Genomic DNA, 288,358 nt, shown 5'->3' on the forward strand with positions numbered 1-288,358 from the left:
CCTCTATAGAAAATGCAGCCGCCGCAGCCGAGATTCGATCCTGCGACCTGCGGGTCAGCAGCCGCGTACCTTAGCCACTAGACTACCGCGGAAGGGCATGCCTGCACAGGAGTAGTAGTCTGTTTGTAGTGCATTGATGTATGAGAGCTTGTACAATGTCTATTGGTATTTGGCAGATGTACACAGCCACGTTGATGCCTAGTGGTACATTGCCATCTTGACAACTTACGCCCATGATTACATTTTCACCCTAGCGATAGCCGAGGTTGTTAACGCATGCCTCAACACAGCATATTGTGAACCCCATGCAAAGATGCAATCAACCAACACATGATAAACACTGGTACTCGATATGCCCTCCTAAGAAGCGTCATAACGCCTAGAAAAAAGCAATGCATGCCGCATCTAGCCTCTAGTTTGGTCATGATTTCTCACAGGGCGAGCGGGGAATGCGGTGCAACAGCCGGGTTAGTGTTGGAGACTTCAGTTTAATATGAATGAACGTTATCAGCGAAGCTTTGGCTAAAGCTGCTACCTCTCGGTGTGCTAAAGCACTGAAAGAACTGATCTTCCGGAATGCACTAAATGGAACGGTCGTAGCATTGGCAGATTCCTGGAGGTAATCGCCGAGGTCACGCATTACTTCACTGTACCACTTCCAGATGCGGACACCATTCCATGAACCTAAAGAACTGCAAGAGGAAAGTGTTAGAGACACAATGCACATACGTGTAACCTTCTTTATGTGTTTCACGGTAGCACAGTTGTTTAAATGCTCACCAGCGATCGTCGCAGATGGAGAGGCCGGGAGTTGAACTCCAGTCAACAAAACTTTGTTTTTTTCTTTTCTATGTGATCAAGTTCACTTCATTGATGTACTTCCATGATAGAAATACACTATGAAAATCATAGTGGACCCTGGCATGAAACACATGCGTGTTAACAATTTGGGAGTGCTTCCCCTACCGAGAAAATGGGAGCAAGCAACTTGGTGTGGGCATGCCTGACCTAATGCTCTGTTTCTTTCCTTCTTTCTTTATTTCACACATTACGATTCTCTCTCCTAATGTATGCATTCACTTTTATCGCAGGTAGCAGCTGTCTGGGCAAGGCGGTCTTTAGGTTATATCAGCAGGACATCAGTTATGTCTTTTACAGTGCTCCTATGCCTCCAAAATGGCCCAACGAAAGGGCCATCACACAATCATCGAAAGTCGAGTTAAACTTCCTTAAAGTCAGAATTTTTTTTTAGAAATTCAATTCCTGATGTCAACCTTACACTTCTCCAGAGGACTTGGCAGCAGGGACAGCATACGACAGGGACGCCTATTGCTGTTGTTTTCCCAGGTGTTCGAGGCGTACAGTGGCTGACTATCGGCGTTGATAGCGGAGCGTGCTACATCTAGCGCCTTGCGAGAGTGCCGCGCTGACCGACCGGCTACGTTTTAATGCGCCCGGCACCATACCACGTGGCATCGGCCACCCCTGGCCCTTCAAAAAGACAGCGGCAACGCCTCCCTCGATCACTTGGCAGCAGGGACAGCATACGACAGGGACGCTTATTGCTGTTGTTTTCCCAGGTTAGGCATTTGCCCTCCTGTTTTGTATAGTTCATTCGCTATCCTAGCGCTGTCTCTGTTGCCTATTTTTCAAAGTTGGTACTTGTTTTGCCCACTGTTGAATCTGTAACTTGCCCTTTAATCATGGGTACTGAGTTCGCGGACTTCAAACGCGACATTCGGAAAGAAATCAGAGAGTTAAACAAAAGCCTTGAATACATGAACAAAGACTACGAAAATATAAAACAAGAGTGCGCTGAAATTAGAAAGGAAAACGCTGCTCTCAGGGCGTCCCACGAGGCAATGCAATGTGAGATAGACCGTTTGAGAAAGTTGGTGCACGAAAATTCCACGCGCATAACTACTCAGGATCAATACTCTCGAAACAAAAATATAGAAATTAAAGGGATTCCACGTACCCCTAATGAAAACCTTGTACAATTGCTTGCCAAAGTTGGTGACGCCTTGGGGGAGCCAATAAGTGAACAAGACATAGAAATATGCCACCGTTTGCCAACGAGGAGTGCCACTTCGCAAAGTAACACGGCACCAGACCCAGGTGTTGCAAAGAACGAGGTACGCCCTCATGCAAGCGCTGTTCCCGATCAGGGTAGCAAAGCAGGCAGTGATGCCCCTCTGAGCGGAAACATCGTGGTTGTTTTCAATCGCCGAGCTAAGAGGGATGCCATCGTTAAGAAAGCAAGGAGAACTCGATTCACAGCTGAGGAACTGGGTTTCACAACTAAACAGTCTGTTTTCGTAAATGAGCACCTTTGTCCCCAACTGAAAAAATTGCTAGGTATGACGATTGCTCGGAAACGGGAAATGAACTGGCGCTTCGCGTGGGCAAGTGGTGGCAAAATATTTGCGCGTGAAACGGAAACATCTCGTGCAGTTCAAATCACATGTGAAGCTGACTTGCACAAGATGCACGCGGCCAATTCAAGCAGCCGCGGGGCATCTAGCATGCCGTAGGCTTATCTGATTAGCACTTTTCGTTTTTTCGGCGCGACCTTTTTTTTTCTTTTTTTCCTTTTCTTAAAATGGCGATATTACCACGTGATGTCAATATATCTTACACTAGTGGATATTGCAGTATCATGCACTTAAATGCTCGCTCAGCTCGCAACAAGCACGATGGTATAACTACGTTTCTCGACGAATTCTCGTTTAAATTCGACACCATCATGATTTCTGAAACTTGGTACACGTGCAATGACGAGGTACTATGCTTGCCAACGTATAAATCGTTCTTTCTAAACAGGCCCTCTCGTCGAGGGGGAGGTGTTTTGCAACTGATTGCTAATCATTTAGTTTGCAGCCTTCTCTCAGAATTTTCAGCGATTACACCAGACTATGAGGCATTATCACTAGAATGTCACAAGTATGTATATGTGGTAGTTTATCGTCCACCTGACGGAAAAACAGAAGCGTTTTTCCAATTTCTTGAAGATCTGCTTACGTATGCGCGTACTAACAAGTTGCACATTATCATAGGGGGCGACTGCAATATAAACCTTTTACAGCAAACTGAAACCACTCGTAACTTCCAACTACTACTTGATTCCTTTGCGTGTGCTAATAGTATTACTGAACCTACACGTGCCACTTTAGATTGTGAAAGCCTTATCGACTTACTTATTACAAATGACATAAGTGATTCAACCGTATCTGGAACTGTTATTGCCGATATTAGTGATCACTACCCTATATACATGTTTCGAAATCGCAACGAGTATCTTAATCGTGCAAAAGTATCAGCTCCAGAATCATACAAAATACAGGAAATTAGTAACAAAACATTAGACACTTTTAGGCGTGAAATTGCGCAGATTTGTTGGGATCCTGTCTATAAATCAGTTAACGCTTATGAGGCGTATGAAATATTCATGTGCCTGTTAAGAAAAACTTACCATAAGTGCTTTAAATATAAAACTGTCGAAACACTAAAGAAAGGTCAGAAGCAATGGATGACGCGAGAATGTCTGGAAATGATTAAGAAGAAAAATCTACTGTACGCGAAATTCGTGAAAACAAGACACTATAACGATTTTTCGGAATTCAAGCGGTATAGAAATTTTGTAACGAAGCAACTGAGAAAAACTAAGGATGCGTACTATGAAGCTCTCTTCAGGAGGGTTAGCATTCGTGGCGACGTGCTTTGGCGAGAAATAAATAAGCTTCTAAATAGAAGTTGCTCTCGAGACAACGCACTTGAGTTAAACATAGATAACAAGATAGTAAAGGGTCAAGAACTTGCTAATAAATTTAACGTGTACTTCACAACGCTGGTGTCCTCTGATTTATCAAACCCTTCTCGTGCCTGTAATAGTGATTACAGGGACTTTCTAGGTGTGCCAAACATGAACACTGCATATTTTTTAAACACAGCTCCTGAAGAAGTACTGTCTGTATTTATGTCACTAAAGAACACTACTGCTCGGGACATAGATGACCTACAAATTAGACCTATTAAAGCAGCACTTGATCTTTTGTTACCTGTTCTTACCCATCTGTTTAATACCTGCTTATCCACGGGAGTTTTCCCAGAAAAAATGAAGCATGCGAGAGTTAGTGTCTTATACAAATCTGGTGACCGCAATATCTTTTCTAATTATCGTCCGATCTCGATACTTCCTGTTATCCCTAAAGGGCTAGAGAAAATCATATATCAACGTGTCATGTCTTTTTGTGAAAAGTACTCTATATTATCACCGCATCAATTTGGCTTCCGACGGGGCATGTCCACGGAACTGGCTCTCCTCACACAAAAAGAACTCATACTTAACTCATTTGAAAAGAAACTGTTAACACTGGGTGTTTTTATTGACTATTCCAAAGCGTTCGATAGAATCAACCACGAAGTACTCTATGCAAAATTGTGTCATTATGGTTTTCGGGGAACCCCACTTGACTTTCTGAAATCTTATTTATCACAAAGAAAGCAATCTGTAGTTATAAATGACAGCCAATCCTCCCTACTAGCCATGACGTCAGGTGTACCTCAGGGAAGCATATTAGAACCTCTACTGTTTCATATTTATATAAACGACATAACAAGTGTCAGAAAATATGTGGACTTTACAGTTTATGCAGATTACACTAGTATATTTTTTCATGGTAATGATTTAGGTAAGCTTGCAGACTCAGCCAACAACATTCTTAACGACATCTTCATATGGAGTACTGCAAATTATTTAATGATCAATACAAAAAAATCGAAAGCTGTGGTATTCGCACTGGTTCAGAAGGCTGTCTGTCCTGGTTTGGATATATATCTCGGGCCCGAAAAAATTGAGGTTGGTAAAGAAGTTTCATCATTAGGAGTAATTTTTAATGAAAATCTTAATTGGGACGAACACGTTAATAAAGTAACTAAAAATATAGCTAGGACGTGTGGTGCTCTCTCTAAACTTCGACAGATACTTCCAGCAAACATTAAACTTTTACTCTATAATACGTTGTTTTCATCTCACATAAACTATTGTAGTCTAGTGCGGGCAGATACATCTAAAGCAAATCGGAACAAAATATTTTTACTGCAGAAAAAAGCGATTCATCATATTGCAAACGTACCATACGACGCACATACAAGTCATTTATTCAGAGAATATAAGATTTTACCGATCGATCACATACACAGTTTCCACCTTATTATGAAATACAAACAAAGCTTGCTATCAAACAACGCTTGTTTCCTTGAACTGTGTAACCTCAGAAAAAATACACAATCCTATTATGACATTCGGAAAAGGCCTTCCTGGTTCATTCCTTATTCGCGAACTAATCACGGTTTGAGAAGACTTGAACACTGTATTCCAGCTTGTTTTAAAATGTTTGAAAATAAAAACATCGACATCTTTAATATACATAAAAAACAACTTAAGAACCTTCTCATCCAAAATGGCGGCGTTCAGTTTAGCATGTTCTAGTTGTCCGGCTACAGTACTGTATGTAAAAGAAACACCCTATAATAGTGCTCGTGTGTAACATGGCATCCTATGATGTTTGCTTTCTTTGACATTTTTTTCGTTGCTTTTTTTTACGAGTAAAACATGCAACATTTCACTCGTCAGTGTTTCCCTTGTGCATTAAAACTTGTGCTTTTCGCATACCCAGTGTTGTAAACGTTGTATAATCATTTTGTAATACTTTGGTAGCCGTTTAGCAACGTGTGCATTGTTTCATGATTGACCACACGCTGTTTTCTTTTGTTTTTTGTTGTTTTTCTCTCTATGTGGTTTGCTTATTTTATGTAATCCTGAAACTGATGTAATTTTGATGCATTTCCTTTTTATTTCCTAATTCCTTAAAGTTTTGATAATCGACGTCAAATTGTTTTTTCATGTTTTGTGCTCTGCGGATTTTTGTAATGCCAAGTGAAAAGGGGTAAAAGCCTCGTCAAGCTGCTAACATAGCAGCTTTTTGCTCTTATCCTTGCGTTTTCTTTTTCGCAACTCTGTGAAGAAAATGCTCAATAAAACTGAAACTGAAAAATAACCAAGTCCACAGACATGAAATATTTAATCATAGTAGGTGTACTGCTTTTCAATTGTTTTTTTTGTTTTTTTTTTTTGCATTGTGGGTAGAACAAATTCCTATGCTTAAGTTGGCATCACATTAGGCGAAGATGGGCTAGCGATCGACTAGTCGAGGCACCAGTTTTTGGAACTGGGTGGACTCGGGTTCATACGCCAGTCCTGCAAGTAGTGTTTTATTCATTATTTTTTAGTGCCGAACGGCTGTGGGTGATAAGGATTTTATAGAATACTATCACCAGCCAGCTTCAACAGTCAGTCAATATAAGCTCTGCGTGAATAATTTATGGGGTTTCACGTGCGAGAACCCCACTACGAATATGAAGGAAAGTGTATATTTAAGAGTGTGTGTTCTTTGTTAGACACAATATTAATGAGAACTAACGGACAATAATGCCCATTAAAGTATAGGGTAGCAAGCTATCTATTTGTCCATCTTCCTTTTTCACCTTTGCATTACAATTACTTGTATTACATTCCCTATACTTTACCTGGCGTAACATCTGTTAGTTCTCAATAATATTGCGACTGCGATTGTAAGGCACACAGTGGTGAAGGGCTTTATAAAACTTTGACCAACTGGAGTGTTTTGATATGCCCTTATGATTATATGTGGTTTTCAATATGCAGGGTTGTGGCCAAAGAGTTCCATGACTGATTATTTGGAGTCAACAGCACCATAGAGTTTCCTAAATATACACTAGAGGTAACTCTGGTGCGAGTGTCTACGGGAGCTGCAAGAACGGCGCTATAGCGAGCACATGAATGCTGGGTAGTACGCCGATTTGTCTAATCTTCGTACTGCTGGCTCCTATTGTGTGTTCCTGTGACTTGGAACTGTTTTCTCACGAAACAAAAACAAGCAAATGTTCAGCGGTTGCGCTTCACCGCTTTATACTTTTGTGCTTACTATTTCACATCTGGTCATGAATTTCAATAGGGTTCGTTCTTTCCTCCCAAACGAAACCGAAACACAGCAATAAACAAAGCCACAAGTGTGATTTGCCGCCCGCAAGTACGAAGACTAGGCAAATCCGGGTACTACCCACCATTCCCAAGGACGCCGAACGATCGCAGCGCGAGAGTCCCTTCTAGGTAATTTTAAAAAAACTCTATGAACAGCACTCAATAAATTATTCAGTGCATCTAAACCTTTGTACAGAGGCATATAGCATTTTGTCTTTTTTTTAAATGCCACCACTAAAGCAGAGATCGAGCCCGAGTCTTTCAGGTCAGCAGCCGGGTATTGCAGGAGAATAAAAAAAAACAAGCATCTCACTGTGTGGAAATAAAGCGAAAATGGGACTTAGTAGAGGTAACACACAACACATTCAGTTTACTCACTCCCTTTCTTTTTGCGCTGTTTTCATACAGTATCATGTACCAACTGGCCCTTCAAGAAATCCTTTGGCAAACATCTCACATTCGAAATTTGGGCATCAGCGGTCATTTAAAGAGACCCAGAAACAGTTTTGATGATTTTGTACAAACACATTGGGCAGTATACCAAGTCCTAAGGTTCATTTACAGACTGATTTAAGCTCTATACGTAAACTGTAATTTATTACAACGCTTTGAAGCTGTGAATCGCTGCAAAACACTATGGCTAAGTCAAACACGTTTTCAAGTGCTGAATCACAATACGGCATCCACTGGAAGCGTGACGTCACCCAGGCTGCTGATCTGAAGGGGTGTGGAATGTGCGTAAGTAAGATCGGCTGGTAGGGTGACGGCACCTGTTGGAGCAGATATCAACTACTCTGTGATCTTCGTTTCTGTTGCCGGACGACGTGCTTGGTGTAGGGCACAATGGGCTTATGGTATACAAGATGGCACAACCTGATAGCATGGGACGCCGGAGCTTTTGTCATAAAATGTCGCTAACCAAAATTCTTTATTCGGCATGTTGACATAAATTCTTAAATAAAGCTAAGATTCCAAACTCAAAGCATAATTAGGCACATATGTTGCCAACAGAAAGCCAGGCATGCAATACTGCACAAAAGCACTTTATGTACTGCAGTAAAAGCTTAATAATTCGACTCTCACTCATTTGCAAAAGTGGATAATTTAAAATATTCTCTGGTCCTGGCAAGAATATTCATTGTTTAATGACACTAAACTCTTGCTCGTTCATTTATGTTTGGCCACACTCTGGTTTATTAGGACAAACCTCGATGAAAACTGAGCAAATGAGCATCAAAACTTAAACATGATGAAAACTGTTGAAGATGACTAGCTTCCAGCCGCAGCCCACAAGCTGGCATATTTGCTTGCTGTATTGTGATGACCAAACAATTAGTTGCCGGCCATCTTACTGCTGAAAAAGATATTTTTACATACCCATGGTGGTGGTGGTACGTAATTTGGGAAGGGTGCAGAGCATATTTTGGCCTACGCAAGACATAAGAGTTTTACGCCATGGTCACCTTGTGAATGAAGTTACTAGGTGATGGACATTGCAGCTTTTATATTGCTCTTGTCCGAAACATGAATAAAATTTGCATATTCATGTGGAAACCATTGCATTTATCCGTGTCATCACCGTGTATGCGAGTTGATGATTTTGCCCTCTTGATTTGATATTTGCTTTTTAGATGATGTGCAATTACCGGATGTTTATTCTCATTGCTTTGTAAAACACTCTAGCATGCATTGCAGCATACCAAATTTTGTGCAATAAAATGCTCTTTCCAAAGAATATATGTTGCTGAGCGACAAAAATATTATGGAATGACTAAATATGTGGAAAGTGTGCAATATTTGGTTGCCAGCAAGTAAACAGTGCTATAAAAAACACTATATGTGCAAACATATTCAAAATAAATAAAATTCAGAATGTACATTTTGAAGAAAAATGGCTCAAGCAAAGAATAAAAAATAATAAATGTTGTACAAAAAGCTTCTTTCCACACTGACAAAGAAAATCAGAACCAAGGTGCTGCTTCGTTGCTCAAGCCATGCAGTGAAGCATTGCATGGTTTTTCATGAGAAGCAAGTTAACTCGTACACATTTCTCAGTAAATTCTTGTTTTCTTTGAATAAGAGCCTCCAGGTGTTCCAGTATAGATGAATGCCCGTGATGTGAATATATCCCGCATAAATAAGATGTCTAACGAACTTCGCTCCTTCATCTAACATCACCTCTTTCCATGAGCAACATTACTCCACTGAGGTTAGAATTCCTACACATGCATCAAAACATGTTTCTAAGCATTTTGAACATCGTATTACAAAAAGAACAATACAGCGTGCAGTCCTAAAACGTTTCCCGCTGCTCTGCAGTTAGAATCAAAATGTGCTTTGGGAACCTTCTTGTCGTTAGGAGAAGCTCTGCAGCCAGCACAAAGCACACCGCGCCCCAGCGAAGCGTGGTCCTGATACGTAACCAGAGTAGCTATGAGATTGTGCACAAAGGTCAGCAGTTACAAATTCGCGGCGGAGGCGACAACTTGAGGCAGTGAACACAACAAACTTATGAACGGCTGTGCATGGATCTCTCGGGCTGACGCAAAACATCGCCTCCATAAAATTTGAAGCTGAGATGCTGTCATAATCGAACTCTAAGCTCGTCCTCACTCAATTCAGGTGGGGTTGCAAGACAGTTTCGAGCAGCACATGTGTTTTGCAGTGCTTGCCATAAGAGCGACTAGTGACACTATATGCAACTCTGTGTCTGATCTAACAATACAAGCAGAACCAAAGATGCTGGAAACTGGCTGAGAAGGCCATCTAGACGCTTTAAATGTACTGTGAACCATCGGCAATATTTTTTGTAGAATAAATTTTCCCTGAGGCCTAGCAACAGCTGTCTATTGAATAGCTGGCATAAATTTCTGGGAATTATCATTGCTAAACACTATGAAATTGCAAAGCTGACACTTAAATTCGATATTTGGCTTGCAAAGGTTCCTTTTATTACAGAAATTCGATGTTACTGCAGTATAATCACGAGAGCCACGCACTTTTGTCAAGTTCACCAGCCTAGTAAAGTTTTACAATAATACGTGCACATTGGTTCGCGCAAAGGTCTGTCCAAAATCACCAAGTTGCACAAACGGGCAAATTCAAATAGATTCCGACAGTTGAGTGGCTGGACTAACCACTAGCAAGGGTTGGGTGCACAAAAGACAAATTTAACATACTAAAATCTATGATCCAAAGCGTCGATCACTGGTGATCGGTTTGAATAGGCGTGGTAACGAAAGAGTTGAGCTCATATGGGGCTTATCTTAACAATATTCTACCTGAAGACACTGAAGTAAGTAAATGCCATTTTGTTTCATAAATAGGAACATATTTCTTTACTCATACGTCACCTACAGTACACCGCACGTGTCGACATCAGTTGACTCGTGTGTCACTGCGCACCACTGGTCCTTCAAAGAACTGACCAGATTTATTGCCCTGAAACCATATGAAAAATTGCAAGTATGCATGCCAGGGCATAGTAAAGTGACACAACAGGCAATTTCTGACTGCAACACACAAATTGAAGAGAATAACAGCAATAAAACAATTTGAAAACTGGCAATTGACTTGTGCCTCATCCCCTGTAAGACATTAGAGATCAACCAGCCTCGTGAATCAGCAAAAGGCAGTCTTATCTACAAAACGCTCTTTGAAGACTCCTTGAGATTCTGAGGGTACCACTTCAGACATTCCCGTACAAAGTACTGTTATGAAACAATGAGTGAGATTTGACACAGCATTTCCAATTGGATAAGCAAAGGATGCAATCTCCGGTTTGATGCCAATCAAAATGAAAATGATCAGCATTATTTACAATGAGCCGTGCTTGGCATTTCAGCTGTTTTAAATAGAATAAATCCCTTGCACCCTTGCTTTCAGCACTAAGACACACACTCAATAAAGAGCAGAAAGGGATGCAAAGGCTAGCAAGACTCAACAAGTTTTTATACCCTGCACATGGGTGGGGAATGAGGGGTAAAAAAAAAGAGGCACCCCGAATGCAGACTACATTCGCTAACATAGATGTGCCTTTGAAACAGCAAGGCCTTTCATAGTGTTAGGTATGAGTGATGCGAAAAGACACTGAAATGAAACATCCCTACTGTTGACATAGTTTTTGCATCATAAGTTCACATGTGCACTGCAAAATATTTAGAAGAGACAGCAGACTTAGCCAGAAACAACCTAATAACCTGCAACCTCACCCACGACAGCCAAAACAACCAACATTTGCCGCTGCTAATTGAGTCAATTATAAGAGCGACAGCTACTCTTCATACATGCTGTTGCTATTAAGTGTACTTTGTATCTCGTCAGCTTATCAGGTCGCTTACTTAGGGCTCAGCAGTTATCTGTACTTATGCAACTTGTATGTTTACTGCGACAGACAGACCTCACTGCTGCCCAAGCACCACTGTAAGCAGGTAGGCACGCACACACAAGAGCAACACAAGTGGTCCCAATGGCAGACCCATGCCCTGAACAAAGTCCTTGTTTTCGAAGTGGTCTTGTCCTACCTACAAAGAAGCACTTTCTCCATGCTGCCGGAAGAATCTTATCTCTAGAGGCCGAGCGGGAAAAACGAACACCTCAGAGCGACTGCACGAAATCCCTGCGAGCTCACGCCAAAAGCTTTGATGCTCGTGCAGAGATAAGAGATCTTGCTGGACCATGATAAACACGCTCTTTCTGCAGTCGGCAACAGTCGCATGGAAAGTTTGCACCTTGAGCTGAGAGCCAGAAGGAAAACAAACTTGTGCTGCAGGGCCATTTCTTTTATGCATGATGCAACTGTAGTTCTTTAGTGAAAGAATGCTGTGCCTCAGAAGAGAAGCTAATAAAAATGAATGCTTTGTCCAGCTGATGTAAAATATGCTACTAGTTTGTTACCTTGCAAAAACGATGTGAAAATTCCTCGGCTATTCTACAAATCTCACGAAAGCTATATGTTTATGCATCACGCCTATACGCTAAAGGTGCTCTGTCGGATGCAGTATAAAAAACTGCAATGTCTGTTTCTGATGCAGAGTTGTGGATTTAAGCTAAGGGCTTCATTTGTTTTACACCTCCCGATTGCTGACAAGATTTTTATAAAATTTTAGCTCTTTAATCAAGATTCTTTGATAAGTTTCTAGAATTTAACTCTCGCCCTCAGTAGCCTCTTATTTCATTTAGACCAGTCCACTGATTATCTAGTGAAAGTAGTTTTGTGTTTTGAATAACTAGCAGTAACCAGCAATTATGAGTAACCCAGCAGCTACAGCCTTTCTGGATTGCCCAGTAGCTAAAGCCTTTCTCATCTTGCAACAGTGCCTCATTGGCAGAGAAAGAGGGCTTGCTCTGCCAGTTGATAGTTGAGTAACTAAAGGAATTGACAACGAAAGCAGTCATTAGCCTGAAAAAATAAGCCCCCTTGTCGAAACGCTCATCACAGCAGCAACACTTGTGGTCAAAGTGTAGGAGGCACGGTTGTGTTTAAGGCTGAAAAGCACAGCTGTTTGTAGGGTGGATGCATAAAAAAAAATGTCCCACTCACTCGCAGAAGCTTCAGCAACCTTTTCGTGAATTTAAGTCACAACTTCTTATGTCTGCCTACTGACATGGCTTCTAGGCCTTAATGCTGGTATCCTGTTTACAAGAGGGTATCTGCTTCAAAATACTGTCCTCTATGCTAAATCAAGACCATCCACCACTCTTCAATATGTTAGTTAAGAACCTAATGGCAGCCCTCAAATCTGAATGACCAGCTTAGAAAGTACTGACACAAAATTTTGAAGGTGAGATAACTTGTGGGACAGATTGGAGTGCACACAGGAATCATCTACAAAATAACAGGTAATATAGCCTAGAACATATTTAGCTAGATTTTAAAGGATATGTAGTAACACAACTGCGCACTCTAACAACCCATCTTAAAAACATTAAAACTGACTTGTTTTCAGTGTAGACGACTAACTACTACCTGAATTGAGAGTTTGTGTAGGTTGACGTACTCCTTGCCAACCCTCCCACCATGAACGCCTTTTTAACGAAAATAGGGAGCCCCGCTTTTATGGACTTGCTTCTGCAGTGCATTTGTGTAGGGTCATGGATACACTAAAATGCTGATATAATGAAATAACTGAAGAATAGCCTAGGTAATAGGTACAGCAGTTTGAATATATGTTTAAAATGATTTTTCAGATATTACAAAGTTACTTTGCATGTCCACTGCAACACTGTTATATTAAGGCCTAAGTGTATTCACGATATCCCACAGAAATTATAGCAGCAGCCAGGTGGCCTTCCTGGAAGAGAGCTGTAAACATGGTGTGCTCATGTGGCCAGCCACGTGGGTCCTGCCTAACTCAGTGCTCACCGAAACTACAAGTGGGGCCTATACAAACGGCTCCAAATAATTAACCATTGCACATTCGAGCAAGTGATGCTTTGAGCAGTTATAAGTGGGCAGTTAGCTTCTTGTTGATGTTGACAAAACAAGCTGTGAAATGAAATAACAAAAAGCACAAGAGTATGCAACAGAGGGCCTTTGTAAGAGTGTTTGACTTGGAAATCACTTGTCTTCACGACTGGTAGTCAATTATTACGTTCTCCACATGCGTACTACTTGTGTATATGTTCTTTCTCATGTGTCCTGAATAAATGCGTTGCAAGTTAGCACTAGTTTTGTTAAGGTGCTTTTAGGGGCGAAGCTCCTTGGTTCCCTGTCCGTCGGTGTGACAATCTATGGATATCCATACGCATATGGACATCCAGATTCATACGGATAATTATGTGGATATTCATGCTCAGGTGGGTATCGATACCATGTGGATATCGATATCCATATGGCTGTCTATGTGGACATCCATATGAAGATTCATATAAATATCGACACCATATGTGCATTGTGATTAGTAAACAACTTTGTATATCCTGTACACACGTATTGTCACGTCTTTGCATGACCGAGTTGGCAATGTATGGGGATTAATGGTCCCCCGGAGCTTCGCCCACTCATCATAATTCACTTCGTGGATATATATGCTGTGATTTTTTTTTCACTCTCCTTCGCTGTCATTAAGATGAATGAATGGAGGAATGGGGATATATTGAAGGGCCATCCTTTTTTTTTGTCAGACATAACGCCCAAGAAAAGCATGGTCATTGAAGAGCAGCAGTTGTGACATAACGGAAAAATGAATTAAAAGGGGCCATGACACTTAATTATCAATCATAATCTGTGTTTTGGGTTAATGCTTTTTTTTCATTCACAAAGCGTATTTAGTCGAGCAATTAATTTATAACTGGACATTTTTATAAACATGCAAGCTGCCTAATAGCTGGGCAACACTAGTGCACTAGTCAGCCGAGACATAACAAGCAACTAGCTGTTGAGTGTCTGCATTTTAGCAACAATATTGCTCCCTGGTCAGCTGCGCGTCAAATAAAGATAACTTAGCTTCCCTCAGCTTGGCACTGAAATTGAATAATTTGCAGCGGCTAAATCTTACATAAAAGAACGCGGCTCCACTCTTTCTAGCATATGACATCATACCAGCCCCGGCAAAATGGCGGTCGCCGGCCAGTGGATGGGATTTATAGCCAGCGACTTCTGGGACTGCACTAAAATGGTCTTTTACAACCCCCTTTTCTTATTTCTTATAGGCATAATAGACCCTCTACTACTCATTTTAATTTAAAACCACGAATTGTTGGGTGACCGTGTCATGGTCCCTTTAAAGGGCCACTCAACAGGTTTGAAAATTTTGAGCTGACCAGTGCAATGCGTAGATGAGGTATTCATGATCACGTCTACCAAAAATTTGCAACGCTACGTGCCGCAGAAATGGGTCAAATTTCAAGATGAACACTCCTCATCCTTCCTTTTGCGGGCGCGCACCCAGTGAATGAGGGCATGATGTGCGCGTATGAATGGCCCTATGTACACACCAATGCAGTGACGTTGGTTCGCTACGTAGACGACTATGCTCTGACGTTGCCAACAGTGGCACATGACATGGCAGAAATAATTTAACACAACATGCATAGTTTCTACATGTGTTGCTTGAAGAGATGAACAAATCTCTAAATAAATAATGAGACGCAATAAGGGAATGTGAGCATTCTTTTTTTCTCATTTCTCCCCCGTGAATTGCAACCAGATGCGGGGCTCATGTGCTGGCGTTTCGCATGCATTCGTGTCCCCGCGGTCAGCGCATCGAGCAGTCGACAGCCGTGAAACGCTCCAACCCGTTGGCCCACTCATTGTGCTCATCTATTCTACCGATTCTAGGCCAGCGTTTCCAAAACATCCCGCAGAAACAGGCAGTAGACCTCACCTCAAAACAGCGCTGGTAAAGAAAAAACGCTGCTCGTGTGCACGGGGGTTGGGCTTGTTTGGGCACGTCATGCGCACGTGACCTCTTGGTCGGATGCCAGAGAAAGTAGGGAAGAGATTTGGCTTGCGAAGGCTACGCGGATAAGCAGCAAGGGTTGAGCAGCAAGGGATGAGCAGCAAATAAGTATGACGAGAACTGGGCCTCAATGATCTAGACAGACAAACTTTAGAACGGGGAAGCGAGAGTTCAACAGCTGGTATTTACAAATACAGTAGAACTAAGTGCAGCAGTTATAATAACTAGTAGAATTAAATACAACTAAGTACAACCATTATGATAACTAATTAAGGCTAAACCCTCAGCCTGAATACTTGCAGCAATAGGTGTTCCACTTCACTCTCCCATTACATAACAGCACGCTGCCAACAGCGGTGGAGCTGAAGAGGAAGCTCGCCAATCACAGCTTCGAAGCTTGCTCAGCCTTTGGTGATGTTATGATTGGCCCTATCACATCATTCAGTCCTTAGGTACACGTACTTATCACCTAAAGACATACACATCGATGTAACTGGACATGCATTTCATGAGGATGACCTGACAATCTGGACAACAAGAGGCAGGGTATAAAAATGAATGAAGAAGCACTGCAGGAAGCCATATGTGCCACAGAACACTTTAACTGAAGCAGACTGTCACACACACCTAAAAAATTCAAACTTCTGGTACTACATGAGTGTATGAGAGAAAGCGTGAAGCAAGAAAGACTAGACCTCTAACTGCAGTGTGATAATACAAGTTCAGTGCCGTGTGTGTCATTCCCTTCCTGCATCCTGTGTCTAAGGGCTGTTTTGTATTTTTTATCATGGAAACCAACCAGCTGACCGAATCTGCTTGTCTTCTTATGATAGAAGTACCTCAAGTATGCTATGAATTTTTGGTTTTGTCAAACAGAAGGGTTCAGCTGGGGGAGTGCAACTGCAAAAAGTATGAAGACACTGTGATGCCATTAGCCGACCTCATTAAAGGAGGAGCCAGCGAACGCTACTAGATGGTGTAAGAATGCAAGAGAAAAACTAGAGCTGTTCAAGCAACTGAAGACCAGCAAACTGACAGGTCAACACACCAATGAACAGCTCATACTGGTAAACAACACAAGACAAACAGCAGTGGACCATGGTTCACTGGAATGAGAAATCTAGCCATGTACGGCTAAAACAAAGGCCTGGTCAATTATTGAAGTTTATTTCTCCTCCTTCCATACAATGGCATCACTTTTACGGATCCAACAGCTTCCTCAATGTGGCTGATGGTGAACCAGTAGGGCAGCTAGAAATTTTTTCAGTTGGGGTTTCAACCGTACTTTATTTTATGCATGTACATGTGTTTGTGTGTGCATGAAAACACGCAATATTGAAATTTTTTTTTGAGGTGAGGGGAAGTTGAACCTCACTCCCCCAGCTATGCGACTGTGGTGCACTGAGTGATCAGCACATTTATGAGTCGTTCCCATGGCTACAGCACATTGGTCATGGCTTTCCAATGCCTAAAAATAGTGATAAAATGCGATGTCATAGAGTTATTCAAGCTAACTGTAATAAAGTGTGACCGTAAAATGTGCACTCCAGAGCAATGATTGCAACACCAATAATTAAGAGATGTCCCTACTGCCCATCAAACTGCAAAAACTAGCAGCACTGTGACGATACTGTCAGTGCTATTTCTAACAATCTTTCTCAGCAGAGTTGCCGAGCTACTTTGATGGAGTATCAAAGGCACGCTGCTTTCATAGATATTTAAATTTAAGAAGAAATACTTTTACAAGAGTACCTTACATAAAGACTGACTTTGTACAGTCAGAGAGGCAGCGAACCAACAGACCTTACTGATTAGAAAGTCAGCCTTACTTAAACATGGTAGTAGGATACAAACAAAACATGTAGAAAACCCCTAGTGAAAGCGACAAGTCAACTTTACTGTTAGAAAGCACAAGGATGTCAGACTTGTTCTTGAGTTTGCAGGGAGAAATGCAAAGAACGGAAAGGTTCACCACTCGGATTAAATGTATGGGTTTACCTGAGCTTTGTGCTTGTCTGCGCAATAGATAAGGTGTGCTCACATGTCCAATGACCCTTTTCCTAGAGGAAGGTTTCCAGCATTTCACTGAAGCGCTAGTCCTTTGCCTCCATCACGGTTGTTTGCCTGAATAAAAAATTCACGGTTGTACATGTCGCAATTTGTTGACAAGTCCAAAATGTAACAGCGTGACTTTGGACTAGCAAATTTACCGATTGGCAAAGAAAGTTTAAGGCAGTACCACAACTTTTCTGTTCCCTGGCTGCACTTCACTGCTTTTTGGTTTATGCCCTTGCCCAAAGTCATGCCACAAAATTTTTAAATTAAACACAACCAGATATGCCCCAATCTTTTATGTTACTGGCGATCTTTGATGTTACTGACAACTCTAAATTGTGGACGTGCACACTGACACAAATAGATAAACACCAGCACATAACAGAAATATAGAGAGACCCTGAAACAAGAATTCATATGTGTGTGGCCCATCCCCCTACTGTGTCAACAAGCACATAATCCTATTTGGAAAGAATTCCTAGTGCACTCAAACCTCAATTAAACTAACACAAGTATACAGAAATATCAGTTCGAACTACGTAAATAAGAAACAGCCTTGCAATAGATACAGTGACATAAAGAACATTTATAACAAATTTTCGAATGTAATTAACTTATTTTCTTGTAAGATGCAACTTTGTTATCATGAGGTTTGAGTGTATTACAGCGCAATGTTTAAGTGCAAGTTCTTACACATGCTGAGGATTCCTGAGAACGTCTCGCAAGATATCAGCTCTTGTTGTACAATTTATCCTGTTTAAGTGCTATTGTCTACTATACTAAAGTACTAAACTAATGGTGACAAACAATTTAATCTTTATTGAAGTGATGTGATGTTTTACACTTGCATTGTTTTCCTTAATAACTTATTAATTTCTGATGAGTTATATAGTGTCTTGAGCATATATTGCAACAGCACTTGATAGAATAAATACCTTCGAAAAAAAAATGAAAAAAGTACCCATTGCAGTCTTTAACAACAAGACCTCGAGCTGTATATCACAGCACTTAAAGCCATTCATTCTACTAATCTTAAGCAATAATTGCGCACATACCAAGAAAAAAACACTCCTGACACTTCTTTCTATCTATTTGGCAAAATTAGAGTTACGAAGGTCGAAAGACACTAGCACCTTTAAGAAGCTTAATTACACCTCATATACTTCTCATACAAGTGGGTCAGCAATATTTACACTGGTTTATCAATAAATTTAGAAAGGTATTTTAGAGTGATGACTTAGACAAGCTCTTTAAGATTTAAATGAATATTAAGCCACAAGTTTAAGGGACCTTCACTATAAAAGCAACGCCTGGCAACTAAAGCATGTTGACCACACAGCAGCGAAATCGACACTTGGCAAGTGCAGACAGAATATTCACCATATGCTAAGCTGAAAGCTTATGGTGTACAACACTCACAAGCTGACACTTTTTTTACAATTGCTTATCAAAGAAACCTGATTTCATCCACTCCAAACATGTCAATCTCGCCATGACTCGAAGCATACCACCATGACCAGCTGTGAACACCCTCTGGGCACTATATTTTTGGAGAAAACAAAACAAATTAAATTTAACTTTAAGGACTCTGCAACATTGTAACTCATTTTCTGTCGCTGTTGTCAAGTAAGGCAACATCACTTCAGAAATAGAATACCTCTTATGCTTTTAAAACTGTTTTTTTTTGTTTGAAATTTTACCTATCAATAACATGTCCTTATAACCAAACTTTCTCATATATGATTTTCTTCAATCACTCCCATTATAACCATTCTTTTTTGGGCCAAATCATTGCATCCTAGAATTTCGAAATGAAATAAATGAAGTAAAAATGATTACAACTTCTATTATTTTTGTTGACATATAAAAAATGAGTATTCAACCCAAGCAAAGAATGTTGAATTCATCATTGTTTAGTTAATAATGAAACCAAGTGAATAAGAATGACTTGACATCATGGCTCAGAGTGGTTTTAAGAGCATAGCTTTATAAGCTTTCATCGGGCCAGGCAGCACAAACATAAATTATCATCATTATGAACAAGAACATGCTCGCTTCATCTTATTCAGCTTCTACTTTGCTCCTACAACACTTGAACCAATTTGTATTGCATTAGAATGAAAAAACAGCGATGGGCCAGTTAGTTAAGTTATGTGACTGAAAATAAAGTGAAAAACTTCGAGGACGTCGGAGCTTAGACTAAAGTAGACTGCGACAGTGTAATTGGGGACTCGAGCACGTCACCTTCTCAATTGCTAGCGCAGCTTCGGTTCTCGTTGCATCCCTCAGCGGTGGAAACGACGACTGTATGTGCAACATTGGCCCTTTAAAGCTACCCTAGAATGCCTACTGCAAGTGCAGTTGTTAAGTGCTCATTATGCCATAACCATTCCTTTTGCAAATCAGTGAATGGCCCACTACGTGTAAGGCAACAGCTAAACCCACACAGCTGCTTTCTTTGCTGATGTTTTTGCAGCTAATGATGATTGAACATGTCTGAGAGCGTTTTAATGGGTGGGCCTTTGACTCACTCATCGCACAATTTACACATTTTAATGCCTGGCGTGATTCTGCACTTCTGCAGCACTATATTACATGTGTTGAGGAGACTCCTTCCAGTGCATGACATTTATAGAGTGTTTTTTGAAGCAGTTTCAAGTAATTGCATGGCACTGTGGTAGGACACCTACTTGCCATGCAGACGATGTGGTTTTGATTTTCACTCAGACCGGAAAATTTTCATGACTTTACTTGCATCTTTCTGGCTTTTGTGGCTACGGTCTAGATAATGACGTTTCACTCACAACAAACAATGCCGGCACCAAAGCAAACCCTGACACTGAGGTCGACACAAGAATTCCCGCGAAATATCGCGTTAAATCTAGTCACTGTATTGAGGTCACGTATCACCACGCAAAAATTAACTACATGACCGAAAATACTGTAACATCTCGAAAAACCAGTCACATGACGAAAAATACTGCAACAACACTTACGTAATTGATTGTCACATAAGTAGACACGTGACTGAAATTGCGTAACATCGTGCAACTAAGTGTGCAGATGAAAATCATGTGCCACTACGAAACATCTTACACTAGCTAGTCACATGACATGTATTTACCGGCAACCATGTAACCGCTAGTCACATTAGTAGAATCAGATTATTTCGTAACAGGTATATATATCATGTGGCATGTGTAACCGTACTTGGCATTTGTAACAATAACTTCCCACATCTAGCAAAAGATTTGCCTTGCTAACAAAACTTAGTTAAGTCGAAGATTAACTCTGCTGATGGTTCCAGCCTTGTGCCACGAGTGCAAGCTACGCATTAAATTTTTTTTTTTCAGCAAACTGGCTTAGAACCGCCAAGCCAGATTTTCACCGCATGTGTAGTTACCCAACAAAAGCGTGTCAGCCCGTAAACACTAGCTGCGTAGAATAAAAGAAAACTTCCCTCCACATAAAGCACTTAACAAGGCTACACACATGAAAAAAAATCTTTGTGGCCATATTCATACAGGTGAAAAGATTGTGGTTGTCACCTGTGCAATAGAAACTGGTTCACAGCTGCTGTAAAGTACTAGTTTGTGTGCCTTTTGAGTAACTAGATGCTGAGTGAGGAACAGAATATAAATGCATTTTTTTCACATCATATACCCTCTCAGTTTCAGCAACAAAATTTATTACGGAACTGTAAATGGCCGACTAAACTGAAACTTTTAACATTGTACAGATGTATTCATACATGGAAAACTTTTTTCTGAAAGTTGAAAAAGAATTAAGAAAAAGCTGAGATGATACATCTTTAAAATAGCCTCAATATTGCAAGACATAAACACAAAATATAAAAGAAGCAGACACACTATATCCAGTTATTTGGAGGGTAACTGCATGTGTCACACAATTATATATGTCTAGAAACATTATGTGAAAGCATTAAAACACTATGTATTGCTGCACATGTTACAAATACTTTGTGTATGAGCAATAGCCCAACATGAAGTGCTGCAGTGGAGATGAAACTAGCAACAACAAAAGAAAAAAATACATTGTACAAATAAAATACAGCTTGACAATATTTGTTGGCTGTTTTAATTAACTTACTAGCAGTAAAGCGAGAAAATAATAAAGAAGTTTTCTTTTTACATTTCACAATAAGCTTACCTGTCCTAATAAATATAAACATAAAACAGTCAACATAAACGAGAAATAATAAAGGGAAATTATACATTTAGAATGACAAAAGCGCAGTCACAGATATAGATGCGCTGTGCTAGGCCATAAGCTGTCATGAAGACATAAAGGCAAAAAAAAAAAAACATTAACAAGTTACGACCTTTCTAGCTTGAACGATCTCAATGAATTATCTAAAGGTCACGGTCGTCTAACAGTATGCATTTTATGCAGTTGCTAGCAGATATCAGCGCCCTAAAGCACCTGCAACAAGTGCTCGGCGAAGCGCAGAATCAATGCAGCACGACTGCTGCTCGCCAAAACAAGCCAGGGAATGTCATCAATCACTTTCCAAACCCTGCAACCTGAAGTACAGTGTTATACAAACAAGCATGTCACTTTAGCTCGATACATTGTACCTCTTCAGCCATCATTAAAGGCCACCAAGAAAAGTTTAAAGAGCGATATATGAACGCCGAAGCGATATTTCAAAGGAACTTAACCATTAATACAACTGACGTTGCCGGCGGAAGGTGCAGTACGATGAGCTTTGGAAGGAAATGTGCAAATCAGTACGCATAAACGATACATCGGTACGCAGCCGTATTTCACTGTGAAAACAGCGCAACTAGAGCTGTGAATGAGCAATCGGAATTTCCATTTTTAAATTAAAAGCGGCGGTGTCGTACAGTTATTGAACACCTCAAACTTGGCGTAACCGCAAACCGTCCAACCTGAGCAAAAGTTACACCGAAGAGCGAACACAATCAATTTGATAAGAATACGCATGTCTACTGCAGCCAGACAGGACTAGACGGAACGTCTAGGACCGTGAAGAAAGGCATCACGTCGATTACATAACATGCACATTGGTGTAGCTCGAAGTCAACACGCGACACACGACGATAGTTCTAGCGCGAGAACAAAACGACGACATAGAGATAAGAAAGAGACGAGGGACACAAGCTCGTGTCCTTCGTCTCATTATTGTCTTAGTGTCGTCGTTTTGTTCTCGCGCTATAACTATCGTCGTGCCATAACAACTAGCCCAAGCCGCCACAACTCAAGCGACACACGAACCGAGAGACCACACAACCACGTGCACAGAACAAACAAACCACCCAGTTCACCGACTTTTGTGTACCGGCATGAAGAAGTCAAATTCCATTCGCCTTTGCAGCGTCGCAATTCATAATTACTCCCATAAACATTCGTGAAGATTCAACACGCCGGAACGTGAGTTTCGTACACGCCAACAGCAGTTTCGATTTGGATTTCTCCGAGGGAAGCCGAGTCGAGCTGTGCTCGTCTGGCAACGGCAGCGGTTGTTTACATCTTTCCCGATTGCCCCTACGCGGTCGCCTTTCCCCCCCTCCCACTCGTGATACTTGGACTCAACCTCTCTCTCGGGCCAATCAACGACTCCTGTTATTTGGTCTAAAGTGCTATGTACGGAAATGATTGATCAAGTGGCATGAATGTGGTGGTGGTCGAGCGTTTTCGTTTCTCAAAGTGGTAAAGAGATTGTTCACCCTTCCCCCACTCCTCGCTACCGACGCAGCTAGCTGCCCGCTTTGACCAAGGTGTATACACACACGGGCAAGCGGCGGTCCAAGAAAGAAGTCGCCGACGATCTCGGAATATGCTACAACGCCGCGTCATTGAAGCTGCCACACGGCCGGATTGTCTACCCGTCATGAGCTACGTGTGGTGCTGTGTTTTGTGTGATCGTGCTTGACGTCGCTAAACGCGTCGTTTCCTATATTTTTTTCCGCTCCGGGTTCTCCTTGTTTTCCTCCGAAGCTTGCATCCATGTGGGCCGCCGTGATCTTGTTTGGGTGCCCCGGTCCGTGCCACCGTGCCTCACGATCGGATTGCTGAGTTTCATCGCGGCAAACAGGTGAGTCGGGCTGTGTATACCCACCCCGCATCCGTAGCTTATAAAGATTTGCAACCCGGACAACAGCATTGCGACGCCGATCGGCGTTCGCGACGCGAGGGTTAGCGGCTCGTTCGGTCGGTTTCTCTTCCAAAAATAACAAAAAGGAGCCAAACATTCGCGACTACGTATTCGTAGCCTTAGGCGTTTGGGTCACCAATGTGCTTGTTTTCGGACGTTGTCGCCATAGACGACAAGTGTTGCCGCTGGTGAAACCGACCGAGGTAATCGGTGCTTGAAGTAGCGGCTGCCCTCCGGCTGCCTGGGTTGTTTGCGATCGCATCGCAGAAACTTGCCATGCGCACGAGGCGGCGCTGCTAGTTATCTTTTTTTGTTGTCTTATTTGTGTTGTTTTCGTGTCCACGCTTTTGGCCGTGCTGCGTAGCCGTAGTCCAGAATCCAGAGAACCATAAGAGCTGGGCGAAAAAGAGAAGGCAGATGACGTTTGGTGACGTCGCTAAAATGGAAATCGTCATGCGGCGTCACAGCATTTGGACGCTGCCGCCATATTTACGCGCAATTCAACGTCACCGTAAATGACCGTGCCGCCATATTAAAACCCACAATTTCTAACTTTACGGAACCAGCCGTAGCGGTGTCTTTACACTGCATTGGGTTGTCTAGATCTAAAGTCGAAGAACGTTCTGGAAGCAGTGCAGCATTGGTGTTTGCTTGAACAATGACCTAGGGTCACCGCACTGTTTGATAGGAGTCGGCGTGCAGTGTGTAGTACTCGTTTGACGCTACTTCACGGAGTTATGTTACTTTGATGTTTGATTCTGCCGGTCGGAAGCGATAAAGAGAGACTTTCGTGGCAGCCGTCTCGTGGCAAGTTTTGATTAACTGTGCCACGCACGCTGTCGGCGTTCTTCGTACGACGACCGTACCGTTGCTAAGCCGCGTTACTACGTTGTGGTGCCGCGCATGTGACGTCATGAAGTGTGTTTAGTGTGGGCGGGCCTACGTGTATTGAGTTCGAAATCATGTGGTTGTCAGTTAGCATGAAACGGCTGGAAAGGGAGCATGAAAGCTTGCGATAAAAAGCGCAAAACCCCAGCTGGCAAAATGATTATTTTTTATACTGCTATCGTTCGTACCCCCCCCCCCCCCCCCTCCTCGTCTAGCATCTTGCGCATCGTGATTCCAACTTAAGTGAAAACGTTGAGGTCATGATGTGAGTGACCGGCGCGCATCTGATGCATTTGGCTCCGGGCACACAGTTGTGGACGGCTTATTGTAGTCCGTACTTGTGAATTATCACAGTTCTGCTTTAGTTATGCATGAAGCTTGATCTGCTTTTCTTTCCTGCTTTGTACTTTAAATCGCTGAAAAAGCTCCTTCTCGCATTTTCGACACTAACTGCCTGTAACAGATGAAAATGGTCTCACTTCGGCTTCCCATGGTTTATAATCACACAGAACACCGTGTTGCAGTGATCCGGGAAATACGAGGGTTGCAAAAAAAAAAAAAATGACAAAATTGCTGCTGAACCCGTAGTAGCTGCGGCAGACACTGGAAGTAAAAATTGAGAGGCTTTGGAGTAAACGTGTGTTGTGCAGATAACTTGCGGTTTATGGATAGGAAAAGGCAGCCGCCCGGTGGTGACTGGGGTGCCTTAAAAACAACATTCCACCTCTAATAGGGCACACGCCCAAGTCGCGGTAGCCCTTGTCATCCTAGAAGCACGCTTCGCCTTTTCGATGACGGTGTTGTTCACGTCATGTGTTGAGCGATGTTGCGTTCCCCTATTGAGGCCGATGAGTGCATTTTGTTCGCCGCTATCTGTACTTTGGTCGAAAGGAACGGAGGGAGGTTGCGCTCGGGGACGGGCTGGGGAGGAATTGGAGCGTCATTGTCGGTATCTCGTCGCCGTTCGAGGACGGCCTTTTCGAAATCCTCGGGGAAGCTGAAAGGCGCGTTTTATTTCTCGTTTCTCTCTCTTTTTTTTCTCCTTTCCGTTTCTTGTGTGTGCCGGTGGCGTCAACCAACGCTGTGCGGGAGGAAATAAAGAAGACGGGAGGTCTGCGGGGCAGCCGACCGGCCGCGCGCGTCTCTTGCTTTTTTTTTTTCCTGGGAACATTGGGACGTCCAAGGTGCCTGGCTCGCTTTCTTGCCGCTTGTTTCTTGTGTACTACCATTGTTGGGAAGCCCGAAGCAAGCGGATTTTTTTTTCTCCCTCTCTCTCTCTCTCTGTCGTTGGTTCTTGCTTGGTGGGGGAAAGCGGCCGATGAGGGAGGGGAGCCGTGCGAGCCGGCGGAGAGCTCTGTCGGCGACGTACGACGCTGGCGCCAAGCACAACAGCAGCAAGCAGCACCGAGTGTGTTTCTCGGCAGCCGTCTCTGTTTTGTGTGCCGCCGCTACGGCGCGCACTCATCCCGCCTTTGGGGGGGGGGGGGGGGGGGGGGAGTAGCTAGGCCTAAAAGCGCGAGCCAGGCGGCTCTATGCGCTGCGTTTCTCGTTTTCTCCTTTTATTTGCCCGCTTATTTTGCGGGGTGGGGAGAATGGAGGGTGGTGGTGGTGGTGGGACTACGCTCTCCTCGGCCGCGTCTTTCTTTGTCGGGGGCATTCTAGTACGGTTACCACCGGTTCGTCGTCCTGCTGCCGGGAAAGTCCCCGGCGGTTTCGTTCCTTCGCGGCTGCCGCCTGCGACCCCGCGCTCCCCCCTCCCGAACTCCCCCGTCTGTCCGTTCGGCAGGTTTCTTTGTTTGTTCTGCTCGCTTCGCGGGGCACGCACGGAAGCTGACGCAGACGTTGCTTATGCCGCCGCGTGGAGCTGTTGGGGTCCTTGTTTGTGCAGAAAGCGCCTCCGCCGGGGTTGTTTACGTCTCGAGCGCTGCGGACGGTCTCGACAAATCGGATACTTCCCCGCCGCCGCCACCTCCTCCTCCTCTATCGACTCACTCACTCTCTGGTCCCTGCGTTAACCGTGTTTGCTCCGTATCGATTGTTTGACTGTTTTTCCGTCTCCCCCTCTCTCTCTTTGTTTTTTCTCGCTTATTCGGAGTGCGCAGCAGTGTCTGTGCAGGGACGAATTATCGATGCATCACTTTGAATTTTTCGAACCATGGCCACAGGGTTGGGCGAAGGTAAAATAAACTTTAATTTGGTACTGGAGAACCCCAATCAGACACCCCCTCGAAGGCGGTCCGTCGCACCGTTCGAATTTTTCGAGCAGGGAAGCGAATGCCGCTTGTATATATCGTTATCAGTACCCAACTGAAACACTTTGAGGTGGCATGAATAATGATTACGGTTGGCAACGATGATAGGACTTCGTGAAATAGGATTTGCTTACTCTTGTCAGTTATTTGTGGTGTTTAATTGATGTTGTTTCCATAGCGCCCAGTCGCAGTTTCCGTTTCAGAGAGAGGCTGGACAAACTTTTTTTTTTTTTTGGTAGGCACAGCTAGCTAAATGACCACCCGAATCAGTAACACGCTGCAACGCTACCATGTGATTGCCGCGTTGACAACTACGGTGGCGAGCGCGCAAGGAGCATGGCAGCCCAACATAAACTCGTAGTAGAGTTTTACGTCCCAAAAACACGGCATGATTGTGAGAGGCGTCGTAGTAAATGTCTACCATCTGGGCCTCTTTAAAGTGCTCACAAATTTAGGTACACGAACCTCAAGGAGCATGGCAGCCAATCGTAGTAGAGTTTTACGTCCCAAAAACACGGCATGATTGTGAGAGGCGTCGTAGTAAATGTCTACCATCTGGGCCTCTTTAAAGTGCTCACAAATTTAGTCACACGAACCTCGAGCATTTAGCCTCAGTGGAAATGCGGCCGCTGAGGCTAAGATTCCATCCTGCGGCCTTCCTGCCAGCAATGGACCACCGTGGCGGGTTACTCAAAAAGTGTTACGGAGGAGCTTGTCGGTTGTTTACGTAAGAAGCAAGTTGGTGTCTATGTCTCGAGGTGCTCCAATATTGCATTCCCGGTGGGACGCTTTTAAAATTGATTTTTAAGTGTGCTTCCGGCCGCGTTTGCAGTTTATACTTTGTAGATAATGTGTATAGTGGGTCCACGAAAGTCATCTCACAACTAATCTCGACTCGGAAATTATGTGTCAGTGCTTCAGAATCCCTGTTCATTGAGATAGCCACGTTGTGCGGTGGGCCTTGGCAGAGATTTAAAAAAGGGGGTGGTTGCTTTAACCAGGTCAGTTGATTGGCTCCAGTTAAGACAGTTAAGAGAAAGAGAGACAACTTGCTTTTGTTGAATTCCGCTGCTGCATAAATGAAACCGCCTAATGACTCTGCTTGCGACAGGTTATACATATTGATTGGTCTGGCTGTGCGGCCGCATTGTCAGAGCCCGCGGGAGGGTGCGCTTTATGGCGACGCGCTTGTAAAGTAGACACATTGACGACCTACCGCAGATCGATACGGGCCGCGTTATATATAGCTCGGTTGAGCTTCCGGGTTGTTATTGCTGTCGCGTCCGTCTTCCAGCCGCACTCTTTTAAAAGTACCAAAAAAACTATGCATATTTAATTACACGAACGCATAATGTCATGTCGTCGCGTCGGGAACTCGTTAATTCTGGGTAGTCGTGCTTGAGAAAGAGGCAAAAAAAGAAACAGAGACTACCGTGAGGCAATCTATCGCCAATGTGCTCACTCAGTGGTTTTGTCGGTGTACTGCTGGCGGCCAAGTTGGGCGGCAGATTGGAAGGATTCATTGTAAGCGATGCGCAAATAACGCAACGAGGATTCGCAAGCACACAACTACCGTTACGAGCTGCACTTGTGTTCTGGTTAGTCTGTGCATCACCTATAATTCATAAACGCGATGATGTAGAGGAAAGAAAAACGAGAAAGAGATAGAAGGAAAAAGAGAAAAGGGAGCCCTCGCCTTGTCCGATCATGAGAAGCTTTGCGTGTGCATATTTGGTGAAATGTTTTTCTTTCTCATTGCACAATGCTCCCTTATATTTGCCCCCCCCCCTTTTTTTTTTTCAACGCGTTTTTTTATCCTTGCACATCTGTCTCTTTACCTTACTTTCTTTTCATCACTCTCACTTCAATCGCCGCAACCCCCCCCCCCCCCCTCTTTCGCCGAGTGTATCGGTTGAGGTGTCCTCACATGAGAGACAGTTATCGTGCACCCGACTCTACAATTTCTCACCTTTCCGTCTATTCTCCTAAAGAACCACACCCCCCCCCCCCCCCCCCCTCCATGCCGGGTGGGAATTCGACCTTCACGCGCGTGTTTAGCCGCTCAACACTTCAATTGCTACAGTCAACAACGGCCGTCATGAAATCATATGCAGGCAACAATCAGATGTGGCAACGTGAAACGACGAGTGACCGTGACAAAAAGATCAGTTTACTAAATCAGAAGCAACCGATCGCCGACAAGTCCCGTATCTAGGGAGCATCAACTATTGGAAATGAGCGTGGCCGATCCCCCTACATAGGAATCGGTTTAACACGAAAGTGAAAAGTGTCTGTAATTTACAAAGCTAGTTGAGCGTTTATTGTGCATTGTTTCAGCAACAGCAACGAATTGCGAGCTCGCGTTAGGAACGGCAAGCAGCTCGAAACTTGCTGCGCGCACCTCAAGCAGAAACCACGCACCAAATTAGCATACACAGGACGATCGCGGACTAACAACTGTCACACTTATTCCTGCGTCGTGTGTCGCCAGCGTGCTCCTTTCGTAAACGCGGCCGTGGCATACTGCGAAGTGACTTTCGTCCTCCCCCGAATTACGACTCTGATAAGTTACTTGTGAGCGCGCGAAGGAGAGACCACGCTCCGTGGGAGCGTTGCTTTGTGGAGGCGGCGACCTTGAGAGCACGTCGACTGCGAGACCGTCGTGCTCCTTTCGTAAACGCGGCCGTGGCAGCCTGCGAAGTGACTTTCGTCCTCCCCCGAATCACGACTCTGATAAGTTACTTATAAGCGCGCGCGCAGGAGAGACCACGCTCCGTGGGGGCGTTGCTTTGTGGAGGCGGCGACCTTGAGAGCACGTCGACTGCGAGACCGTCGTGCTCCTTTCGTAAACGCGGCCGTGGCAGCCTGCGAAGTGACTTTCGTCCTCCCCCGAATCACGACTCTGATAAGTTACTTATAAGCGCGCGCGCAGGAGAGACCACGCTCCGTGGGGGCGTTGCTTTGTGGAGGCGGCGACCTTGAGAGCACGTCGACAGCGAGACCGTCGTGCTCCTTTCGTAAACGCGGCCGTGGCAGCCTGCGAAGTGACTTTCGTCCTCCCCCGAATCACGACTCTGATAAGTTACTTATGAGTGCGCGCGCAGGAGAGACAACGCTCCGTGGGGGCGTTGCTTTGTGGAGGCGGCGACCTTGAGAGCACGTCAAACGCGAGACTGTCGCGCCAGCTCGCCACTGACAACGAAACCGCGCTAAAGTTTCGAAGCTCTATAAGGGCTGCCAAATGGTGTATGGTGTTCATAAATTACTTGCCGTTAGAACGCTAGACAACGTACGCTTTGTGGCGTAGTGGTTAGCGCCGCGCACTGAGGATCGATTCCGCGCGATGGATGTTTGCCTTCAGATTTTTTCTGCACTGTCTCTTAGCATATATTTTTCGACGTCACTTCCGCGACTGAAGTACGTCAGCGGAGCCTAGACCCCTACATAAGACACTTACGTGTTAAAACGGTGCGTGCGATTTATACGCACGTAGGCGGCGCACTTTTGAAGGGTGCATTCTTGTGCCGACGCCACCTTCGATATCTCGGAGGAGGAGGAGAAAAACTTTATTCATCCCAAGAGGGAAAGGTGCGGTGGTGGAGTGTCAGAGGTGCCTACCCAGCGTAGGTCTCCGCTACCCTCTTGGCTTAATCCAAGATTTGGTCCTGGACCTCGGGCGCGGAGCTGCACATAAGAGCCTCCCACTGCTCCTTACTATTAATGTCTAGAGAATTGGGGGGTGGGTTTCGGGTACATTCCGACAGGATATGGTCTATGTTAGCTCTTTGTTGACAGAAAATGCACAAAGGGGAGTCATGACAAGCGTTGCTGTAGAAAGAATTCTAGTGTAGCTAGATTCAGACTCGTGTTAAATTGAGCCCCAGCTGGTCGGAATTGGTTATAACCCCCTACAGTATTGGAGCGTCTCTCGTAGGCCTGCATTGTTCCTTTTGCGTGAAACCACGACGCTGGTTAGGCTCAGTAAGGTCGGCGGGAAGACCGTAGCTTCAGTGTCGCTACCGCTGCTGTCGTTGCTTCGGCTGCCTGAAGTGACGAGCCGCTGCACTTTGGGACTATTGTTCGGACGGGATCTTCTGCATTCTTCCTGTGCTCGGTGACAACTTTTGCAGGCAGTACTGCGAAAGCTTTAGACAACCGAAACGCTTGTACGCGCCTTCAAATAGGACATATTTTCTTCTAATTTTAAGAGTTATCTATCTCGAATAAGTTTTCTTAACTAAAACAGTCAAAGAAATGCTGGAAGCTGTTGGTAAAAAAATTATTATTTTACACTTCTTTGTTTTCTCATTTCTTGGACCACGCCGCGTTTAAAAAACGCGCCAGTTCTTGCAGAAAGCGAGGCGCCCCCGATGCCGGCTGGACCGTGTGCGGCCGTGAACTTGCGTTTCGTTCTTCGAAAAAAAAAATATACACGAAATGTGACAGAAAGTGGCTGATAAAGAAACGAGACCAGGCAATTCATCTGCAACTTCGATGCCGGATTAAGGTGTACATCGACTTCACTTGTCGGCGAATGCTGCGAGCGCGCAATGCCGAAACTGGAACGCGAACATTTGAGAAAGCTGGCGGACTACTTGCGTAGTAACGCACCTGTGTGGATGCCCCGCCCTAAGCGCCAATGCCAAGAAGTCGCCAAGTGTTTTTGTGGGTGGGCGTTTCGCTCATGCGTGGCATGTATTCATGACGTGTCCACCATGATCAAGCACATTTTTTTTTCACGAACGTGCGTATGTGCTGTTTGCGTACGTGCGCCTATCTCGTTTGTATGTGCGTGGTGTCTGAATGATCATGTACTGCATCTTAGCTATAGCAGTGCACAGCAAGCTTATTCGACCGTCCCGCAGCGGTGGTCTAGTGACTTGAGGGCACTCGTCTGCTGATCCGCAGGTCGCGGGATCGAATCCCGGCGGCTGGATTTTCGATGGAAACGAAGATGCGGTAGGCCCGTGTGCTGAGATCTGGATGCACGTTAAAGAACCCCAGGTGGTCGAAATTTCCGGAGCCCTCCACTACGGCGTCTCTCATAATGATATAGTGGTTCTGGTATGTGAAACCCCGCATATAAATCAATCATCATCAAGCTTCTTAGAACCAGTATCATACCGTTACGAGACGCGGAAGGCGATGTATGCACCTTTTTGCTAGAATGGGCTATTTTATCTCCTCTGTACAAACGTACAATTATGCATAATGTGTCCGATCGTGCGCTGAAAATTCGTTCGTGCGTTGCAAGCTATAGTCGGACACATTTTGTATGCCCGTACGTACATCTGTAAGCGCATGTTTTAGTCACCGGTGGTTATCGCTTATGCATGCCTCGATCGCCTCTGACTTTCCAGGTCGAATGAATATAGGAACGTGGCAAGGGGGGAGGGGAGATGCCGTTTTCGTTTTTTTTTACTTGGGGTTCGTGTCGAAACTAGTTGTCTTTCTTTCTTTCTTTCTTTCTTTCTTTCTTTCTTTCTTTCTTTCTTTCTTTCTTTATTTATTTCTTTGTTTCCTCGCTTTGCTTTATAGGGAGGTGGCGGGGCTGATATCTCTCTCGCCACAATTGGGACCCGTGAATAAGTAGGTGTTCGGCGCGAATTGCGAGTGTACTTGCTCGCTTGTCGGCTCGCTGTCGCCCGATGCCAGTTAATGTCATTAACAGCCGCATGGATCAAGCGTATACTTCGCATGAATGTGCCTTCCTCGTCGCCTGACGAGCGCATCCGTCGGCCGATCGCATATACAGAGAGTTCTGTTCTGAGGTTGCATCAAGCACAGTCGTCTAAACTTGCGCCATTTCATGGGGTCATTTCGCACGGCAGACGCTATAGCCCAGCCGAGTCGTCACCCGACTCGAGTTTCTAACTAACTGCGTGGTTCGAAGCGCTGAAAATAAAGCATTCGGTCGCTTTTGTAAATTTAATGATGAAGCAGCGCGTCCTGTGCTAGCGTAGTCAGATGCTAACTGCGTAGTCAGATGTGAAGTTCAAGAGCTTTTTTCGGGTATTGGCGGAAGGGTGATCATGAAGCCCATTATATGTGTATAAGAGAACAGAAAGCACATGCGCGTTAGAGCGTACTTGCCGCAAATTTGCTCCACCGGAATGTCCCGGTTTAAATATATATAAACAAGAGAAAAGTTTGATTCGGCGTTTTTCTAACGTCCGTTAGTCGCCTCGGAGCTTGATGAGGTCAAATCGCGTTGCCCTTCGTGAGTGCATGCTCCAGCTCGTGATGATGCTCCTCTCCGTGGCCTGCATTCGTCTCCGTTGCTCGCTGCCGTCGCATTGTCCGGGTGCGTGCGCAGTATTGGCGTTTCGGTATAGCTGCAAAGAGCTGAGCGTTGGGTCATTTGGTGTGAAGCCCTGCGAAGAGTCAAGATCGAGAATCCGTACGACGCTGTGGCGAAATAGGCAGTCATGGACGTTCTTCTGTAAGTTTCGATCATTTCTGCTTCTTATGATTTTATATGTGCAATGCCCAAGTAAATGCAAATAGCGCGTGATGAAACAAAAAAAAAGAAGCACTGAGGACAGCCGCTCAACTTCCGAATGGCCTTATTCGTATAATCTCAACGTCAGGCATTAAAGACAACGAGAATGGGATCAACCTACTTATTTCTGACGTAGTCGCTTATGGCGTTACGTTAGGATGAATGTTGGCGGTGCGAAATCGCCGCAGTATTGGATTCTGCTGTCGCCTGTTCGACTCCGAGTGATCGCATTCCGATGACGGCTGAAGTAGAATAAAAGAATTAACGCCGCTCTCGCTTTTTTTTCCCTTTTTTTGATTGTTTGGGGAAACCGAAGAGGCGTTCTGAATTATTCCGGAGCTTTTCGTACTCATATTATTATTATTATTATTATTATTATTAACAGTAGTAGTAGTGGTAGTAGTAGTAGTAGTAGTAGTAGTGGTGGTAGTAGTAGTAGTAGTAGTAGTAGTAGTAGTAGTAGTATCACGTGGTAGTGTGCACTTTGGATCGCCCGTTTTGGTGTTCACAGAAGTTACAGTCATGGCGGTATAAATAGTAGTACCATAGTGAAGAAAAGGAAGATGAGTACTAGTTTCATCATATAATTTCCTATAAATCGGTAAAACCGCTGAATTCTCGGCCAATCTCACTCAGTGTGTGTGAGTCACAGAGAGTAGGCGAACAAGAATATGGCCCGGCCCCCGCATTCTGCTTGCATACCGACGGGCCAACCGGATATGACTGGAGCGCCGCTTGGCTCGACATTGGCATCCGTCTCAAGCGCCCGGCTTTACCCGCAGATGACCGGCTGGTGTCGCCAGCATCGCACGCGCTCGCCACCCATTCAGGGACATCGCAGCCCGGCAAGGCGAGACATACCGCACTTGTATCGCGAGAGGGATAAAATTCCATGCTCCTTTGATTCACTTAAAAAAAAAACAGCGCCAATAACGAGAGACAAGAGAAAGAAGGAGACAGACCTCGTTATTGTCCCTCGTTATTGGCGCTGTTTTTTTAAGCGAATCACGTCGTACCAACTCGCCCAAGCAACCACGTTAGCATGCTCCTTTGGTTTTAAACCTCGGCCTCTCGGAATACATGTCGCCCCGCCACGGTGGTCTAGTGGCTAAGGTACTCGGCTGCTGACCCGCAGGTCGCGGGGTCAAATCCCGGCTGTGGTGGCTGCATTTCCGATGGAGGCGGAAATGGTGTAGGCCTGTGTGCTCAGATTTGGGTGCACGTTAAAGAACCCCAGGTGGTCGAAATTTCCGGAGTCCTCCACTACGGCGTCTCTCATAATCAGATGGTGGTTTTGGAACGTTAAACCCCACAAATCAATCAATCAAATCGGAATACATGTCCATGTTTGTCTATTTATGGAAGGTCGGTTTACTAAGTCGACACGCACATCCAGCAAAAACACTCAGGCCCGCGCGTCCCCGCACTGCGGCGGATAGAGCGCGTCTCTGACGTCACGCTGACGTCACGAACGACGTTCCTTCTGCCTACCGGGCCACTATAGTGCAGTGTGTAGGTTATAAAAAGATCGTCTGGAGTGGCGGTACCCGGAGCAGTCGGCGAGGGGCCGAGGGCAGGCTAAGCCGCGGCGCCGATCGCATTTGTATGCGAAAAAGCGAAACAACGCTCGGGGCGCACGAGCCTGTCTTTGTATAAGTTTGGTTCCAAACAGGTCTGCACTTCAGATGAAAAAGATAGAGAGAAGCTGTCTGGACTGATAGGGCATTCGTTTCCCGATGACTGGACGTGCATGTGCGTGATGCCTGCGCAATGGACGAGGGAAAGGGGTCTTCTGATGATCCTGCCTGGGGACCTGCCCCGTCGTTATTTACAGTGAGGGACTATGGCCATCTTCGTAATGTGGTGATTGGGGGCTTACTCTAGAAGTGCTGGGACGCGATGGAAAAACGTCACAAATTACTTTCGTCGGCCAGCGATCTAAGCTGTTGTGATAGACGAATCCCACTTGGTCACAGTCGGGTCTGCTCGTATAAAGCGTGCGTCCTAAGTACGCAGCAGTACGACCGCGTGAAGATACTTCGCCTGCAGTAAAAGTGAGACTCAGTCGACTGGCACCCAGAGCAGCGACGCTGAAACCCCAGATATTTTTATCGAACTCGGCCGACCGGAATGCCCCAACATATCAACAAGTTCTCCTGAGGGCCTCCGGGAACAGTGGCGGCTTGTGCTGCTCAGCTCGGAGGTTCGAGACCAGAAATGTGCTATCCAGCAGGCCAGGGAGGCTGTACAGAGACAAGGTGTCTCGGTACCTCCTTGTGCGGTCTAGCCCAGGCCACAGACATGCCGGATTCGGAAACAAAGTTTATTATTCATCATCGGCCGACCCGTAGGCTTTTCCGGTCGCAGCGTGTGTATGGGCTGACACCGTCGAACATTTCACACTGTTACCGCGTATTGAACGCGTGCTGACCCAATCAACTTAATATGTCGCGCTAAAGCGGCTACCTGAAGGGAGCAGGCGGCATTGCGTTAAGAAAGTCGCAAAAACTGCAAAGATACTCAGAATCAACGAATGTGCGAACGGCACAGCACGTAACGAAGGAAACCGAGGGAACGGCTGATCGCCGAGAATATTGCCGTCGCATAGATAATAAAGGAGACTATGGTCGGTACGTCATGCGCAAGGCTTGTGTCAATTGCCGTGGGCGTCAACTGTAAAAATAGAGAAGAAACAAAAAACTGCGTTATCGACTTCTTTGTTTGAGCGCTCGGGACACTCGTTCCTGAAGAGCGAATGCAGTACGCCTGGTCTACATTCGAATCAACTCGTGCGAAAGGGACCAAGTCAACGATGCCTTCGTGCACTCAGTACAAACTTAATATATTAAAATATATTCTGTAAGGACCTCGAATGAAAAAATACAGCGCTAGAACAGGACAGAGTGTCCGTCGTGTTCCAGCGCTGTTTCTTCGTTCAGAGTCAGTGTGTAAGAAACAGCCCAATTGACGACGCTAATATTCTGTAAGGTTATCGCGCTGTGATACCAACATTCTGGCCACAAGGTGGCCGGGAATTTTTATTTGGTGAAATACGTGCGGTGTGTTCGATTACCGGTGTACCGTGGGGATGAGGAAGATTAAAAATCAGGACTTCGCTGCATGGTTGAGCAGTGTGCGATATCGCGGTGCAGCGCACGATGCTTTAGAGGATTTGTGTATAAATACAGTATACAGTGAAATGAAAAGAGCGCCTCCGATTATAACGGTGCCGGTATGTCGACAGAGTTCAAGGACAGCGGTACACACAGTAATAGGACTTGCTTTACACGGTGTGTTACGTATCAACAGGGCTCGGATTCGAGCAGCTCATACCTACATATCTAGCTCAGAGCGGTGACAACTCCGAGACTCGCCGGTGTAGACTCACGCTTCAGTTGTATGTAGTTATTCAGGTAGTAATCAGTTACATATAGTTGTTGAACTCAGTCAGAAATCTCACACACCCATCACCGAATGTGGGTGGAGACCGGACAAACCTCCTTGGTGCATGTGTAACTCAGTGGGCTCGTTGAAAGTTCCCTTCTCTGGGCACAAGGCACCGTATGAGCTGAGTGTTTCACTCCACTCTTTTTTTTTTCTTTCGAGGGTGAATTGTAGCCGATCGATGCTTATCATATAAAACCGCTGTAGTGTGCAACAAAATAGGAGAAATCAACCGCTGTCTGTAAGCCTTCTTCCTTTTGTATTTTCCTCCCTTTTATTTTTTCACGCCAGTCGGTCTTACTGGATTGCTCTCTCTTCACCGCTGCCGCTGCGAGTGGAGAAAGGTCGTTTGTCTTGGCAGCTGCTCATTGTGGACTGACAGCTTCAAAAGAAGGGACCGGGGCTTGGAAGGAACGCGAGCGGCTGCCTCTGCGGCCTTTTCCTACCCCGTCTTTTCGCCATCTTATACACCCTGCAATATACCCCTCCCCTTTGTGCATTTTCTGTCAACAAAGAGCTAACCTAGACCGTATCGTGTTGGGGTGTACTCGAAACCCACCACCCGATTCTCTACACATTAATAGTAAGGAGCAGTGGGAGGCTGCTATGTGCAGCTCGGCGCCCGAGGTCCAGGACCAGATCTTGGATTTGGCCAAGAGGGTAGCGGAGACCTACGCTGGGTAGGCTCCTCTGACACTCCACCACCACACCTTTCCCTCTTGGGATGAATAAAGTTTTTCTCCTCCTCCTCCTCTGCGGCCACCGACAGAGGCCACGAGTGTATGCGCTTTCGTGAATGCGTGTGAGACGAAACGAGGTTTGTGTACGCACGTTCAGTCTGAGAGAACGGAGGGACTTCAGTGAGCGTGAGTTCTGCTGAATGCACGTACGGTTTTTCTGGGCCCCCTCTCCGCGCGTCCCGCGGGAACTTGGGATACGTGCGGCTACCGGTAGGATCCCAACGAAAACGCTCGTAGACGCCGCGATAGGGATGGGGGATGGAAGGGGGCTTCGAACGTGTAGCGAGGCGAGGCGAGACGGCGTCATGCAGTGGAGCGTGTTTACACTTTTGCGAGGCCCGTTCTCGCGTCCGCTCATTGTGCGTGCTCCTCGTATACCTGCGTGCGTCGCCCACGCATATCGAGACCATAAATCGTACATCTGGATCTTTTTTGGAGCAGCGTGAGACGACTCATCCGTATCACAGCGGCCCCTTTCACCCCCCCCCCCCCCACACACACTCACAAACACAGACATTTTTTTTTAATGTAAAGTGTAGTCTAAGAAACCCGCGTGTGGGCGTGCACAGTAGCACAAAGTATACAATCACTCCTCATTCTTTTTTTTTTCTTTTCTTAGTTTACTGCAGCTGATGCACGATCCGTGACCTGGTCGGCATTTGTGCCATTCGCTTTTCCTGCGCATTTCGCGCCCTACGTTTCAACGGTCTCTCGCCGTTCGAGCTCGAAGTGGCGGCGCCTTTGTGGCATGTGCTTCTTTCGAAGCAGAGTATGGCTAACTTTAGGCCGCCTCAAGAGCGGCCAGTTTTTGCCAGAAAACAGCAAACGTCGTACCCTACTCCTCTTGCCTTTGTATCTTGGCATGTATGTATGTGTATGTTAGTGTCTGTGGAGGCATTTCCGTGGACGCGCCCCGCTGTATAGGGTTTTTCGGGGTCACCGACTTTTAATTCCAGGAAACATTCTTCGGGAGTGCGGTTTTGTGGTAACGCAATAAGTTGTGTATTCTGAATTAGGTTACGATTAGTGAAAAACCACTAAGCCTTGCAAGTTACCCCTCTCCTTGCATGTACTCTCTTTCATCCGTTTGATTTGTACGAGCACACGACCTTATTCACGGAGAAATGAAGGTGTTAAGGCAGAAGGCATGCGTCGGTCCTCTATAGGCTTCAGTTATCACGCGAACGCAACTGTTAACCACCTGCCGCGGTGTTTTGGTTCCTATACGGGTGCTCCACTGCTGTTCCGAAGGTAGCGGGATCGAATCCCGACCGCGACGGCCGCATTTCGATGAAGGTGAAGTGTTATAGGCCCGTGTACTTAGATTTATGCGCATGTTAAAAAGCACCAGGTGGTCAAAATTTCCGGAGCCCTCCACTTCAACGTCTCTCTTAATGATCTCGTGGTTTCGGGGCGTAAAACCTTGACAGTTATTAGAGAATCTTAGTTCAGCGTACGTAAGGCTGTACGTCTGCCACGTGCTACGCGCTGCGTACGCTACGGTTAAGGCTGCTTCCTATACAGCATTAATTTACCGCGCGCAACATCTGAAACGTGTACTGCACCTGGGCCATCAACAGGCCTGCTTTTGAGTAGACTGTATATGCTACTTTTAGGTAGCAGAGTTGCGCATATAGGTCAGACGTCTTGCCCGCCGAGACGTCCATGTCATGCAGGAGAGAAAGAGAGAGAATAAACATTTATTAATAACAAATGCACACTGAGCCTTCTTTGGGTGGGGCCCTCAGTCCAGGGCTCCATCGCCTTGCGCAACCCTGCGAGCCCGCTGGACCCGCTGCTGCTGTTCCTGCCGGCGTAAGCTGAGCAGTGCAGACTCCCGTGCAGGAAAGCCACCCCTTCCGAATGTAGGAGCCGGTGAAGCCGAGCGGCTCCTTCGTGCGTTTTCTCGCTCGTTCGTAACTCGTCGCTGACGCAATGACTTTTGCTTCGGAAAAAAAAAAAGAACAAAAAGGAAGGAAAACTTGATTAAACAGCGGTATTTTTTTTGTTAACAAGCTAGATAATTTTGTATTAAATAGCAAACGGTATCCTTTACTTAATATGTCGAGAATCGGGTACACGATTCGTTACAACTTGATTTCCGCACAAAGCTCCTTTCACGTAGTTTGTCGCGTCTCTATTAAAACTAAACCTCTTTATGATGAAAGGGGGTTACCGCCGGTTGCCGCGACTGCAGTTACAAGGTGAGTAAGCAAACACATGCACTCCTGTGCCGCCTCACAAGCGCCACACACACACACACACACACACACACACACACACACACACACACACACACACACACACGCACACACACACACAATATATATATATATATATATATATATATATATATATATATATATATATATATATATATATATATATATATATATATATATATATATATATATATATATATATATATATATATATATATATATATTGTCGCGGGAATGGGTAGCAGTGTGTGTGTGTGTGTGTTATTCTTTCTCTCCCGAACAAGTGACAGTTGTTACTGGTGTATCAACCTGTACACGCGCGAGCCGCGCGTTACCGCCGCTTCTCTCTATGCGCGTATACTTCGTAGTTTTGAGGAAGCAAACTGCTGCACCGGGTTCGTATTTTTTTCCTGGTGCGGCGTGTTTCGTCAGTCGAAAGATGGGTCGTCAGATTTGTACGGCGTGACGCAACCACGTGAAAGAAAGGAAAAAAAAAAAAGAAAGTGGTTGCCAGAAAGCAGTTCCAGGAAAGCGCGGTGGCGCAAGTTCGCGATATTATAGATAGATAGAGCCGTCTCTATACAAAATCCGCCCTCACTTGGCTCGCCCGTTCTGCAGCGGCCACATTGAACGGTGTTTCGGGCCGCTGCCTCATGCTGGATTCCGTGTTTTTGATTCCGTAGATATCACTTTAAATGTTGATACTATGAAGTCTTGGTTAGGATTACCTTATTAGGCCCGAGGAACCGGCAGCCGACAGCTACGATGAATGAGCCAAGATGATGATGATACGCGACAACGATGAGGATGCATGAGCAACACATGATAATGATGATAATGTACCGGTGAAGAGGATGCGTATACTAAATGCCCACAATACTTCAATTTTTTTTAACGCGGTGTCCTTTCCTTCCTTCTTTCCTTCGTCTTTGTTTTTGTTGTTTGGCTTCATTAGTGAGGCCGTTAACAGAACTTCGGTGCGTTCTTTCGTCTACCGCTTTCTACTGCACTAAAATAACATTCTAAATAAAAGAAAGAAAGTAAGTGGAAACCCTTCTTGCTTGTTCCAATTATCCGTCCTTTCTGCTACTCATACGTGACCTCCGAAATCATGTGACCATGGCCTCCGTTAATCCGCATGCCCATGTGCGCCGTGTCTAAACTTCTGTCGTCGAGCATAAATGGGTAGGGATGGTGTCGCCACCGGTGCTTACTTCATGTGCATTTTCTGACCTTAACGAGCGCCTTTTTGCGGTCTGTAGGAGTGACCTTTCTTTCTTGGTTTTATACCCTATGTAACATTCACTTCATACGCGTATAACAGCAAATCTCTTATATATATATATATATATATATATATATATATATATATATATATATATATATAGAGAGAGAGAGAGAGAGAGAGAGAGAGAGTGTTCTGGGAGCCGATGGAATGACAGGTATACGAGACTATATGTTTCGTATACCTGCCGAAAGCCTCCGTGATCAAGAGGTGTTTCTCGACTTTCCCGCTAGGGTAAGGGCGCAAGTGCCGGCCGTGGCATCCTAATGTTGAAAAAAAAAATGGGTTGCTAAAATGTCAATGCATTGGGTGGGCTGTCTGATTCGTACTTGACAGTGCGTTTAACCGATGCCACAGGGTAGCTTGAGCTAATAATCTAATGCAATGGTTTGCACGGGGTGACGAAACGAATTTCGTTCGGCGTTGGCTCAGTATCGGCGCGGTGGTTTCGATTTCGTGTACGTCGTCTTATGACGGTCAGCCCGGCTTATGTACTGTGTGTATGGTTCGCCTAGGCGTTGGCGCGACTGCTTTTATCTTGCGGGTTAAAGCGACCACAAGTCAACAGCGAAATCCTTGCATCGGCGTTGGGTGTGTGTACGTACGATGGAAGTCCGGCGGCTGCGTTCGTCGTTTCGTAACGCCTCTCGAAGGAGACGACACAGCAGCTTCGCGCAGCCGAGACCATCTCGGACGGGTTTCGCCGTCGACATTTTTTTTTACTTTTATTATTGGGATTACTACGGCTCGCCTTAATTTCCCTCTTATCTGAAACGTCCGTGACCAGCGCGCATAGCTGCGGCTGCTTACACTTAGAAAAGAAAGAATATAGTTATAGAAACCAACAGGTGATGAAGGAAGGACTTGATAGTAGGCGTAATTATGACATAAAAAGACGAGCCTGGAGTAGAGTGCCTAATTAGGAGTAACGCGGCACGCATGCTTTATACGAGAGGCGATAGGAAAAGGAGGAGGAGGAGAAAGAAAAAAGTCATTCTTCCGAGGAGAAGGAAAAGGTATTCGGCGTTCCGCCGCGCTGCTACTCGACGCCACCGTCTCCGTCGACCTTCCTCTGTGGGGCACGTTTCGTCGCACTCTTAATACTTTCCTCCGCCGTCGCTCCCGTATTTTGTTATGCTCTCACCCTCCACAACAATATAGACATGCCCACTAGATTAGGTAATAGTGTAGCTAAAGATACATCTCCCGATCTTACACTCAGCCATCGCGTTCACTTTGTCACATGGACCAACCTGAACATTAACTTCGGTAGTGACCACTACATTATTCAAACTACCATACACTTCCGACACAAACCTTTAGCTCCCAAGCGCCTGAGCCTTATTAACTGGAACAAGTTTCGCGAGGCCCGTCACTGCTCGGCGCCTACTGAGATAGATGATATCTCGGAATGGGTACAGCAATTGCACACTGACACAAAAACGCATACCACCATGTTACCACCTGATACGCCTTTTACAATAGTTGACACCCGACTTCTTCACATGTGGGAAGCTAAGCAATCTCTCCTCAAACGCTGGAAGAAGAGGCGACACAATCGCCGACTGAGACTGAGAATTGCGAGACTCGATTTGCAAATTCAGGACTATGCCATACAGCTTGCTTGTCAACAATGGACCCAGAAATGCGAAAGCATGCATGGCCACCTAGACAGCAAGATGACATGGCAGCTCCTGCGGCATTTATTAGACCCTACCATATCACGTACCGCAAATAATCATCACATTAACAAACTACTTCACTCGCACAAAGGTAACTTAAACACTCTTTTTAATGATCTTCGTGACAAACACCTACCCAGCGCGTATCGATACGATGCACCTGACTATATCGGACAACCAAATGATGATCTCAGTAGCCCCATAACGGAGGCTGAGGTTAGACACGCGCTTGCGAACCTTCGCACCTCATCTGCACCAGGCCCTGACCTCGTCAATAATAAACTTCTCCGCAACTTAGATGAAAACTCAATTATAGCCCTCACTAAATTTTTTAACCACTGCTTCGACACTTCTACCTTGCCGGCTGCGTGGAAGGACGCCAGAGTTATTTTCATACCAAAACCTGGTAAGCCCATAAACACAGCCAACCTACGTCCGATTTCCCTCACTTCATGCATCGGAAAAACACTTGAACATGTAATCCTCAACCGCCTTAGCAAATTTATAGAAGAACACAACTTATACCCTCACGAAATGATAGGCTTCCGTAAATCCCTTTCCAGTCAAGATGTCATGCTTCGACTGAAGCATGACATCATTATCCCTAACTCTAGCCTCGATACTCAAGCAATTCTCAGTCTCGATCTCCATGGGGCTTTTAACAACGTCAGCCACACTGCCATATTGAGTGAACTGAGCGCTATAGGCGTTGGTAAAAAGATTCATGATTACATATCTGCGTTCCTTTCGAACCGTACGGCAACTATTTACATTGGGTCTGAACACTCTTGTTCTTACTCCTTGGGGAGTTTCGGCACACCTCAAGGATCAGTGTTATCACCTTTCCTTTTTAACATCGCGATGATGCCGCTGGCTCGAACGCTGAGATCCATATCAGATCTCAAATTTTCACTTTATGCAGATGATATTACCCTCTGGATGACAGGCGGCTCCGATGGTCACATTCAGGAAACTCTGCAGACTGCTGCTGACAGGGTGGTGGTTTGTGCGGGTAACATGAATCTGACCTGTTCACCCACTAAATCTGAACTGCTCCTCCTTCCTGCCCATCGGGGCTCTGAAAAGCACATCTCTGATATACAAATAACACTGAACAATACACCCGTGCCTAAAGTTGACAGACTCAGGGTGCTTGGACTACACATACAACGAAATCGACTAAACACACACACCATTAAAGCACTTCAAACAACTGTGGACCACACTCTACGCCTTATAGGCAGGATATCTAATAAGCATGGCGGGCTACGAGAGGCAGAGCTCCTCCGCCTCATCCAAGCCTTCGTCCTCAATAAAGTGACTTATTCTCTCCCTTATCTGTTCCTTCTGAGAAGAGAACAAAATAACGTAGACACTTTGTTACGTAAAATCTACAAATTCGCTCTCGGAGTCCCCATTCGAACGTCCACCGCACGGCTCATGGAGACAGGCACATTGAACACCTTAACTGAACTTATTGAAGCACACTTAACTTCACAATATGCTCGTCTTTCCAACACACAGACCGGAAGATACATACTCGATACCCTCAGTATCAGGCCAACTCCAACCACTAACGCCAAACACACTATTCCGCGTGAAATACACAAGAATCTACTCATTCCGCCGCTCCCTAAAAACATGCACCCTGTGCACCACGAGCAACGTCGACGACAGCGTGCAAAAACTCTCGAAAAACGATTTTCTACTTCTAAAGAAGTGCTCTACGTTGACGCTGCCGAATACAGTACTCGTCCTTTTTTCGCCCTCTCAGTTGTGAATTCGCTAGGTCAGATATCTGCTGCTGCTTCTATTTCTGCTTCCTCTTCTGAGGAGGCGGAAGAAGCAGCCATAGCTCTGGCCCTTACAGTTCCAAATTATTCACTTATTATTAGTGATTCAAAAACTGCCATCTACAATTTTGGAGCGGGTAGGGTGTCCAAAACAGCCCTCTCCCTCCTTTTGGCCCATCCCCCGCAACAAGACACGGCTTTAATATGGACTCCCGCGCACGCGGGCCTTGCCGGTAACGAGGCGGCTCACGCCAGCGCCCGAGGATTTACGTTCCGGGCGCAGGCGCTGGAAGAGCCAGGCCCCGTTTCGACAACGGCACCGTTTGCTGCGCGGGATCGCCTTTTAACATTTCACGACATCTGTAGTCACTACCGCCTTGGTCGTTTATCCTTACCGCCGCTAACGTCGAAATCCATACGAAGGCGCGAAGTACTGTGGCGACAGCTGCAGACTCACACCTTTCCTTCTCCTTACATTCTTCACCTCATGTACCCTTCTCTTTACCCGTCCTCCTCCTGTAAATATTGCTCCGCACAGAAAGCAAATCTTAATCATATCATGTGGGGGTGCCCTAAGCACCCCCCTCCACCGTCCCTTCGAAAACTAATTAGTAATGAGGAGCAGTGGGAGGCTGCCATGCGCAGCTTGAAACCCGACGTCCAGGAGGCCATCCTGGGTTGGGCAGAGAGGGTTGCGGAGGACTATCGAGCGTAGCAATCTCTCCTCATCTCTCTTCCATTGCACCTTTCCTTTACAAAGGAAAAATAAAGTTTATACCTACCTACCTTGTTATGCTCGTCGTCGCGCCGTCGAGGTTTTATTAGTCTGCGCGGAGGGAGGGGAGAGAGACGCCCGTGGCGGCTGTGAATGGGCGAGAGTGTTTTTTCAATCTGGGCGCGCGATCGCGTATTCGACGCGGTCGCCCCCGCCGCGAGGCAGGGAGGACGCGGCGGCATCTGCAGGCGCGCTGCTTCCCGCGCCGCCCGTGTCCTCGGTGCGCTATCACGCGCCGCGCACGTGTGTTTGTTGCAGCCAGCACCGCCGGATGTCGTCGCCGTATAGTGGCAGCTCTCGCGTGCTCTCGCTCGTTTACGCGTGATCTCGCAGATCGCGCGCGGGGTTCGCATAGAGTTTCTCGAAATTAGAGAGTTTTAGTACTGCGGAATGGTGCTACGTACGCATCACGCAAGCGCCTTGCGTTACGTGGCGTCGTTTGCCGCTAATCGGCTTTTAGTACGCCGTAGTACCCGCGTACGTAACGAGCGTGAAGCGTGTTGCGTCATCTGGTAGATCAAAATAGAAGTACGTGTTGTTGACAGCCAATGTGAGCCAATCGAATCGTTATAGCCAGATTATGGCCATATTTTAAGCCACAGAGCCGGTCGGTGCTTGCCTTCGATGCCGCCATTTTGCAAAACGAAGTCTCGCGCTGTCGCGAATTTGTTCGTGTGCGGCGCGATCACCTCATACGTACGCGCGCACGCATCTCATGCGTGCGCACGTAGCAGCTGCGTACGTAACGCGATACGTGCGCGTTGCGGTCTGCGCATGCGCACTGCGCAGAACGTGGCGTCCTTACGTACGCAACGCCGCCACGTACGCAGCGTACGCAGTACTAAAACTCTCTATTAACTAGAGGGCACTCTGGCGCTGCGATCGTTCAGCGACCGTGGGAATGATGGGTATAGTACACACATTTGCCTAGTCTTCGTACTTGCGGGCAGCGAATCGTACTTGCGGCTTTGTTTATTGCTGTGTTTCGGTTTTTGTTTTTCAAAGAAAGAACGATCCCTTTTTGAACTTAGGGACTCGATTCGAAATAGCAAGCTTAACAGAATAAGGTTGTGAAGCCCAAACGGTGAACGTTTGCTAATTTTTGTTTTCGTGAAAAAAAAAAAAAAAACAGCTCCAAGCCACACGAACACGCACGGAGCCAGAAGCAGGCCAGAAGTTCGAAAATTAGACAAATGTGTGACTACTACCCATCATTCCCGTGCTCGTTGAAGTGCCGTGCCTTGCAGCTCTTATAGACAGTAGCGCCAGAGTTCCCTCTAGTTAGTATTGTGGGAAACTCTGTGGGGGTTCGAACTCGCAAAGCTGGTGGAATTTCCTGAAGCTTAACCGGAGGGCACCGTGGCGCTTCGATCGTTCAGCCAGCGCGGGAATGCTGGGTGGCGCACAAATTGGCCTATAGTTTTCGTACTTGCGGGCTGTTAAGGGTTAAAGAAAGATGATGATGGCATCCCACCGCTGCCACCAGTTGTAAAGGGCTCTAGGTCGATAGCAGGTACGGCGGGTTTTCTTTAGGGTAGCTGGCTGGCTTCTCGCCGTTGTCCGCAGAGCCGATCTTCGCCAGTGAGGCGACGCTTTAAAAGAGACTGAACGAAAGGTTTATTTACATTATACATGAAAGATAGGAACTGTACAGGGATCCAGAAGATCCCGCATTATGTACAACAGAGATTCAGTTCATGATGCAGCTCATGATTCGGCTCACTATTTACAATCATGCTTCGGCTTTTATAGCCCACCGTCACCACCGTCCAAACCACTCTTGCCACAAAGCAGGGGACGAAGTCTTTGTGGTCCACCCACCAGAAAGGGTGCAGAGATTGCACCACTCGGCTGTGCGAAACGGTCCAATGGTAACAGGAACGCACCTCACAAAGACGCATCCGGCCCACGCCTTGAAGGCACCGCAGATGAGGTAGAGTCCGGAGAGGGAAATTCGGGCTCCTCGAGTCCTCCGGGGAAGATGGCTGCTAACGCGAACGTCAGCAGCGGTCCCTGCTGCTTTCAGCTTCAGGCAGTCCAAACGCTCGATCCCGGTGAACGGCTTCTTCGACGCGTTCCCACGCTTCCGGGCTGTCGGTGCGTTGAAGATGGCCTCGCGTAGATGACAAAAGCCGAGTCAAGAGGTCGACTTAACGAGACCCGCCACTCTGGCGCCGTTCCCCCCGCTGTTCGAGCCCGTTCAACAAAAGGCTTGACTCGCGAAGCTTTCGTTGAGACCCGACTGCTACCTGGAACATCTACAGGTCAGCGTCTTGCAGAGGGCACTGATGGGGTTGAAAGCCTCCCTAGCAGACCGGCTTACGCACTATGGCGCCGCCTGCCCAGACGAATTGCCGGGCCAAACGTAACAGGGCTTCGAACGCACTGGTGGCTTCGTTTATTGATATGTTCTGCTCTTGTTTCAAAATATAGAGCAGACCGTTGCAAACTTCGTGACTCGATTCGAATTGGCGAGCCTGAAAAGGTTAAGGTGGTGAAGTGAAACGGCTGAACATTAGCCGAACGTTTGCGGCTCCAACCACGCCAAGCCAAACGGAGCTGAAGGAACGAAGATGAGATACAAGTTTGTGTTGCGCCCGTCATTGCCATGGTCGCTGAGCGCCGTGCATTGCAGTTTTAATAGACACTTGTGCCGGAGTTCCCTCTCGTGTATTCATGGGAAATTCTGTGGCGAATCTTCTTTCAGATTGCAGTTTTCATAGACACTTGTGCCGGAGTTCCCTCTCGTGTATTCATGGGGGAAATTCTGTGGCGAATCTTCTTTCAGATCGTATCTCTTTGTGGCTCTGGGCGATGGTGTCCAAGAACGGAAAACGCGTATAACAATAACTTTCGGTGGACCTAATCGCTCGACTGAAGTAACTTTGTTGCGTCGAGAAAATGGATGTGGCGTAGCGTCGAACTAACGTGTACATCACCCGCATGGAAAAAGAATGACGTGTACGATTTTGCGCCACGAGACAAGACGACTTGCGCAAGGAACGAGCGTCGCGCAAATTTTGTATCTCATACAGCTGTCACGCGACACTTTCGATGGATACGTGGGCCGATCCTGATTTGGCTCTGTACGGATCAGGTGTTGCTACGCGGTCACATTTAATCGCTATCAGGCTCGATCGGAATCAAGACGATCGCCATTTGCTCAAGCAATACCTTTTTGCAGACTAGTTGGTTCATACTTGAAAAATTGAATTGCTGCACAAACTTGAAGAAAAAAGAAGGGAGCGCTCTTTCCTGTCTCCCTTCTTTTTTTCTTCAAGTTTGCACATGTGCAGCAATTCAATTTTTCAAGCCATTTGCTCCGTAGTTGCGATTTGACTGACGTTCGTGACAAACTTGGTGTAATAACGTCCTACTTGGTGTGGCGATCTGAATCGACTTTGATCGCCACCAGAAGTATCCATGTGACACCGGTATCAGAAACAACGGGGTTTCGTTGGTGCGGGATTTCAATTTGAGACCGTGGGCCGTGGGATAACGTGAGTCATTCGTCATATAATCACTGTGATACTTTTGAGTGTATGTCACTTCAATAGGTTAGATAGTCAATAATGACCACATATAAATTCACCATAGCTTCACCACACCGGGCCCATCGTGTAAGCTTCTCCGGCTCTCATCTTCGCACTATATAACGGAAGTACTTATCTTGTTTTTCTTGTTGTTCGTTCGTTCGTGAGTAATCTTTACTGTTTGCTGTCCAGCATCAAGAGCGTTAGGAATTCACTCATTTCTTTATTATTATTATTATTATTATTATTATTATTATTATTATTATTATTATTATTATTTGAAAACAACTTTTTCATTGACCACCGTTTGATGCTTCATTGTGTAACAGCCGGGGCACAATAAATATGTACGACTCAATTCAACTTTCCAAAATGGTTGATTGGACCAGTTGGTCATTAAATCATTATTAAACCGTCGTTGAATTCAACTGGCATGTTCTCTCGCGTAGCACAGTACTGTTTAGCATTTTGGCTGAATGATAGCTAATGTTTAATATGTTTGCAAATGTAGGCCAGTGTCGATACAGCTAATATAGTGTTTATGTTGATAATTGTAATTGCAACATCATCATCATTTCATATCAGTCCAATGATTGAGATGGATTGTCAATGAAATGTTTTGTGAATACTCGCCCAGACTGGTTGATTTTTGCTGTTCGCGTGTGCAGCGTCAGAGTAGGTAGAAATTCGAACACCTATAGTCAACGTGGGCACGTCCTTGTGAATCCACCTTTGTCTTGCTCTCTCGTGCTTTGATTCCGTTGGACTTTGAGGTGCTCTTTCGCGTTGATGGAAACCACGTGCACTTATGAAAGCTCTGAATTCGCTAGGCTTTTTGTTCATAAGCGCTTTTTATGTTTGTGATGTACGTCAGGCGTTATATAAGGTTGATTGTAATTCTCGCTTGCTTCTTTAGGAATTTTTGTATGTACGGGCCCATAAATGTGTGTAACATCGCGGAAGGCCTCGTCCTTGATCAGAAGTGTGGATCGGGTTGGCAAGTGCGGTAGTGTCATTTTAGTCCCAATTCTCGCTCTGTGTCCCGTGGCAGAAAGAGAGAGGAGGGGAGGCCTCTGTGTGGGAGTTCGCTTTTGTTTTGTTTTTATGTTGTCCCCTTCTTTACCTTGCGATAGATCAAGTAGACGGCGGTGCCAACAAGCCAATCAACAATGCCTCCGTCATCGATCTACAATCCCCCTTTGACAACTGGCACAGCAATTGCAGAGCTGCCTCCGAGCAGAGCGCTGCTGGGGTGTACTGAAACTAGCGCTACAACGCGTATCGAGCGAGCTTTGGGCTGGGCGGAGCGAGGCGAGTCGTCTTGTGCGTATCGATGATGTGTGCGGCAGGGCTGGGGAATATCATGGCGGAGTAACTGGTGCTGCCGACGACAGCACCGCCCGCCGAGAACTGCCAGCGCAGATAGATGGAGTGGTGGATCTGCTCGGTGGACTGCCAATCTCAGGAATGGGCGATCCAGCGACTCGAGGGGGCCCTGGCCTGGCTGAGGAGAACGGGAACTCGTGCGTGAACCCATGTATCCTCTGTCGGGCCAGGTTCAACCCTCGAGTTCTTGGCCCAGGGTTTCTAGGACTGCGTAGACTAGAACATTAGAAGGGTAGACCGCGCCCTGCGAGGCCGGCACCTACCCCACGCAGGATCCTGTGAATAAAGTGTTCTCTCTCTCTCTCTCTCTAAGTAAATGGCGCGTGGTGATTGGAAACGCTCTTTGACATCACTGGGAGAGTGAAATGCGAAAGGGACCGTTTCTTCTCATCGTCTGCTGGCGTCTTGAAGTTTGAAGGCCAGTAACTTCCGTAACCGTGTACCGATTTCGAAAATTCTTTTCGCTTTCGTCTCAGTATTCGGCATTACACGAACCCCAGTGCTGCAGAAGTCACACGAAAAAAAAAAAGAAAAAAAAAATGTCGCAGGGCCCTCTAAGGCTTTACGATAGCGGGTTAATTTCACCTGTAAGCATATGTGATACAGCAGGTGTTACTTGAACGCGCACTCCAAGCCAATGAAGCTGCGTGCGCTCATCGCTGTGCTGCCAAAGTTGCCTGATGCTGTATGGAAAGAAAACCGTCGCACACGGTTTCTCACAAACACCGGCACATATAGGGCCTAGGGGCCGTTTCTCCACGCCCGGCCGATGGGAGATTGTACGCCGCAAGGACGTGTATATGCGCAGCTCACACGGCCTTCGAGTAATTGCCCCGCCGCGGTGGTCTAGTGGCTAAGGCACTCGGCTGCTGACCCGCAAGTCGCGGGTTCGAATCCCGGCTGCGGCGGCTGAATTTCCGATAGAGGCGGAAATGTTGTATGCCCGTGTGCTCAGATTTGGGTGCACGTTAAAGAACCCCAGGTGGTCGAAATTCCCGGAGCCCTCCACTACGGCGTCTCTCATAATCATATAGTGGTTTTGGGACGTTAAACCCCACATATCAATCGAGTTACGCGAATCGTTGTTCCACCTGCATTTATTCGTCCGCACCGTTGTTTTCCACAGCAACAAGGTGTCTGTCTATTTTTCCTTCTTTTCGTATTCTACACGGGTGGTGACTCGCGTGCGTTCGCGTATCTTGACGCTTGTAGTAGCAGCAGGATGCACATGTAGCAAACAACGAACTGCATGTTGCTGTTGCTGCTGCTGCAACGTGGTGATCGTTCGGGGGGGGGGGGACTAGAAAGGGGAGGTGGTTGCGTAAGCCGCGGCGCACTTGTTTGTTCGGCCGGCATCATGTGGGGGCGGACCTCTTCCTCCTTTTTTGTGCGCGCGCGCACTCGTACAATCAACCGGACGCTCTATCGCCGCCGCCCGGAGTCGTCGTTCCTTAGGCAAACAAGTCGCCGACCCTGAGCCAGCAAGGGACGCATGGCTCTTCTGTCGCGACGGTGGTAACCTTTGGATGTCGTGTTATAAACGTTAGTGTAGCGTGTATATATATATATATATATATATATATATATATATATATATATATATATATATATATATATATATATATATATATATATATATATATATATATATATATATTAGGAATAAAGTAGTACACTTACGAAAATTTCATAATTGTTTACTCTACGTTTCGGCCGTGGCACGGCCTTCGTCAGGATTAACGGAAATACGGGTATGTGGCCGCTTTTATGGGTGAATACGAGTCACATATCACATACATGTGGCCGCTTTTATGGGTGCCCATAAAAGCGGCCACATACTCGTATTTCTGTTAATCCTGACGTAGGCCGTGCCACGGCCGAACCGTAGAGTAAACAATTATAAAATTTTCGTAAGTGTGCTCCTTTATTCCTAATTTTATTTGCACCGGACCCACAGAATTTATTTGTTTGAATGATATATATATATATATATATATATATATATATATATATATATATATATATATATATATATATATATATATATATATATATACATATATACAGATTTGCCGACTCGTAATAAGTTCACGTCCTACGTGACGCCACACGGGCCCATAAAGAGTGTGCCACATTCCCACGTTTAAATTCGCATATATACCCAATTAAGTGGCTGGGAGGATAGCCGCCGTGGTAGAGTCAGTAGCAGAGCATCGAACGCGTTATTCGAAGGTCGCAGGTTTGGTTCCTGCCCACGGCAAGTTATCTTTTCACCTACTTTCCTTTCTTCATGTTTACATTACAGTGCGGTCTAATAACATGTCCTACACTTTCCTTGGCATTATTGTGTGTTAGATCGCATTAATATTGTGTCAAAACACGGAAAAACGAGCCCTTAAGTGTACACTTCTTTCCCTAATATATATATATATATATATATATATATATATATATATATATATATATATATATATATATATATATATATATATATATATATATATATATATATATATATATATATATATATATATATATATATATATATATATATAGAGAGAGAGAGAGAGAGAGAGAGAGAGAGAGAGAGCTACGATCCCTTTCGATGCCCTTGGAATTACGATCACGTACCCAGCACCTCCACCAATTTGTTAGGGTGTTTATTAGCTCGCACACAGCGACGAGCATACACAATGGTGACAGTAACGGCCAAGCTCGGACTCTCCGCTTAGCGGCGTCCTTTTTTTTTGGGGGGGGGGGGGGGGGGTAGACCCACTAGAGAGCACTTGAGAGTTCGACCCATTTCAGTGTTCGGTTATCCCGTTCGTCAGGGGATAACTCACCGAAACTGTTGGGAAATAAATATATTTATCCATGTTGCCAACGTTCCCGTTGTGCCATATCACACACACACACACACACACACATATATATATATATATATATATATATATATATATATATATATATATATATATATATATATATATATATATATAGTACACTTATCCCGGGCACCTTTCTAGAGAGACGCTTACGTAAACTGCTGAATTAGTCATCACAGGTGGTAGAGGCATTGTCAAAAACTTTCGTGCGTTTCTTCTGAAAAAGTGCATTGTTCACGCAGTAATTAACACGCCCTTCATGAATTTCGTAACAATAGCCGCCGCGACGTGACAAAGCGCAGCGATAATTTTCGCAGTTCTCGTTCTGCTTGTTTATTATTTTACGGTGTATTTACTTGTCGTGTTTTCTCGCAAGGAAAATAAAATTTAGTCCCACCATGGTTTGTTAAAAATAAGGTAAATTATGGGGTTTCACGTGCGAGAAAAAAAAGAAAAAAAGTTGAAATGTACGTATGAAGTTCTGCCCCTTGGGTATGTTTAATGTGTACCTGCAGTAACCGGCATGGTGGAGTAGGAGTTAAGGTACTCGGCTGTTGGCGAATGGCATAACAGGGCGGTGCCCCCCCCCCCACCCCTACTTTAAACACACACACACACACACACACACACACACACACACACACACACACACACACACACACACACACACACACACACACACACACACACACACACACACACACACACACACACATCTAGTAATTTTGTTTTTATCATGGCATACCGAGCATCAAAACGACATCCGACCACATCTACGTTCCCGGTCCCCGCTTCAAAATTTTGGAGGTGCACCCCCTGAAAAAAAAAATTGTACCTGTGCCCTTCTTGTTGACTAGAAGGTCGCGGGTTCGATCATCGCCGTGGCGGTCACATTTCGTTAAAGGAGAAATGCGAGAGGTCCGTGTACGGTGCGGTGCTCGGTGCACATTAAAGAACCCCAGGTGCTCGAAACCAGCGGAGCCAGCCCTCCACTACGGTGCCTCCCGTAAGGACATCGTGGTCTTGGGACGTAATATGCCACCTAATGTGTAAGTACACATGTGCGGTTTTTGCATATCATTCGTCGTCCAAGTGCGGTAACTGTGTCCCGGAAATAGAACGCGCTCCGCCGATGTTTCATAACAGCGCGGCAGCTTGATTACTACGGCGGGTAATGGGTTACCTGCGAATGACGTGTGGACTACGCGAACAATCTTTAATAGCCACGAAACGTAGCTGAACGAACGAGCTGGAAGTAGTATAAGCGGCAAACGAAATATCTGACGCGATTTTCCCGCACTCAGATGAGACCTTCGACGGTCTCATAACACTACGCCAGTGTCACTCGGCCATACACTGGCTAAGCAGGGAGAACGCTTTCGCACTGTAATCCGCTGACCTATATTTCGATACGTTCGCTTCCACGAACCTCTAGAGACCGAGACGCTCGACATTCCGTGTCTGCAAGTCGCGTCGGAATTTCCCCACGAAATGGGCGCCCGAACGGCGGCTGCGCACTTGTGTTCTCGCTGTGCGACGCCGCGGTGTCCCGAAACGCGAGCGGATCTGTCAACGCGAGTCTGAGCCGGTGAGCAGCAGGGCGCGCGCGGTGGTGACCGACGAGGAGAAACACAAAAGGAGGCCGCGCAAGCAAGACGCTGCGCACAACTGACGCCTCCTCCTCCTGTCTGGCGCTGTGTGTGCGTCACGAGTGCGGTGCGCACGCCCATTTACACGCGTGACTCGCCCGTGCTGCGGTCAGCGGCAGCTGTGCAGGGCGACGAGAAGAAGAAGAGGAATGTCGAGTGTTCGACAAGCTTCTGTCGGCGTGACGCTGTTTATTTCTTCGCGAGTGTGGCGTCAGAACCGCGAACCCGCGAGTGCTGCCGTCAAACGAACGCGCTCAATCCCCCGTTCGCTCGGGCTCTTTTTTTTTTTTTCTAACGCGACAGTGTGTTTATGCCGCGGTCCTTAACGACTCTACTGACGTATTTCCGTCACGGATATGACGTTGTAAAATATATACTAACAGATTGCAAAGAGAGAAAACAAAAAAGAGAGAGAGAGCGAGATCTTGCCGCGCGACGCCGAACCAGGGACCTCTCGATTCGCAGCGCGCCGCGCTAAACACTACGCCATGACGATAGTTATAGCGCGAGAACAAAACGACGACACAGAGACAAGAAGGCCGTTTTGTTCTCGCGCTATAACTATCGTCATGCCATACCAACTAGCCCAAGCTGCCACACTTCTAAACTACGCCATGGAGCGCACGTTGTTTAGGATAACGGCAATCTATTTACACGCACCACGCACCGTTTGGCGCTCCTCAGAGCTCCGAAACTTCAGCGCGTTTTCGTTATCAGTAGCGAGATGGCGTGACAGGTTCGCGTTGGGCGCGCTCTATAGGTTGTCACCTCCAAGGAGCGCCGCCTCCACCACGCACGCAGCGCGGTCTCTCCTGCGCGCGCGCTTATCAGACTCGTCATTAGGGAGAGGGCAAAGGTCTCCTCGCTCGCTGCCGCGGCCGCTTTTGCGAAAGGAGCGTGCTGCTGACACGACGAAGTAAGAATAGTAACAGCTATTCGCGTTTGTCCGGTGTATACTTTTGCGCTCGTTTGATTTCTGCGTGAGGTGTGCGCTGCAGGTTTTCGAGCTGCTTGCCATTCTTCGCGTGACATTGCAATTTATTGCTGTAGCATTCATTTTGTCGTCGTTCTTCAACTTTGCAACTTATCGCTGTTGCTGAAACAATGCAGAGTAAACGCTCACTACCTCTGTAAAGACAGGTTTCACTTTCGTGTTATACCGCGTCCTAGATAGCTGGGCAAGCCACGTGTTTTTTTTTTTTCGGAACCTGTGTGAATGATCACTGTTTATGAATCTATGCCGTATCCTTTGAAACGGGCTGCCACCCTCAGCCCTGCCTGTTTCTTATTACCAGGTGTGACTTCATTCGTTCCAGTCAAGCATCCTGCCGGTTCCCTCTCTGATTTAACTTTTTTTTTTCCATACATGTCTCAATTTCTATTGTGTATACATAACACAGCTAGCGGCTCGCTTCAATACCCCCGCGGTTCTGTTTCTGCCGTTATCTTTTCTGCTGTTTCTCCACCATTCTATCTCCTGCATGCATCAAACGCTGGAAATGTAATAGTTCCATCCGCCTCGAGTCTCAGAGAGGTGGACGCCTCCGGTGGGGGATTGTTCTGAAGTTTCAACACATTGCGTCACGTAGTGGACGCCGCGCCTTCTCCTTCCCTGTTGTATATCGATGTACCAATGTGGAGAAAATTAAAGCTTCATTGTAGGGTCTCCTAGTAAAACATATGCCCTTTTCTGTTGTTTTTTCACCACCTAATATTATATATGTTGCAAAAAAATCCTTGTTGTTTCCGCAAGCCCAATTGCAATGGGTTTAATAATATTAGTGCTTGGCCTCACGTCCTCACATCCCAGGCATTCAAGTGGGCCGAGTGATGTTTCATTAGTAGACTTGAAACGAGAACTTACCCAGCTTTTACTTTTTCGAAACCTTACCACTTTTCGATTTGGACTCCAGCTTGAACTTTATTCGTAATGCGTTTCTTTTTTTTTTTTTTCCATTTTCCGTCTTCTCCATTCTGGTTTGCTTTCGCCATAGGCTGCAGTCTTTCATTGCCCGCACGTGGCGCAGCATTCACAACCAAATCCCCACATCTTGCTCGCCCCTCCACGTGGCGGCTCCTTTCGTGACGAATATATTATATATTGCCGACTTCTGCCTCAACTCTGTGAGGAAGTGCAGTTTTCAGAGCGTCGTTCATGGGGGCGCCTGCTTTTACGACCGCAGCGACTGTCGTAGGAGAAGAGGGTGGAGGGGATGGGGGAGGGAAGTGGGATCCGACACCGACGGCGAAGAAGTATAGCCTTGCCAGAGAGGTGGGAGCCGGGGTGGTAACCATGGTTTATGGACAGAGGTGTGAACGCAGCAACCGGCGTCTAGCTCCCGCGGTTCGGTTCGTTGCTTTTGCGCCAGCCTGCAACTTCACCGTCATCTTTGCCCCCTGTCCGCCGGTCGAAGACATTTCGTAAACGGCCCAGGCGTTCCCAAACAGCGTGGGAATCTTTTCCTTCGAGGATAGCGGGTGTCCCACTGCGTGATGGAGGGGAGAGCCCGCAAACAGCGGGGATTTATGGTAATGTCCCCGCGGAACTGCTCGAGACATCTGGACACAGCCACTTTGCGGCGCCATTATGTGCTCAGTGCTTACGTAATAAATAGTACGCGTGTCTGTTTAGGGCTAAACGATGCCCATGCTTCCTTTTTCCACCGTCTGCAGTTCGCGCGTTTAAATCGACCACTGTTTGTACTTGTGCACATCGCACGACTTTTAGTGTGGCCAGATTTTCAGTGAAAACTGGCCAATGCTTTGCAAACGTGGGGTGTTCAATTTCCCCGTGCGTGTGTGTGTGACTGTGGAGAAACAGTCGCTCGGACTCTTCCACCGAGTGTCGGGAAAGGTTAAAGAACTCTAGCACTGTCAATCGCTTGTTCGCACGCACACGCACGCATTCAAGTAAAAAGTTCCGCGATCTTTTCTTTTTTCAGCCTCAGCTGTCGGGTAAAAAAAAAGAAAACGAAATATTGCAAGCAGTTGATGAAAAAGAAAGAGAAAGGTGACTTCATGCGATCATTCAATTCTCCCCTCCCCTTATGGCATCAATAACAGTTGCGCGAGTGCACACGGACACTCGCGGGCAGTCTGAGCCGCCGCCGACTCGGCTTATCGGGGCGGCGTTGGGCGACTACCCCATCCGTGTAGTGCAACGGCTTGCACACAAAAGAGAAGGCTTGCAGTGAGAGGGGGAACCTTCGTTCTCAAGAGTTTGATGTGTGTGCACTCTCTTGACAACTGTGCACGTGTTGTTCGCGCTGAATCTTTCGCCGCCGTATGGTGCTACGTGAAAGGAAATCGCGGAAGTTGTCCCCGTCAGCTTCGTTTTGTTTTCGACACCGGAAGCCGGTGACAGCTTACTCGAGGGACAGGAGCGGTGAAGCGTATAAGCACCGGACTGGGCTTGCGTGACAGATGGAGCGGTCGAGATTTGTCGCGTACGCGAAAGAGACTGATCTGCTTTTATTGCAGGTGTTCTTGTGGTCCAGGTACGAGTTGACAAGAACGAGTTGGTCGTACGGATGATTCAGGTGACTCTCTCTTCGGCGAAGAGCGACGCCTGGAACACGACACCCCACATTGTCTGCGCGAACTGGAAAGAGAAGGGGAGAATTGTAGCGAATCCGTTCTCATGGTTCCCACCGAACCACCCGCAGGGACGATTGTAATCCGCCGCCCCGCCACGGTGGTCTAGTGGCTAAGGTACTCGGCTGCTGACCTGCAGGTCGCGGGTTCGATTCCCGGCTGTGGCGGCTGCATTTCCGATGGAGGCGGAAATGTTGCAGGCCCGTGTACTCAGATTTGGGTGCACGTTAAAGAACCCCAGGTGGTCAAAATTTCCGGAGTCCTCCACTACGGCGTCTCTCATAATCAAATGGTGGTTTTGGGACGTTAAACCCCATAAATCAATCAATCGATTGTAATCCGCCGCCGCTGTAGGGATCAAAGGATATACGAGTGTGTGAACGGGCATTTTCCACTCGCTTGTTAAGTTCTTATACACTGGGCCGTATGATGTGTCCGTCCCTTAGTGTACAGTATTTCCCTACCATCCACGTCTCCGTGGTCATGCGTCAGTTCAAGTTGTTCGTATAAAGGCGTATCATGCACTCACAAATACTCGGTACCTGCAACACTTCAGAACTTGGTGGGGTACTGGACTATAGTTATCTTTTCACTGATTACGTTTCCGCAGAAAGGTGTGCGAGGTCAAACGCTGTGGTTTGACATACCGATTCCTGCTCAGCAGGGTTTGCTACCAGCTGCGACGACAGCGATGACATGTGCCCATCCTCTTGGTCCTTCCTTTTCGTTCTTTCCAACGGGCGCTTATATATTTGTACTTTGTGACTGAGCATGGTTTGGGGGCGCTGAAGGGATGACGTGCTCAATTTTTAGGAGCGAAGCTCCTTAAGGCGTGGGCTGTGCGTCCCCTGTATGTAGCCACCTCTCGTTCAGTTCTAAGTATTACGCTAGCCACCGCCCGATCTAAAGGGTACAGCCATATCCATCCGTCCATCCGTCCGTCCATCCATCCATCCATCCATCCATCCATCCATCCATCCATCCATCCATCCATCCGTCCATCCGTCCGTCCATCCGTCCGTCCATCCGTCCGTCCGTCCGTCCAAAAGATGCAAGATGTTATAAACTAGACGGCGGTACGTGTAGTTGATTATGAAATATGCGAGGTGTTATAAAATAGGAATGATGCCACATATGGCGCGTGTCATCGTTCGATATAGTGCGGCGACGTACGCTAGGGGGAGCGTTGCAATAAAATCGAGTGGGCAAAATGTACGGAGGATTCATGATTTACCAGGTTTACCTCCGGAGCTTCGCCCACTCATCATCATTCACTTCGTGGATATGGCGGCATTTTTTTTTTATCGACCGCTGTCATGCACATGCGCGCCAGGAATTTCGCTAGCTCCATTGTAGTAGCTGTAGTAATTGTCAACGATCACCCTGGCTGTCCCCTGTGTAGCCTAGCAAATGAAAGGAGAGAGCGCGAATAATGTGCGTGACTGCGGGGCTCCCTGTTATTGCGCAATGTTCGATTTACGGGCAACGTGACAGCATTGTTTAAATATCGCTGTGCACTCACCGTTATGTCAGGGTTCGTCGGGTACGGATGCTCACTACTCTACACATATGCGGTAATTGTATCTCGTTTTTGTTGTTGTTGTTCTGGGTTTTTTTTTTACATATACTCTAAAATGGCAATGGCTCTTTGTGGATTGGCAAATAACTTTTACCAGTCAATAGCAACTGTTGGATTGGGCTACGGGCAGGAGCGCCGCCACAAATTCTGCCCGCAGATAGGGGAGGAGTAGGGGGGGGGGGGGCTCGGAGGACCGTTTACATTAATTTCCTAATATTCATGTGGTAATTACCATGTTACAGTTAACAGACTACGAATAATGTCCCTGTACTTTCCTTAGCATCGTTGTCTGTTGGTTTGATTAGCTTGTACATAACAAGAAAAAACGAGCCTTCGATCGAATTTCTATTTCTTCGTTCGTCTATGGTTAGACTGGGAGCGGCGCGACGCCTCCGTGGTGGCGCTGCTGGCGCACTCGTGTACTTATTCTGAGCGGAGCAGCGCGGTACGGCCTTTGTTAATCAGCCTTGGTCGCTGCTGCCCGTGAAGAATGAGAAAGAAGGGGTGCTGCAGGCTCTTTGCGAACCCGCGCTGGGTGGTGCGGTGGCAAGCGCCGCTACGCGTGTACTAAAGTGCTTATTTGGGCCGGTTGGTACATGGTCAACGAAGTGAAAAAACAGCGCGTAACACAGGACATAGGACAGAGAAGAGACGGACGAGGCGCTGACTTACAACCAAAAATTTATTTCGTACAGGGGTGTATATATAGCACACGAAACTTGAAAAAGAGGGAGAGAAGTCGAGTGACATGAAAGAGTAATTTTTGTTATGATTGTATGCGTATAACAAATAAACTGTGATTGCGCAATCATTCGCTTGTCAAATACGCCAATTCCCTGGTGAGGAGCGTTATCGAAGGTGCACTGACACACATATCGCCTTTCTTGATTATGCAGAATGCCTCATAAATCTCACGTGTCCTTTTATCTCTGTAGCGTCGAAGTATCTTGCATTTGTCAAACAATGCAAGATACTTCTGCATGCAAGATACGCCTGGTGGGAAGGTACCTGCAGCGTTCCCTATCTGTCCTTCCTGTGGAAGACCCTTGCCTCATCAGAAAGCCTCAAATAGTATCCGAATTTCTTCAACAAGAGTGCCCTTCAGAAGTGAGCTTCTTTTCTGTGGACGTAAAAGACTTATACTATTCCCTGCCGATGGACCAGGTGTGCGCAGAGGTGAGCGACTGCATAGACCGCTATGGGAACGTCAAATTTCAGGACTCGTGCGGAATTAGCGTCAAAAACTTTTTAGAAATGTTGACCTTTTATTTACGTTCTACATTTATAAAGCATGATGACAAACTTTATATTCAAAAAGAAGGTGTTTGCATAGGTTCCTGTCTCGCCCCGATCCTAAGTGACATTCTTTTAGCCAAATATGACAGATCTCTCATTAATTGCCTACAACTGACGAGCGCCGTGAAAGTGTTTAGATTTGTTGATGACTTCTTGATTTTGTACCGGTCCAACCACTCTGAAGCTCAGCAACGTGCTGATCAAATTGTTGATGTGTTTCGCACTTGCTTGGGCTCACTGCAACTAACCACTGAATTCCCCATTGCTAACAGACTCCGGTTCCTTGACATTGAAGTTTTTATGTCCGACCACGTGTGCTGGCAGTATGCCCCCCGCTCCAAAAAAAGTTTGCTACCCTACAGTTCTGCGCATTCAAAACTTGTAAAGCGAGCGATTGCAAAATCCTGTCTAAAGGCGGCCCTGATGCGGTCTTGCCATCACACATTGTGTACTAGTTTTGAGTCACAGGTGCGCAGATTGCGCATGGCAGGGTACCCGGATAACATACTGTGTTCCATAGCTGAAAGTATCTTAAAAGACATCAAACAGCTAACCGAACCGACTAGTGGTCAAGAAAAAAGTTCTTTTTCAAGAACAGCAGTCATTCCTTACTTGCATAAGGTGTCACATTGTTTAAAAAAGGTAGCACAAAAAGCTGGAATCAGAGTTGTTTTTTCAGCCAGAAATAAGTTCTCTAGTATGTGCCATCAGGTGAACAGAGAGGACAGAGGGCCACGCGTGTGTGATAAAAAACACGCAATCAAGTTTGTTGAATGTTGTTTTTGTGCCATTTATGAAATTCCCCTCTCTTGCGGCCGCTGTTACATCGGGCATTCTGGCCGCTGTATAAATGACCGCCTCAGGGAACACCGCAATCTAATGCGGGGTTCTGTTGGCAGCCACTTAGCTGCGCACAGCTCCATTTGTGGATGCCGTGCATTGTTTGACAAATGCAAGATACTTCGACGCTACAGAGATAAAAGGACACGTGAGATTTATGAGGCATTCTGCATAATCAAGAAAGGCGATATGTGTGTCAGTGCACCTTCGATAACGCTCCTCACCAGGGAATTGGCGTATTTGACAAGCGAATGATTGCGCAATCACAGTTTATTTGTTATACGCATACAATCATAACAAAAATTACTCTTTCATGTCACTCGACTTCTCTCCCTCTTTTTCAAGTTTCGTGTGCTATATATACACCCCTGTACGAAATAAATTTTTGGTTGTAAGTCAGCGCCTCGTCCGTCTCTTCTCTGTCCTATGTCCTGTGTTACGCGCTGTTTTTTCACTTCGTTGGCTACGCGTGTGTTTGTTTTTTTCCCGGGGGGGAGGAGCTGTCAAGGGTGCGTCGTTGTCTCGCCCGCCTTTGTCGTCGCCGCGTACGCCTGCCTCCTCTTCCGGTGGCGGGCGTATATACTACGCGCGTTGCGTCGTGGCGGTCGCGCTACAATGTATCGTGCGTCTTGTCTACGCCGCCGCTTCCTTTCTGCGCCCATCTCTCGCGCTGCTCTGTATATATAGGTCTTCGTGGGCTTGCTCCTCCTCGTCATTATCCGCCCGCTCGAACAAACGCCATCGAGGTTTTCGAACTCGCCTTCTCCCATCTCTCTCTCTCTCTCTAAATTTTCCTTCTTTCAATGCTCGGCACTGAGTGGGCGTTGCCGCAGTGTCGCGGCGGGCGTGCGGCCAAATCTCGGTTGTTTCCATTCTTATCTCTTTGTGTCTTTCTTTTAGCCGAAAGCAAAGGCAAGACGGGAGAGTGTTGCGCGTTGCGTTGCAGCGCGCTCACGGTGCGGGGCAAATGTCCCGTGACCGGTGAGTTAATTGCGCCACGGGCGTTTTGTTTGAGACGCGGCGAGGAAAGAAGGGCTCGTATGGTCGTCTTAGGTAATTAACAGTTGCGCTGCCGCGCGCCGTAGGCGAAGCGTTCGCTTGTGCAACCTCCTGGTCTGCTTTGTAAACTGTCTCTGTCGCTCTTTTTTCTCCAGTTTAACGCGTCGTTCTGTGTCGTCGTGCAAGTGCGTCGGGATTTGCGCGATCTTGCGTGCGCGCACCGCTGTAGCAATGCCTGGTTTTTGTTGCGAGCGCGTTATAGTTGTTGCGCCCCGACAGGCGAGCCCCCGGTAAAACAAGTCCCATTCACACAGCGCTGCTCGAGATAACGGATAAGCTGATTGCATTAACACGAAGATAGTTTGTCTCGCTTGTGTTATACAATGTGGCGGGCCGCGAGAATTGGGGATGTCCTAAGTCGCGCAGCGTGTGGGATTGCCTAATGCACCGTGCGCGAGAAATGCCGTTACTAGGTCGCGCTCCTTTCAAGTGCTGGACCCCCAAGAAAGCGTTGCGTTGTCGGGCTTTATCACGGAAGTTCCGGTAGCCTTAAAAGCGGCACTGCCGTTAGAAAGCTGGCGTAAGTCAGTGTGATGTTCTACTGCGGAATGTGACGACGAGGTTGCGCTTGATGTGGTCGGGGGGGGGGGGGGGGTTACCCATAGGACCGGAGCCAGCCAGAGTCCCGGGGAGATGTCGACGAGCAGATTTGAGGGCACGTTAAAGAACCCCAGGTGGTCAAAATTTCCGGAGCCCTCCACTACGGCGTCTCTCATAATCATATGGTGGTTTTGGGACGTTAAACCCCACATATCAATATCAGATGTCGGCGAGAGGAGCCCGGAGCTGTTACAAAAATTAGTAACTTTTATTAACATTTTTATTTGCGGGTAACATGTTGCTGCATGATTGGGGCAGTATCATGGAAGCTCTTGATGGAAGCTTAAAGGGGCATCGAAACACTTTTTTGAGTAACCATGGGATTAATTCACTGGAAAAGTGTATCACCTCCAAATTGAATGCCGCAAAAATTTCAAGAATCCGTCCAGTATGAGCGGAGTTACAAAGATTTGTCACACGCTGCAATCACATTCTTTCTTCTCTCGCTCTGACGAAAGCGCTGGAAGCTGAGCAGGGAGGGATGGGAGGGGCAAACAAAAAAACGTCACTCGCGCCTCGAGACCTTGAGCATTTTTTTCTTTTTTTTTTCTTCTAATACGTGGCTTTTTTAGTGCGATCGCGCGCGCATGCGTTGACAAGTAACGGCCTCTCGCGGCGACCTATGTAACAGCCGAGCGAGCCATGTTCACATCAGCCAATGGCTGATAGGTGGGCTTACTGGGCTTAATTCTGTGATATGTCGAGAGAAGAGAAAGCTATTTTTAGCTGACTTTGATAATTTATTGTGAATTCCAGGCCGCACGCTGTGCTATAATATTTGGCTCGCTTGCATTGTCGGGAGCCTCTACTACCGATCGGCAGCGTTTTCTGACCATGCTCAAAAAGTGTTGCAGGGCCCCTTTAGTGGGAGCTTCTGGAAACTTGAGGGTCTCGACACTCGCGTTTTATGCCCTGGCCTTCCCAGGGTTCCCTACAGCGAAAACAGTGGAGGCCAGGACAGTCGCATGAAAATCCCTGCTTCACCTCTGCCCCCAAAAGGGGAAGGTGAAACGCTGCCCCCCTTCCCAACCCAGGAAAGATTGAAGAAGCACAAGTTCGTTCCATGGCGAGGTATAAAACACTGCACAACGTTCACGACACAGCACAGCGCGAAAACGTTCGAGTCCTAAGTGTAAATCAACTCTGTAGTCTCTTGCAAGGATGAGTCTGCGGCGCCGGGCTGACCACGGTTTGTGGAAACGGCGGCATGAATGCACCACGGAAACGTGGGAAATGCACAGGAGCTGGGGGTCTCAGACGCTTGGATCATTGTCCGGGGCACGTTGGCGTACAAAGCAAGCCGCCTCGACGGCCAACAACTGTTCCTTATCCGTCAGTCGGTCAGGAGTGTCCAAAGAGTTTTACAAGGGGAGCTGACGGCCCTGGATGATTCGAAGAACGATTTTCGTGTTGTCGTCGCTCTTGGTGCATCTCTGGGAGCGCTGACCCGAAAGAAATCAAGGTAGGCTCAGCCGCAACGTCACATGAGTCCAAGCCGCGCCAGGCTAGGGAAGCCGATCGTAACACGCGGTCTAGTGGCGCACTTTGCGTCATCTAAATGTAGGCGCGTTTTTTTTTTTTTCACTAGCTAAGACAGTGCTTGGCAAGGAGAGCAATTCTAGAAAATTCACGTACCAAGGTGCCACGTTTAGGTGTGCCCACGCAATCAAATTTGCTATGTTCCCCGTTGCCTTTAAGAACTGTTTATCTTTGGACCGATAGTTCTGTTGTTGTATACGTTGGCCGTCTCATTTTGTGGGTGCACTTAACCTTCAGAAGTGCATACTCACGATGTATCCTTCCCACATATATAATCCCCTCTTTTGCCCTTCATCTGTTCCGGTGCACATCCGCTCTTGCACATCATAGTAAAAGCAGTTTCTGCTGCCGGCGACTGTTCTTAAGCGTATAATATATAGCTAAATTTTTACTGACTGTAAATTCCAAATTAGAAACTGAGTCGTTACGAAGGCAGCGATGCTAACGGCACCAAGCTGCCCTGCAGCGATGGTGACGATTTACGCTGAACGAGGAAGAGGATTAGCGTTTACTTAAAGATTTTTGGAACTAAGCATGGTAGCGTGCTTAGTCTATGGAGCTCCGTTGGCCTGCTCCAAGTTTGGCGCTTTGTCAGAGCTGACCACGGTGTGTTGAAGTCTGTGTGCCACGTATTCATGACATTTATAGCAATAACTTCGCTAAGGCATTCTGTACTGCGAACTGCTTCAGGCAATCGATAAAATGTAATGCTAATATCTGGGGGTTTTAACCTCCCCAAACCACGACGTGATTATGAGAAACGCCGTATAGTGGACTCCGGAAATTTCGACCACCTGGTGTTCTTTAACGCGCACCACTTCGCCTCCATCGAAATACACCGTAACATCTACGCCGCTGCGGCGGACAATGAATAAAATAGTCAGGTTTGTTTATTTTACCGGCTGCTTGTTTATTAGATATTTCACATATTACGATCAGGTTTAGTGGTCCTCCTAAGAGTCGAGCCAGCGTGTTATAGCTGTGCACTACTACTACTACTACTACTACTACTACTACTACTACTACTACTACTACTACTACTACTACTACTACTACTACTTCAGCTCTTCATTTCCATCTTTCTAGATTTACGACGCAACAAACGTAGCCTCCGTGCGTAGTAGTGTGTTCGGCGTTGCCACTGTTGTACGCGTCCGCACGAGCAGGCCTTGGTCCCGATGGCTCCCGAGCTCCTCCCGGTCGTGGCAAGGCGGAAAGAAAGGAAGGCCTCCAAGATGACGACGGCGTCGTTCTCGCCAGGCGTACCTGTCGGGCGTCCTTTGTCGGCAGCGGTACACCCGAGAGGGAGGCTCGGCGACCCAGTTTCTCATCGGACCTCGGTTCCTTTCTGCCCCAGTTGTTGTTGCTCCTCTGACGGCGCACGGCCTCCCGCGTCGTATAGTGGCGGTAGTGGTTCAAGGGCTGCGCCGAGACGCCCTCGCGGAAGCGAGCCGTGGGTCTATGATGCCGCCACAACACCCACCTCCTTTCACTTCCTGCTGCGTCTCGGCGGCGCCAGCGTTATGAGATTGGCCGGGTCCGATTTGAAGCTTGCTTGCGCCCACGCGTAGCAACGGCGCTGCTCTTCCCGGCTGTTTTTCCGTTGCGAAAGCTAATACCCCACCCCCCACCCCCCTCTACCTCTGTTTTTGTTATCGCTTTATGAGCGTATACCTTGACGAGTTGTCGTTAGTGGCTCGTCTTCCTTCATTTTGTTTTCGTTCGCCCGCTTTCTTTCGCGTCTTGTTGATGTTTCTTCGAACGGTCGAATCTTACTACGTTCACGCTCGCGACTGTAGTTATTACCGGTTCTTGCCGCCTGAATGGTGGCGCCATCGGTCAGAGAGTGGCGTTCACGTGCATATGCCGTTGGGAGTCGAGTCGTGGGGCTCCTATTCCGGCCCTCACACGCATGCTCCGAATGAAATGAAGGCTCTGATGGAGTGCCAACTAGCGAACACGAGTAGGACGAAGGCAGACGTGGAAAAGTAAACAAACAAACGAACAAAAACAGTTCTGTTGCTTGGTGTTTGGGTACTACCCACCTGCATTGTGACTGGTTGACAGCATAGACACAGTGGTCCTGCCCGAAAACGGATAAGGTACAGTTTGCGATCAGAAATTGGAGTGGGAGATGACTGGAACGGCGCTTGTAGTACAGCCTTGTGATGATCATTTCTTCTCAGGAGAGAAAATGAACGCGCTAAACAAACGAAGTAATGTGATGAAAAGTGCATTGACTGCACGTTTATTTGCTGCCAGTGTCATTGCACCCTGTGAGCGCCTCCGTTGCAACAGTACTTCCTTATGCCGCTGTAAACGTCGCGTCACAACGTGGCTGCAGCGCCCGTCTGCGTTGCCGTAAAGGCCTGACCACACGTAAGCGTCGTAGCGCGTCAGCCTGTGTCTGGTAGACTCGGTACATGTCGCGCTCTCTCCTTATTTAAGCCCTAACCGCATGCAAGCGATTTCCTATAACGACAGTCAGCGACGGCTGCAACCGCATGTCAACGACAGAACGTCCTTGTTGCTTGAATGGAAAAACTATTGCGTGCATGCCAAATTTAATACTGTCTTGTGTGACGTCACAGGAAGCCCCCAAGGCATATCACGTCCCTTTTTTTTTTTGCAATCTTTGGTTTAGCCGCGACAGGCTGTCCAGAAGCGTACGACGGCTACGACGCACTTGGCACGACGATTTCACATTGTAGCTAGCGAACAAATTGTCACAAGCTACCGCCGAGACATCGAAACAAACCTTGGATTACGAGATTTATGACAAAATACGGCCGCTCTTTTCACTATCCGAGTGACATGCAAATGTGATACCTGTGTCACACGGGCGCGCAAAAAGTCTTGTAAGTAAGCGGTCTATTACGAAGTTGAAGGACTTTTAACAAAGAGGTGTTTGCGGCGCAGACACACGGCAGCAACGATCTCCTTTTAGTGTTTTCATTCGAAGACGCTAGCGAAAGCGTGGCGCTAGCAGTTAAAAGAGAAGCAATGAAAATTAAACGATGTATCACGATGTACAAATTAAAGACTTGTTGCACTGCTCATTTCTTCAAATACATTTAAGAATAAGAGATGAAGAAACACCAATGTGAATGTTTTTTGAACTAGATAAGGAAGCATTCCCATAACTAGCGACGTGCACAAGTCCGTCTGGCACCACTGTGCTTTTATTTACCGTATTTGTTTTTCGCTGCTCTCGACTGCTCTCGACACGTTATGGGCGACCGTACGGGAGAAAAAGCGAGGATCGCAAGCTTCACGGCCTGCCTTCTCGCTCTGGAAAGCGAGGCAGACGCTGCAAAAGCCGCCAAGGAGAGGATAAAGCAGCGCAAGACCGAGCGTCACCACGTGATATTGCCGACGCGTTGTAGCTGCTTACGAGAGTAGAAAAGGAAATAACCATTAAAAGAGTTCATTACACCTTCTGCAGGACATGAAATTTGTTTTTACAAAGAGTTTTGGTGACAGAAAAATAAACATTCGCTCTTTTTTTCCCACCACTCGAAAATAGCTGGCGCCCACTGGTTTCGAGGCTACTCATTCGGTGCCGTAAAAGAGATCGACGAACGCCGTTTACGAAAAAGACCGCTTCTGAAAAGGAGTTCGCTCTGTGCCGTGTGTCTGCTGTCAGGAACTCCTTTTTGGAAAAAGACCGCTTACTCAAAAGACTTTTAGGTGCCCGTGTGACAGGGGTATGAGAGGATTTAGTCGATACGTTGCATTTCTTGAAGTACGTCGAGAGCAAATTCCAACCGGAGCGAGGACCATGGGGCGCAGCCATGGCAAGCTGCCGGAAATCGCCACGCTTGCTTCCGGGGGACAAGCGGTCTTTTCTAGTTTTCCATAAACGCGCGACGTGACAGGCCCAGGCGATAGATGGGCCTCCGCGACAGCAAATCATGTCGGTCGTCGCTGTCGTTTGTTGCTGTCGCGGGGAATCTCGTGCATGCGGTTAGTGCTTCACTGGGGAGAGGGCGCGGTGCTGAGCCTATATACACGCCACGCGCTGCGACGCGTACGTGCGGTCAGGCGTTGAACGGCGACGCGCGTAGCCTGCACCTGACCACATGCTTTCTGTATCTTTCGGTAATCGGCTCTGGCGCTGCTCCCGTACTTTGAGTACGGGAGCACAAAAGCCGACGTCACAGCCTCTCTCAGTCCCCCGCTGCGGTGGTCTGGTGGCCAAGGTGTTCGGCTGCTGACCCGCAGGTCGCGGGATCGAATTCCGGCTGTGACGGCTGCGTTTCCGATGGAGGCGAAAATGTTGTATAGGCCCGTGTGCTCAGATTTGGGGTGCACGTTAAAGAAACCCGATTGGTCGAAATTTCCGGAGCCCTTCACTACGGCGTCTCTCATAATCATATGGTGGTTTTGGGACGTTAAACCCCGCATATCAATCAATCAATCAATCAATCAATCAACAGCCTCTGCAGTGCCTTTTTCACGGGGGGGGGGGGGTCACTCATTGTTAACAACAGCAAAGAGAGGACTATGACGGCGCCCAGGGAGCTTTCTATGAAAAGGCCTATACGTTTCCGTGGTGTAACAAGCTGCTGTCCGCCACGCTGCGCACTTAATCATAATCACCATCATCATCATCAGCCTGGCTACGTCCACTGCAGGACAAAGGCCTCTCCCATGCTCCGCCAGTTAACTCGGTCCAGTGCTTGCTGCTGCCATTTGTACCCGCAAACTTCTTGATCTCATCTGCCCACCTAACCTCCTGTCTCCTCCTAACCCGCTTGCCTTCTCTGGGAATACAGTTAGTTACCCTTAATGACCAGCGGTTATCCTGTCTACGCGCTACATGCCCGGCCCATGTCCATTTCTTCTTCTTGATTTCAGCTATGATATCCTTAACCCCCGTTTGTTCTCTTATCAACTCTGCTCTCTTCTTGTCTCTTAAGGTTACACCTACCATTTTTCTTTCCATTGCTCGCTGCGTCGTCCTCAATTTAAGCTTAACTCTCTTTGTAAATCTCCAGGTTTCTGCTCCGTAGTAAAATACCGGCAAGATACAGCTGTTATATACTTTTCTCTTGAGGGATAGTGGCAATCTACCTGTCATAATTTGAGAGTGCTTGCCAAATGTGCTCCACCCCATTCTTATTCTTCTAGCACTTATTATTAAAATATTGCAAATGGTGGCTGAGCGAAAGGCAGGTTGGGTGGGGTGTTGGGTGAATAGGCCAAGAATAAGCCGCCGAACTACGAACAAAATGTCGAATTAGTAATGGTCCCCCAACACGAGACTTATTAGCACCACGGCCTTTGACAAGCCAAAGAGCTAATTGAACGAGGGCGAATTAGTTCTATCTGTACCGCCAACTCGTCCTAGTTTTTTTCCTCTATACTCAACCACGCCCCTTTCTTGTTTTGGTTTCCAAGGGCGATTGTATACCACACCCCTTTTTTCTTGCAATATCTTGCGTTTATTGTCACACCCCGCGGTGTTGTTCCAGTTTTTCGTGCATGTATATCCACGCGAAATAGTGCTTGTCTTAATTGTTATGTGCCCCGTCGCGCTTTGTTTCCCGCACTGAATCGATGTTTTCATCTTCGCTTTTTCAAGCAGCTCAGACGTCCGTATACGTGTCAGAGCTGCTTACGCGATTGTCTGCAAAAGAAAAAAAAAACAAAACTACATAAGATGCATTGTATCATTCCATATGCTTTGTTATTACAGAGTCCTTTGCGTGAAAGCCACGTATGAGTGTTTCAGACATCCAAGAGACATTTGACTTGTCGGGAACTCAACGTAATTGAATTGGTTATACTCATTCGTTTTGTAACTCACTTGGTATATCTTTTTATTTAAGTGAAGATATAGCCCCAAGCATAGCCGCAAGTTGATCAAGCTGCTTAAATTTCTTTTTGACCGATCGAACTGTCTTGTGGCTTCAAGGAATAAGTGCAAGGACAAAGCTTATGAGTCTATCGAAATCTCCCATCTTTTGTCTGGTCTTTTGCGTGTATCACGGCTCCTCTTATTACTTGGCAGGCTCAGCTCCGCGCTCATGTGATCCACGGGGCGTGTATTTCTTTCTCTCCCCCACCTTTTTTTTCTCTCTCTCTCTGCGTAATCAACGCCTCGACACTTCGTGCCAGACATCTGACACTCTTCATTTTTTTTTTTCAACGTGGCCACGCATTTGGGCAGAAGGGTCTCGTTCCTCTCTCGAACCGATCAGTCATAATTAGCGCCACGAGCCTAATTGCTTCCGCGGTATGACGCAAAGCTCTATTACGCACTCTTAATCGCAGCGTGTGGCTGCCCATCTCGAACCATCTGTAAAAGAGGATTGTGGCTCTCCGTAGCAGGAAGTGATCGACGATCGACGAGGCTATAGCATCATGAAATGCACTACGTTATTCTTTAAGCTCATAATATATATATATATATATATATATATATATATATATATATATATATATATATATATATATATATATATATATATATATATATATTGTAACGCGGGCTGAAAGAGCGAGGAAGAAGAAGAGATCGGACGCTTTCGAGCAATGGTGATTCGGCAGTGACGGTAGAGCGCTGACATCTCTTCTTCTTCCTCGCTCAGGCTTTCAGTCCGCGTTACAATATATATATATATATATATATATATATATATATATATATATATATATATATATATATATATATATATATATATATATGTGTGTGTGTGTGTGTGTGTGTGTGTGTGTGTGTGTGTGTGTGTGTGTGTGTGTGTGTGTGTGTGTGTGTTTATATCCTCCGAAGAAGGCTGATCCACCAACCGAAACTGTTAGGATTAAATACATAAATTATTATTTTGTTTTTTTTCTGTACTGCACTATTCTCGAAGTTTATAATTTTCATTACGGTAGCCAGAAAAAACTCTGTTCATCTGTATATACAGGGTGTCCCACATAACTTGAACCAATAACTTGAAAATGAAAGCCGCTTCAGTGGCGAATTGAACCAAACGCGTATTACTCGCAACAGCCTGTAGGTACTCAGACTATTTCTTGTTTCTCCTCATACTAATTAAGTTAATTCTTTATTACTTACTTTCTAATTATGTGCTGGAAACCCAAAATAATACTGAGATGTAGAGCACTTTCAGAAACAACCGACTAAATCGTTTGCTGTACGATACGTCTAGCGCTGTTATGTTTTCCGCGTTGTAAAGAAAGTCTATAGCAGCACTGTAGCAGTGCGCTCGTCGTCCGTCACACGGCTTCTTTACACATTTTGCGGGCTTTCTTTGTAAAGAAAGTCTATAGCAGCACTGTAGCAGTGCGCTCGTCGTCCGTCACACGGCTTCTTTACACATTTTGCGGGCTTTCTTTACAACGCGGAAAAAAATAATTTCACAGCTCAGAGCACATATCACCACTGCGGCAAGAGCGGCACTCGTCTGGTCTTTCTTTCTTTTTCATCGCGCGTGCCTTGCCCGCTGCGAAGGACGGTATACCGACTGCATTAACAACGCTGTAATCCACGAACAGCTGACTTTCCTGCACGCTGCCCGCTCCTATAGCGCGGACCGGGCCAATACGTGGTTACATTTACATTTACATTTTATTGAGGTTGTTACGACCACATTTCAAGAAATGCACAACACTGATTAGACCCATAGCCATAGGCTAGTAAGGGGTCTAACGAGAGAAAGTATACAAGCAGAATACAATTTGTGTATAAGAAAAAAATCAAAACATCAAAAAACGTTGATTTTTCAACAAACGAACAAAAATACAAGAAGATGCACATTGTTGCACTTTGTTCATAAATAATGAAATAATCAAGTATAGACAAAACATCAAACTATGTGTAAGGCTTAGTACATGGTCATTACTATTGATCTACATGTAGCAAATATTTTTTGAGTGTGCTCGAGAAAACACTAGGATCTTTAATCTGAAGTGGTATGTTATTCCACACTTTAGCTCCTACGAACTGTAGTAAGCGTTCACCATTCACGTTTTTAGTGGGTGGAAGATTAAAATTCCGCAATGTCATGCCGTTAAAAGCGAGTGCCGATGCTGCTGTTTCTTATCGAATTCGATATCCACGGATAAGCGCATCATTTGTAACACTTTACTATACAGTGAAATTAAAGCACCAGCATGAATCGTATGCGTGCCAGTCCATGTTTCCGACGCGGGTGAAGGTGGCTGGTTGGGACTCGCTTTTCAGTGCCGCTTCTATCATCGCCTTTAAAGGGGCGACCGGCTCGAACATGTGTGGATGTACAGCGAAATCAGTCCGTTTTTCACAGTTAGCCATACTTACAGCAACTACCCCGATTTCAACAGACAAACGCGAAATTGACTGTCGGCGGGCTGTCCTCACCTTTCTGACATTGTCGTGCCGTGGTGGTCTAGTGGCTAAGGTACTCGGCTGCTGACCCGCAGGTCGCTGGATCGAATCCCGGCTGCGGCGGCTGCATTTCCGATGGAGGCGGAAATGTTGTAGGTCCGTGGGCTCAGATTCGGGTTCACGTTAAAGAACCCCAGGTGCCCTAAATATCCGGAGCCCGCCACTACGACGTCTCTCATAATCACATGGTGGTTTTGGGACGTTAAACCCCACATATCAATCAATCACCTTCCTGACAGTGACGTCATGAGGCTTCGACCAATCACAGCGGCGGTGAGACTCGCGATGGCGGCCGCGGCGGCGCCTGTTGCTTGTTTTTCGGCAAAAGACTTATTGGCGTTGGTTTATGCAAATTCTCTGCTTTATTTTCGAGCTCGCCGCATGAAATTACCTATCGTGACACCATAATCTCGTTTTTGTTTTAAATCGTTTAGTGTACGTTTATACATTCGCGTATTACACTTAAGTTATCCGAATGCTTCGCAAAAACGCCGATAACAGGTGTGTATACAGAGTTCACGTGGGATGCACGGGCGTGAATGCGGTGGTCCTGCGCGTTTCCTTTTCAGGTTGGTGAGCCTGCGGTGTATACATGTATATAAAAGAAAGACGCACCTATTCCGCGAATCTAAGTGCATCTTGGCTCCGTGCGGCCGCGTGCGCGCGCCTTCCTTCCTTCCTCGTGGTGTCACATTCCCCTGTGCCACGAGGAGGAAGTTGTGTACACTCGAGCGACCGCGTACGATGACGTCTGACAACCTTTCGTCTGCCGCCCACACGTACGTCAGAGGAATCATTAGAGAGTTTTAGTACTGCGGAATGGCGCTACGTACGCATCACGCAAGCGCCTTGCGTTACGTGGCGTCGTTTGCCACACAGATCGGCTTTTAGTACGCCGTAGTACCCGCGTACGTAACGAGCGTGAAGCGTGTTGCGTCATCTTGTAGATCGAAATAGAAGCACGTGTTGTTGACTGCCGATGTGAGCCAATCCAAGTGTTATAGCCAGATTATGGCCATATTTTAAGCCACAGAGGCGGTCGGTGCTTGCCTTCGATGCCGCCATTTTGCAAAAACGAAGTCTCGCGCTGTCGCGAACTTGTTCGAGAGCGGCGCGATCAGCTCATACGTACGCACGCACGCATCTCATGCGTGCGTACGTAGCGGCTGCGTACGTAACGCGATACGTGCGCGTTTGTGTCTGCGCATGCGCACTACGCAGAACGTGGCGTCCTTGCGTACGCAACGCCGCCACGTACGCAGCGTACGCAGTACTGAAACTCTTTATTATAACGCGAGCTCGCGCTGCGAACGTGCGTCCTTGTTTGTTTTTGTTTTGTCCTGTGTTATGCGGCGAAGGCCGTGTTAGCTGATAACGCGTGCGAGCAGCCTTATCTCGTTCGCTCCCTGTCCCCCACTTTTTTTTGTAACGGTTATACAGCGAGCGGGACGCGAAAGGAGAAGGGTTCTAGCGCGCGCGTGCAAACAGCACGCAGGCGGAGAGGCTGTTCCGTTCCTCGCGCGCAAGAAAGGCGCGTGACGCAGCAACCCGCGCGCGCGCGCGCGTGTGTAAACACAAGCCGAGCGAAAACGCGACACGTTTGACTCACGTGAAAGCGCGCACAAACGAAAGCTGTAACTGCGATGTCGTTGTTGCCCCGGAACGTGCTCATCGCGACGCTGTCGTCAGCTGTGCCCGCGTCCGCGAGAAGAAAACGAATGGACGGGTATTACAAAAAAAAAAAAGCGAATGCGGAATAAAAGAAAACAGGAAAATAAAAAAAGAAACACGGTAACCGAGGAGGCGCCGGCAGCAGCGACTGTAGTAGGTCTGAAGAATGGCAAGTCGGACGACGACGACGACGGAATAAGTGCAGCAACGCTGTTTTGTTTACCGCCTCCTCACGACGACAACAACAGCGCTGCGCGCGATAGCGACAGGCGGTAGAGAAAGGTCAGTCTTCTAATTCTAATTCTAAGAAAGGTCTATCTAATTTCTCTCTATTATTTTTAGCAAGCGTTGCAAAAAAATGATCTATTATGAGGTGTACAGTGTGGCCAATCCCCCATGTGGGTATGAGCCAATATCTCCTAGGAGACAAGACAAGACAAGACGAGACAAGAAAGGTCAGTTCCTCTCCTGTTGCCGACGCGTGCCCGCGGTCTGCGTTCACCGAACCAGCGTGCGCGAGCATCCACTGTGCGCGTCGCGTCCCCGTCCAGCTGTGTGTATGTGCGCATGGATTGGATTGGATTGGATAAACTTTTATTTGGTCCTCCAAAACACAGATCACTGTGTTGCGGGCAGCTCCCACGTGGGGACTGAGATGCCAAGCTCCTGAGCCGCCTCGCGGGCTTGGTGGACAGCCCAGAGCTGATCTGCCAAGGACGAGCTGCCTTAAAGTGGCGCTGTGCCTCCAGAAGAAGGTACAAAGGGGCGCTACTACGGCTGCGTGATCAGTTGTGCGCGCGTCTGCGCAAGTTCGGTGCAGTGAAACCAGCCGGTGCTTGTGCGGAGTCGGTGGAGTCCCTTTTCAGTCGGCGGCCTCGAACAACGGTTGCGTCTCGGCGCGGTAATTTTACACAAGCCAGCCGCACGTGACGATTCCGCATGAACCAGCAGTCGAGAGGGCCGTTTAGCTCGTCGGACTCGTCCAAGGCTGGCGGCACGGAAACACACGCGGCTTCGGGAAACTTGGTCGCCATCAGGTGGGCACGCTTGCGCGCTTTTTTTCTCCCTAAGTCCATTGTGCGCATGCGCGTCCGTGTGACGCGGAGGATGCGCCTAATCCTATCGAGTATGGGAGGGATGAAAGTGTAGTGATCAGTGCGGATATACGCTTGATAAGACAGATGCTTGGGCTAGTTGGTGATTGGCATAGAGTTTCCCAACATACACTAGAGGGAACTCTGGCGCTAGTGTCTATGGGAGCTGCAACGCACGGCGCTTCAGCGAGCATGGCAATGATGGGTAGTACACACATTTGTCTAATATTCCTACTTGTAGCCTGCTTCTGGCTCCGTGTCTGTTCGTGTGACTTGGTGCTGTTTTTTTTTTACGAAAAAAAAAAAAGGAAATGTTCAGCGTTCGCGCTTCGCAACCTTATTCTTTTAGGCTTACCATTTCGAATCAGGTCACAAAGTACAAAAAGGGTTCGTTTTTTTTTTTCTTTCAAAACGAAACCGTAACCAGCAACAAACGATGCCGCAAGTACGATTCGCCGCCGGCAAGTACGAAGACTAGGCAAATGTGTGTACTACTACCCATCATGCCCATGGTCGCTGAACGATCGCAGTGGCAGAGTCGCCTCTAGTTAATTTTAGGAAACTCTATGGTGATTGGGAATCAACATATTTGCGCAGGGCAAGACTACGAGTACAGTTACGACGTAACTACAATAGAAGATCTAGTCTTTTCTTCTGTAGTTAGGTTTAACTGCTCGTAGTCTTGCGCTGTGCAAAGATGTCGATATATACGGATATACGCACTCGACGCGTATAGCTTCACGATTTGTTTTCTTTTTGATTAGGTCGTATTTGGTATTCACATTTACTTTCCTCTCACTGGTCATCTTTCACATTGATGTTGAGCATAATTCGTCTGAGTATACGAGGCTTACCTGAGGAGATTGGTGCATGACCCAGAATACGTTGGGACGTGTATGTCTTCGAGAATCACTCTTCCGCCGCGGTGGTCTTGTAGTGGTGATCGTGCTCGACTGCTCACCCTGCGGGATCGAATCTGTGCCGCGGAGGCCGCATTTTCGATGGAGGGAACAAAGCTTTTGAAAGAGAAAGGAGGTACATTTTAAAAAAATAGATCTACTTTATGACTACATGTAGGGTAGCAGGTAAAGTTTCGCGTTCGATTTTTTCGCAGTATTCGATGCTTTTGATTGATTTGATTGATATGTGGGGTTTAACGTCCCAAAGCCACCCTACGATTATGACAGATGCCGTAGTGGAGAGCTCCGGAAATTTCGACCACCTGGGGTTCTTTAACGTGCACCCAAATCTGAGCACACGGGCCTACAACACTTCCGCCTCCATCGGAAATGCAGCCGCCGCAGCCGGTATTTGAACCCGCGTACCTGCGGGTCGGGAGCCGAGTACCTTATAGCCACTAGACCACCGAGGCGGGGCAGTATTCGCTGTCATTAACGTTTATCGTTGCCCCGCCGCGGTGGTCTAGTGGCTAAGGTACTCGGCTCCCAAACCGCAGGTCGCGGGTTCAATTACCGGCTGTGGCGGCTGCATTTCCGATGGAGGCGGAAATGTTGTAGGCCCGTGTGCTCAGATTTGGGCGCATTTTAAAGAACACCAGGTGGTCGAAATTTCCGGAGCTCTTCACTGCGGCATCTGTCATAATCATAGGGTGGTTTTGGGACGTTAAACCCCACAAATCATCATCATCTTCAACGTTTATCGTTCTATAGACTACTTTACCAAGACGTAAAGGCGCCGCCATCTTGTGCTGTTAAGCCAATGTTTTCTCGTTTTCGTGTATCGCGACCTGAAATATTCAGGCCAGGAAACATTGCATGCGCCAACCCAGCCGTTTTCACGCGTATGCGTCTACACTCTAAGCCGAAATTCGGCAAAGTTGGACTAACTGCAGTCGTTAAACCAATAGACGAACGGTTCGTCCAACAGGGACTAAATGTGTGACAATGCGTGTCTTGCGCAAACGCCCGGCAATGAAGGGACCAACGGGGAGGGCAACTGCGCCGCGATCGCCTCCTGTCGATGCTGCACTGCAATGCTCGGCGTGGTCGGCGATCATGAAAACAAGTTAAATAGGCTATACGCCACTGTGAAAGTGAAGCACTATGAAACGAATAGAAGATGTTATTAGAGGAAAGTAGTACAACACGCTGTCAGTGCACAAAGCAAGTGCCCTCGCGTTTCCACCATGCAGGCACGGGCGAGCCGAAGCCAAGTGAAAGTCTCCGCAAACACGGGCAATGCCGAGAACTCGCTTTAATGTGCTGAATAAGTTCGAACTACGGTGAACACTGACAATGCTAATAAAAGTAAGCTGTTCATCAGCGGTCGTGTACCCACACAGTGACCACAAGTTCAAAGCGATATATAGGTAAAGTAGGCTTCGTACGTCATCGGCATCAAGCGGGCTGCCGGTGTGAGTGCATTGCCGGCACAAGCGAAGGAAACGTCGCGTACAAGTTCACAAAAATAGTAGCTCAGGCAAACTTATGTCTTTTTATCCATGCGACAATCGTTATCAAAAATACAACGTGTAGGCGATCGCGGATACGACTAATCGTGCGGCCAGCGGTACACAGGTTGTGCCTTACCAGCACGATGAAAGAACCGTGCCTGCGAACGGTCTCGTCGCTGTAAGTATATAGATATCTACATCACTCCGTAAAACACAGCGAACATGGGGCACTTACCTATTGTTCATTTGTGACTATAAAATAACGACGACGAAAATTCCACGCGAGCCGCATGTTGCGATCGCCGGCGGTCGTTTAGCCGTACTCGTCGTAAGCCTAGCGACGCCGTCGGCAAGCCGACACGGTATGGCATCGGCGGGGCGCCTGCGGCTGCTTCGCCGGCTTTCCCGCACAAGCGCCGCTGCTATGTTTGTGTTTGCGGACTCGTGCGCCAGCACTGCGAACGCTGGTTCGGCCGACATGAGCGAATACCAGCTGATAATTCATATTCTCGGGCTGGAGGCATGTTGAAGATTAGATGGATTCATATTAAAAGATCGATGCGCATCGGGGCTACGAATAAGCCCATGTAAATATTCGCGTTACGGTGTCAATATTTATTGTTTTCTTAAGCCGAGTAAAAGTCGCCCACTGGTACTAGATGGGAGGTCAAAATGCTGTGCTATATATACCCGAGAGTCTGTTCTCTGTAGTACAGCGCGGGCAGTCAGTGTTTGCGGTGTTTTACTTTGAAATAATAGTGCGTATGTATGTGTGTGTGTGCGTGTGTGTGTGTGTGTGTGTGTGTTGCATGAATAACATACTATGATCTTCAGGGCTAATTAAATTGGAATAAACATAAAATATACTGCACAAACGCAGTGTCGCAATTTTTTTTTTTGCCATTGGTCTAGACGGTTCAACTGTTAGTCGCGCTGGAGCATTCTACTGGGGCCAACATTTAAACCAAGTGGAGTAAGTGCTTGGGGTAACAGTTGAGCCCTTGCAGTTACTCCCGCAGTTAGTCCAAAATTGGTTCAAAATCTGTGGCAGCGCATTTAGACCCCTAAAGGACCAATGGCATACCCCACTTTGGTCCTTTTCGGCTTAGAGTGTACAGTATATATAACACTGTTCGTTGTCGAAGACGCAAAAACACCAATATTAACAGCCAAATATGGCGGCACTGCAACCCATCCGGGAAAAAAGTCTTGTGTATGCATGCAGCATGACCGCCCTATAGAAAAGAAGCCGAACCAAAGTGCTTCCGCCAAGCGCATTACAGAACTGCGCATCGGGCTCGAGCGGACACGAAGGGGCCTCCTTGTTTACGTCTCCGTTGTTTACGGGCTCGCAACGGCGGGGCCATCTTAAGCGCAACGTCTGTATACGGACGTGCGCTTGGCGCTTTTGAAGGTGTTTATTTGCATCGCGACGCCTGGAATAAACGTGGGTTTAGCTGTGTGCCGAGCCGTCTGCAAATGGCCCGTATACTGCAGCTGGAATTACGATTTGCATCGGAACTTTTCTAGTGCAGACATGTTTACGAATAAACCAAGGCCTCGCGCCGCGTCTGTTCTTCGAATCCGAGAATTTTTTTTTTTCATACTTGTATTCAACCATTGGCATGCCACCCCTCCGCGGTGGTATAGTGGCTAAGGTACTCGGCTGCTGACCCGCAGGTCGCGGGATCGAATCCCGACTGCGGTGGCTGCATTTCCGATGGAGGCGGAAATGGTGTAGACCCGTTTGCTCAGGTTTGGGTGCACGTTAAAGAGCCCCAGGTGGTCGAAATTTCCGGAGCCCTCCACTACGGCGTCTCTCATAATCATATGGAGGCTTTTGGGACGTTCAACCCCACATGTCCATCAATCAAACATTGGCATGCCGCCGTCATGAGTGTAACTTCGTTTACGGCTGTTTTCTGCTTAACTACAATAGTAAGGCATTGGGGGTGTTATCTCTAGTAGTTATAAAATAAATTACAAGAAATTAAAGTGAAAAAAAAAAACACTTGCCGTAGGCAAGGGGGCGAACCTGCACCCTTCGAATTACGCGTCTGACGCTCTGACCAATCGAGCTACGGTGAGGGTCATTCCCCCGTGCATTTAATTGGCTTTGCATATGTGCTTAAATGCAAACCTCGGAGTGGTATAGCGCCGATCTCAGGCAAAAAAAAAAAAATAATCCGAACTCGGCCACCATGATTGCGATCGACGCTGACCAACACACCAGCTAGTTTAAATGCACATGTTACTCAATGAAACCGCCCCGCCGCGGTGGTCTAGTGGCTAAGGTACTCGGCTGCTGAACCGCAGGTCGCGGGATTGAATCCCGGCGGCGGTGGCTGCATTTCCGATGGAGGCGGAAATGTTGTGGGCCCGCGTGCTCATATTTGGGTGCACGTTAAACAACCCCAGGTGGTCGAAATTTCCGGAGCCCTCCACTACGGCGTCTCTCATAATCAAATGGTGGTTTTGGGACGTTAAACCCCACATATCAATCAATACTCAATGAAACCTACGGATGCATGACCGCCGCTGTAGCCCGTGTTATGAGCAGCGGATGCGTAATTCGAAGGCTGCAGTTTCATTTCATACCGGCGGCAGGTTATCTCTTCGTCCACTTTGCGTTCTTCACTACTGTACTATTACTACTACACATAACATTCGTTGTTCTTTCCATGATGTTATTGTCTATTAGCTCTAATTATCACTTTCTCTGCAATTTTACTAGCTACGTTTAGAATGCGTACCTAATGCTCGCTGTTGTACGGGCGTGCCCTCTGTTTTATAACGCTTTCAATATATTTTCACGTCACTGTGGCGTTAGAGTTTATTGTGGCGTTGCCCGTGAACGCAAAGTGAAATCTTGAACCCGCCATTGCGGAAGCGTTTAGCAAGTGATTTGCATTTAAAACTATGTGAGCGTTTCTAAAGAACTGAACAGCTTTTGTTTTACCGACATCCAAATGCGCCTATATGCTGTCATAATGTGTGCGCGCCCATAAATTCTGCCGTTTGTTGTTTGTTTTCTTTTTTTTTGCTTCTTTTAAATACAGCACATTTCAGCATGCATTCACTAGGGTAACTTCGTGCTTCACGCGCTACCAAAATGGGTCTCTGAGGCCACGTGGAGATGAGCCCGTGGTTCAGATAGGCACCGCCAGATGCCGCAATGATTCCAGCTGCTCGCAATATTTCGGTGAACTATAAGTTGATCAATTTCTATTAATTTTTCTGACCTTTAATTGACCCTTATGTTCAGTCAAATTATTCTCTAATATCATGTATATTCGATATAGATCTTCAGTTTCAACGAGAACCACCAATTTAAGTTTTTTTTAGAACACTTTTTGTGCGTCTTCTTTAAATCGAAAGTCAGCCTTCGACCGGATATACTTTGAAGAGGCACAAAAGGTGTCACGCGGAATTGCCGTGCTGTTCATGATGCTATGTAAAAACTGGTACGTAACGTATCTGCAAATAAATCGCTAGGAAATTTCGCGTTCGCACATCAAGTTTGAACCTCGTCTTTTTATGATTTATTTTATTTGCATCTTTCTCGACTTTTCGGTCACGCAAAAGATGATGATTTTTCGCTCTCAACCGATGATACCGATGCCGAAATTTCGGTGAAACGAGCTCTTTAGCGCAATCGCTTACAAAAGTAGTGATATATACCATGAGACATAAGGTACCATGCATTAACAGGCCGATTCGTCACTGCAGTCCAAACTTCCAAATAGAGGTGAACACCCACTACAAAGGTCAACACACTTGTCTAGAACGCTGAAATTGCACGCAGATGGCGCACACCTGAGAATTCATGCTTAGCAACTATAGTGCACGCTATAATTTGAGATTTTTCAAACGCGCTTCAATCTGGAAGCATCGTCAGTGCAGCCAGGAGCTTCCTGTGTCACTGTTATAGACAAGTGTGTGGACTCCTGTACAACCGAGCCCAGAAGTTTGAGATAGACCAGATAATGTACTAGTGAGCAGTGGGTTCGTTCACAGGCTCCCCCGCTAGGGGCCTTCGAAGCACGGCCGAAGGGGTGACATGACTACCGCGTCCGGATCTTTAGTGAGTCGGTTTCGCGCCCATGAGGGTACGTAAACCTCGTTGTGTCTTGTCAACCCAGCTTGCAAAGCCGTTCTCCTTCTTTCAAGCTTTCCGGCCATTTGGACGCCAGCTATAGGCGAAAACATTCGGTACCTTGCGAGCGGCTCTAAGAGCGTGCCGTGCAGTCATCGCAGTGTGCTCGTTGCAGGGTGCGTTATTGCCTCAGCTATATCTATCCCGATGGCCGTTGTCCTCACGGACATGAAGGAAGGCCTTTCACTACCCTATTTTAAAAGCTATAGGGTTGTCACTTACACGTGCAATTCTAGCGTTCATTTACAAGTTAGGGCTTAGTGCTTACCAAGCATCCACCCATCCAGGCCTCGGTCGCCTGTTTTTCGCCCAGGTCAACTGTAAACACCAGGAGGAAGCGAAGCCGCTCCTATAGGCATGCTCGAACTCTTCTGGACAACGGGCGTCTGCCCCAAAGGATGGCGCATGGTGCTCTCTTTTTGGTATACATAGTTTCATTGACGTGTTGCCAACTTTCTGCGTACAAAGGCCAGTCATGCTTATCCGTCGCCGCATTAATATCGTAATATGATGGAAGAGAGTACTCTTGGGAGATTGCAGACGCGAGCTTTTCCAACGCCAGCTGTAGATTACACCAAGTGCCAGCAATCGTGCAGAGGTAGCCAGCTTATGCCACATGGCGCGGACATGCGAAGTCAGCTACACAACGTTGACCCCATTCCTAATACGTCGGAGGAACGGTGGTGTTTTATATGCACCTGTATACGTACGTATGTTTGATATTTCACGACTGTTCTTGTGTATGTGGAGTGGTGAATTGGGGGGGGGGGGGGGGGTATGGTGCACACTGCGCTCCAACTTCCGCAAGAGCTCGTTAACCTTCTTTATTATTCTCCGTCAACGTTAGGCTTACCAATTATTTTTGTTTTTGAACAACTCAGCCAGATGCGATTCGCTGCATCGTACTCGCGTGTATGCCCGCATTTCTATAAAGCTCGCACAACCTGCTGTTGGAACCAAGGGTTGACCAGGATCCCACCGCTGCTGCTATCTGTTGTTGAGTTGTTGGGACTTTGCCGTTACCGGCACCGGGAACTCGGGAGAAACATGACGAGCATGAAGAGACAGATTAGGAAAACTATACAGAAGTTTATTCTACATTAATTACGAGTCATTCTACATCGTGACGATCTCGTCGAAGGGATTTCTCGGTAACCAAATGCGGCCATTTTATCAAGAGTTCCTTTTCCCCTCACTCTTAGATGGGGGAATGGCGTTAAACTTTGTTGTCCAACATCCGGACACACATCACTTTCGACAGTGCCGCCCACACCCGCCATCGTCAACCCTTTTTGACCGGGACGGGGCCACCACGCTCCCCCTCTGGCGCCAAGTTGTCTCTTCCTTGGGGGGTGAGAATGCCGCCGACTCCCATGCTCGCACTACCAGGAACATGAAAAGCAACCCCGCTCGTCACGCACATTTTGCGGGGCTGCATGATTGTCATCCATGCTGTCACCGCCATCTCTTCAGGGAGGCCGCCTCGACCGAAACCATTTTGGTCGTCTCGTAGTACGCTTTGCGGCCTCGCGACTGCATGCGCCTCGCTTCCGGGCTGGGAGGAAGATGCCCATATTTGGACGTCTGTCGGCAGGCCCGCATCCTTTCGGCAACTTCTTCGCGGAACCGCGAACACCCCTTTATTCTTGGTTCTAGCGCCGATCTTAATTAACACTGCGTTATAAAACGTTGAGTGTTGTTCCTCCAATTCACAGTGCAGCTCCGGAATGGGCTTAACTTTTCTGTGATATCAGGCAGACTTTTTGTGAAGACAGTGGTGTATACATAAATAGTTGCATTTAACACGCTAAAATAAGCACGCCGCGGCGTTTAATTTTGCTTGTTTCATTTTTAGACTGCCCTGTTTCAGACTGCCATGCTAAACGCTTTTCTTTTTTTTTTCCCTTTACAGCAGGGGGGTCTCAGACTCACTTGGCCGACAGGTCGCAGTCACGCAGTTGAATTCCGCAAGGGCTGAGACAATCAAGAATATGGAAGTTGGGGAGTGGGGTGTACAAATTGTCAGTTAACATTGTCAGTTAACATTGTCATTAAAAAAAAAAAAACCGTTTTCCACTGTCTCGATTTCCGAAGGAGATTCGCTGGCTCAATGGATCCAACATGCCAATCCCGGTCTTCGAAACGACTAAGACCTGGATGCTGCATGGTGCCGAAATATAGTTTTTGGTTCGTGGCCGTGTTTCGAGACATGGTGATCTCATGGGGTTGCCCGCGACAAAAAAAAAAGAAAAAAAGAAAAATGCTTTAAACTGTTCATGCCTGCGTAGGTTAAGAACATACTTATCAACAGCAAAGACAGTCTTGTGAGGAACGTGGGCCGCGCGTTCAAACCCATGCCATACACGATTGGGGGAGTGCGCGTGGTTAAGGAAGAAATGTGTTCAAAAGCGTGGTTGTATAGCCAAAAAAAAAAAAAAGTGGGCGTGTTTTCAATTGAGCTTTTCACACGTGTCGCTGGAAAACGGTAATTTATATGCGTTTATCTAATTAGCGAAACGCTTTGCCTCAGCCAAATGCGAGGTTAATAATGATGTAGCATGCGTGATGCGGCAAAATTGGGGCGAGAGCTTGTGATTACGTTCCAGTGAAATCTCTGGGAAATTTTCCGAATATCACCATGTCCTTGCGAAAACTGTGCTTGTGGCATTCAATCGAATGTCATATAATAAGAAGCCTTCATGAAAGGAGATGCCCCGATTGTGTTGCAATGCTAGATTCGCGTGTAGCCACTAACACCCACCTTCTCTTCTGCGGGAGTAATTAAAATGTGGCTTATATCAACACAACCGGAATTATTGTCTTATTACTTAAAGGGTGTTCTGTCCCAGAACTGCGTTTTGCGCAATAACGTCCGCTCAATTTTCGAGACGAAAATGCTGGCAGCTTCTTCTAAATACTGGGGAAATAGGCACAGTCACAGGAAGAAAAAAAAAGAGAGAGAAAGACTACAGTGCCTCAACTATAGCGTCATTTGCGAGTGCTTCAAACAGGCACATCCGCATTGAGGCGCGCTGCCAGATGTCACTTCTTCGTAGTTTGTACTCCGTCGTTATGACTCACGCTTTCAAATGATTCTCGTGAGAGGTGCGCTTCTGAAAGCGTGTAGAGAATGCTAAGGCGGATTGATATCTTCATTGGTTTCGTTGGCGAGGCGTATGACATAGCCGCAGGGCGTTTCAATTTTAAACACGTATACGGAGACGCACGGCTTGTGTGTTATCTGCATCGGAGCACTGACGATGTGTTTGCGAACGTAGAACCAAGGCTGCTGTCACTGTCACTCGCTTGCGGGCTTTGTAATGCGCGTCTGTGAATAGTCGTTTCCTTCAGACAGCGAAATTGTTCACTTACGCTAACGCAAATAAATACGACGACAAACACACGCACACGCAAGCACGTTGGCGTGATACAGATAACGTATTCTATACTCTCGTGCATGCCTTTTAGTCTCTCCGTTATGAAACTTCTCTTAATGCGGCTCGGCTCGCTTGCTCTCTCTATTACGGGCGGAATGGATTACTAAAAAAGCGTGAGGCTTTGCCAACAGTCGCGACCTCTATAAGGGATGCGACTATAACCGTAAAACCATAATACGTCCGGTTTACAGCAGTAACAACGGCAACGCCAAGATCATGTTTAATGAAGAGAAAGCAGCAGAAAGCCATAAGGTGGTCTTTCAAAGGGGCTGGCTGCCTGCGGTACACTAAATCGGCATTCTGTTCTGTTCGCAATATGAAGCGTACCGCAGTTTCCAACCTTGCAGCCGTCTCTCTGGAAAGTGAGTATAGAAATTTTTGAAGCTGACTTTTCGGTCTGTATGCGTTCCGTCATGTTCTGAAGTCGTATAGTACCCGCGATGACAATCGCTTGCCTGTGAAAGTCGCAAGCTGACACCGTTAGTGGTTTTTGCAGAACTAATTCGTTTTTGTTCGACAATAACGCGATTGCTGTAATAATCGCTTTGAGCACGCGGTGGGTAAAATAAAGCATTGTTGTCGAAGTTCTTGGACTTTCGTTTACTCAACGTGAAAAGCAACAGTGGTTTTGCGCGAAAATTGGCATGTTCCAGCAACATCGCTCTACGCGGGCGTCGTGGTATAATAAACAATAGTGGGTCCACTCACGCCATACATAAGACTGAAACTTTTAGAGAGTTTTGTACTGTGAGGGCAGGTTGTCGCTGCGGTCGGCCATCCGTCATGGGAATGATGGGGAATAGCTTCATAGTGGATTGCGTTTGCTATAGCAATTTCTGGCGTGAATGATGCTGTGTGGCGTACTTCACTGATGCGGTACCTCCTTCGTAATATAGTTTTTTTTATTGAAATAGAAGCTAAACGAAGGAGTTTTTGTCACTGTTACTTGGCGACGGCTAGCACTTTACACTTGATTGTTACAAATAAAGAAAAAAATAGCATATATACATATATGCTATTAATGGTAAAGCACCTTCGTTGCTTTGCCATTAGTTTTAGATGGTCATGAGCCTAGTATTTTATTCGACGCACATGGCCGCTCGAGATCTAACTTATGGAGTTCCTGTTCGAGTCTCCTTCGGTGTGTGTCGTGTTTCGGACAGTCGATCAAGAGGTGTTATATGTCCTCGCCGTCGTGGCCGCATGAACATGCTGACGATGTGTCACGCTGAATACGAAGTTATAAGTGCTTTGTGTAAGCAGTTTCGAGTCGTGGGCAATGAATGAGTGTGTCGACACGCCTTGGGTGTCACGGACTAATTAGAATCCAAGATTAAGATCAACAGCATATAGGATCGACTAATTTGTTTTGTCTGTGAACCAGGTAGACAAGCATAATTCACGTTTCGTTGCTCTTAAAATCTTATTTACATAATATTGAGATACATGAATGGGGCACGTTTGCGTAGAATGATGGGCGGTTTTCGCCAACTCATCTGCAATTTCATTTCCCTTGATTCCGCAGTTACTGGGAACCCACCGAAACGCCACTCGACGATTCGACTTCGTAGCTTCTGAAAGCTCTTTTAGTATTGCGTATGCTCTAACGCACACCAATGTGTCTTGATGTGGCGTATTTGTTGTTAATTGCCATTGCTGTCCCGCTTTCCTATATAGTGATATGGTCAAACATACCAAAAGCTCGTCCCTGCAGCCATTCAGTGGAGAACGGAACTCGCATCCTTAAAGCGGAGAGTGTGTCTGTCTCTGCCGAGACGTCCCATGTTCCTGCTTCCACGCGTCGCGGACTGCGATTCATGCCGTCGTTGTCAAACTCAACCGGGAGTTGCGCCATCGGAGAAGCTCACTCGAAACGAACATAACGCTGCCCGGAAGCGTCCGGTATATCGTCTCCGTTACGTTAGGCTTCCACGGCTGGCATATGTATATCTGCAAAGCCTGTCTTTCTTTTTGGCGTGCCGGCAGCCTCGTTTCACTGTATGGGCAGCATTTTAGCGACGTTGTTTGGGCTCGCAGAGAACGGCATGTTGCCTCGTATCTTCCGGGTGCCCTAACCAAGCTGGGCTGAATTGGGGAGGCGAAGCCATACGTCGGCAGAGGCCACGTTTCCTCGCGCTGTTAGCTTGTGCGCGCGAGGGCGTTTCTTTGCTTCTTGCGCTAGTTGCTCTCTCTCTCTCGGCAGTGAATCCTAACTAACCAGGTTTGTGACCTAATTGCAGTGCAGTCGTTCTCGGCGGTCTTCTGATCGTGCAGCCCCCCCGCGGTGGTCTAGTGGCTAAGGTACTCGGCTGCTGACCCGCAGGGCGCGGGTTCGAATCCCGGCTGCGGCGGCTGCATTTCCGATGGAGGCGGAAATGTTGTAGGCCCGTGTGCTCAGATTTGGGTGCACGTTAAAGAACCCCAGGTGGTCGAAATTTCTGGAGCCCTCCACTACGGCGTCTCTCATAATCATATAGTGGTTTTGGGATGTTAAACCCCACATATCAATCAATCAATTCTGATCGTGCAGCGTGTTCTGCGTGACCATCTGCATTCTTTCTCCTGTATATTCTTCCCTTGTTTGTCTGTGCATCCTATTTGCGCTAGAAGCACAATAGTACTTCGCTGCCAAGTCGAGATGTTTCGGAAGCCGCGCGTGCTTCCCAGTCGCAGTGAGGTAGGACTCGTATAGCGAAGACTGGTTAAGGTTGCGTAACGCGTTCCTGTCATCTTCCGACTTAGCAGCTCGGCTCTCAACGAGAACTCTCCGTGTATTGCTTCTCCTGAACTATAATGGCGGTGTATATTTCTTTCTTTTTGTACCTAGTTCCTAAATAAAAGATACATTCTTTTTTCTTCTTATGAGCAACAACTCGTACTGCAAACGTAAAATAAGTACTGTATACGCAGTGTTGTGCTTTTTCTCGCACAGTGGTCATGGCTCTGGTTTTATCGTGCTTCGAAGTTGGCGGATGAACGGGGTACAACGAGTATGCAAGAGGTGAAGTGCCTTTCGGGGAGGTAAAAGAAGAAAAGAAAAAGCGATCAGCCAACAATGCTATGAACAGCTCAAGTAAATTTAGTGGCTATGCGTGGGTCGCTTTGAGATTACAAGTGGAGCGTGAAGAAGTGGTGACATTCTCAAGCGCGTTCTTTTCATACATAGGTTCTCTTATAGGAGCTGGCGCTGCCAGATCTATTTCGTCATAGAGCAGATTTGTGCTCTTGGTCGACGATTGACCCGAGACGTAACCAACGTTCGCTAATGTTGATAACGGTGCCGTATTCGCGCGGAAAGTTCCGTTCCTAAACAGCGATCGTCGCAGCGTCGATTGAAAAGAAAAAAATGACGAAAGCTTGCCCGTTGGCGTCGTTGTTTCCATCTGTCAGCTTCCGTCTAAGATGTTGCACTTGCAGTAGGCATTCTAGAATGATTGATGAATGCGGTGGAGAAGGTTAAGGGGAAGTATAAGAGGTGCGAGTCTGCAGCATGTTGCCACGGAGTTTCACGGGAAGCGGCCAATGTTACGCACATACAGTCATCCGCTTCCTTACGACGTGGTTGATATACATGCGCCGAGAACTTAGGCCAGGCTATAGTCAACACCACCTAGACTATTGACATAGTCTAGGTGGTGTTGCTATAGTCGTTGAAAATGCGATCCGATGCGTGGGAGCTTCTGTGGGACACGCTCGCGCGTTTCAGTGCTATTACGTTTTGCATGGTTTTTTGCACAAGACGCTTCTTCGCGCTGACGTATTGTTCGCAGGGCTTGTGGCGACAAGATGCTGCAGTGTATCGCATACGTGCGTAGCACGGCGCCTGCACATAGGCGGTATAACCCCGCACTCGGACTGCAGGCCGAAGAATATGTGATCTGCTGATGGTTCTATTCTTGATGTCAGTTCGATTTTTAGGGGTGAAGCCGTCCTTAAGATCTAGCCTTTTCTTTCGTTGTGGTCACGGAAGAGAATCGTTGCTATAGTCGAAGCGTGTGTGAGACCCCATAAAAAAAGGTTTTTCAGTAGACTTGAACGTAGACATTGGCTAGTTATAAGGCAACAGATCGCTGTTCCAGGCGAAAGTAACCTGTCGATAAGAGTATGGATGAGTTGATCTCTACTAAAATGTGTCTACATGTCGAGTCTTCTTCGGGAAACCTGCAACACGAAGGCACGTCAAGAACTATATGTTTACGGGAGGGCACACACAGAAACGAGGTGACGGCTGAGATATATTTGCACGACGCCAAGCCTAAGCAGAGATGGCAAGCGAGAGCGCGCCCCACATCCCAGAATCACGTCGTTTCTCTCGCTGTCTGTCTTGCTGCTTCAGCGTGATGTTATCTTGTAACAGTATGTCCCAACATATTGCCCACAAAAAAAAAATTTAAAAATGGTATCTTGCCACCAGTCGGTTGGCGGTTCTTTGGATTCACTTTCGGGGTATAAAATTCTCCACTCCGGCAATTTTCTAAATACTCCTGGAGTCTCCCAAAATAATAATAATAATAATAATAATAATAATAATAATAATAATAATAATAATAATAATAATAATAATAACAACATCGGGGGGTGTACGTTCCAAAACCACGATATGATTATTAGAGACGCCGTATGGGTTCCGGAAATTTCGACCTTCTGGTGTTTTTTCGAGTTGCCTAAGTCGACTGGGAGGCAGAATAAATTTACATTTCCATGTATACACTTTATGTCACTCAATTTACCTTATATGGTTCAACGCTCGCGTATAACGTACGGTTATTGGCCTATATGATACCCAGAGCATCGACCACTCGTCATCATTCACTTCGTGGAGACGCGTGGATATCTTTCACAACGCCACAGCGCATGCGCCCTGCCCTTGCTCCTAGCGGTAAGCTCACGAAACACCTATTTATTTCTGAGGCTTTATTTTTTCCGCTATTGGTCTTCCTGGCCCCAACAACAACCCTCTGCAGAAGGCCCTCGGCAGAAGGTAGCCCATGAAAATGTAAAGGCATTATCAGCCACGCTGTTTCAATTGGCTCTCTTGCCAGCTCCGATAGACCCCAAGGGCTGGATATAATTACCTATCTGATAGGCCCCAAAAATGACGTCATTAGCGTTCGAGACCGAGATGGGAAAGTAATGGCGAATTCCATTGGGAGAGCAGGTGCACTCAAAAGCACGCTCAAAGTGCTCTCTTCCGAGGCGGCGTGTTTCAGTGGTCGAACAGGAGTAGGAGCACTGTCATCCATTGGTAGAGCGAGAGCGCTTTTGCTGCGCCGAGAGCAGCCAGGAGCAGTTCTGTCTGCTCCCTCTTAAAAAGCGGAGTGAGTGGAAAACGCAGGAAACCACGTGTTTGGAACGTCATGTCCGGACATACCCTCTCAGCAATCCTCCTCACTTGTTTACATTTTGCGGCGTCGTGTCGGGCGGTTATGGCGGCAGCGAAGCGTGCGTGGTGCTCGGGCTCGAACGATTTTAACGTCGTAGCGGCAGATTCTGGCAGTGAACGTCCACCTTGCCTGCCTTCAGATTCACGGATGGCGGAGGCAGCAAAACGTCGTCGTCTTGCCGAAGTATTTGACGAGCTAGACGATGTCAGCAGCGATAGCTGCTGGAGCTCTACGTCCGAGTCGAGTTCAAGCAGCAGCGACGATGACGACGAAGTGTATGCAGCAGCGTTTCAGCAGCTCTTTTCTCTGCCAGAGCGAAGGCCGAAAGTGGAAGCATATGTTACAAAGACGGTGGCTAGCTACTCCGACGAGGAGGTGAGTCATTCGGCTTCTGTTTTAATTAGGTTGCTTAAAGGCCTGTTTTCTTCCAGTTCAAAAGAAATTTCCGCGTCACGCGGCCGGTCGTGGACTTCTTGGCAGCAGAATTCGCCAAGTCACCGCACTGCCCTCAGAACAGTGATCATGGTGGCCTGCCTGCCAAGTCGGCTGAAGAACACATTCTCTCCTTTCTTTGGTGAGTGTCCGTACGTTTAGGAATGCCGCTGTCATCAGGTCACTGCATAATCCGTTTTATAGTGGGTTAGAGGCATATGAAATATTGCAAATAAATGTACCTAATTCGCAGCATGTCATTGGACCACCTTGCTTTAAACTTGTTAAATGCTACTAGCGAGTGTCGAACGTAATAGAGTTATAGTATTTTGTGAAATGCTTTCGTAGTTTGTACACCTACACACTGAGCTTCACAAAATTCTCGTTACTAGAATCAGTGGCAAAGCATAATTCATGATGCATCATTACAAACAACCATGAAAACTTTTGCTCACGAAGCATTTCAAATCGGCTGTGTCAGCAGGTTCACAGTGAGCTTCATCTCCACACTTATAAATGTAATGCGCGAATTAAAATTAGAATTTGTTATTTAGATAGTGCTTCTACTAATCAAATATTTTGAGTTTCTAAGGTGTCACCCAAAAAGGTGGAATCGTGTTTTCTGACTTCAGTTGTCTTGCTAATTTGCTTCATTGACAGCGACAGCATTGTTAACACCATTATTCAGTCATTGACAGCAACAGCAAGCTTAATTCCATTATTTAATTAGAGTATCCTCTCCTTTTCAGGTATGCAGCCAACAAAGCATGCATTAGAGATGTCGCTGGCCGCTTTGAAGTCGCAGAAAGCACTCACCACAGAATGATGGGCCGAGTAACTGCATTCCTGCTCGACATAGCACCGAATGTAATCAAGTTCCCCAGTGACCTGCAGAAGCTTGCTGTGGATTTTGAGAAGGTAACTATGCTTTTGTAAACATGCTATTTAAGGTATAAACTACAGTTTTTTTCACACCAATGTCATACAGCTCTACACAACTCAAGGGACCAGACTAAGAGGAATTACACCTACTCAAACCACAATAAGGACTGAAAGCAACTGATATGCAGGATCAGAACTGCAAATGAACAGAAAATGTAAAAATGCAAGAGATATGAAAGAGCACCACACAGTCAAGCCTCCTTCATGTGTATTACAAATGCTGTCAGCAATCGGACATTTTTCTTGAGTAGTTTTGACCATGTGATGCTGTTTCATATCTCTTCTATTTTCCCATCTTCTGCTTAGTGATGTACATCTAGTACTTGTCCTGCATGTACAGTGAATAAACCTAGAGTTCAGTTACTTGTGCACTCTGTATGTACTCTGTATGTGTCATTAATTCCCCTTCGTGCGGTCCCATGTGTTCTTTACCGCTCTACTATTACAATTATGAATTAGTTAGTGCCAGAATGCACCTTTTAAATAAGTTATTACAATTATTTTTCCCAGATGCTTCACAATTAAATAGCCAGTTAATTTCAATCATGTGTACCGGTAGTGTATTGCACTCGCCGTTATGAGCTTCAAGTCTCCAGTTTGTTTTAAACTTTTCCGCATGTTATTGGCACCTTTCATTACCCTTAGTGCCATGCTTATTTGACTATGTGTGTGCACATTTTTTTCTCTTGCAGCTGTCGGGATTCCCAGACACAATTGGGTGTGTTGACGGAAGCTACATGCCTATCAGGTGCCCAGCCAGGAAAGTGCGATCTGTTTATATAAACCGGCACCATTACCTATCCTTGACACTTCAAGGTGTTTGTGACAACAAGAAGAGGTTTCTTGATGCCAGCACTGGCTACCCAAGCAAAATTCATGACGCACGCATTTTCCGTCGGTCCAGGATTTCAAGTGTTTTGCCACAACTGTGCTCTAGCAAGTACCATATAGTGGGGGATGCTGCATATCCTTTCCGGGAGTACCTGATGACACCAATTCGAGACTATGGGAATCTTGACAGCATCAAAAAAACCTTCAATGCAAGACTCTCCGGGACAAGGGTGCTTATTGAAAATACTTTTGGCGATTTAAAAAATCGTTTCAGACAACTGCACAGGTTGGATATGTGGACAGTGGATAACATGTCCAAGTTTATCATTTCATGCTGTGTGCTTCACAACCTCTGCATTGATTGTGGAGATTTGCCAGAGAACCTGTCACGAGACCTGTCACTTACCTCACAAACAACAAATGTAGACTCAAGCTCTTCTGCAGTTCAAGTAAGCAGCAGTAGTGTAGCCCAACAGGATAGCCTATTACGTGGCTTGGCTAGCATCAAGAGAGATCACTTGATGATAAAAATGGGGTTGCAGAACCAGCAGCCATGAAACAAGGAATTCCTTTACGTGTTATGCAGTTGTGAGCAAATATATGCTTACCAAAGGCCCACCTGAAAAGCTGAACTCGTTAAAACACCTTCAAGGTTGGGAAAAATTGTCCTTACCACACACCTGTTGGCCCATTTGCATTTTCTCAAGGTAGTGTATTGTGCCAAACTAGAAAATAAAAGACATTGAAACTAAGTAATCGCTTTGGGTAGTACGTTTATTTATTTAAAACTACCACTTTATTTTGGAAGTCCAAAGGCCTGACGGAGAATCTCCATTTTTTCTTCATGCATTTTGCGCCGCTCTTCACGAAGCACCTGTCGCTCGGCCTGCCTTTCAGCTCTTCGATTTTCTTTTTCTTGACGTCTGGCCGCCTTTTGAGCCTCCTTTTCTTCTTGCAGTGCCCTCATTTCAGTAAAAAACAACTGCATGTGTGCCAGGCGTGCAGTTCCTACCCGTGGCTTCGTGTCGGGATTTGAGGACTGCGTCTTATTTTCCTCAGTGGTGTTGGCAGGTGACAACACGGCCGGAGATTCGGGCGAGGCTTTGAATGTAGCCCCTGAGGCGTCTCGCTCTACCTCCGGTTCAATGCTGTCATCAATGCTTTCAATTTTTTTCACCTCGTCGTCAAAAGGCACAGGGGTGGGTGAAGCACCAGACCTTTTGTTATGGTCGGAAGACGCCTTCCGACGCCTAATTACTGTTTTGTACCTATTTTCACACTGTTCTGGGGTTTTGGCTATGCCAAGCACAGCCTCGATGTCCATCGATATTTGTTTAAAGGCTTGCTTCCTGTTTTTGAATTTTTTAAATGGGCCAATCTGAGGGAAATATTTGAGGTAGTACTCTAGGAGCAGCCTTGTTTGCCCCTCTGTCCATTCAGCAGCTAGAATAAGAAAGAACCAACACATAAATGGTTTATTGGGAAACTGTCGGTCATTGTGCAGGCATTACTTATAATTGAATAATTTAACACACAGCACGGTCACTTGAGCTTAATTATCAATCAGCAAGCATTAATCAACAAAACAAGCATTTGCGCAGACTAGCAAACATACATAAGTGATAAGTTCTGGTATTGTGCATGTAAATGCAATATGCAAATTGTGCCAGTCTTCCAGTAATTGTAGTGGTCTGCTTTCCATGCTCTCTTTTTTTTTTTGTCATTTAAGGATCACTCCTACAAGTACACTTTTACACGCTCTGATGCATGCTTGTTAGATTTACCCAAGAACACTTGCTGAGGCAATTGTAGACACTCAGTGTTAATATACTTGCCTCCACCTCCTCTCCTGGAGCCTGATGGCTTGCTTTGAGCACCAGTCTCCCCGTCAGCTGATCTTGATGCAGTGGGAGCTGGCAGGTGCAGAGTATCTGTGCCATCTAAAAAATATAAATGAGCAGTAAATGTAGTGCCTCGCAATAATGTTAATACTAATACTTACCACCTCCTGTTTCAACGCATGGCAATCTGAGCTCCATGCGCATTTCTTCGCTCCCTCGCCTTGGCACATCGCCAGCCATATTTGTACGCAGAACTGCATCTGTTTTCACACAATGATGGAAATGTAATCAAATCAGTTATATAATGAAAATGGTTTCTCAAGTAGTCAGCTACATTATGCAAACTCGGATGCCTTACACTCGAAGGTAAGCGGATTAGAGCAAGCAAAAAACAAATTCTAAAAAAGTCAATTCATCATGTTACAGGGCTGCATGAAACACTGCACAAATCACTGATAATTAAAAAAAAATATCGCTTATCATACGTAGCATCTCGACCCTGCGATAAGAAATCGTGCTTCCGAGGAGATGTATGGCTTCACCGTATCACGTGGGATGCTGATCTGCCGTCTGGAGACATTAGCCACTTAAAAATCAGAAATAAAAATAAATTGTTACTGCGTGCAATACTTAGCTGCACCCACGTGACACTTGCTACACGCCACTTCGCAGTTACTTTTCTTAAAACGCTGCGAATCATTCTGTTGCTGATGGAGGGGTCTGCAATGTAAGTTTGTTTTGAATTAAGGATTAATTACTCATGCAAGGAAACTTGGCAACAGGATAGTGTACTGCAGTACTTCTAGAATTGTTTACGTTTTGTTAACTGCTGATGACAGCAGCAGCTGGTAACTGCATGAACAGTCTGATAAAGCTGTCATATCCACGGTGTTTTTCTGATATGATAAAGAATAGTGGGCTTAGGTCCACGCGCGCAAGAATGCATTGCATGCTGCATGCGCGACAAGTGCGCTGAAACAAATAAAAAGCAATCAAATTCACTTTACCTTCCGTACTAGATGGTGCCTGGTGTTGAATTAAAGACAGTAGGATGCGCTGAGCTTCCGAGTCCATCATGTAGTAGTATACGAAGCAGCAGCTTTGCAGGATAGCGCGCAAGCGAGTGCGCTGTACCAACCACTGCCACACGTGCTTTCCTTGCCCGTCCGGATCAGACCGCACGTGTTTTGCAGCAGAGGACGCTGGGATGCACAACCTTTCTCCTCACTCGCCTTTTTATTCCCTCACACCTGCTCTGCGGAGGTGTGCCGCATTCCAGTGGCAGGTCGAGTGACGCGGCTCTCAGTGCTCTGCCCCCTACTCCTCTCTGCTCGGCACCCTTACTCCTGTTCTCTCAATGGAATTCGCCATTACTAACAGCCGCTGAGAAAGTAGCGCCTCACAACGCTGCAGGCAGGTTTCTCGCGCCGTTGTTGTCGCGTGCGAGTAAGAGCTGTTTGTTTTCGGGGAAAAAAAAGAAAAGAAAAAAAGAAAGGTTGTTTTCCCTCTGCTATGCTGCCTCGTTTGTCTCGTTCGCGCCTTGTGGCCGGCGGTGCATCTGTACCAAGGCTCGCGCCTTGGTGTTTTCTCGATCGAGCGGCCGTTGTTGCGATGGCCCGACGACGCCAGACACTGTTGGCTCGTGTGTCTGTTTCGTTTCTTTCTGTTTCGAGGTTCCCAACGGCCGTGATCGGCTGTTGCACCGCTGCATCGAGCTCTTGCTGTTTGCTTTCCCTTCCTTCACTGAGTTGCGCCATCGAGGCGAGGCACGGAGACGCTCTGGCGCTCACACACACGTACAATGTATCGTTTTGCTCTTGGGCAAAGCCCTGCTGGGCTCGTTTCTGCCTCGCGGCAGCAACAGCAGCAACAGTGCGAGGCGCGCCCGTCCGCGCTGCGGCTGTGCTGCGGCCTCGCATTGGCCGGTGCCGCTTTCACCGCGACGCGCGGAGAGAAAGAGGCAAGCAACAGCCGGCGCCTTGTGCGTCGTTGTTTATGTCGAGCATTGTGCTGTCGGGCGAAGCGGAGGCAGCGCGCCTGCCGATCGCCGAGAGCGATATGGGACGCCTCCTTCTCTCCGTTTTTTTTTTTTTCCTACGGCGTTCTTGGCCCACTGACCGATGTGCGGTTTGTACTTTCTCCCTCTTTTTCGTTTCGTGTTCCGGAAAACACTGGCGGCTCCCTCGTACCTGTGGTGGAAGTAAGACACGAAACGGTACTGCGTGACGCGATGGATGGATGGATGGATGGATGGATATGGCTGTACCCTTTAGATCGGGCGGTGGCTAGCGCCACCAAGCCGTTGGATGCTGCAGCGCCCCCACCCACGCGTGCCACCTGTCTATAACGTCTTCACCACCGTGCAGCGGTTTCTCCCTGTTCCTTCGCCTTTACTTGAGCTTAGGCTTCGTATTCGCCAACGTGTATGTCTCGCGTCCAGTTAGTGTTTGTTGTCCGTTCTAGTCCGAACCAGCTTGTATACTGGAGTTTTTTTTTTGTTTTTGCTTAACTAACTATACTTCTAGCAAAGCTGTACTTTTCCCGTCGTGAAATTTGGTCTAGTGGCTAAGGTACTCGGCTGCTGACCCGCAGGTCGCGGGATCGAATCCCGGCGGTGGTGGCTGCATTTCCGATGGAGGCGGAAATGTCGTAGGCCCGTGTGCTCAGATTTGGGTGCACGTTAAAGAGCCCCAGGTGGTCTAAATTTCCGGAGCCCTCCACTACGGCGTCTCTCATAATCATATAGTGGTTTTGGGACGTTAAACCCCACATATCAATCAATCCCTTCGTGAAATTGTATCGCCTTAGTCGCTCCTTTTTCGTACCGGAGGGCGTCTTTTTGTTCAGCGCACCACTGAGCGACACTGTAGCTTTGCATTAATCGATCAACCTCGAAGGACGGCTAGACGAAGGAATAGAAATAACAAAAGAACAAGAGGCGAATTAATCTTGCTGTAGGATCTATGGTAGTAGTACTTTAGTGTATCGCATAAAGGGCAGCAGCTGGGGGCTGCTCGCTTTTGATCGATAAATAAATACGTGGTTATTTTTCGTCTAGCGTTAGCGTTACAAAAGGAAACCTTCGCATGGGTCGTGTATCAGGAGCGGCTGAAACGCTACGCCTTGTTTGGCCTCGGTACAGTATAGTGGTTGCATGTGCAGAAATATAGATTAGAGAGTTATACTGAAGCGTCTATGAGCAATCGTAGCGGGAGAGCGTATTTAAACACGGACACAGCGCATAGAGGCACTGGGCTAGAGCGCCAAGTCATCTGGAGCTTTTGTATGTATATGCTGGTTGTTTCAGCTTTATTGTATTACGAAAAGACAATCATTCGCTACGCGTGCTGAATATGCTCAGTATTGTTCTGAGCCGTACGCAGCAGGCCAGGGTATGTTTTCCAATCCTCCTAGCTGGCTGCTTAACCAGGATTGCTTAAATTAAATTTCCAGTTAGTCACTGCCAGGGAAAAAAATTTCAATTCATAAGTGACAGCGCTTTCTCTTAAATGTCGGAATACTTTATCTATGCTAATTGCCGATGCGATAAGCTGGGTAATTAACAAAAATTTCCCAATGAACCTTTTAGGGGTCCTTAGAAGGAGAACGATTTTTCCGATATTTGTAAATCACTCTTTCGCAAATCAGAAATCACCACTCTTGCTGGGAGAAGACGCTCGTTAAGCGAGAAAATGCGCAAAAAAAAAAAAGGGGGAGTGGCGACACCACGTTGTTATTCCCGCGATAAACGCCGTGACGTCATATATTTTCGTGGTGTCTTGTAGGTCCTATGTAGTTCCTTATCAGTAAAAAAACTGAGTACACTGTCATCTGATGGCGCCGTAGATTTAAAGTTATGAAGTTTAAAGATAAAAAAAAACAAAACAAATGTCACTAATGTACAAGAAACACACTTTGAAATCAGAGACGTCGTGGGTATAGTGATTTCGTCGAAGTATTTTAAAACAAAACGTATACCTTGATTTTCTCTACTAAGAGTAAACATGGCGAAATTAATGACACTAAAGTCCTCTTAATAGAATTTATCAATTTAAACCGATTCACTGTTTTACTTGTGCCCCTTTAAATAGCGGCTCTAAAGAAAAAAAAACGTTCAAATGTAAAGTTGAATTTTTTTGTTCAGCAACTTGATCTATCTATCTATCTATCTATCTATCTATCTATCTATCTATCTATCTATCTATCGATCTGCCTCCTCTCTTCACCACACACACACACACACACACACACACACACACACACATATATATATATATATATATATATATATATATATATATATATATATATATATATATATATATATATATATATATATATAGAGAGAGAGAGAGAGAGAGAGAGAGAGAGAGAGAGAGAGAGAGAGAGAGAGAGAGAGAGCAAATGTGCACGGCGTTGTGAAAGAAAGACCACCGTCGTGAGTCATTCGAAGGTGTCCGTCGTGTGTGTTTGTGCAGGGCACGTGAGTTCGCTCTGTTTATTCTATAGCGTTCTCTGACCTTCGCGCTGTAACGAATACGGCTTGGATCGGGTGCATATGTTCAGTGTGGTGTATTACGTATATGCACACACACAAAGCAGGAAGCTGCACGGAGGGCGGTGACGTAAACCCGCCGAGCTCTATTCTTCGTCCGCCGCAAATTTGCGTATATTGTCGCGCGGGTAGCGGTTAATACATTGTGGCGAAAGCGGGGGCACGTGCGCAGGACGGAATAGAGAACGAAAGGATAAATCGTTAACGTTGGAATTATTTTTTCTTTGTTTGTTTGTTTCTCCTCCGTTACATATGGAGCCATTGTGTCGTCGACGAAAGTCTAGAACATTGTGTAAGCTTTATTATTAATAGTTTTGTTGTTATCGACGTGCTTTCTCGCCGTATCCCACTGCACGCTGCAGCATAAAAAAACATGCGTGAAAAGAATTGCGAAATGGGTCGGTTCGGGGCGAAGAGAAAGGAGACGCAGTTTGGCTCTCCTTTGTGTGGCCGAGACGAGTGTACAGACGATTTTACGCTGGACTTATGCGCGCCGTTGGGGATGTATCAGACCTTGAATTCAGTGAAGGTAATTCGGGGGTCTTTATGTCACTACGCGGCCCGACACACGGGACCCCAGGCCAATTTGAGGATGCAAGCTGTTCGTCCGAGCAGCCTGTCTCGCCGGCTGCCGGAGGGAGTCCCCGTTGCTCCGAGCACGCTCTGTGGCTTCCGAAGACGATCACATGACTCGGCTGTGGCTTCTGCTCGGGGGGTCGAAGGTCGAAGCACTGCGACGGCCGGTTCGAATCCAAGAGACATGTTGACAGGCAAGCACCTCTCGCATCCCGTAACCATTGGAGGGGAGGGGCCGCGGTACGTTCATCTCTAGTTTAAGGACCGACTCGCCGCCCTCTGGCTCGCTGGTATACGGCGTGAAGGCGTTCAGGGCTGCAGCACCGAGACGCAGTTCGAAAGCATGCTGTCGCGCAACAGCCAAGCGACCTAGGATTGTTGGATTGGATTGGATAAACTTTTATTTGGTCCTCCAAAACACAGATCACTGTGTTGCGGGCAGCTCCCACGTGGGGACTGAGATGCCGAGCTCCTCAGCCGCCTCGCGGGCTTGGTGGACAGCCCAGAGCTGATCTGCCAAGGACGAGCTGCGGATTGCCGCCTCCCATCTGGCAGAGGTGATGTGCGATAAATGAGCGAATTTGGTGCACTGCCAGAGCATGTGTTCTAATGAAGCTATTTCCCCACAATGCGGACAAAGATTACTTGGGTATAGGTCAGGGTACATGATGTGTAACATTTTCAAAGTAGGGTACATCCGCGTTTGCAAAAGCCTTAATGTAAGTGCTTGGGGCCGGGTTAGATTTTTGTGAGGTGGAGGGAAAATCCTTCTAGACAGGTAGAAATGTTTAGTGAGCTCGTTATATGTTGTAAGAATTTCCACCTAGGATTGTTGAACGAATTCTTAATGATTTTTTTTTATATCGCGATGTGAATTGATATGGTCAGGAAACGTCGAATACACCAACCCAACCGTCTTCGTCTGTACGCGTCCACTGTGGCTCTTTAGTTGTTCAATGAGTACTGACACGAATTTAATATAGTTTCGTATTTCGCTCTGAGTGAAAACACTGGCGTCCAGGGCCATAAAAAGAGTATTGGAATGCCCGCAGTAATGCACCGAATATGATTGAAATACTGTTATCTTGAAGAAGAAAAAAACACGCACACACACACACACACTTTCGGTTTCCATATCGAGGGGCGCCTTCTCATCGACGTCACGACGTGTCATCGCAGTCCGACGTGAAGGGGGGAGATCAACTCCCGGCGTATTAGCGGAAGATGCGACACCTGCTTCTGGTGCACGTAATCTGTGAATTGTAGCCCAGTGACATTCGTTTCTCTGAATTGGGCTGCATGCAGGAGGCAGGGCTCGTAAACTCCGTGCAACTGTGCTGACTCGTCGGGATGATGTCCATTGCGGTGGCGCTGGCTCTAATGCTCAGTGACGAAAACGTTTGAAATCGATGTAAAATATGTTTTCTGTGCTCTCTGACTCGGTTGTGTGGACATCGTTTGCACTGCACACCGAGAAAACAAACTTTTGCGACCTCTCGAATAATGTCAGTACTTAATCTTAACGATGCAAAAACGGGCAAGGTTAGCAGCCCAGCATGGCGGCGCCGAAACTCGTCCGGAAAAGTAGCGTAAAGAGCGGTACATCTATCTGGTCACGTGGCTTCACGCGTGCGCCAACGTCCAGGCGGACCGTGGGTTCCCACTCTCGTTACTCTCTCTCTTTCTTTTCTTTCTTTAAGGCGCAAAGCTCGTTATGCCCGCACTCCGCCGTCGCCGTCGAAGCTCCCTGCGGCGGGCAAGCGTGCCGAGCCAACGCCACCTAGGTGGCGTTGGGCGAGCAAAGTAACAGGTTCGCTGCTCTGCGCGCGCCGCTCACTCATTCGCTCAGTCGTTCTCGCCGCTGAGCGCAGCAGACGCGCCCCCCCCTCCCCCCCCACCACCACCACCGCCGCCGTGCAAGCCAGTACACAGTAGCGAGATCGGGCGCGTAGACGTTTGCGTCTCACTATTTAAGGAGCTTCGCTCATGGGGTGTGTTCGTACAGAGAATTATTGGTAAATTTTTCGTAGTGTGTATTTGTGACGTCGTTCATGACGCAACAGCCAGTAGCGAGAGCAGGCGCGTAGACGTCTGCGTCTCACTTCTGAGGAGCTTCGCTCATGGGGTGTGTTCGTACACAGAAACATTAGTAAATTTTTCGTGGTGTGTATTTGTGACGTCGTTCATGACGCGAAAGCCTTGACATCCAATCAATATAATGCCACATAAACGAATTGTCTCATGTATGCCGGGATCTCTCTCTCTCTCTCTCTCTCTCTCTCTCTCTCTATATATATATATATATATATATATATATATATATATATATATATATATATATATATATATATATATATATACTACAGTACTTATATGTAGCATACAGGCTTAGCTTGCTGAAACATTTATGCCCTTTTCCCCTGCTATTTGTGAAGAGTGAGCATCGAGCTGTGGATCTGTTTTAATGGCGTGCTAGCAGCGCTGCTTATCCCTGGCTAATGCAGACAATAGTGATGTGTAAATTATGGCTGACGTTTTACCATCGTTAACTAGTGAATGTTGCTGATGCGATTGTTCACTGAAGGCTTTGGCGTGCTCATAAAAACTCCGGACCGGTATATAGGTGCGCGTTGTCGACGGGAGAAGAAATCGCAAGTTGTGGATGAGAAATAAGCGTAGGAAACTCTGGTCCATATATCTTGAGTCGCTTGAAATCTGTAAGCAACGAAACTGTTGACAATGGATGGGGAGGCGTGCAGTGCCTATATTGTATAGCTTCATCAAGGTAGACAGACGTCCAGGGGAGGCCTGAAGCCGTGAGAAATAGTTCGAACAGGCGATGTCAGCTGAGACAACGTTTCGACAAGCCGAATAGTCTCCTTGTCCTGGCAGCGATGTGTAAAAATGCTAGTTATGGTGCTCCATTTTGGAACTGTCTCTCATTCTCTGACAGGATGCAATTCGGTTCTACTCTGTCTACTCTAAGGAATGACCTTAGCATCAGCCAAGAAGGCCTCGTTATGGCCCTAATATCGACCACCTTCGCCATTTCTTAAGCTTTACACGGCTAGCTGAACTCCCCCCCCCCTTTTTTTGTTATTTTTTCATTCGTGTTTTTTTTTCTTCTCCGTATTCTGCATGGCTTCGAAGCCCTTCAGCGTGTTTATGTGCTGTGTAGGGCATGTCGCTCATAACACATGGTGCCACATTGGAATGGTAAACGTCACGATTGACATTTTTTCCCCCCGTTTAGAGCGAGAACGCAATTACCTTCGGCGACGTGTGTCATTTTCTTTTAACGTTAATTAGTAGCCCGGTTTTCTTGTTTATTCTTCAAAAACCACTGAAAGAAAAACAAAAAAAGCATTCATAAGTAAATTACTCCTCCTAAATGCAAGAAGGCCACTTTTGCCTAGAGATGTGCGTACTGACGTCACGCTGAAGTTCGCGCGTCAACTCGCTCTGGCGTCATAGTATTTGACTGCGGGCTTACATAGTTACTTATCGCTAAAAATGAATTACGTTGCGTTCGAAGACATCCATATACCAGACCTTGCAAGTGTCACGAAGTGTTACATTGCAAGCGCGGCTAAAATGTGGAAATAACAATAATGAATGAGTATACTCTTTGAAATCTATGAACTCATGGTTACGTTCACGGGCCGATGTTTTGGTGCGAAATTCAAATAAGAAGCTTTGTGTTTTGTCAACTCTTCCGACGTTCAACATATGATAGCAAACTTTACAATGGAAAATATAAAACATAAAGAAGTATAGAATAATTTATCGGTCTCAAGTGACGGAGTCAGTTCACTTAATGCTTTCCTTCGATGGTTTTTCTTAATAATCCGTTTATTCATTTTCTTTTTGAGAATATCAGTACTGACTATTCATGACAAACGTTTATACACCAGCAGGAATCTCCGGGACAGTTCAATATAACTAATAAATATCTTAATGGTATTCAACGTCTTGCCAAAAGTAATCATGTTTCAATCCCCTTTTTATTTGAAAAGAATAGAACATTAAAAAATGAACAGCGTTTGTTGGAACTGGTAAAATAATTGTATGGCGCATTTCACTGATTTTCTTTGTAATAATAATAATAATAATAATAATTGCTGTTGTTGTTGTTGTCGTTACATTGTATATTATGCTTGGAATTTTAGGATTCGCTGGTGTGTATAGTAACAAGCGGAACTGTATAGACACCTCTGCTGACAAGCAACCCTCATTAAAATGTTAAATGATTTAATGACATGGTCGAAATTATTCATAAGTATCTGCTGACGTGAGCGAATGTGCCTGTAGTGTCAGAAAACAATGTAAAGCCTAACAGATGTTTGGTAATAACCAGCCTCATTTGACAGCATTACATCAGCAGCGCTTCTCTTTGACGTCACATGCCGTACTCCGTATGCCGTGCTATATATGTAATTATTAACGATATCTAATAAGTGACTCGTTAATTTTGACAGCGTGAGTCCAACGTTTTCTTATTTTTTTTTAAAGTAGGCGCCCTTGTTATTATAGCCACCAAGAAGATTCGACCTTCAATAACCAGAAGGATCGCGCAGTTGCACGTTCTGTGGATAGCAAGGCTGGTATTGACCTGTCTCATGCTTGTGAACAGCGGTAGGCGTCGTCAGCCAACTGTGGCGCTTGCAGTGACTTCGCTTCAAGCGCCCGATCTGATCATGTCACGTAATCATGTCATGATCACGTGACATGATCACGTGACATGATCACGTTGCACCCCGTCGGGGAGCCTCCCGGTAAAGCCCCCTCCCGCGTGCATGCACGGGAGGCTCTCCGACGTGATGTGCTCGGATGCAGCTTTATACAGATGCTACGCCAGTTGTCAAGTGACCATAGAGGGCGGTGGCGAGCTTTGGACTGGGCGGAGCCTATACTCGCCGCGATGTTGCTACAACCGTCTCAGACTTTCGGCAGCGCCTACCGCTGTTTTAGAACATGGATTATGCCTACATTATGCCCTGCTTGTGCCAGTGGCTCAGCCAGAATTTTTTATTATTTTGTTTTCTAAAAGAAGGTGGAGGGTGTAGGTGGAAGTTTTATCGCCTTTTACGTGTATGGTCTTGCGTGCCAAGATAGTAATGGCTCGTTAGTTGGATTCCAACCGGAGCAGACACATTTCCATTGATATCAATGCTGTCGATCAATGGCGTTGATATCTACACCACACGAGCGACCATCGATTAATTCTGGGAGTGTCATGGCTAAGCTTTTCTTGGACTATGTCTGAGCGGTGTCTGTACGTAAACACGTCTTGTTGGGAAATCATGCGCTGCGTAATCAATACACGCGGCGCTTCTGATCCCCTGGTCCATGAGCTCTCTCCTTTGTTATAACGCGTGTGGATGATGAGATACTCGGTATGTGTGACTGAGGATCAATCAGTGCTAGAAACGTAGCAGACAGGAAAAGAGGAAAAAAAAAAGCGCTCACTGATACGTTGTTCGAGACGCATCTTTTCAGCCGACAGTCACGCGGTGCTTCGTTTTAAAAGTAGTATTTCTTTCGTGCTTGCCACCGTTTCTCAGCGAATTGTTTCATTTCCTGTACGCTTTGTACGCTATGCACTTAAAGCAAGGCTGAATAAAAGCGGAAGCTTTCCCCGCGTTTAGCGGCTGCTGTATCACTTGCGGAGACTTGTACACGTTTGCGCAACGCGATTGTATACTTTTACTCATTTGACTCGCAGGTTTCGGTCGTCGCATGCGAAAAAAAAAAAAAAAACACTGCCAGGCCTGCGCGGAAGGCCCAGTCACAGCAAAAGCTATTGATTGATTTGTGGGGTTTAACGTCCCAAAACCACCATACGATTATGAGAGACGCCGTAGTGGAGGGCTCCGGAAATTTCGACCAACTGGGGTTCTTTAACGTGCAACCAAATCTGAGTACACGGGCCTACAACATTTCCGCCTCCAAGTCACAGCAAAAGCTAGAAGAGCGGCCCATTAGAGCCTTAAAAAAAAAAGTCTTGGGGCAAGTACTGCAAGCCCAGTTGCATGGTATACTACTACGCCGTAAATCGTTGTAATTATTGTGTAGTCGGAAAGCGTCCACGATGCAATTATTTGTCATTCCTTAGAAAAGCGTAGGATCCGCTAAGCACTTGTACGACATTATGTGCACTCTGTTGGTGCTGTGGCTGACGACGATGAAGAATTAAGCCTGAGGTTTTTGTAATGGGTTGGAGCATTCAACGAACCACTCGTTATACGTTATTCGCAGTGTGTGACGCCTGGTTACTTCTTCACCTCCCGAAAACACTTTATTTTGGGACATTCTAAATATCCGGTGCTGGATGTGGCGATGACGTCAGGCGCGCACGCAGGGCCGTTAACAGCCCGTTTCTGCGCGGGAAGGCGACTCGAAAAGGTCGACCTAGTTCGGAAATGTACGCACGCGCTTAATGCCACATGTTACACCATAGCCACGTTTGGAGACTGCGGTACAGACAACCGTCGACATACTGAAGCGCTTGTAGCGACGACGTCGTGGCGCACAGGCACGCGGGAGGCTGCCCGACGCCCCGTGCTCGGAGGCAGCTTTACGGCGGCTGTGCCAGTTGTCACGTGATCATAGAAGGCGGTGGCGAGCTTCGGGCTGGGCGAAGTCTATGGGTCCGTTCGATACACCTGCACCACTTGGAACCAGTTCACGACTGTGCACGCGAAGTTCAGAAATTGTGCGGCGTGAGTTCAGCGGCGCAGGCACTGCGCGACCCCCGAAATGAATGACGATGAGCCAACAGTGTGCAGGCCTTATTTCTCTTCGCTTAATTTACGCCGTACAGCTAACACTGAACGATGGCGAACCACACATGTGGACAGTTTATACTGAGGCGCAAACATATTGGCAAAACACACCGCGTTTGTACGGGCGGATATGAAGCCTAAGCCACCTACGCTAAAGTGCTGCATCGTCTGCTCAGCTGCACATGCGGCTGCATCAGCGCAGGTGGTGCAAGAAAATCTTGAACCAGTGCTGCCCCTCTTCTGCACCTTTTGAAATGAATGACAGAGTTCAAAGGTCGTCAATGCTGCACCGCTGAAACGAATGGCAAAGTGCAGCACCCTGTGAACTGGTTCACGTGGTGCGGGTGAGTCGAACGGACCTTATAGCGTGCCACGACGTCGCTACAAGCGCCTCACTATGTCGACGTCGCCTACCGCCGCCGTTCACGAACATGTGGCATGGGTCTGTAAAAAAATGCAACTGAAAGCGGGCGCCCTCCTTCGGATGACGTTGGTCGCTTCGAGACGCGTGCAGACCTTGAAGATTGCTGTTTTCGTGACGCGAAGCGGCAGGTGTTTTCCCGTGTTTGTATTGCCCTTTGAGACGTTCGCTTGTATCTGCTTGCTGTCAGTTCAGTGATTCATTAAATGCCTATCCATCTTTCTGTTATTTTTTTGCTCCCCCCCCCAAAGAAATACTGTTATGCGCTATGGTAATACGTTGTTTTCAGTCTCGTCGGTTGTCGTGTGCACTTTGTGCTTTTTATTTGTTGTTTGTTATCCTAAGGAGGCTGTCTCGGAATACCCCATTTAGTATATTATTATTATTATTATTATTATTATTATTATTATAGATTTAGTTGTGTCCAAAAATATTAGTTTCTGTTAATGGAATTGATGAGTAAGTCATCATAATTGTACCTCTATTTTCACGCGTGTAGTGTTTTATTTATTTATTTATTTATTTCCTGAAAACCGCACACCTGTGTTTACATTCTATTCACAAATAATGAATTTTCAAAAGTATAGAAATAGTGCGCAATAACGTTACGCCACATTTGTGCACATTGTAATGTTGCGTACATGTTACGTCACTTCACATCTCTCTTGCCTAGTACAATTGATTTTGTACCCAGTAATGTGCTAACTTTTCTTCGATCGTGTCCCTTAGAGAGGTGCCGTTCTTGAATTGATAGTAACATCTCTTCTGAGATGCAATTGAATGTCGAGAAGGATCTCTGTTTCTTTCTTTCTTTTTTTTTCCAGACCGGATATGCCGCATTGTCGCAGCAAGAGTGCAATCTTATCCGGTTCTCGTATATGCTTTTTGCTTCTGTTCGATTGTCGTTGCCTTCTTCAGTAGCGCTTGTGATTGAATGTCGTGTGTGATTTGCTGGGAATTTCGGTATGTCCCGAATGTCTCTGGTCGAGGGAGGGTTGGATTCTATTTTTGTTATAACATATGCTTGTAATGTACTCATTCAAAAGACCACAAAAAAAATTCCGCCATATCCACGAAGTGAATGATGATGAGTGGGCGAAGCTCCGGAGGTAAACCTGGTAAACCATGAATCCTCTGTACATTTTGCCCACTCGATTTTATTACATCGCTCCCCCTAGCGTACGTCGCCGCACTAAATCGAACGATTGCCTTCAACCAATGACACGCGCCATATGTGACATCATTCCTATTTTATAAGATCTCGCGTCTTTTATCAACTACAAGTACCGCTTTCTAGTTTATAACATCTTGCATCTTTCCATCATCAGCTACAAGTACCATCATCTAGTAAACACTACAAGAACTAAACGAGAGGTGGCTACATACAGGAGACGGTACCGCCATCTAGTGAACACTGCAAGAACTAAACTAGAGATGGCTACATACAGGGGACGGTACCGCCATCTAGTGAACTCTGCAAGAACTAAACTAGAGGTGGCTACATACAGGCTACAGGGGACGCACAGCCCACGCCCTAAGGAGCTTCGCCCCTAAATAAAGGAAAGGTACGCAGAAGAGATCACGCAATACGGGCGCTGTGTCTTGTGCTCTCTTCTGCGTGCCGTTTCTGCGATGTTTTGTAATAACTATACGTGTTTGTGCACCACCAACAAGCCCGCTCAGCTACCATTTCGAAGTGCAATCGTGTTCGCGCCCGAGAAGCTCGCTCGCTTTTCCCTCGACATCTCCGAGACGGAGCAGTGTGTGCATGTGTCGGCCTGCATTCGTACGTAGCTCGGGCCGCCTTTTGGCGCGGCCAGGAATCGTGCGCCGCGGCGAGATTCCAATAAGCGGGCGCCCGCGGAAGTCGCCGTTAGTGCGCGCAGCTCACGGAGGAAAACAATTTCGTTCGCACCGGATATGAAAGCCGGAGGAGTGAGTCGTTGTTGCCTGCAAGCGACGCAGTGACGCGTTGCCCCCGTGGCGAGCTGTGTAATGTTTTCCCGCGTTTGGCCAACACCAGAGCCTTATTCCGCCGTCCCCCTTTCAATTCCTCCTCTCTGCCGGTTCACCTCCTCCCCCCCGCATGGTTACTCGCTTTTTCTCTCACTCCTTATCCTCCTCCGCTTCTGACATTTTGCGTGGAGAGTGCAGCACTGACGTGAGAAGTCATCAAGTGATGCTCGCGCGTTTTTCGCGGAAGTTTCGCCACTCATTTTATTAAGTGAAAGAGACTAGTAGAGGGGGTGGGGGGGTATAAAAAGACCCGATCAGCCGGGGCATTGTATTGTAGGAAAGGTCGTAGGTCGCTTAAAGGGACACTAAAGAGAGAGAGACGAAAAAAAAACTATTTCTTCCGTGTAGGTAAGTTATTTTCCGCAATTCCAAAATCACGTTTATGGAGAGAAAAACGCTGGGAAAGTGATAAAATGCACAAAAAGAAAATACGCCGTGGTGGTGGCGACATCGTCCTGTGAAGTTCCCGCACCAAAAGCTGTGGTGTTATAGGTGACGTTCACATCCGTGACGTAACTTGCACAGATGTCGGCGCGAAATTTAGAACAGTTGCTTTTTATTTTTCCGCTTTATTTTTGTTTTTGTTTTCTGAAGGCACGAGCAAAACTCGGTTGATCCGATCACGCCTAGAAGCCTCCGACGCTAGATGCGCCGGCCTTTTTTTACGCCAGCACGCTAATAACACTGCGAAGCATCGGCGTCGTCTGCGTAGTGTTGGCTTCTCCGCAGTGCATTTGAACCACCTATGACCACGTGATGGCCCGCGACCAATAGCGTTGCTGGAATCGTCAAAAGCCGGGTGAGCGGCGCCCGGAAAACAGTGGCGCAACTCTGCTACCTAAAGGTAGCATGTACAGTGATTCTAACACCGTTGCTTCAGCACGTGCAATGCCAGATATTTAACTGTTAGCATTGTACATTCCGCACATAATTTATGGTTCTAGTAGTAGTGTAACGTCAACTGCTGCCGTGGTGCTTGTCTAACAGCTTTGCTGTATATGCCTCAATTTTTTTCTCACGGGAAATCTTATTCTACCGGCTTGAACCTTGTGACGTCAAGGGTCGCGCATGCGCTTCACAGGTCTCTATAATCGTTCTCCCTCGCGTCTTCACGTGTACACACGCGCCCACTGTTAAAGGGAACACCTGCGTGAGCAGCATGTTTAGATTTCGCTATCTTGCGGAATCATAGCAGCTTAGACATTCATAAGGCTACTGGTGTTTGAAAGTTCCGTCTCCTCTTGACAGACTATTTACTTGCATGAAGATTGTTTCCTAATCCATTTGCTCTTATAGAGGGCCATCAATATAGATGGTGTGCATTCGAGTGTTCCCTTTGACAGTGGACCATACTGTACATACTCGGGCTGTCAATCATTTCACCGGGCGTTTCTCACCGGCATAATGCCGTGTCTAGCGCGGGGTATTACTTCTCTATCGGTCAAGTGTATGCCTGGAAACTACCGATACGCTTTCTTCTCGGCACCATCGAGCTATAGCTCGCGTGCTTCTGTCGCGTTCTTTCCTACTGATCGCGCCAAAGTGAAGTACGTAGTTGCATGGCGAACGCTGCTGGGAGGGGTGCGCGTGTTTCTCCAGATAACGCTTATCGTCGTTTGAGAGCCTTGTTGCCTAGCTGACGGCCGTTTCGCGGCTGTGGACTGCGGCGCGGTATGCAGAAAGAAGAAGAAGAAGAATGAAGCCACCAAGTCGCGGGGCCGCATGTTTTTTCATTAGTGCATTTTGTTGGCGCGTATTGACGAATTCCACCGGACTTGCGTCACGAAAATGCGGTGTCTTGGTGGGCAAAATATGCTCTGCCTACCGCAGTTTCTGGGGGGGGGGGGGGGGTTGCATAGGGGCATGTGGTGTTTATTCTCAGTCAATGTCACAGAACGAGCGCTAAACAAGAGCGCGCCGCCAAATCCTTGCGACAACGGGCGGCAGAAACGCCGTGAGGTAAAAAGAAAAAAAAAAAAGAAAGCAAACATCCAGGGCCCCCGGGCGCGCGCTCTCCCCGCAGAAGCACGGCTTCGCAGACGAACCTCCTCACCCCACATCGGCGGCCCAGCAAGCCCGCGATTTTTCCAGAACGAAGGGGGCGGGGCCATACCGAGTTGACTCACCGGCCGGAGAGGGCATTCCAACTGTCTCGCCCTCTTCCCAGCTTTCGCCGCGTATCGCGCCGACGAAATGACCAGAAATTTCTGGAAGGTGGCGCGGAAGGTATTTAATCGAGCGGCTGAGACGACAGAACAGGAGGTGACGGAAGTTAACGCCAGAGCGCGTAGGAATTCCGCCGTGTAGTCGGCGAAGGTTCTGCCCGTAGTGACAGAACAGGAGGAGACGGAAGTGAGCGCCAGAGTGCGTAGAGAGTCCGCCGTGTAGTCGGCGAAGTTTGTGGTCCGTAGGGACGGCTCGAGCTACAGGCAAGAGTGTGTGTTTACCGCTATCGAGCGAAGACCCGTGGCAACCGCTGCGAGTGTGAAGCCGACGTGTTCAGGCGAAGAAGTTGAAGTTGGAAGAGTGGCCAATTGAAGACGGGAGGTTTCCTGGAAGAGAACTTCAGGGCTGCGGAACGACAACAACGCTGGACTTTGAGTGAGTGATTCTCGGAAGAGTATCATCTCGACTTTTGTTCCAAGGACTTTGGACTGAATAGGTTTTATATCTCTTTAGTCTTTAAGTGTCTTGGTTGTTCAATGCATGCGACTGCATTGTAGTGCGTATTGTTGTCTGTGTCCGTTGTTTCAAGTGTGGTTGATTGTACTGTGTAGTACATTGTCTGTTTGGTGACGTATTGTATGTAACTATTGTGGAGTGTGCATACGTGTGTATTGTTTTTGATCTGCCGTTAATGAGAATATAATTTTGTTTGTTTATCAACTCTCGGCTCTGTCTTGTTCTTTGGGCCACAGCCGGCGTCCGCTGGCGCACCAATAAGGACCACTTCTAAATTGTCCACGCTTTCGTGGTGCGGTTCGGGGGGCCGATACTTCGGCTCTTGGAATTAGCCCGGCGATCGCCTCCCTCATAACGGGACAGGTGTGACAGTCAAGCAACGAGAAAAAACTCCCAAGCATTTCCCCGAGGGTGAACATGGTTAAGTGCGAATACACGGGGTGATGCTATGAGGGGTATTTATTAATTCGCACTATTATATTTATTAATCACACTATGGTGCCTTTATGGTGTAATGGTTCCTGGGAATCGCAATTTGATCACACGGGGGAGTTTACGTTAACTCACTGGCGAATGCCAACGGATTTTAACTTTACTCCCCCTCACGACCCGCTCTCGACGGGAGATTGAGAGAGAAGGCGGGCGCGCGAGAGAGAGGGGTGCGCGCGCAGCTGCAGCGAGCGAGGAGAGCGGAGGAGCGAGCGAAGGGGGAGGGGGTATAAGGCGCGTTACTGACACCGACATCAGCGTCGCGTCCGTGGATTATTCGGTAGAGCGTCGCGCTGCGGCCCGCCAAGTCCTCTTTCTTTTAAAGATAGAGGGAAGACTGCGGACGCCGCCGACGGCGGTGGATGGTTTGGGGTCGCTTATAAAGTGTATTCACACTTAAAAAACGAAAAAAAAAAACGGTATACCGACGAGCTGCGTCGCGGTTGTATGAGAGTCGCGCCTACAACTTAGTTTTTTGTTTGTTGGCGCACATCGCAGCCCTCAGCGCGTATGGCGGAAGTTACGTGCGGACGTCGCTATAATTTTATCCATAATGTCGACATCGACCAACCTGTGTTTACAAACATGGAATGGGTCTACAGCAGCAGCGTTAACAACGACAGTGCCGTTGAAGCCACACTTCAAGGCGGAGGCGTTGCCCCCGGCTATCATGCTTGACGCACACTTCTACGCGCGCGTGGATGAGAGGAAGCTGTTGCGCCCGTACGCATATACACCTGCGACATTTCGAATCGCTTCAAATCAAACTTTAGTTTACCCGCGAGTGATGTTGACAACCCTGTATGCTTACTTGTAAATAGCCGGCGAGGCTCGGCGTGCTGCAGGGTCTCGTTTGACTGCAGGAATGAAACATCGACACACGCAGAAGCATACGATAATAAAATTTGATATGCGGGGTTCTGTTTGTCAGAACATTGATATGATGATTAGGCTCGTCGTAGTGGAAGGGTTCGAAAAGTTTGGCCGTCTGGAGTGTTTTTTTTTTTTTACGTGCACTGACATTGCACGGTTACACGGTCTGGCATTTCGCCTCGATCAAACTGTGACCATTGCGGCATGTATTGAAGCCGCGACCTTTGGGTCGGTAGCCGAGCTCGGTAACCGCTGCTTCACCGCGATTGGAATAACACTATGAATAATGATCTGGGAAACATTTCTGTAGCGCTATTGTGAATAATAATAATAATAATAATAATAATAATAATAATAATAATAATAATAAATTTGCGCATGACTTACCTAAAGAGAGATTTTCATAAATGCAACCTCCTAACCATTAAATACATCTGTGGGGGTAATATTACTGCTAAACAAGTATAAACTACATTACGAATTACAGGTGGCCGAAAGTAATGAAATTTCTTTAAGAAACTCATGCATACTACATTTACGCATATACATTGAAATTTCTGATGTCGTTGTCGAACTTCGGACGTTCGAGTTTTTGGTGCTCGGATATTTCTTCGTTGCTTCTCTTTACTTTGTTGGTGAACTTTGTTGCAGAAGCGTCCATACCAAATTTTAGTAAATAGTAAGTGGGGAAGTTATGACTGATTTTCTTAAAATTACTCGCTCGAAGTAATTCGTTACGTTGCTCATTACACTAGTGATAACCTAATTACATTAGTTTAATTACCACAAAGTCTGCCAAATTTGAAATTTCAAACGTTGAAAAATAATCTCTAGTTACGCCATACCCGTAAGCCCCTTTGCACTTACAGCAGCAATATTATACGGTTCCTTAGATCTGCTGTCTATGTACATTGAGGAAGTGTTTATCCTGTGTGTTCTTAACGCTGGACCTAAGATAACAACTGTTAGCGATTTCCCATCACCTTGCAGTGCCTTGCTATAGACAGTGTTAATTAAGCACCGCAATTTCAAAGCTTCATCAAACCCTGAATAGCACTTGACTACGCTTTAGTGATCTTGACACATCTTCCTTCACTCTGAACTACTAGTAATTTGCATTAGGCATTGCACGTTCTGCAAGCTACGAAAACTACGAAAGTATATAGCTATTCATCTTTTCATAAACGCCTCCCTGGGCGCCGCCATAGCTTTCCTTGGGCTGTGCAAATTGGCGCGTCCCCTCGAAAATGCACTGGCAACGCTGTGTGCTTAGTCTTTGTACTCCCGCGCACAGCCCATTATGGTGGTGTTTTTTCCTTCCTGTGAAAAGGTGAGCGTCGTGTCGTTGAGCTTGAGGGGTGAGAATATACGGCCGTGACGTGTCTGCATTTTCATGTCGGAGAAATGTAAAACAGCCAATGTTATAATCGGGCTTATGTGAGCGAACTCGACATCGATAAGGTAGCATCATGTTTGACCTACAGCGTGCTTATAATTTTGAATCATCTATAGAGCTTTTTTTTTACCTTTTCTTTCTCTCCATACTTCCCGCGTCTTAAACTCGTTCCACTCCGCACGCTCATGGAAACAAACTGGAAAAAGTCTATAGCGAGTCTCGGCAGTCCTCCGTATGGTTGTGACTGCCCATCATGAAAGTAGTAACAGCTGTCAGGCGCTGTCGAATTTTTCTTTCTTTTATTAGTCTGAGGCCAGCTCAGCACACAGAGAAACACGCAGGCACGCAAACGAAATAACAAACGAACAACCACACAAAGAGCGTACGCTTATGTTGCTAGAAGGCGTGTTCGAATTCAGGATCGACGAGATGTCCCGATTAACATGAAATCATGTATTCATATATGGCCTTCGACAAATCGTCAGTCTGGGGCCCTAAATTAATTGCGATGACACGTGACTTCCGGATCCTTCTTTCTGCTACGTGGGCCTGCTCTGTCGCGTCCGAAAGCCACGCAGCACTTTAACGTGCACCCAAATCTGAGCACACTGGCCTACAACATTTCCGCCTCCATCGGAAATGCAGCCGCCGCAGCCGGGATATGAACCCGCGACCTGCGGGTCAGCAGCCGAGTACCTTAGCCACTAGACCGCCGCGGCGGGGTCGTAGTGGAGGGCTCCGGAAATTTCGACCACCTGGGGTTCTGTAACGTGCACCCAAATCTGAGCACACGGGCCTACAACATTCCCGCCTCCATCGGAAATGCAGCCGCCGCAGCCGGGATTTGATGCCTCGACCTGCGGGTCAGCAGCCGATTGATTACCTTAGCCACTAGACCACCGCGGTGGGGCATCGGGTCCTTTGAGATGCGAAGGCTTTGCGCACGAAGCGTCTGCTCCTTCGATGTACGCCTGTCTGTAAATGCGGGAATAATAATAATAATAATAATAATAATAATAATAATAATAATAATAATAATAATCGTGTCAGCCGCTTATGTGCGACTGTGGAGTCGCCGCCTTTACAAGTATCTGACGCTGTTAGTTCGCACCGAGCGACCCCACGCGCGATAACATCCAGTGCGGAAACTAGCACGCATTTTTCGCAAGAATCGCGCGATGCACCATCGAAAGACTGCGCATACGCTCGTTTGCGTCACTTCTTCTCTGAATAATCTATTAGCCCCAACAATGCGTGCCGCTGATAAGCCGTCGTGTTTATTCTTTCGTGTTTTTTTTTCTTGTTATTTCGCTTACTTTGGTCGCCAAGGGCATTCTTTGTGCATGGTAGGTTAATCATGATTGCTCTTTCACGTTCCAAAGCCTCGATATTGCCACACACGCTCCTTTCTTCCTTTGTTTTACCTTGCCGGCCCATCGCACGTCTTCATATGTGCCTTGCGCAAAGCATACGATTTCATGAAGGACGACTTGGCGGAGATTCGTTTGATTGATTGATATGAGGGGGTTTAACGTCCCCAAACCACCATATGATTATGAGAGATGCCGTAGTGGAGGGCTCCGGAAATTTTGACCACCTGGGGGTTCTTTAACGTGCACCCAAATCTGAGCACGCGGGCCTATACAACATTTCCGTCTCCATTGGAAATGCAGCCGCCGCAGCCGGGATTCGATCTCACGTCCTGAGGGTCAGCAGCCGAGTGCGTTAGCTACTAGACCACCGCGGCGGGGCGCCGTCTACGGTAACGATGCCTTCTCACTTAGCGTTATTGCGCGACACGTTGCCTTCGCGTGTTGAGAACATCGCTTATGGTGCATTCAGACGACGGACCGAATCTGGATTTGTCGTGGACGCGGACAGCTAATCCGCGGATGGTCCGCCTGCAGGCGCATCCACACGACGGACGGTGTCCTAGGGGAAAACGGCCGGATTACCCTCGACAGCAGATTCGGCGCTCACCTGCGCCCGCTGGCAGCAGACCGGTTTGAGAGTATTCAACATGGATGCCCGCAAGAAGCGAAGCGTGGCTGCGATGTCTGTCGTGTTGTGACAAATGAACGAGTAGTGTTATTCTTTCAGGAGAAAGGGGAGTTGCTAGCAGGATATTCTTTCAACTACATTATTCCCCACTTGTATAACTTCTAAACGTGTCTCTCGCCTTTTTTTTTTTTTTTTAGAAGCGGCACGTTGCCGGTTGCAGAAGTTGGAATATTTCACCACCATGAGGGCTAAGAATCTCGCGTGTTAAGCGACGGCGGCGACATTTCCCGAACCACCAAAAGTGATTTCTGCATATTTAATCAGCTGAGAACAAAGTCTCCGGAAACTAAGTAAACAATGCTCAAGGGTAGATGATGCCGACCAGTCATGCAGCTGTCCGCGAGCCATGGAGGACATGCCGCGAGCAGACGAAAAGTGTACTGGTTGCCACCGACCCCAAGCTATTCCGCTGAAGTACCGGCTCTCCCCCGCCAGAATCCCGATGTGAGAAACAGGTTGGGTTCATCCGTCCGCGAGCCGCGCGGACGAGTCGCGGACGAGGGGAATCGCTGATGTGAGGTCACGTGACGCGCCGACCGTCCCGCCACATCGGGATTCGATCAGTCGTCTGAATGCACCATTACCGGTCGATCTCGGGATTTACATCTTCGCGCCATCCTCCCACGTGGTTCACCCCCGTATTCACAAACTCTCCTCCACTTGACTTTCACCCTTCGCTTGACAGAGTTGAGCACTGCGCCACCACTCGGCTGAGAATGACACTGCGCTACTCAAAAATTGCAGCAGATTATAGCTAATATGCAGTGACTTGCTGTGCCTAGAGATGGCGCTGCCATCGGCTTTCTCAAGTGAAGGCGAAGCGTTGAGTGAAGGGAAGTTCTAGAATACGGGGGTCAGAGTCGGTATAGATATTTCCCGCACCTTTCACTGTATACGTCATCCACGCGCCGCCCACGAACGCGAGCTCGTGCGCCCGCGCGGAATCTTTCAAAAACAAGCCGTGTTTGCCGAAGGGAGGAAGCAGCCTGTGCAAACAACGGGCGACCGGACTTCGAGCGATAAGCGAGGCGCGAAGGTCGGCCGATTCTTTCGCTCCGCTGTTGAGCATCCTGGCATTTTTTTCTTTTCTTTCTTTTCTCTTTTTCTCGTGCATACGTGCGCGTGGGAAAACAACGCGTCGGCTCACTTTCCCCGTCGTTTTGCAAAGTTGCCCGGAGATAAAAGTTGAAGGGCGCTCGAGCACACACACTTTCGCACCCAGCCTTAACTTATCTGGTGGTGCAGTGACGCGCGGCGCGGCAGCCAAGCGCAGACCGGAAAGAAGGGCTCGACCTTCTTTTTTTTTTCTTTTTTTTTAGCGCGCTTGACTGTTGTGAACTCGAGCAGCAGATTCCAGTACCCTGCCCCGCCGCGGTGGTCTAGTGGCTAAGGTACTCGGCTGCTGACCCGCAGGTCGCGGGATCGTATCCCGGCTGCATTTCCGATGGAGGCGGAAATGCTGTAGGCCCGTGTGCTCAGATTTGGGTGCACGTTAAAGAGCCCCAGGTTGTCGAAATTTCCGGGGCCCTCCACTACGGCGTCTCTTATAATCATATGGCGGTTTAGGGACGTTAAACCCCACATATCAAACCTAATCAATCAGATTTCAGTACACTGTCGCGCCTCATAGTTTGCTGCTCTTTATCCGTAGTTACTTCCTTCCTTTTTTTTTTTTTCTTTCCTCGCTCTCTTGCCCAAGTTGTTTTCTCAGTCGGTGCGCCTGTTTCAGACAGCGAGATGATAGGCTCTACAGTGCAGCGTAAACAGCGTATGAGTAGCAGCGATGGAAAACTCCAGTCGCAACGGCGCTCTCTAAACTATGTCTGCAGTAATTTGTGCACACTGCCATCGTTTAAATAGCTGCTGGGAAACGTAAATGGAAGTTATACTGTCTCCGTGCGGATGACACATCTATGACTGACATCGTGTGGTAACGGTAGTAACGCTCTTTCTACTCGGCAGTCGTATGGTCGCCCTATTGGCGAGCATTTCATCGCATCAATGTCGCAACACATCATCCTGTCCGGGGGCTACCGATTGATATGTGGGGTCTCAAAACCACGAGAGGCGCCGTAGTAAAAACCTCCGAAAACTTACCGCGCGCGCGCGTGTGTGTGTCTTTGTGTGTGGGGCGGGGAAGTGTTTGTGTGTACCTCCTTCTTACAGAGTTGCAAACTCCCGCTTGATTTACAGTCGATCGAACGAATCGATCGAAAGAACAAGAACGCGTGCTTTCACGACCACAAAAGTTGCGCAAGGCTTCCAGTAGCCCTGATGTCCACTACTAACCGATATTTTCTTATTCGGGGATGGTCTGAAATAAGAAAGATAATATTTAGTTCCTGAAATCGGGGCAAGTCGATGTCAATGTGCGAAACTTCGGGCTCGTGAGCCCCCGTGCCGCCGTGCAGTCAAGGGCGCAGCCAGAATTTATTAATTTTTTTTTCGGGAGGAGTTTGTTTATGTATGTTCGTGCGTGCGTTTTTATATGTCAATGCATATATATACGCTACCAATATTGAAAACTTTCAGGCCGATTCGACCTCCCTCCTCTTTGGCTACGCGAATGTTGCTAGTCGTATATTCAGCGCCGGACTATGCGTCATGACTACACTGCCAAAAGAATCGTGGTCCTTTACTCGTGAGCTTGCGCGCTGCTCGCTAATCGAGCGAAAGCTATGGATCGATTAAGGTCGGCTTCCAATGACAGCCGGCTATTGGCGTTTCGGACGAAGGAAGGGAAGGAGGCGAGTATGAGCGCCGATAATCCTCTCTCAGTCCGTCACACCCAGCCTCGTCTCACAAGGGGATTAACGGTGGGCGCTTAACGTGCCCCGTTCGTATACTTTTCGGACGTGGTTGGCAGACGTAGCTTGTGGCTTCCTTGCGAGGATTTAGGTATGGGGCGTGTTATATGAAAGGTTTCACCTAACGCGTAAAGAAATTTGTAGATCGTTGGTGAATGTCACGAAGACTCCGACGAGTTTTGCTTAGAGCGTATACTTATCCCATTACCAACTTTGCCACCTCCATGAGCTTGCAAGTCTGATTCTGAAACATATCCGGGTGTATACCTTAGTTAGTAGCCACGCTAGCGGCTATTGTCAGCACGCATTGTCCTCAGAATGTGGGGAGGATGTGTTCTGTAGCGTGCAGCAGAGTATAATTCTTACGCAGCATTTTTCCTCATCTTCTCTCTCTCTGACCGTCCACTTTTTGTTCCTTGTTCGATTTATTGCGGGGCGACGCAGCCACTTCCGTGCACATTTACGACGGTAGAACACTCGCTATAGCTCCCCCTCCTTCCGTCCTATAGCCGTTGTCGTTATTGACTGATTATCCTTCTCTTTCCCGCCTACAAATGGTAGTGTATGATGTATAGCGTGCTCGCTCAGTCGCGCAGGAGATAGCTTGTCCTTGAGGTGGACCTCGGGGCACTAAATGGCAGATCGAAGACTCACCACATAAGGACGACGGGGAAGCGGTCGCATACTCGTCGCCAGACTGCACTTGGCGGGCTACCAGAAAATAAGAAAGATAGATGGAACGGCCTATCGCTGGCTGGTGTATTTGTTTTGATTTAGGAGTGGTGAAGCCGGGGCCAGAGCATATCTATGGCGCTGTATAGCGTACACACACACACACACACACACACACACACACACACACACACACACACACACACACACACACTATATATATATATATATATATATATATATATATATATATTAGGGTTTGCCGGTGTCACTTTTTCATTGAGCGGACCCGGCGACTCGAATCCCGAAGAGATAAAAAACACTTGGTGGCGATCTCGGGAGGTTCCCAAAAAGGATGTCGGAAGAAGAGTCGCGACGTCCAGGAAGCCTAGCTCGTTTTCCCATCATTTCAGGGATTCGAAGCACGCTGCCGGCCAGCGACATGGACGACCGCTTTTAAGCGGACACTTGCGCAACTCCCGGAACTATAGTGGACTTCCATTCTCGAAAAGCCTTCGCAGTCGCCCTTGAGAAAAAAAAAAGAACCAAAAGAAGAGCACGAAGACGACTTATAAGTGGACAAACCTTTTCATTGGAAGTCCTCGTTCTTTTCCCTCAATTTCTTTGGCGAGACTTGAGAGAAACAACCCTGTATCATGGCGACTGCATATACGCGTCCTTTAGTTAAATATATTTGTTTCATTGTGATGACTGGCCATAAGATATAACGTTTTATGTGCATTATTTGTGTGTCAGCGAATCCCATGGATTTTGCGCTTTGATTGAAGCATTGTTTCGTGGTATTTGTTGTCACGTATCCAGTGACTGTTCGCGGAGGCCGGCTTGTGACTGAGAACAAAACATGTGTTTTCGTGGGTGAGGGGGGAGAGGCAAATGGGGTACTTGCTACATATGGCTCCCACCTAAGCTATACACCAGCGCAACCCCGGCAAACAAATCCTTCCTTCGCGCACGGGGGTCCTTTTTGCAAATTAGCTGGTTGACTTGAGCTAGCTGGTGACTCATAGCGTAAGCACTAGACGGCGCTGTACTCTGTCTAGGGAAGGATTACAATATTTTCACGGGCCTACAGCATTTTCGCCTCTATCGAAAATTTGGTTGATTGGGTATGCTGGTCGGTGCGGATTTAATGCTTAGAAACTCTACAAATGCTTCATTGCGGATACCTTGAAGCGTTGCATTAGGCCAGCACGCACATGCAAGGGGTAAAGAAAAATAAAAAGAAACCTAAAGAAACCACACTCATTGTGCTCAGTTTCAAAAAGGGAAACCAGCATGCGGCGTGGCCTCCCCGTAGGCTGAGTCACTACCATGAAAGCGATTGAGGGTGGTGGCCGGGTATCTTCTTTCATTGAATTGTGTACTGTGGTAAGAGACTTGCAGGAAAGAGGGCTAATGAAAGAGAGGTAAAGAAGGGGGAGTCGGGGTGCACGCAACAAAGAACACTTCCGGGTTAGTGTCGGGAAAGAAAAAAAAATTTTTATAAAAATCTCATTGAAGCTGCCTCTTCGTTCTGCGTGATCCCTGCTCTCGTTAAAATAAAGGTGCGTCATCTGGGAAAGAGCGTTGAATGATGGGGGTGGACGCCCTAACAAAACGATCCTATCTGTAGTAAGTAAAACAGGAATAATACTTTTCTGCGCCGTTCTCGCTGTACATGCATTGTCTCAACCTTCGTTTTCGTATCTCAATACTTTGTAGCCGTTACGTATTAAAATTACGTATCAAAGCGATCGTAATTTTGCAGCGCCATGTTAGGTGAGATGTATCTGCGCACATATGTGACGCGTTGTTTGATATTAAGATTGATACATTGTAGATTGTGATGAGTAGTTTGAAGCACACACGCGCACAAACACACAGCTGTCTTAATTGTAAAGTCACAAGGACTAAGCGTAGACAAAATGCTTTTGCTGTAACCATCCATGCCTGCTTAAAACCACAATGTTTGCATATCCCGTCCGGATTAGCGCCGTACAGTGCGCCCTGTGGCCGTGTCTGTTGGAAATTCTAGCACTCTTTCTACAATTGCGGAATTTCGGTGAGAAAAAGCCCACCACACCTCTCTCACTGATGTTTTTAAGTCTCGCCGTGACAAGGTTTTATCTTTGTTTGTTTTGTGTGCTGCGGGTTTTTTCACGGGTATACGCGCACTCGTCGTCTCGCCGCGTCGAAAATCCGCTTCGGCGCTTGGGCCTTCGGTGTGAACGAGCATTTCAGCGGCGGTACAAGTGTGTACGAACTTCTCATTGATTGATTGATTTGTGGGGTTTAACGTCCCAAAACCACCATTTGATTATGAGAGACGCCGTAGTGGAGGACTCCGAAAATTTCGACCACCTGGGGCTCTTCAACGCGCACCCAAATCTGAGCACACGGGCCTACAACATTTCCGTTTCCATCGGAAATGCAGCCGTCACAGCCGGGATTTGATCCCGCGACCTGCGGGTCAGCAGCCGAGTACCTTAGCCACTAGACCACCCCGGCGGGGCATACAAACTTCTCAGATTGGCCCATGCAGACTTGGTACCTTATTGAGACGAAAAGTTAAGTGTGAGCAGGGGGGGGGGGGGGGGGTCTTTCTCGCCAGCTTGGCGAGAGGTTTATTCGTAGCCAATGCTGTCCCACATTTAATTTGAATTTTATTTTTTCTCGTGCACGCCCGCCGCATTTCGTGCCGTGTCCGTTGGCTCCCCTTTTGTGTGACGGACGACACAGGACGGCCGTATTACAGCAGCAGACGCCATATCGCTCTGGCTTACCCCTCACGTCTCTTCCTCTCTTCTCCTTCTTACGCTTTCCCACATCTTTACTCCTATCCTTTTTTACTTCTCCTCACCCTATCCTTTTTTACTTCTCCTCACCCCCATCCCTCGTGAGCTACTGTGGCGGTGTCGCTCATTGAAGCAGACAATAACGGGGCTCACTTTTCTCTTCTTTTCCCTTTTAAGAATCACTTCTCATATCGTGTTCGGGTGACCGGTTCTCACCGTGGGGGGCGCGCCCTTTTGTCCACTAGAATCGAGCTCGAACCCCGCTCTCTCGTTTCTGTGCGTGCGTGCTTTGTTCAGCCGTATCGGCGTCAGGGTTTCAACGGCAGCGGTCCACGCCACGCCGTGTTTCGCTGCCGTGTTCCGCGTTTGCATTCGTCCGTGCGCTTAGGGGCGCCATATATGGCGGCCTCGTTATAGCCGACTGTTGGGCTTGATGGGTACTTAGTCGATATAGTAAACATTGCATCGCGCGGTGGACGCCGTTAGAGTGTGTTAGAAACGGAGAGAGAGAGAGCATTTCGCATGTGCATACTTCTCGTTTCGGGGCTATCTCGTCCCGCGTGTGGTGTGTGTATCTGGTACACCAAAGCGGGGATCGACACTCTAGACAGAGGCCACGGTGACTCCTTGCCCGAAAATACCGCATCAATAGTTTAGATGACCTATTGTTAAAACTCGCGCATGCGAATGTATGTGTGCGTACCGGAGGAAACGAACGTTCTTGGAATGACTGTTTTGTCGTTTCTGTTGTCGCAGGCGGCAGAAGAGGAGGAGGAAGGAGGTCGTCGTGCGGCGACAGGGGTTGGCCCGGTGGCCGGCCCCGTTCATGTAGCGGCGGGCCCATGGCTGGTGTCCGGCTCGGGGCGCTGCTGCACGCGGCGCTCCTGCTGCTGCTGCTCCTCCTGGCGCTCGCATCGGCCCCGGCGCTGGGCCGAAGCGCCGCCGCGCTCGTGGCCGACCACCGCTGGGGCCCGTCGCCAGAGCGTGAGTAGTGGCTATTCACTTCTCTTTTTAGGGGCGAAGCTCCTTAAGGCGTGGGCTGCGCGTCCCCTGTATGTAGCCACTTCTCGTTTAGTTCTTGCAGTGTTCACTAGATCGCGCTACTTGTAGCTGACGATGAAAAGATGCAGGATGTTATAAACTAGACCGCGGTACTTGTAGTTGATGATGAAAGAGGCGAGATGTTATAAAAATAGGAATGATGTAACATATGGCGCGTGTCATTGGTGGAAGGCAATCGTTCGATTCAGTGTGGCGACGTACGCTAGGGGGAGCGTTGTAATAAAATCGAGTGGGCAAAATGTACGGAGGATTCATGGTTCACCAGGTTTACCTCCGGAGCTTCGCCCACTCAGCATCATTCACTTCGTGGATATGGCGGCACTTTTTTGAAGTTTTTTTTTCTTTACAGCGAAAGTTGTTGTGCGAATCACAACCACAGCCGATTATGGTGACGTATTTGTCCGCCGCCGCCGCCGCCGCCTGTAAACGCTGTCGCGCAAAATTAAAAAAAAAGTTCATTTCATTTCGTTTATTGATACTGTCAGCCTTTTGCGGGCTATTGCAGAAGTGGAGTTGACTCATATAAAACAGAAATGTGCATAAGAGAAACATATGAAAAAGAACCTTCACTACTGGAACACATCATTTCAGAGCACATACAACAAATATATCGTCATTAATGGCTAAGCATATAGTTTAAACAGAGAAGTTAGTGAAAAATAAAAAAAGAGAGCATCACTGCCGAAATACGCATCATATTTTGCGCATAATAAAACACGTAATAAATATCATAGCCTAGTTACAAAGCACGTAATTCACGTAAAATAGTCCTGTATAGGGCGGGACTTGAACCGGGGCGCTCTGCCTGGCAGTTGAACATTCCGCCGCAGTGCCTGCCAAAGCGGTGCGTGAAGTGCATTCGCAGGAAGACCCCATAAATACGTTATGTACAGGGCAATGGATCAGGTGTACGAATGTAACGTATCGTTGTAACTAACAACCTAGATTCACACACAATGCGAATCGCCTAACGAGTGGCTCGTTTAATGCTTCTGCTCCATTACGAATGGCTCAGCGATAGCTGTTTATCATCATCAGCCATGGTATTAACAAAGTGCTCGTAATGTCTCACACATGTGTAGCGGGTACCTCGCTTCTCCGCAGAATTGACGAATAATAGCGGCGCTTCCTCACACTTCGCAAAAAGTTGCGATGATTTGTGGCTTTGTGGGCACATTACCAGTGTGTGTAGGACTTCTAGTAGATATATAGTTGCCCTCGGTGAGCTTGTAACGAGCTCTAGGAAGACCGCTCTTCCTGCTTTTGCTGTGAGGGCCGTTCCACGCGCGCTTCCCGCACAGCCGCAACGCACGTACTGGGACCACTACCGCACGCAAGCGGGGGACATATAAGCCAATTGGCGACACTCTTTCACCCTCCGCAGCGTTTCCAATTGGCTTGTTTGTCCTCCGCTTGCGTGCGGTAGGGGTCCCGGCATGTGCGTTGCGGCTGTGCGGGAAGCGCGCGTGGAACGGCTTTGAGGAAGCTGCGTGATCCCGCGCAAGCTTCAGCTGACTTTTTTTTCCCCCTTCCAATTCTTGGATGGCTCAACTTGGATGGTTCTTGGATGGTTCACCGATGGCTCAACCACAGCGTCTGGTTCTGGCGGTGCGGTGGTGATTCCAGCTAGAGGAATCACTCTGCAAATCAAGCTGTCACACGCCACTACTTCTACGGCGGCAGAACTTGCGGCTTTGCGTGGCGCCCATAGAGTACGTCAAATCTCAGAGACCGAGTAAATGGGCTGTGTTTTCAGACTCAAAACCGGCCCTACAGAGCATGCAGTCACTCCTTCGACGAGGTTGCCATGAACAGTTAACTTACTAAGTTGTCAAGCTTCTTCACCACGTCACAGAAACAGGCCACGAGGTCAAGTTTCAGTGGCTTCCTGGCCATTGTGGGATCAGTAGCAATGATTCTGCAGACAACGCCGCTCGCACATCGCACCAAGAAGAGCACGTCCTTCCGATTCCTTTCTCAAGGACTGACGCTGCAAAGCAACTTCGTCACCTGGCACGTAGTCTGTGTCTGCAGGAGTGGAACACCCCAAGCATAAGACATACGAAACTCTACCAAATAAACCCTCGACTCGAACTTCGACCTCCATCCGGACTTCGTCGACGTGAAGCTTCGCTTCTTTGTCGCCTTTGGTTGGGCCTTCACAAAAGCATATAGAACCCTCATCGGATTTACCGACAATGCTGAATGCGACGTCTGCTGCACCAAAGAAGACATCGACCATCTGATATGCCATTGCCCTCGATTTGCCTTCGAAAGACAGAAGCTTTCGGGCGCATTGCGACAAGTGGACGATCGGCCACTCTCTATGCAGATGCTACTGGAACACCGTCCTCGCCTTTCGTCGGCTCGGAAAGCAGTCAAAGCTGTCTTGTGCTTTTTGAGGACTACAGGCCTACGTGACAACCTTTAACTTTTGTGTAGTGCCACCGCTGTATACGCGCCAGCCCATTGACGGACAATCCTCTTTTAGATGCGGAAGCATCTTATACTCGCGCCTTGTAGTGCGCCGTCCGCACCGTCCGCACCGCTTCTCGAACATTCGACAGCTGACGCGCGCGCATGCGCCGTCGCGCCGTCGCCCACTCTTCCACCATCTGTGCATCCCTTCCTCCTCTACACACCGCGCGCGCTTCACTCCTCCACCATCTGTGCACCCTTCCTCCTCTACACACCGCGTTCGACATCTACAATTCTCCTGATTCTCCAGTGGACGCGCATGTGGCGTCGCGCTTCGAGAACATTCAACAGCTGACAGTGCATGCGCCGTCGTGCTGTATATATACTCAAGGTCGGCGCTCGCTCGCTCAGTTGCCGCTCGTCGGTTGGTTTGTACGGCGCGTCGACGTCCAAGGTCGCGGTGAAATGAATTCCAACGAATCCACAAACACAATGATCGACGTCCCTTCGACCAGCGCCGCCCTTTCGCATACGTGTGTACGTGTTCACTCATTTAACACCCCCTCCTACAACCACGTTAACCAATTTAGCCATCGACCCAAGTAAGTCGCAATTTAACACCCCATTTCACAACCACGTTAACCAATTTAGCCATCGACCCAAGTAAGTCGCACTTTAACACCCCGTTAACCAATTATATGCTCCGCATCCTCCTCAGTGTTCCCCCGAGGGAAGCTGCGGGCAATTTTTTTTTCTCTTTCTCTTTTCTTTCCTCTCTCTCTCATCTTTATGCCCCCTTCCCATTCCCCCAGCGTATGGTAGCAAACCGGGCATGTGCCTGGTTAACCTCCCTGCCTTCTCTCTTGTTGTTCATCCCCCCCCCCCCCCACCCCTCCAATTCTTGGCCTGCACGTCGGGTAGCGGCAGTGGATAGGCTCCGCCGCGGCCCCCTATTTTGGCGCTCGTTACGACTAACCGAATACTCAATCTTCCGAGATCTAGGAAGCACCTCCAGGTAGTTGGCACGCCTTCGTAAGATGGATTACACGTCTTTGCTAGTATTTCTGTTGCAAGTACACAGCTGCTTTCTCATGCCTCGGTTGAAAGTGTGCTGCCTGCAACAGCGCGGGGGTATCATGTTTGATAGCTTGCAGTGCGTGACGTGCTCACAATGCTGTAGCGGACACTCCTGGACAACCGCAGTTGGGCGATGCGGTGGTGATCTGTAAATTTACTTAAAGGAAGAATGAAAAAAATTTGATCAGGAAATTTGAAATATTGTATTCAGTTCCCGCTGCTTGTTTCCGAATTGATGGCGGCGAGATAGTCGACTCTTCGGCGGTGTCGATATACCTATAAACGTTCAGCAGATGATGGAGGCTGGAATCAAGTGATTAAAAGTGGTTGATAAGGATTGTCGCCCCGGGCCAACTTTTCCTAGGGGTTTTGTGGCTTCCTTCATTTTTCTAATATTAGGAAGTTACGTATGTTTTCACGCCTGTCACTCGCAGAATGCGGCAAGCGCTCCTCGTCGCTATAATGCTTCACCGCAATGCACACCTTCTGGTGCGGCCTGCGTCTGACGTTTCGTGTAAATGGCTCTTATAACTGCCTTGTCTTGTTTGCACCTGAGCAGCATTTCTTGATTGCGCATTGCGAGCAAAAAAAAAAAAAGGTTGCGCACTTACGGGTTCACCTCTGCAAGTGATTCCAAACACTATTTTGTCTGCTCCAAACACGCTTCCAAACATAAGTTTTACGACCACGAACCTGCTGCTAAGCATATTTCCTTCTGCCACTTAATTTTCTCGTAATTTTCTCGTTTCGGCCATGAGTCTCGGCCGAAACGTCGGCCGAGACTCTAGGTTGAAACGTCGAAATTAACCACGTTGTGACCGCTCACGGAGGATCTATTGGACTATATATATATATATATATATATATATATATATATATATATATATATATATATATATATATATATATATATATATATATATATAGTGGGAGTAATAATTCAATGGGCCAGTTAGTCTTCGTGAAGTTATGAGTATAACTCAACCCCTGATGAAGGGAGGACTCCTTCCACAACTGTTGGGAAATAAATATATTTATCCTTATTGACAACGCTCCCGTTGTGCCATATCCCATATATATATATATATATATATATATATATATATATATATATATTGTCGCTCCTAAAACTGCTCCAAATGTGAACCTTTCAGGACCACCATTGATCGTAGAATTCGCGCCGATATTCGAAAGTAGTATCCGATGCGGGTTCTGTTTGGTTTCGACAAACAAACACTCACAATAGGCGCATTCGTATGACCATTTGCAACGCGGGGGTTGTGTACCGGGTTTGTGTGCGTACCTCTTCCGTCGCTTTAGAGTATACGATCGATGCGCACGCCTCCTTTTGTGTGGTGGGTGACGTCACGAGATGTGTGCACCTGTTTTTGCATGTGAAGGCAACAGCGCAAAAAAGGCGTCGCTTGCTCTCGCACAACCTGCCACCTGCAAGGATGTGTTGTATCCGACGGGCTGTTCGGGGCGTCGTCATGGCGACAGCAATATCGCGTGACACAAATAGAGCCTATGGGTAGGTGGTAGGACTCAGGCCCGTGTGCTCAAATTTGGGTGCACGTTAAAGAACCCCAGGTGGTCTAAATTTCCGGAGCCCTCCACTACGGCGTCTCTCATAATCATATGGTGGTTTTGGGACGTTGAACCCCACATATCAATCAATCAATTATTAGGTGGTAGGACTCTTATGCGCATCTTTTGCCTAATACATCCGCTATGATTTGTGGTCGCACAAGTCTTCCTCTCTCTCTCTCTCTCTCTTTGCTATAAAAATATTAGAGGCATCGAGCTGGTTGGATGTTTCCGGTTGTGCCGCCTCTGCAGCGCTGCTCTTAATTATTAGCACTGGTCGCGCATACGAGCGCCTGCGTTCTTCTTTATTGCGTCGTGCGAGTTGTTGCTATGATGAGGTCGCTTGTGTTTGCGTTTGCTTAAGGACGATATAGTTGCGCAAAGGGTGTTTTGCAGAGGCAGCCGCTCATGTGCTAATGCGTGCGTATGTAAGCAGGAAAAAAGAAAAATTCTCGTTAAGCTGCGAAATGCTTGGTTGTTTCTGGTGGTCACGAGATGCAGCCAAGCTGTTTTAATACACACGGAAAGCGTAAGCAGAACGTGGGGATCTTCCCTTCTCGCCTCGATGCATTCAGCGTGTTTGTAATATTGCCCTGCGCTTATTTAATTATTTATTTATTTATTCATTCATTCATTACAATAATGCCGGTCGGATCTTGAGACCTTAAGCAGGAGTGGGTACAAGTGAATACAAAAAAAGTTGCAATAAACACATATAAAACATTGTGTACTTATAACGGCATGCGACGGGAATGCAGGCCGCCACTGATGAAAAGTGTGCACTGGTACTCGAGTTTCTCAGAGTTCTTATAGTGGTCCTATGAAAAAAAAAAAGCGTTGATGTAAACCATTAATTATTGTTTCGAGCGCAAAACAGAGACCAGGGACAAAAATTGGGGTACACTTAAGCTTCGCCTTTAAAAGTTGAACGCGATAGCGATATTCTGCTCCTATAGTCTCCACTTCAAACACTTAGTGTATGAAATCTTTTCAAACTTGTTATACACTCACTACGTGACCTTAGTGGTGCAGTAGCGTGTGTGCCTTTTGCAGTGGGCGACTAGCCTTAAACTATGAGGTCATTACGGTAATCCCACGTTCCGACGCCCCGCCGCAATGTCCGCTTGTACCATGCATTATTACTGGAATATTTCATGTTGTATTGTGAAGCATGTACATATAGGACGCGTTTGTTTGCAAAGCATGATAGTTACTTTGCATTTCGAAGGTGGTGGTGGTGGTGAAAACATTTAATAACCATTAAATGGTTACAGAGAGGTGATTGGGTTGGGGCCTTATTGGCCTCCTACCCTCACAGCACTAGGTGGAACCCCTATTCCGGGGCTCCATTGGCAAGCAACGCCGCCCGCGCCCGTTGAACCAGAGCCTCTTGGGCCTTCAGGTCTTGACAGCCGAGCAGGGCCGCCTCCCAGTCCTCTCTCGTGGGATTGGGGTTGGGGGGATTAGATGGATTAGACTGGCACGCCCAGACGATGTGAAAGGTGTCAGCCACCTCACCACAGAGCTGGCACGTGCCATCAAAGGATGAATCGAAATGTTTTAGCACCGCCGGGCGCAGTACAGTATTGGTAAACAGTTTTAAAAGGAGGCGCTCGTCAGCGCGATGCAGTCCCTTACAAGGGTCTGGATAGCGCCGGTGCTCCTCCTTGTAGTAATTGGTGATATCTTTGAATGAAAGGGCCGAATTGTCTGATTGCGAGTAGGCTTCCAAAGACAGGGAGATAGCCCGGGAAGAGAGTGCGCGGGCGGCCTGATCGGCCTGTTCGTTACCCCTGAGTCCTTGGTGACCGGGTGCCCAAACCAGATTTCGCGGAGTTGGATTTACGTATCGGCAGCTAGGTTCCAGGCATTTCGAAGCAGAGGAAGTTGTTATTTTCATTGTATTCACAAGCAGAGGCGCGGCTGTGTTGTGGGAACACCTACTTGCCACGTGAACGACATGGGTTCGATCCCCTCGCAGAGCCAACTTTTTTTATTATTTATTTTATTTGTATCTTTCTCGATCTTTCGGTCGCGCAAACATGGTTTTTTTTGTTGTTGTTGTTGCCCATAACCAATGACGACGACGCCGGAATTTCTGAGAAACAAGCTGTTTAACGCTATCGCTTAATGAAACCAAGACGCAGCGCGAAGACGAACAAGTGTTCAGTTCTCTGGTATCCTGTTCTGTTGTCCGCTCAGAACAATTATGGATAGTTTCTTTGAACTAGCCCAGCTCACAGATTGTTTGGTATTAAGCTAATGTTTTGAGAAACATGTTATTTTTTTTTTACTGGGCCCCGATAGCTTTCGGATTTATCCATACTCTCTGAAGCTTCTTTGTTAAGCCGGAAACTTCGTAAAATGGAGGAAGTACATTTTTTCGGCCCTCTAAAATCTAATATTGACTTAGATGCACCCGCGAGTTATCATAGCATTGCCTCACAAGCGGGCCGCAGTAAGTAAAAAAAAAAAATCTTAATTTAGTTAACCAGGAACGTGCTGCGGCAACGCCCGTAGATGTGCCTAACTTCGGACACGCGAAGTTTCTTACATATCGGCTTATCGAAATGCGCCCGACACTTACTGTCGGTAATCAATGGTGATTGATACATGTGGTTGAACATCCCAAAACCATTATATGATTATGAGAGACGCCCTAGCGCAGGGCTCCGGACATTTCGAGCACCTGTGGTATACGTTCGTTAACGTGCACCCAAATCTGAGCACACGGGCCTACAGCATTTCCGCTTCCATCGGAAATGCAGCCACCGCCGCCGGGATTCGATCCCGCGACCTGCGGGTCAGCAGCCGAGTATACCTTAGCCCACCGCGTTGGGGCTACTGCTGGAAATCGAACCAGTGGTGTCGTGCGCTCACGAGGCTCTTCTTCGCTTAGCCACGGATCTGTCGCGGATGTCATGTTCGATATCGAAGTTGCGCAGTCTTAATCGACGCGCGAGTGTAGTTTGAGAATCCGCCTGGAAGAGAGTGCCGGAAAGGAAAGGAGCCCAGGTCGAGGAGTAGTGCGAGGGCGCTCCCGCACGTCGTCCATTCACTTCACGTTGGTGGCGGCGAAACGGGAGCGACTCCTCTCGGTCGCGCGGTGGTGGTGGTGTGTTGTTCCCGCGTCCAAGAATGGACCCGTGGCGAACGGCCTCTTCGACGGGGGTGCATCGCCGGGGTCGCCGACCTGCGTTGCGCCGCTCCTTCTCTCCATCTTCCTTCCTTTTCTCTTTCTTTCTCCCTCCTTTCAGAAAATGGCATCTCCACTTAGCTCTCTCCCTCCCTCCGTCGTCGCCTTCGCTTGTGCGGCAGTTGCGCTTTTCGGCGTGACGAATTATTTCTCGGTTCTCTGTCTGCGCGGAGGTAACGGGCGGGCGTCATCGACCTTTGCTCCGAAGAGGAAAAAAATAAATAAATAAAAACATGGAAAGGAAGGGGTGGTCAATTGGCAACTTCATGCCGCCAGCGTCCCTTTTCAATTTAATGTGCCTCTCAGTGGTAGTGGCGGCTTTAATGGTGGTGGTAGTAGTAGTAGTAGTAGTAGTAGTAGTAGTAGTAGTAGTAGTAGTAGTAGTAGTAGTAGTAGTTGATGATATGTGGGGTTTAACGTCCCAAAACCACCATATGATTATGAGAGACGCCGTAGTGGAGGGCTCCGGAAATTTCGACCACCTGGGGTTCTTTAACGTGCGCCCAAATCTGAGCACACGGGCCTACAACATTTCCGCCTCCATCGGAAATGCAGCCGCCGCAGCCGGGGTTCGAACCCGCGACCTGCGGTCAGCAACCTTAGCCACTAGACCACCGCGGTGGGGCTAGTAGTAGTAGTAGTAGTAGTAGTAGTAGTAGTAGCAGTAGTAGTAGTAGTAGTAGTAGTAGTACAGGCAGTAGTAGTGGAAGAAGATGGGAAATAAGGAAGTGGAACTAGTATTATCGTGTGGTTGTGTCCAACAAAAGAACGAGCCCGTCAAAAAATTTCCCTTCCTATTTAGTAGCAGCAGCAGTAGTGGTGGCTGCGGTGGTAGTAGCGTTGCATACCGATTCCGCGGCATCTTGAAAGGTGGCGGAAGGGTTACACAAGGGAAATCGATAACTGCCCCATTAAAAGACACGGAGCTGCAAGAGAATGTGCACATATTTCTCCGAGGGAAGGTTGCCGAAAGGTCCATCCTGCTCATGTAACCGAAGCCGGGACCAACGTCTTTCCGAGGCTGTCGCTCTATGAAGTGAGCTATAGCCAGGAAGCTAGCAATGCGCAGCGCCAGGGTGAATTCGTCGACATATCAAAACACGTCAACGCGTGTTTGTGTATTGCACATCGGTTCTGCGCTGGACACTGAAAGAGTAGCACACGATAGCGCTGACGTGTATACCTTGTGGGGTCTCGGCGAGGTAAACGAGCGCATCGCCACGCCACGCTCTTGGAGTGAACGGGCACAGCAGACGCGGTCGGTACAAAGCACACAACATACATACATTTCTTAACTAATTTAGACGACGATATCGTCCGCCGAATGATACACCAACTTCAATTAACACGCTACCATACAAACAACATAACGCAGTGACATACTAAACACACAATAACATGATAAACACACACTAACACACACACAACCTCTACGCACGAACAAACACAGTCACTGGGGCACCAAAACGCCTCCCGCCCCCTTCCCTACCGCGAACATGAACCATATCAGATACATTTTTTTGCTCCGCCCCTGACTCGATCCCCCTGCCGTACAGCTGTCAAGGGTAGCGCAAGCTGTATAGCTTCACTCATTAGCGCTAAGGGTGATCCAATTTTTTCCTCTGCGGGGTTTCTCTGCTTGTCCATTGCGAAGCGGTTGCGGCGGTGCCGCTCTGTTTTGCTCGTCGAAAACATTGCTCGCGCGAGAAGTCCGGCGCCGTGTTCCGACCAAGGAAATGCCGCTGAGGCCGCAACCGGCAAAGTTGTTTTTTGAGGCCGATTAATCACGGCGCGTACCGCGGTCTTTTCGTGTTTACCCTCGTGTCGTTTTCCATTTTTCCGATCTGATTTTTCTTTTTTACTTTTCTTGCTATCTTCGGCCCCTTTTTTGAAGTCGAAGATGCGTAGTGCGGGAGCTTATATCCAAGCACGTGGTTTGGTGTCGGTTTTCGTTGACGTTAGCGAAACACGACTCTAGGTAGTCTGAAAGAATGTCTGATCCGTGCGTTAGAGGTAGTCGGAAAGGATCCCTGAAGAAATTAGGGTGCGCATCACAAGATGAATTTCATGGCCAATACTTATCGGCACGGAGAGTGTGAAGTCGAGCAGGGTGTGTTCGTGGGCCTTGCGGAAGAAGATGCCACAGTATGAGTTGGGAGAAGCCCGTTGGAGTTGGTCACCTGACGCGACATGAAGGTCTCCACTAATTAGGGGTGTGTGATTGTTCGAAAATTTGGATACCGTTGTCGTCGTTTCGGTACTCGAACCGAGTAGCGGATATTCGAAATGCCAAACATTTTTTTGAAAAATTTGTGATTGGTGAGCAGTTATAAAAAAAAACAGGAAAACACTAAGAAACAAAGTGTAAGAAAAGAAAGAGTAGCACTTCTTGTTTTAAGCATTAAGTAACCAAGATGTTTGCAGAGCGAGGTTACATTTACGAGGCATAAAGACGTTTTTGCTTAAAACTCTAATAGTGTCCCCTTATCGACGGAGTCGTCAGTTCGCCATCTTCGTCATGGCATTTATAACGATCTTGACTCATAAATGATGTTCAATAAATATATAATAATTATATCTAAAAGTTGCTGACAAGTGCCACCTTGAATACTGTACTCAATGCTACATTTCAAGTTGTAAATGCACTTACAAAATATTTCTAAAGATCAAGGTTTTGCTGTATACGAATTTGCCTCAGTTTACATAAGCGTGTCATTTCTTTCGTCAGTTAAAAGCAGTGTTAATTTGCCTAAGATTGTGAATATATGTTTCAAATAAAATACTGAGGAATTCGTGGGTGGTTTCAAAAATGGTCATATTACCATTGAAGCGCTGCTTTGAATATCTTGGCCATATTTTCGAAAACTATTCGAATGATACTCAATTCATATTCAATTTGGTGACGTCACTAGTCACACACTCCTACCACAGCTGATCTGGCTTTTGACACAGCATACCCATGAACTTGTTGACGCTCCGTAAATTCTCATTACATTTCATCGAACGGGTATTGACGACCAAGTGAAATTAGCGCAAATGAAGACGGATGCCAAGACGAGGTAAACAAAAGACGGTTTCGTTGCCGCGGGTGCTCATCTGAAACTACCTAAGTAGAAGCTTAGGAATAGTCGATCTTCCTATGCGTCGTGCTGTTGTGTCCACTACATTCTCGGAATTACAGTTGATGCCACCACGACAAGACTAATCGGGGAAGCCAGAGTATCCGACTGGAATAAGTTTAGGGAGAACGTGGGATACCAAGGCGAAATAACAGGTCTTGGTAACTGCGTAACACGAATAAAGGAGACACAGCGGAAAGTGACAAAGGAACTAGAAACAAGCGTGGAAATGCCAGCAGTCAACAAACAGGCTGCTGCATCTGTGGGACGGGAGGAGAAGCCTCACAAAGAGATTTAGTACGCAAAAGCGTGATCGGAAATATTGAAGATAAGAATAGCTCAGTTGTCTCAGGAAGCCAACGACTACGCACGTCACTTCCATGACAGCAACTGGGAGCTATTTAGTGACTCACTTAAACACCAAAAAGAGATGGCATGTCGATCAAAGGGCAACAAAAACAATGACAAACAGGGCTTCAAAGATTCTGGAAAATTAATTTGAAGGTCAAAGAAGTCAAGATGTATGTCGGGCAGGATGCACGTAAGGGATGCAGGGAAAGACCGACAGAAGTTTGATGCTGCAGCCCAGTCTAAAAAAAATAATACTACTCCAGGACGAGACAAAGTAACTAACGTCATGCTTAGAAAACTTAGGCACGCGGTCTTATGACAAATCACGGATTTCATTAACGAAAGGGTATGGGTAGATGGAGGCGTCCTTCTAGTAAAGTGGGAGGACTCGAACATGATCCTAATAAGCCAAGAGGTAATAACAACCTCCGACCAATCTCTCGTAGGTCATGCTGGGTAAGCTTTCGGGAAAAAAAAATCGACTAGATTAACAGACTATGTAGAGAGTGAGAGGCTCTGCTATATCGTATGTTTGGCTTCCGGTCGCATGATGCATCAGCCCAGGATGTTTTTCTCATGTTGAAAAATGACGTACTAAACTCAAACAGAGAACCGAGTGACGAATTCGTGCTAGCGCTAGGTATCAAGAAAGCATCCCATACAATATCTCACGAGGTGATAATGAAAAGCCTCGAATCAATTAACTGCGGCCAAAGAATATATGATTATGTCGGGTCATTTCTAACAAACTGGAAAGCTACCATATCTCTAGGCTCGGTTACGTCTGCAACCTTCGACTACCTAAATAGAGACACCCCCCAGGGAGCCATGCTATTGCCTATGCTATTTAGTATCGACCTGAGAAAACTAGCGTGTGAGCTGGAAAATACAAAGGTATAGAAGCAGCCCTTTATGCAGATGACGTCACCTTATGGACCAAATGTGGGTCTTATGCGGACAAAGAAAACGCCCTCTAGAAGGCCGTAGGTAAAATACAAGCTTTCGTGACCGCAGCAGGGATGCAATGCTCGCCGGAAAAGACTGAAATGGTTAGAATTAGGGTGAGATACGCAAATAAAAAGGACTCAATACCGGCAGAAGTGATGCCGGATTGGATACCAATCAGGGAGGCAGGGGTAAAGCGCGTGCTAAGAATGGGGATACAAGGAAGCTCGGGAACGACACACACACTTGAAAAGGCTGCGATGAACCACGGAGAGTGTGGCCCGGATGATCAGGCGCATAGCAAATAGCAAAGCGGGACTAGAAGAGAAATAAACTATTACACTCGTTCAGGCATTTGTTATCAGCAGGGTTGTGTACGCGCTGTCGCACCAGACAATGACAAACCAAGAGACAAAACAAATTTAGACAATCATAAGGAAAGCCTTCGTTGGGGATTTCGGAAAACGCGAAAACCGAAAGTATAGAAAAATTGGGCATATGCAATACCTTTGAGGAGTACGCGAGTGCTGTGCTCTTATCCCAAAAGGAAAGGCTGAATTCAAGCTTTCATGGGAGAAGAACTCTAGAAAAGAGGGGCTACGCATTGCGCCTGCTATTTTGTGACGAGGAAACGGTGCTAATAGATGCCGCACACATTTAGCTGTGGCGCCTATCACCAGAGATAGCAGGAAGGAAGAAGGCAAGAACAGACTCTTTACGCACAGCATTCCAGCATAGCCCTGACGCCGTCTGTATACAGACGTAGAGGGACACATGTTGTAGCAATCGTTGCACCAAATCACACTACAATGGCGTCGGTAAAAACACGTTTCATGCGAGTGGCAGAGGCGGTGGCAATTGCCATATAGCCATATCTAACGCAGAAAACAGAGAGAATCAGTGGCGACGCTCTCCGATTCACAGGTGGCATGCCGAACGTTTCTCCGAGGCACGCTACCTAAACCGGTGTGTGAAATTTTACATAAGCCTATAAGAGGAAATTGTCACTTTATTTGGTGTCCTGCTCACGGAGGACTGGAGGGGAACGTCATGGCAGACCGTATGGCTCGAGGTTTCACCATCCGAGCGACGGCAGGCACAAACGTTGAACCCATTTCTAGACCATGTTACATCTTTCTCCAACGAAGGGAGCAATGAAGAGGGTATGGCCTTTCACATAAAGACTTTGATAGCCAGAAAGAAAAGCGGGGATCGGAGACGCATACAAACCAATAGCTTCCCAAATTTGTACCACCCAAGTAAAATATATCCCACACAATTTAGAGATACATGTTCGTAGTGTTCTGACACACCGACACTCTGCCACATAACAATGCAGTGCACCAAGAGGCGCACACACATTGACAGACCACACGTCACTAACGATTCGCATGTATTACACGGGCAGTAGGAGACATGGCTTGCGGTCGAGGCCAAGCAGAACCAAATAGTTTTGCTTGACCAGGCCCAGCGAGCCGCTCGTGCCAGTGCAGCCTTGGACTGAGTGCCCGACCACAACAGCCTGCATCTCTGTTCCCCCCCCCCTTTTTTTTTCCCCTTAGTAAAGTGTTTTGCTCATCCTCTTCTCCATTTTGAGGTATTGACGACGGGAGCCTTATGCGTCTTGTTGGTGAATAGTGTTAATGGTACCAAGCAGGAACGTTATAGGCCGGTCGGACTTGCAGCTGCAACGCGTATGAAGTCCCTATGATTGCGTCCTCCCGGGCCCTTCCCGTTCGTTTATATTGCGCGAGCTAGAGTGTTTGTCGCTCGTATTGCGCTGTCTGGCAGCAAGTGCCGTGATTTCTCTGGCAGCTGCCAGTAATCGACGAGGCACATCATGTATGATCTCGAAGAGCCTTTCTTAAGAACAGATAGCGAAACTGATAACATAGACAAGCCTAGACGGAGGGGAAGGCCGTTGACAAACACTTCTTACCAGAAGAGTGTTGTTTTGCACGCTCAAGCTGGCTTGAGTAGACCATAAACGACTCTGTTTTCGTGAAGCCGTCTTTCCGTTAATACGAAATTATTATAATTGCAGTGAAACGTAGCGAGACGTTTTTAGATTTTGGCGAGATTCAATTCAACTTAGTTTATTTTGACATCGTAGGTAACATTTGATTTCAATAGTCACAGAAATGATGATGTTTGGCAAAGGCATATAGCCATTAAGGCTTGACGAAGGCTTTTAATACGTGTTCCACATGGGTGCAGAAAATGGCAGCCATTAACTTCCGAATGCCATAATATTTAATGTGTGTGTGCAATAATAAAGGATTGACTTCATGTCCTTCTTTGAAAAATAGCGTTCACATGCATTATCATGCAGCAGGCTGCATACGGAGTAGCGCTGCGCGCTAGTAATATCGTTCGAGGCATGTCAGGCATGTTGTCCAATTTAAGCACCGTATTTATTTATTTATTCTTTTGCTTCTGTCCTGCTATTTTGCTTATTATGTATCAGTGCATTATGCATCACTGAAAATGATTAAAGTCATATTCAACGCCGATTCGCATTCTTATAAAACTTGTCTGCTCTTTTCGGCCTGTTCCTATCCCCTGGCTGTTGGAGAAAGCATCGTGTGTACGTTTTCTCGGCAGAAAAAAAAAAAATTGAAGACGTGCGTAGACGTGCATTTGAAGACGTGCGTAGCGAAATGTTTGTAGAAAGTAATGATGTAAAAGTTTTACTGTAAAAAACAAACTTTAATTTTGGTGCCAATCATTTGACGACGATATATAGCTATAGTACGTCGGCACTAATTGCCACCCTTCGTAAATTGGTCCTTTTTTTTCTCTCTCTCTTCTACGAAGGTGAGTTCGTGTGTGCGGCGATAATCGTCCCGCTGCGCGGGAGAAGAATGCTAACTTTTAAGGGCGTGCCGCATATTTTAAGTGGTGTCGCGGAGCAACTGGCGCGGCTAGCGCGACGACCGTCGTCTGGGGGCGGCTAGCTGGGCGCACGGAGGCCTAGGAGCGGCGCAGTGCCGCCATCCAAGGATCGGGCGCGAGGAGGAGGACGCGTGTTTCTCCGATGACGGAAGGAAGGAGCGGTGTCGGCCGGCAAAAAGCGCCGCGGCGTGGCGTCATCGTCGTCGTGCCCTCGGTGGTGCCACGGCCGGCGTCCAGTGAAACAAGGCTGGCGCACCGACCGCCCTGTCTGTGTGTGCGCCCGGAATGCGACCGCGCAGGATCTCTCTTTTTTTCTCCTTCGTTTTGTTCTCCTCCTTTGTGCACACATTCTCTCCCTCGTCGGGGGACCTTCTTCGTGCGTGTCGGTCGATCCTGGAGACGGTCGTTTCTCGCATTGCCTCGGCGATCCGCGGCGCGTCTCTGGGAGGTGCAATGCGCGACAGGTCGCAACGCGCACGCCGGAGTGCTGCGCCGCAGGTCGTGACTCAGCGTGGCGAAGGAATGTCAACAATGCGGATGCTGCTGGCGGGCGAGCTAACTCGCACCAGTTGTCGTATATCGTTATACGCGCTGTGGTATAATACCTTGCTTGCGTGGTTTCGTTACTTTAGATATTGAGCCGACCCTGCGAGAAGGGAGAAAGAAAGCGCAGTTTAATGAGAGAGTTTTTAGCAAGCTATGGAAACGCGTTACAAAAAGGTGGCAACACGGAACTGGCTGACGAGTGCGCATGCGCGAACATTGTACGCGCGTACGGAAAGGAACCGTGTCGCATTTCCGTAACGTGTTTCCGTAGTTTCCTAAAACTCTCTATTATAACAGAAAAGCAGAGGTAGGCAAGAATCAATTTTTCCGACTTGCTACTTATCGTTACAAAAAGGGAGAGAGTAGAGGAGAGAGAAGATGTTGGTGAGGAGTGAGATGATGAAACGAAACCTTGGATGTCCAAAAACTAGTAACAGCATCTCGTGTAGTTCTGACCAGTTCTGTTCTGCAAGAGAACGGATCGATTATGAGTTGCTTGCGGTCTTTTCAGGAAGCTGCAGCGTTGATCTAGCTATGTATTGGAACGACAGCATTGACTAGCCTTTCACAACGTCTGTAAGCGGTCATGCGTTGGCTGATGTTGATGATGACAGTGCGTTATTCATTTTTCGCGCAAGGACTGTTATGGCCAAAGACAGCCTTGCACAGGGTTGCTGGTCGACTTGCCGATTCTCCTTACCTGTGATGCTTCTGTGAGGCACCGTTTTTCTTTTTTCTTTTAGAGTTCTTCGTCTGAAGGTTCGGTCTGACGTAATACAGCCGCAGGATTTCCTGTGAGCCCTATGTGCCAAGTTTTAATATCGCCTGTGTCGGTGTCTTCGGTTTCTATCATGATATCTCGAATTGCCTGTTTTTTTTTTGGGGGGGGGGGGCGGTTCTTTTTTTTTTGTACACAGGATATTTCTAAAACATGGAAACGCCATATATTATTACGTCCTGTGACAACCCTTAAATGAATAAATAATAAAAAATGAATGAGCAAGTTTTCGCTAATTGGTCATTTTGATGCAACTTTAGTGCTACAAAGTATTTTCGCCTTGATGTACAGTTCGTGTGTGAGGATGACAGGTGGCCGACTACGATAACATTTTTCATAAGAGAAATCTGTGTTATCTAAGAAAAAAAGACACCCCGTGGATACTCACACTTTCTGTTTTTTCTCCATCTTAAATAAAGGCGAGTGGGATTGAGAGACTATTTTAAGCAGCTATACCACGGCCGTGCCTTCCCTGTGCATTGTCGCGGTGAGAAGTGTGCTGATGTGATCGGCAGTGCTGTTGCCGCGCCGAACAGTATTTTTCGCCCGGGTCGAAGTCGTGAGAGGCGTCTCGTATATGTGCCGTGCGCGGCTGCAGTGGGAGGCGAGGTGGTATGCCGAATATCGCCGCTGGAATGCGTGCCTCTTTTTTTCCTGCTGTCCGGAATGCGGCGGGCCGTGAGCGGTCGCCTTCGAGAAACGGCGGGGCGCGTGCTTTGGGACACGTCGCATGCCGTGGTTCCGCGTGGACAACCCAATACGCCTTCCTCCGGCGTTTTATCTCATCGCCGTTAAGGTTCGGCAACACGATCTTTTTTTTACGCTTGCTCCGACGTATCCGGGCCTCGTAGCTATCGTTGCAAATTGAAGAAACATCTTAAACCAATCTTCATCTTTCAAAGTCGTTTTCAAGTAAGCAAGAGACCCTTTTGTCTAACCAGAATACGCAGTAGGGGCCCGTGTGCTCAGATTTGGGCGCACGTTAGAGAACCCCATCAGGTGGTCGAAATTTCCGGAGCCCTCCACTACGGCGTCTCTCATAAATCGTATATGGTCGTTTTGGGACGTCAAACCGCGCATGTCAATCAAATCGACCAGAGAACGCAAAGTTGCCTTTTGTTCCACAACATCGCCTTTGACGGGTAAGGTTTTACCGAAAACACCCTTTGGGAGCTGAAGGCGTTATGGGTTATTGAAACACCCTATATAGGCCCATGTGACAGCGTGCCAGATGATAAGTGACTCTCTCTCATTGAAAAGTTCTTGGATATTGGGCGAGCTTAGATTAAAATATGTGTACCGTTTAGGGCTCTCTACAAGCACATCATAACTTTAACGCATATTCTGTGCATGTTTAATGTTCATTTATACAAAAAGGAATGTAGGAAGAAATTTATACAAAAGGGAATCAATAAGCAACGTGCATAGGTTAAACACCTATAAATTAATTAATTGTGAGAGTTGAACGTTCCTAAACCACCCTATGATTATGAGAGGCCGTAGTGGAGAGCTCCGGAAATTTTGACCACCTGAGGTTCTTTAACGTGTCTCTAAGCGTTTTCGCATCCATCGAAAATGTGGGCGCTGGGATTCGATCCCGCGACTTGCGGGCAGCGCGTGGAAATGTTCACGCCGCTACCCGCACAGCTGCAACAAACGCGTCGGGACACTTGCCGCACCCAAGTGTGGGGGCAAGAGCGAATCGGTGATGCTCTTTCCGCTTTGGTGTGGCAGGTGCCCCGGCACGAGCGTGTTGCGGCTGTGCGGGGAGCGCGTGGACAGGCCACCAGATCGCCGTGATCGATTGATTTGATTGATTTGTGGGGTTTAACGTCCCAAAACCACCATATGATTATGAGAGACGCTGTAGTGGAGGGCTCCGGAAATTTAGACCACCTGGGGTTCTTTAACGTGCACCCAAATCTGAGCACACGGGCCTACAACACTTCCGCCTCCATCGGAAATGCAGCCGCCGCAGCCGGGATGCGAACCCGCGACCTGCGGGTCAGCAGCCGAGTACCTTAGCCACTAGACCACCGCGGCGGGGCAGATCGCCGTGATCGTTTAACACTGAGTCGCTAAAACGCTGCATTCACGCAACATTTAGTACCCATCATGTTTTGGACGATGCCAAGTGTACTTTACGATGCGTTTCGACTACAAACTGCACCGAAATGATCCTGGCGTTGAGGGTACGTCGAAGATACACACAGCACTGTCGGCAAGTGCACGAACGGATCCTATTTCAGTGCATATACAACGAAGCAAGGCCAGATGTGTCTGTTGATCGTGCTAGGCAAACGTAAGACAGTTAAGCTTGCGTTGACAGAGCGGGACAACCGACAAACTGCCCTTTGAGGACGAGCAGGACGAAGGCGCACATGCTAGCTGGTGTACGGGTGGTACTATAGTGGTTCTTGAAAGTTTTGGCCTCTCGCAGAGCGTTCGACCTGAAAGCGTAGCACCGGTGACTGTTCGCGCCGAAGGGGACCAGGAGAGAGAGAAGGTGCGAGAGAGGATTGGTAGGCACCCGCGCAGCACAGCCACTACACCGCCCCCTCCCCCTCCTTCCTCGTTGAACCGTTTCCGTCTCGGCTTACGCAAGCGCGTTGCAATTCACCGCCACCGTCGTTCTTTTTTTCCTCCTCTTTCTTCTTTTTTTTTTTTTTTTACTGCTATCGTACACTCATTAAGAAGCCGGTATAGTGCGCGCGGCCGAGTCTGGCACGGGAGGGCAACGTTCTTGTGCCCGGTGGTACAAACCGGCACGTTTCTCGTGTATGGCCCCCTCGGCCATTTTTTTTTTTTTTAAAAGCCCACTTTCTCGCCATTCAAGATGAGCGGAAGCGGCAAAGCGCCGCTTTCGGAGCATATGCCGGCTATTGCTCATCTATCCCCCCCAACCCCAATCCCACGAGAGAGGACTGGGAGGCGGCCCTGCTCGGCTGTCAAGACCTGAAGGCCCAAGAGGCTCTGGTTCAACGGGCGCGGGCGGCGTTGCTTGCCAATGGAGCCCCGGAGTGGGGGTTCCACCTAGTGCTGTGAGGGTAGGAGGCCAATAAGGCCCCAACCCAAACACCTCTCTGTAACCATTTAATGGTTATTAAATGTCTTCACCACCACCACCCTTGCGATCATAACGGTGCGCCCGCACGATTCGTGGCATTGCCTTTCGCATCTTATGCCTATCTAGCCACGTGCATTGCGTCATGCCTCCCCCTCCCCCCTTTCTTGCGACTGTCGGTCATGGCATGTCAATAGCGTTGCACTGAATAAGCGACTTCGCAGCGCTGTCTTCTTTTTCTTCTTCGTAATTCTTCCTTTCTGCTTTGTTGAAAAAAGGAGTGTGAGAGAATAGATTGGGAAACACGTATTTGTCTCGCTTGCCGTGGTGCATTATCGAAAGTGGCGATTCCCTCCGTTCTCCCCTACTGTGTCGGAGGCGAGAACAGATGTTAGAAAGGCGGGGAACTTATTAATTATATGAATGGGGAGATGCACCCCATAGAGCAATGAAACCTGAGCGGTTTATGGAACTGTTCGTGCTGGTTTCAAATATATAATTAGTTTTCGTGCAAGATGTATACGTTTAAGCTCTGAAATTTGACAAATTGAAAACCTTATACCTAGTGCCCTCCCCCCCCCCCCTTTTTTTTTCACCACTAAACTTCCATATTTCTCGCCGTTCATAGTTCATAATGTTTCAAATAAAGTGTATAATGCTAATAACTAATTAGGAAGCGCATAGAAAATGCGTAATAAACGTGAAAAAAAGTACGTATTTATTACACGCTAGTAAAGATCCACATATAATTTTTATTGTATAATAAAAGTATTGAAATATAAACTAGAAAATTGCATTTGTCATACCTCGAAAAAACTTTGGGCAAACGTTTATGCAGATTCGAGCAGCAGAAGTACCCGAAAAAAAAAGGGGGGGGGGGACACGTTGAAAAGAATGGCAAAAATCTGTTTAAAAAACGAGTTTTAAGGCTAAAATTTATTTTTTATTTATAAAAGATGGCAATAATTGCGATGAAACTTACACACCAAAAAGAACTATTCCTCTTGTAGTGGCCACTGCCACTAAATTGCGCCAGCAGCATAAGTTTGTCCCTCACGGCTCTTTCGCGCTGACTAATCGCAGACATTTCCCGCACAGACAGGGCCGTGAAACGCTTGCCAAACTTCTTAGGCCCCATCTGGCAGAGCCTTGTGCCGACTGCAAGCTAGGGAGAAGACCGACAGGACTTCGATGTCTGCACAAAGTCCAGTGTTGAGGCACACAATAGTGCCGCTGCCATTGTGGCTCTTGTGGCCGCGTTTGCGCCACGTACTGTCGTACATAACGTCAATGTCGTCCCCGCTAACTTCCCTCACTGTGAGCTCCCTCGACCTCACATGATTGCCACAGATGGCATCCATTGCCGCATCACGGACTTTCTGGCTGATGGCAGTGAATGACTGACGTATTGGGTTTCGCTATAGCCAAGAGTTGTCGCAAATCGGACCAGCTGCTCGAAGCCCATTCTGATAGAGCGCGCCGCCACAACATCTCTCACGTTGACACCTGCGGCGTTTTTTTTTTTTTTTCATCCACAATGGAGATAAACACACGAGAAAAGCGTTGTTCAGCTGCGCTGCTCGACGAGACACGGACCCTGCAAGTAGGCTTCACAGCACGCGCAGGCGCGCAGCGGCCAATGGCGTCTCCGATCCGTACCACGTGATTTAAAAGCCGGTCTGGCGCTTGAAAAAACGCGGAAAAAAGCTTGCTTTTTCTAAATTATTTCTTTCGCTGTAGCAGCGCGGGAAACTGCCGTTATTTGAAGAGTGAGGCTCGGCTCTTCACCACATGCGATCGACCATGGCGAGCGACGGCGCATTATCATCGGAAAGGGGCTCCGAAACTGCGCACTTTTCAACAGCTACCTTGTGCTCTTTAGATGCAATTTCAAAGCATTTTCCAGTTTAGTCTCAACACAGATTTTTTTTTCAGGACAGTAGGTGTACTTACCTTATCAAAACAGCAGAAAACAAAAAGCCAGTAATTCTTTAGAAAACTTGTTTTTCGAGCCGCATTTCCTCTTAAGAAGAAAAAGAAGGTAACAAAGACAGCAGTCAGACGGACATATAATCAAGTGAGCTAGCAGCTGGTTGGCATTAATAGGGGGGGGGGGGGGGACGAGCGAAAAAAAATCACCATATCTACGGACTGAATGATGATGATGAATGGGGCGAAGCGTCCGTCCGTCCGTCCGTGCATCCGTGCGTGCATCTCTCTGTCCGTCCGTCCGCGCGTTCATCTATCCGTCCGTCTGCTTATCTGTCCGTCCGTCCGTCCATCTACGGAACACTCCAAGCACCACCATGTCGCATATTTTCATTATATATTCATCATATAGAAGCACCGCTATCCTGCGGACATTCCAAAGACTAAACGAGTGGTGGCTACCTACTACTTCTACTACTACTACTACTACTACTACTACTACTACTACTACTACTGATAATAATAATAATAATAATAATAATAATAATAATAATAATAATAATAATAATAATAATAATAATATTACATACGTACGTACATACATACATACATACATACATACATACATACATACATACATACATACATACATACATACATACATCACGGACCCACGACGCACGGCATAAGGAGCTTCGCCCTTAAAATGAATGTGCCCCTAGCGTAGGTATAACATGTTCTTTTGCTTGTTCATCATGAAACTACACGGACGCTACCTGTTTTATAACGTCTCTGCATTGGTTTATTCCACCAACAACTATCACCTAGTAGTAAATCCTGGAAGGAGGTAGCTACGTACAATACATACATCGGTGACGACCGACTATACTACGCCTTATGAGCTTCGCCCTTAACAGACAGGGGAGATCAGACACTATAAGTATACCGACTCGGTATACTCTCTTGTGGAGAGAGGCGTGGTTTTTAACGGATGACTTTATAAACAATATTACATAAATGAACGTACGCATGCATGCATTCGTAGATGTGCAACGACTTGCTGTTTGCTCTTCTACTCTCTTTGAAGGAATGTATAATCGGCGCGCCGACTTTCGGCATGGCTTCTAGATTGACACAACGAAAACAGCGTCAGCGAAGTTTTGTGATGGTATCTTCTCCAAGCTTTTCCAAAAGCGTCAGTGTGTTGAAGCGACTCATCTTGAAGTTACCTCTCCCTCTCCTTCCTTCCTTCCTTCCTGTGTGTGTGTGTGTGTGTGTGCGTGCGTGCGTGCGTGCGTGCGTGCGTGCGAGCGAGCGAGCGAGCGAGCGAGCGATAGAGAGGTCGCTCTATAACAGTGTGCAATGTTGGATAAATAACATAACAGCGCTTTGGTTCACCTCATGTTCTCTCTATGAGCAATACGAGGCAGCGTTTCCGCGAACACTGTGCGACGCCGGCGTGTGTACGGGGGGCAAATGTGATTCGGCAGACAAGTAAAAAACAAAAGAATGAAAAAAAAATTCAATGTTGCTGGATGCCCACTTGTCCACAAACGAGGAAGGAGTCTCTTCTACGTCTGGGTGATTGAACGAGTTACCAGGCTGCTCATCGATTCTCTGTCTTTCTCTGGAATCATGTTGCAGTAACGCGATCTGGTTCAAACACGTGCGATACTCCCTCTGAGATATATATATATATATATATATATATATATATATATATATATATATATATATATATATATATATATATATATATATATATATATATATATATATATATATATATATATATATTCGTGGCAGGTAAATTTAGCCGATTGAGTGCGTGTAGGAAAATACAGTACGTGAGAAACTAGCAGCTGTATATCCTGACGTGGCATTGGCGAAAGTTACCCCTGCAGCGGTTGTTCTGTAAACGCTCGTTTCTGTTGGTTCCGGCTTAGATTGCACTGTATGTTCGTGGCGCAAGACGGACAGAAAAAAACTGTAGTTAAGTGTATACTTACCCCCGTTTAAGAGAGGACTCCGCGTGCTCGATAGAGGTGGCAGTCGTGCTACTCGCCCTAAATCACAAGATCAAGGTGCTTTAGCTCGTCTGATCTTCGCGTTGGTTCGATACCGTCTCCTCTCTCGATCACTTATATCATTTTATCCCTCTATACAATCTTTTACATGTGACGTTGAGCCGGGCTCCCCTATGGGCTACTGAAACAGATGGCATCTTTTTTGTAACGGGAGCCTCTTGCGCCCCTTCACCCCCCGCCCCTTGCCTTATCGCCCAGTGATTAGGGCTAGCACAAAATGCGGTAAAGTCGGATTGCATTATGTTTTTTTTTTTTGCTGTTCTCTTAAGTTCTATTGTCGCAGCACACCCGCTGATTCAAGGTAACCCTAATCCAGCTATGCGTAAGACGAGTCAAACCACGCTGTCGAGACGACCGCCCAAACCAAGCGACCGGTTTTCGTATCGCCAGACGTGATGTTATCGCGTTTCACGCGAACCAACTGAATTCCTTAACTTGGATCCCTGTAAGCGTATATATGCAATGTCTCCTCGTTCACCCGCAACACGCACTCGCGAGAAAGCGTTTATTATTCGTTTTCCTCGGCAGCTTTAATGTGCCGCATCGTACTGTCTCTTGCCTGTAGCTTTGTAACCACGGGCAAATTTGCAGCTCGTGGCGCAAGTGCCTCCAGCGAGTGGCGCCTGTACAGTTTGACGCCTATGAATCACTACGGTTCGACGCAACCGTCCTCTCTGACCGAGTCACGAGCGGGATTCCTTGGCCGTTGACGAGATTTCGTGGAATGAGATGAATAAAACAATACCGCGTGGGTGCTTCTTCGGCGGCAGAGACGTTGAATCGATACGGCGGTCACTTTTGCCGAACGCAGGTCGATATACGGAGGCGCGGTATGTGCAGCGCCTTCACCCGAATCTTCATGCTGCCAATGGGACACGCCCGGATGTGCGTATCGCTGGCTGTTTTCCCACGGATATTGGGACCCGTCTTTCTTTTTTATGTTTACCAACACAATTTTTAAAAGAAGCTTGGAAGGGGAAGGTAGATTTTGTTCTTACGTGCCGACATATAGGTGATCGTAAAGGGGGGCGGGGGATATCTATGCAATCTGCCAAGTCAGTCTATATCATTTCTCTCTACACGACCTGTCCCGTCATTGTATAATCGCCTATTTAACGGCCGTGGTCTGATATGCCGCGTAGCGGCCATCTGAATTCTCGGCCACATAATGCCGGCTGGAAACCGTCGTGTTGCATTATAACAACGACTTACTGAGGCATTAACAAAAAATCACAGCTTTGCCGCAAAGATGAAGCACTGAGCGTGATATCAACAAATTGGAAGGTCACGCGCAGATTGGCAAGCAGATTGAAAAGTGCTCCGCGTTTCTTACGCACAAATGACGCATGAACCTACTCACAGGTACAGATGAACGCGAGTAAGCGTCTCAGTTGTCACTTCGCTGTGTTTGAAAAGCGCGCCCTTTTCGCAAACGACGACTGTGCAACGATTGCAGTGACCTCTGTGCGCCCGCTAACTACCACAGAATTGTTCCGGCGAAAGCCCGAGGCCAGCCAAGACGTACGATTGTCCGCATCGCGAGGTAAGCGCGTGCCTAAGCGCCCGCCCTGCTCCCTCTCCGCGGGGCAAGGTGCGCGTGGGAGATGAGAGCGCGCGCCGCCGCCGCGTCGTGACGAATCGGCGACGCGCGCTCATTGCGCCATCTTGCTTGCTGGTAATGCTGAAAACATGATAGTTCCCCCCGAGATGCCCGTCACCTGCGGTAAGTGGTAGATATAAATAGCTTGCCGTTTGAGCGTTAAAGGAGGCGCTCCTTCGTGGCTACGTGGTTGCCGCCTCGCACTCACTATTCAGAGGTCCCACGTTCGCGCTCCGGTCTGTTTTTCTGATTTACTTTTCTTGCGTATATATATATATATATATATATATATATATATATATATATATATATATATATGTGTATATATATATATATATATATATATATATATATATATATATATATATATATATATATATATAGTGAGTGACGGTGGCGATATCCAACCGAGAGTGTCCATATAATTGCTGTCGCAATAAAGTTGCACCTCTATTTGAAACGCGCCGAATGGGACCGGCGCGTAGCCATGGCGCGTTGCAGGGAGTAATCGTGGAGGCCCAAGGCATTATTTCATTCTACCGCTCCCAGATGCCGCCACCACCCTACCGGCCAAGAGCACTGCGGGAGGAAAGTGTGAGATACAAAAGTCGCTGTACGCGAAGTCTTCCGAGTGTGTGACCGTGGCACAGTGCGTGGCATTTGTTGTCGCGGACCGAAAGGTCGTGGTTTCGACTCCCGTTGACGGAGCTTGTTTTCATTTTTTTTTTTTGCCGTCTGATCGGGTGCGTTTGTTTTCATTCCTGACATTTCTATGACAGAAATGCGTTGCTGAAGTCTTGGTGGACCCCGGCTTAAAGCACTTTTGTGTTAAAGACTTGAGAGGGGCGAAGCATTTAGGAGAGGCTGTTTCAGCTCCGCTAACGTGAAGCCTGAAAAGGATGCCACCCGCATAGGTGGCGAAACGTCTGTGTAGTTTGTTATATTTTGTTCTGTTAAGTCGGATTACTTATCTTTGATCATGCGGTGTTTTGAGATATGTCTTCGAAGTGGCACTATTATAATGGTGCCAATCCTGAAACCGAGCATGTATGGAAAAGTGTCTCAGCTCCCCCAAATGTCGTCGAAAAAATTGCGTCGCAATGCAGCTTACCTTATAATGTCCTCCTTTGTCTCCTTTGTACGTGCCCTGTTTCAGTTCCCCACATCATGTATAAGAAAGTGTGTTTTCGCTCCACCGACCTGGGACAAGTTGGGGTGAGCTTCAATGTCTCACGCATTCGAGCGGCGCCAAGCCAGGGAGGCCGATCATAACACTGGCAATACTTCTGTAGTTAGTATAATTGATTGATATGTGAGGTTTAACTTCCCAAAACCACCGTATGATTATGAGAGACGCCGTAGTGGAGGGCTCCGGAAATTTCTACCACCTGGGGTTCTTTAACGTGCACCCGAATCTGAGCACACGTGCCTACAACGTTTCCGCCTCCATCGGAAATGTAGCCGCCGCAGCCGGGATTCGATCCCGCGACCTGCGGGTCAGCAGCCGAGTGCCTTAGCCACGAGACCACCGCGGCGGGACTGTCGACTGATGTGACTGCGCCGACTTGTCCTGGGGTTAACGGGCCCATGACATGCATCGCCCACTAAATTGTGGTTTTCAGCGAGAAATAGAAGTGTAGAGGGTCTGTTGTGCCTATGAATATATGAAAATTGTACTAAAGAGAATATTTCATTCCAAGGTAAGCCCTAGAAGTCGCTGACTGTGGAACTCGCCCACTGCCAGCGACCGCCATCTTGTAATGGCGTGTGTGACGTCATGTCCTTGATAAAGCGGAACCGTAGTATTCGACCTATATTTCAGCAGCCGCGAATTGTTCAATTTACAATACCGAGTAGAGGAAAGGTGTAATAGCTTCATTGTACGTGCAGCTGACTAGGAAACGAAATCGCTGGCCGGAATGGAGGCGCTCGCAAAGCAAATGGCTGGTTACGTCACAGCTCGCGAGCACACCATGTGTTCTCTGGCTTCCGGGCTGTTTGCGTGTTTATAAAAAATGCTGGTTATATGTATTAACTGCTACACCAAACACGCTGAAATTTCGCCAGCTTGTTTATGAAAACGCAAGGATTATCCTACATAACATGGATTCTGAGCGAGAATTATGTGTCATGGCCCCTTTAAGGATTGTTACAGCTTCTATACACCAATCTGGTTGTCTATACTTATCGGAAATAAGTTGGGTAGAGTATTAATAAGGCATTGGGGACTGAACGTAGCGAGCCGCGATAGACGTAGGCGATTAATGCAGCTTATTTTATGGGCTTTGGTTAAATTGGCCTTCAGAAGCATTTTTCGAATAAGCTTTTAAAGGAAAAGAGAACATTTCCCGGTATACATTGGGAGCGAAAAAAAAAAAGTGCTCTAGAAATGTAAAGCGCCACGTAAAATTACAAGCGAGAAGTGGTATATACTCTTTCCTCAACTTCGAAGAAAACTGTAGTCTATGCGAAACCTCTCGTATTCACTCGCATAACACCCAGCACGGGCCGATAATGTTGGTCGTCCACCTTTGCAGCTAACGACGCAGTAAAACGATACATGTACCACTACATATGCCTCTTCCTCGCTCCATTAAATGCTTCGCACTTTGTATGTGACTTGTTTCCAGTTCGCTGTTTTGGGATGTTATATTTCGTTATTTTAATGTTTTAAGATTCGGCAGAACACTGTCGCAAAAAGTGTTTGTGTGAGGCTTATACCGTATTTACTCGTAGGAGACATGTACTGTTGGCCTGTGATGGCTATCGAAGTAATCAAATGTGATTAGAGATAATGTTGCTGCATTTCTCTCGCTTTTGTTGCTGGCTCTCCACTGCTGTTTTTCTTAATACGGTGATTGCTTTTAAGTGCTCCTTATTCACGTTTAGGTGAATATAATAATAATAATAATAATAATAATAATAATAATAATAATAATAATAATAATAATAATAATAATAATAATTGGTGAGTTGCAACGTTCCGAAACCGTGATATAATTATGAAGGATACTGGTCGTAAAGGGCTTCAAAAATTTCGTCTACCTTCGGGTTCTTTGAAGGGATGCTGTAGGGATTTTAGAATTCAATCAAACTTCGTGTTTAGGAAGGACCGACATTATTGGTGACGATGTTAGAATTGTTTTCGCAGTTGTAGCTGCAGGAGTTTTAGATTGCAGGCGCAATAAAAACTTGTCTTGCTCCGCTACCGCGAGTGCGCTGAAAGAGTAGGCGCGGAAACATGCGTCATCTTCGTTCCATCTGGCCTAGAGCAAGTATTCTTTCTTATCTTCAACCATGGCCTCCGTGACTAACCCATGACGTGCCGTTGCCGGAACTAATCGAAGAGGTCACACTTCAGCTGTGCTGCTGTTGCAGATGGCGCGGCATACCGAGAATGACGTCACCGTGTTCGCTCGGCGTCTCAAGAAGCAGGAGGCCACACCCACTTTTTTTTTTTTCACCAAAAAGTGCTATTGGCGTTCACTTTTGAAAACTCTCCCATCGCTTTTCTCATTCAGCAGGGATCAAACTGTCCTTGCATGCTCCCAAGTCTCTCTCTTTTTTTTTTAGAAAAGTGCTTCTGCTTCCTTTTAACGTGCGGCTATGTTAAGAATGTCCGCCTACATCGGAGTGGCGGCCACCGCATCTGGGATTCGATCCCGCGACCTTCCGGTCAGCAGCCGCGCACCATTACCCGAGAGGCGGCTAAGTTTCGTGTTATTTGTTCGCTTCGCCATCATACCGCTTCGAAGAGAGATATTGCTTCAGCGGCTGCCGCTGAAACTCTTGGGTCATGCCACTTCCCCGATGAACTGTACACGTCGGGATCTGCTCCGCTCAGCCCAAAGCTCGCCGCCGCCCTCTATGATCACTTGAACACTGGCACCGCAGCCGCGAAGCTTCCTCCGAGCACGGCGCGTTGGGGAGCCTCTACCGCTCAAAATGGAACACAAGTACAAAACAAGAATCGTCTCGGATCTGCGCGGAAACGAGCCCGTCTTCGTGTATTTTTTAGACTCGTCCCTATAGAATACTATCTGGTGCCGCCATCTAGCACGGGCTGTCAGCGGTGGAAGCTCCTCTCCAACTCCATAAACCGCGTCGCGTGTTTATTGGCCTCGTGGCCTATTTGCCTACAGCTACGGAGCATGCCGCTAAGACGTGCGTGCTATCCCCACAACTGCGCCCGGCTTATACTTTAGTTAGAGCATATATACTAGACGTGTCATCTCACAGTCTACCGAAGCGCTGACTCGCAGTGTACGCATGCGCGTTCGTATAGAACCGGAATGATGTATGAGCGCCGTTGAAGCGCGATCGCGGTACGATATACCGGCAGAAAGCGGCGCGTCCGTTCGATCTGATGCGCAATAACAGGTCGTATATGTACTTAGAGGCGCAGCCTCGGCACGCGTGGCAGCACCTATGGGAAACGAGCGGGACGCAAAAAAAAAAAAAAAGTAACGAGAAGGACGCATGCGGCCGTCGTCGACGGCATCCTTCTGCTAACCAACACGTCCCCATTTCGGCGCTTCGATCGCATTCATATACGTGCGCACGGGGACGCGTCGTGGCCGCGGAGTCTTGCTGCGGTACGGTGGTGTCTTGCTGTTGTTGGCTCGCCCGCAGGTGCTCCTTGGTCATCCATCCTGCCGCGTATACTATATTTGTGCGTACTCTATGCGCGAAGTGAGTCGTCTCCGCAGCGCTTTTGTTTTGGGATCGACTTGTTTGTTTTTGTATATGCCTCGCACTCTTCTTCTCGCAACGTCTCTCTCCTCCTCTCTTGTGCGGGCCTCTCTTCTTTCGCCTCGGTAAAAGAAGGCCGCCGCCGAGGAGGAGGAGGAGGAGGAGGAGACACCGCCGCGTGGCTGAAGGGCTCTCGTCTCCATTTTCGCCGCCTTCCTCTTGTCTCGCTTTGTGCGCGTTCTCGCGTTTCCTTCCCGCATCGTCTCTTTATGCGAGCCGCCGCCGCCGCGTCCTCTGCTAGGAGGTCGCCGTCTCGCCTGCTATAGCAGGGCCCGCCGCCATTGACTCACCGTTACGTGCTTCGTTCGGGAAGACGGGGGGGCTTCTTCATCTTCTTGTTTTCTCGCGTAGCAACGCGCTTACGCACACACTCGCACTCCCGTTGTGTTCTTGATCTTAAATATCGTAAGCATGTCCGGGCATGCACACAAGGAAAACAGTCTGTCCGTCTGTTAAGTATAAGACGAAGAAGCTCTTACGTTTTAAATTCGGGGGTATTAGGTGCCGAAGCAACCATACGTATATGCGGCACGCCGTAGCAGGGTAGTCTGGATAGACCACCTGGGCTTCTTTTCTAACGCGCGCTAGTTACACCTTGGCCGTGAATCTAACCCGCTTCCTCGAGGAGAACACCGCACTTATACGGCGGGGGCGGTTCGCTGTAGTGCGAGCGCGCAGGCGGGCATGGGTCGTAGTTCGCACGGGCCTGCGGGCAGTAAGTGAGCGACGGACTCGAGGTCGCTCTCGTGATTTAAGGGACGGAATGAGAAACGGGACGGAGAGAAAAGTGTGAGGAGGGGGTTGCTTAATTTTGTTTTCGCGCAGAGTCCACTCATTGCACGTCTGTGTAGCCTCTCGCGGTAGACGCGTGCTCTTTCACCCGTGAGAGGAGGAGGAGGAGGAGAAACATTATTCGGAAAATGAAAATATATGAATAACTCCATGTCGTTTGTGGTTGGGCTCTCAGTCTAGGGCTCCGCTTCCACGAGCGGCTTGGTCAAGCAGAAATATCTTGCTTTGCTTTCCGTTGCCCACTCTGAAACCATACCTCCCGCTCTATATATGAAACGCACATGGTTGTTTAGTGTAATGTGCGGGCTATCTATATGTGTGGGCCTGTTGGTGCACTACTATGTTACGGGCCAGAATGTTTGTCTGTCTGAGCACTAAGGACTGGTTTTTTTTTCTAAAAGTTGCGAGACATATTTTACTTGGGAGGGTGTAGACTGGGTAAGCTATTGGTTTGTACGCGCATCCAAACACTGCTTTGTTGGCTTGCGTTAGGTCCCTATAGAAGAAATCTTGCGCGTTCTGAAGTACGGTGTTTTTTTTGTTTTTTGCTTTTTTTTCTGATATGTCCACACTGTAGCGAAATCGCCGTCGGCAGCCGTGCGGAAAGTTGACGCGTGCCGCCGAAACGAAAGGAGGGATGCACACACACTGTGAATCGGCGCTCTTGAGGCGCTCGTGTTTCGCCTAACACACTAGCGTTTTGCATTCACTGAACCCCTATAAAGATCTCGGTTGCCGCATGCAGATGTGAGTGGAATCTGTTCGATATCTTACTCGGTAGTTCGACGCCATGGAACGCCTGTGAACGACTGCGACGGTTCCGCGCCATGGTTCATTACGCAGCTCTCGTCGACAGGCTCCCTCTCTCTCATCTCTCTCTCTTTCTCACTACCTAACACACAAACACACGCACGCACACGCATACAAACGCGCGCCTGCGCTTGCTTGTTGAGCTCCTTTTCTCGGGCTGAAATGATTCGCTGTTATCGTTTCGTTCGTTCACCGATTGTTATTGCTATTGTTATTAACCCTTGTTACTTCGGAGTGCACTGGCAGAGCATGACAGTTCTCACGGAACGAAATGAACGTGCTGTAGAAACTCAGGCCTGAACTAGGCTATAGCTGTATACGCTCCCGTACAACATGCGCCATCTTTGAGCACTCTATTTCTCATCGCGAGGTGCATCTTTCCGCGCTGCTTCCTCCGTGCGCGGCAATGGAGGGGTAAGAAATGAGGACGGAACCCAATGTGTTTGGAGTTCGCTACTGCGCGCGTGCATGCATGTGTGCGTGCGTCTCTCTCTCTCTCTCTCTCTCTCTCAGTGTGTGTGTGTGTGTGTGAGAGAGAGAGTGTGTGTGTGAGAGAGAGAGAAGGAGTGTGTGTGTGTGTATGTGTGTGTGAGAGAGAGTGTGTGTGTGTGAGAGTGTGTGTGTGAGTGTGTGTGTGTGTGAGAGAGAGTGTGTGTGTGTGAGAGTGTGTGTGGGAGTGTGTGTGTGTGAGAGAGAGAGTGTGTGTGTGTGTGTGAGAGAGAGAGAGAGTGTGTGTGTGAGAGAGAGTGTGTGTGAGTGTGTGTGTGTGTGCGTGTGTGTGTGTGTGTGTGTGTGTGTGTGTGTGTGTGTGTGTTATTGGGCGCGGCGTTTATTACCAATGTCGGGCACGTGCCGAACTCGTTCATTTTTCTCGACGTGACCGCGCGAAAGCCGCCGGTGAGCACAGGTGGGCATGTTTATATTCCGAAAGAAAAACCCTTCCCGATCATCGTGAGATACCGGAGCACTTCACCTCTGCCGACTTGGCGCCCTTCGGTCTCGTTCGTATAGGTGTGAAGCTAAACGCTCGCGTCCTTCGTAACAGCTTGATAGTTTCTCAACCCACTTGTTGCCGACGCCTTATACCTCTGGAAATCGTTACGGTGGAGTATATGGAGGTGTTAGTGGAAGCTGCAGTGGGGAATCGTAGTTTTGTTACACGGGAGGCAGCGCAGCAGGTGTGTGTAATCGACGCACTGATACAGCGCGAACAAGGAAACGCTTCTACCAACCAGGTGGAGGGTTTATTTCGTAAGAGCATGGCGGCAAGTATAGTTATTTCCCGGTGTTGTGAAATGAACCGCTTGCGAGAAACGCCCTTTCTGTCGTTTTGCATCTGTTTCGCGCGTTGTGGCAGGCTGCATCCCAATACCGGTACGCTTGATACCTTCCGACGACAGCGAGTTAGCGTCGCGCCTGTATCCATAAATGTGCGCTCGGTTTCTCACTGAGGAGGCGTGCATGGGGGCACAAAGCTGAACTGGTGTAGCATGTACACTAAAGAAGGGACGACCGAGCACACCGACACACGAAGGCAGAGCGCCAACTTCCAACTAACTCAGTCCTCTTGTGTCGGTCTGCTCGGCCTATTCTTCTTAACTGCAATGCGGTGTACCAGTTCAAATGCGACTAACCAACTCGCCCAATCTTCAACACGAAGTTTCGACCTAGCGCATCTCTCCCGCTCCATTTCTTGGACGCGGTCGACAAAAAGAAAGCTTTGCAGTGTAAGTAAACGTAACCTTTCACCTATGAACAATGACGGCACAAGTTCGACTGAGCAAAGCTATATATAGGAGGCGCACGTGAGGCGGAACCCCCGGCCTATGCATGCGCACGCCTGTGCCCGCAGTATACATATTGTGTTGCCGATCCGCAGTATCCCATTCCGTGATTGTGTGGCCGTTCAGGCGGGACCTGTTATATACAGTGGTCCAGCCGTTATGGTGCTGCTCGACTGCTAACCCGCAGGTCGCGCGATCGAATCCCGGTCACGGCGGCCGCATTTTCGATGGAGGCAAGGCCCGTGTGCTTAAATTTAGGTGCACGTTGAAGAAACCCGGGTGGTCGATATCTCAGGGGCCTTCCACTGTACAGCATCTCTTATGACGACCATATAGTGGTTCTGGAGGACTGTATTGAAGGACTGTATTGATGTATTAAACTATGAGAATGTATTGAAGGAATATAGTACCACGGTGTTACACTAACACCGTGGTTTGTACTGACCCCCCCCCCCCGTTCTCTTGCATGCGCGTGCTTTTACCATTTCTGTTTCGGCTTGCAGGATCAAATTGCGCCGCGGTGGCCCGCCAAGTTGTTTTGAGACTCCTACTCTACCACTTGACCACTGTTTCCACATGCATGCTCCAGCAAGCGCCGCTGTGTTTTTCTCTCACTCTGCTTGTGTGTGTTTTTTTTTTACAGCGAAAGCTGTTATGAGATAACACGGGTCACGCGCGGCACTGTAGTTGTCCGCCGCCGCTGTCGCCGGTGTCCGTAACCAGTATCGAATGAAAAAAAAAGCGCTCTGTACATAAAAAAAAACACCAATGACACAATGGGATTTCAACGTGGGTCCGCTTAGTGTCAGCCCAGTATTCTACCACTCAGCCACGCTGGTGCTTGGAAATTTTTTTCTAAACTGGCCTTAGGCAGGCTTGATGTCCGGAAAGGAATCACGTTAATATGAGTGATTGAGTGTCTTAGAACACCAAAGGAACAGCCAGGTGTCACACAATGCGAATTGCGTAACCAGTGGGTCGTCCAATGCTCCAACCCACTAGAAAACTTTTTTCTCGATCACCTGTGAACTGTGGCGCATACCCTCTGCAGGCATAATTTTTCATCACGGTCAGCCACTGCATACAGAAATTTCACAAAATTCTTAACAAGAGTGTAGCGGATACCACGCTTCTCCAAAGAATGACGGAGGATAGCATAGTGAATGCTGGCCTATACTACACAAAAATTATGATTATTTATCTATTAGTGGGTAACCAGCAGCGTGCTTGTAGCAGTTACCCTGTTTAGCAAAGGCTCTGAAAGGCCGCTCTTCTAGCTCTCACTGTAACTGTGCTGGACGTTCGGCGCAGGCCTGCGTTTTTTTTTCTTCTTTTTTTCAGTTTAAAGGGACAATACAGGCAACTATCTTGTCGACGTTGATTGTTGAAATAGCGCTCCAGAAGCCTCGTAGTGATACTTTTGTTCCAAGGAATCGCCTTTTTTTTTAAATGAAATCACATTTTAGTGGTCCGCATCGGGTTAGCGCAGTTCAAATTAACCGCCTCAAGCGGATCGTGTCACGTCACTGTTGCCGTGAACAACGTTGCCCGGCTTTACTGAGCGGCCGCAAACGCTAATAGCAGCAGAATTAAAGTAGCGGGAGCCACGGCAGCAACAACGGCCATAAAACACTTTCCTGTCGTGGCCTGCGAGATGGTAGACGTGTTGGTTCAACGGGGCCCGATAGATGGCATTACCTGTCCAGTTTAACCAGGGGAAAATACTTTTGAACCACTCGCGCCATTTCACATAGTAACGAATCAAACACTAACGAACAAGGAACCTTTACTTACCTCTCTTGATGCCCGGAAGGTTTTTTATTTAGTGTAGCTAGTTCGATTTATAGTGATCAACTGTAGGCGGCACCTGTGACGTAATCGGGATCATTTCGCGAATGTTCTATCGTAGCGCATTTGTTATCGTGCATTTACCATAATTTATTGGTAAGTAGGACACTGCTGTTGATAATATTGGTGTTTTAGACGTTGTCATACATTGAGCTTTCACTCTGACACAAATTGCTACGTGACTTTACACTCTACGAAGTAAAAAAAAAAGGAGGAGGAGTACGCAGGTTGCTTCTTTAGAGGAGTAACAAACCTGCCACACCTATTGCACTATTTTGGGAGTAACTGCGCTCTTCTCAAATGAGCAACAGTTATTTGCGGGATAGAAAAATTGGGCTTTGGTTGACTTAACCATCCTTTTGTTGGTTAAAGGATGGTTAAGTCCATGTTTAACCATCGAAAGGATGGTTAAATCAACGTCTAATCAAATTGTACCTCTAATCAAATGCGTGCAGGCATTTGATGAGACGTACAATCGATGTGCAAGCATCAAATTCAGAGATGAATTCCGGAAAATTTGCAGCAATCGCTCGGGATTCGAACTCACGACCAGCCAGTCAGAATGCTCGTATACACTAGCCGCTACGCCACACCTCGATAGGGCAACGTTTGTAAGTAAACAGGCTTGTGTAGGCACCGTTGGGTCGTTTGCGCACGGCGCGAACATTCCTGCAGTTACTGCACAAAACATGCGCTTTACTCTACAAGGAGGAAAGTGCCCCTTCTTACCGTGCCGTGTGCAATGATTTATACCTGTGTCACACGGGCGCGCAGAAATTCTTTTAAGTAAGCGGTCTTTTACGAAGTTGAAAGACTTTTAACAAACGGCGCAGACACACGGCAGCAACGATCTCCTTTTAGTGTTTTCGATCGAAAACGCTAGCGAAAGCGTGGCGCTAGCAGTTAAAAGAGAAGCAATGAAAATTAAACGATGTATCACGATGTACAAATTAAAGACTTGTCGCACTACTCGTTTCTTCAAATAAATTTAAGAATAAGAGATGAAGAAACACTTGTGCAAAATGGCGTGGCGCGACACCGAGCGTCACCACGTGATATTGCCGACGCGTTGTAGCTGCTTACGAGAGTAGAAAAGGAAATAACCATTAAAAGAGTTCATTACACCTTCTGCAGTATATGAAATTTGTTTTTACAAAGAGTTTTGGTGACAGAAAAATAAGCATTCGCTCTTTTTTTCCCACCACTCGAAAATTGCTGGCGCCCACTGGTTTCGAGGCTGCTCATTCGGAGCCGTAAAAGAGGTCGACGAACTCCGTTTACCAAAAAGACCGCTTCTGAAAAGGAGTTCGCTCTGTGCCGTGTGTCTGCTGTCAGGAACTCCTTTTCGCAAAAATACCGCTTACTTAAAAGACTTTTAAGTGCCCGTGTGACAGGGGTATTACGCACTTTTCGTCTTTTTGGAGGAGCAACGAGCCCTTTTCGGGGTAACTGTGCAGATCCTCTGAAAAACGTTTTCTGGTGCAGTGTCCCCATAGAGAAATATACCACATAAAGAGTGGCCACTGGGGCCTTTTCGCGGCCCAGTAAGAAAGGGTCTGACCAACCGCTAAATGGCGTGCCCATGCTCGCTTTTACTAATTTGTTAAAGTATGCAATAGCCTCCTCAAGAGGACAATGAATACCCAAGTTTGGCGTCAATTTTTCGTAAAGAAGAAATTTTATTAACTTGTGCAATTTTCCATATCAGCTCTACGTCAAGTTCCGCTTGGGACATTTAATGCCTTACAGCAGAAAACAGCAGTGCATGACTAGAAAGTGTTGTCTATCTGCATTTGTTTTGCACAAGGAGGCACAACCATGTAGTTTAGATGTAGTGTACGTGTGTTCTTTTAGTTGACGCGTGGGCGTGTAGCCTAGTGGTATAAAGTCGACACTCGCCTTCGAAGCATGAGGGTACGGGTTCAAAAATTGTTACTCTATTTATGCTTAAGACATTACCGGTTCTAGCCATCCACTTGTGGCGCTGAAAGCAGTGCTACTGCACTGCTTTCAGCGCCACAAGAAAGTGAAGGAAACGGAGACTAACATGTGGAAAATGGGCATGATTAAGAAGTCCGCACTAGAGATCTATCGAACTTCTAATAAAAAAATTGCCAAGGAAAGGATCTATGATAATACTCGGGGTAGTTCTCTACTGTTTGAGGAAAGGACGGGAGTACTGCGAACCAAGACATATCGGGCCAAATACGAAGGAGTAGACACAGTATGCAGTGCGTGTGGAGAGGAAGAAGAAACTGCCGAACACTTGATAATGTTCTGTAAAAAGCTTCACCTTATAGTTCAGGATGATGGCGGAGAGTTTTTCAAAGCACTGGGGTTTAGGGACCGGGAGGGCAAAATAGACTTTAAGCAAGTAGACTTAACTAGAAGGAGGTTACCTGATTGGTGGCTAAAGTCAAGGCACGAGTGAAAATTAAACTCTTCACTGCAAAGTACGAATCCTCAAACTCACTTTTTAAGGAAAAAAAATAAATATAGTTTTGGGTTCATTAAGTATTACGGCTTGGTGGCGCTAGCCACTGCCCGATCTAAAGGGTACAGCCATATCCATCCATCCATCTATCCAGCACGGCAGCAGGGGCCCTACGGGAGTGTCTGCTCTTTACGTATGTTTCTTCTACGGTGTCCCTTTAATACAGGCGCACCAACTGCGCGTGGACGTGTCTATCGCGCTGCCGATTTCGTCGCGTGTTCTTATCGGGCGGACACATTACGCGAAAGCCAGCGCGCGCTCTGTCGATGTTGGATTTCCTCCGCGCTGCGACCCAGCCTGCTACATACGCGTTTCTTTTTTATCGCTTCTTTTATTATTCCCGTCTATGCCGTGACGCACGCACGCTATACGCGAAGCATGCGCGAATTTGTCATGCTGCACGTTTCCAGGTGGGCAGAGGAATTCCGGGCGAGCTCATATAATGTAACACTGTGTGCAGCAGCTCTTCTGCGAAGCGGGGTGATTCGCAGAATTGTGTGTCGCTCGCTGGTTGTCCGGTCGCATCATAAAGCTCGTCGTCATCGCCTTTCGCGAGAAGTGGTCGTTGCGTATGCGCTTTTTTTTTTCGTCTTTTGCTTCCGATCATACATCCCGGATGCGTCTTAGGGGTATACTGTCAAAACTCTTGCACAGAGAAAACAAATTGAGTGGTTATTTGGTGGGCCGGGTTGGTAAAGAAATTCCTTGAAAACACTTTTAGCCCGTTGATTGTTGCACGAGGGTACCGCTGCAGTCGCTTGACTTCGGGACCCTCGTCTGCATATTTTAACTGTGAAATTTGATTGATTGCTTTATTGATTGATTGATTTGTGGGGTTTAACGTCCCAAAACCACCATATGATTATGAGAGACGCCGTAGTGGAGGGCTCCGGAAATTTCGACCACCTGGGGTTCTTTAACGTGCACCCAAATCTGAGCGCACGGGCCTATGACATTTCCGCCTCCATCGGAAATGCAGCCGCCGCAGCCGGGATTCGATCCCGCGACCTGCGGGTCAGCAGCCGAGTACCTTAGCCACTAGACCACCGCGGCGGGGCCCGATCATACAGCCCGGATGCGTTTTAGGCGTATTGTCGAAACTCTTGCACGAAGAAAACAAACTGAGTGGTTATTTGGTGGGCCGGGTTGGTAAAGAAATTCCCTGAAAACACTTTTAGCCCGCTGATTGTTGTACCAGGGTCCCGTCCCGCTGCAGTCGCTTGACTTTCGGGACCCTCGTCTGCATATTTTAACTGTGAAATCTGTATTTTGAATGAATGAAAACTGAATAGTAACAATAAAGAAAACGTTGGCAGACTGTCAAATTATTCTATTTCGAAGGAGGTGAAAATGAGGCCCGTGCGCATAGATTAAGGTGTACGTTAATCGAATCCAGCTGGTCGGTATTTCCGGAGCCCTTCGCTATATACGGCGTCTCGTAATGAGATGGTGCTTTTGGCACTTTAAACACAACAACTTTTATTATTATTATTATTATTATTATTATTATTATTATTATTATTATTATTATTATTATTATTATTATTATTATTTTATCTACGCTTAAGCTGAAGTTTATGAGCCTATGTTAGGCTACATAACAGTTGCTGTGAAGTAGTCGAAAAGTAGGCATTTATGTAAGTATGTAAACTGATTAACCTGACGCACTTAGTCCCAGTAAAATAGGGGAAATTAATGCTAAAAATACCCACACGCTTAGATTTAGGCGCACGTGACAGGTCGAGATCAATCGGGAGGCACCGACTGCGGCGTCTCCCATCGAAAGACCACGTTAATTAATTATTGTTATTCTAAGCCGTATTTCTGTCCTACTAAGATATATTTGTCGTCTGGCTTTCATGCACCGTTTCCTGTCTTTGAAAATGGTGCGCTCTCGACTTCGTTATCAAAAATGTTGTGCCACGCTGATAGCTCGCGTGCCGTTTCTGACCTGTAATCACACGGTGATAACGCCAGGAAAAGCATGCGAGATTTAGATGGCGATTATTTTTTGTGGGACTTATACAGATGCCCCAAATGCGCGATGTCCCGTTTAGAGAGCCCGGTATGCCTGGCCTTGTCGGTTGCACGGGCCTTCCACAGGCTTGCTCACTCACACATATCCCCCTCCCCTCCGCCCACGCCACTCTTCCTCGCACTAGTTCTAAAAGCTCCGCCAAATCGAATCGTGAGTCTTTTTGGACAGAAAAGGAAATAGGTGTCAGTAAATCATGTGTCACCTTGCGCGATTACATGACGGTGTCCGCGCGACACTTTTTTTTTTAAGGTGCGTCGCAAGTGATTCAGAGCTTAAAATTTCTACGGGATTCGCTAACCGAAACTTCCCCTAGTATCTTTCGGTGTTGACTACACACCCCTATACACCACAGCCCCGCCGCGGTGGTCCAGTGGTTATGTATACTCGGCTGCTGACCCGCAGGTCGCGGGATCGAATCCCGGCTGCGGCGGCTGCATTTCCGATGGAGGCGGAAATGTTGATGTGTCGTTAAACACCACATATCAATCAATCAAATGTTGTAGGCCCGTGTACTCAGATTTGGGTGCACGTTGAAGAACACCAGGTGCACGGTCGAAATTTCCGGAGCCCTCCACTACGGCGTCTCTCATAATCATATGGTGGTTTTGAGACGTTAAACCCCACAAATCAATCAATCTATACATCACAAATGGAGGCGATCGGGGATCACGCTTGGAGGAAGGAAACAGCTCACTCCTTCCTCCGTGTGACAACGAAAATGTCGCGATACGGTTTTTTTTTTCGGGAAGCGGGGCGTACATACTGTGTGAGCTTGTAGCGTCGGAGCAGCACGGAAGCGTGGTCGACCCGGGAAATTAACGAGCTTACTCGTTCTTTCTGGGCGGGCATATAGATTGCTCCCGTCGCAGCGGTTGTATAGTTCACGTGCACGAAAGAAATGCCATATAGCGTATACGCGAAAAGCGTTTCTCCGACGTGAGTATGCACGCATCGCCGTACGCATTCATGAAATATCGATGGCCATTTCAATATTTTTTTTTTCATTCGGCCCGCTAGTCTTCATTGTTTTTCGGCCGTGGAGTGGGACGGATAAGAAAAGGTCTCTCGAGCTGCACTCCCTAATTCTTGGAAGTTTCTTTTTATTTTTTATTTATTTATTTATTCATTTATTTTCACCAAAAACAGATACAATGGTGAAAATGGGGAGACGGCAAAAAAGCCGCAGTTATTGCAGCTTGACTAAGCACCGTCCACCCTACGTCAGCAATGACAGGGTGAAAACGAAATACAATAAAATGAAAAAAAAACAAATATTATAAAGCAAGTTGGTGCCTGGGTGAGCGCATCTTCACCGACCATGGCCGCTGAGAAGCGGCGCGCATCCCTGTTTTGCAAGGGCTTGTTCTTCGTCGAAGCCTCTAACACATCTAACACCATGCTCTAGCGTACCCGCGCACTGCTGCTTTCCTTGTCGCGTATACACGCGACTTCCCCGTTTCGTTGGTTTCTCGCTGCATTTCCAAGAAACGTTGTTGCGAGGGGATGAGCGCCCTAACATTTTGGTGCTGCGTTCGTTCTATGCAGTTGCTGCTCGAGCCACGCTGAGGAGTGTTGTTAGAGAGCATTAAGAAATATATTCATACTGGAAATGGTGATTTATGAGCGTTGGTCGTCGGCTACCAATGTGTATTAGTCATGCGCACGCCACGGTTCCCAAAGAACTCGAGCAGGTGCACTGTGAAGCATTCACACTGTCTGGGACGTCATTCTGTCGGACAACAGCGATCGTCATCTGGCTTGTCTGCGTTTCCTCCTGTCTTGAAATACTCCCGCCAAGGTGGTCAAGGTGCTAGACTGCTGACGCAAAGGTCGCGACATCGGATCCCGGCCGCGCTTCGATAGAACGCTGTAGGTCGTGTACAGATTTAGGTTCACGTTAAAGAAGAAGCGCACAACACGAGTGCTTGTGTTGTGGGGTTCTTCCTTCTTACGTTGTCTGTTCCGGCGCTGCCAGTTCGCTGAACGAATGAATATGAATTGCCAACTATAGTCCATCTTTCGATCATTTTGCGACATAAAAGCCGTACAATTAGTGTCATTATAACTTCAAATATGCTTTCCCCTCGGAAATGCTGTGTCACGTGATAGTGCGCATGCGCTATTAGCGATGTGGAAGTCGAAAAAAACATGGAGCCGTCGTCGATCCCTCTTTTTTGGAGTTTCGAGGGCCGTGCACGGATTTCTGAAAATGTTATTCAGGGCTTCGGGTATTGCTGCAGCACAGCTTTGATTGCGATAGTAATTATATGGACAGTTTCTGCTGGTTCTGGCCGCCGTCGTCACACACACACACACACACACACACACACACACACATATATATATATATATATATATATATATATATTACGCCTGCGTTTTGTAGAGTTACGTGAGATCGGATGCTATAGCCTTGCTTCGTAAAACGTTCGACTATGTTGCTATCGCATTCATTGCTTCGCCCTTTTGGTGAAACTGGGATTTGTGTGTGCGTGTGTGTGTGTGTGTGTGTGTGTGTGTGTGTGTGTGTGTGTGTGTGTGTGTGTGTGTGTGTGTGTGTGTGTGTGCGCTTGTCTCGTTTAGACTATTGAGGTTTGGTGCGAAGATTAAGTTGTATTTGCTATTTTTTCTGTCTTTTTTGTCAAATCTTTATGCTGACGGAGAAGCGGACAGATTATATATAGGAGCCCGAAGTAATTGTTAAAGTAATGAATAATTTTCTAACAATTGCTCTGTTGAAGCAATTCATACATTACTAAATTACTAGACCAAAAAAGTAAATAATTACGCTAGTAATGGCTGCGAAATGTCATTTAATTACTGCGAAGTCTGGTTTATAAAACTTTTCTCCAGTACGTACATGTTTCTCCTACTATCTCAGACTTTTTCCCTGCATGTTAAGGCAAAAGACTTCTTCAATTACATTGCTTCTATTATCGACTTAGCCTGTGCCCGCTCTAATGAAATTTGTGCCGTACTCCTCTAAACATGTTCCGTCTATCATGATGACGACACATGTCATCGTTTTCATTTTATTTCATTTCTCGCGAGTGCGCTTCTGGTACCTACGAAAGTTGCATAAGTGGTGGTTAGCATATTCGCTCTATAAAAGCTAATCTCCAGCCGCCACATACATTGGTACGTCATGATTATCTCAGTCGGTGCTCTCACGTAGCAAAGTTGCGTCAACGGGGTCTGTTGGCGGCGCACCTAGCGACTCGTTGAGCTGTGCTGTTCGCGTTTACTGAGCCAGCGGTCGGTTCACAATATTGATCAGCAACCTAGGAACGGGTCAGTTTCTCACACCTGGAAGTGTGAGAGATCGCTATTGATGCACACCTCCTGGTGCCTTTAGTGCACGCTCTTCTGTCGCCATTAGGGTCACTCTTTTGCTCTGCGAGACCCGTGCACGCAGCTATAGCTGCACAGTAAGCTCTTCGCGTGGACGGTAGCAGTTAAGCGGTGATGCGCGATAACGGAGAGCTATATATGGAGAACGGCGAGGTCGCCGCTGGTACCACCATTACCGTCGATCAGGTGGGCCCAAGGGGGCGACGGGAAAAGGTGAGAGACGGAAACGACCTTAAGCGCGAGCCTCAGAGAGGGAGAGAGATAGCCGATGGCAAATTGGAACCGCGGTTCACATTTGACATTTCACGCGAGTGGGTTGCATTCGCTCGCGAGCCCTATACACCGCGTGTACGTACTTACGTATACCTCGACCTACTCGGCCCAAGCGATCAACCGGAAACTGTGTAAGGACCGCCACTGGTGCGCGTTCTCCGCCTTTGGCGATCCGATAAGCAGGCGGAATAACAACAACGAGGTCGTTTGGTCCCGTTCGCGTTTCTCGTTTGCTATCGGGAAGTAAAAGTGCGTCGGGGCTTCTACCACTACTACTACTACTACTACTACTACTACTACTACTACTACTACTACTACTACTACTACTACTACTACTACTACTACTACTGCTGCTACTACTCTTGCCAAATAAGTGTCTTGTTATTCCCGCGATCGAACAAGGCAGGCGCGCTGCCGCGCTCTTTTTTTCCCTCCTCCTGTTTCTCAAGGCACTTTTTGGTCAGGCGAGGCTGTTTGGTGGCCCGTCTGTTTACCTATGCACGTGCCTCGGGCGTTCCTTGCCCGGCTCGGCCTTGCAACTCGACGCGATTCTGCGCAGGCACACACGTGCTCTGCTGTCTGTTTTGTTGGTTGCTTTTCTCCGTATGAACGGAGGAGGTGGGGCAAAAGGCGGGAGGGTAAGGGGGGTGATAGAGCAGCAGCCTTGGCGACAGGTAAACAAACGCCGACGAGCGGACGCGGAAGCCCTCCCCCCGCCCCCCACTTCTCAGCTAGCCGATGTTGGGCGAAGAGGAAATGGGAAGCGTGTTGGAGTGTGCTGGATTGTCCGGCAGGGTCTTTGTGCGTGTTACGTGCGAAAGGGGAATGCGCATGATGTAATTGCCAGCCATGTTGTAATTTGCACTAAGTGTTTGTTGTTGTTACTGTTGTTTTTATGTTCTCATACTTCACACAAAACAATGGCCACTTGGTTATAACCTCGAGGTCACTGTTGTATACGAGTGTACAGACAAACATGCAATTACGTTTAATGGTAGATGGCACAACTTGAATTGCAAATAAGTGGCCTCTGCGGGACGCTTGCCCTCGAAGTGCCATGAGAGAATGTAATACAACAGGAGTGGTGGATGGTACTGTACCGACCTGTGGCCTCACTGTGGGTTCATCGGGGCATTATGGCATCACCTGTGACTCGCTTGATGTTGAACGAAAGCAGAAGTACGCTTTTCCTGCATGGAACAAAACTTAGCTAGAAATGCCATGGAATTTGTGACATATAAATATCAGAATTAGATTGGTGGATTGGGCAGTGTGATCTTGTTATTTCATTGTTGCGTTAGGATACCCCTGGGAGCTATGTCAAGCTCTAAACTCCTTGTGTCAGTCAGTCTTCTAGCATCACCACAGTATTAGTACTGGCTAAATATGATTGGTGTGTAAATTATGCTTTGATTAAAATTATTGGATAAAGATTATCGTTGTGTAGTTATGATTTGGTAAATTGTCAGTAAGCCCACACTCTCACTTGTTAGCTGCCCTGTTATGCCGATGTCCACTGCCTCTATAGCATAGAACTGTATGAACACGCTTCATTTTTTATTTATCACTTAGTGCCACGTTAAGTAGGTGTGTGTAATATTGGAAAAAAGAAAAAGAAGCTTCTTATTACCTAAGATGACTAGAAAGCAAAAGCCATCTCCTTCTTCTTCTCGGTCGACGTATTGATTCTCAACTGCGCCCTTCTGAAAGCTTTCTGCATCTAACGTGGCTTTGCACTGCCTCTGTTATTGGCCCACCTTTGACCAAGCCCAAGTGTGACGACGTCATGACTTGACGTTGCCATGATGACACCTCGAATTTCGACCATCTATGAGATAATACGAGAGCACCGTTATGTGATGACTTATTTCACCACTCATGTTACTGTCGTCATCACGTGATGCCAGTACCGAAGATCAATTTTCATATGTCATGGGGCATGTAATACTTTCACCACGCACTCTCTCACATGGTTCCCTTCTCACAAGGGAGGCCCCACAAACCTGAATGAGCTGGCCCACTCCTAGGCGCGAGGTCTCGCTATACGCGACCATGGAGAACTCCTCTGCCGACCTGTAGTTGTGGAGAACAGAGATCATACGATCACTTATAACGGAATCACACAGCACTTTTATCTTGGCAGGACAGACTTTGTCCTTCCTATCAAAAAGTTAAATTGAGGGCAGGCATTGACTGTCAGACTACTTCACACAGGTTCATATCCCAGCCCGGCTTTATTGCATAAAATTTATCCCGACATTTATTTCCGTGGCTCCTGCAGGCACTGCCAGGAATTTGCTAACCTAGACCACATGCTCCAGTTTTGCCTTTCGTTACTGGGCAGGAGCCGATGCAATTAAGACAAGTGGCTATCTGCTATCAAGAGACCCAATGTGTGGAATCAACTGTGGGTTGTCCCAGAGGGCCCACGATGCGGCAGTCAGGCTTGGGCCGACAGTCCCAACATGGGAGCGGCCCGCTGCGCATTGAGTCATGCACCTCAGGACCTACAATAATGTTTTGCGTTCATCCATTCATAAAGCAGTCTTCAGTACTTCCTGTGTAACAGTACATAATGTCTTGCACATAAAATAAATTCTCAATCAGCTCTAGCTTTCTCTAAGAGTCTGGTGCTTTACAAGGAAGTCTTCATTATTTGTTTTTGCCTTGCTAAACAAATGCACAGAGGGATTCGAGAATGGTAGTAGCTAAATCAGTGTTTTACATCTTGACTGTTTATGTTGGCACTTGAGGACGCAGAACCAATAGACCCAGGAAAGTCTGGCGACACTACATAGTCTTATGGCCAGAATTTTATAACATTATTAACAACACTTGAGTATCCATCAAAGGTACAGATATTATCATATTATAACTTCCAGAATTGCTTTCATAACATTTTGTTCTCCTATGGCAAAATTTGTGAACCTTTTGCTGGAAACTTGGAAATGCCAATTGATGTCTCCATATATGCGTGTTTTTTCAGTGCACATTCGTTTTAACCTAGATGAAAAACTAGCAGCCTTCCCTTTATAGTGGTCTCTGAAGTAGTAGCTGTTGCAGGCACGACTTGAAGTTGTGTACTCAAACGAATCTAAAGATTCAAGTTTTTTGGGAGTAATGAGCCTCTTAGAAAAATGTGTTTATTTGCCATGTTTTGTGCTTATATATGAATTTTTTATGCTTATATATGAATTTTTTATTCCTGCAATGCTACACACACCTTTTTTTACTGTACTGTTCAGATTTATGAGCTCAGTATGTTGTAATGTCAATACAACACAGTGCTTACAGTGCTTTTAATATTGCTCATCTCTTCAGTTATTTTTCTGCAACCAGTTGTAGCGTCAGTGCACATTAATGGAATCAGTATACTAGTGCCTATGTATTGGGTGTTGAATTCTGCTTATGGAGGCGTATTGAGTGAAATTGCTCTATCTGATGCCAATGGTAACGCTCTATCATTGTGTTACAGGCATAACAACGTTGATGAAGCGCAGCCCCAGCCAGCTAGCCTCCTCATATCCAGTCGGTCGTTACTCTAGGAATCCAAATCGCACGAGTGAGTTCTTCAGCATATTTGATCTTTTTTTTTTTTCAGCTCTGCAGGACTTTGGTGTTAATCCATTGTCTCCAAACTTCAGTGTGTGATTGAGAATACTGTGTTTGATCAGCACCACATACGTAAATAGCCATTGGATGAAAGCACCATGCAGGAGACAGTCTTAACTTGGTTTTTCTATAAGCAAAATATTTTTGCAGATGTAGATATCTTAAGACTTCTTCATGCTGGCTGACTATTTCTTATTGTAGTATTACAAAGGATTCCATTTTCTGTTTTAGCTTAGTCAACATACGGCAAGTTAATACTCTATCTCAAATTCGTTTCAGTATCTGCACGTTCAAATGCTTCTATTTTCTACTCCTGTCTGTGTCGCGATGCATCTATTTAGGGCGAGGAGTCAAACTTGCTACAAAATGCACCTTTTTTTATGATTTATAGCCACTGTTTGTTGAGCTAGTTGTTGCATTAAATAAGGTCAACCAGGATAGAACAATGAAAGTTGCACACTGGATAAAATAGCCCCAATTTCGAGCTGAATTTTACCTGGGCATGCAAGCATAATATGCTGTTATTTGTTATTTTGACTCTGGTGCGCTTTTATCATCATTTGGTTTTTACTATGCATGTACAGCATTCATGCATATTTGTGGAGATGAGCATCCTTGTGTAGTAATGCCACTAAATGTAGCTCTATGGCACATCTACATTGTAGCGGCTTAATTTCTAGTGCTGACGTATCGCATATTTCCAGAATATGTATGGGCTAGCATGTGTAGGTATGCAACCCAATCCCACAGACTGATGAGTGTGTGGTGTCTGATGGATCGGGTCAGCTTTCTTGACTGACTCAAGTGTTGGTGCTGCTTTCCTCGCAGCAAGCCTTTGAGGTAATCTGCCTTGGTCTGAAGCCAAGTGTTGGCGACACAGAGAAGGACTCTAGCTTGCCTGTGAGGAGGGCCACTGGCATCTCTCGGGGTGGTTAAATTTAGAGCACTGTGTCACGGAGCCAAAAGCTCTCGTCATGCTTGCTTAAATGCCCTTTGTCTAGTCCTGTGCATGCTTCTTGTCTTGTTGTGACTTTATATTTCCTTGTTGCTCCCACGCTTCTTGATGAAGGATTTTGATGACTCGGCAAAGCACTTGCTGTTTTGACTGGAGTGACGTACACTTGGCTCTGTGTTGGTGGTGTTGTGAGCATTGCAGATTGTGCAGAAGGCCAGGTGGTGTTGTTCCTCTATCGACCCCTCCGATACACTTTTTTTAAAGACAAATTGCTCTTTGTTGAGACTTACTGGACAACACGTGTCCAACACAAGAAAGCTGGCATTTGTGCAGTCACATCGGTCACCTGCTGCCAAGTTCCTTCTGTAAAGTACTTACTCATTTATGCTTGCCTATGGCATATGTTTCTTTAAGTTCAGGATGGTGACCTCGCATAGCAATGGGGCTGTGTAATAAATTCTAAAAAAATATTTTTTATATGTTGTTTTTTAAAAGAAGAAGTTTCAGCATTGTAATAAGAATGTTTCTCGGGGTCGCGTTTATGTATTCCGCCACATGTCGAAGATGTGTATGAGTTTTCACATCAATACTTCTCATGCAGACTAAGTTCGTCTTTCAAGTATGTCACTTTTACCTTATGATATTTTTGCTTTACAACCCAGCTGACATTTTGTGACACAGGCTCATATTAAAGACATCATTTTCCTAGCTTGCTCAAGCCATCAAGGTTACCCATCATTTATAGGTCAGCTTTTCCAAGACACTACAAACTGTCAAGACTATAGATGCCAGGTAATAATAATAATAATAATTGTTGTTTCTGGTGGCAGTGCTTAACATGTCAAAAACGATGATGTGATTATGAGAGATACCATAGTGAAGAGCTCCAGAAATTTCAACTACGTGGGGTCCTTGAACATGCATTTGAATTTAAGCACACAGCCCTCAGGCATTTTCGACTCTGTATTGATAATGCTGCTGCTGCTGCCGAAATTCAATCCCACGACCTATGGGTGAGCACTCGAGCACCATAACCACAGAATTCCTTGGTGGGTAGATGCGTGATAATCAGCTAACGCTACTGCCTCACTAACCTGGTATTCAGGTGGAAAGGACATTCCCTGCAAGTGTCCCGCTTGATATTTATCTTTCAAACATCATTATAGGGGTTGCACGACAGTTAAATATAGTGCACCCTTGTTAATGTCAACCCTCAAACAAGAAAGACCCACGGGGTAAACCCTGGGAGGCTTATACGGGATGAAACATGTAGCTTAAGTGAAAAGGTGCACCTTTATGCGTTTTTGAAAAACAAAATGCTATCATTTTCATTGAGTGGTTTAACCTGAGTTGCATATTAGCTAGAACTATGTCAGGTCCTATATCTACGAGTCCGACTTTGAAACTTAACTGGACTTGATGCACGTCTTTGTAGAGTTACACCGGGGTAACAAGACCACATTCTCATCTCTTTACCTTACCGCTGTCATTCATCACTCTTTCACCCTTCCTTAGTGTAGAGCAGCAGGCCTGAGCAAACTGTAGCTCAGGCTGACTTCTCTATCTTTCTGTCTAGGTATTCTCTCTCTCTCCAGAAACTTGGACTTTGCCAGATGCTAGCTGCTCAGGCGCATTTGCAATTTTTTTCTGTTTGATAGCACGATATCAATTTTCATATATAAAACTGAAGCCTGTATTCATGAAAAGCATAATGATCGCTATGTTATCAGACTGTGTGCCCTCCCTTGAGACATTTCTCGGTTTACACCTGACTTGTCAACTTCTATATTATTGAGTATGTATGAGTAACAGCTTCTCTAATGGCCATCAATAGCATTAATGGGATCATAATATCAAATGCCTAATAACTGCTGGCCTAAAGCAATGAACCACTGTCCGTGTATTGCAGTATGTGGCCACATAGAGGTGCGAAATCGGGTGAGCAGCCTGGTGGCACACCTGGGCAACTGCTCGGTGGTGGAAGGCTCTCTCATGGTCATGATGACACGTGCGGAAGATGATATCTGGGCGAATTTGAGTTTCCCCCACCTGACGGAGATCACGGGCTTCCTGTTCTTCTACCGAGCCATCGGACTCCAGTCGCTGGGACGACTCTTCCCAAACCTGGCTGTCATCCGGGGTAATCAGTTATTTCAGGTATGGATGCCACTACTTATCGTAATTTTTTATGTACACTCGTTCGCTCAATATTTTGCTCATGTGCATTGCAGTCTCTGTGAGACTTTATACAGGGGCTTGCACAAACTACGGGATAGTAGTTTGAGTACCAGCTCGTGCAACCTGGAGTAGAAGTCTTAATTGGGCAGTGAACAGCTTCGCAGTGCCATCTTATAATCCATGAAAGCCTATTTTGTGTTTTGAGTGAATGGATTGTAAAGTGTTACAAAATACATATTATCAGGGCCCAAGAAACTTGCTAAAGGATCTTTACAGCCTTCATGTATTTATAGTGACACAAATGTGAGCGAGTACTGTCATTTCAACTTCAAGTAACCTACTTTGCACTCTGCATAATAATAATCTTTCGTGTTCATGTAGCAACACTCTTATTTTGACAACAGTCTTATTTTGAGTGGCTTCAGGGAAGGTTTTTACAATGCACTATCTATACAAGTGGTGTTTCTGGTCGAAGGGGAATATACTTGAGTGATATGAAAATTTGAAAAAGAAAAAAGTAAACATTCATATTTTCTTTCGTATCCCTATCCCTTCAAGGTTGTGTACAGTAAGCAGAGTTCCTTAGATACGAATTCTGCTAAGACGAATCTGTTCACAAGGGGAGCAGTTTAAATAAATTTCGATGTTATCCTGTGGATTGAGTGAATTTCGCCTAGTGTCACTTAGTGTAAACTTCTGATAGGTTGAAGGGACACTGGTCCCATAGAAGTAGATGTACCCGTTTTAGTGCATATACAAGGCTGCTTGATTGTTACTGCATTGTAAGGCATTTGCATGGCATTATTTGTGAATGCTGAGTGGAAGAGTTGGTACTGTAAAAGCACCACATCTGGCCCCTTATGCCGTATTTACCTTAGGATTTTTCACAAGACTTATTTTATTGTTACGCAACCATGAGAATGATAATTCATATGTCATAATTTGGATCTGTCTAGTAATACTCATGCTTGTACCTTCAGGAGGTTTTTGCGATGTTAATTTATTACTTTTCAGAGTTTCAAGTTTTCATATGTTTTTAAATGCACAAAGATAGTAATAAGACTACACACAAGAATAATGACTGTAAGTTGTTGTATTTGTAACACAATGTTTTGCTTTAATACGACACTTTGCAAAGTCACAAAGTCATTTGTAGATTGGAGGAGAGAGCTAAGGGAAATATATATACTGTTTGGTTGCCTGAACCACCATACTTGAAGCCTCTATAGATATTGTTACTTCCATAGATACTAGCAGTTTGCACCGCTAACGACACCACTGTAAGGTAGATGAGTGTACAATATGTTGTAGTTTAAAGGCTAACCTACATTCCCTGTTTCTTTGGCTCTAGAACTATGCCCTGGTGGTGTTTGAAGTGGAGACGCTAGTTGAGTTGGGGCTGTCGCGGCTCACCGACATTCAACGAGGGGCGGTGCGCATTGAGAAGAACCCCAACCTGTGCCACGCAAACACGGTGGACTGGAACCGCATAGCTCCGCATGCGGCTGACGTCCATCACATTGTGGACAACCGGGACCCCTCGGAGTGTGCGCCCTGCCCCGAGCACTGCCCCTTGAGGGATGGCCGTGCAGGTGCTGGCAGCCGCCTCTGCTGGAACCGCGAACGCTGTCAGAAGGGTGTGTCCTGTTTTATTTGTGAAAGCCATTCAAGAGAGCCGGGCTTGTTGGGCCAGCTGCTATAGTCATAACATTACCTGAGGGCAGATTGACTCAAACGAGAAAAGTGAACAATGCAGAATTTTGCACTCAACTTCACATAAAAAACTCTAAATCCAGCACTTAAAGTAGCGCTAATTCTACTCAACTCTAGCACTAATTCTGCGGTTCTTATGCAAATTCATATTCAAGTCCTTATCTGAAATAATAATACTTATAACCATTTAAAGAACGCTCCGTGTCAAGCAGCTCTGCTGCTAAGCTCCTGCAGCATTCATTCTGGCAATTTTTTTTCTCTGTGCAAGCCTACATCGTTACAAAATCCTACCGTATCTAGGTACGAGAATCGAAGGCCGTCAGAGTTAGGCAGGGATGTAGCAAATCTTATAAATATTGTTCATGTTTTTTTCTGAGTTGTTGCTGCATTTCATTATGTTCAGCAACCAAGGAAGGCCACTGCAGTCACATCTCCCGCGATTTTCCCATTGCAGTGTGTCCTTTGGCTTGTGACCGAAACCACACGACCTGTGACAACGAGGCTGGCACACGCTGCTGCGACCCCAAGTGCCTTGGTGGCTGTGGTGCTGGCTCGGAAAGGGAACTCTCAGTCTGCACGGCCTGCTTACACTATACATACGAGAATGGCTGTGTCAACACCTGCCCACCAAATACCTATGTGGTTCGTATGCAGAGACTTTGTGCATTTGTTTCTTAGGCATATGCCGCTAACGTATCTCTGATGTGCAAAACAAGGATCTCTGCTACCGCTTCCGTTACATCTGGCATTGGGCACAATATATTTCCACATATATATAATGTTTCCTTCACTCCCTTTTTACCGCATTCTCAGTGCAGAGTAGCAGGCCAGAAGGCTCAAGTTCAAGTTAACCTGTTTATTTTCTGTAAAAGAATTTATTCCTCCTCCTAATATGTGCTACTAGCAGGTGATGTCATATGGTAATGCACTCTATGCTGGTGACATATTGCATTTAAAACGCACCTAACATGTCTCCTCTTATGTGCTAAAGAGCCTACAATGGTTTCCTCAGAGATTTGAGGAACTTGCACAAAAACCAGAACTCGCACAAAGCACATACTTACTCATTATTGTATAATTTAAACATCGCATAATTTCTCATCATTGTATCATTTCAACATAATGAAAACAATCTGCACATAAATGGTCAGCCAGGCTGACCTGTTAGTCATTTCATTGTAAGCTAGAAGTGTGAACTGTTGCACCATCTGTCCATGGTGCATCAGACTCGGTAACAGTAGTCTCCTAAGTAAAGTAGAAGTAACTAGTAATTAAAATTTTTTGTTTAAATTTCTGTTCGTTGATGTTTGCTTTGGCTGCAGTTCATGGGACGGCGCTGTGTAGATGAGGCGTACTGCAGACGGCAAGAAGCGACAGTAGAAGGCAGCATCCGGACCTTCATTCCCTTCAACGGTTCATGTACACTCGACTGCCCGCCCAACTATGTCCGCGAGGGCCAGACATGTCGCCAATGCCGTGGGATTTGTCCCAAAGGTAAACAGTATACTTCTCTTGCGTGCAGTGTATCCTAATGCTCATGTTCCTTCATGCTTGACTTTCTTTCAGGCAGAAGTTATTACTAGAGGTGCAAGTATCTCTCACTTCAGTTTTTAAACACTGTTCATGACACAGGAGGGCACACTGTTCGTAACCACTGCAGAAATTTCTGCCATCAGCAGCATCAACAGTATCAGCTCAGATATTTGGGGTGAAACAGACTGTTTCTTTTCAATGATAAAACGAGGGCATGTCTCTCATAAACATAAATAGCATATTACAGTGAAACATTTATTTGAAAAACTCGTGCTTGTGTGTGAACTTCCTAATATTACATGTTTTATTGTGGAAACAGCACTCTGTTCCGGTTATAATGTTCTCAATAAGCATTTGTAAACTTGTGTTTAAATATTGTCACGGGGGTGAGAGAATGAATGCAATAAATATATTTACAAAATACACAGGGAGAGTCAGAGGCAGCTGCAGCCAAGATGGAAGAATAGCAGCAATAAAAACATGAGCACGGTCGCTTTGATCATCTTCGTCGTCTATGATGCTCTTTCGTTGCCGATGTGTAACAATATAAATTCAGGCAATGGTGGCATAATTAAATGTGTTAGACTGTCACTCATTACTGATATAGTCAAGAGTATAGTATACTCTGTAAAGTACATAGCAAGCATTTCAGTTAGGGAAAGCAGGGTAAGCGCTGTCAGAACATCATTTTGATGAATTTTCATCAGACATCAAGAAATGCATTCAGTGTATTTGACAGTACGTAGTACCAATTTCTGTTATGTCAAGATTGACTGTATTGCATGATACTCTTGACGTTTCCTGATTGCTGGTTGGGATGATTGAATTGAATAGTGTTTATTTTATTTGCAAACAATGAACACCGTGTTTCCCGTTTGTTTCTGCCCTATTCACAGTGTGCTCGAGTTTTCTGGTTGACAGCATTTCATCTGCCCAGAAGCTCAAGGGGTGCACATACATTAACGGGTCACTGGTCATCCAGATTCGTGGAGGAGGTGAGCATATGAGAAAAGTCACGGGGCTGTATTTTCATCAGTCTGTTGGCTTATTTGTCTTCCAGCTTTATTGCAGTCGCATAAAAGTTATTGAAGGGGCCATGACAACCAATTTTTGATCATAATCTGTCTTCTTTGGGTAAATCCTTGTGCATTTACCAACAATCTTGCAAAAATTATGGTGTATTTGGTCAAGCACCTAATTTATAATTCAATATTGTTGTAAAGATGGAAGGGCCCTGAGAGTTGAACACTGTCAAAGTTGCAAGCCATGATGTATCGAACTGTTTGCTTTGCGATCGCTCACATTCCGGCAAATGATTTTGTTCCATGGTCAGCTACGCTTGCTTTCGAGCTATATAGGCTGTTTTCAGCTTGGCAATAAAATGGAACTACATATGCTTGCTGCGGCTGAAAATTCGGTAAAAGACGACATCTGGGCTTCGTGACGCACATGACGTCACCCATGCCTGGTCAAAATGGCGATCTCAAATGGTGGGCGGGGCTTAAAGCCAGTTATGTATAGGTCTGATTTTTCACTGCAAAATTCTTCTACTGTCGATTTTTCATATTTCGTATTTACTCACATAGTTTGGGCAGTCTTTTTTCACGATTTTTAGGGCTCCGAAGGGAAGGTGGAGCGCAATTTATGCGGGGATTTCGCGAACGCATGCGAAATAAAAAAATAATAAATTGAAACACAAACGAAGTGTACATGCTAATTTAACATAAATAGCATATACTTTAACCAGTCAGATTCGGTCATGCGCAGTCTAGTCAGAATCACTGATCCGAAAGGTTCGACTGAGAATCATCGTCGTGGCCACGTCAACACCCTCGCCCTCCCAAAGCGCATCGTCCTCGGTTTTGTCAAGCGGATTTGAATGCCCCATATTCTGGAAGCTCCTCTCGATAATGTTGGGAGAAACTGGTTCTCTCGATACGGCGATACCAGATGAATTAAGCATTTGCACATAATTGAAAAGACCTCCTTCAGTGGCAGGAAACTTGTATGAGCAAGCATGCACTCTTCTGCTTTCTCTCGTACCGATCCCGTCGATCGTACTTGTCAAATAATTTGCGAATCGAAATATTTGACAAGTTGGAATTTGATTCATATTCGTATATTCTAGTATTTTCAGACCCCTAAGTTTCTCGTGCCATTGTTTTATGCAGGGAACATAATGAAGGAGCTGGAGACCAATTTGGATATGATAGAGGAGATCAGAGACTACCTCAAGGTCACCCGATCAAACCAGCTCATCTCCCTGAACTTTCTGAAGAAGCTTCGGATCATCCACGGCAAGGCACTTGACAGAACATAGTAAGCCACATATGTTGTCTCTCCCCTTTCTGTGGAGGCTGAGAGAGTTGTCAATCGCAGGGACCACATGAAGCAGCATGCTAGTTATTTGAGGCCCGCATGATTGTCAGCTCAAATGTGCCGCCCACAGTTGTGAAAAGGCCACGGCATGCTGTGGCACAATGAACAGGATGAAAATGTGTTGATTTGAACATGAAACTGATTCTGACTTCGATCGGCTTGTTTATGGAGTGAATTGGAATGTTTAGGAACAGGCTGTCAGCGTAATCAAAGAGTTGCAGGGTGTAGAATATTTGTTTTGCAAAAAGAAGATCAACTTTATCAAGTGATGAAAGTCACGAAAGTAAAAGGTTTCATTACAATTGAGTATATAAAGCCCTTAGTTTTTGTTGCTTAAATTTGTATCAAGCCATGTCGTACCTAAAATTTTGAGCGATCTGAATGTCAGGTTTTGTGTTCTGCTCATCCCCCAAGTTTGTCGTCTGTGCGCATGTACAGTTGAACCCCATTATAAGAGACACTGACGTGAGAAGACACTGGTTAGGTAATAAGAAGCACCATTATGCCCAAAATGGAAATTGGATTTGATCAAAAAACAAGGATCTCCTCGTATCAGGAACAAGAACTCCCAGGTGCATGTCTCTTTTAAAGGGGTTCAGCTGTATTGGGTTATTGTTTATTCAAGACTTTGCACCTTTAATCTCATTTCACCTAGTTACTCCCTCATCGTCCTGGACAACCAGAACCTGCAATTACTCTGGGATTGGTCAAGCCAGCCATCCAACCGCACGCTCACCCTGAACAATGGCAGGGTGTTCTTCCACATCAATCCCAAGCTGTGCATCAGTCGAATTGGGGAGCTGAAGAAGCACACAAACATCAAGGAGTGGAGCGACCATGACGTATCGCCGCACACCAACGGAGATCGGGCAGCATGTGAGTGCCCTTTATGCAAGAACTAAAAAAACGAGCACTCGAAAACATGCTCCACACAAATGCATGTACGAAAAGATGCACATGTGGTCGGATTTCGACTTAATGATGTCTCAAGCTTTTCTCATTTTCGTTTCTTGCTTCCATTGGAGTGCATTTTTCCCGCCTTCTAACGACATACTTTTGTGACGCAGTTTCCATGATACAATATGGCTTCTGATTTTGAAGAAGCAAAATAGGGAATTATATTCGATGGTTTTATGAGTCAAAACTATTTTAGTGGAGCAGATGCACAAGCGTGTAAGCGCCTTGAAAGAGGACGAAAGCCTCCCGTTCTGATTGCGCGAGAGTCTGTGCCGCTTTTGCCAGCCTTGTTGTACGGTCCTTTTTCGTTGCGACCTCGTCGCGACTTCGCCACTTTAATAAACCTCATCACACTATGGCAAGAATATTAAGCACACTGTAGTGGGAAACTGTGCAACACACTTCACAACCTAGCGGTCTTTTCTGTATGCCTAAAATGAAGTGCACAGATGTTTTAGCCTTTATTGAAGTGTGGTCACTATGGTTGAGAATCGGACAGTCATTTTTGAGCTTGGCAGCACAGTAGGATACCAATGCAGTACCCTGGCAGGTCGCACTAAGGGCGAATTTCGGCAAGTTATTATACCAAGTTCAAAATAGACAAAAAATAAATGTGGTGGAGATGGGCCATCGCGCTGTGCCGATGAAATCTTGGCCTTCCAGTGTGCTCTCAAAGCGCTATTGAGACAAGATCTTAGCAACCTGTCACAGGTGACTAGAGCCCGGTTCGTTAAAGCCTGCAGGACCTCTCAATATACTTATTTCTAACAATCCATCCTCCGTAGTGCCCCCTATGTAATTAAATCAATCATAGGTTGTCTTTATGTCCTGGATGTCTAGTAGTAGGTTGGCCGTTCATGTGCAGCGTCGCTGAGTTTTCATTTCGTGCTCAACAACAATGCCCTTTTTGCACTTGCTACAATGTCACACAATGCTAATGATCTTTGTCTGTTTCTAAACTGCTCTCATCTCTAATTTTCCCTATGTCGTCCATAAGGTCGCTTGTAATCTTTTCACGCATGCACCTGTGTAAAATATAGCCACATGGGAATCTTGAAGGTACGCGTCACACAATACGCTTAATTGTAAAACGAAAACTTCAGTGCAACAAAGTTTTCGATATAACAAAGTAGTTTTATTTTGCACATACGACTGTTATATCAGTGCTGTACCGCAGTTTCAAAACTACATGCATTTGAGTTTAAAACCTACCGCAGTGTCTGGTATCAGCAAGATTACGTGGTTGCTCGCAGTAGGCAAGGCTTGACTGATCTGATGCATGCGTCTTGAATGTTTTTTGGGACAGTATTGAAACCTGTAGTGTCTTGTAGTGCAGTCATGGATACTGCTACTGGTTCACTTACTATGCACATTGTTGGCCATTGCTTCTTGTCACAGGTGATGTTCACAAGATTAACGCCACGCTTAGCAAAGTGGGGAACAAGTTTGCTGTCATCAACTGGTCCTTGCAGTTTGAAGCAGTGATTTACGATAAGCGGTCTCTTCTTGGCTATGTGGTGTACTACCGGGAAGCGTAAGTGTTGAACAACGGTGCTTTTCGAACAGTGATAAATTGAGCGATGTTGCTAGAGCCAGCAGCAAGAAGAGTTTTTATTTGTCATTGGTGAGATGTACAATAGCCCCAGTAAAAGTGTTGCCTGCTCTGACAAAAGATGAGCCGTTCGTCAAAACATGGCCTCCAGCAGCGTGGTTTGTTCGGAATTGGAACTCGATTATTAAGATTTGGGTAATGTGACGGGCACTCATTATACAGAAGGAGGTCCCATGGTCAAAGCTTGTATTGGAGCCTCCTTAACCACTTTTCATCACCGCAAGTCTCTGTATTCCTGCGAGATTCTGTCTTGCTTGATGACAGGTCGCATAAGAAGTGGCAAACAATAGTTAAGGGGAGATGCTACTCGAAAAAGGTTTTTTTTTATTTCATAACCCAGCTCCTTGAAATTTTAGGTGTTAGTAAAGCTTGCAGTGCTGATTTCATAACTGCAATTATTTGTTTGATAGCTATAGTAGTTCCGGAGTTACTACAACTTTGATATCAAAATATAGTGTTTTTTGTGCACATAATAAAGCTTACTAAAAATTTTCACACAGAATTGCAAAATGGCTCATTCTGCTGCACTTGAGCAGTACAATACAGAAAAGTACCTCAAACAGAAAATTTATTTGCTACATTAAAAAAAAAAATTAAAAGTACTAAATGCATATTTTACATCTCTCTATCAGTGTATCAAGTTGTGTAACAAAAAATCTGTGATGTATAATGCAACCTAAAGTAGATACTTGTATTCTAGAGTGGCTGATTAAGCTCTGTGCAAAATTTCATCAAGATAGGACTATTTTATGCCTAAAAAAGATTGTGCACAAGATGAGAGAATTACCTCAAAATGGAAATCGAGAAAAATGCATTTGAATGTTGTAAATATGTTTACTCATGATTACACAGTGCGATTTGCACAAAACTTGGTGATATCATAGAAGGGACACAGCTAGAGCACCTAAAATTGTCCTGCTCCATATGTGGATCCTTCTCGCCGCTTGAGAAGGGAGTCATCAAGGCGCGCTTTCTTTGCCACGTTCCGCCGATGGGCCCTTGCCTCGGCTGTTTCACACGCAGACATTCTTTCGATTCTCCTCTGGTCGCGGGATTGGCCCAGGGTGATCAGTTGATCTGGTGGGACTACACCAAGCTCCTCTAGCACGTGTTCAAAGCTTGAATGTCCTTTATTGAACCACAACACGGCCATAGCAGCTGCAGTTTCCACTGTTGTCCGGGAGGCAAACTTAGTCTTCGGACACAACAACCAGATTTTGCTGTTCAAAGATTCTGCAGCGTTTTGGGTCTTCCCTTGGATACAACGCACCAGCAACTTTTCATCTGTGAGCCGCTTGTAAATGGGAAGCACAGCCAATCCTTGAGCCTTGGTCAAGATTGGTGTGTGGTCGGGTGGGGCCTCCCCAAGCGCTTCAGCTCGCCTATGCTTGCACCAGGAAGTCGCCCCTTCTGGACAGTATCGGTGGCTGCCTGCTGTGTTGCTCGATGATGAATGGAAATATGAGGCCCAGATGGCACGATGCATTTTCAGAATATCACCTCTGTTGTTTGTGATTGCAATACGGTAATAGTTCTGCAGCTTCTGAATTGTGCCATCTGTCAGCTTTTCCCCTCGTGGAAGTCTTGTTGGCAGTTTCCGAAGTGCAGTGCCTAGACGCTTGGCCACATGGTTTGTGCACTCCTCCTTGTCCACAACAGCTTCACCATATACCTTGGCCTCAGCGACAGCGGTATAAGCTTTGCTGTCCCCATCACTGAGGAACTTGGTGAAGCGCAATGGTGTTGTGTATGAGGATGTCCTGCCCCATATGCGCAAAGCTGCCTCAGTCTCCATGGCATGAGAGGAGCACTCTGTATTTTTTTCGCAGACAGGTGTGTGGAATGCTTGCCATATTTCTTCCTCATCACCCAAGTCCTGGTGCCGGCTACAGGCAAGGCAGTAATTCGATAGCACTTCAAAATCTAGGCACAAACCAGTGTCCACAGACACAGCAGTGCCGATGCCATTGTGGCTCTTGTGCCCTCTTTTTTGCCATGTGCCATCATACATGACAGCAACATCAGCCCCATCCACTTTCTCTTTAGTTATCATCCGCGCTTTCGCCAGGTTTTCTTGCACAGCTTTGGTAGCTGCAGCATGAACTTTTTTGCCAATTGCAATAAAAGTCTTATGATGCATAGGTATTGGCAGTCCAAGAATAGCGCAAAAACGCGACAGCTGTTCATGCCCAATGCCTATTGCACGCGCAGCCACAACTACCTTCACATTGACAGCGAAGCTGTCACGCGAGCTGCCGCTTCGGTAGCTCCAGTCATCACCGGCATCGGTGGGCTGTCTTTCCGGCAGAACACGCCGCGAACTATGCGCGGCAGAAACCACTGACTCAGGACACTCACTGTTATCACAGTGCAGCTCGAGGAACGAAGAGAGGCCCTTACGTTTACTTGCGGTGTCGCGAACGACGAGTCCAGCGGTGTGGCATGTTGGACAAACAGCACGGCTTACCATCGATGTCAGTGCGCCGATGTCACAAAATACTCCGCTCACAGAGCCACAAACACTCTTCGTTCTTTCGCTTTCGAACTGTTCAATCTTTTTTTCTGATGCGCTGATGAACTTGATCGCGGCGTCGATTTCGTCAAAGTTCCCGCAAGCCGCCGTATCCCCGCTGCCTTGATTAGGCCTAGTGGCCCGCGGCTCGCATTCTTCTACCGCTGCTTTGCGCTTCGGTTTACGTCGACGCCCTTGGTACTTGTTCTTGCTTGCAAACTTTCATGCTCGGAAGTCTCGCTTCTTCGAGTTATCCATGGTGAACTCGGAAAAACGTAGAAACGCACGGCAAGTGCCGATCGTCGCAAGCGCTCAGCGAGCGAGGCCGATCAGATGTAGCCAATGGCGGCCTCGGTAGCGTACCATGTGACCGGTAGAGATGCGCGAAGCGGCTGCAGCTTGGCTGCAAACCGACTTGGAAACGACTGTTTTGTGAAATTCCTCACTAAAATACGAAACTAGGGGGACGCCTGTACACTAGAAGGAGCCTTGATCTACACCACCGAACAAACCCCGATGGCGGACGTCATCGTGTTGCCGAGTGGCGGATTTTCAAAAATAGCCGTCGGATGCGTGAATTCGCGACTTCGGCAGCTACCTTCACTAGCGCAGATCGACTTTTTACCACTTTCTCGTTTGAATTCAGCTATGACCTTTGGGGAAATGATAGTTGAATGATCAAAAGTGATTTTAGAAGCAATATCTCAAAAGTGGAAATTTTCGCAAAAAACGCGATTTTTCGACCCGCATCTCCCCTTAAACAAAGAAGTTTAGCTTCCAGTCACTTTTGTTCCCACACTGCTTTTTCTGCTTTTTTACAGCCCGTTTCAAAACGTGACACTCTATGATGGTCGGGATGCTTGCAAAGGAGATGTGTGAGTATGGCTTCTAGCCTCTCTCTTTTTTTATGGGGCAAAATGGTTTAATAATAAAGTCTCTTGCATCTTTGGATCGAGATCTAATTTGCATCTGGAGTTTTTATAATTGCTACATACTTTTCTTATGAAAGATGAAAGCTTCATTATAACCTTCCGCTCTCGAAGTGTACAATTCAAGTGAGCACGTGCTTGGTTGACCTCCCTAGCTATCCCCTTTGTTTCTCCCTCTTTCCTGTACAAGGTAGATATGGAGGGAAAGTTAATATTGGAATATTTTTTTAATTTAGATTGTTGTATGTTGCTTTTGTGCAAAATTGTTTTTACTTTACAGTTTTTCTCGCAATGAGCTTCAATTCTTGTGCAGCCAGAGCTGGTTGGTCCTGAGGCCATGCTCTGCTCGACACTACTGCCTGCTTTTAGTAAGGCTTAACGAGATAAGGCAACAGCCCTCGTGAGGCTGTGTGAGCCTAGTTTGTTTCCAAATGCTAAATCATCCAAGTGGTGTACACTCAAAGCTTCATATGATGAACACAAATATAACGAAGTATTGGTAATAATGAAGTAAGTGAAGAATTGTTTTGTTATAGATACAGTGCTACAAATAACCATTCGTAATGAATTTTTAGATGTAACAAAGTATTTTTGTAACTTCATTATAATGATGTTTGAGTGTATAATTACATACAATAGGATTTTTTTCTTTTACCCTAATTTGCTTTGTGCCGTGTCTATGGCCTCATTATGATAATCATGTAAAAAAATTTCTAGGTTAACTTGAGAAATTGTAGTTGATCGACTGCGTGGTAAGCAAGTGCCTAACCTCGGTTTCACACCAAACAGTTAAGAAAGGTTGTACAATGCGTGCGACAACAGAGCGGAGGAGCACTCGCATTGTCGTGCTGTCACAATACATACACACATGCACGGCTTGCTTGCAGATGGCTGGAATGCCTCCAGCAGCACCATGCGTACGGCTGAAAAGCCATGAGGTCGAACAGTAATGATGCCCCATTCGACTGTCTGTAACGCAAGTTCAATAAACTGTGTGTGCTGTGTGATTTGGAGGTGTGTTACTGCATAAGCAGTGGCACGGACAATTGGTCAATTTGGCACTCCTTCATTTTCGACAAAATGTGGCACACACACACACAGAACGGACGCTAGAAAAGGGAGGAAATATTCAACGTTGATGGTTCGTTTCTGCCAGATATTTTTTTTTGTCTGTGTGTGCATTAAAGCGCAGCCTAATCTGGGACGTGTTGCTTATGAGGTCAATGGTAGAAATGGTTTTTATGAGTTTTTTGTTTTTGTTTACCTAGTTCCAGCTTTTACTTTATAGTTTTTACAGGGAATGCTGATGTGAAATCACAACAAGGGCAAATTCTGGTGCCGTAGTTGTCCCCTTCCGCCGCAGGTGTCTGTAACCACTATTATGCGAAATAACAAAAAGAAGCACCCCAATAAACTGAAAATACCGAAGACAAATTGGGAATTGAACCCGAGCCCTCCACGTGGTAGCCCCGAACTCTACCACGGAGCTACAGCGGTGCTTGAAACTGATTGCATACTGATCCTACGTGTGCCTCCTGTTGGTTAATGAATCACATTAACTTGTGTAATAAAGTGTTTTAGAACAGCGAAGTAACAACCAGGCATCACAAAATGTGAATTGAGTAATGAGTGGGTAATTGAATGCCCCAACTCATTACTAAAGCCTCTGACGTAATTCTTCATTATCGTCAGCCACTGCATCAACAAAGTTGACATAATTTCTTACTAGTGTGTAGCGGGTACCATGCTTTTTCGAAGAATTGCGAATAATGGCATAGTGGGCGCTTTGCCATGACACGAAAATTATGATGATTTATAGTGTAGTGGGTAACATGCAGGTAATGGGTGTCACAAGCTTGATTTAAAAAAAGGCCGCTCTTCCAGCTTTTGCTGAGAGTGTGCTGTGCGTTCTGCGCAGGCCTGTCGTCTTCCTTTTTTTTTTAACAGTTTTTCTCTCTCTCTACTTTAGGTGGAAGATGGTTGATGCAGAAGTAGGTGTTGATGTCCAGATCATTGCACACCTAAAGCCGTTCACGCAATATGCTGTCTATGTCAAGGCCTACACGCTGTTCACGACAACCTCAACACAAGGGGCACAGAGTGACATCTTCTACTTCAAGACCCTTCCTGCATGTGAGAACACTTCATAGTTACAATCTCAGCAGCTGTTGCACTGGAAACGAAAAAGTTTGCTTCTACTCTTGTGTACGTGGTGCGGTGTATACTGGGCTGACCAAAAATTTCCCGAGGTGATAATACAGCATAGGGATAGCTGAATATTCGAGCATGTCGAGTATTTTAATGAATACTGCAGTGTTTTAATATGCTTCAATGCAAGTTAAAATTATTCTAAATGAATAAATAGATGTGCCATCGACTGCATGTAACCACCATTAAAAAGTGGCTTCACTGTGGCATGCGACTACTCTGCCATGAAACAACCTTGTCAAGGAAAATCCTCACTGCCGTGAAATCACACGTCAAGGTTAAAATGTTTGTATTCACTGCACCTCAATCAGTTTCCTTTTTCTTAAAGTTTAAAAGTATTAAGATGGCTAATATGCACTAAGTATAGCAAATTTTAAAACTTTACCTGTTTTACTGCTTATTATTTTCATTTCATTTCATTTATTGCACCCTTAAAGGCCCGAGGGCATTACATAAGGGGGGGCAAAAAATACGCTGTGAGTGTGTATAATTCATGTTGAACAAATTATTATAAACAGTACAGTTCTAATATGGTAGTTTGGTCAAAAATGACAAGAAAAATGAATCAAATAACACACAAAGGAAACGCTTTGGCTGGGAATCAGAGTACAAACAACTAGGCACAAGCAAATTATACATACAGTACGTTGCTAGAATATATTTACAGCCACGGGTTAATGGGTGGAATCAAAGTGGGATTCCAATTTTGCGCGGAATGATGTGCGGTCAGGTGTGGCAACAATGGTGTCGGGAAGGCGATTCCAAAGTGTTATTGCTTGGGGGAAAAAGGAGTCGAAAAAGGAGACCCTGTTTCTATTCAAATCCTGCCACTGTTTGAATGTGCTTCAACTTCTTTACACCAAAAAGATGATCCTCTTACATGTTTATTGTTAATTCTTGAAATATTGTAGAAGTTAACTGGGTTTTCTAAAATATGCGATAAATACTACTCCTACCGTTTGGTTCAAAATTACTTGAAAAATTTCTATTTACTTTGACATTGAATTGAACTTCTAGTTTGTTATTCATTTATTCCTAGTGTATTGCTTCAATGTCGTGCACAGCCCAACAAATTTTTGCGCACTGCATACTTGTTCTTGTCGCTTCTTGTCAACAGGCCAGTTCATGCCACTGCACAGAGCAAATGGCTCAGGGAAGCTACGAAACAATCCCCACTGAATGAATTCGGAGGGCACCGTTGCCATTCATTTATTTATGCATCCTTAGCGCGTCATATGCAGCACTGTTTGATGTGATTGTGATGAGCTTTAAAATAGCAGATATTTCCAATGCCATTGATGGCACCAAACATGGCATGATTAACAAATGGGCTCATTATCCAATCCTAAATAGCAGCAAGTGGCATGGCATGCATAAAATACTGAGTAAGGGCTGCTGTGAACATAACAGCCACTTTGGTTTGGTTTTGTAAAGGAGGCTGGGTGAGTACAATTCATGCCTGCAGGAAAAAAGAAGAAAACTAGCCGGAAATCAGGAAGAACACTTTTGCGAAACCTGGAAAGGAAAGGTGTGACAACCACACTAATCGGCAAATTACAGCTATGATGGTTTCCCCTGCATACTGTCCCTGATGTTGCAGTGTATGTTCAAGTTGACTGCATTGTGGTCCATAAAATTGTGTAATAAGGTAACAGTCACTACAGAAATGTTTTCTGTGTGATAAATATGTGCCATTAGTGCATATTTATTTTCAAAAAGCAAATTAAAAGCTGCCTGTGCTTTCATAATCATTGAAATGGTCTCTGCAAAAAAAAAAATTTTTTTTTCGTTACTGTTAAATTTTTTTTGCTCTCTAAGCAGTGTTGCCTTTCTTGGTTCTATTGTGTTTCAGCACCAAGCCAGCCTCAGAACTTGAAAGCACATCCTGTTAAAGACTCAAAACTTCTCATCAGCTGGACGCCACCAAAGCACCCCAATGGGGATGTACGGTACTATCGAATAGTGGGCATAGCCCAGCCCAGTGCTCCTCAACACCAGTACCTGGGCGAGAGCCGAGACTATTGCATTGACCGTGAGTAGCGTACTTTTACTGTTGTGATTATTGCCAATAGGCATCCCTATTGATGTGTGTGTGTGTGTGTGTGCGTGTGTGTGTGTGTGTGTGTGTGTGTGTGTGTGTGCGTGCGCGCGCGCGCATGCACGTGTAGATAAAAATGCTGAAGGTTGAAAAAATAAAAAGGTTGCTTTTGGACAGATAGCTAGGAATTATTGCAAATTCACTGACATCATATCACTGTTCAGACGTGCTTCTGAGTTTGTTTAAAAAGAGCAGCTTTTGAACTATTAATAAGGTTCAATAGTCGATTTTACCAAAACGTGCCGAGCGAGTGTTCCCCTCCTTTGGTGAAATATAATTGGACGAGATTTGGAGAGAGGGCCCTTGTTCGGTTGCAGAAAAAAAATTCAGCATGGTGGCAGAAGACCCTCTATGGGCACCTGTTCTTCTAAAGAAATGTTTTGTTGAACATGCGTGCACTTACCGTTCTACGGAACCAGACGGATTTCTCGTGTGAAATTTCATGCGTTATAACAAGTGAGGAGTAAGGTTTCTCAAGTGTTAGACTGTTCGGGACAACTGAGAATGCAGCTCCAAGGCAGCACACTATAAACGTACTAAAAAATCATGCACATACTCAATGATTCCCAAAACTTGGATTACTAGGAAAAGTGCAGCTGCAACATTGTGTAGCTGAGAACAGGATAAAAAAAATGTTTGAGTGGTTCATTGACACATACTTCAAGTCTCCAGGAAAAAAAAAGGGGGGGGGGGGAGAGGGGCACTTTCTTCGGTAGGGGCGCTTGCCTGGGACTTAACGTTAAGTATTTTACGCGTATATCACACATACCATTCAGCAGGCAGTAAGAGGGCTGTAAAACACAGCACTATAATGAAAGCTCTCCTGCGTTTGACTGCCACAGCCAACTCTTGATTCGTGTCTGGCACGACTTGGTTTGAATTATTTTATAGTGGCTTTCTCGGACATCAAAAGAGAATGCCCTTGTGGCTGCTAAGTGCACTACTTTCCTCAAAAACCATTGAAGTAAGGCTACATCATCTGCTCTTAGAAGTAAGTAAAGATTAATACAAGTGTCTCATTGTCCACTGGGCTAAATTTTAGCTGTGATTCATTTAGTAGGAGCTCGATCGTCGCTAGCATCACACGAGATGATTAAGTGACACTGTATCTGTCTTTTACTTGCCACGGTGACTCCTTGGTGTTGTGGAGAACACGAGTTAGTTTCTTGGCTATGGCAGTTGTTCCAGTGAGGCTTAATGCACAGCACTTTGTGTTCATAGAAGGATTTTAGATGGCCAGAAAGAATCCGCCATTGTGGTAGCTCTAGCTTTGTTTCAGGGTAGTATGTGCCACATCTAATTTAGTTTGCGTGTTTTCTGTTGAGCGCAGCGGCACTCGGAATTCGGGGCAAGTCAGACGGCAAAGATCCACTAGCCCCCGCACCGTCAGAGCCTGCCGAAAAACCAATAGTCAAGTCCCCTGACAGTTCACCTGCCAAGCCACCATCGAATGACACCTGCCCACCTTGCCTGTTCCCTCAGGACCGTGAGGTCAATGAAGAAGAAGTTGAGGATCGGGCAAGCTTTGAGGACGCCATACATAACGTTGTCTTTCTGAGAAGGTATGCACTCTTCTAAATTTGGGAGAATCGCATTAGATGCACTTCACCATTACAACAATCGCAGTGTGATAATTTATGCACTTGAAGAATTCAGCAATACTTTAGCTGCACCTTGAAACTAAAGGTTTTTTAGCAAAATTCGCTGTCGTGCCTTGTAAGGGGCCCCTGTAACACATAAAGGAGCCCTCAGTTTTTCCTTTCTCTTTCTTCAGACCAGACCCGATTGCTGCAACAGAAAGGCATAAGCGCTCGTACCTGCAAGGAGGGAGTGAGGCAGGGCTTGGCAACGGCCTGGAGGGAGAGAGTGCAAGTACTGCGGAAATCACCACTTCCCCATCGCCGCTGTCTCTGCCCTCGTCGGCGCTCCCTCCGACACCCTTGAGCTCACCTGCTGCTGCAGTTGGCTTACAAAACGGAGGCTCCTCTGTCAAAGAGATGGACGTCTTCGACGCATGCGACTCGTCTAACGGCAATGCATCCTCATCGGAGCACCACTTTTGTGCCTGGGTGTCTAATCAGACACAGATGCTGCAAGAAGGGCTGCACCACTTCACGGATTACTCAATACGGGTGAGTGCGATCCAGTGAAAGTTAAACGGTTACGGTATAGAAGGGTATAGGTGGGCTAATTGGCGTATAGGTGGGCTAATTGGTCTCCCAATAAATTACTCTTCAAATTGGATTTAATTCTTAAGAATACTCAGCTTCTAAATTGGACTTCAGGTTATCTTTCGAATCGAAAACAGTACGTCTCTTTCAATGACCATTGTTCTCGTACAGTACCGGTTGACTCGGGTGTTCCCCAAGGCTCTGTGCTCGGACCCCTCCTCTTTTTATTGTTTATAAATGATATATCACATGATATACCTGTAAAAGTTAAGTTATATGCGGATGATTGCATTCTGTACTTGGGAATAGAAAACCATGCTGATCAAATTCATTTAAACGGTGCATTTCAAAAGGTCATTTGTTGGTGCGATAAATGGCAGATGTCAGTTAATTTTAAAAAGACCGTTTTCATTAAAATTTCTCACAAACGTAACACTCTTCATTTTGCATATTCAGCCAATAATGTTTTTTTGCAGGAGGTACAACACTACAAGTACCTTGGTCTTTGGATTTCGAATGACCTTAACTGGACTAGACATATTAACACTGTAATAAGCTCGTGCAATTACAAATTGTTTTATCTTAGACGAGCTCTTAAGCACTCCACTCCCGCCGTTCGCCTTGTTGCATTTAATGCAATTGTTCAACCTAGTTTAGATTTTGCATCCATAATTTGGTACCCTTACACCAGAAAAAATATCAGCGAAATGGAAAAAATTCAAAAGAGAGCTGTTAGGTTTATTTATAACAGTTCTGGTCGTACTTCAGTAACATGTTTATTAGCAAAAGCTAACCTCCCAACACCTACACAAAGAAATAAAGTATTGAGATTGAAATTTTTCTTTCAGTTAGTTAAAGGTTATTTTAAGTTAGACTTATCACATATACTTCATTTGTCCACAAGATATACCACACGGCAGAGGCATGCCTTTACAATAACCCCATTTTCCACCCGTAATAACACATTCAAGTATTCGTTCTTCCCTAGAACAATTACCGAATGGAGTAACCTTAGTAACGAAGTTGTTTCCCAGTCATCCTTCAACCTTTTTGCTGCACAGCTCTAGCAGCAAGTGCCTAATTTCTATGACATGTGCTTCTGTTGTTTATTTCAATCACTGTAACCATTCTCCACTTGTGATCATCTTGAATTCAGCGCTGTGGGAATTGAGGCTGGCCCGCTGCCTTTGCGCGGGCTTTACCGCCTTTCCTGCCATTCTCATGTCCCGACATGTCTGCCCTCCTTTGCCGTCAGCCGCGCTGGGAAGGGCGGAGTGACGTTTAACTCCCTCACCCGGTAGCGGATGTTGACTGTGGCGCCGCACGCGGGGACTCGCAAGAGGTTTTCGCGCGCTGCGTCGGGAGCGGTGAGTACAGTCCGGGACTTCAAACGGTGAGCAAGGCATTCTTTTCCGTCTGTCGAGTCCCGTCGCTCGGGGCTCGTCGGACTTCGCTGACGGCGCCTCGCACCCGATGCGAACGCTCACCTTTTGTTGCCCCGCTGCGTACTCACGGCCGAAGGGCAGTACGGTGTCCTAGTGCGTGGCCTAGCTACGCCGACCCGTCTCCCTCCGAAGCCAACGCGAGCGCCTTTGCCCTCGCTCGAGCAACCGGGCCCCCTTTGTCCCGGTGTCTCCGTGGATTACCTTTACCGCGGAGACGTGCTCGTGGCACCCCTGTGTAGTACTTTGTGCCCGTGGCGTGGATAAGCCTACTTGCTTTCCCGCCGCGCCTTTTTGCAACGGGCTGTACTGCGTTTGGTGTTGCCACAATAAAGTGTTGCGACTTGAGCAGTATCGTGTTTCCCGCCACGGCGACGGTTAACGCGTGCCCTGCGGCTCGCTAAGACTGGACCCACGCTGGTGGCCGTACTCCTTCGGGATACGTGTACACCACACTGGCGTCCAACGCGGTATCAAAAGCTCTAGCTTTTGATTGCTCTTAGCGAGTCAGTTCGCCTGCGCGATTCGGGCTCGTCGCAACATGGCTGCTTCGCGGGACTTTTGTCCGCTGTCCCTTTTAGCGGATGCCGCGTTGCACACGGAGACCATTGCCTCTATGGACGGGAATCCTTCTGCACCCGTCCGTGTCGGCACCCCCTATTGCGGTGACGACACGAGGCGCCTAGCCGCTCCCTTTGGAGATGGCGCGTCGCTTCGGAATGGGCCTCTTGCCCTACCCGAACGTTACGCACAAGCGCCTCCGACACCCGTTCGTGTCGGCACCCCCTATTGCGGTGACGACACGGGGCGCCTAGCCGCTCCCTTTGGAGATGGCGCGTCGCTTCGGAATGGGCCTCTTGCCCTACCCGAACGTTATGTCTGCTTCGTGGCATGCCGCGTTGCACCAAGAGGCCACCGCCTCTATCGACGGGCGCGCTTCGGCGCTCGGCTGTGTCGTCATCCCTTTTTGTGGTGAATACACCGCTACGTGGTAGCTGACGCGCTATCCCGTGCCCCCTGTTGTCTGCCGAGAACCTGGATTTCGGTGCGACGGCCGCTCGCGGTGCCTCAGCACATGCAAGCGTCGGGGGCGAAACAGCAGCTTCGCCGCCATTCGGCGAGAAGGGTGAGTCCCCATGCGGACAAACCTTGGCTGCTAACCAGGTAAGCGGCGCACCGCGAAGCGGCCGAGCGGGGGAGCTTTCCGAAGGCCACGAGGCCGAGAGTGAACCCGTAACGCCGACTCACGCGGCGGTTGCTGCGGTCCTGAGTGGGCGCGATACCAGACTCCCCCATTTTGGGAGAATGGGAATCGCTTTCAGCAGCGAAGAGCTACTGAAGGCTCAGCAGAGTGATCCGTTTCTAGTCTCGGAGGGACGGAGCGCCGTATACGCTGCTTGCTTTGCGGCGGGCGCCGTTAAACCGTCTTGAGAGGCGCGCCGTTACGCTGCTTGTTCTGCGGCGGGCGCGATTAGGGGGCTGATACAGCGTGTGTCGCTGAGTCCCCGGCGGATTCATTTTTGCTGGACCATGACGGGCTCCTGCTGAACTATATAGCCACTGACGACGAGTCCAGCGACCCGTTTAAGGTGGTTATGCCCAAAAGTCTGAGAGCCGCACTATTGCGATCCTCTCACGACGAATCCATGGCCGGTCACCTGAGTGGCTCGAAAGTCTTTGCAAACTGAGCAATGTTGTGACCTGGCCCGGCACGAAGCGTGGCTTTTATCGCTATTCCGTGCCTGCCACGTCTGACAAACGGTTGAGCCAAGGGTTGGAAAGCCGCCCGGTCTTATAAACCGATTGTCAGTGAGCGTCCGTGGCGCGTACTAGCTGAAAGATCCCCTTTGGGAAAACTCAGCCGTGCCCACATCGCAGACCTGAAGCCCTTTGTCATGGTCTGACGAGCTTGCGCCAGTGCCCTGCGGCACTTCGAGCAAGCAACGGGCACACCCGGAGCGGCGGACCGCATTCGGACCCCGCACCGGTATAAGCTGGGGAAGCGGTCACCTTTGTGATTTCCCGCCGGACGGCGGACTTCTCCGCAACCGAAGGCCCTCAGTTTACTGTCTAGCCTCAGTATAGGTTAGCTTCTTTACGGCCTTTTCTCGTAAAGAAGTTGACCCCGCTCTGTCTGCTGCCAGTGTTTCTTTTTTTTTAAGTGTTCGTGTGTATTTTATGTTTCTTTTGTCTAATATTAAGTGTTATTTGTGTTTTATGTTTTCGCCAGATGTTGAGTGTCGTTTTGCTCTGTTTTTACTCTTTTTTTTTCGTGTTCGTTTCGATTACCGCGAAGGGAGCTGTGTGTGACCTTGCGTGTCGGTGCTTGCCGGGAGAGAGAGAGACGAAGGACGCTTTGCGCCTACGCTCGCGCAGCTGTCGGCGGTGTGTGTGCGTGCGTGTGTAAGTGCGTGCCGCTTCAGTGCGGGCCCGCGAAGAGTGCGTCGGCTTCCCCCCCATCGATGCGGACACTGGAGGTGCTGGGGGGGCATTGACGCATTGACATCAGACCGTCTGGCTGTGCTCTGCTCTCGGCCGCCGTCGAAGAAGCCCTGCTGCCGTTCCCACCATGGCTCCTGCACGAGGCCAGCTGAAAGCAGCTATATGCTGCCGGCCAACGGCAGGGCGCCTCGCAGCCAATTTTGGTTCGGCCTCCCTGACCACCGGAGAGGCCCGGCTTCCCGCAACGTCCAGCTCTCTCATCGAGCCAGAAATGCGGGGCCTCCAAACAACCGAAGCGGCTTTCGTCGGACTCGCGGCTTATCAAGAGCAGCAACGAGCCATCAGTGAGACCCCCCCCCCCCCTTCCGGTACCTCTGACCTCGCACTCGGGCATCGCACCCAGCGGACACTGTCACGCCTTTCCGCCCCTCCGCGCAGTGGACGCTATCCCCCTTCGGCACCACGAACACTAGTGCCACGTTTCTGTGCTCCCTTCCGCAGTTATTTGTATAGTGTCATGTGTTTACTTCGTTATTTATGGTTTGTTTCTTATTTGTGATCTTTTTTTTAGCAGCAGTAACAGGGCTGGACTGAGGTTAGCTGTCGCTCATAGCAGTGTCATTTTAACTGCATGGGTGACGTCCGGCTGCCTTTTGCGGACCGGTAAAGGGCAAATTTAGGAGAGGGGGATGTGGGAATTGAGGCTGGCCCGCTGCCTTTGCGCGGGCTTTACCGCCTTTCCTGCCATTCTCATGTCCCGACATGTCTGCCCTCCTTTGCCGTCAGCCGCGCTGGGAAGGGCGGAGTGACGTTTAACTCCCTCACCCGGTAGCGGATGTTGACTGTGGCGCCGCGCGCGGGGACCCCCGAGAGGTTTTCGCGCGCTGCGTCGGTAGCGGTGAGTACAGTCCGGGACTTCAAACGGTGAGCCACGCATTCTTTTCCGTCCGTCGAGTCCCGTCGCTCGGGGCTCGTCGGACTTCGCTGACGGCGCCTCGCGCCCGATGCGAACGCTCACCTTTTGTTGCCCCGCTGCGTACTCACGGCCGAAGGGCAGTACGGTGTCCTAGTGCGTGGCCTAGCTACGCCGACCCGTCTCCCTTCGAAGCCAACGCGAGCGCCTTTGCCCTCGCTCGAGCAACCGGCCCCTTTGTCCCGGTGTCTCCGTGGATCACCTTTACCGCGGAGACGTGCTCGTGGCACCCCTGTGTAGTACTTTGTGCCCGTGGCGTGGATAAGCCTACTTGCTTTCCCGCCGCGCCTTTTTGCAACGGGCTGTACTGCGTTTGGTGTTGCCACAATAAAGTGTTGCGACTTGAGCAGTATCGTGTTTCCCGCCACGGCGACGGTTAACGCGTGCCCTGCGGCTCGCTAAGACCGGACCCACGCTGGTGGCCGTACTCCTTCGGGATACGTGTACACCACAGCGCTCATTTCTCTATATGTTCTTATGCCGGTTTATTACAAACCACTGTTCTTTTTTTTTTTCGTTCTAAAAGTGTGTAAATGCCTTACCTGTTTTATATTTATTTGTTTGCCGATTTGTAAACTTATCAAATGTATATCCACCCTGCCAAAACCCTATGTTAGGGTTGCAGTATTCATAAATAAATAATATAAATAAATATTCATAGTGGAATATTGTGAGCGTAAACTAATGGATCGCAAAGGAGGAGACAAACGAGCACAGACTGAAACTTGGTTTATTGAACGAAGATATTATGTACCAGAAAGATACATTCAAAGGTGTTATTTGAACGTCAGCATGTAGCATGAGGGAATGTCCACTTGCATAGTCCTCTCCACTGCCTCATGTTAGTGAAAGATGGTATGAAGAAAGCACGATCGATGTCATCACTTTTTTGCTGATATGGGGCATGCAGTGTTTAGTTAAGCACACGAAAAAAAGCTGCAGAACGAAAAGTAGAAATGACACTACCATAACCAAATGAAAGCAAACAGAGGAGCTTGCGATTGCAATTCCTGATATTTGCTGATCGATTCCAAAGGTGGGTGCACATGTCAATGTCACCCTCAGTAACACAACACCTCAATAATGCTCTCAATAACATGTTTCTAGAGAGGGGGAGAAATTAAGGCATTAAGCTTGTCCAAAAGTTGTTTCGAGGCAAAACAGCTGTCAGTCATTGTTCATAGATTTTGTCATGGGTTCATCTTATCGTTCATAGGATTCATTTTATCGTTCATGAATTGATCTTATTGTTCATGGTTTATGGGTCGTGGATTCGTTTCCCCATTACTAAAGTGGCATCTCGGTGGGTATGGAAGGCAAAGAAGCATGTGTGCTTACGGGGAGACACTGGTCTGAAATTTTTTTTTAAATTTTCAGTATTTCCAGCTGAAATCTTAATACAATATGTATTTTTCACAGCTGAAAACAAATATGCAGTTAGTTTTTTGCTATCACTTTTAGATTTTTAAATATTGACTGTTACATAAACTTGCATTCTGCCCAGCCTTTTGACATCTTCCTCATAAAATATTGCTACAAATTTGATATGACAGCATTCCATGAAGGCCGGGGAGTGCAACAAAACCATAATTTTATTTTTAGCTTCATTGGTACCAGGGTTATGGCCTTAACAAGTATACTCATTAGAAATCTGAAACTGTTGCTTAAGTTTGTTGCTAATTAAATCACTACTGTAAATAAAAATATTACATTTTTCTGGTTTTCTTGCACTAATCAATGTATAAGCTTTCAAATGCTGCAAGAATTATCAAAATCTGACTGCTACATCAAAAGATACTGTGGGCAATGGCTTAGGGTGTGATGAAAAATGTTGTTTTGAGAAAAAGAGAAAAGAAGTTTAGGAACATGCTGAGCACTTATATTTAACAAGAAAAGGTGTGAATCATTGTATTAACTATGTTAGAAGCCACCAGGAATGTAGTCATCATCATTCTCCTTGGTGCGCTTTCTTTTCATGGCATGCTTGAAGTTTTCAGGATGCTCATGCTTCTTCTCCGATGCCACTAGTTGGCGACTGTCTTTTTCTGAGCATCTTTCAGCGGCCACAAAACTCTGCTGCAGGTGCAGCTCCTTCAATATGGCGGCATCTGCTCTCCCTTTGCCAGCGTTGAACCTTGCGACAGCTTCGGCCACAGCAGCTTCAACGGTGAAAAGTGACGCGTGTTTGTTTTTGGACACGAGCCACCAGATGACGGAGTGCAGGCTCTCGTTTGGGTTCTGTGTTTTGCCTCGCTGACAACGCTCCAGCAATTTCTTGTCAGAGAGGCGCGTGTAAATAAGCCGCAAGGCATCAACCACATACTCCGGCAGGTTGTAGCGATGATTCGGAGGAGTCTCCTGCTTGGCAACAGCCTTGTTGTACTTGCACCATGACTCTTCACAAGTTGGGCAGTGAGAGGGCTGAGGGCTTGCATCAGTAGATGCTACATGATAAAAGGTTGCCCAGACAGCATTATTCATGGCCTCAATGCTTGCTTGGTTGCTTTGTGAAGCCCATCCATAATATGACGTGAGCTTTGTGACCAGCTCGCCTGTCAGTTTGCCCTTGCCGCCAAGGCTTGGCTTTCCTTCGGCTCTTTGTTTTTGCAAGAGGTTTCGAAGTGCTGTGCCCATGCGCTTATGCACATGGTTGACACAGTCCTCTTTTTCTATTGGCACGAAGCCATATACCTGTGCCTCCTGCAGACTGTTGAAGGCCCGGCTGTCTCCATCACACAACATGGTTGTGTAGCGGAGCCCATGTCTCTCCAATGAGCGGCCAAATAAAATTTGTGCTGCTTCCACCTCCATTTGTCCTGGCTTACTGGAGGTATTCTTTTGGCAAGTGTGACCAGCTAGCCACTCGGCATACCTTGGGTTGTCCTCCTTCGGCCCTAGCTGGCAGCCCAAACAAAAGTCCGATAGGACGACGAAGTCGAGCACATAACCCGTGATTAGTTCAATCACGGTCCCTACACAAATATGGGATGAGTGGCCCCTGGTCAGCCAAGTCCCATCAAAGGAAACGGCGATATTTCCAGGATTTCCATAGTTGAGTTCGGAATACACCGTTTTCACGGTGCTCGCGCAGTCGTCAATAACGCGCGCGGCAGCCTTCTGCGCGGCACGGTTGACTTTCAATTTCACATAATCCTGGTATGTCTTGGTGTGCAGGCCTCTCCGTGAAATATTTAGGGCGGAAAAAATATCGTTGAGCGCAGTTTGCCCGTTTCCTGTGCTCATTGCCGCGCGAACCGCGAGCACGTTAATTTCGAAGGGGCCGTGCGCTGCGTCCCCCCCTGCTCTCGGCGAGCTCCATATGGTCCTCAGTTTACTGCACTCGTCACATGTGAGAACAAGTTTCGCGGCTATGCCATATTCACGGTCTTCCTTGGAGATTCTGCCAGGCCCGCCACACACACCTCACTTCATACACTGAAGAAGTTCGTTGACCAACTCTAAGCTGACGACGGTGAACGGCGTACCAGTCATTGCGGCTCCATCCGAGTCTCGAAAAAAAGACCGCTTGCGTTTTGTGGCAGACTTCGATGAAAGATCTTGCAGAACATCGCTCGCACGACACTCGATGGCCACTTTTTCAGCGTCAGAAACCAGGAGAGTGTAGACGCGCACCGCTCTTGTGTTATCTTGGGACGCGGCTATCGCGTCCGCGATCGCGGGTGCCGCGGCAATGATAGCGCTGGAACAGCCTGCTTCTTCCGAGTTCTCGGCGGCAGAAGGTCTCGCTGCTGATAAGGTGCGGACTCTCGGACGCCGTTTTCGCCTTTTTCCGAACGCATGAGCACTCCGGAACTTCCGATGACCGCCTGCCATTGCACCGAATGCACAGCCATTGTTAGGCCTCTACGCAAAATGGCGGCTTGCACGCCGCTGTCTAGCAGACGAATCCCTTCGCGTCCAATAGGAAACCGGGAACTGCCCCACGTGACAAAAACGCACCAATGATGTGAGAGTATTCAGTTTTTCTTTATGCGCGATAGCTGCGTTGTTGCTAGACAAAAAACGTTCTTCTGCTAGGAACATATAATAGAAAAATGCGTCTTTAAAATGAGACCAAAATGGCCGCGCTACTTGGTGCGGCTCTCGCGCGCTGCGGCGTTGAATACGACCGTTTTTGAGGTGGTTTCGGAAGCGAAAATGGTCATCAAACTGACTTTGCGACCCAATAACTCGACAAATACGCATTACAGGGCTATAATATTTTAGAAACAGTTTCCTTAGACCTTAATGATTATGAAAAAAAAAAAATACTTCAAGAAACCGTTTTTTCGGAAAATTTTCGGCCTCCCATACCCGTGTCTCCCCTTAATTAAGGTGCACATCAAAAAAAAAAAAAAAAAAAAAAAAACTCAAGCTGTATAACTTAATCCAGAGTTTCCAGTTTAGCTCTTCTTGTTGCTAATAATTATATTTTGTCTTGACATTCGTTACACAACCTTGCACTGTATAGTCGTTTTTTTGTGTTCTCAGCTATATTACATTGGTGGCCACTGACCATAGCTTAGGGAGGTCATTCCCGGCTAGTAGTGTTGTCTGGCATTTCAGTGCCATTTTTGTTCTTGTGCAGGTCCTTGCTTGTCACAAGAAGTTGCTGAACCGGCTCAAGCAGCCTCTCTACAATTGTGAGACTGATTCAGAGTTTGAGAACGAGCCAATGTGTTGCAGCGTTGAGTCCCTCACACGGATCCGCACACTTCCCCTCCGTAAGAGTCATCGTATTTTTCGCGTTTTGGAGAAAAGATCACTAAAACAGGATTGATAAACATTGATCATTAATCGCTTGTCAAAAATTGGCCACTGCATAAATGATCGTAACTCCACATTGCAGCCAACAACAGTACAGTGCCTCGTGGCAGAAGGGAAACATTGTCAAATGTGCGTTGTCTCTGTAGAGGATATATAAATTAAAATTTATCATTGTTGTGCATGCGTTTACGAATAGCACACCCTTTTTGACTGAGCTACCTGATAAATTGTTGTTGAAACGTGGTTTACCGTTCATCTGCACATTAACTCTAGCGTTTCATAGCATAGCAGCTTATGGGGCGTCTTTGTGCAAAAGTGGTATGTTGTCAATTGTGTCCATTTATTCGCTTGCACCTCTTGCTTCAAATGCAGTGATACCGCTGAAAGATTTTTATGTAGCACTTCATTGCCACGATAAGTTGGTGGATTTGGGTGGTATAAGTTTAGGGAAAAGTTGAACTTGAGTATTGTTTTCTTTTTTGCGTGGTACAGCTGATGCAGACGATATCGACAGCTCTTCAGTGGTGGTCCAGCACGAAAATACTACCACTTCTGATGGAAGCGTCGGCGGCCTCTTTGTAAAGTGGGCACCACCGCCAGACCCCAATGGCTTTATTGTGTCTTACCAAGTCGAGTACAAAATGGTCAACCAAGAAAAGGTTCGGCACGTTTCATTTCTTTCAAAGGAACCTTAAAAGGAAATGAAGAGGCAAAAAAAAATATATATTTCTCGGAAAACAACTCTCAATAATCTGTTGATGTTATCTCATTTTTTTCTGTGCATTAAAAGGACGCCTTGCACACGTGCGTCCTGAAGAGTGCAGTTGGGTTTGACATTATCACTTCAGCAAAGCTGTTGCCCCTCTTTTCTTTTATTATTTTTTTTCCTCATTAAGTGGAACTTTCACCTCTCGCCACATTACTCAAAATCATAGAATGCCAACTAGTTGAAGAAAAAAAAAGCTTGATACAAGGTGGGGTGCAATTTTTGGGAGTTTAGAATAATTATAGTGACAAAGAAAAAAAAGAAACAATTCATTGAGCAGAGTTGATTTCTAGGAAATTAAGATTATGTAGCAAAATAGTCATTTGGTCTAGTTGGTAAAAGGTTGATTGTGAATGCTAGAAGTGGGACGCAGTACATTACAGGTCTTGGAGAAGAGGAAGGCAACACAAGTGCACACTTGCTACTGGAAGTTTATTGAAGAGGCAACACATGTATGCCTTACAAAAACCAAAGTGTCGATATAGTCAGTCGTTTTGACTATACGAGTTCGCACACCATGACGTGTTATGCGTCTACTGGCTCATTACTAAAAATTACTGGCTCATTATGATGAAGGGTCCGCGTAGACGTTGCCCTGTATGAAACAGAGCCAGTCGAGTGCGGTACGACAGTGCAATGTACTCAGCTTCATCACTTCACAAGATGAATTCATTGTGGGCATCTGAATACTGACAATTCTTCAAGTACTATTGCAAGTGCGTAAGTAGGATGATGGCATTAGAATGCTAACGGAATTTCCATGTCAACAACATTGATGCTGATGCACATTGGGAATCTGTGTTGTTACTATCGAAGTACAAAAAAGAACAATAAAAAATAAAGACTAGATGCTATTTTCTCATGCTGCTGACAGTTCCTGTGGCTTCCCTGATGTCATAATTAATGTTCGCGTCATCCTCATTTATATTTTTCAGACAAAAATGTAAGCCATCTAGTAAGTACGCAAATTGCTTTTTGAAGCAAAACAAGGAAGGCTTCTAGTGCTGGACTTCTGTGTAGCACTAGAGAATCTTGACACTCTCTTCTGCATAGTGCTGGACTTCTGTGTAGCACTAGAGAATCTTGACACTCTCTTCTGCATTAACATGCAGCTTCGCTTGACCCAATCGGTACCTTAGGCTTGCTGTGCAGGTGAAAGCAGGGACAACAGTAGTCATGACATAGACCCCGTTTTCATCTGTGCTGTGAACCTGAAATTATGACCCAACCTGTCCAGTCGACTACGCTGCTTTGGAGCTAATGGAACAAGATATGTTCGATATTACTTTCAGTAAATACTCGTATTTGAAATTAGAATATTTTCTCTGTGAAATATGGACATTGAGAGTAGTTATCTTAGGGATTACTCAAGATCTGTTATTTGCAAGGCTAATGAACAAAGTGAATGTTTCTTTCCTCTTCTTTTCCAGTTCAAGCCGTTCCAGTTCTGCGTCTCCCACAGCGAATTCTTTAGACATGGCGGGCGTGTTATTCATGGTCTCGCACCGGGTAACTACTCCTTCCGTGTGATGGCTTCATCGCTGGCTGGACCAGGAAACTGGACCCGTCCAGTTTACTTTGTCATTGCTGAACGCACGGGTGAGCTATAGCTTTTCACCACAATTTCATTGGGCTACTTTACTGATGGGCACTAAACTTGGTTATCACACTTGAAGATATGGGAATTGGTGAAGGGATTGAAGATATGGTGAGCGTTACGACATAATGGCAAGAAATGGAAACTGCATGATCATTGTGGATTTATAAATTTAAAGGAAAGTGAAGTAATGTAATATAACCAGTATCAAAATTCTGAGAAGGTAAAAATAGATGTGGATAGATGTGATGGTGAATTGGAAAAGAAAGAAAAAGAAAAGTGCAGTAGACCCTTGTGAAGTGGAGCCTGAAGGGACCAGGGAAACATGTTTCATTTAACGGGAGTCTTTGTCAAAAGATGAACAAGTGTGCTGAATACAAGTACTAAGCCCAGTCATGTCAGAAACAATTGTTCCATTTAAGCGGTCATTCCATTTAACTGATTTTCATTTACACTAAAAGCTCGTTAATTCGACATTCGTTAATTCGGATAATTCGGACGGCTCTATTGGTCCCGGCCAAGGTGCATGTTAATCTATGGGACCGAACTTTCGTTATTTCGTCGGAATTCGGCTCCGCACCGTTTAACTCGGACAAATGCTGACGGCTGCTGCTACACAAAAGTGTGATAAAGCAGCGCTAGCACCACTGAAGTGAAACCGAAACCTGAGTGGCATCGCCATCATCATCAACTAGTGGGGGCGATCGCAGCGTCACCGAACGTCCGCGTCTTCTTTCTTCTCCACTCAGCGCCTCCGACGACATTTTCCCTTGTGTTGTAGTGTCGGAACTATCTCTTCTTGCGGAGTTCTCTTTTTCTTCCATTGTGACCGTATTTGCATGCCACCACCATCGTGCGCTACAGTGATGGCAACGCCGAAAAAGCGGCAGAACTACGACGCGAAGAACTTGGCGACTATAGTGGAAATTTTGGAAGCACTGAAGAACGGCGAATCGCGACAGCGGGTTATGACCAAGTACAACGTGAAGCGGAGCACGTTAGCAACGTACGTGAAAAATGAACGACAGATTCGACAAGCCTTCAAAAGCGAGAAGTTTCACGCCTCTAGAAAGCGGTTGCGAACTGCAGCTCATCCCCAGCTCGAAGAAGCTTTGCTCCGGTGGATTACTGACTGTCCCAACGCGCATCTGCCTTTGAGCGGACCTCTCATCATGGCGCAAGGTGAGAAGTACGCTGCAATGCTGAACATTGAATCGTTAAAAGCGTCAGAAGGGTGGTTTGCGAGGTTTCGAGAGAGACACGAACTTGTCTTCAGGAGTGTGTGTGGCGAAAAGGCCAGTGTTGACGAAAGCGTGGCCACCAAGTGGAGAAATGTGAAGCTGCTGGAGCACATCGCCGCATATGAACCACGTGACGTGTTCAATGCAGATGAAACTGCTCTATTTTTCAGAGCTCTGCCCGTCAAGACAGTGGCTTTCAAAGGGGACGCGTGCATTGGTGGCAAGAAGTGCAAGCAAAGGATAACTGTGCTTCTTGCCGCCAATATGACTGGCACGGAGCGCTTGCCGCTACTTGTCATCGGGAAGGCGCTTAAGCAACGTTGTTTTAGGAATGTCAAAAGCCTTCCTGTCAAGTACACAGCGAACAGGAAGGCATGGATGACATCGGACATTTTTCGCGGCTGGCTGCAGCAGTTGGACCGGCACTTCACGTCGAAGGACCGCAAGATAATTATGGTTGTTGACAACTGCAGTGCCCATAACTGTACAGTCGAACTGAAGAGCATCAAAGTAGTTTTTTTTGCCGCCCAACACTACGTCTGCTCTTCAGCCGATGGACCAGGGTATGATTCACTACGTGAAGTCGAAGTACCGCAAGCAGCTGCTAGAGGGAATGATCCTATGCTCAGAAGCTGGAAAGTTGTATCAAGTGGACTTACTCGGCGCAGTGAACATCATCGCCCACGTGTGAAAAAACACTCCACCACAAGTCATCGCCAACTGTTTTCGGCACAGCGGTTTTGTGAGGCCCGAGCATGCAGCAGTAGCTGACGATGGCATCGAGGAGGTGTCAGCCGAGTCCACCGACGATGACTGCCCAACTTTCGATGCGGTTCTTCCCACAGATGTGACCTTTCAGGACTACATCGCGATTGATCATGGTGTCGCCACGAGTGGTCTCCTGACCGATCAAGAGATTATTAATGATGTCACGGGCGCCCATGAAGACCACGTTTTCGACAAAGAATCATGCGAGGAGATACAGCCGCGACCTCATCGCACCTCACGGGAAGTCTCGGAGGCGCTGTTAATATTAGAGGACGCTTGCCTGAACATTCCCGACAGCTTGCGTGCTGTTGGTCATTTGGAACAGTTAAGAAAAATTGTGATGTCAGCCGGAATCTGCGCGAAAACGCAGACGACAATTACAAAATACTTCAACAAATAAAGGTATGCTTCTGCAGCTTGATTTTAAATGTTGTTTTCCCTGTTCATTCGTTAATTCGGCATTCGGTTAATTTGGGCAGTTTTTCCGGTGCCGTGAAATCCGAGTTATCGAGCTTTTACTGTACTGAGATTCAACTGTACTTGCAAAATGACTGTCTGGTATAAGATTATCTTATTAGTGGTAGTGAAAGGGAAATTCTAAACAGTGACATGCCTTGGTGTCACTAGCCAGAAAGTGTCACTAATGTCACTTAGTGTCACTAGCCAGAAAGGTTATGTGTATGAGTAGGTGACGTAACAATGATCAGATATCTGAAGTGTACATGTAGGCCGGCTTCTGCTGTGATGATAGTGCTAGTGTCTGCTGATAGAATGCTGCCATTACACGTTTGGTGGGCCTGTCCATAAAGACTGCTTTAGGTTGTATTGTGATCAGATGGAACTAGTGTCTTTGAAAATTTTTACTTGAGGTCGGAAAGAGGGGGCCTTTATTCATATTGTGAACAGCCAGAACACAGAACGTAATGCAAGCATGACCCACTCTCTCTCAGCAAGCACTCTTCTGGGCACTGCTATACATTATTCTGCTTTGTGCAAGGGGCAGAGAAGAAATGAACTCTTTCTATCTTGACCAGGATGCGTACAGGTCCTTGAAAACCCTTAAATTTGAAAAATGCCTTTTCAAGGGTTTTTAAGGCCCTTGAAAGCCCTGGAATATTACTCTGTCCTCGAATATCCTTGGAATTTTCCGAGCACTTTCAATCGACATTGCAGCCTCCTTAATGAAGTAGATTGGCATCAACCTAACAAATTTTCCATATCAGAAACAGTAATTTGGCGTGAGTGAATATGGTTTCATTTTCCAAAACTCCATGGGGAATAAAGTTTCACTGCTTCAAACCACGAACAAACGAAGAGAGAAAATCATAACACTTTTGGGTGCTGACTCCTTCCCTATTGCAAAAGCGGTGAAGCAAGTGATGCTAAAGTTAGCTTAGGTGCAGACTAGACACGTTTTTTATAACTGTGATATGCTCATATATAAGTGCAATAAAAATTAGTCATTTATGGAAGTTCTAGAGTAACAAAATTTCAACATTGCGCAGGCCCTTTTAGTCCTTGAAAAATCTGTGACCGATCCTGGAAAGTCCTTGAATATCCTTAAGCTTTTGCTTTGCAGACCTGTACCAGCCCTGTTCACATGGCTTCTTATGTTGCACAGTACAATATCGTCACGGGGTTGTGATGCTGACGAAGGCAGAGATGGCTCGCCCAAAATGAAACTGTTTGTTTGGCCGAACTTGTGGCCTGCAAACTTCAAGTCGGGTTATAGCGATACACACTGGCATTGACAGCGGCGAACAGAGTGTTGGCCGTCAATCAAGTGACAAGTGGCGATGTGCATCGGCTTTTATACATGTGCCGTTGAATATTCTAGCTTTATCGCCAGTGGCCACGTAAGTTCCAGAAGAATCTGTAACCTTTGCGTTGTGCGCGCAATCTTGACAGAACGATCTGCAACAATGGAGAATCTTATAGAACACTGAGTCGCGGTTTCTGCTGACAGTCGCTGAGAGTCATTGTGGACATGAACCGAATACAGAAAGAGCGAAAATGAGAAGCGCTCGTGGCATTGTAATGTAGTAAAAGCTTGATGTGGCCAAGAATGAGCCGTATCTGTGGTTTAACCAGTGTGCAAGTAATTTGCTTGTCTTTCTTGTTTCTACGAGCGTCCTTTTCCTTGTACATTTGCTGCTCAAACTTGAATCTGAACAGTGTCCTGTTCTTTCTGCTTTTCCCGTTTTGTTTCTTCTCCCTCTCTCGTGTGCTTCCTGGTAGAAGTGATCTCCCAAGGAGCCATAATTGCCATCTGCCTGGTGGTCGTGGCCATCGTGGCCGCAGCTGCTGCAGCCATGTGCTTCATCTACCAGAAGAAGAAGTGAGTGTCTCTTTGCACTACTGATCCCCTCTTGGCAGAGTTCTTGTTCGCCGCCTCTACCTTGTCAAGTTCAGCTTCGTTCTCCAGAAGTGGCGACATTTTCGGCTGTCAAAATGCCACTATAGCATCGATGCATCTTGCATACCATTGAACCTGCATGTATGTATCGAGCCAGCATATAACTGTGCAAATGGTAAATTTCAGGTTGAAGCGAATTTATTGTCAATAGCGATTTGGTCGAATAATTTTTAAATGAATATGGATAGTGTATATCACTAATATAAATAAAAATTAGGGTAGTGACGACCCAGATAACTTGCACAGCATTTCTTTTTTTTAAAGTGAAACGAGGCATGTGCGAAATTCTTTCTTCTAAGTTCAAAGGAAGTGGAAGCAACTTTGAATAGTAGCAAGATTTGACTTTTGCTGGAATGCAAGAGATAACTTCTAAAACATGTCAAATTTAATATTTACTCTGCACTGATTATATACAGACGAGCCCACATATAACGGCTCCACTTAAAAGGAACTTTTGCTTAAAACGAACAATATCCGCGTGACCGTCAGAATATACATTGGTTCAATGGCAGAAAATCGCACTTACAACGAACGTCTCCGCGCGCCGCTGATCGGTTACAGTGAATGGAGTCAGCGGTCTGCCGACTTCCCGGGAAACGAATTTCGACACCACCGATCAGGCATCGGCGAAGTGCCCATACGTTCCTATTGTTAAACGCCGACCCTCCACGACCCTCTAGTTGCCGCTCTCCCCAACCCATGGAGGAAGGAAAGCTGTTTTCTTCCTCCTTGGCCCGACTGCTTTTTGTTGGGCACCCCTCTGTCCTTTGTCCTCCTTGCTTCTCTGAGCACCCCGCATTGCCAGACGAGGCCCGTGTTTTCACATTGCCACCGATCTTTCGAAGACCGGTCGGCCATCTACCCTGTTTTTTATCACTGGTACTGTCGTTGGCGTCGCCGGCCTGGAGTGACCAGACTATTACCAACATCGTCGGCCACCGACTATATCCGATATTCGGCATCTAGTGCACGCGCGTACGCTACCCCATCAACTCTGACAATTTGTGATTTGTTTCGTGCTTAGGACTTGTTCTCGCTCACTTCGCCTTCGACTCAGCATGCCTTCTGCGTGCGTGCGGAAGCACGAAATTGGCTGTTAGTTTGCGCAGAACGAATCACGAAATATCGAAGTTCGTGAGGCCACGCCAACCCGTCGGCACAAAAAAACGATTTTTCACCACGGCCACCGATTCTTCGAACACCGCTGCGCGCAAGCACTCTTAAGTTTTTTTTACGTGCCTCGGCAAACGAGCACCCTGCCGTTTTAAATGAACTCGAAACCGCCCTTATTGCTTCTGCTCTTTGAAACACGTGCATCACGAATTTTTTGGGGCAAAAAAAGTTTGCATTTTTGACTCGCAACTTTTTTAAAAGCTGTGTTTCATTTACTACAAACTTCGGGATACAGCGAACGAATGCTGCGTCACGCTCAGGTTCGTTATAAGCGGGCTCGACTGTACCCAGTATAACAGGCATTTAAACTGAAAAGATTACGAATCAATGTGAGGATGATAAGGTCATGTAACATTGAAGTGGGGCTTTGCGGCAGTATGGATTTTTTTCTGGGTAGTTGTATTCACCACATAATACCCCGCCACTGCAATGAAACCACCTTTACAGAGGGTTACATGTTGAGTAATATATTCTTATTCGTTCACTATCAAACAATTTGAAATTTCCAATAATATAAGTTCGAACTGAAAAATATTTGTGTACTGTAATAATGCATTTGCTCGATTATTCAAGGTCCTCCAATATTCTCACAAGCGCAAAATTGTGCATATTAAGCATTGTATAATCTCTTGACTATATTTTGATATATAAAATATTTTATAAATTGAATTACTTGTATATAGGATGTTCTGTGAGCTTTTTCAGAATCAATATATCTGGTTTCGAGTGTTTAACATTTGCAGGGGCCATCTGCACAAAGTATTCATTATGCGAGGGAGTTTGTGGGAGGTTACAGGAGAATAAAGCGAGCTGCAGTTTGCTTGACTTGAAACATTTTGAGAACCTGTCATTTTTGCGTTGCGGTGAAATTCTAACCAAGTTTTCTACAGTTAGAAACAGACTTAGCCGAGCTTTACTATCAATTTGTTGCACTCGTGTTCTGAGCATTTCACGCTCCAGTAGATTTGGACCTCATTTCCTTGATAACAGTGTTTCGCAGAAGCCCAAGTGCTTGACGTGTAGAACAAGTGCATGTCCTTTTCACTTCTTCACGCTGTCTTCATCTTTCTGAGGGCTATACGAACTGAAAGATTAAATGTACCAAGGTCCAACACTTTTTTCTGGGAGAATGGAATTGGTTACAGTTGAACGCCGCTTCAACGAAATTTCCGCTACAACGAAAAATTCACGATTCCCCGTCAGCAGTTCATAGGAATCAATGCATAATAATCGTCGCCACAACAAACACTTTTTCTTCGATCGTGCCGCTTCAACAAAATTTCATGGTGCAATTTCAGGCTCATATACTTATTGCTATGCAGTAAACCCAATCTTTAACATTTTGATGCATTTTCAGAGCCTGAAAATGCATCAATGATGTCTAAAACACATGCTAGCACCATCAGAAATGCCGCTGTTCAGCCAGCATGGGCGCCGTCATTGCTCAATGTGATGACAATGAGACTGCCCTGCTTTTGTTTTGCCACTGGCTTGCTTTTGAGCCGTAGATGATCCGAAGCTGAAGCTCAGTCGCTCAGTTCATGGTTTCCTTCTCCCAGCTGCTGGGTGCAACCACGGCACGATGCCTTTTCCGATTCAGATGCTAATCATGTTCGTGCTTGGCCAGTGTAGTAACTAACCAGAGCTGCTGTTCGTCCGCATTATCAACAAAATCAGCTAGCCGCGAGTGATGGATGATAAGAATAGCATAAAATAATGCAAAAGTCGACGCTACACGATATCCTGCCTCCATCTTGGCGTTGTCGGATACTTTTGACGGTGTACAGCTGGTGTTATCGTGTTAATGTAACTGTTTGGTTCATTCACGAAAGCGGTTTTAGGTGTTGTTTCAGCGTGCTTTTCACCATAGCCTCGCTATGCATGGGTGAGAATCACGTCGTGACGCTGCTGGGAAAGAATAGGAAGCAGCGGACATTTTTTGAATTTAGAGAATAAATGTTCCTTTGTTTTGCTAGCTCAGATCAGTGATATTTTTTCCTATTTCACTACAACGAAATTTTTTTCGCGCCCTGTCAGTTTCGTTCTAGCGGGGTTCGACTGTATTGCATTACCATACGCTTCAGAATCGAGAGCAGTACATATGTGCACTGGTGATTGCATGTGTACTTCTGCTTGTTGTATTTGTAGTTCTTACAAACTATTTGATGTTGTTGTTTGGTTGTGCATCTTTTGTTATGTTTTATTATTAACACCGTAAAATAACTAAAAAAAAATCTTGCAGACGAAACCCGGAGGTTCCCAATGGGCTTCTTTACTCTTCAACTAATCCAGAATATGTCAGTTCAGGTGAGTACCAAAACAAATTTTCAAAATACTTGGCAATGCTTCCAGTGTTGCCCAAGTGCTCCTAAAGGCACTTCATAACTTCTTTATTAATATTTTTTCACAAACAGCTGCAGTTCATGTTGCTTGAACTTAAACAAAAAATTTTACATTGAGATTGACGCGAGTCACAGAACACACAAAAAGCAAGCCATTTGTGGAAACGTGTGAGCAGTGTGCAAGCATCAGTAGTGCGCAGCCCCAGCACATATCAAGACATTTCATTGAATTAGTAGGAAAGAAAATTGAATTTGTAGGAAAGAAAAGCAGCTGAGTTTTGTTAGTAGAATGTTTAATGAGGCTTTTGCAAATAGTGAATTTTAAGCAAAAGAATAGTGAATGAAGCAAATTCGAAGCGAATAGTGATTGTGGTCGAATAATTTCATATCGAAATTAAATAATATATATGACATGTTGTAAAAGAAAATGGGCATATTTGTAATGACCTAACTAACTTGTACATTATGCATATTCTTAAAATTGAAACAAGGCCTGTGCAAATGCCTTTTTTTTTTTGTTTAAAGGAAGTGGAAACAACTTTGAGTGGTAGAAGAATTTGACTTATGATAGAATGCAACTGTTAAGTTGTAAAATATGTTACTTTAGAATATTTAATATAATAAGAGCATATAAGCTGGTATAACAAGCTTTTGAAGTAAAAAATAATGAATTCACGTGAGGGCAACATGTTCATCTAACCTCGAAGTGGGGTTTCGGGCCAGTGAAGATTTTCAATACTCGGGTGTTTTTGTGGCTCAGCACTCCTTTACTGAAGTGAAACCAACTTTACAGGAGTTACACGTGGACTAATATACAATTGGTTCATTTCTAATGCTTCAAACTTTTCAATGATTCAAATTCAAATCGAAGCAAATTTGAATACTGTACTGTTCGCTCGGATATTTGAAGCATTCAAATATTTGCACAAGGCTACCTTTAGCACATTGGTATGTCACTGTTACTGATTACTGTTCCAATAATGACATTTCTTGTAGCTGTCTACTGAGGAATGGGCTTTAATATTAATCTATTATTTGCCAGTGTTCTTGCTTGTGTTACCTTGATGTGTAGCTTAAGGTAAGATAAAAGGCTTAAAAAGGTGCCAGATATCAAAACCTTGGAAATAACGGGCAAAAAATCTACTGTTACAAAAAAATACAACGCTTGAAAATACAAAATTCATTCAATACACAGCATTGACAAACAAGCAGTATGGCTTGGAATAAAGACAACTGCGTTACAAACATGCTCATTAGTATTTTTTCTACTGTTAAAGAACTAAAGATGCTTTATGAAATAGTGCATAAAAGTATGACCAGATTGTGTCTGTTGACACAGTCACTGTCGAGCCTTAAACCAATCTTCTTTATTGCAGTGTATGAACCCGATGAATGGGAAGTGCCTCGCGAGTCCATTCAAGTGGTGAAGGCATTGGGCCAGGGCTCTTTTGGCATGGTCTACGAGGGGCTCATCTACAATTTGAAGCCGGAAAAACCAGAGACGAGGTGTGCCATAAAGGTGAGCGTGCCATCTTATTTTAGTGCCTCCACGTGTCTTGCTGTTCGAGTACATGAGGTCGAAGCCGATTTTTTTTACGATTTTTTCCTATCTTGGCATTTGAATAATTTAACAATGTTAGTAGTGTGTGCTCACAGTGTACAACCCTGTCACAGATCTGTCAAGTATCTGTCAAGGGTGAGAAAAAAAAGAGATTAAATTATTGGCAAAGTGGGATTCGAACCTGTGAAACCATGATCTCAAGGCTAGCATCATAACAACTCAGCTATCCACTCAGCTATTCTAACAAAGCCTAATGTAGTGTTGTATAGTGGAGTATATCAAAGGGAAGCGAGGAAGAGGAGAGGTTTTAGGGGAAGAGGAAAAGGAGAAAGATAGAACGAGTACAGAGAGAGATAGAACGATGGAGAGAAAAAAAAACAAAAATAGAAAGAGATAAAAAAGATAGAAATAAAAAGAGCAAACATAGCCATGTATAGTAAAGTGTAATTAGGGATGTAAAGAAAGAGGCGAGAGGTAAAAGCATGATAGCCAAGCCAAGGCCAACTAGGTGCCCACCGGCTCTGCCGCGACCCAAACTGTGCTAATTTTATTACTTAACGGATGTTACCATTCTGTGGTTTAAAGACTGCAACGCCAATCTACTCATGGGGGTTTGTTTGAGAGCAAGCTCCATGGAAATTTTCTGCTTCCCTGGTATGTGTAAGCTTCGCACAAACCAACACCCCTGAAGCTGACTCAGCAAATTGGCAAAACGTTCACCTGCTACATAGAGGACAGCGTCGACCTTTGGCAGTGTGTCATCCCGACATAGAAGGTGGCATAAAACATGTGGCACAGTGACTGTAGTCTCTGATGATGCCTTTCATATGTTAAAAAACCTTGGCACTGTTCTTCATGGGATGACAGCTCTGCCAGGGTTTCGACAAGCCCCACAGTCAGTCGTTCGTTTTGATGAGCTCCACCGAAGCTCCAATGAGCATCTCTAGTGGCACCCACTTGTGTCCCGATAAAGCCTCGAGCATTGCCACCGCACCTGTACTTGAAACATTTCTTTGCCACTTAAAGGAGTTCATCTATGCTGAAGTTGCTCATCATCCATTGGCTGCTATCTACAGCTGGGAAACTGCTCGCACCTTCGCCTGCAAACCTTTGCCAAGTCATTGAGGTGGAAGTTTCTGTAGCTTTGCATTTTCTCCGCAAAACTGCATTGATGCCGACATTCGTTACCTACACAAAGCTAAATGCACCAACGGGCTTCGTTCAGTTGTCGCACGACCACCCCCTCAGAATTTCCAGCTGTTTACACAAGGCATGCCACTGTGTCTAACTTATGGCTTGTTCAGTCGACATACGCACAGTGCAGTTGTTGATGGTGCTCTGCAGCAATTGACCAATGTGTATCATCTACCTGGCCATGTAGAACCATTATGCAATCACTGCATATTGTCCTGCTGTCTTGCTGCTTCAAACCTATGTTTCACTGTACCCATTGTATGTTACACTATGCCTGTCGTCCTTCACACTTGGAAACTCCAGCCAGACATCTTCATGCTCAGATTGCTGCCCTCTGGTTGATTGGTGCTTGCCATTGCCTCAAAACTGTTCAATTTTGCCAGTACATCGTCGCACACTGTGACAATCTACATACACCAAGATCTGCACCTGAATAATGCTACTTTGTTACAACTCAGCTACGTGGTATTCGGAGGTGCTGTTCACCCGGATGACAGAAAACACAGCGTGGTTGTAGATTGTGCCGAAGTTACCTTTCTGAAAGACTACATACGTCACGCCTTCCTTGGCCTCTGTTGTTACTTTTGCTGCTTAATTTGCAGTTTTTTGTCCATCACCACTCTTAAATCCAATCATTACGAAACAGCAAAAAAAAAAAAAAAACGCAAGCCTTGTCAACCATTTGTGACGCTACCTTCAAGAAGTTGCTTCGTCTCCTAAACTTGCCGCTGATACTGCGTCACTTTGACCCGACTTTTCTGATTGAAGTATGTAGACACCAACACCAGCAGTGCTCGACTCGACGCTGGGCTGACATAATGAACATCTGGATACTACGAATACGTATACGCAAGTGGTACCTTCACTAACACCAAGTTGAATTGTACTGACGTGGAAAACGATTGTGTGGCCATAATCTGGCACTCGGTAAATTTAGACCTTACCTTGATGGCCTTCTCTGCGACCTAGTAATGAGTGTCATACAATTTGTTGGCTGTCCACATTTAAGAACCCCTGTGGCCGATTAGCTTGCTGGACATTGGGGTTGCAGAATATCAATATGCTCTTTGTCTACTCATCTAGCCACACCACAGTGATGCCGACACACATTTAGATTCGTTTGTGTCAACCAAAAATGCTGCCTGCCTATCTGTCTTTGACCAAGTACTTTCATCCCCAGCAGGCTGTGACACGGCTTCTAAGCAAAGCAAGAACACCTGGATTAGCACTTTTTTCCCCCACATCCCTTAGGGGAGCAATTGCAGTGAAGAGGGAATGCCCAGTGCTACAGCCACGCTGCCAGCTCTTCTTGTGGCCCGAGCTCGAGATTCGCTTGCCTATTTTGGTTTGAGATCTTGCCGGCTTCTTTTGGGCCCTGTCGTTTCCTCATTTTAGTAATACAACTCATATTTCCAAATGTGCTAACAGTTACAATGATTTCTTACTTCCTTGAATAAGCGCTAAATATGTGGTGTTTACTTTTCTGTTATGGGTATATATACTGGAACAAACATGACCCCATATTAAATCTTCTTATTTTGTCAATTCTTGTTTGTCTACAGACGTTTTATGTATTATGAGTATGTAATATAACTGTACCTTTGTTTCAGTTAATGTTTTAATATTTGCTTATGTTTTCCTTTTTATTTTCTTAGCATTAACATTTAAGAGAAACATTAAAGGGGCCATGACACTAAATTTTTGTTGATAATCTGAGGCACGTGAGTTAATCCATGGGTGTTCACCAACAGGCTGGTGAAATTTCAGCACATTTGGTCAGAAACTTAATTTATAGTGAGCATCTTTATAAACACGCGAGTGACTTGAGAGTCTGACAACAGCGGTGCACTCTTGAGCTGTGACGTAACAAGCCGATTGTTTTGCAAGCATGTGAATTTCGACCAATAATATCATCTCTTGATCAGAATAGAGCTATTAGAGCTTTCTTCAGTTTGGCACTGAAAATTGTGACATTGTGAATAAACAATTTGCTGTGGCTTAAAGTTAGAAAGAAGACAGTGGCTCTGCTCCATAAAAGACATGACGTCACACATGCCGTAGCAAAAATGCGGTTGCCGGCAGTGGGTGGGGTTTACGGCAGTGACTTCTAGAGCTCATATTGCCATGAAATATTCTTTTACAATTGTATTTTTGTACATGCGTGTGCACAACAGAACAATTACAGTCGCCGACCGTTTATTCGGACTCAACAGAAACCGCCAAAAAATCCGAATAATCGGGAGTCCGAAAAAACAGATTCACTAAAAAAAAAGCACTTTTATAGACTCTATCGCCCAAAAAAACTGTCATGTCTGCACACACGCACGCTTTCAAGACGGTTTGCTTGGAAATTAGAAAATTGTCAAGCCACTTCAGACTGAGGTCGGCCGCCTTCTACCTGGCGAACTATCTCCGCTTTCTTCGTCATCGTGAGCGTCTTTGTAGCTCCTACTTTGGCCGCGCTTATTCACTCCCGAGGGCGCGGCAACGGGTGGCGTCGGAGCCGTTTCAGCACGCCACGGAACACGCAAGAGAGCGAAAACACAGAGAACAAGACGAACCAGGCCTAGCCGCAGAAGCAGCTGACACTGCTGACACACGCCAAACGCCACAGCGAACGGACTCTGTAGGTGGCTTCGCTTGGCCGCTCGACTGGCTAAAAAAATAAAAAGCGTCGCCACACATAGCCTTCGAGATCGGCACTGGCGATTTCTGCGTGCATTTTGACACTGGCCCGACATCCATTCATAGCTAGTGCAGCATATCAGTGCTGGCAACCTGGAAAACGTATTGTTAACGTCGCTGTCAGTGTTTAATGGCATACGGAGACACATCCGGTCAGTCAAACGCAGTCCGAATAGTCGAATGGCGCACAGTGGGGCGTCCGAATTTTTGGTCGTGAGTTTGCATTAGGATTAATGGGGAGAGTGGGGGTGCCATGAAGATGTCTGAATAAACGGGCATGTCCGAATTTTCGGCGTCCAAATAAACGGTCGGCGACTGTACTTCTGTTTTTCGCTGAAAACCGCAATTTGGTTGGCAACAGCGCCATGGCCTCTTTTTAAGTAGTACTTGCTAACCACACTGCTGGTTATAGGCGCAACACATTCAAACTCCGCTACAACGAACGCCGTTTCAACGAAATTTCCGCTACAACGAAAAATTCACGATTCCCCTTCAGCAGTCCATAGGAGTCAATGCATAAATATTTTCACCACAGCGAACACTTTTTTTTTTGAGTCTCGCTTTAACAAAACTTTACTATGCAATTCTAGGCTCAGATACTTATTGCTATGCAGTAAACTCAATATTTAACATTTCGATGCATTTTAGTTTACTTCAAGTTTATCAGTCTACTTCAGAGGGATGAAGCGAGAAGAATGTGTAGCACCAATACCGGGCCTACCATGCTTCACAGGCTTAGATGATGCTGAACTCTCCGAGGTAGTGGCCAATCATTTCAGGCTTGATTTTGACCTGGTTGAAAGCCTTGCCGTTCTAGACGCCGACGATGGAGCCGACCATCTCGGGCACGACAAGAGCCTGACGCATTTTCAGAGCCTGAAAATGCGTCAACGAAGTCTAAAACACACGTTGGCACCACCAGAAACCGCCGCTGTTCAGCAAGCGTGGGTGCCGCCATTGCTCGATAGCGATGGCAATGAGACTGCCCTGGCCCTGCTTTTGCCACTAGCTTGCTTTTGAGCCGCAGACGATCCGCAGCTGAAGCTCAGTCACTCGGTTAATGGTTTCTTTCACGCAGCTGCTGGGTGCAACCGCGGAATGATGCTTTTTTCCTATTCCGATGCTTATTATTATGTTTGCGCTTGGCCAGTGTGGTAATTAATCAGAGTGGTTGTTCGTCTGCATTACCAACAAAATCAGCTAGCCGCAAGTGATGGATGATAAGAATGGCATAGAATAATGCGAAAGTCGCCGCTGCACGATACCCTGCCTCCATCTCGGCGTTGTCGGATACTTTTGACGGTGGACAGGTGCTGGTTTTAATGTGTCAATGCAACTTTGGTTCAATAATGAAGGCGGTTTTAGGGGTTGTTTCAGTGTGCTTTTCACCATGGCCTCACTATGCATGGGTGAGAATGACGTTGTGATGCTGCTGTGAAAGAACAGGAAGCAGCAAACATTTTTTTAATTTTGGGAATAATGTTCCTTTGTTTCGCTAGTTTAGATCAGCTATATTTGTTCGATTTTGCTACAACGAAATTTTCTCTTCAGCGAAATTTTTTCCGTGCCCCGTGAGTTTTCATTGTAGCGGGGTTCAGCTGTATTATGAATATGTAATCTAAAAAGTATATTTTCTTTCTTAATGTTGGAATGTTTGCATTGTTTTGGTTTTTATCATCTCCTTGTCTTTTATTAACTTTCTTTAGGAACAGCTAGATAACGAAGTTTTTAGCTCTTTATAACTTCATGTTTATGAACACCTCAGTATATTCTTTAACCTCGGTATAATGCTGTGATTTCACTGCAACAAAACTTTGCTTCTACTGCAATGGAATATCGATGATATAAGTTGAAATGCAGGTCTAACTGTAAAATTTTCATTGCACAGTAGGTATTTATTTCACTTGTTAGTATTCCAGTCATGCTTCATATATTGTGAGCACTTTTTGTTTCCAATTATTCGCTAAATTAACATCATGTAAATTTAGGTGCATCAATGCTGTGTTTCAAAATTTGTCAATTATATTCACACGATGTTTCCTGAAAGCTTTGTAACTAATGATGAATGAATGAATGTACTGTTCTACAAGTTTACAGCATCGTGTCCAAGTTCAGCTATAATACTGGGGGGCAGTGTGAAAGTGACTTCAAGAATCAATGAGGTAAATGTTTACTGCCTGCTGAAAGGAATGTAATAGGCATTTTTTTACAACTTCTTTGTAACATCTTTTTATAACCATTCATATAAGTTCAGAATTCTTTGTAACTCCATATGCAGAAATTCTCAGGCTTTAAAACAAGGTTTTTGCAACACTGTGTGAATGCCGTCTGGGGTCTTTCAAAGAAATTTGAAAAGCCCTTGAGCTGTGTTGTCATTGTGTCAAAATAAGTACCTAGTTGCATGTTACCAGATGATGGTGTGTTTATATCCTGGGGCCGTGTTTTAATTGATCAGTTTTCATGACACCTACACTTTTGGGGGATGCTGATTGGCATAACCAGAACATTCTGTGCTTTGATTTAGCCAATCAGCTTCTTCCAAAAGTGATCTATCAAGAATGTGTTACCTGATACAATCTGCTCTCGTAACAACGGACCGAGATATTCCAACTGACACCTGCCACTGTGGTTTAGTGGTTATGTCACTTTGAAGACTTACCCGAAAGACACAGGGTCATGGTGGCAACATTTTGATAAAAGCGGAATGCTAGTGGCTCGTTCTTTTATATTTTGGGGCACATTGAAAAACACCGTATGGTGAAAATTTCCGGAGCCCTCCTTTGCATCATCCCTCATAATCATCGTAGTTTTGAAATGTAAAACCCGGACAATTATTGCTGTTATCTGACAATATTGAATCTACTTTATTTGAAGTCGCTAATGGCTGAAATACTGTTGCATTTAAATTTTCTTGAGACACCACTTTCATGTGCGGTAACCCGCAAGGTGGCAGAAGGATTAAGAAAGGGAAAGAACACAACCACCGGTTTGTGGCTTGTGTTTGGGCATTCCACATCATATTATATTACAAGCGATAACATGTCTGGCTCATTGTATGGGCATGGTTGGCACAGTGTGAGATTTCTGTGGTCTATTGACATGTCTGGCGTTTTATTCAAGGAGTCTCACAAAAGTGAAAGTACCGTATTTACACGATTGTAAGACGACTCGAATGTAAGACGACCCCCCCAAAATCGCATCTCAAAAAAAAAAAAAAAAAAAAAAACGCACGCATTTTACACAAGGGAAATTTATTCACGTGCATTTATTCACGTGGTTGCGGAGGATTATTCATCGTCGCTGGAGTCGTCCTCGCTGGTGCTGCTGCCGTCATTGCTGCTGCAGTCCCACAGCACGTCGTCGTCAAGTGTGCACTTCGCGAATGACCGCACCACGGCATCGCGTGGGACGGCCGCCCATGCGGAGAGGACCCACCCGCACACAGTAGCCAGGGAGGCTCTCCTCACACGCCCGCTTGGCGTAAGTTCGCGGCTTCCTGACGAGCGCCGAGTGTTCGAGCGCCGAGTGTTCTTCGAGCCTACGGCACTCATGTCAGACAGAAGTGACTCGAGAGAGCCGGTCGTGGACACAAGCGACAGGAGCACACGGCGACGTGCCCGCTTAGAACATTGTATCACAAAGAGGAGCTCTTCCGTCAACTACCAATACCCCCCCTACGGCGGCTCTTCCATCGATTACCGGTGCTCCCTCAAGAGCCGTGCGCTCGTCATAAAGGCACTCGTAATGCGCGCAGTAGATGCTAAAAAAAGAAAAGCTTTTGTATAAGCACGCGGAAAACTATGCGCTTTGGGTTGAGCGGGAAACTATTCGAGATGACAATACATGGTTCGATTTCGATTCTAAGGTACATGGTTCGATTTCGATTCTAAGACGACCCGCCAACATTGGATTGTCAAATTTGAAAAAAAGGGTCGTCTTACAATCGTGTAAATACGGTATCTTTGCGAGGGATCTGCTCAAGAATGGGCTCCAGCTGGCTATCATGAAAGCACGTCAGCTAATACTGCCACCATGCCACAAGATCGATAATGTCAACTGAGACTGACTTGGCTAGACAGTGATGTTTTGTGCAGGAAATTAACCCTTTTTTGGGCAATTTTTTCCTGTCATTTTGAGCCAAAGGGATAAAGGAAATCTTCGTGATATTGCAGGGAATTTTAGGAGTGGTTGAATTCTCATATAACGACCCATAATTAGCGGTCAATGTGCACTTTCATGTGCAGTAATCGGCTCTGGTGCATGCACCACGCAAGCATAGCCCTTGAGATTTGTTTTTGATATTTACAATATTGCTCTTAGACTTGAAGCCCACAATGTGCAGTGTATTAACAGTATATGAATTTATAATAAAGTCATGCTTTCGTTATGCGGCAAAGGAGGGACTATTCATGAACTCGTGATTTCAAAAGTCGTCAGTATGTCAGGCACGTGTAATTACAGTATGTGTGTTTGTGGATGGGTGCGGAAATTAGTACTGTTGTGTAGAGAAATAGTCTGGGAATTTCGTCAATCGTTGCAGGGAAAAATCCCCGAAATAGAGAATTTTCATGACCTGAATGGAAATTCATCGGCGTAGCACGGAACATTACTGTGGCTAGAGGCCAGCAATGTTTACAGTAGCACATTTAAACTTGGCAGGCTTGAAGCTGGCAGCTTGGTCAAAGATGCTGTCAGCTCGTGTTGTCACGACAATAGTATGTTTCATGCACCAAGTTTGAAAATACATGTCGCTGTTTTTGTCCACTGTGATTATAGTAACGTGGTTCGTGAAAAGCAATGTTTGTTTCATTGTTAAAACAGGTAGTCAAATCCAGGGTCCAATATAGGTCCAGTTTATCCTGAAATCCATTGTACACAGGTACAGGTCTGTTGTAACGAGTGGTAGATTGTAGCAGTCTATCACAAGACCCACGGCTCTGGGCGAGATTTTTCGTTGTTTGAAAAAGCGAAAGTGTCTAGTAAGCACCTGTAAAAATGCACTTTTGCTTGTGCTCATTGCACTCCCATTTCCTCATTTTCAGACGGTCAATGAAAGTGCCTCAATGCGTGAACGAATAGAATTCCTCCAAGAGGCATCCGTCATGAAGTAAGTACAGCTGTGCTTGTGCCACCCGCTGTTGCTTTTACATCAACATGTGCGCGCATGACTGCTAACTGTGTGAATTTTTCAATGCTCTAATCGAGTGGCTAAAGCATGTAACTTGCTTGTTCTCTGCACACGGCTTCGCACCAAAAGCTTTCCTGTTGGCACAGCTCTATCAGAAACATTGACTGACTGTGCATGCGGTGTGTATACTGCTCACGAACTGAAATGAGATGTCAAAACATTTAGTATCATTGTCTGGTATAACTTCGTCATGTCGTCAAGAATGTGTCCACTGAAGGTAACTCTGGACCAGTTGTAAGTGTTTGAGTTAAAATTGCGCAGATGCCAGATGAAATGAAGATGGTTTAAATGCGAACATGCTAATTACTTAGCTTTATATTGTTCTGTTTCAAGTCATGAGAACTGCATCTTTATCAAGTGCCTATAGTGGTAAACAGTTGCCTGCTCAACTGCTTTTTTCTTAAAATGCCTCTGTATATATGGCAGTATCGTCAATGTATACAAGTTTTTGTCTGTGCCCATTTGCAGGGCCTTCAGTTGTCAGCATGTCGTCAAACTGCTAGGTGTGGTGTCCAAGGACCAGCCTGTGTTTGTCCTAATGGAACTCATGCTGAACGGTGACCTGAAGACTTACCTACGCTCACACAGGCCGGACAATGATGTGAGTAGTGTCTGTGCCTTCGGTTGATGACTTGAAATGAACCAGCCGTAGCAACCTGCTCAGACCAACATTCGCAAGTGCTGTTAGGTTGACTCCATGTTAGGTTAGCATAACAAGAAGTGCACATACCGTATTTACACGATTTCAAGTCGATTTGAATGTAGGTCGACAGACCCAAAGTCGGGTGTCCCCCAAAAGGAAAAAAAAAAATGTTAGCGCAGTTCACAAAACGAAAATTTATTCACAAAGACTACTCATCGTTGCTGGAGTCGTCCTCACTGGTACTGCTGCCGTCATAGCTGCTTTGGTCAAGCAGCCCGCTCAAACGCTGCCGTTGAAGAGCACCGACAGGCGCAACGATTCAGCAAAACATAGCAGCAAAAGTGACAAAAACACGCTGCAACTTGGCTGCTTAAAAAGTGCTATTACAAAGAGAAGCTGTTTCCTGGCTCTTCCGTCGACTATAAATACCCGCCATTCGGTGAGCTGCGATCATATTGCGTAGTGGCGTTGTTCAGTACACTTCTGGAAGCGACAGTAGAAGCCTTAATGCTCCAAGTACAATGGCCAACTTCTTTCAGAGTCAGCATCACCTTTATTGATGTCAAAATGTATGCTATACGGTAAATTAATATGCTACGCTTTTACCGTAACCATGGAAAGAAAGGTGCAAAGTTGTAACCGCGACGTAGCGCCCCTGATTTCTCAATTCTTTTGCGGTTACTAGCGGTACACGATTTGGTTTTGATTTTAAGTCGACCCCCCTACGTCGGATTGTCAAATTTTCAAAAAATGGACTGACCTACAAGAGGTCGAAATTTTTTTTCTCGTCTGGTATTTATTTTACATCAACACCATCTTTTTTTTTTTTGGATACCATAAAATTGTAAAAGCGGCTTACTTTATTTCTTCATTCTAGCCTCTTCTGGCATTGCTTTAGCTCTGCGCTCAGCTTCGCAAAAATATATGCTATATGTATTGCAAGCTTCTCTTAGGATGAGCCAGCCTTGAGCATTAAGATGTTTTGCTGTACTATGAGTTATTCCATTAAGCTTCATTTTGTGAGATTTTCTTTTTTTTTTTTTTTTGTTATTGGCTCACTCTTGAATGCAGCCCTGAGCACCGCCTCAAGTGCTTCGAATGAAGTCTAGTATTTTTTGCTCTAGAATCGCATTATTATTTGGTTGCAACATTGGTTACTTATTGCATTGGTATTGGTTACTTATTGGTAACGTTGTTAACATTGGTATTTGTTACTTATTGCAGGCAACAATGCAGGCAATGAAAAACTACACTTTTTCTCTACAAGCTCGAGTTGTACGAACAAAGAAGAATATACTGGTTACTGATAAACTGTACAGATGGGGAATGTGTACTCTTGTTGAAGATAAGTACAGATGAGGAGGATGCGAATCGTATTGTTAGACACTCAAAATGAAATATTTACACGAAAGTACTAAACAAGGCTGACATCATATAGAGACAGAAAACACATTCACTACAGATATTTCTTTTTTATGTATCAAATATGCTTTTTATTGGTCTTTATGTTATTTTGGTTTTGTTTTTTGCATTTGTGTCAATTATAGCTTTATTTTGAGTGTCTAACAATGTTACTATATCTTTCATGTAACCATCGTGTGCCTTGTAATGGATAATCAGCCAGTTAAGGTGTTTTTACAACAGCTTTTAGCCAATAGCACAGCATAATCTCGATGATACGATTACGGTTTATGCCAATTTCGCTATGATACGAATTCTAAGGTTGTTTTGGATAGACTACATTATATAAAGTACGCTGTGATTCGGTGCTATACTCACCACAGATGATATGAATATTTGATTGACCGCTGCACGCAAGCGGCGCAACGCTGCTTGTTCGTGGGAGGAAGGCGCGTTCACTCTCGTCCTCAAAGAGAGTGAATGCGGCAAAATTAGACGGAACTTTTCTCGCTTTAGTGGCTGGCACGCCGTGAAGTCGAAGCCGAAAAATGTGTTTGAGACCAATTTTCCCGCTATAACAGATCGCTTTTGGCTTTAGCTACACCAGCTGCTCTAGCCCTCAAACCACGAGATGTAAACAACCAGCCGCAAACTCAACGTGCCGGCGATCGAGCAAGCGCTATCGCAAACTGTTCATGCAGCACGTCAAAGCTCACGGCCTTGATGAGGACGCGTTAATAAAGAGCCTGCTTTGAATTACAATCACTGAGAACACTGGAAGTAGAAATGCAGCAGCAGGGAATCGGCACGTCCAAACATGTCTCGTTGTTACACTGCCAGCTGAATCTGTCGCCACCACTGCGTCCACTCGTGTCGTTTCTGCTGGCGTATCTTCCAAGGCAACATTTGTAAAGGTGCAAACTGCTTCTTTTCTCTGCTTTGCACGTACCTATAATTAGAACTCGGTGCGAACTTTAATGCTGAGGAAACGGGCAAAATGGAATGAATTTTCAAGCAGCTATGTCAGCGGCGGTGGTGACATGCACGCAGGGCAGAACGAATGTAAACGTTCTTGACGGACGTGGACCTGGTTTTTCGGTCGCTCTGGCGTTTTCGCTTGAATTTCCCAGTGTGAATTCTTCAGGATTGATTTTTTTCCGCGTCGTCTTTGCGGCTTGTTCTGCGGCCACTTAAGCGCGGCAAAGTGTGTGCATTTCCAATGGGTTTGGCCGCTTCGCTTCCTTCGGTGTCTAAGTGTAAACGCCTCGTGCCAGCAGCATGAGTGAGGAAACCGTGGCACTTTATAGAGCAGACGGTGAAGGCAGGAAAGTTCAAAGAAACATTATCAACTTCTTCAGCAAGAAGTAATTGCCAATGAGGTTCTTGTTAATCTTCATTATCAGTTTTAACTTGTTTTTGGTTCATACGAATTTGAGATGATACGAATATTTTGTGTACTCCCTTCGAATTCGTATCATTGAGGTTTCACTGCACCACCAAACTCTCGTATTTTTGGAAATAAATCTGTATTGCACTGTAGTGCATTGTATATTGTTCTTTCATTATGTAATTACATATTTGCACGCTTTTTCTTCTGTTTCACACACCAGCCTAACGATGAGGCCACTCGACCACGAGGCGCTCCTCCCACGCTCAAGCAGATCCTACAGATGGCAGCCGAGATAGCAGATGGAATGGCGTACCTGACAGCGAACAAGTTTGTGCACCGGGATCTGGCCGCTCGTAACTGCATGGTGGCGGAAGACCTGACGGTGAAGATTGGTGACTTCGGCATGACACGAGACATTTACGAAACAGACTACTACAGAAAAGGGGGCAAGGGCCTGCTCCCCGTACGCTGGATGGCCCCTGAATCGCTCAAGGATGGAATTTTCACCAGCCACTCGGATGTGTGGTCAGTGGCTTGTTTACCGTCCCTTTGAGGCGGACATGTTTAGATGCAACATGTTTTTCGACAGTTCTTAGGACTAGTGGCCATTACGTAGCGAGATGCATTGCGCACGAGATGAAGTGAACCTTCATAACCACTGTGTCCTCCTTTAACCTCAATGTGCTGTGCGTGGCTGCTGCCACAGGCTTTGATGAAGGCACTCATGATTTTCGATGGTTTGGTTGGCGTGCAGCGTTACAAGACCAGCGTCTAACATATTATTTCTCTTGGGTCTAAGTTAATTTAATCAAAAACAAATTGCATATGTATTTTGATACTACAGCTTTATTTTTTTTATTTACAAATGAAGCATTATTGACTGCAAAATACAGTAGACTCGTGAAATGGAACCTGAAGGGACGAAGAAAATGACAATATAGTTTCATTTACTGAGAGATGAAAAAGGGTGGTTCCAATTCGAGTATGAAACCAATCGTGCTGGAGGCAGATGTTCCAGTCAAGCAGCAGGTCTGTTGAACAGATTTCTGTTTGCTCAGAGTCTATCATAATTAAATCTTTTATTACATGCTAATTACAATTCATTACTAAACCTCACTCAAAACAACATATTACTTCGTTTTCTGTCTTGGAGTCTAATATCAAGTGCCTTATAAATACGTTCTAGGACTTTGACAACTTCGCAATCAGTCTATCGTAATCCACTCCCGGAGGGCCTATTAAAAACAAAAATGAACCATTTTCCATAAGTGCTTTGATGTCCACAGTGTCCAGCTTGTTAAATTAGCTTAATTTGGGTTCTTATGTTTAACTCCTAAAAAGGACACTAACGAGAAAAATTACTTTTCTCGCATTCGTGAATTACCCTTTCACAATATGAAAAGTACCACATTTGTTGCGAGACGACATTTAGAAAAATGATAAAACGCATGAAAGGAAAATTCAGGTGGGGACTTCACTTCGAAGTCGCTCAAATGTCATAGATTTTGACGGTGTCTACTGGAGTCTACGTAGTTCCTAATCAATGAAAAATAACTTTGTTGACTTTCGAGGCAGCCAGAGACTTGACATACCAAGCATCAAGAAAGCTTGTTCAATAAACGGGGCCAAAATGCACACAGAAAAAAAACAACAACACTTGAAACCCATCACATCACGCACCGAGATTTCGGCATTAAATTTAAAAATAAAACTTTCTCCTTGATTTTCTTCTCTGTTCACAAACTTACGATGATAAAAGCAGCAACATTACGCTTATTAGAGTATACTTTATCAATCTAAACTGATTCATTATTTTACTTCAGTGTCCCTTTGAATAAAGAGTGATAATCACTACATTCAGAATGTCTATGCACCTGTATTTGTAACAATATGCTATTACTAATACTCGCAGCTTAGGTTCTGCACTTGAGCTAAACACTGTTCATTCAAAATGCCGCCAGGAGTGCAGTGGTGGTGGCGAACCTTTATTAGTCACGTGTTCATTAACATAATTAATTTTACCCATGTTATTTAATAAAGGAACACTGCACCTTGGTACAGATGTGTCCATTCAGCTTTCTTATCTTTCTGCCTAATCTCCTTATATTGAATGTGTCACTTTTTATGAGACGCTTATTTTTTTTTTCTGTGTAATCTTATCTTTAGCTATAGTATCCATTTTCTCTTTGTGCAGTTCACATATCTTGTTAATTATACAATCCATTGGAAATGGCGCGCATACTTTAATTTTTTTAAAGCAAAAATTTCATGCTTGAGAGGCTTTGGATAAATTACCCTCGAAGACCATCTTTGACATCACTGGAATTTTGCTCTACTTGCAGGTCATATGGAGTAGTGTTGTGGGAGATGGCAACACTGGCTTCCCAGCCTTACCAAGGTTTGTCTAATGAGCAGGTCCTAAAGTATGTCATCAGTGGCGGTATCATGGAAAAGCCAGAAAACTGCCCTGAGAAATTGTAAGTAGGATTTTTTCATAATCTTGGCTTCCTTTGTCATAATGGTTGTTTGTTCACTCACACACAAATCAAAAGAGATCACATAGAAAGGATTTGTCATATCTTGTTCAACCTTCATTTTCTCGTGTCATTTTTTTGTTGTTCTGTTATGAAACACTGAATATGGTTTGCAGTGTATCAGGTGCTTTTGTGAAATAGTCTTATTCGTTTTACTATTTCGAATTGAAAGTACAGATATTTCTTAGTAAAACCTCACCTGAATCATGGCAAGACTGTGAAAACAAATTGAAATGTCTGACACGATTTAATTATTAAGAAAGCATAAAAGAAATACTTTATTGCTTGAGACATTCTTAATACGTTCTGAAAAAAGAAGGCAGAAATGAAACTCTAATGTTTTTCTTGACCAAGTCCAAATCTGTAAAAGTTCTATTCTCGCGATTTCACAGGTACCAGATCATGAAGCTGTGCTGGGAGCGCATCCCACGATCAAGACCAAATTTCACGCAAGTCATCGAGATGCTCTTGAATGACGTGGGACCTCACTTTAAGGAGGTCTCCTTCTACCACACCTGCCACCTCAAGCACCAGGAGAGGCGCTCCTCGGTGCCTACAGACAAGAATGGTGCTGGTGCCACAGCTGGCGACTTCGACGAGGAAGAAGAGGAGGAGAACTTGACAGCAGAGACTCCGCTCTGCAACGCTCCGAGCACCGCTTCGGAGCAGCGGCCTCGTGGCTTTATGCCAGACGTGTCGTCACTCAACGACATGGATGAAGACCACCTGCAGCGATGTTTCTCTGACGAGATAGAAGACGACGATGATCCCGACATGGACGCGGCCGATCTAGCCTTGGGCTTGGCTGCTGGTGACCCGCCCGTGTCAGTGTTCATGGTACCGTCGCATTGTGGACATAATTCTCCTCTGCGTGAGGAACAGCAACAGCAGCAGCGGTCAGGTGACGAGCTCCCTCCCTCCGATGGGAGCAAGGGGAGTAAGGTGAGCAACCTGTCCAACGGGAGCATTGTGAATGGACGCATGTGCTTTCCGCAGCTTGGAAACCGGACTACTGCGTGCTAGCACTGGGCCACCTGAGAGCTCAAAGGTCTCAGGGGTTTTCCGCACCGACACGGCGGTCAAGGGGGTGAAGGGGTTCCTCCCATTCCTCGCCTTCTGCCATCACCAATGTTCCTGTTCGCTCGCCATGCAAGATGGCGGGCTTCTCGCAGGCACCAGCTGGGCTGCTTCACTCCCATCAGCCACACCACACGACAGGGGCCATTGCACTGGCAAAAAAAAAAGAAGGCCCAACAGAGTGCACCGTGCGTTTGTGTTGGTCCTGATGTGACACACCTGCTGCCGTGAGGTCCTTGTAGTAGCACACTTACTTAATGCTGCTAAAGAACACACTGTGGAGATTCTGTGTGCTCGCATTCTTTAGGCATTGGCAGGGCACGTGAATAGATAGTCTGTGGCAGGCCTTGCAAGGCCCATGAGGGAAGTGTGGGTGGCAGTTGAAACAACTGATAGAGGCTGCACAAGTGGGTCACGCTGTAGGGCGGGACGGCTTCCGTCGAAAGCCTCAATGGTTGTTCCATCTGTTCTGACACGGAAGTGTAGCTTTATGAGATTTCTCATAGAATGTCACTGTAACAGCTATGTGGTTTTTGTGTGCAGGTCTATAGTGCTTATTCATGCACCTGAAAGGGTCACTTTGGCTATGAATCACTGCTGCAGATGCTCACGCCTCATTTGCTTTGTCATCGGCACAGAGGTGCTGTGAGCTCCACTCACAATTTAGACGAAAGAGGCCGTCGTTACTGCGATAATCGCTCCACTGTGTGTTTTGGATGTGCTGAAGCACGTCTTCAACGAACGCACAACTTGAAGGCCTGCCATGTATCGTGCAGACATCTGTCCAGTTGCAGTCCATCACACCGCCTGACATTCGCGCTGTAGTGACAGTAACATTAGCAAGTCGCTGCCGAGCCATTCTGGTCGTCGATTTGTAACAGCACACGTTGCGGCAAAAGAAATTTTGACGACTGCATTGTACCCTTTTATCGTTGCTGGAACTATGTGAGTGCCTTGTTGTGGTTTGGTAAAGCAAACTGCTTGAGAGCATGCAACACAACATTTCTGAAATGAATAATGCCTTACATAGTTTCTAGCATGGTCAAGTGTAATGACCGTGGTCTTTTGTGCTAGCGGACAAGGCTGCAGTTGCACTGACTATTATCATTTCTCTTGGGGTGTCAATGAAAATGAGCTAGTATTGATGAATCTTTTCCCTCATGAGCACATGGAATTTCATGATCGAAGTCCTGTGAGATCTGGTTGTCAAAAGTGGCTACGAAGTCGCTGCATGTGGGCTGCTCTGTTCGTGCTATTTTGGCAAGACCACTGGAGCAGTGATCTTTTTAATGAGATCAATTGGATTACCTTTGGCATTCAGAGTTATTAGGCAGAATGTTTATTGTGAAATTAGTTTACCATTGAAGGGGGTGTATTCAGCCTAGACTTCTAGCAACATACTTTCAGTATGACAATACTGGCCACATTACTTTTCATGTCATGTCCATTCAGTTTAAAGTGTCAATTTTGGCATGAATTGTTGATGTGTAAGCACAATATCATTTGAGGCATTCAGAGAGTTTGAGGTTTCAATGGCAAACATATTTTCCTGCAGTTATTCTCAAAAGCTAGTCTCATTACTTCCTATTTTCACTGAACAAATGTACTTAGGGGTCGCTGCATTCATGTCAAGTTGCACTTACGCACACTACTGGCTTTGGGAATTCTCCCATTTCATGAATATACACAGGCCTTGTATATGTTTTCAACTCTTCTGCTTCAGTGTCAAAGCGTTTTTTTCAAAGAGGAAGGTATTAGGGTAACGGCACAAGGTATACAAGCGGGTAATGCATATTCGCATGGCAAAAGAAATTTTTTTTTCTTAAATTATCTTTCTTTCACTTTTTTTTATGTGTGTAGCTGGGCTGACTCTTCATGTCACCAGCTTGTTGTTATAAGTATTTTATGCCATGACGGTCATCACCACATCTAGTCACATCTTTTGCTTCATTCTTTGTTTGTACGTAATTATGTAAAATAGCTTCACTGAGCCTCACCACTACGATATTGCTGGCCTTTAAGATCGTGATCATTCATGTGGAGAGTTTTGTTCCTACTTCATTATATGTAGTACAGAACGAATGAAGAGTGGGCCAGTTGTACTTTTTTTGTCACCTGTAAATTTTTTCCAGCCTCGTTTGTTGGTACCTGTGGCAAGGTTAAATTTCTAGGGATAACTATTTTTTGCAGTTGTCTTGTTCTATTTGCTTTTGGCGAGTCTCCATTCGTTTCTGGTTTGCTCGGCGACAGACTGATTAGCACGAGCCATTTTTCTTTTTCATTTTTTTTTTTCTGGGCACCAGGTTTTGCTTAAGAGCTTTCAGTGCAACTGCTGCCTTACGTTCATGAGAATGTTTCTCTTTGCGAATCTTTTCCCTTCACGCAGCACAATTTGCATCATAATTAACTTCATCGTCAACTTTTGGCGTAGCACATGTGATGACCAAAGGACAGGAACAATGCTGTCACTGTGCGCCGTAACTTGTGGTTGTGCGTCGGCACGATTGTTCAATAAATAAAACCGTTACATCTCTCGAGCTACCCTATACAACCTGTATCACGCTTGTCACATGCCTAGCATTGTGTGCTGTTGCAAACTCGTAATCCAGATGGGTGCAGTCAGTTGGCAGTGGCAGAACGACATTGCTTTCCATACGGGTGTTTTTATTACCTTCACTTTGTTTGTTTGTTCATGTTGCTTTACCATGGTTTTGTTGTTTACAATGCTTTGATCACATTATTTTTTCTCATTTGATTCCCTCGCATGTTCTCCTCCCCATCCTTAATTTCATTTATAGCATCTTTCTTTTTTTGCTGGCCTTGTATTATTTGCGTTTTTTTATATTTAGTATTGTGAACTGTCGCGAAAGGCTGGCGAAAACAAAGCATGCATGTACTACCCACTTTGTGTTGTGTTGATCTTCGGAAGTATTTGTGCCATTGTTTTTAGTGGTCCTTATAATCAAGTGTCAATTGAAAGCATCTTCTCTTTCACTATTCACCCTCCTCTCCCCCATTTGTGCGTGCGATGGTGCCAAAGATGGTGTCAAGAAAAGAGTGCTCGCTGGGAGGAAAACGGTGTTTTGCTTTGGTTTGCCTGTAGTACGTTCACACCCTTCCCTGTACTCTCATGCCATTGCTGTGAGTTTGCTCTGCATCTCCACGAGTGTTTCTGTTGTTTATTCTCTATCTCACTCTCTCAGTCTAGTGGCATGCATCTTGCAAAGCTTTCAGACCATCACACAGTTTTGTGCTTTGTTCACATCAATCTTGTGGCTTTCTAGGCCATTCTTAGTGTATGCCGCACCGTTGGCACACACTTTCTCAGCTTTATCTGGGATTTCCCTGGCTGTCACTTCAATGTGGGACTGCCGGAAAAGGTCTTGTCGATTGAATTTGAAGCATTGCACATTACATGAAGGCATCTTTGTACTCTGATGAAAATTAGATGTGCACATAAGAGGCAATCACTGCGATTCATAGTTTGTGCTCGTGGTGCAGTCTGAAGAGAAACCATGAAAACTAACACTAAGCACATTGACATTTGAGGATTGAGGAGTAATAAGCCTTGTGTGTAGTTATGTGAAAAAGGAGTTAGCATCCTATCTTACAGTTGCTTTTATACTTTTATCCTTTTCTTGGATAACCTCCTAGATGCCTGCATTTCACCTAGCTTAGACATGGCCCATTTGCATTAGATAATCATAGAAATCCCGGCCTACTGCATGCATCATGTATAAGTCGAGCTTTATGCTTACTTGCCTGATATCGTTTCAAGACATGGTGTTTTGGAAAATTTCAGTAGCATCCTAAATGGTGATGGCCTGTTTCCTTCAGCTGATCTCTCGAAATCATCATGCACTAAATATTCTTATTGAGTCGACGAAATTTCAGGCAAAATTAAGGGATAGCCTGTTTTTGGGACACTTCATTGGGTAGAGCTTCATTCCTGATTGCTAGAACAAAACCCATCATCATCCACTTTGCCATCTGTGCATATTTTCTTGCTATCAACTTGATGTAATTTTTTTTATTGTGTTATTGCTTTTGGCTTATGCACCTGCAGCTTGAATATGGTAGGGACAACTTCATATGCTTCGAAATTCCCCCATTGCTGCATATAGCCCTTTGTGCAGAATGTTCTTTTGATTTATGACGTGTCTTATAGTATGCCAACACGTAACACATTTCTATTATGTTATGTGCTGTTTTGAAGCTTGCTTGTCCATGTCCATAGACTATGTCTGTAGACTATGTCAATAGACTATGTCTATAGACTTGTCTGCTGAATATATATGTTTTTTTTTGTAGCTTGCATTATTTCTACCAGATTTAACAATTTGACGCACTTCTTTTGTGGGCCACTGATTTTCACTGTTGCATTCTTTACTTGATTTTATCTTTTATTATCTTTAATTTTGACATATCATTCTTCCGTGGCTAAGGTTTACTTTCATGCAGGCTATGTTCCTAAAAGGCGCTGGTTTCTGTCAGATCTGTCAAGTCAAGGTACATTCCAAACGTGGTGGACGCTTACTGCCTTTCTTTTTTCTGTAGAGTTTAGAAGGCAGAGTTGCCTGAACTGGTGAAACTTAGACAGCAATCTCTATGGTCACGTATGCTGAGTGAAAGTCATCGTCCACCTTGGCTGAGAGCGAAAAAAAACAAGTGATTTGATTTGCCCGTAGAGCAACTGGCAGCAGAATTGTGGCTTACATTCTTTTCATAGTGTCTCTTCTCATTGAAAGCAAACTTTCAATGCTGTAATTCTTATTTTTTAGATGTAATTCTTGAAATTTATTCCATTTAATGGTTTATGCAAGGCTGAGTGCCTACAGCTTCATGATTTCATTCAGTCCTTGCAACATTATTTTGGAGACACTACACTTATCACTTTATTATGATATCAAGCATAAACTTGTGAGCTAAGTAGAATGCCTAGCTATACTGCTGCCTGGAGTGCCCTAGTTTTAATGTAAATGGTCCCAATTTAATCATGCATTCTTGTTTCTCTTGCACACTTTTTTAGTGAATTTTAGTGGCAGCGCATCATGTAATCATGCTACAATTGAAATCATATGATACACTCATTTACCTTTTATGTATTGGCACACTCTTTCTGCCAAAAGGCAAAACTATCTTGCAACAGCAAAGTGCAATTGGGAACTCATGTTATTGAGTGATCAGAACAGAGCTGCAATCATTGTACACAGCCTAAGGTGAGATTAGGTTTGTAAGGAACGCAAAGAATCGTCATGGCCACATCTCACAAGATTCTTTGAGCACACCCTCTTTTCTGCCATTATGGCGTCTTTCACTCCTTCAGTCAAGATTTTTCCTGGTGCATCTCTCACCTTCTGCACTGCCTGGGCTGGCCCTTGTGAAGTAACGATTGTAGGAGAACTCTGTCAGCCTGTTTCGTGTGGTTTGTTGGTGGTTAACTTTTGTGTTCATACGTGTACACAAGGTGCATATTGTGTCCGCTTTGCATATACGCACACATACTTTTTGCTTTCATCTTAGCATCATCAACATTGCAACATAATCCCACTGGGCAGCGCATAATGTCATCCACAGAACAAATATACACCATTTGCGTGCATCATTATCATCATGCGTTTCGAGACATTTGCACGGCAGCACTAAACGAGGGTTTTATATGCCTGAACACTGAGTTGGCTTGAATCTTGTAAGTTGGTGCACATTACCTTCTCTTTCTCTCTGTTGCCCTCTCAAACAGAAGGAAAGAGAAGGCAATGTTTTTGCTTTTTTTTCGTGAGCACACTTGCATTGGCAACATTGGCAATGCATGAGGCACTCGTGCATTTGTCTGGACAGGGCAGTTGCATCCTTGCCAAGAGTTTGTTGTCCCCAGCAGCCTGTTCATCATGGCATGGATGCATTGCTGAGAGTGTAGGTTACATCATTTCCCATTTTTAAATTTCATGTATGCGAGACTCTCCAAAAACTCGTTTCCCCCTCTCAATGCCCTCGCCTTCTCTCCCTTTTTTTTTTTCTCTTTATACGCTTGAAACCTGTGTAGCACTTAGAGTATCTAGCTGTTCAGATCTGCCACTTGCTCAGTGCTACACACACACACACACACACACTATACACATTTAAAGCCTGTTCCTTAGCAGCGCGCAAGAAAGTAACGAGGCTCTCAAAAACTCTCACTGAATTTGAGGCCTGTATATGTGTTTTGAAGTTTGTACACTGTGTATGGCTATGCGTGTCTGATGTTATGTCTGCAGTGCCGCTTTTCCATCTCCGTGGCATCGGGATGGATGTCAAATGTATACGCTCTATGCTCTGTGTGTGCATGTCAACTGTACTTAAGGAAAATATATATAGCATGTGTATCTGTGTAGGAGAGGTCAGGACGTGTGCAAGAATGAGCACACTTGGGAGAGACGCTGTTTGCACGTATAAATCGAGGGAAAGTGTGAAGCATGAAGCATCAAGGACAGCATTCATTTAAACGGCTGCGGAGTCAGTTGACGCACTCCTTTTTGCGACAGCAGTGCGTACATGCACTGACCACCTATTCACAGTTTGCAGTTGGCAAACTTCATGTAGCCACCAGGCACTGATGAGTCACATCTCCCTCTTTCTTTTTTTTAAATTCATTTCAGCACTTCAGCATGTACATTTCTTACCATAATTCATTCTTACTTTTAACGACAAAAGAGGTATATCTGTATGGCATGCGTTTTTAAGAAATGGAAGTTCCCCTGCCATTGGTTTTGGCACTTTTTTTTCCAATGTTCGTGTGATGTATATAGCTTGTATTTATTTCATCTGAAGCAGCTGTGGAAACGTGTGCGTGACAGTGTTTCTCCCTTTCCTTATTATATTGCCTTATCTCTCCTTTCACTTATGAGAGGTAACCCCTCCTCTCATGTGCGTGTACATATGTAAGATAGGACACTGAATCATCTTGTGTTGGTATGCGACATTATACCATTACGTGTAAATATATACATATGTATTGTATATGGGGGTCGTTGAACCCACATTGGACTTCAGTGCCAATATTATGCGTCATAATAAACCATTATTTATTTCTATATGCTGCAAAGTACCCTGTGTTTCTTGTTCGGTGTTCTGATTACTCTACCAACGCTGTAGCATCTGTTGCACTTGGTGTACATTCAGTGAACAACACAGACTCTAACGTAATATAAACGTGAAATCAACAAGGTCTTTTGGACACACTACTTTTCTGAAGTTGCCTTTATATCTCTTTGGAAAAAAAATTCCTTTAGTTGAAAAAAAAAACCAGCTTATTGTTATTTCATTAGAGTACAACACTGGTGTCATCTTCCGCATATCACAGGTTTCGTGGTCGTAGTTGCAATGATCTCATGAGAGCTTCAATAAGGGACATTGATTACATCATGATTACGCAGTTACTCACATTTTGTGTGATACATGACCATTGCATGAACTGGTTACCATTGCCATTTATATTTGTGCAGTATTGTAAGTATCATTCGAAGGCAAAGGAAACTGACATTTTTATTTTATAGTCATGTTAATTATCACCTACAATTATTTTACAGTTAAAGGCAACATGTTAATCAGCATAAAGACAACATGTTACTTAGCACGTTAACGACACTACATCATGCCACAGTCTCTTGGACTATGATAGGTTTGACTAGATTCTGCACTGGCCAATGCAGGAGGGAATTAAACTAAAAACATCACTCAGCTAGCTCGGGCTTGCTTGCTTGGTCGTTTCTTGATTCTTGGCTCCTACCTGCTGTTGGTATTGGCCATTAAACAGCTGGTTAATATCAGGGGAAAAATTTTTGAATTGAGACAAAGGATGAGCAGCAAATTGGCTGCCTAAGGTTTAAATAAAAACTGAAGAATCACTGGACTGTGGCCACAAAGATGAGCAGTAATACGATAACACGCGATACAACCATCTAGTGAGGAAAATGTCACAGTACCAAATGTGTTTCGTGAATAATATGATCAAGGAATTCTTGTGTCGCCAAGAAATTTGTATATGGCTGAACAGACGTTCTGTTTGCAGAAGCCTGGTGAAAACAACCCAATGAAAAGAATTTGTTTAGAATTCCAAGTAATTATTAAGTTCCTGTATAAAATATTCAAATGCTCTTAAGAACTAGTGAAATAATGGCAGGTCAGTAATAAATGGCCAGTGTGCTCAAGATTTTGACAGTAAGAGCATAGAGATGTCACTACACCAGACCTGTATGAACCAAAATTAAGTGTTGGTATATACTATCAGTTTGTGAGTGGGACACCCTTTATTATCCCGAGCAGAAGAAAGAGTGTCATGTTATTTAACTGGTAATTTAATTTTCACAAAATCTTTCAGAGGTAATATTGTCCGGAATCTTGACACTGTAACAAAAGGCTGTAAGCAGGTTCAGTGGACATTATTGGACCGTCTTGCGACCACCACATCAGATTATCGGCCATCTCATTTAGAAATATGCCATGATGGCAAGCCAACTCTCTGTGCAGCTGTACTCTTCGTGGTGACGCCTTGGTGATGCATGGAAAAAGAAAAGAAAAATCACAGCACAATTAGAGAGTGAATGACGATGAGTGGGGCAAAGCATCTGTCTGTCCGTCTGTTTCTCACACTAGCGCCACCTGCTGAGCGAGTCATACAACTATAGGTGGTTACAAACCGGTCACAGACATGAATGTACAGACCCATGGCTTTAGGAGCTTCACCCCTAAAATTCGTGTGATGAAGCCTTTACGAGTCAATGACCTCCGTTCATCGAACCGACAATCGATTGTATGCTCCAGCGTTCATTTGCGGCTACGCAGGTAAGAATTGGGATAATTTGGTTAACAGTGTGATCTGCTACTCAACTGCTTAGAGTAAACTATAGTGGTGTAAATATCATGGTGATACCTTCAAGGAGGTTAAAGCAATAACACAAAGATGGAAATCTCACCCGAAAAAGTTGCCGCATTAGACTCGTCAGGCGTGCGAGGCAAACACTCCAGTTTTTCGCTTAACACCAATAGTTATCAAGCCCCTGCTACCTCTACTAAAAATGCTGCTGCAGCCTCAATTGCCTCCATAATGACCCTTCCCTAGAATATACTATTCATACTTGGGTAGGCATGGCCCACCAACGTATGGGTCGTAGCGGGCTTCGCGTTTGCGTTCCGGCATATCAGTTATCGAATAGCGTTTGTCCCCAACGTTACTTGAACCTGGTTCTAGTAACGTTGTTTGTCCCCCGCAAACGCCAGCGCACGCTCGATGCCACCTCAAACGAGCTTTGCGGGCCGCCGGCTTTTCGGATTTGTTTTTTCTTTTGCGTGCGGACCGCAAACGCTAACGGCGGCTAGCGTTATGGCGCATGTGCAACGGCAGCGACCGCATCGGTATGCAACGATTAGAGTTTGCGTACGCTATTTGAAAACTTTCTACTCTCGACCAGTAATTTTCCCTCGAGCAATCTTTTTTTTTAATCTCCCTAAATACCATAGAGATTTTCTAATTTCGATACTGCTTTCAAAAACATAAGTGTGAAATGTAACCCTTGTTTACTAAAAAAAGAAATAGGCGTTTACTTGCACTCTTCTAACGCGGAAACCGAAAGCTTTTGAATTTTATTGGGCGCCTATTTATTAAAAAACGCGTGAATGTTACGTCATTATTTTTGTTTCATTACTATATAACTTATCGGAAAAAGAACACTTATTGACGCATGATATCCTTTAAGTTGATAACAATGTCTGCTAAAGGGCTGCAGTGCACGGCTGCAGGACTTCAGCACACGGATGATTCGTTTCTTTCCTCCATGACTTCAGCATGTTTAGGCCTATCAATTTGTTTGTTTACTTCCTCAGCGCTAAGTTTTTCAACTATTGAAACGGAGCTCACCAATTGAAACTGCTGAATACACGGCATTATCAAGCGTGTTGGCATTGAACCTGGCTGCCACACAACTTGAATCCGCATTTAGGCTGCACGTGAGTTCATTTAGGAAGAAACATGCGTGTAAGAAAGAGTGTGTGTGGTAGCGCTCGCAAATAACTACAAGCTATGAGCGTGGTAAATTCGACACGCAGAGCATGGCCTCCGTAATTGCGGGCGCGTGGCGTCCGCCGCGCGCCTGCAATCTCAGTGGCCATGCATAGAGAATGCTTTTTTTTACCTGGACTCTTTTCTTAACGTTCATTATTTATTTATTTATTATTATAACTGTGCGTCATACAGCTACGAGAACACTGACAATTTTTATAACAGGAATTTCTGCATGAAATTCTGTGTACTTTTCGTGAAACAGGATGACTGAAACACGCGTTAACCTGTAGCAGCGGAGCTGTTCAAGCCGACGGCCAGTACGTGTGGAGTGAACAAAAATTATCAAGAACAGGTATGCGCTCTCTTCGCCACTGCTTCGCGCCCGGAGCAGGTGCGCCTAGTTGTCCGGCGTTCAAAGAAGGGAGAGGAACAAAAGGAATAAAAAAAGTAAATAGATCGAAAAGCAGCGACAGGGACACGAAGAAAGGTGTCAAAACAAACACGAAAAAAAGTGAAAGAAGAAAGACGTGGTTACCATCGAGTGCTTTGCTGTACCACTATATAGCACGCTTCGGGTGCCCTCCGCAGTAACAACAGACTGTGGCTAGCAGATCAAATCCGCCATTTTCACTGCTATTTCTCACCTGAAGAATTCGAGCAAGCACTAGGATGGTGTTAATTTAGTTTTTTATAAGTTGGCACAGGGTTCTTCTTCAGGGGGGCGAAGTTTCGTCGTAGTGCCCCCCCCCCTCCTTAATAAATCAATGTATGGTGCAAACTTCGCCCCCCCCCCATTCCTCCTGGGAGACTAGGGGGGAGGATGCGCTTTCCTGCCCCCCCCCCCCCTTTGTGCGCAGGCCTCTGGTTTTATTTTATCGTACAGAAATACACTGGCAAAAAAGAATTGTTGGAGAAGACCTAACCATTTTGTCAGTAGAAAAAAAAACATACGCCACACGTGCTCTTTGCCACCTGCCGAAGTTATGTAGGCACTTCGTCATTCGTTTGTGCATGGTGTCGTGCTATGCCTGCACCATTAAATTCGCACTGCACTGCACGAATTCTGAACTTCTTGTCAGGGGCGGCGCCAGGGGGGGGGGGGGGGGCAAGGGTGGGCCGGAGCCCCCCGAAATTCTCGCCTGCCCCCCCCCCCCCTATGCCCACCCAAGTGCCCGGAAGCATATATTGAAAACCTAGTAGGAGCAGAGCTAGCTTGCCTACCAGTGGTTTAGGGACTCTTAAGCAACTGAAGGCAAACGGGATGTTTCTTTGTAATCAAGCATATACAACATAGAGTGCAGTATTCGAATAAGAAAACCGCAGAACCATTGCTTCAAAACCACGTGGTGGAAGGCACCTGTGAACAAGGGAACTCCCTCCCACGCGTTCTCTGTAAAGATTAGGTTGCAGCTGCTTTGCGCTTCACACGAGGGCTTCGAATCGCGATGAATGGCCCTTCCTTCTTCTCGCGTGACTTTCCCAGTTTTATATATAAAAGGGAGACCACTGTAGCAACTCATTCAGCTCGTTCTATGAATGCCGTGTGTAGAGCACGCAAATTAAATATTTATGTATTTTACTTACAGATTCTGTAATCCGTATAAGAGATTTTAGCAGGATGGAAATACATCAATCATATCATGGTAAAAACGCAGGCAAAAAAACAAAGGAGGGTACGTAGCATACACTTCTACCAAAATATACAAGTACAACAAATACTTTGTGTTATGCGAACAAATACATTCTTTGCGCTATTGCACTTACAAATGTTGCACGTATATGAAACATGAACTGCGCAAATAAAAAAAGGCAGCATATCCATGGAGTGAATGATGGGGAGTGGGGCGAAGCATTCGTCCGTCCATTCGTTCTTGCTTCCGTCCGTTCCTGCGTACGTCTGTGTAACCGTCCATGCGTCGATCCACCCGTCCGTGCGTGCGTCTGTTTGTGCGTCCGTCCATGCATCCGCGCCTGCGTCCGTTCATGCGTCCATCCATGCATCTGTCTGTGTGTCCGTTCGTCCATCTATTCAGCACTCCAAGTACCACCATCTCGCATCTTTTCATCATATATTCTCCATATAGAAGCACCGCCATCCAGCGGACATTTCAAGGACTAAACGGGAGGTGGCACATGCACACTTTCTTACGGCTTGCGCTTCGAGTTTACTTCCCACCTTTAACCACCTCGAGTTCATGGTATATGCTAGTTCACTGTATTCATGGCTATGCGGCCCAACGCTCGCTAAACCTTTCTAAAACCAAGGAGGTTACACCCAGCGACTATAACGTAGCAACCCTTCCTTGTCAGATCGTGCTCAATGTACATTCCAATAGCTGCTAATGGAGATCGCAGCGTGCGCGTTACCTAAAGGCCGAATGCTCCTGTCTCTCATACCCCATTAGCAGCCATTGGCATGTACATTGAGCACTATTTTTTATTGTTCAACAACGCACAAAAGAAATTTCTCACCAGCACCACCTTGGAGGTCAAAATGTTATACTTGTTACGCACTACAACGCTACGAGGGACGAACGAGTGCCGCTATAAGGAGCTTCGCCCCTAAAACAGTAGACAATGAAGAGACGTGCAGCAACTCGTCGAACACGCAGTATGAAGTGTGTCAAGTTTATTGCAGCAAGAGTTCGGAATGGATGATAAACGCAACTGTGAAATACAGAAAACTGAAGCTCAAAGTAAACACAGGATCACAGGCAAACTTGATTCTTCAGCGTTCGCTCGAAAATTCCAGAGGCCAGGAGCTACCACGAGCTTCAGAAAAGCACGGCGACGCTACGCAGTTACAGTGGTCAAGCCATCAAGCATCTTGAAACAGCAGTGATGCCAGTTACAATTGAAGGCAAGACTGTGAGCCAGAATTTTTTTCTGGTGTTAAAAGAATGTGCCATACTCGGACTTGCTGCGTGTGAAGACTTTCACATCGTTCAACGCACCGCAGAAGTATCAGCTGTTTCTCAAGCTAGACCGGGAAAGCAACGCTTCGGGAACGCGCGTCATAAACGACTACCCGAACTTGTTTCGCGGCTTGGGATGCGTTCGAACGCCGTGCGAGACAGTGCTTCGACAGGCAACGTGTCCAGTTATTTTAGTGCAGCATACAATTTCACACAATAATTAAGGAAACTATATGCAGTCCAGTTATTCAACACCCGTGCCAAGTGCTCCACCTCCTCAAGCAACCACTAAAGGATGAGTTGCAGCGATTAAGCGCAGACGGCATCATCGCAAGAATTGATGAACCGGCTCAATGGGCGAGTCCTTAGGTTGTATTTTGGAGAGAAAAAAAGTGGCTCTCTGAGAATTTGTATGGATCCCCGGAACATAAATGAAGGCTTCAAGCGCGAGCACTTTGAAATGTCGAAGCGGGAAGACATTGAAGCCAAGCTGACAGGTGCGCGTCCCAGGAAGCGTTCTTTGAAAATCAAAAAGGGCACTGACACTTCAGCGTCTCAATATGTTCAGCAAAAGTTTAATTTTTTTTTGTATCTATGGTGCTTGGTAGCAACAATGCTGAGGCGGCCGAAAAAGCTTCGTCGCGCCCTCTGGTCCACTGTCGGGTGCCTATTCATGGCACTGCGGCTCAACGCTCGCTAAACCTTTCTAAAACCAAGGAGGTTACGCCCAGCGAGTATAACGTAGCAACCATTTCTTGTCAGATAGTGCTCAATGTACATGCCAATGGCTGCTAATGGGGAATGAGAGACAGGAGAATTCGGCTTTTTGTTAACGCGCACGCTACGAATTATTTATTGTTCAACAACGCACAGGAGAATCTCCCACCGGCACCACCTTGCAGGTCAAAACGTAAGACTGGTTACACACTACGACTTCGACTACTATACGAGAGACGAACGGGTGCCGCTTTAAGGAGCTTCGCCCCTAAAAGAACATGAAGAGCGTTTAAGGGCTGCGTTGGACACGGCTCGATAACATGGAATAATATTAAACGCTGAGAAGCGTGAAGTGGGCATGAAGGATCAGTGAGAAAGGCATACAGCCGTCTCCCGAACTCATCAGCAACGTCTTGTAAATGGCAGAACCAAGAACAAAGGAAGACCTTCAGCGCGTCTCAGGCATGGTTGCGTATTTCGAAAAATACGTGCCTCATTTCTCAGACAGAACTATAGCGCTACACCGTGAACTGTTAAAGCATGATAGAGACTTCGTATGGGGACCCGAGCATACAAAAGAATTAAAAACCCTTAAGGAGGCCATAACTAGCTCACCTGTGCTTGTGGTCTGTGATCCCAAAAGAGAATGTAAAATGTCTGACGCCTCAGGATTCGGGCTTGGCGCAGCATTCTTCGAAAGCCATAGTTTAGGTTGGCGACCAGTGGCATATAGCTCAAGACGACTCACGGAATGTGAAAAAAGATTTCGCAAATGGAAAAGAAGGCGTTACGCGTTGTCTTCATGGCATTGAAAAGGAGGCGTTAGGCGTTGTCTATGGCTGTGAAAAGTTTCACGGCATTATATATGACCAAAGGTGCTCATAGAAACAAATCAGCAGCCGTTGATATTGATGTAAAAAAGGACATCTTCCCAAAGAGAACCTTGATGGGATGCGAAGCAGCAGCGTTGCCCACGGACGCGATCGGCGTTTTTGACTCGCGCCTCGTCGGTGTCGTTGGTCTTCCCTGCCGACGCTTGCGTTTGACTTCCCTAGCTCACGCCTCGTTGGTGTTGCAGTTGTGACGTCGCCATTCGCGAATGCGGTCGGCTCTGCTAACCTTCGCAACGCTAGCGACGGCCGGGTTAGGCCAAATTGCTTCGGTGCATGTTTCGGCGTGCGAAGAAGCGTCGCTGTCCGGCGTCCTCTTCATCGCTAATAAACGAGTTGAAAGAGTGTTCACTCGATGTGCGCCCGAACGTTGTGAGTGGTGGAGAGGGTGAAGTGTGAGAGAGGTGACACGTGGTGAGCTGGTGGAAGGCGAGGGAGAGAGCCACGTCATCACTCACTGCGAGGGAAGACGAGGGAGAGAGTAACCTTATCACGCACTGCGAAAGGAGGCGCGACCTACTTGGCACCGCCCCAACATCTGCGGTGAAAGGAGCGCAGCCCGGCGCGTTGGCAAGGGAACACGGACGGGCAGCGTTACACAGGCTTCCCATATACAAAAATGTGTACAACACCTGTTCCTCCGACTGATGAGACACGAAAACCAGTTTGTCTATGTTCCGGGCAAACCTCTAGTTCTGCCAGACACGCTATCTAGGGCTCCAAATGCCCACTGCCACGTGACAGAGGGCGAAGATAGCGATGTGGAAGTGCACGCAGTATGGGTCCTGTCCAGTCTGTTCAGTGAGAAAAGCAGTGAGAGGCTGGTCATAGAGACAGCAAAAAATCCAATTCTCTTAGATATGATCAGTGTCATTTAATGTGAGCAGAAACAACCGCTTACGGGTCCATACAAAGCATCCGGCTCAGAATTGTCGGTCATTGGAAAGCTGTTACATAAGGGAGTCAAAGTGGTTATACCACAGCCATTACGATCAGAAATGCTCAGTTGGCTACATCAAGGCCACTTAAGCATAAACAGATCACCTGTGAAAGCGAGGCTTTTGATGTTCTGGTCAGGAATAACTCAATACATTAGGAACATGATCAGCAGATGTGAAACTTACAAGATAAATACATATGCCCAACCATAAGAATCGCTCTTGATGAGAGAAACCCCGCATTCTCCATGTATTCATGTTGGAGCAGATAAATATGCAGGTAAAACGTACGTGGTTCGCTATGACGCGTACACCAATTATCCGGAGGTTTAAGAGTTACAAGGTACTTCAGTACAGGAAGTGGTACGCAAAATGTCGTTCATTTTTGCTAGGCACGGAGTACGAATGGAAGTTCTCAGAATGGGCCACAGTTTACACCAAGGGAGTTTGCCGGTTCGCAGCATCCTATGAATTCAAGCATATCACGTCAAGTCCTCACTTTCCACGTTCAAATGGTATCGCGGAAAAAGGCGTGCAAGCGGTGTAACATATTCTGAAGAAGACCACCATTCTGGAGGTGACTTTTATCAAGGCCTTCCGGATTATCGCACACACCATCTGGATTACGGAAGTTGGCCTGGTGAACTGCTAATGAATCGCCGCCTCAGATCTGGTCTTCCTGACTTCAATCCACTTCGCAGCTGAAAGGTCACAAAGCGACCTCAACGTGGTGAAACGAAAGGATCGCTTTTTTTCACCCAGGAGACATCGTTCGCCTGAGGGATGAGAAGGGATGGTCAAGAAAAGCCACGGTGCTCGACCAGGTTGTACCGCGTTCTTACAGAGTATACTCTCTGAAGGCGGTGATGAGTTCAGGTGAAATAGACAGCATCTTCGACCCTCGTCGGAAGCCTGCAGTTTTAAGAACTGATATGATGCTGGGATGACAAAAGATGTGCAGTCACCCATCATTCGGAAGTGCATCGAACGCCTGACCAGAATAACGATGACAGTGCTGGGTCATCTGCTCCTGTGACTGACCCAGTACAACCACACATCAGGACAGAAAGCACTTCCGACACAAAGCCTGTTCAAAGATCTCTGAAAACACGTCGTTCATCGAAGTTCCTGTCCTACGACAACCAGTTCAAGGAGATCGTAGAGATGCAGTGTTGACCCAATGCACCTTCGCCAAGAAAGAGAGGTGCAGCGGACGTTACATAGTTGTCTATAGCAGCCTTGGGCTGCGTCCCCTTACAATTCTTCTAACAATAAAGTGGCACTTGCTTATGAGATTCTACAGGTGATGCAGCGTCGTGCGGTCTGTCAACGCGTCGTCCTCTTTCTTGTCCGTGTGTCCTTGCTCTGGTAGTATGCTGTCATGAATTTTCAACTAGTCCAAAACGCCAACGTTGCGTATTCTTTCCTTTTGTATTCTTATTCCTATCGAGCTGTGTCTGCGTTTTTGTATATCACATGTAAACAAATATTGTCAACGCAAAGTCCCGCGCCAGTTGAAGCACATGGCTGAAGAACGGTCTACGGCCACTGTCAACAAACACCATCACCTCGTGCATGCATGCATACGCCTTATGCATGACATCACTTTGGAGCAGTTGGGTGTTTCTGAGCTTTGATGAACTGACTTGGCCAGGCACCTTGTCACTGCTGTCATTGGCAGCGCCAGAGGTATCTTGCGAGGACTGAGCCGACTCGCTCATTTAAAAAGAAAACGACGCGAAAATTTTGTTGCACATTCTACCGTATAGCCCCGGCATAAGAACGCTTTGATCAAGATGCTTTCCTGACAGAATTTGATGCGCGAGTGTTCGGCCATAGAGTCCCGTGGAAAGTGGATCCCCCACATTCACATCGGCGCCGTTCCGCAAGCTGTGCCCATAAGCTCCTTCGAAGATGAGAAAACAAAATGGTAGGAAATATAGGAAGAAGGTTAAGTGGAATCTAAACTTCAAGCAGCAGCTGTTGCTCAAGTGTTGATGCTCTAGTTTACGGGTAGCGCTCTTCTTTTTATTTATCTCTTCCGTGAATGATTAATGAATCAGCCTTTGGGCATTTTTTGGAAATAAAAATGACAAGAAACGCGTCACACGTCGTCACCGAGGTGTGAGCGAATGTCACGCTCTTCCTGGAGAGTTTTGATGGATCACTCTTCCTCTTCTTTCTCCGGATGTTGCTCGTCTTCGTGTGCACGTGGCATATCCAAGGCGTGCTTCTACTTCTGATATAGTAAAGCTTCGTTGCTTTTGGAAACTGTTGGCAAGCTTGACTAGAATGCATCGTCATGGTAACCTTATGTGGGCAACTTGCCACCAGTGACTTGGAGTTGCCTTTGCCTTCACAAATTCATGTAGATATAATCATTTCGAATTAGAATGGCCAGCAGCATTGCATGTGGCAATTGTAGGTGCGATAAGATTTTTTGTTCGTGAGCCTGCGCACAAAGGGGTTGGGGCCCGCTATATTAAATTAATTAAAGGTGGCACCAACTCTGTCTGATACCTTTATTCAGTCGGGCCTTCTGCGTCATATTTCAACGCGCAGGGTTATGACTACGCGGTTTTTCTACAGTCATGGTGACCAAGGACTCCTGTCGTCGCATTCAAAGAACTGTTTTCTTCACCCTGGAAAGCAGGAGTCCTAAGGCAGGCCTTTGTGAGAAGTGCGTCATGACTTAATTTTCATTTTAGCATGCATGGCTTCGTCATGCATGCTAAAATGAAAAGCATGCATAACAGCAAAGCATGCATGGCTTTGCCATGCATGCTTGCCATGCATGCTTTGCTGTTCATGCTTTGCCACAAAGATACGTAAAGTCTGACTAGAAAGTGTTGTTTTTCTGTATTTGTTTTGCACAAAGAGTGCGGATTCATGTGGTTTAGATGCACTGTACGTTTATTCACTTTGCGCAACTATGGGTGTGTAGCTTAGTGGTAAAGACACTCGCTTTCGGAGCATACGGGTGCGGGTTCAAATCCTAGCATCAGAAAAGAATGACTTTGTTATTTTATTTATGTTGAAGACATTATCAGGTCTGACCAGCCACTCGTGGCGCTGAAAGCAGCGAAGTAGCTCGGCCCCAGGGCCCCTATGAGAGTGTCAGCTGTTTACGCATATATGTTTCTCTGTGCTTTCCATGTGCCAACGCCGCGCCGAGCTTCCCGGGTGTATTCGTGGGCGTTTCTCGGCATTCGGGCAAGTTCTTTCATCGCGATCGGAGCCAGAAAGTTTTGCAACCACGAAGCATCAACTGCCCTTATTCAGCACTATAGTGCAAAATAGGTTCGCTTCAGTTTGAATGTCACATCCACAGACGTGCGCAGGGTTCCCCATTAGGGGGCACGAGTCACACCGCACGCCCCTCCCCCCATCCTTCCCCTCGCCCGGTGGTTGAGTTCCCAGTTAATGCATGAATGATATAGTAGAAACAATCGCGTGTTTTCCACAACGGCTCTGCCTTTGGTGCCTGGCTTTTCACGGCTGAAAATGGCAAGTTCGGCAGACTCCACGCCTTTATAGTTATTTAGCGCATGAAGGTCACTTCGCTTGCTGCAGCCCTGTTTGCCAAAAAAAAGCGCTCTTTTAAACACAGCGAAGTGACGACTGGAGTCACTTGTTAGTTCGCGCTCGTCATGTCTGTACCTGTGAGTACGTTTCTTGCGTCATTTTTGTTTTAGCAGTGCAGTAAGTGTCGAGTTGTGAACATTGTTAGTTCGCTTTTGTCCTCTGTGTGTTCTTTTCGTGCGTAATTTGTCGCCATTATTTGCGTGCCATTCTAATTTGTTGCTATCGCATTCACTGCTTTGCCCTTGCGGTGAAACTGGGACTTTTAACACAAACGTGTTGTATCTTGGAGTTCACCATGGATCCACCGATGTATTTCTGTTATGAATATAACGTTGTAAAAGGTATATATGCTGAAATTGCAAACAGAAAGTTCCTCATGCGGGACGTTGAACCACCTACCTTTCGTTCCTCAGCGCTTGACGCAAGCTCCTAGACTACAACACGGGCGTTTCCAAGCTTGTTAACGGCAAGTTATTTATAAACACCATGTAACGATGGTATAGTTCTCAGAGCTTGACAATTTGACTGCGTGGAAAGCGCGTGCTCTTACTAATGTCGACGCTCCGCTCCACCCCACCCGTTGTGATGCGTGCGTGCCTCCACACTGGGCTCGGTCAAAGTCCGGCCGCATAGAAGTTCTCGGGCGTGCTCGCTCACTCGCGTGCGTGCTTATCTCGAGATTCGGCAGCTTCGTACATCTTGTACCTCCACCACAAGTTCGTTTTGAAGTAGTGCTGGTTAAAGAGAGAACGAAGGTCACTTTAATCGCTGCCACGTTTTCGAAAGGAAAGCGCTGCTCACACACGAAGGAGTAAGAATTGTGACAGTTGCTCGCACTCGTCCAGGTGTATTCGTTTCGTGCGTCTGTCTTTCTGTTTGAGCAGCTTGATTTAGGTGTCGAGCTGTTACAGTTGTTTGTCGATTGATTGATATGTGGGGTTTAACGTTCCAAAACCACCACATGATTATGAGAGACGCCGTAGTGGAGGGCTTCGGAAATTTCGACCACCTGGGGTTCTTTAACGTGCACCCAAATCTGAGCACACAGACATTTTCGCCTTCATCAGAAATGCAGCCGCCGCAGCCGGGATTCGATCCCGCGACCTGCGAATTAACAGCCGAGTACCTTAGCCACTATAGACCACTGCGGCGGGGCTACAGTTGTTTGCCCCCGCTCGTCCTGTGTGTGCTGGTTTCGCGCGTGCTTTCTGCTTGAGGTGCGCACTGCAAGTCTCGAGCTGCTTGTGGTTGTTCACGTGACATCGGAATTTGTTGCTGCAGCATTCATTCATTCACCCTTGTGGTGAAACAACGCACAAATAATGATCTGCTACCTCTGTGACGACGCGTTTTACTTTATATGTTATACCGATTCCCGAAGAGACGGATCAGTCACCTTTTTATTATGGTCTGACGTAACGTTAAGGGGGAAGGGGGCAGTCATCCTTGTTCACACGCCTATGATGAGAATGTAGTCGAGCGCACGAGGATGACTGCAAGACACATAGTTATGAATATGCTTGACAGTACAACCCACCCCTGAAGCAGGCACCCTTCCTCCCGCTGCAGTCCACCTTGCCGCATAATCTGTTCAACTTGTTTGCGCCTATATTAAAACCTGCACGCTATAGCAGGAGGTCACCTCTTTAAGGTGGTGAGATAAACGGTGAACGCAAGGAAGTAGAGCAATATTTTGAGCACGTGCTTTAAAGCATGTTCAGAGCTTGTAAGTTGCAAGATAAATCATTGCTGCATCGCAGATGTGCCTTCTTGCCGAAGTTGCAGCCACCTATAGTCAAGCCTAGAAAAGTTGTGCTTGCAGGCAGATAACACCGAAGATATTGAGTGCACTCCGTGAAACTTTCGGCAAATCATCGAGACACCGATCAATTTTGCGAGCGTTGCACAAACTTCACCCGTTATGAACCTGCAGCACTTCGTGGGCATGCTTGATAACAATGCATTTTGAAGCGTTTACAGACGCCGTTATTTCTTGAACTACGCAAGTGCTGTCTGCCCTTCCACGAACGTTCTCGAGTTCAACTCGAAGGTCCATCTCATTTCTCTTATTCGCCTCTGCATGCTATTTCGTCAAGCCCCTTTTACATTGTCCTCAGCCGATCGCTTTTCGTTACTGTCAGAGTTCTTTTCTTGTTTGTTTGCTCGTTTCGCCGTTTCTCTTTCAGTCACACATGCTCTTGCCACACGGGCAGATTCGTTCCAAAATAGAGGTCGACGACTTTAACGTGACTTTTTCGCATTGTCCAGCGCTCAGTATGGCAGGGATTTTAGCTGTAGCGCAAATGCGCCCGACCCGATGGCTCTTTTATAACCCGCGGTCTGTTGAGAGAACTCTGAAAAAAAAAAAATACTTTTTGCGTATAGCATTTGTGTCGCGTTTATCGTATATGTCTACCTTCGGCCGCTACTCTCAGATGGTGCAACAAGGCCGCAAACTTGTTGTTGTTGGTCCGAAAAAGAATGCGCATGCGCCGACTGCCGTTTGCACATTTGCCGTTATTTAGAACCGTATATATATATACTCTGCGGGTTCCTGGAAGACGTGGCGCAATACTTTCTGACGTCCTTTTGTGTCTGTCCAGCATCGTTCGTATACGATCTCTCGCGTACAGAGCTAAGGCTCAGCGCGGCAGCGTGGAGCATCCACCGCTCAGCCAACGAACTGATGAGTTTCTGCCCGCTCCAATCGGTTTCGAGGCCACCCTTCTCCTCTTTCTGTCCGGCGCGACGCTCCCGACGATGCCCTCTCAGTCTCCCTATGTATTTTTTTCGTGGGCTCATTCGCGTTGTATCCTATACTGAAATTTTGCTGAAAAATGAAGCGCACACGTAGGAGATACACAATACGCGCGGTGGCGTATACACTTTGCCATATACGGGGGAGGGGCAGTTCTCCGCACCCGAGTTCTTCCCAGTTCCCCTCCCTTGACGGAGCTCCCGATTCCTCAGCGGCGTTGGCAGGAAGTCGCCTCGTAAAAGTCGTTCGCCGTAAGTGATGAAACGTGTCTCCGGCGTATATTCATCAATCCCCACCGCGGGGACCACAATGAGGATCGTCGCTTTAGTTGCGGTCGCTTCGCTGCGCGGTTCTTCAGCGGCGGCGCGCGCCACTCACGTCGCAGTCGCAGACGTCGGCCGCCGTCACAATGGTGGGCTGCGCTGGCGAGCGGCGCGGTATATGGCTTTGACGGCGAGAGTTGCAACTTCGCCATATTTCGTGCCCCACGTACCTCTACCGCAGCGATGACGCCCCCCTCCTTCCTTCCTCCTCTCCTCACCCCCCTTTCCACCAGAGGAGCCCACGGTCGCTGCAGCGTGCAGTCATAAATCTGGAACAACGAGCGGCAGCTTGGCGAAACGCTGCTGCTGCTGCTGTGCGAATTCTTGGGTCTCTCTCTCTCTCTCTCTCTCATTTCTTAACCTTCCCTAAAGCCATGCTCACCGACATCGGGAGGAAGAAAGCGTGCCCTCCTCTCTCCCCTCCTCACCTCAGCAATCTTTATATCCCTCCGTCTATTCCTTTCCGCTTTCTAGTGCGAGATGTGTTCTTGCCCAGCGTCGAAGTTTGTCCCGTTGTCGGTATCTTTATTTGATCATCCCTTCTTCGTCGTCGTGTCTCCCCCTCCCCTCCTCTAAAGTGCTTTCCTACATAGCCGCAACAATCATTTCTTTTCTTTCCCGCAACACACGTGACGCTTTGTGTTGCGGCCATCGTACACGGCGACATATCGTCCTCGTCCGGACCAAATTTCGCCGACGGCATGGCACTGCTGAAACCGCGCCGTATTGCTCGTACTGCTCCGAATTTCTTCTTTTTTTCGATATTATTCATTTATGTTCGTCTACCATACAAGGCAACGATACAATCGTTCGGTGCTCGCCCAATGGAGCTACGTCCTCGACCGGACCGCGCTCGACATGAGACGTATACGCGGCGGATGTCGCCTATTTTGTCTTCCTTTGACGTCGCCGATCTTGACGTGGCTCGTTCCTTTAAAGACCCGCCGCCTTGTTCGCTTTTGCTGACTCGGTAGCCATATGTTGGCCATAGCATTCTTTTGTTCAATTTGATGCCGATTTGGCTTTTCGGTGCGTTCGTCGCTAGCGTATCACGGCGATTCAAAATGGTCGTTTCTGCGCCGCGCTTTGTTTCGGAAACGCTCTGATGGCTTGGCAGCGACTAGTTATAGAAGACAATATTGAATCCAATGACGAAGGAAGGGGGGAATGTAGGTGAAGCGACGTTGTTGGTGTTTTGCGGTTTCTCGAAGTTCCACTCAACTTTTCCGCAGTGTCACATTACTGGCGGACAGCCAGCCTCCCTCAACTGAGCGGCCGAAGCGTACGTGTAGTATTCCGCGACCATCTGGAGGACACTGGCCAATCAAGGCTGAAGTCCAGACGGGCACTCGTTAGTATGCCGTATTATTACGCTTCACATATAGGCTTATGGTCTTGTCCAACACCCACCCCTATAGGTGAGTGAATGGACAACTATAGGCGGACAGCAGCCTTCTAAAGATTGATTTATGGTCTTTTGAAGCCGGGTAAATACACAGCTTGGCCCAGACATAATATTTATATGAAACTCTGCTCAACAATGTAATCATATAGGGTTTAGCAACTATGACCTAACTATAAACCATTATAAAACACAGTTTACGATCGTTAGATCTTTTCCAAAGTTTTTATTTAACTCCTGGGGCTATAACGATGGGTCCTAATACTATTAACGCTCGTGATACTGTTCTTTGCTCGGAGTATGTCTAGATGCAAGGCCTAATTGTGGATTACGTATTACAGATATTAAGAAAACTACTGCATTGGGTATTCGTGCACTAATTAAACCTAGGCTACATTTTTACTAATAAATTATTATCGTTCTACTTCTCATTTATTCATAGTCATTTTAGCTACAGCATAACTACCTGGGCGAACACATATTTCGCACATTTCATCAGTGCAACACGTTGGGAACCAATCAATTCGTCACATCGCTATCAGTTGCCGCTGTTTTAACGCTGTTTCATTAGTTGGAAAATATAATATTGAATGTATTAGTAACAGTTATTTCAATTCGATTGTATGGGTTTGTTTTTGAGAAAAAAAAAATAAACCGTGCTTTCAATCCCCTCATGTGTGACTAACTGAAAAATGCTAACCATGCATGTTTCCCATCGAAAGGAAGTTTATACTACCTAAAGTTTGCGCTAACTACGGCACAATAGCATTATAATTCACAGCCATTTCGTTACTAACCTTCTTTCAATCGAAATTGGGCTTTCTATGTAACATGTACATTAAAAAAAACTTTGAAATCATATCTTCTTTCATTATAAGTAATTCAATTTCGTCCTAACTGAATTTTGATGTACAGTTTGTATTGTTCTTGGGTGTTGTATTTATTATTATTATTATAGTTTAATTGTTTGCTTTCTTTCTTTACCTTTTGTGTAACAGAGTCCAATTGGCTCTACGCTGTCTTGTCATTCGCCTTTGAATTGTTTTTTCAAGCTTTTTTTATCGTGGGTCCCCATTAAGTCTTCAGAGTTTGGGAAGATCTCCTTCATGTTGTGTATTACCAATACACCAATAATAAACATCAAACAAAGCCTTTAAAAAGCCAATGTAGCCTACTACGCTGTCCAAACAGAATGGCGGCTAAACAGAAGTAACAGAAGGCTTTAAAACTCTCCTGGAAGGTCACCTGCTCACCGGAAGATGTAGATATCATTTGGTACGTGCCTAATGTAAGCTAAATTTACTTTTTCACCTGCTTGAACACGAAAGAATTGAAATAAGTGTATTTTATGTGTTGTTCTGAGTTTGTACGCACAAGGCGGTGCCGCATTTTTAGACGTGTTCTATGACCAGGACGACTCGGCATCGATGCTGTCCTTTAAATTGTCAACGTAGACTGTCTCTGATTCTGCCCAGAATTGGAATAGTCTTCAAAGCTATGCTATCCTTGCTGAGGCATGTTAATAGAGTTAGCATCCGTACATGAACTTTGGAAACTTCTTGTCTTCTCGTGTGAGGCGTGCATGCTTGAAGACGAAGGAGAAAGAGAGAGAGAGATAATGTGCTAAAGGAAAGACTGGGAGGCTAACCAGAAGCAGAGCCTGTATTGTTACCGTATCTTGTGTACAAAGAAGAAAAACGACTGAAATATCAAGCTTGCCCGAGTGCGCAATTAACTGTTTATCGCTCACTTCACCGCGATCACGGCTGAGTGCGTCCATGACGTGTACTGCCAGGCAATAGCGCCCCTTCAAAATGACAACAGTTGAATATTCGCTGAAAAAAAAAACTTCAAAGAAGCTTAATTTTCAAGTCACTACCTTTATCGGTATCTCTATACTGCTTCACCCTAAAGATCAGGTAACTTGAAGTTGATTTTAATATTCCCGACTGAGAAGAAATGCTTATGTAACTCACAAGCAAGGTCTGTTGTGCCACAGTCTGCAAACCTCGTTTCAGTGAAACACGGTTAATGCGAAGATGTTTGACAGAGATACAGCTGCTATGTCAGGACGGCAAGCAATGAAAAACTGCCGATCTCATCAAAATAAGAAAACTTATATTTTCTCATTTAGTGCGTACTGGCCAAAGATATTGGGAAGTCCCATAGGGATGTCGCATTGCGACACGCTGACGAAGGCGCCAGAGCCCCATACCGTTACTCAGTCCGGCTTGTCACGTCATGTTTTAAATATAATGGCGACCACAAACTACTGGTGTTGCATTCAAATAACCCAGCCCCAATCGCCAATACTTCTATGTAAGCGGCTTCCCCTTTGGTCAGACGGATTCACTAATGATATGTTCCGCATCACTATTGGCTAAAATGTTCTTTTAAAAAAAAGTTTGGCACTACACATCTTTGTCAGTACGTGTACTGTTCCTTTCTACTTTTAGCACGGAAAGCCTGAGAACAATGGGAGACCTTTCTGAGAGTTCTTCATTTGTATTTTTGAATCCATTGTGGAACTTGTTTTCCTCATGACTCAATCAAAAGAAGGAGAGGGGGCTGTGAGCAAACATGGATTCCCCCTGAAGGAGTACCCTGGGCACGCCTGTGCAAGATGCCATGTATAAAAACATACATGTAGCCACAATGAGCACATTTTCATGCCATGTGTATAAAAATCATCTCATTATTTTACCTGAAAGACGTGTCTTATAATTTTCATTGTATTATGCAGTCACGTATATAGAACACTGCTGGGGTGTAAGTCACAGTGTACGTGTTTCATACCGGGAAGCCACTTATCCCGCTAGCGCACGTCGGTTACACGCTTCTTGTGGGCCACTGCTCAGAATCAAGAACGATTTTAAGTAATTTAGAGGACGTACGCGGAGGCATATACAGGGTGTCTCACATAAATTGAGCCAAGAATTTGAAAATGAACGACACTTCAGCGGCGAATTGAACCAAACGCGTACTATTCGCACTAGCCTGTAGGGGCTCATGCTATTTTTTTATTTCTCCCCACACTAATAATTAATAATTTTATTTACATATTTTTAAAATTATGGGCTGGAAACCCAAAATATGAACGTTGAGATGTAGAGCACTTTCAAAAACCACTGACTAAATTGTTTCCTGCACAATACATCTCGCGCTGTTATTTTTCCCACGTTGTAATGAAATCCCGCGAAACGTGAAAGGAAGCAGTGGGACGGACCACGAGAGCACTGCTATAGTGCTGCTATAGGCTTTCTTTACAATGCGGAAAAAATAACAGCGCGAGACGTATCGTGCAGGAAACAATTTAGTCAGTGGTTTTTGAAAGTGCTCTACATCTCAACGTTCATATTTTGGGTTTCCAGCCCATAACTGAAAAATAGGTAAATAAGAATTATTAAATAATTAGTATGGGGAGAATTAACAAAAAAACTGAGCACCTACAGGCTAGTGCGAGTAGTATGCGTTTGGTTCAATTCGCCTCCTAAGTGTCTTTCACTTTCAAATTCTTGGCTCAAGTTATGTGGGACACCCTGTATATTAACATGTCTTAGGCGACAATCGTGAGTTGTGCATTCACTTCTTTCCGTCGTACACTTGAAGCGCGTGCTATTTCTAGATCCCGGAGCGATGTTTACGCGCCAGCCGCGACACGGAAAAATCTACTGGCGCAAACCGCAATCACCTGCAAACGGAAGAACGTGTACGCACACTCCTACGGCGGTTCCCTCTTCATCCTGTCCACGTTCCTGTAACTTGAGAACGCGTGTTTTCCTTCGCCGCCGACGAGGAAGTCTCAAAGACTTCCTCGTCTTCACAAGTATTTCTTCTCCTTCGTCCAATTTTCCCCGTCTTCACTGTATGTATCATAGTCATCACCTGGTACCTGGAGTAGCATGTCAGGTGAAAAGCCAGGCAAAGTTCTCCAGTTCTCCATTAAAATATTTCTCTCTCTCTCTCTCTCTCTTCAGACGCACAAAAAAGAAGTAATATAGGGCAAGGGGAAGGGTTTTCCTAGTGGTTTAGGGAAGAACCCAAAACGACCGTCAGTGGAAACCGAAGCCTCCCAAAAAGAAATCCGGGAGAGCAGCAGGATTAAAGCGAACTCGCAAGCGACCGAGCAGAATGGCAGAGTGAGACGCCGCGAATGCAGCAAACACAGGCCAGGTATAGGACCGCGGGGGCGCCGCAGTTCGTCTAGTTCCTTCCGCGTCGCCCTGCCATAGCGCGCGATATAAACAGACCGTGCCATGCTGAGAGGAGAAGCGAGTGATGGGCGTCCACGGAACTCCGCCGTGTGCCCTCTTTTGAACTGTCTCGCCCAGGTGCGCGGGACACTTGGTCCCGCTTCCTGCCCGAGTTCATCTTGTGTTTTTGTGCACGTTCCTTCACCACTCGACTGCAGAACTCCGCGCGACCCGCCGTCGCCACGTGTACTGCTGCTGCTGCTGCTGCTGCTGCTGCTGCTGCTGCTGCTGCTGCTGCGGCCATGCAAAACTGCGGTCGAGGCCTGTCCCTTCGTTTTGAATTCCTCGTCCCTTTCTTCGCTTTTACTCATCATCTAGGTGTGCGTCTGAGCGTAAGCGTCGGGGAGGTTCGCCGGCTGCAGGGAGATGCGAGGTTCTGTACCCGTTTCCTCTGGCGCTCGTTTCTCTGCATATCTGTAATCGCCTCTTTTCGTTTTGTGTTCCCGCGTTTATTTTCTTTTCTCGTTGTGTTTTTGTTTTCTTTCGTCGCTCAGGTGAAAAGAGAATTCCGGCTGGTGCAGCAGGGAGAAGTCGGGGACTCGTGGTCCCAGCAACGGGACGCGCGTGGTCGTGCGTACGCGTAGAGGCTTCGGCAGGGAGTGCATGCCGAGGCACGAGGTTTGGTGCTGCCAATGCGATGAGACCGGGGGTTGAGATCGATGACGGAGCTGCTTACTGAAGTGGCAGGTCCTCTTCGTGTGTGCGAGCAAAACACAGCAAAGAAACAGATGTGCACGCATCCTCGTAAGAGGTCGCAGATGGTTGTCTGGGGACAACAAATATGTTTGTGGAAGGAATTAAAGAGTTCCGACCATTCACTTAGTAAAAAAAATGTTTAGAGAATTATGAAATGACTCACTACGTCATTCCAAATATCATAGTCAATATGATATTATTTTTCTGCATCATCATCGTTATGATACCATCATCAATATAATATTATTTGCTGCTATTTAGTTAATCAAACCATCACAGAATTATCATAATTGCCTATATCACCGCTTTAAAAATCTTTTAATTTACCAACTCAAGCTCACTTCCCGCTTCATCACTGGTGTGCAACAAAGCGTTTGCGAACAGCTCGTATTCAAGACTATAGATGTCTTCTCCATACATCACATGAGAAATGACACCCCTTGAGGTTTCAGTTGCTTCCACATCACTGCGGCGTCGTAGAGAACGAACGCGCTGATACAACTATATGGCAGCTTCTGAAAGCCCACAGGAAGATGTCGTACCACTTTCAAAGGTTTGACGCTGCCAGCAGACTTTGAGTTCTTGCACAGGAGATCATACTTTCTTGATGGTATACACCAAGCAGACAGACCAACCGGACCAATCGTCACCCCCACTTTTCGTTTTTGATGCACCTCAGTATGCCAGCAGGACTCCGCCAAAGAAAGACCACCCTATACTTCATCGTAACATGCACGAAATCTTATTCATTTCCTATTGGAATGGCCGAGAACGCTCTTTGTGATACCCATCGTTGTGAGGAGACACTACAGCACATTCTCTGCGACTATCAGAGATATTATGTCCAGAGGCAGTCCCTGCTGCCCACTCTCACGGAGTTAGACAATAGACCGGTGTTTGTTGAACTCATTGTTACAAGTCGTTGACTAAATACCTTGTAGTTGAAGACAACGAAGGTGCTTCTGAGATTCTTAAAGAGAATGAACTTGAACAAGTGCCTGTGACAGACATACCGAGTACCATGCAAGAGGGACGAACTTGACTGACTGTGTGTCCTTTGTTATGTGCTGTCTTTCTTTCCTTTTTTTTTTCTTTTCACCATTCAATTTGCCCTACCCTACTTCAATATGTAGGACAGCAAAGGTTCTGGTTAACTTCCCTGCATTTCCTTTTCTACTATTTCTTCTTCTTGCAACGACAAATTATGTCCCATACAATTAATCTTTTATATGCCTGTAATCCACTTGGTGGGGTGTCCTAAATAAGACGCTGGGTAGAATCTTTCCCCGCATGATGCTCCAGCTCCACTTCGGAAAAAAGGAGTGTTGCTCCTGGCGCCACAATACAAGTATAGTCACGGTGCTTCGACGACGATTTGTGCTTGCGTGTTTCGTGATGCCCTCTGCAGAAACGTACACCTAAACACGAGCACTCTGACCTTATGTATGTGGACGCAGCGCGCGCCTACGCACGGCGCGACTAACTTCTCTCGGCACGCGACGAATCCTCAGCCGCGGCAGCCGACATCTCGTAAGAACCTCTTATGCAAGCCAGACGGCATCGACTCCGCCACAATCCGACAACTCCTTCGAACGGCAGAAGCGCGTGAGCCTCCGCGCGTACAGGCACTCCACTTCAGTCCTGCAGAGAGTCGTGGGGCCCAGCAGGGCCCCGACAGGCAGCTCGCGTGTTCCGCAAAGCGGCTTGCTCTGCCCACGCTTGGGTGAGCCCGCAAGCCGCATCGGTCGATGCCGAAAGCCGGCTTGCTTTCCCGATAGATATCCAATCACGGGACGCTTCTTCTGCCGGGCGCTTGCTGCGTCGCGAACAGTTTTTCCCTCTGTTTTGTTTGCCCCGTGTGAGTGAGTTTGTGTGCATGAGTGAGGAAAACGAGGGCGTAGTCAAGGGGGCTGGCGAGGGATACTGCGCCGCATCATGACTTCATCTTGCACTCTTTCTTGCGGGTGCAACTCTGCCGCCGGGGTTCGTTGTGGATCTCGCCGGCCGACTTACTCGCTGGCCTCGAGCTCACGAGGCATAGCCTGTTTGCCCGGCGTTTGGGGGTGAGTGTAATGTGGGTGCGCCTGTTTGTGCTTATGGATCGTCCGCCGGCGCTGCTTTTGATGAAGCCGCACTCACGAGGCTGGGGAGAGGCGTCCCTACGAGGGGTTCGTCTTCCTCCCTTCCCATTCTGCGCATTTCTCTCAGGGCGTGTAGGGAAGAAGAACGGATGGCGAGTATGGCAGCCGATCCTGGACCGGCTGGCCTCTTCATTTCTTTTTTCCTATACCGCGCGTTGAATGCGTTGACGACGCCTTCAGAGAATACCCAGTTGGGTATAAATTCAACGTATATGGCAGTTTCTTCCAATTTCTTCAGCTAACTCGCTCATATGATGTGTTCGGCCAGACATCTAAATATGAAAATATAAAGCCTCCAGTCCCATGTGGCAATGTGGCAACTCCTGATCTCTCAATATAGCGTTGGCGTGACGTCACGAACTTAGCCCTTTAATGTACTGATGCTACAGCGTAGTGGCTTTACAAAGACGGTGACACAGCACATTCACTGCTGCGGTTAACCTACTTTAGCGTCACTTACTATGGGGTGCCGCGTAATCATATCGAAGATTTGGCACGTGAAACTTGTACAGCTAAAGCTGTCATGAGATCACAAGGATCCAGTCCTTAGTTGTCCTTAGTTGTCCGCCGTGGCCGCTGGTGTCTGTACCCGCTATTGCGTTAAATAAAAGAAAACTAAAACGCCAAGAACACAATGAGATTTGAAACCGGGTCTCCTGCATGCCAGACCATACTTTACCACAGAGCTAAGCTGGTGCTTGAAAGTCTGTTCCAAACTGGCGTTAGGCAGGCTTGATGTCGCGAAAACGATTGTGGGAATATGAGTAATGAAGCGTTTTACATCAAAAGAACGATCCGGTGTCCCACAATGCAAATTGCATAACGAGTGGTTCTTCGAATGCTCCGATCCATTACAAAAGCTTCACGCTTTCGATGGAGGTGAAAATGCTGTAGGTCCGTGTGCTCAAGTTTGGGTGTACGTTAAACAATATCGGGTGGTGAAAATTTCCGGAGCCCTCTACTACGACGTTTCTCATATTTATATGGTGATTTGGGACGCTAAACCCCCCACAATAATCATTTACAAAAGCTTCAGGCATAATTCTTTATCGCCGTCAGCCACAGTATAAAAAAATTGTACAACATTCCTTGCAAGTATGTAGCGGGTACCACACTTCTCCGAAGAATGACGAAGGATGACAATGAATGCCTCTCTACTACACAATGAATATGATAGTTAATGGCGTAGTGGGTACCCTCCAAGTGTGCTTGTAGTAGATTTACAAATAGTGTTTAAAAGAAAAGCTCTGTAAGGCCGCTCTTCCAGCTTTCGCTCTGACTGTGCTGCGCGTTGCGCGCAGGCCTTGTGTTTTTTGAAATAAATTTTAATTGACGAAGTTCTGAGCTAAATTTTTCTCGAGCAGCATGCATCTCAAAGCATTTTCTGAAAAAAAAAACTCAACAAAAAGAACGGAAACGCAGACAAGAAATAAAGAACAGAGGCACAGCGCTGCACTGACAACTGAAAGTTTATTGGAAAGAATCATGAACATGTAAGCTGAAACCACGCACGTAAACTGAGGTCAACTTCATAAAAAAATCGTATTTCCATCAATAAACATTTTTGTTGAAGCATTATGACCAGTTTAATTGAAAAGCTTTAGAATCTTTTAACATCTGTTGCTGATGATTGCGCACGGGCGGCAACCAGAAGCAGGGCGTCGTAGAAGACAAGGAGGAAGTTAGGCGCGAGCAGCAGAAATAAACATGGACGTTCTTGGTGTAAGACTCGGGTCTTGAATACACGACATTTTTCTGGTGCCAGAACCTGGTCCCTGGTTCAGTTCCGGGTTTGGGCACCACAAAGATGTCGCGTATTCAAGACCCGAGCCCTACACCAAGAACGTCCATGTTTATTTCTACTGCTCGTGCCTAACTTCTTCCTTGTCTTTTACGACGCTCTGCTTCTTGTTGCCACCCGTGCGCAATCATAAGCAACAACATTAGAAGGTGAAGTGGTTTCTGCGTTAGCCAACTCTCAGTGATGCTACACTAAGAATTTCACTTTTATTAATGAACGTATCACTTCATATTTTTTCATTCCGAAGTTTACTTTAGTTGACACGCACGGTTTGTGTTTATGAGTTGCTGTTTCCTTCCTGTAAACTTGCAGTTGTGGGTGCAGCACTGTATGTCCTCCCTATCTCTCCTATTATTGTTTTTTTGCGCTTTGTTTTTCTTCAGAAAATGAATACGCGTGAGCTAGCCTGAATTTCTATTTTGTGACAGTCTTGTTCAAGCACACTACGCTGTGCACGTCCACTCCATGTGGAGCACAATAGCACCGTTGGACAGTCCACCTCGGGGTGCCTCAAAGTGCACAGAGTCGAAAGGTGAGGGAAAGAAAGAAAAAAAGAATGCGACAGCTAGCTAGCGCTGATAGCCTCCCGCGATCGAGGTCCTGCTCTTGACGCTGCATACTAGTTGCCCACAACGAGTCGGCGCGATCCTCGCAGCGTGCTCAGATCCCTCTTGGGGTGTCATGGCACTAAGCGAATGTGCGCTATCAACGAAAAAACAAGAAGTAAAAAAAGAAACAGGTGTTGGGAACAGAAGTGTGGCAGAGAGGGAAGATGCACTGCCTACTCAGCACGGTTAGAGCTCGCCTGCAGTGACCGAAGGTGATTGGGCGATGAAACGCGCAAATGAACATGGAAAGGAGGCTGTCGATAACTGCGCAGTGGTGCTTTCCGATGAGGTGAACGTGGGAAAGGGGGGTATGGCTTTGAGCGCTTGAGTCAAACAGCGAGCCCTTGGTTTTGGTTAGGCCTTTACCTATATTTGAGTGTTTTGGAAGTGAGTGTGCTGTCAATCTTGTGGTATGGCGTGTGTTGGGTAAGGATGAAGTGATTGGGGAAAGCGGTGAGATATAAATGTAATAGTCGAGGAGCTTCTCTTTAGAAGGTCGCTAGTGGTAGTCGCTTGCCGTCTGGTCGGGTAAAGCAGTGATAATGGCGCTCGGCTGCTGACACAAATGTTGTGGATTCGACCGCGGTCATTGCGGTTTGAAGCCCCTGCACATGTTCGAAGTTTGAAGCCCCTGCACATATAAAGTGCGCGTTAAGGAACTCCCTAGATGTTCGAAATTTTCAGAGCCCTCCACTACGGCGTTTGTCATGGTCAACTCGCGGTTTTGAAGTTCGCCCACGACCTTCCATGTCTCGATCGAGTGCACTGCGAACATCTTTCCTCCCTTATTTGCTTTCCTTCACCCTTTACGTAACGAGGAGCTGTGGGATGATGCTCTCCGCAATGGATCTCCCGAGGTCCTCCGAGTTCTGATACAGCGGGCCCGACTCGTCGCTGGAGTCGTCCTAGGGGCCCCGGACTAGGGGTTCTTCCCACGCCCTCCATCTCCACGCTTTTGTGAACAAAGACGTTTCTCTCTCTCTCTCTCGCACAGTTTTGACCCGTCAAGTACTACAAATCATTATTACTAGAAGTCGCTTACAGGTGTCCGGGTGACCTTCAGTATTTTGTGACATTCTGTTTCGTAGTTTCTCTCGCCATAGGGCCCTTCCAGCTGCGTCGCGTACTCGCGCAAGATGAAGCGCCATCACTAATAATGTAATAACGAGCACACAGCTTAGCTTAGTTGGTACTTACTGCATGTACCTAGAAATCAATTGTCTCAAGAGCGAATAGGCTAGTGAGAAAGTGACACCGGATGCATAGTTCAGCAATGCGTGATTTCGCTCTGCATCCATGATGAGCATCATTGTATATTGTTTGCCTGGCAATGCTTCTGAAGTTGTGCGACGTGAGTGTTGATGTATATCGAAGCCGTACCTGTGTTGTGCGGAAGGGGTGTTGTTACGAAGTGTATATAGCTGTCACGTGGTGGTGTAGCTATTAGGGTGCTCCACTGCTGACCTGAAGGTGCGTGTATTTTCAGTTTCCGAGGAACTAGAGTCATTATGCGGTACAAAGAACGTACTTTTCGTGAGGATGTTGGAGCTTATTTTACTGTAACAGCTAAAGATAGTTGTGTCACCATGCGCTCCGTGGCATTGCACCAATCGGAGATAGGTTATATTATTGCGCAAATGTAGGACATTTTGGTTTTTGAGCACACCAGTGTGGTTTATCAATTTTTACTTCTTATTTTTTGTGTTCTCAATTAAAAAAATATTACCGCCCAAGCACTCCGTGCAAGTGGTTAACCAGCGAAAGCAGAAACGTGAGGCTCAAGTGTTTAGCAGTGGGTTCAACCCGACGTGGCACTGAAGTCTTTTACAATTGGCTGTGGTCACGGATGAGTGTAATGAGCGGCTTTTAGCAATGCGCCAATTATAGTGTTTGTTCTCGAGCCATTGGTGGTCACAGACATCGCAGCCGAAGGAGAAGCTACCGCTGGAGAAGCTACCGCCGAAAAGGGCAGCGCGCTCTCGCACTCAGCACGCTGAAGCCGCAACGACGCTGCAAGCGCATGACATCGCAAGTGAACTGGGCGGCGTGGTTTGCAGTATCCGTTCGCCACTGGCGCATGCATTCCCGTTCGCGATTCAGGGTGAACTTGGATGTCTGCCGGCTTATCCGTACGCACTTGCTGCCGGCACTCGGCCTCCCGGGCCTGTTTTCGTGCCCGGACTGCACCGTCAGCCCGGCTAATGCGAGATCTCTCACGTTTCCACTTTCGGCGCTCTTTTAGATGCGGAGCATCTAATACTCGAGGCTTGTAGTGCGGCGCCGTCCGCAAGCTTCCTCCTCCTTCTTCCACCATCTGTGCATCCCTTCCTCCTCTACACACCGCGCGCGCTTCACTCCTCCACCATCTGTGCACCCTTCCTCCTCTACACACCGCGTGCGCTTCTCCTCTTCACGAACATTCGCTAGCTGTATAATGTAGCGCGCATGCGCCGTCACGCTTCGAGAACATCGGCAGCTGACGCGCGCGCATGCGCCGTTGCGCTTCTCCCCCTTCTCGAACATTCGACAGCTGACAGTGCATGCGCCGTCGCGCTGTATATATACTCAAGGTCGGCGCTCGCTCGCTCAGTTGCCACTCATCGGTTGGTTTGTACGGCGCGTCGACGTCCAAGGTCGCGGTGAAATGAATTCCAACGAATCCACAAACACAATGATCGACGTCCCTTCGACCAGCGCCGCCCTTTCGCATACGTGTGTACGTGTTCACTCATTTAACACCCCCTCCTACAACCACGTTAACCAATTTAGCCATCGACCCAAGTAAGTCGCAATTTAACACCCCATTTCACAACCACGTTAACCAATTTAGCCATCGACCCAAGTAAGTCGCACTTTAACACCCCGTTAACCAATTATATGCTCCGCATCCTCCTCAGTGTTCCCCCGAGGGAAGCTGCGGGCAATTTTTTATGCGATTCTCAACAGAGAAAAGAAGAGAAAAGTGAGCCCCGTAACTTTTTGCATCGCAGTGCGACACCTAAACAGTAGCTCACGAGGGATGGGGATAAGGAAGGATTAAAAGAATAGGATTAAAGTAAAGAGATAGAGAGAGGAGATAAAAGAGAGTGTGGTGCAGGGACAGCGACTTACGGAAATAAGGAGAAGATAAGAAAGATGGACACGGTCGCAGGAGTGTGTGGACGGGGCACCACTCGGCGAGACCTCTTGTCGGCGTCAGGAAATGACGTAGGGCGAGCCAGGCCAGAGCTGCGCTGTCGTCGGAGATCGCGGGGGCACAACCGGTCGGCACGAAATCCCGCGAGTGAGTCCGCCAAGCCTTCTTGTACAGTTTTCGGTGGCATACGCGTGTGCAAGGTTTCAGGAGAAACTGTTGCGCGCACTCCCGGCGCTACGGCCACCGACGGGATGGGCGACGTCACTCGCTACGCAGCCAATGGCGTGCGTGCTTGGGTACGATGCTGTGAGCGACGTAACTGATGACACAGCCAATGGAGACCACTCGTGACACCGCTGCCGGAAGTACTTTCGTTTCTCCTAGCCATACGAGTATGCAGCTTGCGCTGTAAAATTTAGTTGTTAGTATGCCTTGGTGCTGTTCCTTTCCCTCTTCGTCCACATTTTTCGCGCATTTTCCGTCAAGACGTCTGATTAGCAGGAAGTTAGAGGAGTGATTGCCGGCATATTTTCAAGAGAGTAAGAAAATGCATAATCAATCGTGTTCTTGGCTTTCGGCTCATGGTGAAGAACCCCACGTAGTCATTACTAATCTGGATTCTTTACCAAAAGACCGTCGTTCGTAGCTGTGGCTCAGCACTTACAGTCGTCGGCTGCTGATGCGAAACCCGAGGTCGATCCCAGCCGCGCAGCGTTCTCACAGGTGAAAAGCTCGGCGCCCGTGTGCTGTCCAATATCAGTGCATGTTAGGGAACCCTGGATGGTTCAGACCATCCGGAGACCCGCAATGCGGTGTCTTTCATAAACTGAGTCGCTAAGAAACGTTAAACCCCCTATACCCACTTACACCAAGCAACAAGGCAATGATAACCACGTGGTATTCCAGAGTGTAAACTCTTCTATTTTTTTCCTAGTATCATTTCATAACCCCTGTCCGCATCAGGCGTCAATCAGATGGCCAAACAAATCCATAATGTTTATTCAGACATATATTTTCGTTAACTCCAAAACACGTAAATATACAGAAAACAAACAAACCAACTCAAATGCTCAGAATACTCGAGATTCGACAGTGTCGCATGTCATCCGGAGCTTAACAACAACAACAACAACAACAACAACAACAACAACAACAACAACAACAACAACAACAACAACAACAACAACAACAACAACAACAACAACAACAACAACAACAACAACAACAACAACAACAACAACACTATTTGGAAAGAGAAAACAAACGAGCAAGAGTTGTCCGGGAGCAACCGTCGACATCTCCCGTCTAGCCACCAGAAAAAAAAAAAAAAACTTCCCGAGCTGGCCACGTGACAATATTTGACATACGAGAGCCGAGAACAACCGCGGAAAGGTTATGCGCGTTTTCTGGGTGACAGAGCACATACCTACGCCGTAAACCTTTTATTTTCTTTTGCCGACATATCCATGCACGTCACATTCGCTCTCGCTAACTCTTATTCAATTGGGCGAGAGCTGTGCGGCATATACAGGCCTGCGCTTCTTTCAAACAGGGCAGTGCTTTATTGCGTGTCTTATCGCGTATACTGCGGAGCTTCGCGCTTGAAATCGCAGCGTGCCGGAGATACTGAAAAGAAGGAAAGAACAAGCGAACGAACGAACGAAATAAATAAATAAATAAATAAATGAAGAAAAGAAAGAAAGAAAGAAAGAAAGAAAGAAAGAAAGAAAGAAAGAAAGAAAGAAAGAAAAAGAAAGAAAGGATTTGCTGTGTGATGCTTCTTTCCTTTCAATCTCTGCCAAGCAAGCTGCGCCACAGCCGCGTAGGGGTCTCTGTGACGCGAGCGTTTCTGGTTTCGCTCTATCTGTGTTGCGCGATTTCGTATCCGCCTCGGCTGTCACATTTGTCCGCGTCGCGAGCGCCTGCCTCCTCCGGAATCTCGGGCCTGCACTGCGCTTCGCCTCCTTTTTTTTTTATTCACTGTGTTCTTAACCCTCGGCCCTGCCCCTCCACTTTAAGGAAAACGCAGAACAAAAAAAAAATCAAAGAAAAGAAATTATTCTCGGGTGCGAGTGAATTCTGCGTGATTTGTTTGCGATCGCGCGACTGTTTGGCGATGCTGTCACAGAAGAGGGCGCCGCGATTTCTCCCAGTCCGAGCGGCCGCTGTTCTCCCTTCGCGTTCCTCTTTGTGTTCCTCTGCCCGTCCTTCCGGACCTTCTCTTCCCGTTGTGTCGTAAGATGTAAAACGCGCGGAGTGTTTCTGTGAGTGAAGACTGACGTGCCTCGGAACGCGTGAAAAAGGAGACGGCGGATCGAGAATGAACATCCGTATTTTACACCTTGTCCGATGTTGTGGTGCGCGGGGTGCACAACTCACATCATGAACTCCCCGGAGACGATGATTCGTTCATGACTCAGTCGAACAAAGCAGATGATAGCGCATGGTCACCTTAGCAAAGCAAACTAGGAGCGCCGACGGCAAAAAAAGAAACTGTTGCATGTTTATTACTTCGTTGCGTCCAACATACAAGAGGTTAGGATTGAGTGTGAGAGAGCTGAATTACCAAATATGAAGGCGGTTTGCTTTTAGCTGACTGTCTGTGTGACGCATGGAATGTAACGCACATTACCAAGAGCCAAATTTTATGGACCGAGGTGCGTCACTAGTGAGCTCCTATTTGCACATCGCCGAAGCGTCGTGAGTCCCCATTGCAGTATACTGATTGTAGGCAATATTTCGTCTTTGATTGCTATATAGACGGATAAAGGGATGGATAGGTAAGTAGGTAGGTAGGTATATTGGGGGCGGACGGACAGACGGATTGATGGTTCGCTCACTTACTTGCCTGTGTAGAAGACGTCAAAAAAAAAAAGATCCCATTGTTTAATGCTAAGTCATACGGAGATCTTGGCGACAGTGAAAAAAAAGTGTGTTCAGTTTTTTACATATTTTCTACCGCCCAAATGGAGAACGTGTCTTGCGCTTCCTGAAGTTCGAGTCCTCTTAGGGTGCTGTTGCGAAGTTGCTCAGAGAAGTGTAAAAACGAAGGTCCTTTTTACATATTGAATTTCTATATGGTACTAACGCGAAAGTGACGCTGATAATACGAACAAATGTGCGTCGCTATTTTGCTAAGGATCATAAAGAATGTTACGTCAGAGTGTTTGACACAAGCGCATATATTCGTTGCAATTTCGCTGTAGGTAAGAGTGAAAGAGTGAAGTAAAGCGCTAAAGAAAATACAAAATAAATAGACGAAATACGAGACACGTGTGATAATTTTTACAGATTGTTTCACTTGCAACCAGGCGCAAGCGTTGATTGATATGTGGGGTTTAACATCCCCAAAGCACCATATGATTATGAGAGACACTGTAGTGGAGGGATCCGGAAATTTCGACCACCTGGGGTTCTTTAACGTGCACCCAAATCTGAGCACGCGGGCCTACATTTCTGCCTCCATCGGAAATAGAAACCAATGTCATAGAATCATTGTCTTATTAACTCTATATTGTTTGCCCACTTTCTCATGTAAAGCCCTCTGTTGAGGGTCTTTGAGGTATAACTAACTAACTAACTAACTAACTAACTAACTAACTAACTAACTAACTAACTAACTAACTAACTAACTAACTAACTAACTAACTAACTAACTAACTAACTAACTAACTAACTAACTAACTAACTAACTAACTAACTAACTCGAACCTACGACCTTCGAATTACGCGTTCGATGCTCTAACCACTGAGCTATTACAGCGGTCGTAGGTTCGATTCCTGCTTACAGTTGGTAAATTTTTCATCCACTTTTCTTTCTTCTTATTTACATTCCATTAATGTTAATAACTTCCCCTGTACATTCCTTGGCATTACTGTCTGTTATATCTCATTATTATTGTGTTAAAAACACGGAAAAACGAGCCCTTAGGTATACACTTCTTTCCCTTATTTCATTGAACGAGGGTCTCGTACTGGCAGACTTGGTGTGTTTAGGTTGTATAAGAGGGACAATTAATCAGCTGCCCGCTCATAATAAGTTCACGTGCTACGTGACGCCAAACATGCGCATAAGAGTGTTTTCACACTCGTTGTTTGGCTTATAGATGGCGCTGACTGTCGCTCCTACTTCTAAAAAATTCACAGATAAACCCAAAAAAGTGGATGGAGGGAGTGCCGCTGTAATAGCTCAGTGGTTAGAGCATCGAACGCGTAATTCGAAGGTCGTAGGTTCGATTCCTGCTTACAGTTGGTAAATTTTTCATCCACTTTTCTTTCTTCTTATTTACATTCCATTAATGTTAATAACTTCCCCTGTACATTCCTTGGCATTACTGTCTGTTATATCTCATTATTATTGTGTTAAAAACACGGAAAAACGAGCCCTTAGGTATACACTTCTTTCCCTTATTTCATTGAACGAGGGTCTCGTACTGGCAGACTTGGTGTGTTTAGGTTGTATAAGAGGGACAATTAATCAGCTGCCCGCTCATAATAAGTTCACGTGCTACGTGACGCCAAACATGCGCATAAGAGTGTTTTCACACTCGTTGTTTGGCTTATAGATGGCGCTGACTGTCGCTCCTACTCTTAAAAAATTCACAGATAAACCCAAAAAAGTGGATGGAGGGAGTGCCGCTGTAATAGCTCAGTGGTTAGAGCATCGAACGCGTAATTCGAAGGTCGTAGGTTCGATTCCTGCTTACAGTTGGTAAATTTTTCATCCACTTTTCTTTCTTCTTATTTACATTCCATTAATGTTAATAACTTCCCCTGTACATTCCTTGGCATTACTGTCTGTTATATCTCATTATTATTGTGTTAAAAACACGGAAAAACGAGCCCTTAGGTATACACTTCTTTCCCTTATTTCATTGAACGAGGGTCTCGTACTGGCAGACTTGGTGTGTTTAGGTTGTATAAGAGGGACAATTAATCAGCTGCCCGCTCATAATAAGTTCACGTGCTACGTGACGCCAAACATGCGCATAAGAGTGTTTTCACACTCGTTGTTTGGCTTATAGATGGCGCTGACTGTCGCTCCTACTTCTAAAAAATTCACAGATAAACCCAAAAAAGTGGATGGAGGGAGTGCCGCTGTAATAGCTCAGTGGTTAGAGCATCGAACGCGTAATTCGAAGGTCGTAGGTTCGATTCCTGCTTACAGTTGGTAAATTTTTCATCCACTTTTCTTTCTTCTTATTTACATTCCATTAATGTTAATAACTTCCCCTGTACATTCCTTGGCATTACTGTCTGTTATATCTCATTATTATTGTGTTAAAAACACGGAAAAACGAGCCCTTAGGTATACACTTCTTTCCCTTATATATATATATATATATATATATATAGCCGCTTTGGGAGCTCACGTCTGACGCTGCAGCGCCTCGTGACAAAGGTTTAGTTTTAGTTGTGTGTTTCTTCTTTTTTTACCCATGTGTTAGACGCTCTGATCAGCGTGAAGGCTCCACAAAATGAATTGCCCCAAAAACATTTTTGTTTGTAATCTCCTTTCGTGTCGCGTGTGGAGCGTGGCATATGCAAGAAAACACACTGTTTAGAGAATCAAGTGAATGCTAGACGGTCTTCTAAAGCTACGAGAATAAAAGACGTTTTTTACTGGCACTTGGAAGTACCTACTGGAACCTGAACATGCACGTAAGGTGTGAGCCTGCGTTCAGTCTAAAAAAAGTTTCGCTTCGACAAAAAGAGAAAATCACAAGAGCTATTGCTTCATGAACAGCTTGAAAAAAATTTGCGAGGTTTGAACGTCTAGTTTAGTTGCTGTGCGCGCGTTTCTTTTTCTTCTTCTGCGAAGCCCGATAGATGTTTCAACTACCGAACAACAAAGACTTAGCTTGTCAAAAGAAAGTTAGTGCAAGTACTGGGAACAACAAAAGAGACAGCGGGGACTCGTTCATCAGTGAATACCACGCCTTGTTCGTTTGCAAGGAGAAACAGATGCCCAGCTGAGAAAGATCAGTCTCTGTCATCGAAAGAATATATTTATGTCAATCTTTTTTAAATTTGTTTCTCCGGCAGACACGCTGCCTTTCATATTTATTCTGCATGGTCTTAAACTATCGAAATCTCGTGGGATAAAGGAACGTGCGCCACGCTTTGCTCGTCATAGTTTGTTGAATTAAACGCCGAAGGCCCACACGTGCGATCAGATACTTGCCACTTATCTATTGTTTTTTTCTTTCTTTCTAAAAAAAATATAAAGCTATGTTAGATAAAACTGCAAGATATTTGCAGAGGGGGCATGTTTTTTTCAAATACGATGTATGCATTACGCAGTGGGCGGCGTCGCAGACGTGGCTGCAGAAGAGAGCACAACGAATTTTCGTTATTTTGTCAGCTTGGGGCAAGTGTTATAAAATGGCAGCTTCGCCACTTGTCAGGCCGTGCGAATTTCGAACTTGCTTGTTCTTTTTATTTTCATCCATTGTCCCGCATTAAAATGGCTCGCAGTGAATGTCGGTAGCCGGCCAGGTACCAACTTGCGAACCAAAGAGCAACGTTGTATCGCTCGAATTCTCCGTACTATCGTGCCCTGTGTGAGCTACACCAAGTGAGAGCTCAAAGTAGAGCACTGCAAGGTTATGCAGTGGCGGCGATTGCTTGGCGATCGTTTCTGTAGTTGTCGGGAGAGAGTCTGGCTGTTCCTGCAAACGCCCTTCGGCCCCTACTTTCTTGCTTTCACCAACGAAGTAATCATTTTCAGAGCTAATTCCACCGCAGGGCAAAACGAGCGTTAACGTGAAAACACGAGGAGGCTATGCACACTCGCAGGAATAGCGAAATTCCGCCATCTCCTCGAAGTGAATGATGACGAGTGGGGTGGAGTGGCAATGATTATCGGTAAAACCGTGATACATTGACCCACTGTTCATATAAAGATCGTTTATACAGAAATATACAAGATCTTTATCATTTACATATCGAATAATTATATGCACCTATATAAACACAAGCTACTATCATTTACATATCAATAAAATTATGTGCAAGAATTCGACTGGAAGATAATTTAGACTCCAGCCTAAAGTTTTTGAAGAAACTTTGAAGAAAAAGAAGTTTCCTTCCAGAACTTTTGGTTGGAGTCTAAATCATCTCTTAGTTTCATACCCAACCAGACAGACTTCTGTCGAATGTTTGAACTCAAGAATTCGATTACTGGCTACAAATGTGTGGGACGCTTTTATTATTTTTTTCTTGAAAATTACAATTTTGTGGTCGGTGAAGTACGTGGCGAGACGACCTTAGATGAGGTGTTTCAGCGTTGGCATGGAACTGGTCGTTGCGGATTGAGACGATGGGGGCCAGGTTGTTGTCAAACCAAAAGTGGTCGCATACCTTACAGCTGCAGCCGAACTGCTGATCGAGGAAGTCGCGCTTGAAGCGCGCGGTGGCGCCACCAAGCTCAGTAGCGACCGCTTTCGTCGCTTGACCACTGCTTCCCGCGCCAGCTCCGATTCGAGGTTCTCTTGCCGAGGCTTGCGTGCCGCCTCGTCTTCGCGCGCTTTCACTTCGGAATCCGCTTGTCGACGAGCCCGCTTAGCTTCGGCTGCGCGGGCCCTCGCCGCAGCCTCAGGATTGACGCTGGTGCTGGCTTGCGATTGCTGCCGACGCTGGCGTCTTTTTTCGGTCTCGCGAGCTCACACGGCGAAGTGTTGGTGGCAGGCCCGCATTGCAGCCGCGTTGCGAGCTCTCCGCGCCTCTGCTTTCGCTTCCAAAGTGTTCATGATGAGTAGCTATGGGGAGATGTTCTCCCTCTTAGCTTCCGGAGATGCGGAAGAAAGCGCGTTAAAAGCGCTCGTTTCGAGAACTATGGCACGGCGCGCTGAGGCACTTGCCCCGAGAAAGAGGAGCTTCGCCCCTAAAACCTCTCTTGCTAACTCGAAGAAACGCCACGTCTGCGCGGAAGGGGCAGCGCAGTCACAGCGAAAGCTGGAAGAGTGGCCTATCAGAGCCTTTTGAAAACACTCATGGGTGACTACTGCAAGCACACTTGCTTGATGTCTACTAGCGCGGTAATAATACATTTTTGCGGTAGTAGCTAGGCAGGCATTCGCTATGCTATTTTTCGTCATTGTTCGGAGAAGCGTGGTATTCGCTAAACATTTGCAAGGAATTTTGTGCCAATTGTCCATGCAGTGGCTGACGACGATGGAGAAATATGGGTGAAGTGGGTATGCGCCACAGTTAATAAGGGAACAAGAACAAGCTTTTGTGATGGGTCGGAGCATTGGACGGCCCACTCGTTACGCTATATTAGCATTATGTGACCACTGGTTGTTCTTTCACTGTGTTAAAACGCTTTATATATAAGCCGTATTAACTCGATTGCATTATCGATATCAAGCCTTCCTAAGGCAAGATTGCCAACAAGTCAAAAGCACCGGCGTAGCTCAGTGGTAGATTACTGGGCTGGCACCCAGTATACCGGAGTTCGAGCCCCACTGTGTCATTGGTACCAAGCTTCTTTTTTTTTTTAATTTCGCTCGACGTGGTTACGTACACCGGCGGCAGCGTACAACTGCGCGTGACTTAAGTTGTGATGTCATAACAGCTTTCGCTGTAAAACATGTCACAATCGGCGCCACTGCATTACCTTACAATGCACTTGGCGATTGTAGCTCATACTGATTGATTGATATGTGGAGCTTAACGTCCCAAAACCACCATATGATTATGAGAGACGCCATAGTGGAGGGCTCCGGAAATTTCGACCACCTAGGGGTTCTTTAACGTGCACCCAAATCTGAGCACACGGGCCTACAACATTTCCGGCACCATCGGAAATGCAGCCGCCGCAGCCGGGATTCGATCCCACGACCTGCGGGTCAGCAACCGAGTATATACCTTAGCCACTAGACCACCACGGCGGGGTGAGATAGCTCATACTGAGCGCGACAGACACGCGATAATGGGTGTGGTATGTTAAAGAACCCAAAATGTAAGAGACAAGCAACCGAAGAAATTGCCGCCACCAGTGCGGAAAGACGTAAAGACCCGCGTGCTTGCTTTCGTATATCTCATGGCAACCACGCTTTTCGCTTTCTCATGACGCGCTTTTTTGCTTGACCGGGACCGCACTTCAACTTGCATGCCGCTTTGCGAATGACGCCGACTGTTCGACAAACGTTACCGCCCAGATTGTACATGAGGATAAGTGATAACACTGACATGTACTGTGGCACATGTATAAAAGCTGACGCATTTCGCAGCCGACCAGTTTCTGGACTATCAACGACAGTACTCGCCGCTATTTTTTCCGCAGTGTGCATGATTCGGTTGCTTTGCTGGGCGCAGTTTCACCCAATCGGGCAACATTCGACTCTTTTCAGATTTCGACGTGACAGTATGTTCGCAAACTCTCGTCTCAAATGGGGCCATCGCCAGCATCGTGGGCCGGTAAGTGAGTACGTGGTTTTATCCGAATCGCACACGTGCTGTTGCATAGTCGAGATGTATCTCGCGTGTTTTTGTTTGATTGATATGTGGGGTTTAACGTCCCAAAACCACCATATGATTATGAGAGACGCCGTAGTGGAGGGTTCCGGAAATTTTGACCACCTGGGGTTCTTTAACGTGCACCCAAATCTGAGCACACGGACCTACAACATTTCCGCCTCCATCGGAAATGCAGCCGCCGCAGCCGGGATTCGAACCCGCGACCTGCAGGTCAGCAGCCGAGTACCTTAGCCAGTAGACCACCACGGCGGGGCTCGCGTGTTTTTGAGGTGAGAGCCTTACGTGGTGCATTATTACGTGGATTCCTTGTTATGGCACTAATTACTGACGCGCAGTACGATACTGCTGCTTCTGCGGGGAATTTCGAAGCGGCAGTAGTGCGACTAGGTGTCCTCGTGGTATAGCGCTACTCACCTAGAGCCAGGGTTCCTTCCTGGCCCTGCTGCTCCTGTGCAGACCAGTCGTCTTGAAGTCGAGTTCGACTTGGGCGCATCTCTATATGCAACCTCAGTGCCACCGCTATAGCCGCCACCCAAGGCATCTTATACAGGATGTCTTTGCGGCGTGCCAATTCTAGACACAGAGGGAAGCCCACGTTAGCTCGAAATTCACTGTGTCGCTAGTAACCTACACGTCTGTGCTCACGTGTTTTTTTGCGTTATGTTGAAATGGTAACGTCGTTTTGGGTCCATAAGCTGTCAGGGAGCTAGGGCTGTAGACTGAGTTCGTGGTTGTGCAATGTTGAAGCACTCTATTCAAGCTCCCCGATCACCGGTTTAATGTCTTGCGGCATGAGATAGGTAATTTCGGAGATATGTCTGTACCCTGAAAGGTTTTTTTTAACGGGTGCTTGTACTTTACCACGCTTTCATTTCTCTCTGCTCATTTTCTATCTAATCATATACCCTGGTATTTTCTCGCGTCTGTTGCCGCGAAGAGCTGTGGTCTCGTGAAGGGAGTTAGTCGGCCAAGAATTTTGTGAATATTTACCACAGTCAGCAGCCACCATACGGCGTCAAAAAAACAAAAGTTCAGAAGCTCTTATATTTTTAAATGGGGCAAGTGAAGGTTCGCGTGAACGCCACCGGCATTTTTGACGAAAGAAAACTTTTGAGCAAGCTGTACGAAATAAAGTGGCCTGAAAGGGCGAGACGGGGTGAGGTGGGGATGAGATTTTCCCGCCAGAAAATTAATTGATCCAATCTGCCCCGCTTTGTGGGGCACGTACTCATAAAGGCAAAGAGAGAGAGAGAGAGAGAGAGCGAAAGGTGAAGAGGCCAGCCTGAGCGTTCTGGCTGGCTAGTAGTGTAGGCAAGCGCACGCCCACACGTGAATCTCTTGGAACAGTGCGGCTCTCGTTTGGTTTAACACAGTCACGTGGTTCAGTCATCGTCATATTTAAGGAGACAACAAAGCATATGTGCGTGGAAGCGTGGATTAAACATCTGAGCTTATCAAACGTGGAACGCAGATGGCAGTGTAATCCTTATCGGATATCAACTGATGACAGCCAGACAAACCTTTGTACGCCCCTCGTGATGTGTACTTCATCAATAATCCTACGTTGTGTGAAACGTCTTTTTCTTCGAGTATCTACTGCGTTCTCGCAATTCTGCCTACAATCTGCAGTTTTTGCAGTGTTATCTCAAGTGTAATCTTGAAATTTCAAATAGACCAATTCCGTCAGATACACCGCACCTACTTTGAAATTCTCGTCAATGCAATCCGCGTGAAGACACTAAGCTGTGAACTTTATTAGCAGTGCATTTGTGTGGCTATGACCGAAATAACGTAGAAGGAAAGAAATTAAGAAAAAGGACTCTGTTTATGAACAACCATCACATATTGATATAAATCACCAACGACAGTTAAAAAAAAAAAACCTTCGTCTGATCTAAAAATAATACATCAAGAGTGAAGCTAAAGCTACAGAGAGAGGTTGAACATTCTATTCGACAGCTAACAGGCTACTAATGCTACCTTACATAACGCTACTGGTGTCTTGTCCAAGCGCTTTGCAACGGCTATATATAGCGATGCCGTAAGCCTCGGAGTGTTTCGAACACTATCACCTGTTGTTGTTTGCATTACAGCATACGTTAGATGGCCACTCCAGAGCAATGAATGAGATTTAAATGAAATGACAACAAAAACTTGCGTAACCTGAAAGCTCGCGTGTGAAGTACTAGCGTTACCGTGGAAGCAAACATTCGCAGTGTTCCGCAAACAGTCCTTTTTGGGGAATACATGTTTTCGTTTCACCATCTTAAGTACGCACTTACCCAGCCCGTTTCTACGTATTATAAGGCCGGTTTCAAAAAGCAGCCTCGATGCGGGTTTACTAATCTATCGATCAGCATGTATAGCGTGTCTAACTACAACAGTGTTTTAGACGCAAGCTGCCCCTAATGCTCGTACGCGAGAAGGAGCTGCAAAACGGAGCTTCCATTTTTGGTGATTTCAAGCACCGAATGCAGACGACGGATCAAGAATAAATTCATGTTCTAGTTTGACAGCTGTGGCTCAGCTAAAATTAGTTCAATCGCCGACCGTATCTGAGAGAGAGAGCACGTGGAAATAATCGCAATGTGCCGGATAATCTTTGTAATCTATCCAGTTCAGAAAAAAGTCCCACTTTGCCGCCAAGGTGAAGCAATGAACGCGATAGCAACAATTTGAAAGGTCACGCGCCGAAGGGAAAGCAGATCGAAACGTGCCCCGCGTTTGTCACGCACAAATCACGCACGAATCGTACTCGCAGGTTCACATGCACGCGAACAAGCGTCTCAATTGTTACTTCGCTGAGTATGAAAAGCGCGCACTTTTCGCGAGCGGAGACTGCAATGATTGCAGTGACCTTTGTGTGCCCGGTAACTACAGCAGAATCGTTCCACGTAATGCCTGATGCCAACCAAGGCGTACGATCCTCCCCTCCTCGCCACCGCGAGATAACGGCGCGCGAGAAAGCGTCGCTCCCTTCTCTAAGCCGGGCAAAGTACGCGTAGGAGATTAGAGCGGGCTCCGCTGCGCAATGTGGCTGGATGAATGGATAAGGCTGTACCCTTTAGATCGGGCGGTGGCTAGCGCCACCAAACCATAATACTTAATGAACCCAAAACTATATTTATTTTTTTCCTTAAAAAGTGAGTTTGAGGATTCGTACTTTGCAGTGAAGAGTTTTATTTTCACTCGTGCCTTGACTTTAGCCACCAATCAGATAATCTCCTTCTAGTTAAGTCTACTTGCTTAAAGTCTATTTTGCCCTCCCGGTCCCTAAACCCCAGTGCTTTGAAAAACTCTGCGCCATCATCCTGAACTATAGGGTGAAGCCCTTTACAAAACATTATCAAGTGCTCGGCAGTTTCTTCTTCCTCTCCACACGCACTGCATACTGTGCCTACCCCTTCGTATTTGGCCCGATATATCTTGGTTCGCAGTACTCCCGTCCTTGCCTTAAACAGTAGAGAACTACTCCGAGTATTATCATAGTGATTTCCTGCTTAAAAGTTGTATAGATCTCTAGTGCGGACTTCTTAATCATGCCCATTTTCCACATGTCAGTCTCTGTTTCCTTCACTTTCTTCTTAACCAATAGTTCTTTGTGGTTTGGCCACTTGCTGTTTTCTAACTATTTACCAGTCAACTTCCTGGTTCGCTTCCTCCATTTTGTATCGACATTTTTCATGTACAAGTAACTGAAAACCTTCCTAGCCCAACGCTCCTCCTTCATTTCTCTCAACCGCTTCTCAAATTTTATCTTGCTGCTAGCTTCCCTGCCCTCAAATGATGGCCATCCCATATCACCTTGTACTCCCTGATTTGGTCTATTCCCGTGAGCTCCCAAAGCAAGCCTACCTATTCCACGTTGCTTAATTTCTAATCTTGCTTGAACTTCTGATCTCATGCACAAGACCGCATTGCCGAATGTCAGCCCTGGAACCATGACCCCTTTCCATATTCCTCTCACAACATCATACCTATTGTAATTCCACAGTGCCCTATTTTTCATCACTGCTGCATTCCTGTTACCTTTAGTCGTCACGTATATTTCGTGTTCCCTCAGGTACTCGGTCCCATTGCTTATCCATACGCCCAGATATATGTATTTATCTGTTATCTCTAGCGTGACCTCCTGTATCCTAAGCTCACTACCTTCGTTGTCATTGAAAATCATGACTGCTGATTTTTCCTTACTGAATCTAAAATCTAACCTATCTCCCTCATTACCGCAGATGTCCATCAATCTCTGCAAATTTTCCTTGTTGTTGGCCATTAGCACTATATCATCTGCGTACATTAATGCTGGTAGTGCCTGATCAATAAGTTTTTCTTGTTTGACTAAAGAGAGGTTGAAGCCCAGCCCACTTCCCTCTAATTTTGCCTCTAATCCTTGTAAGTACATCATGAATAATAAGAGTGACAGGGGGCACCCCTGCCTAAGCCCCCGTTTTACCTCTGCAGGCTTGGATACCTGTTTTTCCCACTTTATAACTACCTTGTTACCTTTATAGATACCCTTTAAAAGATTAGTGACTACATGTTCCACGCCTAGTGTGTCCAGTATTCTCCACAATTCCTCTTGAACCACGCTATCGTACGCTCCCTTGATATCCAAAAAAGGCTAGCCACAGGGGCCTGTGTTCCTCTTCTGCTATTTTGATGCACTGCGTCAGTGAGAACAGATTGTCTTCCAACCTCCTGTGTTTCCGAAACCCATTCTGCAGTTCCCCCAGCACCCCCTCATCTTCTATCCATGCCTGCAGTCTTTCCTTTATAATCTGCATCGCCAGCCTGTAGACCACTGATGTCACTGTTATAGGACGGTAGTTGTTTATGTCAGCTTTGTCCCCCTTTCCTTTATATGTCATGCTCATCCTGCTAAGTTTCCATCCATCGGGAACTTCACCATCGATTATTATTTTGCTCACTGCCTCTCTCAAAGCCTGTTTACACTTCGGACCTAATGTCTTTATCAGCCTAATTGGAATGCCATCTGGGCCTGTTGATGTACTACTAGGAACCCTTTTCTCAGCCCTTTCACACTCTCGTTGTGAAAATGGAGCCATTGCATCAGTTGATTCGTCCTTGTCTATTGTGGTGCATAAAGTACTTCTTTGTTGAAATTTTTCTGTCACCCTTGTTCTTATATATTCAATAGCTTCGTTTCCTTCTAGCCTGGCACCTTGGGCTGTAGTTATAAAACTCTGCTCTAGGCTCGTCTCATTTCTTAGGGAGTTTAGATGGTTCCAAAATTTTGCAGCTGCCTTTCTATCTTTTTTATGTACTTCTGCCAGCCACTGAGCTCCCTTTCTTCTAATCTTTTCATTGATCAGAAGGAATGCAGCCCTTCTACAGCTTAAAAAGGTTTCCCATTTTCTTTCAACATCATCTGTCGGTTCACCCCGCTGCTTAGCATGTCTGTGTTCCCTAGAGGCTTCCTGACGTTTTGCTATGGCTCTCTTAACTTCCTTATCCCACCAACTTTTGGGTTTGTGTCTTCTTTTCCGGGGTGACTTGTTACGCGTCTTAGCAAGCTCTAGCTCAAAGAGTCTAATTAGATTCGTGTATGTCCACACTGTCTTATTATCCTCCGTGATTACTTTCTCAATTCGTTTAGTGGCTATTTCAATTTGCCTTTCTGAATAAAAATTTTCCTGTAGTTGCTCATCTTGTCTCCTTCCCACTTTCACTGCTCTTCCAAAACTTAGCTTGATACGTTTGTGATCACTACCCAGACTTCTGGAGCCACCTTCATCTATGTGCATTCCCCTGAGCTTATCATACATCCTATGTGACATCAGTGCATAATCTATCGTCGACTGCAGCCTTCCTACCTCCCATGTTATGGGCCCTTCACACTTCTCGGTACTGTTGCAAATGATCAAATCAAGCCTTTCACACATATCCATGATCATTTTGCCTGTCGAGTCGGTATACCCATCTATATCTTCTATGTGCGCATTCATGTCTCCTAGTATAATTATCTCGCACTCTCTTCCTAACTCCTGAATGTCCTTTAATAAACACTCTACCATTGCCTGGTTTTCCTCTGTGGCTTTTGCTCCCGTCCACAAGTACACAAAACCAAGGAGTGTCATTTGACCTGCCACTTTCCCTTTTAGCCATAAATGTTCCTTGCACTCCTGCTTGACCCTTTGCCAGTCTGTACTTTTATGAATGAATGCCCCAATACCACCCCCCTTTCTGCTGCCTTCTGTTCTATTACAATATTCCCACGCGTAGTCCGGATTGTTCGGAGGTTGTTCCATGTCCCTGAGATGTGTTTCTACAAAACCGTATACCATCGGCCTCTCTTCCCTTAGCTCTTCTTCTATCTCTTCCCACTTCGGCCTGTTCCTACCACCCTGCATGTTAATATACCCTATGTCTGAATGGGCTCGGCGCTCGTGGCTATGTCTACTTATGCCCCGGACTCTACGTATCTTGGATATTGGTGCCACTTTGGAATCGTATCTGTCCATACCACCTGTCGAAGAGTCTCCCTGGTTGTTTTCCTCGTTACTAGCTATCCTGCACCCCTAAGGGCTCGCTTGCCCCCCAAAAAAGCTACTGCGCGTCCTGCAAGTCGCCAACCCACCTCATGACCTAGCCACCCATCGAAGTGAATACTGTCTCGTTGAAAACCACCCCATCTATGCACCTCTATGTTTATTTCCACCACCTCAAAGCCTTTCTCTCGGCTCATCCACCATATCTCTTGGTTTGCGTTGACAACCGCTCTTTGCAGGTTGCTATCAAGCACCGGTACCTCCGGTATCGTGCATATCACTACCTGTACCTTAGGAGAAGTGGCGCGCATGTCATCGACGCCTTTCGCCAGTGTGGCTGCTAGTCCTGCTGTATCTTCATTTAAGACATCGTTTAAACCGCCTGAAAGTATCACGAGGTTTCGTCTATCAGCTGTAGTTTTGAGTTCTGCGCTGGCTTGCCTCATGACTGCTTCAAGCTTGCGTCCTGGGAACGCCCCTACTGCAACCCTCTTGTCACCTCTTACCCTCTCTTTTATGGCTTCTATGCATCGATTTAAATTCGAGTTCCGGCGATTATCACATGCTGTGACTTTTCAGCTGGAGCGTCCTGCACTTGGGGGCTACTTGCACCTGTGACGACGGCTGCTTTGTCCCCTCCAAGCCCCACCACTATCTCGCTGAAGCTGGGCCTTGCGACAGTTGAACCGGCTAAACCTGTTTTTTCCAAACTTGCTTCCTGTTCCTTTTCCACCGTTCTGGTTGCCGGTTCTCCACTGTTCATTCCGTAGGCCGCTTCTTTGTTCACCTTGGCTAGTGCTTCCTCGGCGGACTTCAGCCTTTCTCCCATAGCCCTCGTTTTCTCTTGCTCTGTCGCCAACGGAGTCTCGAGCTTATCGATTCTCACCAGCAGTTCACTTTGGGCAACCATCATTTTCTCCATTTTTTCCTCGACCTCACATTGCCTACACTTTGCGTCAGCCTCTTCTCCATCCGCTTCTACGCTCTGGTCCACTTTCAAAGCAACTCCACATCCTGAACACTTTACAGTCTTTTTAACTATGTCTTTCTGACACCATTTGTCCCCATACTCGATAATTACTAAACTTGAGCCGGGCACTACGAAAAAAAAAAGAAAGTCTAAGCTCTACTACAAAAATTTGCTTGTTCAATGTACGCGCACCTCCCCCACGGGGTGGCGAAAAAAAACAAAAAAAAATTAACGGAAAGAACACACACACCCGCACTAAGTAATAAATACCTGGTGACTGGCCCCCGAAAAAGCCGTACCATAAAATAAGGGCTACGAAGATTTCAACCGCTGCCTTATAATTGTAAAGACAAGCTCAAAACATGCAAAAACACTTATCTGCGCAGTCGATCCGGAGCGCTCGAAAAACACGTCCATTCACCGTGACAGCCCGAACCAAACTCCAACTGATGCCAATCAAGGCGTACGATCCTCCCCTCCTCGCCACCGCGAGATAACGGCGCGCGAGAGAGCGTCGCTCCCCTTCTCTAAGCCGGGCAAAGTACGCGTAGGAGATTAGAGCGGGCTCCGCTGCGCAATGTGGCGATGTGCGCTTAGTGCGCCATCTTTCGGGTAATGCCGAAAACACAGCAGCTGTAAGTGGTAGATATAAATAGCTTGCTGTTTGAATGGTTAAGAACGTTCTCCGGGGTGGCTCAGTGGTTAATGCCTCGCTTTCACGACGCAGATGTCCCACGTTCGATTCCACGCGCCGGAGTGCCTTTTCTGGAGTTTTTCTTTCTTGCGGTTTCATATATATATAGATACATATACATATACGGTGAATGACGCCGACGCCGGTGGCAAAATCCAGCCGAGAGTGTCGATAGAATTGCTATCGCAATAATAATTTGCGTTGAACAGTGTGCAGTTGCACGTAATTTAATTTGCAATAATGTGCACAGTGTATAAGAGATTCTTAGCTTAGATACGTATTTTAAAGCATGCGAAGCAAGCCAATGCATTCATTGGACATATAGATCGAATATTTGCAACATGCATATATTCACTAACTTTTATCATGAGAAAACAACTTGCGGAAATCATGAACTTCAGTTTAGCTATCTAAAGCTATTGCCAACACCGAGTGTGCCCATTCAGCAGAAAGTATTTGTCGTTTATTTCATCATTTTATTTATTTTCTTTCTGTTTACCACCACCTATCGATCTCTATAAGCTAGTTGACTTAATTGAAGTTTCTCTGACTTGCTCTACGTTTTGAGTTTTTGTGTCTCAATCATAAGTGATACGCAACCCAGAAGCATAATCGCCAGAACGAATATCAGGCAAGATAAATCTTCATCGGTGCCTTGTCGTCTTTCCAGTGAATATGACACGGTGATGCTTCCAGTGCTTGAAATTTGATTAATCGATCTAACGCCCTGTTTTTTAAAACTGAATCTCCCCATACACAACTGCCGCATCGATACAGGGTGACACTTTCGGGAAAAGCGATAATAATAGTGAAAGAATAAGAAAGAGAAAAAAAAGTCTTCTGTTGAACTGCTGCGCCTTCGTTGCCGCTAACGTCTCACGCCACAGCACAGGCTCCATCTCGTCAATTATTTTCGGCTCTTCGAGGTGTAGCCGGTGCCGACGGGTGGCCCGTTTCACCGTCGCCACTCGCTCATTAGAATGCGTTTAGCGACTTGCGTTGGGCATCTGAGCCTCACACCGTGAATATGACTGACGTGTTCGAGTGAACAGTTAAGACGACGCCGTGTTGAATGAATTACTGGGGACCCAGGAACGCCACGTGCGAGCCAGTGGAGGACAGAGTTGAAGCAGGTGGCACCAGTGCTGATGTCAATGAAAAAAAAGCAGCAGCGGGAGTAAGAGAATAAGAACAAGACGAAATGAAGAGCAGGAGGAGTAAACGTGTGGGTAATAAAAGTAAATAGAAGAAGCGTTACGAAAAGGAGGAGGTGAAAAAAAAAGAGCAAAAATTATACATTGCTGTGTTGCGTAAGTTGGCTTTGGCTTTGACGGTCTTGTAGGGCTCGAAGCACGCTTTAAAGGCCTCAGAAACACACATTGCAGACTATAGGCTTTCGGTGTCGTACCTGGGTTTATAGCAAAAATCGACCCTACCCGCTTGGTGGTCTTGTAGTTATTGGGCTCAACTGCTCACTAAAGGTCGTGGGAGTGAATGCCAGCTGAGGTGCGGCTGCGTTCAGATCGTGCAACGGATGGGGCGAGGCGATTACCGTTACGGTAGCCCACGCTCACCACCTTACACATTGCCTTTTTTTTTAGCAGTGAGCAGGGAGCGTTATTACAGAAACATCAGACGCGAGTTGGTTCTGCTCCGGGCCATCTGAGCACGCTAATGTCTCGGTTTAATTCCGCTACCCTTACCCCTTTATGCCGGATAGTCAATAATGCTGTTTCACTCACTCACTCACTCTTTTTTTCTTAGTTACAAGAGAGAGCATTCACTACATATTTTACATTTTCGTACAAACAACTTTGGCTTTCGTAGCCCCACGTCTTGTAATCCTAAGACCCACGGGCAGTGATGGAGGCCGCTTCCGTCAATCCGCTGTTTTGCGGCCTCAGTGTTCCGCCCACCAAAAAGAGTGCAAGGAACCACTCCGTTGTGCAAGTTGGCCACCTTAAACCTCATACATTAACCACATGTTTGAACCACTTCGTTGTGAATCACATTAAACCACATGTTTAATGTGGTTCACAAGTGCACCGCACCAAGAAGACGCACGAGTCCCACGTTTCGGTGGCTCGATTTTGTGAGCACCCGATGGCGAAGTTGAGTCCTGTGCGTCGTTCGTAGCAGATCTTTGATAGCGTTGATTGTCCCAAGCACCCGAAAACGCTTATGCTTGCGTTCAGGTGAAGACACACCCTAGATTGATGGGAACCTTTTCAGCGACTCCGTGCCACGCTGACGACACCGTGCAAAATGGGGTGATCGCGACAGTCCCGTCGAGTTCCGCGTAAAGCAGGATGACAAGCCGCCTCACTTTCTCTACCACAGTGGCTAAGCTTCCTCCAGGAAAATGTGTGGCTCAGCGCTTTCGTTTAGGTGTCGATTCGGAGGAAGAATCTTTTTTGAAGAAAAACTGCTATTCAGCCTAGTTGGAACATATCCATCTTGAAAGTTTTTGCGCAAGCACGCAGGGACACAGAAGAGAACACAACAGGGCACCCGTTTGTGTTCTCTTTTGTGTCCCTGTGTGCTTGCGCAAACATTTTTAAAATGAAAAGCGTTTCAGGCCAACAGGTCCATGCACAATGGCGCATACCATGATTCCTGGGCCAAACATTAGGAAAGCCAGGTTCTTAATGCCCGTGTGCTTAATGCCCGTGTGACTAAACACAAAAGCAGCGCGCTATTTACCCCTCGTGTTAGACGTGAGCCCAAAGGACGTTGCTTTATTTTTCAAGTATATATTTAATCAATCACAGTAAAGAAATACAATTCTAGAGTTCAATCGATCGTTAATGAAAACACAAAGTGCCATTGCTATAACGCATGACATTGAATGAGCAGAACATTTGGGACACGCAGTGGGTGCGTAGCAAGTTTGAAAAGATTTGACACACTATGAACAGAATATCGCTATCGCAACCAAGCCTTAAAGGCGAAGCTTAAGGATCCCCCAAATTTGTTGTCCCACGTCAGCATGAAATCGGGCCACCCTTAGTTCGCTCGTAGCGGGAGCCCCATGAGCCGGGTTAGCAACGCTCCTTTCTGAGGATAATGGTCGAAATTTCAGATAACGCAGCTATGTTCAAGGTGTCCTAAACATATTATCCACCTAAAAGAGAAATAGAGAGAGAGAGAGAGAAAAAAAGAAGAAATTTACACTTGTTCTGCAAAGCTCAAAAAGAAGCGAAGTTGGTTTTCATCTTAGCGGCTTAATGTGGACTTCTTGGTAGGTCTTTTCTTGTTGAAGACGAAGTAGGGTCGAAACACAGTCTGTCAAAAACCACGTGAAAACGCTCGAAACTTCAGCGTTAGAACTGACTTGCT

The 288,358-nt window shown here is 46.3% G+C and overlaps 3 protein-coding genes and 2 long non-coding RNA genes across 8 annotated transcripts; 2 read left to right on the plus strand and 3 right to left on the minus strand.

The window, feature by feature from the left end:
- Positions 1-10,372: 10,372 nt before the first annotated feature.
- On the minus strand, positions 10,373-22,898 carry LOC119188262 (uncharacterized). The gene is made up of 4 exons (XR_005111953.2): positions 22,834-22,898; positions 18,978-19,060; positions 17,464-17,589; positions 10,373-10,504 (listed from the first exon to the last, which is right to left on the minus strand). It is a non-coding gene; the product is annotated as an uncharacterized LOC119188262 (long non-coding RNA).
- Positions 22,899-23,464: 566 nt separating this feature from the next.
- Positions 23,465-231,334, plus strand: LOC119188263 (insulin-like growth factor 1 receptor). 4 transcript variants are annotated; one of them, XM_075895933.1, is made up of 27 exons: positions 23,465-23,599; positions 124,668-124,895; positions 172,183-172,269; positions 175,184-175,431; positions 176,804-177,089; positions 177,620-177,807; positions 178,488-178,659; positions 179,595-179,693; positions 180,870-181,017; positions 181,733-181,953; positions 183,433-183,568; positions 186,980-187,033; positions 189,057-189,220; positions 191,148-191,327; positions 192,724-192,955; positions 193,168-193,525; positions 203,010-203,145; positions 203,681-203,847; positions 205,385-205,553; positions 209,799-209,898; positions 213,392-213,456; positions 214,868-215,010; positions 223,974-224,038; positions 224,588-224,720; positions 227,774-228,078; positions 229,896-230,030; positions 230,480-231,334. In XM_075895933.1, the coding sequence occupies exons 2-27, from the start codon at positions 124,754-124,756 to the stop codon at positions 231,108-231,110; spliced, it is 4,764 nt and encodes a 1,587-aa protein (XP_075752048.1). In that variant the 5' UTR covers positions 23,465-23,599; positions 124,668-124,753; the 3' UTR covers positions 231,111-231,334. The 4 variants fall into 4 exon arrangements, with proteins under 4 accessions (XP_075752048.1, XP_075752055.1, XP_075752053.1 ...); XM_075895940.1 differs by having other exon boundaries at positions 209,802-209,898; XM_075895938.1 differs by lacking the exon at positions 23,465-23,599 and adding an exon at positions 75,515-75,535.
- LOC142817925 (uncharacterized) lies at positions 39,170-45,517 on the minus strand. Its single transcript, XR_012895420.1, has 2 exons — positions 45,254-45,517; positions 39,170-39,430 (listed from the first exon to the last, which is right to left on the minus strand). It is a non-coding gene; the product is annotated as an uncharacterized LOC142817925 (long non-coding RNA).
- On the plus strand, positions 91,574-94,694 carry LOC119188264 (putative nuclease HARBI1). Its single transcript, XM_037436219.2, has 4 exons — positions 91,574-92,112; positions 92,169-92,311; positions 92,919-93,087; positions 93,804-94,694. The coding sequence occupies exons 1-4, from the start codon at positions 91,711-91,713 to the stop codon at positions 94,497-94,499; spliced, it is 1,410 nt and encodes a 469-aa protein (XP_037292116.1). The 5' UTR covers positions 91,574-91,710; the 3' UTR covers positions 94,500-94,694.
- LOC119188265 (uncharacterized) lies at positions 94,699-97,009 on the minus strand. The gene is made up of 4 exons (XM_037436220.2): positions 96,791-97,009; positions 95,945-96,043; positions 95,778-95,882; positions 94,699-95,385 (listed from the first exon to the last, which is right to left on the minus strand). Exons 1-4 carry the CDS (start codon positions 96,858-96,860, stop codon positions 94,739-94,741), a joined length of 921 nt encoding a protein of 306 aa, XP_037292117.1. The 5' UTR covers positions 96,861-97,009; the 3' UTR covers positions 94,699-94,738.
- Positions 231,335-288,358: the final 57,024 nt, after the last annotated feature.

This window comes from Rhipicephalus microplus, chromosome 1 (assembly GCF_043290135.1).
Source record: "Rhipicephalus microplus isolate Deutch F79 chromosome 1, USDA_Rmic, whole genome shotgun sequence".
Taxonomy (NCBI): Eukaryota; Metazoa; Arthropoda; class Arachnida; order Ixodida; family Ixodidae; genus Rhipicephalus; species Rhipicephalus microplus.

Coding starts and splice junctions, on each gene's coding strand:
- LOC119188263 (XM_075895933.1), top strand. CDS start 124,754: ATGGCTGGTGTCCGGCTCGGGGCGCTGCTGCACGCGGCGCTCCTGCTG. Junction 224,039..224,587: donor CAAGAGGCATCCGTCATGAA/GTAAGTACAGCT, acceptor GCCCATTTGCAG/GGCCTTCAGTTGTCAGCATG. Junction 230,031..230,479: donor GAAAACTGCCCTGAGAAATT/GTAAGTAGGATT, acceptor GCGATTTCACAG/GTACCAGATCATGAAGCTGT.
- LOC119188265 (XM_037436220.2), bottom strand. CDS start 96,860: ATGATGGACTCGGAAGCTCAGCGCATCCTACTGTCTTTAATTCAACAC. Junction 96,044..96,790: donor GGCACCATCTAGTACGGAAG/GTAAAGTGAATT, acceptor GTGTGAAAACAG/ATGCAGTTCTGCGTACAAAT. Junction 95,883..95,944: donor ATGCGTTGAAACAGGAGGTG/GTAAGTATTAGT, acceptor TATATTTTTTAG/ATGGCACAGATACTCTGCAC.
- LOC119188264 (XM_037436219.2), top strand. CDS start 91,711: ATGTCCGGACATACCCTCTCAGCAATCCTCCTCACTTGTTTACATTTT. Junction 92,113..92,168: donor CTAGCTACTCCGACGAGGAG/GTGAGTCATTCG, acceptor GTTTTCTTCCAG/TTCAAAAGAAATTTCCGCGT. Junction 93,088..93,803: donor TTGCTGTGGATTTTGAGAAG/GTAACTATGCTT, acceptor TTTCTCTTGCAG/CTGTCGGGATTCCCAGACAC.